The following is a 288,358-nucleotide window of genomic DNA, read 5'->3' as shown; positions in this document are numbered from 1 at the left end:
GTGGGGGGGGGAGCTATCTTAAAACTTCCACCGAAGTTACAAAATTTACTTTAATTTCAGTAGCGTATTAGTAAATATCAAGAGGAATTATACAGTATGTCTTAAAAACATTATTGGCTGGGCGTATCACATTGCATCATTCCTATCTGTTTCTTTGTTCCCAGGATATCTCGATAATTAACTATTCTGTAGACTTGACATTTTGCATGAAGCTTCAATTCTATATTAAGTAACGTGTCTGTTCCATGATGACGCATTTCACACCAAGGATTTGGCTGAACGTTAGCAAACATATTTACATCGGTCTTATGAGTAACTATGTTGGCAACGAGCAAATAAGAGAATAAATAAATTTGTTAACAAACCGAACAAGATCATACGACATTTTAACATGTGTCATAGTAAGTATCATAATCCTAATATTACAAATGCGAAATGCATTTATTTGTTAGTTTTGCTTTCACGCGAATGCTATTCAACTGATCATACAGAAATTTTGCATGGACATTCTTACGGTCCCTTAGATGAATAAAAGCCTATTCTTATTTTGAAAATCCCTCCGGGCTACGCCCCACTGGTCTTTCAAATAGCGTTTCCAAATTGGTCTCCAAAGTTGTGAAATATTAATTAAAAGAGCATTTGTAGTGTAATAAACTGGTCTGTGTGAACATTGTTTATTATTTTCAATTTGTTTACATTTATCGAGAGTACATTCACTAAAGAATAACACATATTGCGCGCATACAAACGGGTAACTGCTGACAGAGCAGAAATAAGAGTTAACAGAACGTTAAAAAACTTTTACTTTACATAAAAAAATTTAGGTTGCAAAACAAGTTTTAATTCTCACTGATGTTTTAATAATATATTGCTATATTAGTGATAATACTTTGATTATTATCACGATAAATTGTTATATAAATTGATAAATGGCTTAGTAATTAATATAAAACAACCAACCATATTATTATATTTAACCCTTTTAGCGCCAGAGATAAAATCAAAACCATGTTGAAATGTCCCGAGTTACTTTTTGTGTGTCTGTGTGAAAAATGCCAGGAGGTTTTGGACGAAAACGCAAGGTTTAAAAAAATAATTTACATAACATTTATTTTTGATCATAAAAAGCTTATTTTTAATTTTTTTAAAGTTAAACTAATTACGTATCAGAAACTATATTCAACATTTAAATTTTTATATAATTTTTTTAATAAAAAAATCACTTTAAACAGCAACATTTCCATGGGAACAAAATAAAAATCAAGTTTGAGGTAAAATAACTATTATACAAAATTTGTATTTTGAAATGTCAATACTTTCATGATAAAGATAATTTTTTTTAACCCAAAACCATGTGTAATAACCTAATATTGTAACATAAATAAAATTTTTATAAAAAGTTAATTGCTACAGATTATTTTTACTAAAACGCAAGGTTTCAGAAAAAAATTTACTTAAAATTTGTTTTTGCTTAGCTGAGCTCCTTTTTAATTAGTTTGAAAGGTAAATGAATTGTTCATAAGAAAATATACATCAATAAGATGTTTACATAATTTAAAACAATTAAAAATCACTTTAGACAGTGACTTTTCTAAGAAAAAAAATAAAAATCCAGTTTAGGGTAAAATAACTAATATAAGAAAAAAATATTTTGTATATATTAATTTTAATACTTTTATGATGAAGAGCATTAAAAAAATTTAAAATAACCTAATATTGTATAATAAACACAATAATTATAAAAATTATTCTAGCGCTAGATGTTTGTTTTGCTAAAAAGCACAGGATTATGGAAAATGTTCATTTAAAGTTTATTTTTCACCATAAAAAGTTTTTTTATTCTTTTTGAAACTTCAATACTTTAATTATAAAAGCCATCAAAAAAATGCAAAATCATATGTAATATAACAATAAGCACTAAAACTAACTAAAAAAATAAATATAACCTAATTTTGGCAATGTTCAAAGAAACTCAACAACGCTGTCTTCATAGACACTCGGAAGTGGGTGTAATCACTTTTTTATTAATTTTAATATCTTATATAACTTAGAAACATTTTAAATTAGTAAAAACACACGATTATATATCCTAAAAACGATCAGCTACTCGTCAAGACACCGCGATCGCGATCGCGATCCATCTAAGAAAGTGTTGTATTTTAGTTAGTTGTTTACGCCACCTAACAGCATTAAAAAGTAGAAATAATAGTTGAAAAGTTTAGTTTAGTTAATGTATTGGCCTTTGGTATGATAACATCCAGTATGGGATAAGTTATAGAGATTACTACAAATGAAATAGAAATCGTCTCGTTCCGAAACTCCGGCACTCTTCGCGTAGGAACGTCTCGTCTCGGAGCGAGACTCTCGGCACTCAAACGTGTTTTTACATCGTCTCGTAGCGAGATCCTTGGCACTCAAAGGGTTAAAATTGAAAGTTTGCACGTGTTTGCCTTACAAATAAAGATAACTTTTACAAATGAAACCGCTAATGTAGGAAGATTTTATTCGATATGAAAAATAGGTTTTCTTCGAATGAGAGACTACCTTTTTACTTCAATAGAAGAGCGAATTACACTATAAAACTAGGTAAATTTGATTAAACGTTCATAAAATTAATAAAATATGTGTGAAAAAATAAGATCACTATTTCAATTAATTACAAACACTTCATTTGTTAAATATAAATTTGATGTAAAGTAATAATAAAGTTTTGACAATACAAAAATGTGATATTGGAACATGAAAATGCGGAAAATTTGAGAAAATGTCATTTTAGTTGTTTTGGATTATTTAAACCTTAATTAAACGTTTATACGTTGATGAACGTAATACAATGTGTAGTTTACATAACGAGTTGAAATTATGTTGTATATATTGCGATGCCATAAAATGTGTACGTTATCCCCCATCCACACCAAAAAAAGAAATGTCAGTCACTGGTGACATCATGATTTAGCTCATTCAATCTTGTGTTTATTTATGTTTGTTCTATATTTATATGATTGTAAACTAACCAAGAAAAAATTACCCCGATTAAAAAAATACAAGATTATACAAAAGTAATAAATTTATATCTTACAAACAAAAAAGCTGAACTTACTTAAAAATTTCTTTCAGTTCATATCCTGTTTTGTTATATTTTCCTCTAATTTCTATATGCTAATTCTAATTCTTCCTAAGAAAGTCAACACTATAGTAATTGTAGTTCAGTAGCTCAGAACAACGCCAGTAATCAACCTACGCTGCACTCCGTTAATGGTAAATCAATCAAAATAATATTTTGTAAACTGACATAAGAGATTTTTAGCATATGCTATATAGTTGTTAAAATTTATAAATCTGTTTGTATTGTTACTTCATATATTTCTATCATACCTCTTGTGTATATCTAAAAGAATTACACATTTCTATAATACTCACTTTTCTGACGTTTTACAGAACGTTATATGGTATAATCAGATGGCAAGAACGTAGCCAGCGAGGGAGTCCAATGGGTCCGGACACCTCCAAATTTTCAATGTTTTTAATTCCTTTTTTTAGCAAACGGTTATGATTATTTAAATAATTCAGTATTACTGACATGTATTGCTGAAAGATCGTACTCAACATAGAAATGAGTCAAGAACATTTTAAGGAACAAAATGGGGAATGGGCGGTTCACTGCACTTGCCTTACTTTCTGTCCACTAAGGAGAAAAATATCAGTCATCTTGACCCCCCTCCCCCCCAAATGTTTTCCTGACTACGTTCTTGTCGCATGGTTACATTAAATTTATTGTACTCTTCAATCACTAATTTTTGCTATTTTTTATATTTTCCATCTAAATACGGTTTAAAGCAGTTTAGGTTTTATTTACTATAGACGATAAAGTATTGCTATTGTTTTTTTTTATTTGACCGAGTAGACAAACGTCAGAGTCATAACTAAAAGTAAATTTAAGAAAATTTTGCTAAGCAAACCGAGTTATGTCTCTTGCATGAGAAGGGGACAACCGCTGCAAATTATGTCTTTATCGACAAGCACCGAAGATATTTTAACGAACGTCCTCGCATTCTTCACTGTATTGTCAAGACAATCCGAAATATTAGTCGAATCATGTTTTATTGACCCACTGTTATCTTTTCGGGGGGGACGTGTTAGTTTTTTGTGGTGTCGGGTCCATGTTAATTGGGAACACAAATCGAAGTGAGTTTTATAAATCACTGAACCGGCTTCTTGGGCATCCTGCCTGGACTCGAGCTTTGCTTTTTGCGACTCTACATTAAATAATTTCCTACATTACTTTCTCACGAGACCAATGCCTGCTAATTAATGCCTCGACATTCCGATAGGTAACAGTGCAGAATAACTCTCGACTCACGGCATTGTACTTGCATCCTACCAGAATTGTATTTAAAGTGCTCTAATTAGTCAATGAAGTGATTTTGTTAATTAATCTCTTACTGACTTAGTAAAATTATCCTTTAGTTGGTCTTTCAAGAAACTAAACCTGAACACTTCTTATTAACAAAATTGCAGCCCTACAACATAGACTACAAGTTAAGTAAAAGAAGCAGTTTCTCCTTCTCATTACCCTAGTTCAACTAGATTATAATATAACTATTGCGTTTTGTATATGGATATACATTACGCACCTCTGTTTGGATCATAGTCGGTAATTGTCCCAAACAAATTCAGCCATGGGGTACTTTGGTACTATGCGGATACCACTACTTTTTAACAGTTTTTCTCATCCAGAACCTAAAAAACTACATTACTATAAAGAATAATGACATATAATTTTCACAGAAAGTCAAATAAAGTCTGCTCTTTCTTATAATGTGGTTTTTTATGTCCTGGATAAGAAAAACTGTTCAAAAAATAGTGGCATCCGGATAGTACCAAAGTATCCAATCTTAGTATTTCTCACCAGCCTGATTGATTTGTTCTTATTCTTTTTAAGAATAATCCACGCAATACAGATCCAATTTAATTCAATCAACTTTCTCACAGTTATACAGATTACAGGACTTTTGCCACTCCCAAAACTCTATTGTTTATATAGGTATACATTACGCACCTCTGTCTGGACCATAGCCGGTAATTGTCCCAAACAAATTCAGCCTTAGGGTACTTTGGTATTATGCTCCACCTTATAAAACTCACATAAGACTGCAAGACTTACAGAAGTCTAGTTGTAATTTCCATAAAGAACAAAGATGTAGGGCTCAAACTCAGTAAATATCTGCAATCTCTTAAAGTGATCTTGCACGAAGAGAAACATTTTCTACTTGCACATTATGTGATTATGTGATATTTAGTCATTGTCCAGTGGTGTAATACTTGACTGCGGCAGATACCGCAGTGTGTGCTATTTTGTTACGACTAGTCAAGATCACTCAATATAACAGCATTGAATGTTATAATTAACAGCTACACTGTATTCAGTGAGTTGTTAGCTCTATTCTTGACCTTTTACACGGCATTCAAACCACGCCAGATAGTAATTCCACTTACTAAGTGTCAATATTACAAAATCATCACCTCTTCTGTAGATTATATCAGGTGTTCGACTTCCTTTATCAGCGTCGAACAACGTCTCTTGGCTTGAAAACTAGATATATGACATGAATATAATAATATATTCTCCAGTGCCTTACAAAAATAATTTTAAATCTTTGTTACAAGGACTGGTGATGCAATGCTTTTGCTGAACACAAACAAAAATTAACACAAATAAAAATGCTGCAATTTTGTAATGTTTGCTGTAAAATATAGTTAATGGTTTTTTGCAGATGTGTGTTTTGATTTTCCTTCTTTTTTTAATGAGGCAGTGCTTGTAAAAGTATGTTATTTGGGCCTTGATTCAAAAAACAACTTGTTACGAATAAATTTTGAGACATACAGTATGTGTTTGAAATAAATTTATTTTTAAAACATTTTGTTATAAATGTTACAAATATTACAATAAAAAAGTGTTGTTTGTATAAATACCATAATTTATCCAAAATTTCCGATTGTAACTCGGTTCATTCGGATAATTAGTATGCAGGCGTGTGAGACAGACATCAATCACATTTTACAAACAATCTAATGGATGTATTTAGTTTTGAACAAAAATATATCAAGTTGTATCTATCTACTCGTTAGGTAAACTGTATATTAATGTAAGGTTATTTTGTTCAACCAGTTCAATAAACAAAGTCAATAAACCCAAACAAAAAGTATAAAAATCACATTAAATTAAAATATAATTGGCGTTATTATTATTTATCGATTAACCACAGTTATAGCAAGTATAAAATCAATAAAATGGCACCTTAATCGTTTCATCGAGAACTTCGCACATTATATCTCCATAGTGCGTATATTAAATACTCACATTTCCATATTTATAACCAAAGAAAGTAAGAAAAATAACAGAAAGAGCTTGGCTCTAGAGGGAGAATACAGGTGGTGCTGATTAAATAATATAGTTGTTTACAACTCATTTGACTCCTATAACATTTTATAAGCTACCTAAACCGAAATTCCCGTTTATTATGGTGCCATATAATTGTATGAGCATTTGCCAAAATGCAAAATCTAAACACATTTATGAATATACGCAACTAAACAATCGAATAATTTAATGCGACGAGAACAAAATATAAATAAAAAAAATTGTATTTAGTGATAGAAACACTCTGCAAAGAGTGTAACAAAATTCTCTACACAAACTTTAGGATATCATTCCATGGACGAAGAGGAACTAAAAACTAAATGCAACCAATAATCTAAAGTTTGCAACCATATCTGTTCGTTCTACCAGCTCTCTGTCTATATGTGTACTATAGTTTTATTTTTTATTTCAGAAACCAGTATGGATATACAATTCAAATTTGATTCAATTATTATTCTTGTAGTTTAAAATCAAGATAAAAATTAATATTATATTATCATATAATGTTTCAAGATGATTGACGGTTTTTAGAAGTTTTTAAAACTTAATACCGCAAAAAATAATAACACTATGAATATTTTTTTAAGAATATCAATAGATAATATTTTTATCTAAAACATAAAAATCAGCCAAAAACAATGAAGATGTAAGCTTTTTTAACTGTGTAGTGCAAAAGGTATTCGCCATTCGCCATCTTAAAACCTGGTATATTATACTAATTTTTACCTTGTCATTAGACTACAAAAAAATTAATAGTGCCAAATTTTAGTTTTATATCTTTACTGGATTCTGAAATATCAGAGATAGTTTAACAGCCTGATGGTAAACTAAAAGAGATAGACTATTGATTGGTTGCATTTATAGTTTGTGAGCTATCTCAAGAGCCCCTGAGGATTACAAGACAACCCTTGAACGCACACACACCGTAACATGCGCAGCCCGCCCTACCTCCCGTCCCTGTGCCGATGACTCACGTATGTCCTGCAAAACTACTATTTTTTTTAATCATTTTTATGTTTGGTTAATAATTTTTGTAATTTTTTAAATCTGCATTTTATTTTATGAAAATAGAGTCCCAACAGGAAATAACTACGACATTCCTGACGTATCGTAACAAAGGGGCCAATGACCAACTCAACTTGGTAGTATCCGTTACTCATAATTTATTTTAATAAGCACTTGTTAATAAAGAACATAAATAGTATATATTACAAAATCACAAAACGATAACGAGATTAGCGTACAGTTAATCTAAAAACGAGAATTATTAATCTATATGTTTAATATTTAACATAATTCCTACAATTAAAATGATATTATGATTTTTATTTATCATTTAAAATATTCTAGCATCGTTATCATGTTGTATTTTTGTAATATAATATTATTTATTTGATTTATTAACATGTGTTTATTGAAATGTCTAAGTAACTGATATTAAATAGTTGAGTTGATCACTGACCCCATTATTTCTAAGGTACGTCAAGAATGTCGTAGGCACTTCTTGATTGGATTCTATTTTCATAAAATAAAATATTACAAAAATATAAACCTAACATAAACATGTAAAAATTAGCAGTTGAAACCTAGTATATGCGTCATTGATACAAAAGTGACGGCAGGTAGGCCAGGCTGTGGCTGTGACGATGTGTGCACGTTGGGACGCGAGGGTCGCCAAATCCTTAGGCTAAAACCCCCTTTTTCCATTGAACGATACTAAAGCTTGTGTAGAGATTTTGATGCATCCTGTATAATTCTAGATTACAGTAAACCACATCTTGTACAAATAATACAGAAATTATTGCTTCCTTCGATTATCAATATCAAATACATCATCTCTTTCGATCATTAGTACCGTAAAATGGGGTGAATAGGAACACTTTTTTAGTATTTATGGTACATTATCTACATAATTTTGTAAAATAAAGAGTTGGAAAATGTATCAGATGACAGATCTTGAACACCTCTATAATATATGCACTAGTTGTTTTGTTTTAGACTCTATAACTATAGTAAAAACATGAAATTATTTCCGTTACTGCAGGGTGAATAAGAACATATATATTAAAACTATTTTGTTTCGATTCACACTATTGTGTGATGAATAAAATCGCTCAATAATGAACAAATGATTTATTAATTACTTATCATACATAAAAACAACATTTGAAAAAGAAAATAAGTGTTTTAAAACAATCTTAATAGTTCAATAAAGTGTTCGTAGTCAAATCGTTGTTAAATGTAATGGAAACTTCGAACTTTGAAAAAGTGGAGTCTTCAGCACGTTTTTCTAATTTCAAAAAATATCCTCAGGGCTAAAAAATCCTCTTTATCTGTACGAACAAAATCTGACGGTTTGTTTTATTTGTATATCCATTCAATTATCATTATTCAATGCATCCATCGTTATTATCAGGTTCTATTGTCCTGCAAACATACAGGCTGAAATTGTTAGTTTTCTTCCCAAACAATTAAATGATTAAAAATGTCACTAATTCAAATAGTGCCTTTTTATTTTAGAAACAGTGATGGAGATTTTAAGTATGGTTCATCTTCTGGTGTTGTGGACAGTATTAGTTCAAAATTGCTGTCTTCTAGAGAATATTTGTCCGAATCTTCATAATGTAAAATATTTGCTGGTCGCTTTATTTTCTTAGTTTTCATTGTTGTTTTGGGTACCTTGATGCTAGTAGAAGGTTCATTTACGTCCTCAGGTTCAGGTCCTTGAACGTCTAAAACACCAATACTTTTGCCAGATGTAACAGACACTTTTCTCTTCTCTGTTTAATATTTGGTACAGTGGCAGAGTGTCTTGAGTAGATCTTTAAAGCCATCATCAATAGCTTGAACGTGATCACTTTTTTCTTTTTCATCTGTATCGATACGATCAGTAGAAGGTAGCATATCAAGAAATCTTATGCGTTTTAGTGGCACAATACTACAATTATTATCAAATCCTGCAATCACATTTCCTTTTTTTCAACCCTATTCGGTGGGGCCTCAGTCTTTCTTCTTTGCGGGGAAAGTGGTCTTATTTATGATTTTATAATATATCGATCAAAGACCACAGAAGTGAATGCTTCACATCTATTGGATTATGGACTGGGACCATCAGTTGTTCTTCATCTTGCTGGAAATGTAAGTCCTAGGTCAGAGTTGTATATAGATAACTGGTTTGTTACTTATCATTTTATGCAAGCATTGAAATTGAGGAATATTCTTGCGGCAGGGACAGCACAAGTGCATAGATTTTCTAGACCCCCCTTCATGTCTTTGACAGATATGCAAGCTAGAGGTCGAGGTACAATGCAGGAAATAGTCAGTGAAGACAAGGATGTCGTTATGACGCGATGGTTTGACAACAAGCCAGTGAACATGGTTTCTAACTTTATTGGAGTAGGAACTCCAGATCTTGCTACTCGATGGGGTAAAGATCAAAAGAAGTTTGTTGATATAGAGATGCCAGTGGTAATTCGATTGTACAATTGCTCAATGGGAGGAGTAGACAAAACTGATTTTTTGGTTGCTCTGTATAAAACATTCATCAGGTCCCGCAAGTGGGCACTTAGGGTTATATTCCATTTCATTAATTTGAGTGTCACTAACAACTGGCTGGAATACAAACGTGACTGTGATCTTTGCAACATAAGTAAGAAGAAAGTTATGGATCTCATGGAGTTTCACATGTCAGTCGTTACAAACCTAGTAGAAGTAGGGAGAACCCTACAAAGTCCTGGCCGGAAAAGAGGGAGGCATAGCTCTGCAGACATAGAGGCACAGTAACCACACAAGGCTCCAAAAAATTATGAATCAAGACCATCTAAGGCTGTGCAGTTCGACACAGTTGACCACCTACCCGTGCATTCAGGAAAGAAAGAAGCTGACAGATGCAAGTCAAAAGGATGTAAGGGAAAATCACACTTCAGATGCCAGAAATGTGACATATACTTATGTCTGTAAAAGGACAGAAATTGCTGCTTCGATTTTCATGTAAAATGATAAAACCAACCATTTACTTTGTAACATATTTAGGTTTTGTGTATTTCCTTGAGAAATAAAGACATTTTCAGCACGATTATTGCTTTATTTCTAAATATAACACCATGCCCTTTTAGTCACATTGTCCATAATCATTGACATCTTATATTTAGTAAATATAATAACAACAAAATTTAAAAAAATGTTTTTTGTATATTTTGACTTAGAACAACTTAGTTTTAAGAGTTTGATTTTTCCCCTCTAAAATCACAATGTCTGGGACTGAAAGGGTTAAAGAGTCGTAAAAGCGTTTCAGAAGGGAAATGAATCGGTCTTTCGGGACGGATAACTCTCCTTTACCATTCCTTTTATTTTCCATTCTTCTACAATATTTCGCCACATCATCTTCATTTGCCTAATAAAGACAACGTCAAATGGCTGTGTTAGATGAGTTGAGTTCCCCGGAAAGAACACGAAAATTAATTTTATTTTCCTTGCACCGTTTGATAAGTAACATTGGTACAAGTAACATTATAATTGTACTACAATATTACTACACAATAATATGACATTTTAGTGGACTATTGTAGTGGGTGAATGGGGACGGAAATGCGGTGTTCCTATTTATCCTGAATTCTACAAAACCATTACATCATAACCTAAAAATTATGTTGCTAACCCTATGCACTCGAAGGAAGTATTTATAATTTGTCCTTGGAGCTCATATGGCCAGCTCTACTGGTCGCCGCCATGCCATTTTGTCGGAAACGGATTAATCTTTGCCGTAATGTTGTCTTAGCTCGTATGCCTAGCTGTATTGACCAAGATATAATACGCCTATAGCTCGTAAGGCCAGCACCACTGTCCACTTAACATAACAGTTACTTTCTAATAGTCTCTTTGTTTATAATGAATGGTGAGTACGGAAACCTATCGAGCAACTTTTGTAAAGTAATTTCTAGGCAAAGCAGTAAATTTTAAATTAGCCAATAATTCTTTTCTAAACATAGACTGTGCAAATAAGAATAACGATACGTCTATGCACTAAAGTGATAGAAGATATAGAAACCTAGAAGATTTTACAAGAAGACGTGTGCTAACTATTCTTGACTACACACAGGTGTATATTTAAAGTTTTATTTCGTAAAAAAATTAGAGACTGAGAATAATGTGATAAAAGTTCATACCTAACATATAATAACTTTAAATGCCTGCTATATAATATTAAATTTCATTTACATATCTTTGTTAACAATATATGTTAAGTTAAATATATGTTATAGGAGTTAAATTTCCCAAATGTATGTTTATCTTTGTATTAGGAAGTTTCATTAACATAAATTTTAAATTAGTTTTCATTTCTTCTTTAAATATTTTAAATTACTATGCAAATAACGCAGAGGACATTAGACAGAAAGTAAACAACAGACATGGCCGCCGAGCTGTCAATGAAAGTAGCGCGGCCGTCTGTACTGGCCATACGAGTTGCGAGGACAAACTTTGGCATAACTTAACGCGAGCTGTCTGCAACCTAGGTGTGGCCAGTGCTGCTGGCCTTTCGAGAGCAAAGGACTAAGAAACAACAGTAAATAATTTAAAAAAACATTATATTGTTTGAAGAAGGAAAAATTAAAGAACACAAAACAATCGTTATTTAACTTATACAAATAATAGTATCATACTTACAGATGAAGTTTATGACGGGACAAAAAGCCGTGAAATTTCGAAATAATTTAAATCAACCAGTATGGAGTACACAAGCAAGTGCTTCGAACCTATGAAAATTGATTTTTGTATCATTAATAATGTGACCAACCAGCAGAAAGTACCCATTCACCACAGTTCCTATTCACCCCATTTTACGGTATATTGAGTCGTAGTCGAATCTTAGATAAAACCGCATCTAATGTGTCAAAACTACTTCATAACGGTCGATGCGGCAACTGTGATTCTTAATAATATGGTTTGGAAGTATGGTATGCTACAAAATCGCATGTATTACAATTTAATCGTAGTTTGAGAATTACTATTCAAATACATCCCTTAAACTCATCTAAGATAAAATTGTTCAATTTTTTGTGGAAATTGGAGGATTAAGTCAAAAGTATGGTTAAAATTCTTATTAATTTCGGTTTTATTTTAAAAATACGTGTTTCTGTGTAACTTGTATTTTACTGGAGCCTAAATATGGGAACAATCGTTCTCAATAACGGGGAAAAGATCATCTGAATATGAGAACATGTATTTTTCAAATTATAATATATAACCCTGTGTCTTAGATTGTGTAGCTTTGCCAAATCTGCCACGTACTGCTACCACCACACCATGAACGACTAGAAAACCTTATATATTCTTAACATTTCAAATACGACATTAAAATTCGAGATGTTCTGATCACGAATGTTTAAGATATTTTTAATTTAAAGGAAAGCTTTGAAAAGACATTTAAAACAGTACAAATATGTTTCATGAAATCATAAAACATATACATCTTAAATTTGGATAATTATGAGCTAATACTGAATCAAATTAAATTCGACTTGTATTCTTACAACAGCTTTATAATACATCAATGTAAGGAAATTCACACGCTGCACTTTCAATTGTTGTGGCTGCGTAATCATGTTTACAGGCAATCATTTACCCATATGGTGTAAATTTATTAAACATCAGGATTATTACTGTTAAACAGAGTGGCGCATATGTCAGTTTTCCATAAATTGGGATATTTTTTCTATAGGTTGGTAACAAAGTTAAGTTGGCAGCAACACGGAATAAGTTTATTGTTGTCTATTCCAGTGCTAGTGTAAAGTGACGCTATTTGCGTCTGTTATTTGTTTGTGTGTATTTTAAAAATGTTTACAACCCAACAACAAGTTTACATCCTTCAGTCGTGGTGGAAGCGTAATACAAATACTGCTATAATAATTGAAGAATTTAGTGATAAATATCCAGGTGTCGCGATACCCACTCGACAGTAAATGCGGAAGTTAAATAAGACATTTGAAAACACAGGAAGCGTTTTAAATGCACAAAGTGTGATCGTCCAAAAACAATTTATAACGAAGAAAACCTGCAAAAAGTTGCTCAAGCTTTTGTAGCCAGTCCTGGTAAATCGACTCGTAAGGCATCTACTGAACTAGAAATATCAAGAAGAAGCGTGCAAAGAATGATAAAGCAATTAAAATTTAATCCATACCGACCACCTTTACTCCGAGTGCTTCACCAAGATGATTCCGTTAGGCGATTGGAATTCTATGAGACAATAATTATCCACACAGAGGCTGATCCAGATTTCTTGCGATCAATTTTGTGCTGTGATGAGAGGCATGTTTGAAACTTGGACACGTTAATCGGCATATACTGGTCGGATGTAGATCCTCATAACGTAATCCAAGCAGAACTCAATGTGCCTGGTGTTATTGTATGGAGAGGTATTTCGAGTACTGCACTGATTGGTCCTTATTTACTTCAAGTAAATGTTAACTCAGAAAGTTACTTACGATGCTGCAAGAAGTAGTAGTTTCCGAGCTCAGAAACAATCCTGTTTTCAATATTCATTCGCTCATCTGGCAACAAAATGATGCCGCAGCACATTTCGATATCCAACTTCCAGATTTTTTATAACACATTTGATGAGTGGATTGGTCGGGGTGTTACAATCGATTGGCCTGGGCGCTCGCTAGACCTGACTCCATGTGATTTTTCACTGTGAGGTATTATAAAGGAGACTGCGTATGTTTTAAAACAGCAAAAACATGTCGAACTCAAAAACCGAATTAGAAATGCATTTGAACTTGTTAACAACAATAAACCTTTATTGCTAAATCTGTGATTCTGTTCTCAGTCGTTGAACGAAGTGTATACAAAATGAAGGTGGATATATCGAACAACTGTTATAACATTGTATAGCAATTTGTAAGTAATTTCATATAATGAATTTGTTTTCTTGCCTATAAGTGTTTTATTCAATTAACCTATAACGCCTTTGAATTTTTCTTCTGATGAAACTGACATATATTATATAGTACTTTAGTTTTCATGGTAACTTAAAGTAGAAGTTGCTAGAGTAATATAGCTTTGAGTTGGTGGCAACAGTGTCTGACAGAGTCTGCATAGTGTTTATGTCTATACTCCATTATCATTCATATCATTATCAATTGGAAACTAACCCTCTGGTCATAGACTGTGTATACAGCAATTCTTATATTATTCTCATTAAATTAAAATTGTTGTTACAAGTGAATCATCTTTAAATAATTGAGTTTTAACTATGTTTAATGTATCAAATGTATCTATCTCAAAAACAGCCAATTCAAAATATGTAAAGCCGTTTTCTATCAATTACACATTGGTAAGTAAACGTTTTTTATATTCTACACTCAGTCTATTAGAATTTGAATCGAAACAAAAGAAAAGTATAATCGGTATCAATTTACAATAACGTGACCATGGAAAGGTATGTTCATTTTTTTTCCCCCTGAAAACTACAATTTTTCCTGAAAACAATAGTGAAGAAAAAATTCGTCGGCAACGAAAATCAAAGGAGTTACGATTTTTTGAAAACTCTGTTTTTGACAGTATCTCTGGCAATTTTACTGAAATGATGCTGACAAGTACGTTAATTCTGTCAACGATGCCTGCCCGCTGCGCACTGCTTGCTCTTTTAGAAAAAAAAATTAACTCGAGCTTGCAAAAGTCGAATCCCAGATCACGTGATGCCCCTGATCCTTAACCCTCCAAGTGTTGTTCGACAAAATTTTGTCGGTTATTTTCCATTTTTAACGCAATAATGCCCGAAAGGCATCAATATAATACAATAATATACTTTCCCCCCCAGTTTATATGCACCTGTGATAATAATACTTGGCTATAAATGCCCAACCCATGAAAAAAAGTCCGTTTTTCATGGTCACGGTATTGTAAATAAATACCGTATAATCTATTAAAACGTAATTAAGCAGTAATGATTAACACATTGAACCCTAAGCCTATAAACAATGAATTTACTCAGTATACTGGCCGTTTTTTATGATTTTAAAACATGTTTTAAATTATGAAGACATTGTTGTAACCTAACACATTATGTATCAAATTAATGAGAAGAACACGCAGTTTTAGATAATGTGACCTTTTTATGATAAAATAATAATTTGAACAAAATTTTAAATTAAACAAAATTATGGAAAAAAATAAAATTTGAAAAATTGTATCTTTGTATAAACGTTTTATTTTTAACCACCTAACTTAATGTTGTATAAACGTTTTTTTTTAAACCACCCAATGTTCTATAAATGTGTTTTTGATATTAAATATAGGCCTATCATAATCGTACCAGCATCATTCACGTCTTGATCATTAGGCCTAACCTCAAAATCTGGATCAGGATCATTGTCATTGAGAAAATCACCCTACGATCCAGAATCATAAATTTGACCCAAGATTCTTTCAAACTGAATCGCAGATGATCTTTAATTTTCATTAAAATACGATAATCCTCCTCCAAATCATGCTCAGAATCTGACATCATATCACGTATCATGCGCGCCATTATTTTGTCTAAATGATTACTCATTTTACACAATGATCAAGAAAAACGGTAATTCTAAGCAATATATGGGTCAACCTCGATTTTTCTCATATTACAATATAATGTTCCAATAGTCAATTAGAAAAGGAAATGACTAGAATTTCTTGCCGGAAAGCAGTTATAGGGAGCAGGCAACCGCCAGACGGTCATATATTGCTTAGAGTTACCTATTAGTGATCAGGGGCACTGACGTGATCTGGGCTTCAAATTTGGAACTACTCAAGTTAATTTTTTTTCTAAAAGAGCAAGCAGCGCGAAGCGCTGCGCAGCGGGCAGGCATCGTGCGTGATCCTCTTTTTTATAAAAAATTTCTGATAAATTGTTATTACATATTACAATATAATGTAGGTAATGTATGTAAAACAATTTTGAACACATAATTACATGCTGGAAAGCAAAGTAAACCAATATAATCCGCCCAATACAAAATCTCCGTAAAAATCTGGTAAAGGAATCTGTGTCATTCCTTTGGCCTGAATCAATTCAGTATAGACGAAGATCACGCACGATGCTTGCCCGCTGCGCAGCGCTTCGCGCTGCTTGCTCTTTTAGAAAAAAAATTAACTCGAGTAGTTCCAAATTTGAAGCCCAGATCACGTCAGTGCCCCTGATCACTAATAGGTAATTCTCGCGGTTGCCTGCTCCCTATAACTGCTTTCCAGCAAGAAATTCTAGTCATTTCCTTTTCTAATTGACTATTGGAACATTATATTGTAATATGAGTTGCCTGCTCCCTATAACTGCTTTCCGGCAAGAAATTCTAGTCATTTCCTTTTCTAATTGACTATTGGAACATTATATTGTAATATGAGAAAAATCGAGGTTGACCCATATATTTCTTAGAATTACCAGAAAAACAAAGCTTTTTATCACTAAGAAACCAATCAAAATAAACTAAACCAACATATATCACTTTATTCAGTAACAGTGGAACTTTGTTTATAAATAACAATGGTCGCATCACTGCGTCGTCAATCGGTTACGTAACTAAGCAGTTGTGCAATAGTTGAAAATACTATTGTATACTACTATACAACTGTTACTTGTCATAAAAAAGACGTATAGATATAAACAATATAACATAGGAAATAGTCTGAAACAACTAAACCCGATTTTTTACCGAAAACCTAAACGTATTGAATTAAGTACCAGAGCCCAAGTATAGGTCAGGCTCCGTACACAACGGCGTGCGTGCTAGCCTGACCTATACTCGGGGTCCGTATTCAATGTGTTAAGAAGGATTTTCATAATCATTGCTAGCCTAGCCCTGATTTTGCCATGTTCTATTAAGTTAGGTTCAAATGTCAAGGTCAATGATAAACATTCAACATTTTTAAAGTTATACAACAGTAATGTAAATGGTTGTTATGAAATAGTTTGTTGTGGTGAGGTCTTTTGAAACTTTTATCCATTATATTCTAGGCTAAATAATTATTTATTTGTTCATACTCAATTTAATTTTGTTATCAATGACAGTAACTAAATCTAAGTTATTTTATGGTACTGTTCTCGGGTAGGGTACGTTAAGCGGACCCAGTTTTTTTTTATCGAAATTGGCAAACAATATTACTTAATCATAACCATCGATATAACCAATCGATACTAATTAATTATTTTGAACAATTAACTTAAATAATCTATATGAACAACTGTAAACACTTTCAAATAATACAAGTAAGGTAATATTTCAAATTTTACATAAGTAACATTGTTTATTAAAAATGGCAGTCAATCTTAGAAAGCTACACGACATTGCTTTAAAAGATGATGACATGTTTCTGTGGCTTCAACATGTTGAACCTAAGAATCCATTTGTGAAATTTGTGGGAAAAAAACTAAGGTAACTGTGTGAGGAGCAAACATGGTCGTCTTCAGGTGCAAAAAAGAAGGTAATGGTGGACACAATTTTAGTAAAAACGCACTGAAGAATAGATTTTTTGAAGGGTTAAAGTTTGGACTGCACAATATTGTAACTTTAATGTACTTATTTTCCAGAAATCATACAAATTAAGATTTTTTAATTCTTGAGTGTAGTTCAGATTTACACAATCCATCAAGAAGTACGATATCTGACTGGCTGTCGTTTTGCAGGGAAGTGTGTTTTGTGTGGATTGATGATTAGTTTAATAGGGATGAAAAGCTTGGAGGTCCTGGAGTGGTGGTAGAAATTGATGAGTGCAAAATTGGAAAACGTCATAATAACAAAGGGAGGTTGGTAGAAGGAACCTGGATTCTAGGATTAGAAACTATAACGGAAGGACAAAAACGTGGGGGTAGGTATAGAATAGAGATTTGCCCTGAAAACAAACAAGATGCTAAAACCCTCATTCCTCTCATATTAAAACATGTACAGCCTGGAACAACCATAGTCACAGATATGTGGAAAGCTTATTTTGGATTAAGTGATTGTGGTTTTGTCTATTTTACTGCCAACCATAGTGAAAACTTTTTAAAACCAGCAACTGGTGCCAACACTCAGACAGTTGAAAGTTCGTGGAGAGCCGTTTAAAACACAGTCTAAGAAGTGGTATCCCAGCTGACCTTCTTGCAGATCACCTCTGTGAATATTTATATAGAAGGGAGGTACGATTTTCTGAAGAGGACGCGTTGAACCATTTCTTAAAAGCAGTAAAATATTGCTACCCAGGCGAAAACATGTAGATAGTTCGACAAGTTTCCATTTTTTATTCTAATTATTGTCATGTTAAAATTTATTTTTCTATTCCCAATTTTTGTTACCATTTCTTAATTATTTATGAGTTTCCCTAATTTGGTTATGTTCATTTATTGTTTGAGACATCATTAAATTCATATTTTAATTTTTTGATGTTATTGGGGACTATAGATACTTTTATATTGATTGGTAGTCTAGGATTTGAGATGCGAATATTAGGTATCGATGATTATATTCTTTGGTATAAAAAACCAGGTCCGCTTATCGTACCCTACCCCTGTTCTCACCTTTTGTGATGACAAAACAGTAATTTCTCGAGAGATAGTACCTATCAGGTAATGGATAAAAATTCCAAAGGGTATGATCATGCATGATTCAAGTCACTATTCATATTTGTAGCAGGGAAATATAAGCAGAAATTGTAACTGACATTTCTGAAATTGATGACAGTAGCATTCTATGTGAAAATGTCTTTTTAGATCAAATATTCAACAATTCTTTTCTTTCCAGGAATAAAAATATACTTTTCTATAATTTAATATGGAGCCAGTACCTTAAACAGCATCTATAGTCAATATAAAATTTCTTTAATTCTCTACGTTTATTATATCAACTTAAATTTTTTTGTGGTACAGTATTAAAAAGAACAGACTGTATTTAACCTATTTTGAAATTTTCAAATCATTACTGTACGACGATCAGTTATCGTCTCTAAAGGAAGCGATGTCGACAAGAATTGAGTTGAATGCTTCACCACCAGTTGCCACTACACATTCATCCAGTTCGAGGTAAATCCCAGAGGCGAAGATGATTATTCATGATAAAATTGTAAATTAATCGCACGATTATAATAAATAAATAAAGCGCACAACAAATTAATCAATGTAAATAACTAACTAAAAGAAGAACAACTAATTATTCAATAGTGACGTGCGATCGGCATCTAATCCTACTTGAAGGGTTACTCTTCTAGGCTTATTTGGAGGCGATTTGGCGACAGGAAGTATGAGTCATCAGGTATTTTTAGATTCATTATGAAGTAAGGAAAGTACTAGTAATATATGATGAAGTTTATTTTGGTCCCCAATAAGGAAAACACATTTAAAAATAGTGGCCTCCGGATAATACCAAAGTACCATTTTTGCTATTAAAATTATATTACAAAGTGAATGTTTTCTCGCAGAAAAATAACTGGGTAAGGTACGATAAGCGGACCCGGTTTTTTATATTTAAATTGTCAAACAATATTACTTAATCATAACCATCTTTCAAATAATACACGTAAGGTAATATTTCAATTTTACATAAGTAAGATTGAATTATACTGGGTGGCGTGCGGGTCTCGCAGAAAAATAACTGGGTAGGGTACGATAAGCGGACCCGGTTTTTTATATTTAAATTGTCAAACAATATTACTTAATCATAACCATCTTTTAAATAATACACGTAAGGTAATATTTCAATTTTACATAAGTAAGATTGAATTATACTGGGTGGCGTGCGGGTCCCTGTCATCGAGAGACTATGGACCTGATGAACACATACTACGTGGCGAATCCATTGTACAGGCGTTAGCCTCCAGTGATAAGGGACCTGTCTGGCTGTGGATGGTAGGCTCTGATAATGCTGAGTCTCCTCTTTCCCATTTACCATTATTAACTACATTTTACTAATACTACTTTCAGTTACTTTGCCGTTGTGTCAGCATATATATAAAACATATTCAATCGCTTCTTTATATATTGATTTTTTTGTTGTAACTACTATTTTGTTTTTCATTTTGTAAGACTTGATGTGTGAGTTGAATTGTGCTTACTGTATGGATATATTTTAAAATGTCTGTTCTATTAACATTATTTTAAATACGAGCTCGCCATCATACACAAGCCACGGCCCATGTGGCGGTATTTTCAGTATAGTATGCTCGGAATTGTAATTATTGTATATGAAAATAAAGAGTAATTTGATTTGGACAAAAATTCTGAACTCTAATTTGCAAAATTTGTGAAGTACTGCAAGGAATGGCAAATATAATTTTTTACTTACATATTAAAGGCAGCAAACCATCTTCTCTTCCTTCCAGATTTGTTTTCACAATTTATTTTTGTGCACTGGCTGTATCAAATAGTTACAGTAGCAAACATGTTATTCTTGCTTAGCTGAGAGAGGCTCCATGCAAAATTGTCTGACCATCACAATCCCAAAATAGGCTACTGTCCTCACGTAATATGAGATATGGATATCAGAAGTTCTGTCTTAACATACCTTAGTCACTTAAATAAATACTAAATGGACTATTTGAAATTATAATGGAACTGCCACAAGACTGACTGAGTCTGAGTTAGGAATAAGTTTCTTCAACTCTTGCCTGAAACAGAGTGCATGTTATCAATACTATACACTTAATTCAGTACTGTACCAACTCTCTACCTCAAATCTGATTGTTAAGTTTCCCTCACAGATCTGTATTCTGTGAAGAGTGGGAAGAAATAAAGCTAAAAATGGAAACAGCATTTCTTAAAACATAGTTTAGAGTTATAACATAGTCTACATATATAAAACCATAAAATGCTATAGCACTTTTCATACATATTCTCAAACATTCTTGAGATCCCATAGGAAGAAAATAATACCATTACCTAATAATTAATGTCATACTACAGTGGTGGCAATATCCCAAGTTCTTAGAATATCAGGGCAGACTTTGTCTGTGCTTCTTCCCTCACCACAATACCCCTTATCACAATGTCTACTGAAATAATAATCTGTATTATTTCAGTAGACAACATGGATATTCACAATTTCTCAACCATGTATTCTGAAGTAATGTGTACCTGATATGTATATGTTTTAAAAAAATTGTAGGGCTCTATAATATTACATCATAAAATGCTTTTCACTACTTACTTACTTTTGTACTTGATGTCATGTCCAGTTGGCCTGGTTGGCCGGCGTTGGACGAGTCATTAGTGCCCTAGGAAAGGGTCACGGGGGGGGGGGGGGGGGGGGGGGTGTGTTTAACTTTCTGTTAAAAACTCTCACAATGAGTAATAACTTTTTTTTAATAAAAAATTTTTGAGTTCACTCTTGAATTTGTTTACAGGAATTATGTTTCTAATGGAAAGTGGTAGTTTTTTGATAAATTTTAAGACCTGAGTAGAGAGTGGTTTTGTTTCAAACATTTTTAGGTTATGCTGCCTCAGAATACAAATGTTTCTTTCTAGTATTGTACCTATGGGTGTTATTAACAAATTCAAGATGGTTGAACTTAATGTAGTTTGCCATTTCATAAATGTAAAGACTAGGTATAGTACAAATTTCCAGCCTTTGAAAGTGTTGCTTGCAATGGGCTTGAGGGGGCAGTCTCAGCATTGCTCTGATTGCCTTTTTTTTGAATAATGAAAATTTTGCTCAAGGCTGACTCCTTTGCTCCCCACAGGGCGATTGAGTAGGAGATGTGCGATTCGACCAAGCAGTGGTAGACATTTTTCAGGAGTTTCAGATTTTTGAAAGCACTGAGGCTTCGAATGACAAAGATTCCTTTTGAGAGCTTGCTTTCTAATGCCACCAACTGCTCAGTCCAACACAAACCCTCGTCCAACATCACCCCCAACAGTTTTGCTGTTGAGGTCGTTTCCAACTCAACATCACCAATGCAAATGACAGGGGCTCCTGAAAGCTCAGTTTTGGATTTTCTTTGCTGGGTCTGAATGACCATGCATTTTGTTTTTTCTGGGTTGAGTTTGGAGAAAATTTTGTGAAAAAGAATTGGGCAAGATTGTTGATTTTGGTGAAAGAGTCAATTTCGAGAGCCTCCCTACTTTTTTGTTTGGTGATAAGAGTGGTATCGTCTGCAAAAATGAAAAGATTTTTTTCGGGAACGACATCTGCGATGTCGTTTATATAAATCAAAAAAAGCAATGGTCCTAGAATTGATCCCTGAGGTACCCCCACACTGGATCAGTTCAGGGTTTGAGCGATAATTTTGAATTTTGTTGAACTTTGACTCGTGTTGGATCTCTACCACCTGGAATTGGTTTCTCAGGTATGAGGAGAACCAACCCAACTCTGGATTTTTGGATGCCCAAGGAATTCAATTTTTGGATGAGTGTGTCTGCATCGACACAGTCGAAAGCCTTCGAGAGATCGGCATAGCAACCATGAACGATCTCCCCCGCATCAACTGCATCGATACATTCGTTTTATGAAATCAATGAGTGCCAATTTTTGTCGATTTGTTTTTTTTAAAACCATACTGCCCTGCCAACCAAGAGATTATTATCTTCTAGGTAGGCAGTCAGTTGGTCACAAACTGCTCTTTCGATAAATTTTGGAAAAAATTGGTAGGAGGGATATCGGACGATAGTTGCACACCTCCAACCCATCCCCACCCTTAAAAAGTGGTCTGACCTTGGCCACCTTGCAACCGTCCGGAAAAAACGCCCCCCGAGAGTGAGGCCATTTATCAGGCCGACGAGAGGTACCTTTAAACTCGTCTTTGCAGAATTTTACTGCTTTCATACACATACCATCAAGTCCTGTTGATGTTTTAGGAGAAAAAGTTTTAAAAAATTTTTCATTTTTTCTTCATTTACCAATTCAAATCTATTAAAAAATCTTTGTCGGTTTTTATGTTTGGATTTTTATGTTGTTTTTGTTGCAGTCAAGTTCCTGCCTGATGGTACTGGCAACATTTACAAAATAACTGCTATTATATCACAGTTGTCTTTAGGATTTTTTAATAGATTATTCCCTTGACGTAAAATTAAATTTTTAGCATGAGTGGATGTAGAGGCTCTGTGGCTGGTTTACAATTTTCCAAGATTCTTTTGGTTTGTTTGAAGCATTTTCAATTCTCTGGTTAAACCAGGCTGCTTTGATATCAATATACATTGTCTATATTTATTCAGTGAGGCCTTTGTATATTTCTTTATTTTCAGTATTTCTAAATTGTAACCAGTGATTGTAATGTTCGACCATTTCAGCTTTAAGTGTCATCACCTCATCGTTTTTCCACTTTAATTTTAATATTTTTCTTTTAAAATAGTTTCTTTTTCCGGACATGAGATGTTAAAGTAATATAAAAAAGTGTCAACAAATTTTTGATATTTTTTTGTGTGGGTCTTTTTCATTTAATACATCCATCCAGTTTTTCAGTTTTTAGTCTAAGTTTCAGTTCCTGCAAATTTTCATGTTTGAGGGATCTAATCTTTGATTTTTTATTTTTCAGTTTGTCTTTATGGTTTATGTTTACCGTAATTTCTATTGCTTGGTGGTCAGATATTAGTGGTTCAATAATATTGCTGGTAGTGTGAACTAAATTAGTGAAAAAGTTATCTATACAAGTCGCAGTATTTTCAGTGATCCTTGTAGCTGAGTTTATTTTGGTTTTAATCCATAACTTTTAAAAGCATTTTTTAAAAGTGCGGCATTGTTGTCATTTTGAAGAATATTTATATTATAGTCTCCTCCAATTACTATTTTGTTTAAAGTCTTTGTCGATTTAATTTTTGAGAGGTACAGTTTTCCAATAAAAGTATTTATGCAACTGTCTGGACTTCTGTAGATACCAGCTATCAGGAATTTTTCTATTCCGGAGTCAATTTTTATTTCACAACATTCAAACACTTTATTTTCCGATATATTCTTTCCTATGTTCGAACGGATTGTTTTTTAGAATTGTTTGTTTATTTCTGTAAATAGCTACTCCACCCATTTTCATGTTATTTCTCTCATAGCTACTTTCCAAAACAAAATTTTGAAAATTTACCATACTAAGAAAGCTATGGCCTTTGATTTTGAAAATTGTGTGTGAGGCCTTACTGCTAGTGTGCTATAAAAGTTCATCACTTCAGGTTGTTTAAGATCTGGAATGGTAACAAAATAATTTAAAATACAAATAATCAATAATATTACGTATTATAATACAGCCAATGAGAATGTCATTATTTTACAACCTTCAAGATTCACTTATGGTGTAGAACAATCGTTGGAGCAACCAGACTTGAAATTTTTTTTAAGATGACTGGGTCAGCTTTCTTGATCATATCAGGAAGGACATTACAAAATTTGGCTCCAGCGTATGAAGGCTTTGATTGGAAGCAACAACTGTGGTAAATCAGCAGAGCAAAATCACTGGCATTTCTGGTCTGGTAGATGTGAGTGTCTGTGCAGTGCTGCAGTTATTTTGAGTATATATTTTATTATGACGTACTATGCACTGGCCACTATGTATAATTAATTATTCAGCTTTATGACTCACATTTGTGTTATTGTTAATACGTAGTAGATTTTCATAAAATAGTCAAGGCAGTATCCAGAGTTTTCAGATCCCTTGTGTACCTATACAAATGTTTCACAATAATCAAATAATGCGTAAGAGATATGGAAATCATGCATCTTTACTCGTAAATTTTCAGTAATATATTACTTCACAATGTAAAACGTTCTTAATACTTTGTGAAACGTACTTATATCTTATCCTGTTCACAAGTGCACCAAATGAGAGCATTTATCTTAAAGCCAAAAAGAGGGAGCACAAGACATTTGTCTTGTAATGTGGTGTCATGTTTTTACTGTCATGACATACTATTTAAGTTTATTTTTCTGTTGTCCGGATAGTTTTATTGAATAAATCTTGGTTCTATATTGTGGTGATATTTATCAGCAATATGTACATCATCTGTATTTTGCATGTAAGAGTTTGACACGATTTTACATTCCAATGGTGTTTTACCTGAAAAATACTCCCTTTGCACGTATCTGTCAAAATACATTGCATGTGCCATACACACTTGTCACCATGAAGAATGTTTAAAAAACAAACAATTAAAAAGAATAATTTTTATACTTTTTCAAATTTAGTCAGAAACATTGTCTATGAAAAATGCTTGAAATGTACATGCCTGTAATGTTATCATGCAAAACAATTTAAGAGATTGTGTGTGTAGTTAATATAGCTTTTTTCATTAAAAGTTGACTTTGTTTTTACTTGTTTCAGAATGGTTTTAAGAAGACTTGGGATTTAATAGAAACTCATAATAGGTAAGATGAGAAACTATACAATTTAATTATTCTTTATCATAATATCATCTACAGTAAAAAAATATACATCTCATTATTTAAAGCATGCTAGTCTTTTCATTCCAAATTCTCAGTGTAATTAATCTAGTCTTCTGTTCTTTTTAGTTTTATAACAATATTTTACTGAAGAGGAAAACAAGAATAGAAAAACAAAAATAGAATTTTAGTGCAAAACAAGTTCATTAGTTGATTATTACAAAGCTTGTATATTATGATTTCTGGCCTCTACACCAGTTTTCCATTCCACATAGGCTGAGAAGCTTTTTTTTCCTTCTGAGGGAAAGAGACGACTGTCCCCACACTTGATCCTAAAAGGACCTTTGCGCCTCCCTTACTTATATTTATGTCTTCAAAATATGAGACATTTACAATTAAGCCAATTGGATTTGAGAGCTCCTGTTCTCTGATGCCCTTAATGCTGAGGTGATATACCCCTATGAATTATTTCCTAATTGTAGTTATAGCCAGACAACTTAGCCATATGTGTTCCACTGATTCTTCTGCTTCTCTGCAGAGTGACCATTCATCAGTCTGGCTGAGACTTCATAAGGTGTTTTCTAAGAGTGCCAAGTCCTGTCAGCATCCCTACATTCTTTCTTATATCCTCCTTATTATGATGCCTCCTAAAGGGATGCCAACCTTTTAGCAAAAGGAGAGACAAACATTTTTGATTGTCTTAATCGTGAGGCCCTACTCCAGTTAATGGATCTAATCCTCTTTCACCAATCTTTAACGGAGAAAGCTACTCCGCAGCTCGGCTTTGACCCTACCATTAGGGACTCTGTTGTAAATATTTCATTAAGAATGTCATGATTAATTCAATGTTTTAAGTAGGAGGTTAAATTTTTAAAATTAAATTCTTAATGTAGTACTGTTAAAAAAATTATTCAACTAAAATATTGTGAAAATATGTGTAATAAAAAAAGTGTTAAGTATAAAATGTGTTTTGTTATTGACTCTCTGAAGAACATGTTTAGAAAACAACGTTATGCACATTCCAACTCCAGAATTGGCAATTGACTTTATAATGTTGATCTGAATCGATTTAGGAGTGGCAATCGATAATATAACATAGATCTGACATGCACCCGCTTTGACAGTTTATATAGTACATAAATCAACACTATCACCACTATTTATATATCATTTCAAACAAAAAGAATTACTGATTTCAATGGTGAAATGTTTTGTTGTTTTGGCAACAGCGATGTCACGGTGACGTATTAAACTTGCCAGAGTGATCGTTTTCATCTAGACATTTTCAAGTAGGTTTGTGTCTGATTTGGTCTTTAGACTTAGTCACAAAAGGTATTTAGTATTTATTTCATGACATAGTGTTAATTACTTACAAACGAGTTTATCATGGATATTTTAAAATCGATATGTAGTGTTTTTGTTAGTAAGTACATAGTTTTATATGTGATATATTGTGATTAAAGCTAGGTCAATCTAAGCTATTGTACAGTATAGTGAAAGTGTTTTATTATATATGTTATTTTATTCACAAGCTTTGTTTTAGGCTCTTATATCAATAATGTCCCAAACTTTTGCTGATTTTTGACATTAGAGAACTTATTGATCTATCAGACTCAGACAATCTAGGCCTTGATTGTGAGTGACGCCTAGGTTTTTCTTTATGCTTTCTGGAATCCCAAACTAAGCCAATTTTTCAGCAAAAGCTAAATCAATAAAATATTTCTATATCAAAATTTACTTTTTTAATTGTAATTTTTGACAATTATCGTACCCACAGTAACAAATTTAGAATTTCATGAACTATTTGTGGTTTTTACAATATATTTAATCTTTTCAAGAGAACCTGGATACCATTATATATTTTCTGAAACTAAATAAAATGAATAATAAATTGACTACCTCATATTCTAATATTTATTATATTATCACACTTATATTATCACACTACCAGGTGCAGTCCCATCACTTTAAAAAGTTTAGTGTTGTAATTTATTTTAATGGTTTATACATAATATTCTATACCATAACTATCTCTACGTTTTCCCGAAAAAATAATGTATAACACATTAGGTTTATAGTAAAAATGTATTTTTACAAAATTGTTAAAGTACGAATACAAAATGCCCAAAAATGGTCTGTCATATAAGGAAAAAGTGACTGCCAGTTCCGGGATTACGTTAAATTTGGTTTTACAGTAAATATACTTGTTATTGTTATCAAAACAATTCTGTATTATTTATAATGATTTGTGGCTTTAAATAGATAGTATTTTTTACGAAGTCAGCAATCCACAATATTTGGTATTTAGACAATAAGTATTTTTCACAATGAATTATTGTCACTATATGGAAAACATTTTTGACAGGTTTGTGAGCGTAACACAATGTATTTGTTTTTCATCTTTACGCTAGTGACCAACTTGAAAAAAGTAACAAACATCATTTTAGTAACTTTTAAGAAGGCAAAACCTTTAATTTAAATGTATCTATTGCTTTGTAGTGAAGAAATATATAAGTTTTTCTCAACAAACAAATGGTTTTGTAAAGTTACTATACAGATTTATTATAAATGTTACAAGGAGAATCAGTAAATCCTCACAAAACATGATGGATGCTTGGAGGGTTAAACCTAAATGTTTGAACCTTTAACCCTGGAACGGTAAGCTTCTCTGAAGTAGCATTGTCGGTAAGCATTCGTAAATTTTACGATATAATATATATATATTTTTTTTTCTTGTAAAGGCCTTGTAAAAAAACAACAAAATCAAGTAATCATATATTTTATTATTTGATGATCACAATAAAACTACAAATTATTACTTTGTTTACGTTTTTGGGTGTTTAATTAATGAAACCCTGAAACTGTAAAATTTATGACACTAAAAACCAAAAATATATTTTTTTAAGTCCACTACAGTTTTTTATAGTTGATAGCTCCTTAAACTTAATGCTTGAACTACACAATGCTTACAAAAACATATAAACAAACTATTATCAATTTAGTTGCAAAGTTCACATCCTCACAACTTCAGTCTTGTTCACAGCATTTGCTGCAAATTCCACCTCTGTGCTCGTTACAGTACGCCTGACCACATCGAAGACAATGGTTCGTTGTCATCCTTCGCTTCTTAGAAGGACAAATTTTACAAGTTGTCCTTGCGTTATTGAGAGGAGGGTGTTCTGGAACAGGTCTTTCCATTGGGCCGTGTAGCACTTCAGAGATAGTACATTTTAGGTATTTCTGAATTGTAGGCAGCTGGAGTCTTCTTTCTAACAAAGGAGTTACAAAGTCTTTGTAAACCGCACTTAAAAACTCTTTTCTAGAGATTTGCTTCAAGTTTTTACCTCTAAGATACAAGTTGTGAGTAATCCAAGAATTTATGCCGGCCATGTTGAGCATTCCAAAAAATATACACATTGGCCATCACTTGGTTTTCCTAGAGCAGCTGACAACACTGCACATCTGATCAAAGGCATCAACTCCCCCTTTTGTCTGATTATAATGTTCTACAATAATCGGTTTTCCAGATGCTGAGGTTATACCTGTGTCGTGCATACTTGAAATAAGACAAACCGTTTTATTTGTCTTTTTACTTTTTGCGATACTAGAGTAATAGTGCCATCATAAAGATACCGTACATCTCCAATCTCCCTGTTTTTAGTAATGATCATACAGTTAGGTAATTCTCATTTATTTTTTCTGATAGTACCAATGACCGTAAGATTTATTGGGTTCCTACTTAGTTCATTAGTCAGGGGAATGCTTGAAAACCAGTTATCCATAGTCAAGTTAAGATTAGTGCCATGGAACGGTGCTGAGAGTCTCTTCACATGATAATGACTAACAGGCTGATCTCTTGGGGTGGTACCTTTACCTAAATATGGTTCAGCATTCAACATATACTTAGATCCGACATCACAGATCATAACAATTTTGATGCCGTACTTGCTTGGTTTATTCGGCATGTACATTTTAAACGGGCAATTACCCCGAAAAGCTAATAGCTGCTCATCTATAGTAAGATAAGGCCCGGGCTCGTAATTTTCGATGCATTTTTTTATAAATGTATCTCAAAACACTCTGATTGGAGCAAACTTGTCAGTTGCTTTTCTTTCATCTCGAGTTTGTTTGTCGTCAAATCTTAAACAGTCAAGAAGAAAACCAAAACGTTTTTCGCTAAAAGCAGCTTTGTATATACTTCCGCTAGTAACTTTATCAAACATAATTTCAGTACTCAGATGGTTATCTTTATGTACAGCTGAAAACAACAGTATTCCTATAATTGCCTTAATCTCAAGGGAATCTGTAACCTGCAAGGTGGCTGTTATTTCATTATAGTTAGTTTGCTTGAGACGAATTTCATCGTTTGTAAACCTTACTATATTTTCAATATCTTCATCAGTAATAAAAGAAAGAAAATGTTGTGATGGTTTAGTTGCATTTTTTGCTATTCCTTTTACCTTTGGTGCAACATAAACAATGTTCATAGCTCTGGTCCTTGATGAAGCTGTTCTGGGTTCTTTGGTCCAACAATAACCATTTTTTCCTCTAATAACTCTAATGGTTCTAGCACAAGAAGTCTGTTCATCAGTACCTGTATCCTGTTGTGAATTTCCAAGGTCCCGTTGAGTAGTAGAAGGGTTCTGCGGATTCTGCTGCGATGTACCAGGGTTCTGCTGTGATGTATCAGGGTTCTGCTGTGATGTACCAGTGTTCGGCTGTGACGAACCGCTATTTTGCTGTGATGTACTTAGGAAGTTGATTAGGAGTATCAAGAGAAGAACTTGGACGGTCCATTGACTGTAATAACTCTACAATACTGGCCTTGTGTCCCACTGTGGTGATTTTCCTAAGTTTGGGCTCATTTTTGTCGTAGTCGTCTTCTACGGATTCCTCATCAGAAGATGGTTCGTAGCTGTCTGTCCCAGAATATGACAAAATGTTATTATCTTCCTCACTACCAATCAATCCAGGGTCTTGGGAACTATCACTGTCATCTGGGACATCAAATAGCCTGTCAATTTCTGATAACCTAAGAGCCATTGCCAAAAAACACACAATATGTCAATTAAATTTATTTCAAAATGGAAGTAAATCCATATTTACACTTATAAATCCACTGCACCATTCATACGATGCCTAAAAAATTTATAACTACTTTACAACAGCAAAAAAACTGTAACAACACCTAAGCGGTACAGTTGAAAAAGAATAACGGTATTAGTAAGCACTCGTAAATAGTGATGGGATAACCGAATGGAATTTTATAACCGAACTAAACCAGTCAGTTATTTTTCTCGGTAGTCGGTTATTTTAGTCGAATGAATAACCGATTACCTTTTTATTCAATCCACATTTTTAGTACACAATTTCAGAGTGTATTTTACAGATAACAGTTACACCTAAACAATTAGCCTAATGCTCTGCTTAACTTAACTCTCAATATAACGCATTTCATTTTTGTATTTAAACAAAACACTATTATTCACGAAACAGCTTCATAACACTCACATATTATTTTATTTATATCTTAGAAAAAAAGTCATACATTTGATGTTTGGTATAAAAGAAGATATTCTATTGGAGATAAGTAGGTAATGTTTGCAATATAGCATAAATAAATAAAAATTAAAACTTGTCTTCAATTATTGTTTTTTTAGATTTATTTCCTGACATTTTAAACTTTTGCAAATCAATTTACAGCTAAGAGTACATTACAAGAAAACTAAATTGGTAAGTTATAAAGACATTCTTAATATCATATACAACAAGTTAATGTAATAAAAAAGTTATATAATATAAATAAAATAAGTAAGTTATGAGTCTCATTATTTATGTTAAAACATAATAAAAGAGATTAATGTATCATTATTATTGAAATAATCCTGAAATATAGCAAAACACAGTGCGTTTATGATTTACATCTTATAATATTTTATATAGAACCATACACAAAACGAAACGCTTAATGAAAAAAAAACATTTGGTATTTATATCAAGAGTAACAATGACTAATTAAAACATATAAAATACACACACAAATTATATTACACTGTTATGAAAAACATGGTTACAAACTATTTAAAATTAATGTGACTGGCTCCGGTAGAAATTGTACGAAAACTCGGTCTTAGTTCGGACCTGACTTAATATACCGTCAAAACTTTCCAACCAAACCCGAACGGCTGAACCGTATTTGAAAATGAAATTCTGTAATTGTATTATTATTTCTTTCTGTGCATACATTTTTAGTCATAACATTTTAAAATGTTATATTATCATATAAACACTACAAGATGATTACCGATGAAATTGCAAAATTATAATTGATTTTAATTACGAATCAAAAAAGTTAACTGAAAAGGTAATCGCTAAAGTACTATATTTGAGTAATAAAAAATAACTTATAATAAATGAGCAATTCAAGTATAGACTGTCTGCACAATCCGTTAACTTATAGAAATAAGTAGATAGAAAAATTTATCTAAAGACTAATTTAAAATAACCGATCAGAATCAACGACTAATTCACGTATAGACTAAGTCTGCACAAGCAGTTAACTTATAGAAAAATTAGTCGGTTAGAAAAACTAATCTAAAGACTAATTTAAAATAACCGATCAGAATCAACGACTAATTCACGTATAGACTAAGTCTGCACAAGCAGTTAACTTATAGAAAAAATTAGTCGGTAGAAAAACTAATCTAAAAGACTAATTTAAAATATAACCCGATCAGAATCAACGACTAATTTAAATATAGACTAAGTTCTGCACAAGCAGTTAACTTATAGAAAAAAAATTAGTCTGTAGAAAAACTAATCTAAAGGACTAATTTAAAATAACCGATCAGAATCACCGACTAATCCACGTTATAGACTAAGTCTGCACAAGCAGTTAACTTATAGAAAAATTAGTCGGTAGAAAAAAACTAATCTAAAGACTAATTTAAAATAACCGATCAGAATCACCGACTAATTTCACGTATAGACTAAGTCTGCACAAGCAGTTAACTTATAGAAAAAATTAGTCGGTAGAAAAAATAATCTAAAGACTAATTTAAAATAACCGATCAGAATCACCGACTAATTCACGTATAGACTAAGTCTGCACAAGCAGTTAACTTATAGAAAAATTAGTCGGTAGAAAAAACTAATCTAAAGACTAATTTAAAATAACCGATCAGAATCACGACTAATTTCACGTATAGACTAAGTCTGCACAAGCAGTTAACTTATAGAAAAAATTAGTCGGTAGAAAAAAACTAATCTAAAGACTAATTTAAAATAAACCGATCAGAATCACCGACTAATTTCACGTAGAGACTAAGTCTGCACAAGCAGTTAACTTATAGAAAAAATTAGTCGGTAGAAAAATTAGTCTTAAGACTAATTTAACTGGATGCAGCAAAAAATAACCGACTAATCAGTTAAATTAAAATAAACCGAAACTAACCAGTTATTTTTCATTCAGTTATTCCCACCACTACTCGTAAATATTACGACTGGGTAGTAATATCCAGTGAAGGGAGCATAGTTCACGGCGGCGGCGGGGTGACACTGACCTTGGCCATAGTGGACGGAAGATTAGCGGGCAGGACAGGTCTGCCAACATCTATTTGGGAAAATGTAGCGAAATAACTGGGGCGCTTCGTAAATTTACGAATGCTTACCGTTCCAGGGTTAATTGAAACTTATTTATTTACATTATTATACTCTAGTGTTATACAATCATTTTCTGTTCTAATTAGTGATATAATGTACAAGTAGCCTTGAATATTATTGAGATTCAAAACTGAAGAAACTTGAATCAGTATCATAGAGGATATAAACATTTGACTAAATTCATATGGTAAGATCGATTACTAACCCTTCCTATAAATCTTCTCACAACTATAATGTTATCTTTACTGCAAGTTTATAGCATAACTATTTTTTTCAGTGTTTCCATTGTCATATACAACCACACCAGAAATGTTTTAGTATTTGTAAAGCAGTTCAGGCCAGGTAAGATATTATTTTTTAATGTAAATACCACATCATTTCCATAGTTTTTAATTTCATATTATTGTTTAGTATTATAAATAAGTAAGACTAATTTTGTGTAAACTATTTTGTGTACCCATCATCTCAGGTACTCTTTCAAACTTGCCCAACTGCCAGGTAAAAAACGCTGGCCAATCTTTCTGCATTTACCCTGCACGGCAATTATTTTTATTTCATTGATTCACGCTCATATCATTTCTGTTCTGAATGGCTTGAACTGTATCTGATATCGATCATTGTTTTATATGTTTAAATTATTGCTCTTATTATGGTTGATATTAAATATTTACATAATCATTGTAATAAGTACAAAATATTGTCTTTAAATAGATTTTTCCGTTGCAAGAAAATTACCATCACATTTAATTGTATACGATGACAAACAGATTAAAAAGATCAAAATAAAGTTTTAGTAAAATTAAATATAATTTAATAATGAGGATTACAAGTAAAATTTAAAATTTTAACTTTAAAGTAGTACAAACCGCTATGCAGCACACATACATACTTTCATGTTACAGTACTTAACTTTTGTCCGGTTATAGCAAAATTCATGTAGTTACAATTAGGTATAAGTTTTTAAGGTAAAAACTTATAATTATACTAATACTTAGGATATGTTAGATTTTATTGAATTTTAAAATTATGTGGTTCTTATGTCAGCAGGCATCTGCAACACCTGTCATTGTATTTATTGCACAGTATTTCTTTTCTTGTTCTATTGTAGGTGATTATTTAGAAACCGATATCACTGACTTATTACTCAAATAATACTGTATTAAACTCATTTACATTATGAGGCATGTTTTTTTAAGTAAGTACCGTTTCGGTGTATAGAAAAATTAAGTAATCTTTTTGTGACCATTTATTTTTATATGAAAACCTGCTCTTTTATGGGGGCAAGAATATTATGGGACTTGTCATATCTAAAAACAACCTTTTTTTATATTTTGTCATAGAAGATTGCCATCTGATTTAACAATGACTGCAACACGATCATTTTCACCCTATTGTCATTGTTGCGGTGCTGATCTTCAAGAAGCTTCTTCTGAATAAAAAACAAACGATAGTCACTGGGCACTAAATTGGAATTGTTTGGGGGACTATCAAATTGTTCCTAGGAAAATGCTGTGATGAGATCTTGAGTTCGTTTTCCCACAAGTGGACAAACATTGTCTGTCCTACAGCACAACATGTTTCTCAATAAAATGTCAGAGAACTCTTCTTGACACTTGAGGAAACTCTTTTGATAACAAAGAAATTATTAAATGTCTGTTCATTTTCACTTTATTAAGGTCTATTCACACACATCAGTTCCGGCGCGTCACAGGTCAGTCACATCAGTCACGTCACAGTCAAAAAATGTATTCTATAATGGATTTCCTGTTGCGCTATCTACACTCATCCGGCTCAGTTCCGGCGCAGGTCCGTCAGTCGCTCTGCCGGCGTCCGTCAGTCATTTTCAGATTTCTTCCCACCGATATTTTTTGATTGTTCGGACGCCTGACGGTCGCATGACGGATGTGTTTGCTATTAGGATTGCGTTTTTATATAAAAGTTGTATTTCTGTGTTGAGTTTATATTTTAAAGACTGTTTGTTACGATCATAACAATCATCAAATGGTCATCCTAAAATAAAGAACTTAGTTTCATCGTCCATTAGTCCCTTAAATAACGTGATGAACTATCCCTGACTTTCCCTCTTCTTCCATAAATCATGAACCCATATCCTTCGCTTTTTTCTCTTATTTTCAATCTCTTCGTCATCTAAGGCTGTCGCTATTGCAGCTAACTCTACTATAGTAAAATCAGCCATTGAGGTAATTATATATTATCCAATTTAATTCACTCATGATAAAATAAGCTTGACTATAAGATCACTGTATAAAGTAACTGACGACTGACTGAAGCCAATTGACGGACAGTTGACTGACGAATTCCGGACGGAACTGTGACTGAACTGAGACTGAACTGTGACGGAACTGTGACTCAACTGATGTGTGTGAATAGACCTTTATTCTCTGTCTGCTTGAAATTGTTGATGGTTGTTAAGAGTTCTCCACTCTGTTTCTCATCATGAACATTATTTTGTCCATCTTTTAAAGTTTTTACCCATTTCAGTCCTAGTACATTACTAATAATTTTTTTTCTATACACTTCACAATTCTAATGGTGAATTTTAACTGCTTTCATGCATTTAACACAAAGAAAAAAAATAACAGCATGTACTTCAGTGGGCTGGATTTTCAATTGATTGGGGCATTTGAAATATGATTTAACTGATATATGAACGATAGATTTTTCCTGCAATTACATCTGTGGGTTCCTACATGAACGTAGACTGTGTAAAAACGCAGAATACTAACCGCAGTGCTACAGTGATAGAATTTCAAAACAATATTTACTTAAAAAACACGCCTTCTACATAAATTATACAATGAACTTGAACACTAAAACGTAAACACAGAATATTTGCAATCAATCATGAATAAGTAACTTTACATAATATTTTTTATTCAGTTAATTTGTAAGTTGTAAAAGAAACCTATACTTCTTGAAGTCAGAAAACGGTTAGGATAAATTGTACTTAATTTATTTCTTTATACATGTGCTTATAAAAAGTTAAGTTTGTATTTTATGTAAAATCTCTCTTTTTTCAGAATCATGAATTCTGCTATTGGAATAAATTCAATTTTTAACTGACACCATAAAAGTAGGGATTCATTACCAATTATGAAATTTTGGAAATGTACATTAATAATTAATATAATTGAACAATCTGACTTTTGGTGTGGTTTGCTTTGGAATTTGGTTTAAGGGAAGTTTTTAGAACAGCAATCTTTTTATTTGAAGCTTCTGTAATCTCTATCTCTAGATGGTCTGCATAGCCATCCTTTTGTAGTATTAAGGATGATATTTGCTTATGTATCCTTCAGGTTTAATTAGGGTTCTACCTCCATCTCATATTGTCAAACTAGATTCATAAAATGAGTAGAGTATATTTGAACTTAATGATTTTTGTAATTGAATTTGTGATTTGATAGTTATAAAAACCCTAAGCTTCAAAGTGTGTCAGGGGAATAATAAAATTAATTTTAATCATTTCTTTCATTGTTATAGATCTTTATATTTTTATTTGAACTTGAAAGAGAGTATGGAATATATATTTTTGGGAACGAGGGAGATTGTTCTTCAGAAAGATATATAATAAATTTAATGTTGACGTATGTACGTTATTATTAGGATAACATCCCAAGCTTAGTATTTTAATGTGTAATCAGTAACCCATGTTCTAGAACAAATCAAGATAGGTATATAAACAGCTGATCATTGTTGAACAGCGGAGCATATGTTGGCAGTTCTTACTATTGCAATCTTTTGGAATGTTGTGTTGTGTTTTGAATTTGTATTGAATAATTGTTGTTACCAATTGATATTCTGGTTTACAGATTTGTGAAGTCTGTATTGAAGTCTTTGGTTTAGAATTGACGTTAATATTTATAGAAATATGTTTTTTTTTAACTTAATGGTGATTCCTTGATACAACTTTTACAGTCTAATATTTTAAATTATGTAATATACTATCTAGTAATATTAAGTAACAATTTGAATTATAATTTGAAACTGATATATTAAATTGTGGGTGTGTATTATCTTTAAAGTTTTATAAATCAAGTTTTTATGTTTGAATGTCTAATGTTTGAATTTGTAAAGGTCAAATGTATATTTACATTTACTATATATAAACCAATAAGTAGTTGAGTAAGGAAATTGTATTAATATTCATTAACACAATTATTATTATGTATTAATATTTATTTGATAACTTTAAATTATATCAAAATCAATGAATAACTAATTAAATATTCTTTTGTAACACGTTGACTAAAAATAAACATTAAAATAAAATTGGAAGTTTAATCAAATTGTAACAGATATTATATATCTTTTTTAAGTATATAGTGTAAAATAGCTCTAATATATAAATGATTAGCAGCAACCCACCGCTTTTCACACAATTTCATATTGAATAATAGGTAGTCATACAACACTCCTGAAAATAAGTGAAGGTCACTGAAGATATTCAGATCTCCTGTTCAATTTTAGTGTAGTTAGACTGTTTAGGATAGTTGGATTTCTCTGCAATATTCAATAATACCTGAATGAATATTTTCAACAATTTCAGTAACACTTGAAATATTTTATTCCAGAGTGGAGGATTACTAAGTCTTTAGTAATGTTTGTGAATTCACTTATGATAATTGAGCCCTATGATAATTTTGAATCAGAAGTAGACATGTTTGAGGTATATATTATTTGAGTATCCATTGTTAAAAGGTTTAACAGTTAAATAAATCTGCCACAGGCTCTTTTACCAGGTTTAGCATGTGAAGAAGCATTCCCAGTTCCAATCAGTTATATTTCCCATGCTATAGTAGAGTTTACCTTGTGGCCACAAACAATAAATATATACTCACTGTGAGAAGCCTACCTTAGTAAAAAGATGTTTAACTTTGGCCCTTGTCTTCATCAAGTGTAAGTTATTCCTGGTGTGCATAGACCACATTTCTTGGATAATTTGTTCAGGAATATTCAACAATAAATTTGGCAATTAATTAATTGCTGATGAAGTTGTACATATTTCCGTCTAAGTGTTATTAAAAAAAGGAACGGGTGAACAATTTGACTACGGCTTGACCTACCTTTACATTTGAAAAGCTTTAAAAAATGAAATGTTACAAATTATTTTCCTGAATTGTCGTTAAGAAAAAGGTAAGTTTCTCTATTCGGCCACCACACATCACGGACAATTGGTCTACCTCACATTATATAGAATTTAAAGAGAAGAATAAAAAATGGGTCAGTGTATTCTTCCAGTAAAGCAACAAATTAGGAAATTCTATGTACCTAATGAATTTAGGAGAAGCAGAAGTAGTTTTTGTAAAATTATTTTTTGAATGAATAAGGTATACTGAATGAGTAACTGGAATCATGCCAGTTGCCAGGTAAATATGAAAGTTTTCAATGCCTTACATAATTACTAACTTGCCTGGTTCCTGAAAATGGCACTGGCATTGAGTTTTCACAATAAGGGTTGCGAACTGCATATAGGCACTGCTTTTAACATGGGGCAAAAGTTATAAATATGAACTTTTGTGCCATAAATGTTTCACTTCCAAAACAGATTTTAGTGTCAATGCAATGCTAATGAATTTAAAAAATACAATTATATGTTAATATTAATTGTTTATTATTTATAGGCTATTCAGTATAGATTTTTCTATAAGAAATTCTGTGTTGATTATAAATTACAAACCAATAATATTAATGGTTAATTGGGATTGTAGTTTGCTTCAGAATGATGAACATTTAGATAGACTGCATTTCACTGTTACTCAGAAAAGAATGGATAGTGTCATGTTATGATTGAAGAGGACAGAAACAAAAATACTAACAAATAAGTTTAATAAAAAAATGTTAATTAAGTATATTTTCTAGTTTCTGTTAATGCACCAATCATAGGATTAAGTTCTGGAATTAAATTTGTTTTGATTTTAAAACTTATAACGTTTAGATGAATCTGTTTGAACTTAGTTTTGTCTATACCATAAATGTTCTGTAGGTGTTTATATCAACTCAATACCAGAAGAGGATAGGGTGAGTCCAATTGATACTAACAAGTATCCCTCAAGCCTGGGTGTGACTTTAGAGCTGTGTGCTGGAATCATCGACAAAGACAAACCTCTCGAGCAAATCGCTCGAGAAGAAATTTTAGAAGAATGTGGCTATGATGTTCCTCTTGACAAAATTAAGAAAATTAAAAATTACAGGTAAGAGTAAAAATGTACAATTGACTTATCTTTTAATTCAAATGAGGATTAATACTTTAATTCACTGAATCAAAAATATTTTTATTTATTTGTTTTAACTCTAGATTAATAATGATATTGTCATGTATGCACTACTCACAACCGTTTGTATGTGGTACTTGCTTCCATTAGAAACATTTGTGTAAAAGATATGTTTGCATACAAATTTTATAACGCAAATTTACATGTTGTAAATTTTTTTATGATGTTAAACAAAAGCCTATTTTTGAAATCAGCTTGTATTAATTGAAAAAATATTTTATTTATGGAGTTTGGATATTAATTTTTATTGATATTTTTCAGCCCTTGGTTGGCTGTTATGGATGTAGAAGATCAAATATTATTAGTTTGCCGGAATCTTTTTATTCTTAATTTTATTATTATTTTTTTTTTTTTCACTTGTTGACGGTTTTGTTTAATTTTTAATGTTCTAGAGTTCTTATATAGCCAATCAATAAGTTAATTATTAATAAGTATTTAATAATAAGTTTAATTTTATTTTGTAAAACTAAAATTTTTTACAAGTTGGATTCTGATAATCGTATTTCTGATTACTGTGCTGTTCAACAATCAATTGAAGTCAATAGTATATCACATGTATACAAGCTAGAAGTACTGCATACCACATGTCATAACAAACATCACTGAGGTTACATGCACAATTTTAAATCTATAGCTCATTTCATTATTAAGACGTCCTGTGGACAGATAGATGTACTGACACAAAAAAAGAAATTAACACAAAATTTACACATCATATAAACCATTCTTGTAGAAATGAAGTTTCATGCAAAATATTAAGTCTACATATGAAATATTTCTCTACATATCTTGCCACATGATACATTCAGAGTTTTGTGTTAAACTGGGTTTTATATTAGTGTTCAAATAATAAAATTCTACACACCAAGTCTCTATAAAATTATGTATGTGTTGGGATAGTTAGCCTACATGTTGGAATCTCTTATGGATGTATTGAGTTTGTTTGCAAATTTATTTACACTGCTATAAACAAATCTTAACTTTTACATGTATGGTAATTCTAATTCATCCTCTCAGAATGAATAAAATCACGTTTTTCAAAATTTTCTGCGGGAGTATCCTGGACTCGTGTTTTGTCTTTTGATTCCATGACTCACTCCCACTCATCACGTTCTGTATTGTAAAGTTTAAGAGTACATCCATGGGTCATATCAGTATATTAAAAATTAAAAAAAAGTGCTTTCATATCAAATATAATTACAGAACATTTTTGTACAACAATGGATTAAGAAAATGTTTATTGCTTTCTGTTTGATTATAATTTGAAATACTTCCAGTTTCAACATCTTAAAAATACTAACATTATTTTGTCGTTTGTTATAAGAAAAATCCTATTTTATATTTCAAACAAATGATTGAAAACAAAGTATTATCAAGCAGTTTTTGTTTAATATCCTAAAGCATGGAAGAGAGGAAACAATTTAACAAACAGAAGGGTGATATAGACCTAAGAAAGCAGCTCTAGATATTGGGAGTGTAGCACCCAGGCTGGGATTTAAGTATGGAGGTTACTGGAGCATTAGCAATGTTATAACTTACTATTATGAACTTTCAATTGGTTTACATTAATAATCATTTATTTGAAGCACCCCAATAGATCCTTCTTTTCATAGATGGGGTATTTTTAAAACAATTTGGACATTTACCAATTAATTGGTTATAATTGTTTTATTTGGAGGTTTTTAAAATTTGTATTCGCAGTAAAACTATTAATTATAATTCTAACAGGGGAGCTGTAGGATTTGCTGGAGAACACCAGACACTTTTCTATGCTGAAGTCACCGATAATATGAAAGTAAGCCAAGGTGAGTTTTGTAAATTAAATTAATTGCTAGTATTCACACACACACACATGTATATATATAATTTTTTCAATAAACATTGAATCACAAAAAGTACTTGTTCCGCCGGGACATGAACCCGGGTCTCTCACTTGCCGTGTGAATGTGCTACCATTACACCACAGAGCCCTTACTTTTTACGATTCAATTATACAGGGTGTATCAAAAAGAATCATCCGATTTGGCATGTCTATATTTCAAACAGTATTAAACATATACAATTACTAATTTTTTTGGCTGAAAGGGAAACTCAAAAAGTTTTTTTTCATACCTTTTCAAAGGTGTTCAATATGTCCACCTTTAGATACATGGCATATGTCTATGCGGTATTCAAATTCTTCCCACACTGTAGCGAGCATGTCCTGAGTTACTGATTCCACTGCTGTTGTAATGCGATTCCTCAACTCATCCATTGTTGTTGGCAGCGGAGGCACATTACAGAGTCTTTGATGAAACCCCACAATACAAAATCACATACAGTAAGGTCTGGTGACCTTTGGAGGGCAGAAATGTAAGGATGCGTCATTTTGTCCAGTGCGGCCGATCCACCGGTCACGAATTCATTGATTTAAAAATTGCCGGACTGCCAGATGCCAATGTGGCAGTGCCCTGTCCTGTTGGTAAATGAAGTCGTTCGAATCAGTCTCCAATTGGGGGAAAAGATTATTCTCAAGCATATCGAGATATGTTATTCCTGTAACAGTGTTCTCAGCAAAGAAAAATGGACCGTACACCTTTTACTGTGAAACCGCACAAAACACATTAAATTTTGGAGAGTATCTCTCATGTTGCACAATTTCAAGTGGTTTTTCTGTGCCCCATATTCTAACGTTATGGCGGTTTACCTTTCAATTTAAATGAAATGTTGCCTTGTCGCTAAACACTATGCACGATACAAAATGTTCATCTTATCAAGAAAAGCTCCACGCATCGTTCTTTATCACCCTCACGAAGAGCTTGCAGTATCTGAAGTCTGTATTCTTTCATGCGTAATCGTCGACGCAACACATGCCAGATGGACATAGGAGGCATGTTGAGCTGTCGAGCAGCGCGGCGAACAGATTTCTGAGGGCTGCATGTGAAACAATGGTGGACGCGCTCCACGTCTTCATCGGACACTCTGAGACTTCCCTTTACACAGACAACCTGTTTCTTGAAATTGTGCATACCATCATCTGTGATGTAGGAGGATCAACACCATACTTAAGAAAGTCGAGCTGAACAGTTAATACATACTCACACTGCGAAAAATGTAGAACACAAACCGCTTTTTGTGGTGCAGACGCCATTTTCACTAGAAATGAAGTAGGCGTTCACTCAAGCGCGCTGTTGCAACTTAGCGGGAACCATGTAAAACTTTAAAAGATACTCTTTTCAACAGTACGTTGTTGGCACATTTAGCTCAACACACAGAATAGTTATGATTTTATTAAATCGGATGGTTCTTTAGATACACCCTGTAATGTATTTGGCCATATCTGTCACATATGCGTTTAAATAACCAAACCAATAATGGTAGCACATTCACCCGGCAAGTGACAGATCCGGGTTCGAGTCCAGGCGGAGCAAGTACTTTTTGTGATTCAATGTTTATTGAAATTAAATTAGGCTATTGCCACTTATACAGATTTAATGAATGTAAACAAAAGTCATTTGACAGATATTGGGTCTTCCGATCATATGTTAGTTTGGTTATTTAAACGCATATGTGACAGATACGGCCAAATACAATATAATTGAAACATAAAAAGTAAAAGTTCTGTGTTGTTATGGTAGCACATTCACCCGGCAAGTGAGAGATCCAGGTTCGAGTCTGGGCGGAGCAAGTACTTTTTGTGATTCAATATTTATTAAAATTAAATTAGGCTATTGTCACTTATACAAATTTAATAAATGTATATATATATATATATATTATATATATATATATATATATATATATATATATATATATATATATATGAGAGTGAATCTACTTGCTATAAATTAAAATTGCTTCATTAAAACTGGATAGATTCAAGATCTTTATTGGTCTTTAAACACATTCAATAGTGCAATAGACTTCGTCAAGTTACTAAAATATTCTAAACTAAAACTAAAACAAACTACTCAGATTCTACCTACTCAATCCAGCCTACCAGCAAATATATAGATCTATGTAATTAATAACAACAATAACCAAACAACCAACAGATCTATATAAATTAACAATATTAAATAACTATTAACACATTTAACATGGATAAAATTTTAAAACTCAACAATATTAAAACAAAATAAAATAACTGAATAAATAAATACATTGAGAGACAAAATTTAAAAAATTATTGTTGTGGTATCACAATTTAAGAATTCATCAACACAATAAAATATATTAAATTTTAACCAGCACTTCAAAACTGTTTTAAATTTGACTAAAGATATAGATCTAGCATCTAATGGTAACTTATTGAACAATTTAATTTTCATAAAAAGGTGACTGCATTTTGTTTTGGTTAATTTAACTGGTAAGAGTTGTAACAAATGTTTTGTTCTAGTAGGATAATCATGAATATCCTGCCTAGTTGTAAATGTTTCAAGTTGTTCCTTTACACTTATAAGGCAGTAGAATATATACATATTAGGAATAGTCATTACTTTTAATTCCTTAAAAATTGGAACACAAGTCTCTCTGTGTTATAGTGTGGATAGTAACAATAGTGTTTTCTAAATGTCTAGTTTGGTTTTTGTAACTTATTTTGTCATTGATGAATTAATTACATATGTTGATCTCCTTGTTTACTGTATTAACATGTATTATAGTTATACAGAGTAATACATTTTATCAATCCACAACAAATTTTCTATTCCAGTTCCACTCTTACTTTATATTCCCTCAAGTTCTTGTCACCTTCCTTATATATTATTTCCATCTCTCCATTTTAATCCATAATTCTTTCTGCTTTAGCCACATTGATCTTTCTATCCCTTCTATATGTACTATTCTACTATCTTTCTTTGTAAATTTCACTATCTTTATACACTTCTTGACTGTAACACTTCCAGTTTTCTTCATCTTTTTCCCATTTCTTTAGGTTTTTGAGTTTTCTCCATATCTAGGAACGCCAGTAGAATGGTTTTTCCTTCATAACAGTGCTTTGAAAATACCTAGACCTAAGTCCTAGAAAAACAGCTGGAAATGATTCTGAATAGTGTGTAGTGATGCATTTGGCTGCCAGTTGAGCTGGCAGTCTAACGTATATATTAAATAGGTATTTGAAATCAACTGCTCTTATTAATTTAGTTAGCAGTGTAAATTAAACATAGTGTTAACCCAACTATTATCATTATTTGAAGAAAAGTATTATCTGATTAAATGTCTGATGAAAATTTAAATTAAGTTATAAAATAGTTTTTAAACAAACTAACATATGGTTTCATAACCTTCCTAAAGTGTTTTTCAGTCCTTGATTGAACTTAAAGTGACTGCAAGATGACAACCTGATGAAGCACATTGTATGGACGTCAAACTACAAAATGTGGTTGTAAGACAGTGGTTCATATAACCTCAAACAAAGTTGAAAGATTGAAAAGTCTATTAAATAGTTATGTAAGTCAATAATTTTTGTAGACCAAGAGATCCCTAACATTCAGTAAAACAGCTCTCACCCTCTTCAAAATCTTTATTAGTAAGTTTAATTAATTTCAGCAATGTAATGTAAATTTGAAATTTAACACAAGTTCCCTCCTCAGCAGATTAGTTATTTATTGCACAACTGTTTGATCATATATTTTATGAAAGAATTTATGCCGTAGTCTCAGATATAATTGGTGTCCACAGGAGGAGGAGTAGCTGAGGAAGGTGAATTTGTAGAAGTTGTAGAAAAGACTTTGCCAGAAGCCAAGCAAATGCTCGAAGAAGAAACCTTTAATTCTCCACCTGAATTTTTGTATGGTCTGCTGTGGATTTTCCATTATATATTTCCAAACGTATAGGCCATTATTTCTTAAAGTTTCTCATTCCACACACCATATGTATTATTAGATAGAATAATTTTATCAGTTACCATTTTAAACTATCTAAATTCAATCATTTTGCATAGCTTAACAAGTTTACTATGTAATATGATTCAACAGTGATTCATAGTTCACTTTAAGTTTTAGAACCCTATCACATTTCACAAAGCTGACTGTTATATTTTTTGGACCATTTGTATCCCTTGTTCCTGCCAGTTTCAGCTGTTGTAAAAAAGCTGTTGTCTGTTGTGTTATTGCATCAGCCAACAGCTTAGACGCTACAGATTAGATCTTTAATATGTTTCTCAAGTTCTGGAGCTTTATTCAATAATTCAGTATTGGCCTAATTGAATAGAAATAGTGTGGGACATGAGTTATGGGTGGTTCACCAAAACACCATACACTCCATAACAAAACACAACCTTGTAGCTCTGCCAATTTCACCAAGAACACTGTAGCGCTTACTTACACTAAACTATCAGAAATCAAGGTCCATCCAGTGACTTACTTCCCAATATGAGATTGATTACCAAATTTAACAATGCAACAACAAACATTTTAAATCTATCTCAAGGCCAGGATGACTATGTATAGCTTTTGAACAAATCTTATAGCATTATGCATACAAGACAATAAAACCTATAGCTTTGTGCATACAAGACAACAAACCCTATAGCATTGTACATACAACATAACAAAATCTATAGAATTCTGCATACAAGATAACAAACCCTATAGTATTGTATATACAACATAACAAAATCTATAGAATTGTGTATACAAGACTACAAACCTTATAGCATTATACATACAAACAATAAACATGTCCAAACTTTAACTGCAATTATTTTTAGTTGAGAATGAGAGTGTGAAGCAGGCAAATCAAGAGGTGATGTGTTTCATACATGAAAATTTTTTACCAAGCATTGGGAAATGTGTAAAATAAGAAGCTTATTGAAATTATAATCTAAGGTGCCAAGAAATTTTTGTGACAGTACAGTTAGAGAGAGAGAGATTTAGAAAAATTCTAAAATTTTTATAATTTAGAGTTTTTCATTTTAAAATAATGGTTAAATTTTTGAAAAATAATATATTTTTTTTTATTATTTCACACATATTAGGTACAATAGCATCATACTATTCTTATTGTTTACTATGGATAAGATTTAAAAACTGCATATTAGATTTACAAACGTTTAAATAATGAAAACAGATTTATAAATTTGTAAAGAAATGTAATGATTAAAAACAAAGAAATAAAGATATTTTAATGTTTGAAATCTGATTTAAGTTTAATTTATGTTACACTATCCTCTACTTACTATATAATGACATATTATTAATAAATTTACTATAAAAAAGAATTGTGTTTGTTATGATTGTTAAAAATATATCAACACTAAGTCTACAGTATCACAGATTAATAGTTCTTCAGTTCAGTTGTCTGAAAATGACTCAAGTAAAGTTAATATATATTGTTTCATGGCTAGACTTACTTTATATTCACAGTCGATTACAGATTTGTTCTAAAGTTTGGTAAAATGCCCCAACATTCACTGAAGTTTACTATCTTTCTATATAACATACTAAGAGCTAACACAGCTCATTAGAGTACATTAATTTGCACTCTCCTTTTGTAGTTATAGCTAACAGAATTCCTGTCAGGAGAAATTACTGTTTGTAAATAACTTTTCGATCAAAACAATTGGAATATCATTGTATAATTTGTGTCAGCAAACTTGTTGATATTAACCACAGAGAAGAAGAAATTACTATAAATTAAAAACTTAACGAAGTAAATTTGCATTGATTTATTTCGTATGAATTGTTTGTTGTGGTGTATCGTAATCTTGATAAGCCACATTTAGTTGTTGCTTTCACCTATTTTCTTTTTACAATGATGCTCTAGTCTATAGGGTTCATAACAGAGCTGTAGACTTGGCACTTAACATTCCTTAGAAGTACAAGTTTTTACCTCATGGAAATCTACATATTCCAAACACTCACCCTCATGATGGAGTTTTAATCCAAATTATATACAGGGTGATTCATGAAGATATGCAAAAATTGTGGGAGCTCATTCTACACGTAAAAATAATGAAAAAGTTTATACATGGGTCTGGAAATACTTTGTTAACGAGTTATGGCTAGCGAAAGATTTCGCCCAGATTTCAGCTCAAACAAGGTCTTACTGAAATTCTAAAGGAAGATTAAGGGACAAATTCAATAACCAATTCTACAACCAAGGGACCAGTTCTTATGGTTTTTGACCTGATAAATTGAATAAACCTAGAACTGTAAGTTAAATAGTGAAAACCAGTATTAAGTGTAAAAATGGAATCAAAAACACATTATCCATCTTTAGCCAACAATAACTTTGTTACAAGGTCTGTCCAAAAAGTATCCGACCGCTGACCAGTAGGCGGCCGTGGCGTAATTGCATGAGGGTTCACTTCTGCTCATGAATGTGGGTTTCGTAAATTGTTGGTACCATCACGAAAGAACTGTGACTCGTCAGTAAATAAAATATATTTAAAGAGTCGAAGTTAAGTTTTTAACCAACTGCAGTACTCCAAGTGATGGGCATTGTCTCCTGGATGTAAATGCTGTATTTTTTATTGTAAGGATAGAGATTGTTATTATTGAGTGTTCTCCATACTTTACTTGCGTTACCCTAAACTGTTTAGAAGTACATCTTGTATTATTACCTGGATTATGTTCAACAGCAGCAACAACGTTTTCCTCTACATTAACATCATGTTGGCAGAGTGGTCATACTGGAACTTTGCCCAAGGAAGTGATCTGTTTCCCATAACGTTAGAAATGTAGCACTAATTGTTCTAACATTTGGAAATCTGTGGTAAGGGTAATGTTGTATGTATGCACTGCTAAAATCAATCTACTCTAGAAAATAATTTTTCATTTAAGAATTGGAATTTACAATTTCTTAGTAGAAATTTAATTTGTTCAATGGGTAATTAACAAAGTTATTGTCAGTTAAAATTGAAAATTGAGTTGTACTATTATGAATAAAAATTCATTTAATCAAACATCTATTCGCTTTATGTGTACTTTATATACACAGTTTAGTTCAAACAATATTTTAAAAAGATTTATTGAAAATTTTGGTTTGTTTCTTGGTGAAAGATGAAAAATGTGTTTTTTACTCTTATTTTTTGCACTTGAAACTGGTTTTTTTTTCAAAAACTATTAAATTTACAGTTCTGGAACCTGTTTTAATTCATTTATCAGGTAAAAACCATAAGAAAGAATTTGCCTTCTTAATCTACCCTATCAGAATTTTAGGAAGATCTCGTTTTACATGGTGAACTGAAATCTGGGCGAAATCATTTGCTAGCCCTAACTCGTTAACAAAGCATTTTCAGATTCATGTTTAACCGTTTGACAAGTAATCCCGCAACGAATTCAGGAGTGCCCTACGTGCCGCCCGCAGTAATTCCGATAGCCGTGCAGGAAGCGCTTTGGTGCAAAATAGTTTTCACAATAATATTTTGTCATGAATAATCCTCGCTTGAATACGAATGTGATCTGGTAGAATAAATAAGAAAGAGTTTCAAATAGTTTTCGTTGTTCCCACTAGATCACAGTTGTACTTTTATTTAATTCTTTCAGTTCCAATTGACGGTATTCAATCAGTTTTTCCAAGTAGTCTATTTGCTGGTTCTATTTCTGTTTGTGTAGTGAATACAGGTTGTAACCTCACTTTTGCTTTACCGGTTGCCCTGATTGTAAACGTTTTGTTGTGTTAGTGAGTAAATAAACATGGCTGTTTGTGTAATTACTGATTATGGAAAATGGCGCACAAAAGACTTACAGATGAATTTTCGGCTAAGACTTACTGCTCAGCATTTTCCGCCACCATTCCTACTACAGATAAGAATGATAAGCCGAAGAGAGCATGCCATGTGTACAGATAAACCAGTGTCAGTGAGCAGGAGCGCCGGGACACGATGTGCCGTGATTGCGACGTTCTGCTTTGTGTGTCCGACTGTTTTCGCACCTTTCACACTATCAAAGATTTCTGAGGAGACTTGTGTACTGTTGCTAATTTGTACCTAACCTGTGCCTTAGTATGTTTATGAGAAAATGCTGAATGTTTTATCTTATTTTCATATTTTGTGAATATAATAACTTTTGTGCATAATAAAATTAATTTCTGTATAAATACAAAAAAAAAACACTTTAATACAGTGTTTTTCATCACACATGTACTATAGTAAACCCAAATCACCTAAACAAAATTGAAAATAAAAAAAAACACTTTTAAGGGTATTCATATTGAAAAAATCCCACCAATCAAAGGGTTAAATAAAACTTCATTCATTATTTTTACATGTAGAATGAGCTCCCACAGTTTCTGTATACCTTTATGAATCATCCTGTATATATATAAAGATGCAATTTAATACAGGCTTGTGACCATGAAAAATACCATAAATTATAATTTACCCAAACTAAAATTGGTGAGAAGATAGAACTTATATACAGGGTGATTCAAAACTAAACGGCAATCTCTCGAGAGCTTATTCTATAGCTAAAAAACAAGTAAAAAAGTTCAAATAACCATATGCCCGGAAACGCTTCGTTAGCGAGGTACGCCTAGCGAAAGATTTCGCCCGGATTTCAGAACCACTTGGTGAAGTCAGGCCGTATAAAAATGGTAAAGGTAGTTACAAAGATACAAATACGATTGTTTTTTTATGATTTTATATCTGACAAATTTATTAAAATTCGTCCCAGAGCTGTAAATGCAATACTTAAAATTTCAGAGATATCTTACGTAAAAACACAAGAATTGGTGCAAAGAAATAAACACATTTTTGTGTTTAACGTAAGATTACTTCCATAAATGTTAAATAAAGGTCATTTTTTTTCTTAAACAGATTTGTAGAACATTTAATTCTGAAAAGATTCATGTGAATTACTTAGGAAAAAAAATTAATAATAGGTATTGAAATTTAGCTTTATTTAAAAAATAAAACAGACGCACAAAAATGCATATTCTTATCTGCATAAAATATTAACTAATGTTTAGGGTTGTGAGTAACAGCTGATCATTTATTCTAGAATGAACATTAACATAAAAATGTATTTTCCTTTATAAAAACTGTAATAATCACCTATAATAGTTGCTCAAAGTGTCCTCCGTTGTTAGCAATGCACGTTTTTCGCACGACGAATCCACTCTTTTCTAGCGCGTTTCATAACGTTTGGAGCATTCTTGATAGTTTCTGCCGCCTCTGTAATGCGATTACGTAAACTCCTCTATGGTGTTTTAATCCGTTTTGAATAAACAATTGACTTCATCCAACCCCATAAGAAAAAGTCTGCTGGCGTGAGGTCAGGAGAACGCGGTGGCCATTTTACTGGTCCATTTCGACCAATCCATTGTCTACCGTATGTATCATTTAAATAGTTTTTCACATCATTAGAAAAATGTGGAGGTGCTCCGTCGTGCATAAAACCATGCATTTATTCTGTTTTGAACAGGAATATCTTCCAAGAGGGTAGGCAGGTTTGTTCTTAAAAAATTTAAGTACGCTACTCCATTAAGTCGATTAGGGAGGAAAAATGGACCAATCAAATTATCACCCAGAACACCAAGCCATACATTGACTGAAAATGTATGTTGAAAATGCCTCGTCGCAGTTTCATGTGGGTTGTCGTACGCCCAAGTATGGGTATTACGAAAAATGTACAATTCCATTTCTAGTAAAACAGGATTCATCAGTAACGAGAATACGCCGAAGAAAATACTGATGTCGTAAACAATTTCTTCTTAACCAGCGGCAGAACATCTTCCGTTTATTAAGATCTTGCGGTAATAAGTCTTGAACACGTGTTATATGGAATGGGTACAACTGTGCTTCATGAAGTGTCCGCCATACGCTTGACTGGCATATATTTAACTGACGTGATAATCGTCTGGTGCTTGTGGTTGGTGATAATTCTACAGCATTTATTATTGCTTGTTCATTATTATAGTTCCTTGCGCTACGTTGACGACCAGTATCTATTCGCTTCGGTTTAAAGCTACCAGTTTCTCTAAGTCGTCTCTCCACAGCTTCAAAATGTTTTGCGATCAGGTGTTCTTCGATGTGGAAAAGTATCACGATATTCCTGAACTGCAGCTAAACCATTCTTGTTAACTTTGCCGTAAATCAGTATCATGTCCGTATACTCTTCAAACGAATACATACCATTTACATTATCTGCCCATTATTTACTAAGATAATTACATACACTTTTATAAAAATATTTAATAAAATATTTTAAAAATAAATATTTAATAAAATATTTTATACACTTGTATAAAAATATTTCCAAATAATCACAGGATCTCACAAAAATACAATCTTCACACGCCACAATACAAAAAACCTCCATAAAGGTTATTCAAATATTACTTCATGAACTTAATTGTTGATCAGCTGATATTGCCAACCTTTGCAAAGAAAATATGACGATAAAAAAGTGTTGAATAAATGATCAGTTGTTACTCACAACCTAAACATTAGTTAATATTTTATGCAGATAAAAATATGCATTTTTGTGCGTCTGTTTTATTTTTAAATAAAGCTAAATTTCAATACCTATTATTAATTTTTTTCCTAAGTAATTCACATGAATCTTTTCAGAATTAAATGTTCTACAAATCTGTTTAAGAAAAAAAATGACCTTTATTTAACATTTATGGAAGTTTAATCTTACGTTAAACACAAAAATGTGTTATTTCTTTGCACCAATTCTTGTGTTTTACGTAAGATATCTCTGAAAGTATTGCATTTACAGCTCTGGGACGAATTTTAATAAATTTGTCAGATATTAAAATCATAAAAAACAATCGTATTTGTATCTTTGTAACTACCTTTACCATTTTTATACGGCCCTGACTTCACCAAGGGTTCTGAAATCCGGACGAAATCTTTTCGCTAGGCGTAACTCGCTAACGAAGCGTTTCCGGGCATATGGTTATTTGAACTTTTTTTACTTGTTTTTAGCTATAGAATAAGCTCTCGAGAGATTGCCGTTTAGTTTTGAATCACCCTGTATATGCTTTAAATTCACATAAGATTCATTAGACATTCTCAATCAATAAAATATTGATGAAGATAGTGGTTTTGTACAAGTTAGCAGAAATGTACATATTTTCTTACCATCCACATCCTGTCCTAAGCAGAAATGTTATTTTGGATACTGTTTTATATAAATCAAGCTGACACCTTTAAAAAAACTAACAATTTTAAAGAACTTTTATACTTACACATTATTTAGATCTCTTAAAGTTTCAAGGTGACAGGCATTTTTAATTTCAAAAGGAATGGGTATATCTCAGTTTTTAGACATTGCAGAGTCTGAGGGCAAAGGCTATAGAATCTTTGTCATTTACAACAACTGTTGTTCTTAAAATTTGTTGTGATAGCTTTTGAAGTTTCCAGATAGTTGGTGTATAGAATTTTTGATATGTATACAATAACTTTAAATCAATACAAGAATATGTTTAAAAACATGTAATTCTGGTTCTTGCAGTTGCAACTAGATATTCCATTACTGCTATCTTGACAATGTATCCACTTTCTAATCCTCCTTGACCTTAACTAAGGACCCTGTATTAACTGTTTTGTAAGAGTATTAAAAAAATTACAAAAAATATAAACTTATATTAATGCACTTCATGTTGTATCATTTCAAGTATGGTTTCAGCATAAAATGGAGAATTTTCGTATGTTAAAACAAATTTATATGAAAAATACCAAAAAGAGGGAGGGGACTAGGCTTTGAAATTGTACTAATTTTGAAAAAATTAAAAATCTAAGTTAGCTTTTAAATTTATCTATGTTCTAAAATATACTAGATTTATAGCTTTACAGACAATAATAAAAATATTACTAGTAAAAATGTAATAAAGTGAATAAAATTGGAAAAAATAATATTTTAGCATGTTTCATATAATTTTAATTGTAAAAATATAAATACAAGTAAAACACATTATGTTCTATGTAAATTTGTTCTCAATGAATTACCAAACTTACTAACATATGATATTTCGTCAAACATGTATGCTAATAAATTCTTAGTCAATAGGCTAGTCTTAAATATAACTGAAATTTTATTTAAAAGATTTTTTTATCTGCTAAGATTTACTTACAGTCACTATAGTATTAGTCTTAAGTAAAACCACAAAATTAAATTACAGAATAAACATAATGCAATTTATGTTTACTAGCCAAGTAAATAATCTGCCAAATGACTGACTTGCACAACAGAATCATACAGAATCTCGTATTTATCAATAGATAATGGTGTTGTATCAATGATGAAGAAAAAGATATCTAACATTAGGGTATATCCTAACATTTCAAGTAGTGTTTTAATCATGTCAATACATTCATACTTCTCACTATAAGAAATGAATGAGTCAGCACTTGTTCACTAGGCAGATAACTGTCGAGGCTAAGAGAGCTAAGAGCAAAACAAAATATATTTACCAAAACTATTGATATTAAAAAAGTCCAGTATGTAAACCTGATAACTTCTACAACTTTCATAAAGCAAGAAGTTTCTCACCTAGTGCTTACTGGTCTATAATTGTATACAGCACAATCTTGTGTTGACTTTTTCACATTCCGTAATAAAATGAGTGTAGATAGTACCAAATTTGCTGTCATAAACAGACTTCTCCAGCCAATAACAATATATTGAATTAGAAATAAAACACAAAAAGCTGATGTGACTTGTAATTATACAAACTCAAGTAAAGTGAATTAGGAAATTCTTTAACTACTAAGTCATTACCTAATAAGTACAAACTGTGGAATAGTTACATCAGAAACTCTGACAAAAGGTAGTAGCGAGAATCTCATAATGTATTAGGTCTTCTTGACATATAATAGGAAATGATTATGGGGCATTTTTAAGTGAGGAAACAACACAAGAAATTACTTGGTGCTATATTAGAAAAGTGGGGAAGCCTGACACTGCATGTGAAGCTGTGTTTTGCCAAGAAGTTGTGTACAAGGTAAGAAGAACATGTTGCAGCATTGACCTGATGAAGCTACCACCATTTTGTGGTCCATAACCCAGAAATTTTACACTGCATCGCGTAAGCAATGTAGAACTTATAAGTACTACTTCTTTAGTGATGTCAGATCATCAGCTGTGTACTACTCCATTGCTGTCAAAAATAATCAAAATATTTGCAAATTTTCACAGGACTGCTCTTTGGTTAATACCCATACATCCACGATTCATCACCTGAGAAAATTAGAGTAATTCTGTGTGCGTCCTAATTTCTTGTGAACAATTTCAAGTTGCAATTGCTTTTATGCCGATGACAAGTTCTTTGGGATAAATTTTGCAATGACACTATACGTGGCCAACTCTTCTGTTAAAATGAAATAAACTCAACAATTATTCATGCTTACCTCTGTAGCTAGTTCACGGGCACAGAAATCTTCCATCACTAAAACTTAACTAGATTGGTACTTAACTTCATCATTTGTACTTGTTGCTGGTCTTCCAGAATTACGGCCGTTTTTAAACCTGTTGTATCACTCTTTTACCTCTTTTTCACAACTTAGGAATAACCAAATCTTTTAAGCTTTGGTGAGCCACTAACATCTATGAACGTCATGGCTGAATATGTTATAAGAGCCACAGACGTCAATGGACGCAAATGTACATTAATTGTTTAATTTTATTTAAATGGAGTTAAAATTTGTAAACGCGAATGTGACAATACAAGTTGATGTCAAAATAAGGCTTGCTGGGATACTGGTGCCGTATCGAGGTCAAAGGAACTAAAGCGTAGAAAAAATGGCGCGCGGTCTATTGTTTGTGTGTCACTGTCAGAGCCGCAGACCCTCACGCACACTCACTGCTTAGTCTCAGTCGGTCGGTCGGCGCCGCGCCATCCCTTGTGCTGCCTGCTGTGCTACGACGTAGTCCACACAGGGCTAGGGTTGTTTTAGGTTATATTGTAGTGTAAAACACAATTCGAAGCCACTAACTCACAGACTTTTCAGGAAAAGCTTAGTACGTGATTTAGTTTAGTCAGCGGCAAAGTGGCAGAAAATGTAGCTAGAAGAAATAGATTACAGCGGACTACAGGACCAATCGAGGAAAGATTGCATGGACGACACTTCATCGCGAAAAAAACCAAAATATTTCCGATGCATTGTGTGTTCTAAGAAAGGACTGCAACGTGAGACCAACTTCGCCTGCAAAACTTGTGCGGGAAATCCCTCTCTACACCCGGACACGTGCTTCGAAGAGTACCATACTAAAGTTGTTTATGGTTAAAGACAAAACTTGTAATTTAATTTATATATATATAAAACTGTGAGGGAAAACACTGCAGTTTATACAAACTTTTCATAAAAAAAAACAAAAAGTTTCAATTTAGGCAAATTTTGTTTCAATTTTTAAATTTTGTATTTAAGTTAAATAAGTATTAAATAATTATATAAATACTTTGTTTTTTGTCTTTTTGAATCCTTATTCAATGACAAACTTAAAATACATATTAGCTTTAGAGATATCAATACTTTTTATTTTTAAACTTGGTGTGGCTTTTTAGGAATATTGGGCAAATAATTTTTGGCCTGCAAAGGGTTAAACACTCTACTCCAATATCGATGTTTTACACATTCCATTTTACTGCAAACCACAAAAGTGATAAACATTCAGTACGGGGTTTGATGTTTACCTACTTGCAACCCAATTGATACAATGTCAAGGTTGTATGACGGACATGTGTATGCATACTATATTAACTGCTAATTTGTCAGTGTGTACCTCATTCCATCATCTTCTTCTTTAACCCCTTACGGCGTATATGAATTTCCGAAAAAAACCGAGAAAGTCCGAAAAAAACTACACGACTGTCCTACAAAAAGTCCTTTTCCATCATGACAATGCACCAGTTCATGCCTCAGCAGTTGCGGCCGCAAAATTATTGGAATTGAGTTTCCAATCATCTCACATCCCCCTATTCTCCAGACTTGGCTCTATCGGACTATTATTTGTTTCATAATATAAAGAAATAACTTGCAGGAAGATTTCATTGAAATAAGAAGGTGATAGCAGAAACAAATGGCTATTTTTCAGACTTGGGCAAATCCTATTATTTAGAAGGGTTCAACAAGCTTGAACAGTGTTGGACGTAGTGTATAAGTTTACAAGGAGACTACATTTGAAAAATTTAAGAAAGATTATTAAAAAAAAGTAATTTTTATTTTTGCATGGACTTGTCAAACATTATACACTTATTAAACCAACACCTATACTCATCTTTTTCCGAAAAACCCTGCAAATATAGAATTTTATAACTTAATGACAGTTGATAATTTGTTTAACTTATGATGAAGGCAAGTCTTATAATATCGAGGCATAATATAAAATGCTAGATTGACAAGACGTTTTGTACAAAACTTTATTTCTACAAAGGCAACATGTAAAGCTGATTATAGAGCATTGTATTTTCAGCAAAGCTTAAACGATCTGGTGTACATCTACCTTGTGCTCGTAGTGTTCAAATTTACTACTAACCTAATGACATGTGTACAAAATTTGAATGTTCTATTTCATACTTTTGACTATTTTGTTGTCCATTATAAAACAGCCTGTACACATATTTGTTTTATACATTTCATTTTTCAACAAAAGACAGTGTTTGTATTATCTGATCTTTATATAGAGATTGTAGAACTCTCAACACAACCTATACGAGAGAATGAATTTTGAATAAGCAGTAGTTATTATATTATTGTAAGTTTTCAGATGTACTCCAGGTTAAGTTGATTCTAAGTTAAAGTATATCCCTGTAACAGGAGGAGGACTGGCTGAGTCTGGAGAGTTTATTGAAGTGGTGGAGATGACGTTGCCCCAGGCCAAGCAGGTGTTCTGTGATGGAGACTGCAGTGGGTTGAATGTACCTCCAGGCTGTTTACTTGGTATCTTGTGGTTCTTCTACTTTACCTCAACACAATTGAAAGAGTTGTAAAATAAATATCAAGTTAATCCAAGTTTATGACATTCCTCTTTTAATCTCTTTTTTCATTACTGAAAGCTAATTTTATAAGCTTTTATAATCTGAAATAGACAATTCAGTTTTAAATTTTTGTTGTGTATATGTAAAATCTGTTATGTTAATGTAAAATTAAATTGTTTTAATATTTATTTAAAAATCTTTGTTATTTTACTCATTGTTATTTATAGATTTCTGAAAGAAATAACCACTACTAAATCACAGATTCAAACTCAGCCAGATAAATTGAAAATAGTATAACAATTTTAAACTAACTTGGCACTGGATACTTAAGTATTATGTGAAGACCTAACTGTTTGAAGAGGGTTCGAATATATGTATTTCAACTAATCCCTGACACAATGTTGGCCAATTTATAATTTATCTTTATTCAAACAAGGAACAATGGACCTAATCCCTCCCTAACCTGTTATTGAACCATTAGTATAAAGTCATAAATAGGGGTGTGCTATAAACATCTATACAAGATATAATAGAGTTAACTCTTCTACTAATAATGAGAAACTTACAGAACGATATACTGGTTTTTGTCTTTGCACAGCATATTTTTAAGATATAGAAAAACATATGCTAAATGACAAGTAATAGGTGTTATATATATTCTTTGATGTTAGAAACCATCAAAAATTTTAAATAATAAAAATATACACCTACCAGAGCATTGTTTTTTAATTGTACATACATTTAAGAATGTTTATTTTTAATTTTTTGTTTTCTAAGTTTCATTTCATACAGCTTTCACATATCTAGAGATAGTAAGATTCTGTAAATGTACAAAATACACACAGTTTTGTAGTGAACAAAAAGATTTATAACATAGATAAACATATTTTCAAATAAAGAAATGTTTTTATACTACTACTTCTTTTTTTTACTCATCACCACTGGAGTTAGTTCTCTTCCTCTTCCATGAATGTGTAGGCCTAGGGTAGTGCTCTAACTTATGGTAACATGTAGGATGGATCCCACAGGAACAACTGGGACACCAGAAAACACTTTACATTCTTTTTACACAGCGTTATCAGCTCAAAAAACAAATTCTTTCATTTTTTCCAGATAAATGTGCAAGTAAATTACCACTATTACCATTTGGGTTGTGAGTTGCATCTTCCTGGCTGACCAAAATGTATATTACATTGCCTACAGTCTTCTCTAGACATAGAAGAATCAGTATTTCTATAGTATATCAAGGAGATTTAAAAAAATCTTTTTCCAAGATTTCTTAGTAGTTCAAGAATAAGAATAAGAATAAGAATTCGTTTATTGTCATAGAGCTTACACGAGCATCGACACAAGTCATGTATAAAATATAAAAATTAGCATAAGTCCAGACAAGGAAAATTCAGTACCCAAAATATGAAGTTGCCAAAACAGTCACGCCACAATTTAAATTATTTTAAAATATAAATAAATAAATAACAAATTAAAAACAGGTATGTAACAAATAAACAAACAACAAATAACAACAACAAGTAAAACACAACCTCAGAAATTACAACAACAGAATTATATAACATTGATAAATTTTTTAATATAGTTTGTATAAATAAAAAACCATGACATTAACATTTAAAATCTAATCATTAAAACAAGCACAAGAGAGGTGGTAGATGCTTTTCTCCGTACCATGTACTCCAATTTTTACTGAACATTATTCCTTCCTACTCCTTACATTGATGTCCTCAGCATGTTAAGCTGTTGTAAGTAGGTAAACAGGTTTTCTGTGGGGATTTTTGTTTATACCCAACCAGTAATTTTTCCTGTACATTGAGTTTTGCCTGAATAACCTTTTTCGATTAAATCTGGGTGTTCTTATTCACTGTTTCTGTAAGAAATGTTTTCATACTGTAGATTTTATCAGAGAAGCAACTTTGTATAAAACTATATGTGAAAATATGGTATCCTTTATTGAGAAGACAATCGATCAAGTACCACCTTATCAGTTAAGGAATCATTATCTCCAGCTAGAAATCCTTCCATTATATAAAGCAAAATTCAGAACAAAGTTAGTTTCACTATCACATAGTTCTAATCTTTTTATCCCAAATCTAGCATGTTTCTTTTTAGGCATGTAGTTTATAAACACACAATCTATTTTTCATTCTGATAAGGTATTCATCTTTTGATACATTGTGGTAGAGTACAACAAATTCTTTGAGTTTATTATTTAGATGATCATAAAATGCTCTACTTTCATACCATGGATCATAATTTGGAACAATGTGCTTGTTTAGAACTTGTGTGAAATATCCAGACTAACCAACAAAAAATCTAATAACGAAATATTATCTTGCACTTCATTTGCCGATATTTACTTTCATCATCAGAACTAATATTTTCATCATCCAATAGTTCACGTATATCACTTGAACAAGGATCACCCATTTTACAATATAGCAATCAATCAAAAACAACTAGCCTACATAATAACGTAGCAACAAAGAACATCAAGGCCGAACATGGCGCCAACCATGCAGCCATTACTAGCTGTGTGGTTCGTCAGCTGTATGCCGTGTTGCTTTTGGATCGATATCAGCTGACTAGTAATATTACAAATTTAAACTATAAAGAATGAATTGGTATTTATGAGTAGAGGATTCTATTGTTGCAAGTTGTCTTTAAACGGTTTTCACGAAATAATAGCGGAAAGTGGACAGACAGCTGTACCGTCTTTATCAGTTCACAAGTGGTATTAATGAATGGAGAGTTAAGGACATTTTTGTTATCTTAAATAATACTTGCAAAATGTAACATAGTTGTAAATAAGTTTAAATTTTTTCAAAAATGATTTTTTTATTTTCATTTTATCAATGATTTACAACAGATATTTGTAAATTTCCTAGGCAACATTTGTATCTAACTACAAGATTTTGTTTAGTGTATCTATTATCCAAGAATGTAATATGTTCAATTAATGCCCAGGTAATTAAATATCCAAACAAATCTAAATCATAGTATTTACATTTGTAGTAGAGCACTCAACAAATGGTATTTAAGACTGACTAATAATACTTACTTACTTACTTTTTAGATCCTTGCACAGGCCAGTGGTATATGAAGACGAGTAATATGGCTAAAAAAGGGATGAGCCATTTTTTAAAAGAAAGGGACATGGAGAGTTGTTTTGTAAACCTTTATTAATGCTTATGATAAGAGCCAGCTCTGAAAAATGTATTTATAATTCTTGTTAACATATTAAAATCCTTATTTTTAGATTTTTATGACAAGTTAATGGTAAAATTTGAATTTCTTTGTGGATTATAAAACATGCTTGTTATCCCATTACTGTATGAAGAATTTTTGTTTTTCTTAGAACTTTAAGGAAGGACACAAATAACCGTATAATAGCTTAAGTAGCTATTGCATTAAAAATTCCATATAGACAATTGTATCTAGTCAAAAATTCCCAAAAATCATGTTCCAGATATTTTTATAACCCTTCAATAAATATTCTGTTTGTGGCGAACTCTTCAAATTTTGAAGGTTGGGATTCTGACTTGCTTTTTACACTAACTGTGGTTGACTCCGGAGTTAGATGGTTGTTTTAATCATACTCTTACTTACTTACTCCCAGGGCCATTTATATCGGAGGTGATATTTAGCCGCACCAACAAAGCTCCTCCATCTTGAACGGTCCTCTGCATCTTCCTCTGAAGCGCCCATCTTCTCCATATCAGCCTTCACCTGGTTCCACCATCTTACTTTTGGTCTCCCCCGGGGCCGTCTTCCTTCTGGGTTACCGTACATTACCCTCTTCAGTTTGCATTCCTCTTCTCTTCTCAAAACATGGCCTGCCCAACGGAGTCTTCTGCACTTTATTTCTCCTATTACATCTGTACTATTGTAGAGCTCCCTGATTTCTCTATTATGTTTTCTTCTCCATACCCCTTGTTCATATGATGGCCCATAAATTTTACATAGAATTCTATTCTCGAAAACTAGAAGCTTTTTCTCATCCCTCTTATTTAGCCTCCACGTTTCGGATCCGTACAAAAGCACTGGACATATAATTGTTTTGTATATTCTAGTTTTAGTTTTGTGAGAGAGAGATTTGGTTGAAAGTATCCTATTGCATGCATATACACATCTATTTGCTGAGTTGATCCTATTTTGTATCTCTGGTTCATCTGTGTTTTTATTTGATATTGTGACCCCAAGGTACTTAAAATTCTCCACTTGTTCGAAAACATGCCCATCAATTTGTAGGGGTCCTCCTCTTTGATTTTGATTCCTTCTAAAGTGCATATATTTAGTTTTTGCATCATTCGTCTTCAACCCCACTTTCTCTGCCTCACTCATAAATAGTCTAGTTAGTGACCTCAAATCATCTACATTTTCTGCAAATATGACAACATCATCTGCAAAAGCTAGGATGTTTAGTTTACCTCCAACTTCCACCCCTAAATCCCTCTCTGCTACACTCTGAAGTGCTTCTTCTATGGCAATATTAAATAAGATTGGAGAAAGACCATCTCCTTGCCTGACTCCTGAGTTTATCCCAAAAGGTACACAGTCCCGACCATTAATTCTTACTGAGCCTCTTGACTCTGTGACACTCATCTTAACTAAGTTTATTAATTTTCTCGGGATGCCAAATTGTCTTAATCATAGATGCTCAAAATTTAAAAATGTTGTTGGTATGTGTCTGGTAATGCAAGTGTAGTGTGGGTTCCCACAACAATTTAGGCCGTGAAGGGTAGGGTACGGTAAGCGGACCCGGTTTTTTATATCGAAATTGGCAAACGATATTACTTAGTCATAACCATCGATATAATCAATCGATACTAATTAATTATTTTGAACAATTGACTTAAATAATCTACGATTATATCAACAGCTGTAAACACTTTCAAATAATATACGCAGGCTAATATTTCAATTTTAAATAAGTAACATTTGATTATTAAAAATGGCAGTCAATTAAAACAAACTACACGACATTGCTTTGAAAGAGGATAAGAAATGTTTTTCATGGCTTCAACATGTTGACTTTTACCGAAAAAACCATTATGTGAAATTTGTGGGAAAGAAACAACTGTAACTGTGAGAGCAGCAAATATGGTCGACTTCAGTTTTCTTAAAATAGGTTATAATAATATGTTTGATCACTGTAAATATTAAATTTATATTTTAATTTAAAACATATGATTGTTATTGAAGACTATAGATACTTTTATATCGATTGATAGTCCAGGATTTGTGATGCGAATATTAGGCATCGATGATTACATTCTTCGATATAAAAAACCGGGTCCGCTTATCGTACCCTACCCGCCGTGAATAATTTATTTGGCAAGAATGTAATTTTAAATTTCAAATAAGAATTTTTCTGTTTTGTAAGCAAATCCCTAACCAACTAATACATCTGGTTTTGATTCTTTACATAACAGCGGTTTGTGAACATATTAATTTTGATTGTTTTAAAGAGGAAATGAACATTTTTACTTATAACTACATTATGATGGCATTGTAATTTTTTCTCTGTAACAAACGATAGGGATTCATTAAAGCACAATTTTTTGTTTTTTTAACACACTATATTATTACAATATGTATTTCATAACAAAATTATCTAAAATAAATATAAGCTTCTTTGATTTACTTAAGACAACAAATGAACACTTATTAACATGATTAAAAAAATAATATTTTTACTGTCTCATTATTTGTCAAGGTGTTTCTGAACATAAAATTTTCTCTAGAGCATATTCTACTTATAAGGCATGGCTCCAAAATTAGCAATAACAAATTTTTATATCATATTTGTAATAAATAAGAATAAAAACAAATATAATAGCTTTTTAATTTTGTTGGTATGACAGATCATTTATGAAAATTTTTATGTGTTGATATTATTCTAGTAAAAACGTTTAATTAATTAATTTATAACACCATTATGCTAAGCCAAAAAAATGTTTGACAGTATAAACTAAATTGTGTTATAAAATAAAATAAATAAACAAATTACTTTACAAAATAGTTTTTAATTTTAATTAAAAGAAAAAAAACAGTATGGCTTTAAATGTTTTTGCTATTGAAAAAAAATCAATTTGTGGAATGCGTTCACCCATTTTAATTACTTTGTCTCCAAAGTTTGAAATTTCTTTAGATTCCATAAGAGTTTTTTTTTACCACTTTCAACAAGTTGTCCTTATACAAACAAACCCCAAAAATTTGTGATATTATAAACTACTCCTATACAACTAATCACTTGCATTCCAAAAGTGTCATTAATTTTGCTTCTGACTATTACAATTTATAAGGGACATTTTAACGGCTTATAACATATTTAGGTTTAGCTCAATTGAAATTGACATATACAAAAGGTATCTAATATCTATATCTGGTTATCCTACAGTCAATCAATTCATTTCATTAAATTAGAATTTTATCCTCCTTCTGTCTGTTTACTACTTTGCCAAGGGAGGACTTTAATAGTCGATTTCTTAAAATACAATTTATTGTAGAAAAATGCTACACTAAACTAGTTCCAAAATTGTATAATTATTACAAATACTACAATAAAAATCATACATCTTTATAAATATTATCTTGAGTACAGAATTGGTGTCAGAGAAAGTTATCCATGGAGGGTAACATTAATATAACACAATTGAATTTGATCATATTCCATTTTTAGTACATTTCTCATTTAAAAATAACAAGTTCTTTTAAATGATTCCAAAATGGACTGGCATTTGTAGGTCCATTCACTGGAAGGAAGTCTTGTTTAATTACTCATGGGAGATTTTAAAATGGTTTAGAATCATGCTTTACAGTACCTTAATCCTCTCCTGTATAAATGTTGGTAAGCAGTTTCACTTCAGACAGACCATATTTCTTATTTATAGTTAATGTAAATATTATTACGACTCCATGACTTGATTTTTTCTTTAAACATGTAATTGTTAAAAAATAGTCTATTTCTTTGCTCTGTTTTAAAGTTCATAAAACGTACTTGTAAATGATTTACTTTTATATAACAATGTACATAATTTTGACAAAGTCTGAACATTACATGTACAATCATACACAAATTACAACTAAATAATGCTAAATCTAATTAAACGTTCAAATAATTACAAGGAATCCACTTGATGGCAGTACAATCTAGGGAAATAATAACAAAAAGACATAAATCAATTTTGGCTGCTCAGATGGACTGGGAGAGTTGAGCACAGGCAGCTTTTGACCGTTAACATTGTAGAGGCTTACCTAATTTTAGAAGACAAATAATGTGACAGCATTCGAGTACTACAAAATTATTAATAATTTGTATTTACAGTAATGTAATCGTACACAACAAATATATTTCATCCACACCAAAAATATTGTCAGGCAATAACATACCATAATTACACTACTGTCTTGTCCTGCCACGTTAGTGTAGAGATATGATTAATATGCTCTATGATTACTAACCTACAAGATGTACATGACTCTTTTTACGCTCAGAAAATAATTTAATTGAAAGAAAGCCAGCAATACTGATGATGGTTAATACACTTATTAAACAATCAACATTTACAATACAAGTGGCATTCAGAGAAATGAGTTCAAAACACAATTTAGGTTATGCAATGTTGCACATCCATACACACTGAAGCATTAGCATTGTATACTACATCCAAACACTGAAATGTTCAGTATGTCAGCTTGCTGAACAATACAGGGATAGATTTTGTCAGGCTAATACTTGTCACATGATTTTGTGACAGCTGGTCCAAGCTCCTTCTATACCAGGTATATAGGAATTGAAATTAAGAAATAGTGAAAGCTCACTACTTCTTCACAGTGTCACAATCTGACGGCAAGCAGAAGTGATTAATGGTGGCCAGAGGTTTTGCTGCTTCTCACAGACTCAATATGTAAATTTAATATTTCGATAGAAAAGCGCATTTACTGTACATTGAGATACAGATAGTTTACTTTTTGCCATTGCCAATTAAATGCTTGATTTCCTAAAAATATAGTTCTTAACTTACATTTTTTATGAGATGTAAAAAATAGCCATAACATGAAATAGCATTTTTGTAAATTTATAAAAAGTTAACGAAGAATAAGATTCATATTTATATTGTGTATCCTCCTACTTTTAATACCCATTTTGGGATAAAGAATTTCTTTCAATGTTTATGCAAATTACTGTTCTACCCATTTCACTTGGGTGGGCACATCGTGTAACTTTCGGTTGTGAAGCAATGAAATTATGTGGAATTTTTATTTAAAATGTTGCCCGTGAAGGAAGCAATCTTTAAAAACATGTTAAAATAAAAATAAAAATTTAGGACATTCATTTTTTTAGAAGTAAGTAACATTTTAGTTATATTTTTACAACAACTTTCAAGTCATACTCCACAGACAATTTCATACAAAGAGTGACTGCTGATCATTAAATGTTTTGCCCTAGGATTGAATGTCTTAATTTCACTTTTAATTTACCCTGTTCTGTGTTGTGTTGATGAGAAAATAATTCTGTTATTTCAGTATACTATTTGGGAGCTAGGAATGGAAGGAAACAGATTATTTAGTGACAGCTGTCAAGAAACTAGAAAGCATGTTTTATATAGAAATCAACATTCAGTTGCAGGGTTATTATAAAGTCTTCTCTCATACTAATTTTTAAAAGGCTGCAAAAAAAAATAAACCCAGGGACAATCTCTAGGTCTATAGTGTCTACTTTTTGACATATTATAATCGTTGCCCTCCCGAAGGGGCTTTCAAGAATGTAACTCCAATTTTTAAATACATTTTTAGATACTACATAGAATACTATTTTTAGTATTTTGTGCAAGCCGTATGCATATGTTTTTTTAGGTATTTTAGATCAAAATTAAAACAGAATCAATTTACTCAAATTCATAAAACCAATTTAAACACTTCAAAAATATAAAATATTGCTAAATGTATCTTAGTAATAATACCCCTAAAAGGGAGTTTTTCTACAAAAAACATAAAAATATAAACCCAATGAATCTTCTTACAATGAGTTGGATTCTCACAGGGGAAATACAATAAATCACATCTACTTACTAATGACAACAGTTTCAGTATAAGAACAACTTATCTATTAACTGTGTGATGGAACTACTTACTGTATGTGTTAGCCACAATTACTACCAGACACAAGACAGATTTTACAATCTAGTATCTGGTTTACCTATGATTGGTGTTCTCAGCCCAATAATTGGTAACATATTTACAGACCAATTTGAAAACCTTGCCTTTAAAAATTGGGAGTATTAAACCTAAAACTTGGTTCAGTTATGTCACTGATGTCTTATGTGTATGTGAAAATAAAATTAACATTCAAAATTAATTTTTAAAACACATAAATACAATCAATAAAATTTGCTGTCAAAAATAAGGTGTAAGATGAAAATCACTTTTTTGGTACTTTAATAACAAAAGAAAAAAAGAAATCATTTTTCAAAAGTCATTGCATTACAAGAATAATTTTAGTGGACAGTAGCTAATTATAATTCAAATCATCCTAAACATGTTATAATTGGATTAGTACAGTTTGTTCAAGAGGATTGGTAGATTAGTGACTGATGACGAAGAAAAAGATGCTACTGAAATTTTAATATGAATAAATTATCCTAGATAAATTATTTAGCAACCTGAAACTAAAAATAATAGTTATAAGTAAATGAACAAAAGAGACAATCCTAATTATTTCACTACAGTTACTATTTGTAACATAAATTCTAAATTTAACACCCGTACTGTTATTAACTCATCTAACAATATAAGAAGTTACTTAACCTAATTAAAACAAAAGAAAGGGACAAGAAGCCAAAAATGTATTTTATTAAATTGCTGTGGATGCAAACAAAAACTTTTATTGGACAAACCAATATGACAGACCTGTAGGAACGAGAATGAAAGACACATTTATAATTATAAAAAAATAAAACATTAAAAAGTCTAAATTAGTAGAACATTCAATAAAAGAAAATCGTCATATAAATTTTGAATCTTCATAGACCAAGAAAAACAAAATTGAAAGTGCATAGAAAACGGTTCAAAAAATGAATGTTTTCTGAACTTTCTGTAAATTCAGTTACATATTCCTACCTTTAGTAAAAGAAGAAATTCATTCAAAAATTATTAATTGTAAACCATATTTTCCCACATAATACTTTTATAATTTATTACTTTATGATCTTAAGTATTAGTTTACAATTTTAATTTAACTGGTTTTCTGTTTATATCATAAACTAATGATGCCTTAACCGGCGAAAGTACTTTTAAATAATGAAGTATTAAAAATGTATTTACTATTGAAATCACAATCCTGTGATTCTCCTAACTACAAAACAAAATCAATAATAATATATTATATACATTACAGTGTTCCTCTTTAGTAATCAATAGTTGGCATCAGTGTTAAATCTTATTTGTATGACTGCGTAGCAATGCATAACTAACTCATTACATTGTGAACTCCCTTCTGAAAAATACACTTGTAATAATTAAATATATTTTTAATATATGTGTTTTAATGCACTTCGCTACGATCCATTTAGTTTTGCTATTTTCTTTATTATTTGTAACTTTGCTGGCTTAGTGACCTTTCTTCAGTCTTAGACATTAAATAATAAGCTAACCTTAATTATTCTATGTGGTCAGTTTTCTATAAACTGGTAGAAAAAATATACTCATATAAACTTTAGTGATAAAGGATTTTTCTCATGCTCGTTACATTCAACTAAACATTTGATTAAATTTTTCTGGCCCTGTGGGTTATTTTTTTTAGCAATTCTACATTATGACTTTTAGTCAATACAATAAGAATGTAACAATGGACAAGACATTGACTTATCAAGGCTTATTTTGACAATAATATATGTTTGTACAACTTCTTTATACATCTATGGGTTGATCAATTCGTAGTTCATTCTTGAGAAATCTGCAAACAAACAAAAATTGTTAGAGCCTTCTAGCAATTTTGTTGCAATATTATTATTGCGTGCACTATATACTGATGTGAACAAACGGTGCTGATGGCCGTAAATGGTAAAGCAAATACAAATTCACATTATTACCAGGCAAACAATTCAAGGCAAAACAAAAAAATATTCATTAAAGCATAAATGTGAATCAAATACAACATATACTCAAGATGAGCATGAAGATTGTTACTTTCCATTATGATATGAAGTACTGCTTAAACTAGTAAAATACGATTTCATAAAACCACTTTCGTGAAATACTCATTTTGTATTTTAAAAGTCTGCACAAAGAACTAAGGTTACCACTGAATTGTTAAAGGCAATTTATTTACTAGTACAATGCAGACCAAACTTTTGTACTTTGAATTACACTTAAAACTATGCCATTCTCAATTGACAATAATAAACTATTATTAAAATGGTACTGGTAACTAATATCCTTCTTTATCTTGTGTTTGATTTTTTATACATTGAAATATTAGAAGAATTTTTAATAATAAAATGAATCAAATTAAAATGCCTATATTTTCAAGAATTTCTCGACATATCAGTTTTTCAGAACAACTATTGTCATAAATTCTTAACACTAAATTATTTTAACATAATTGGAAACTTAATGCATTCACATTTATTTAACCTCAACTGTAAAGGTACTGTATGACAATGTTTTGAAGTCATTGGGGAGCTCATTGTAAAGTTTGGGGTCGAAATATGAAAAACTCCTCCCTCCCAAATCTAAGCTTACCTTAGGAAAGTGAAGCCTCCCACCATGGCGAGACCTGTGCTGAGACACCTCGTAATAGGAAGAGAGTTTCTCGTAAAGGTAGTCGGGCTCGCGGCTTGTCAAAACACTATGTGTCATGCATCAAGTTAACATCCTGCATACAGCATCTACGAGCAGCATATTAACTGTTTCCTGGTACGGAGATAAATGGTTGAACCTTCTCAAGCAAAAAATAAAGCGAGTGGCTGAGTTTTGAAGCCTCTGTATACAATCCATGTACACCCTAGAAATACTATTGCTATATATAGGGAAGCAGTAATAAAATACTGAAAATATCAGTGACTGCATTAAATGAAGTTTAGCTGTCTCTCTAGGCAAAATTCTAAACCTATACAGACCTCTCAGTCTTCCCAAAGCATGCTGGGAGGCATGTGTGACATGTTCAGTAAAGGTGAGCCCACGGTCGATCACGACACTGAAAGTCAATCTTGTCACAGACTCCTGTCTTCAAGTGAGACACTCACCTCACTCTTTTTAACGGTCTGCACTAGGTCAAATGGCGCAGTGAGCAAAACTGAGCACTTGTCTGAGTTAAGCTTTAGACTATTAATTTCTGACCGCTTTACTATGTTTTTCAGGTCATCATTAATCTGTCCAAAAGCTTCTGTCATGTGGCTTGACTCATATGACAAGTGCAACTGTGAATCATCTGTATACAAAATATGAGGTGTACAGTTTTACACAGAGCTAGCAAAGTTGGCTTTGTACAGCGTATACAGGACCAGCCCCAGACAACTGCCATGAGGATTGCCACACAGTTTTGCAGGAGGTGTGGATGTCTCACTTCCAAGTGTGGTAATCTACAACCATGTAATCTCCAAGGTATAAATGAAGTAACATAACCAAATCCATAATAATGCATCTTTGCAATAAGCATACTGTGATCCATAGAATCAAAAGCTTTAGAGTAGTCGAGCATTATAAGAGAGCTATATTAGTTAGCTAGTTGGGTTAGTTACTTTCGGTATTGGACGAACAATACTTTTCTTCCAAGCTTGTAGAAATACCCCTTTAGTCAGTGATTCATTCACCAGATAAGTTATGGCTCTAATGGCAAATAGACACACAGTGTTAATCATTTCTATTGACATTTAATCAGTTCTTACTGATTTTGATTTAATCGTATTCATTATTTGTTTTACTGTTTCTTCAGAAACAGCATTGAACTTGAAATCAATTTCTTCAATTTCATTTATATCTTTAATTTGAGTAATACTTTTCCAATCCATGTTGGATAGTTCTTTTGATCTATGTTGAATCTGAAAAAATCTCTAACAGATCATCTTTGGTTCCAGCTTGTTCATCTTGAGAATCAAATCACAATAAATTAACTTGTGATCCGTAATTACCTTTTGTCTGTGATCTGTTATTCTGAATGCATCAACAATATTCCTCTTGGCCTCAGCCGACTTGCCCACAATAATGTGGTCTATCAAAGTGGCCAAAGTTGCAATCATTCTTATTACTTCTTCAATCAATTGGATAGTATTAGTTTCCAGCAAGAGTTAACGTAGGTAGTTCGACTTACTACATGTTTTGTATTAGTTTCCAGCAAGAGTTAACGTAGGTAGTTCGACTGACTACATGTTTTTGACGTAAAATCGATATTTGTGTCACCTAACAGATCCCAGAATCGACTTCGACCATCAGATCAACTAACAATGAGTGAAACAAAGTAGCAATGCAGGTGTACCTGACATTGGGCAGCATGTAAGCCACACACAAGACAGTCTCGGCCTCTTCACCCTCAGTAAAACACAAAGTGCTTCGACACCAGTTGCCAGTTCTTCAGATACGGTGTGTTGCTGGCACATTATCTCTAGCTCTAGGTACAGTACAACACTTCCACCTGTTCCTACATAATCTTTAGTCAAAATAGAACTGGTAAGGCTATCACAGCAAAAAATTCTATAACCTGGTATGCTGTAGTTCGAGGGGGTGCCAGGTTGAAGCCATGTCTTAGTCACTCTAAAGACATCAAAATCATGCACCAGAGCTCAATTTCTCTGAACCCAGTGTTAAGCAAACGTGTTTAGGTGACCGACCCTGAGATTGCACCCATCCCCCCTCATCACCCCACGACTAGTTTCCTGACACCAGAGCCGCCTTCACAACAACCAGAGCCAAGGCCAGCAACGACCCCCGTGCCGAGACCCAAGCCAGAAGTGGGAGAAAGTGCAGAGTGAGAGACCTCATTCCGGTCAGGAGAGAGATGCTTTCAATGCTTCCTGAGACCCCAACATAGTAGAAATGACATCCACAAATAATCGCCCGAGACGAGAGACACCTCACCAATTAAAATGAACCCCATCCTGAACGAGGTCTCCCATACCAACACAACAGTTAGCTTCCACGAACGCAACACCAAAATTATTACACATTACATCTAGCTGCGAGTTAAAATCATAGAGTCCAATAGCCAATGTCTTGCCTAATTAATATACTTTGAGAATTACTTTTGAATTTGGGACCCGTGTCCTGGCTGTAAAAAGGAGGTCCGCCATGCTGTGGAGGCCCGCACACTTTCCATGCCCACCATTGAATCATTCAATAAATAAACATAATAATAATTATAATAAATAAATGAACAAAATAATTTTTCATAATTTTTAACTGATAAGCCTATTTTCTGAACTCTCATTACTCACGCTTAGAGCAAAAAGTAAGGCTATGGCTGTTTACTTGATAGGTCATGGGTAGTTTTACTCTCATAGAAATCAAAGGTCTTGTCAATGCATTTTAACTGCCTTTTAGTAACAGTGTTCAATTGATGATGAATGTAAGAAACATTAAACAAAACTCTACTAATAACTTTTTTATAAACGGGTTGGTGGATAATTTTGCGAAAGATAGATCAATGTTCCGTTAGATTATTGAGGGACTATAAAAACTAAATTTGGACTTCACAAAAGTCTGCTTTACATGTTTTTAACAAACATCAATGATTTGCAAGTTCATTTACTTCTCTCCAAACACTGTTGTTATATCATCCTGTAATCCTTATAGAAAATAAACAGTTCTCAATACTACTTAGTTTGTTATTCAACTGAGTGAAACTGAATCCCACCATTAGACAGTTACTTGATTTGATCCTTGGCGAACTGGGACGAGACCCATGCGAGGCCCCACTTGAGATTTGTCAACAAGAACTTGAGAGCTTTGGTCCACTGTTCTTCAGAATTGAACTGGATTCTAAACATTTACACAGATCTCAGGTATATACCACAATAATGATCTAATACATCTGTTACACAATAATTAGTTAAATCAATTGCTGAGGTAGTGACATTTATATACATATTTTGATTTACTCCAGTTTAAAGGGTAAGATTGATTTAAGATCTGCATGATTTTGTACACATTGGTAGTACAGTAGAATCCCATATTCAAGGCATATGGAAGTAAGAGCACCTTAGACACAATAAAAGTTTGGTAAAAGTAGAAAAAGTTAATGTTTTTAATTTAGTGTAATTCACCAACAAAACCAATAATTTATTAAGAATTTGAAATCTGTATGGTCGGGAGACATGGGAAGTGATTTTGAAAACATCAATACCTACTAAATCAGTACTGAAAATGAGTATAACCTCATATGTACAGGAAATGATCAATCAATTAGCGACTTGTCACTGGGATAGCTCATTAAGAGTGAATCAGTTTAGTCAATAGTCAAACCAATTTATTCCATAATATGTACAAGGTACAATATTAGCATCATTGCAAAGCCAGTAACATTGAATTTGACCTTGAGAATTACAGCATGTGTGATTACAACCCCTCTTGGTTTCACAAGGCTCTGTATAATAAAATTACATTATTTGAGTAAAATCAAACATCAATGGCTAATCCAGGTGAGAAAATATTGATTTATACAAATAAGACAGTCTATATTTGTTAATACCTTATACAGGGAACAACAGCATAATCTAGATTCTTGACATCACCTTTGTAGTTAGAGAACCTATTTTTACATTAAAATACTTCAATTATAATTAAGTAAAGGAACCGTATATTCTTTTAGCTTTATCAAAAGATGTGCAATATTTTATTAGCATCAATCAATCAATCCCTTTACTTACTCCATCTAAATTTATAGTAAAACATGTCAAATGATTTTTTTTAACAAACTAAATTAATTAAGCAACCTGATAATCTCAAGTTGGAATTTTCAGAGTAAAAATCAATGTATAATTTAAAATCTATAAAGGAATACGTTCAAAATTTCAAATTGTAGAATCATTTACATGCAAAAAATAGATCAGCGATAAACCATCACACCAGTCATCGTTATTAACTAATCTGAAAAAAAATGTTGACAGCCCCATTATAATGTACAGAACACAATACTCAACTGGATTTGCTGGAGATCGATAATAATTGTGACTGTTTTATTCGACACTGATAAGTAATTAAAATTGAGTATACCAACTGCAATAGAATCATTGAAGTAATCATATGACGGTTTTGAACATTTTTATATAAAAAAACTAAGACAATAAATTAAATTATTTTTTTAAACCTGGATGCTTTGCCCCTTTATTGAAAATCCTACGCCATTATATACAATACCTGTCAAAAATACTATCCAAAAATAGCCAAATTCACAGACAACTTGTAATAGTGTTTATTGTTAAGATAGTCTACCATAGTAATAAAATCTCTTTTATTCAGTTTATTATGACAGATACTTTGTTCGCAGTATAAATATAATTATTAGTGAAAAAAACACTTCAGTTACTTACAACAAAATTTGAATTACTCGCATAAAATTATCTTAATTGAGGTAATTCTCACTAAATCACTAATCACAAATGTAGAGATTCTGGAGTGCAAGTGTAGTTTAATAGGTCTAGTCTACTGTGGGAGATGACTGTTTGGGTTAGTAGGGTTCCCTAAGAGTCAAAGGTTCTTGCTAGTTTAGACATAAGGGCACGCCACCCCGCCTGCTTTGACAGAGAGGCTGTTCAGAGCTGGCTTCCCCTTCTTCCAAGGGAACATGACTTGAGATAAATGTTCTACATTCTTCCTTGTAGATCTCGACAGGAGGTGACTTCTACCCCTAAACCTTACCCAACCAGAAACCTTGTCACTCCGGAAGCAGTGCAATCTTTTATAGGACTAGGTGCAATTTCTAAGCTTCTTGTCCTAAGAGAAAAAAGTGAATAATTTGTAGACTAATTTGTTTGAGTTTTTTATTACTATTATTGAGTAATACTTTGTGTCAAGTCGTAAGCAAGGAAATTGTTGTTTTTGGATGTTACGTTTGTTTGCTAAGCTAGTTGCTTGGAACTTCTTCAAGATATACTTTCTATCAAAATAACTTTCAGAAGTTATAATCCTGAATATTAATTTTTGGAACTATTATTAGTATGAAAATGTATATATTACACAGATATACTCTTGTGTGTTTTTTACGCTCTCAACAATTACCGGATAGGTTAAATATTTTGAAAATATCATACCCATAAAACATTTATTTTTATTATATTTATGCTACATTATGTTTTCATAAACAAGATAAAATTACCAACAATTAGGCTTTATTTTTTAACTGAACAACTACAATGTTGTTTCCAAGGGTGGTCTCACCCTTTTTAAATTGTTATTTTCTTGCACATATTCCATGTATAATATGTTAATGTTCAGTTAGTTATTATAATTTTTAAAACTTATTTGAAAATTGTCTGTAATAGGCGTTGATGTGGGCAGCCAACACTGGATAAATTAATTTCTAGTTCTAGGCATAAGTTTTAATTTAATTTTTTGCTTATAACATGTAAAAGGGAAATAACACATTTTGTACAGAACAGAGACTTTGCCTGTTAAAACAGTCTATGGAGAGCCATGGATAGAGAGTTATACGTTATAAATTATTTAGAAAACTTACTTGACCGAAAAAGAGTTTCCAGTCGAAGCATCTTCAATTCTTCCTCTATCCATTTTATAGGGCAAACAGAATCCTGAGTCTCCTTTCTCTACTTCTTCTTTAAATTGCTGCAGGCAGTCAAGAAACGCCACCATTGCTGCGTCAAACTTGGTGTCCCACAGGAACCGAAATCCTCCGGAGCCGTACAGAGGCAGTTCTTTGTGCTCTGATAAAACCTACAAAACAGCACGACTTACTACCAAATACTATGTCAACATGTAAATAACACTCATACTCATTTCTATTCAACACAAATATTAAATCTAAAAAGTAATTTTACACACTGTTAACTATTAGAGCTATCTGGCTGTTATTCATACGTCTTATTAATTCCCCTCTCCTCCTAAATGAAATGGTGAGAGTCTTTTGGAGTATTGTCCCTATAATGACAGCATCATTTATTATAATTAACACCTTTATAATTATCAAAATTACATTGTACATTATGAACACAGGACCATTAAAATAACAACCAATTTTTTGTTTTATCTTCTAAATTCTCTCTTTTGGTTTCACTCACTTCTTTGATTTACTTTAGGCATTTGTCCATTGCTATACTTTTTTTTTGATGATGCATATCCTCTCTTCATCTCCACACTTTCTCTAGAATTACATTTGGCATTTAAAATAGATTACTCTTTAAATACTGGTATGTTTGGTATATAATGAACTGAGAGTACTTAACTTGTCTATAAAGATCTTTTGAAAAAGTTTTTTTAATGGACAAATTAGTGAGTAATTTGTATGATCTCTGATCAAGAATACATAATAGATCTGTTGAGTTCATCTTAACTTTTTTTTTTCAAAAATATCTTAAATTTCCTATGATACAAATTCCAATAACAACTTTCAAATTTGGAGTAAGGTAAAATTTCCTACATTATTTCAAATAACAAAGTAGCTAAACTTGACAAGATATGTGTACGCCAGACTACAAGTTGCATAATACCTTTGCTAGGGAATGAGAGACAACCACTGTAAAGACACACATCATAATCAAACTCTTATCTTGCCTACTGCATACAAAAAAATGAAGTTTCATACAATAGTTTAATTTGTTCATGGAATATCTTGTGACCAGATAGACAAACAAAAGAGAAATTTTACTAACCTCCCTAAAGGTTTTGCTGACTCTTAGCAAATAAATCTAAAATTTCCTCAGCACAAATAGATATTATTTTATTTAATAAATAACTGGATAGATTCAATACCACAACTGACATAAAACAGGTGTTTCATCTTGCAAACTACAAGACACTGGATTATTTACAATATCTGAATCTTAACCCTTCAACGCGTTTTGCCGTACTAGGTACGTCATGACACTTTCACTTGAGATCGCGTTTTGCCGTACTGAGTACGTCATGGAGTAGTCGGTTATTTTTGTAGCTGTAACAGACAACTATCGAATGTTTTCAATGAAAAATGTATACCAATCGAAAGTAGAAGATTCAAACTTTCGATTAATTGAGTCGATATCTCGAAAAAATCGATCTTTAGAAAAAATATCTGAGAAATCAGCTGCATTCAAGACGACGTCATTGCCGTGCACCCGATCGTTTGTCGGCTTACGTTTGTTGTTGTTTACAGTCATTGTTAGTGTGATGGTTATGTTCTACTGACATATTTTTGTGTGTTTTATGTTCCTTTGTTTAGTTATTATTATTAGTTATGCTTAGTATTAGTTTTACAAGCTAACTATATGGTTTTGAAGAAGGAAATCCCGTTTTGACAGGAACAATTTGTTGTGTTTTACAAACATGAGTCGGGAATGTTTTGTAGGTTAGCTAGCTTTTAGGGAAATATTTTTGCATATTTTAGGGAATTTATTTTAAAACTGTTATCGGTTTTGTAAAATATTTTAAAATTAATCGAAAATGAGTAATCTTGAAGGACACCTAGTGGAAAGAGACAGTAAAATTGACAGACTTTTGAACCTTGAATCAGATGAAGATTTCGACGATGGATATGACAATGACTTTGCTCAAGCTGAGTTTGAAGTATTAGACTTAGGACAAAATAGTGATGATGATATTGAAAATAGGCTAGGTGAAAACATTGTAGTACAAAATGAGTTCAATGTTGTTGAAAGAGGAGGAGGTGATGCATACCTAAATGTAGGCCTAGGCTTACTTGGTTTTTGAATCATTGTAAAGTTAATAAACTAACCTAAAGTAGGTTAATTTTGTTTAATTTGGCTAATTCTAAACACTAACAACATAATAACAACAAAATAATTATAAACTTGGGTAATTTGCTTATATTATTTATAAAACACAAAATCTCTAAAAAACCGCCAGAAAAATCAACGCAGGAGGGGGTATGACCATGAAAAAAAAAATAACGCGTTGAAGGGTTAACAACTATATACTAATGTTAAATGTTTATGTATTTTGCATGAGAGGGAGAAATACCACCCTCAGTACCACCGCCTTTTCCGCAGCATCTCAATCTCTTGACAAACTTAGGCTCATGTCATTGGTCATGGAGCAAGTAATAATTTTCTAATTTTTCTGATGTTTCATATCATAACGGATATAAGAAGACAAATACAAACAAATAAACAGTATTTCAACCCTATATAAGAAATAATAATCACCTCGATATAAGAATGATTCCCATACGGAACGATTCTGAATTTATCAAAAGTTAAGTTCATCTTGCGTGCTAGTGCTGTGAGGAGCAGTGCAGTCTGTCCCCATGCTGCGTTGATCTCACTCCAGTCTACTGGGGCACTTGGCAACCGACCCAACCGGAAGTTGTTGATTGTACCAAAGTGTCCGTGGCCACTGTGCCAGATGTGAAACGTTGCATTGAACACATTAGTTTTCTTCAGTTTGTCTAGTTGGTTCTGAGCATACACCAGCTGGCAATCAATGCTGCAAATAGAGAAACTTGTTTATTAACCCTTTGAGAACCAGTGGACGATCAATTGCCTGCACACTACTATATGAGAAAGACCAACCAAGCAATCTATTCCCCACTTTTAAAGTATTTTGTATTTTCCCGTAATTTGAACAATATACATTTTGTACTTAATATCTGTAGAATATATGTAATGTCCAATATCATTTTTTGCCGTAATTTCTCATACAATATAACTTGTGTTGACTCCATGCCAAGATATTGGAAAATCTATTTGTCTTCCCTAAAAGGACACTGGATCTTTTGCCATTTGATTTCGTTCAGGGATGCAAGAAACATTTCGAGATCTGTAATCTGATCTCTTTCTCAGGTGGATAACTAAACCAACACATACCTACTACATCATACCAGAGTATTGTTACATGTATAAGTCAGAAATCTCAACCAATATGTTCTGTTTCAACTCCATGCACATTAGCTCTAAAACATACTTGATAAAAACAAAATACTAATTATTGAAACACTAAAGAATATAGGTCATAACAAGTCTGCACTGAACGACCACCCACAGAAAAGCGGCAAGAGGCCAACAGTTAATGGTGATCATCACACCAAAAACAAAATGAAATCGGGAAACAGAGGTGACTTTTTATTATTGGTTCATTCTAGATGAACAATTCTTAAAACCATCGGTTTACTACAAATCTCTAATCTGTTTCATACTTAAGGTTTATGTTATGTTTAGGTACCATGTTAGTTTCATTTTTCAGGATTGGTGGTTGACTGATCAGTTTGTCCACTAATTTAATGTATGAAACCTCGATTAATATCCTTTTAAAGAAATGAGTATTATGTCTTTTTTCCCAATGTATTGTGTAGCTTGATGATGGATTTAGCCCTTGATAACGAGCCAGAACCATAACCCGAAGCAGTGTACTAACACTTTTAACGAAGAATTAAGGTGGAAGAGACCAGAGAATCTTACACCCAACCATGTGTTGCTGTTTACAATCATTAACCCTCTCTACCCTAAGTGTATATGTTCCACACAATCTGCTTGTCCATCGTCAAGTCAACAGGATCGACCAACAGACCTGCTTCTCCTTGCAGATGGACATCAACCTTACCACAGTGGCCATCCAAAAAGTCTTCATCCCAATTGATGATCTTTGGACCAACAATAATGTTAAATATTTTACAACAGTTATGTACAATTTTTACTTATCTGTTAGGCCCTTTCTCATGTTTTCTTTGGGTTCTTTTATCCTAATGTTTAATGGTCTTTTTATCTTGCCTATGTATTCCATGTTACATCTACATTTTATAATGTAAACACAGGTTTTTGTGTGCCATTCTTTGCTTTAGTTCTTACGAGACTCAGGAATTATACTTTTGTTTCACCTGCGTTTTTTTGTACTATCTGAGAATATACATTATGTTTAATTTCACTTTCTTAAATTCCTCTTTTAATCCATCTTTATCTGAGCATAAGCTCTTTTATTCCATCAAACGAGTAAGCCACTCCTTCTTTGACATATTTTTGATGGTTTCATTGATAGTTCAAATATTTTCCTTACCAATCTCCCACTCAGCTCAAATCACAACTCAGTTTTCCTCTCGATTTCCCTGGGCAAACTGGGTACACAGTCTACACTCGGCAATTGTGTAATCCAGTATATAACTTTACATTGTATTTAAAAAATAGTATTTGAACTTTGGCCCTTTAAATGACTGGGATTAAATATAATTCTCAAACACTTATAATGTTTACCAGCTTTTAAGTTGAACATATTTTTATTGGTTATTTATTCTTTTCTTGTAAACATACTAAGTAGTATGTAATTTAAGCTATGGTTTTACTTAACTTAAAATGACCTAATTCTATTTTCAAAATAAAACATAAAGTAGAGTCCTAATATTAAAAAAATATAAACTCATCTCAATACTTTGATGTTTGACTCCACTAAATGCACTAATATTTCAATAAACTAATAGGATACACTATAGCAGCTACAGTGAAACAGACATTCAGATAAAAAACATCTCTTAACAGTGTTTTCTCTGGTATGTGCTGCAAATAATGAAATATTAATTTAATTCCTTATTTGGTTGTGAGATTACAGCCACGCCGGATGTAGTCATTCAATCTCTGCCCTAACACAGAGAACGGTCATGGCCACATCGATGGCCTGCAAGCTGAGGCAATCACATAAGTGACAAACTAGCGCAAAGAGTTAATATATGGATAGAGATGAAAAATATACTCAATGTATTAGTGAGTTACTCAATAATTTGTTCACAAATGCAGTTGATAATATAATCTGCACATGAAAAATCATTTTCCTTGACATATAGCTTAAATTTGTACTGTGTATGATAACTGAAAAAGTGGTGACAGAAAAGTTTCTTATTTTCAGATAAATAGGATAATATGAGATACACCAGGCAAAAGCTTTCACAAAAAGACTTACTTTTGTTAATTAAGTAAGTGTAATTAACAATATACATAAGCTAATTTCTAAATACCTACCTTTGCAGCTCATCTTCATTAATCATATGATCACGTCTATGCCTGCTGTACTCTCGCCAGTATCTGTCCTCTTCTCGTTCTAACCTTTCTCTCTCTAACTCCCGCTCTTTCAAATCTCTCTCCACAGCTTGGTGTTCTTCTTGAAGTGCCAACAAGTCAGCCTTCAGCCGCTCTTCCTCTTCTTTTAACTAAAATTAAATTTATATCAGTTTCATATATATATATATATATAATTAATAACATTAATTGTATATTTCCTAAATTTTAATTGATTTATTGTCCACTAAAGGAGACATCTGAGCAAGATAATCCCTTTCACACATGATGAATCCTATCTACTTTTAATACAAAATTATCCTAATCAATCTTAGTCACTGAAGTTACTAATTTTAATACCAATTTAAAATTTCAACACAATTAAAATCCACACAAACTTAAAACTGGTACAGAAAATTTATAATAGTACATTACTAACATGGTAATTTTAAATCTTATATTGTGTATCTCATTATAACACTAACAGTGTTGTTTAGATTACATTAACAAAGAAAGTGTGCAATTCTGAAATACATGGAACACGCTTTTCAATGTGAATTTAAATTGCATGTAAATTTAGAAAAGGCATTAATAAACTTCAAATTCTAACTATCTGTTTTAATTTATTTTTATACATTGGTGCTGTTTATACCAATGATTTGACATTATAGGTCAATCAAAAGTAAAATTATTGGTTTACATATTTAATCAAAATAAGTATTTTTAATGAATTTAAATAAAGGATATTTTTAAAAATGGGTTTTGGTTCTATAAGTTTTACAAATTACATTATTAATAGTATAATAGTGTGCCTAGAGACCGAAAGTCCTTTTAAATATTGAACATGGATGTAATAAAATTAATATATCTATTCAGTAAGTGATAGCTTCAGTCATGCATGAAAACACACAGAAGTATGAGCTTCTGAAAGACTAGAACAAGCTGAACTAATAGTAGAGCTTAGGCCATTACATTATAAGCTTACACTAGCCAATGGAAATCATAGGACCATGTCTGCACTAATATACTAACCATTACTTTATAACTGTGATAGCATCACTTACACTAGACAATTCTTGCATCAAAGTCTCATGTCCATCACTTGTTTCTTCTTTTTCTAACCTGTAAAAAGGAATTTTAAACTAAATAATTTGTTTATAGCTCCATATACACAATGGCCTGCCTATTTTCTGGCATTATGGATTTGATTAAACACTTAATTGGCTCTATTTACATCCATACCAATAAGTGTAGATGGACCTCTAAACTGTCTATTAACACTTGGAGCTCAACATACCAACATATCTGAACTTTCTTATTGGATATGATTATTGGTCCCATTACAATTTACAAAAGTGCCATGAATGTTCAGCAATGATATTGTGTTATAACCATGAAAAGTCAGTGTTATTATTTGTGCATCGTTTGTCTGGTGATAAGTACCAATGTGGGCCAGGTAAATATTAATTGGATGGTCACTTATATACCAAAAATGAGAGTATTTTTTTAGTTTATGAGCTTAATACAAAACTTCTATTCTTGTTGCTTTGATGAAGATTTGAAGTAAACAAGGATTAAAACTTGATTACTTAAATTGAAATTACCAATAATATTATCCTTCAAAAATTAAAAATTACATCTCAGTATTTTTGTGTATTTTCACATTTTTCATTGCTACTGTCTTTCTTAGTTTTTTTAATGCTTTTTAATGTTTTTTTTTTTTTTTCAAACTACAATAAAAAGTTAGACAAAGCCATTTTACTTTTATTTATTATATGCTAAACTATTGTTTTATGGTTGGTAACATTCATTGCAGTGATATTGTACCTGTACATATCAAAATACTAAAAAGATGAAACTAGAACTTAATTTAAGGTTGTAAGGTAAGAGTACACCAGTCCATAGCTCAATTTGTTCTTCAGATATTAAGTGGAAAACAGACAGATAAACAAGCAGAGAGAAGAAGAATTTTACCAGGATTGTTTGTGGAGAATATGCTAACGCTTGAAAACAAATCCCACGGAGTGACATAAACAAACATCAAACTTAAGATGGCATACAGAGAAAAGAAGCTTTATACAAAATTTCAAGACTATACGTGAATTTGTTATCAAGATATCATGTTGACAGAAGGATATATAGACAGAAATGAATTTTTTCCAGCACCATGAGTTGTAGGCAAAGCCTACAACCCAATCAACTAGTTACTACTGATCACGAGAGAAAAGAAGAGACCTGGATTCTGGCCTATCTGAAATTTGCAGGCGCTACTACTAGTATGTTGCCGCGCCTTGTTTCGTAATTCCACTATTGTTTCACTGTTCCATTGCTATGATAATCAATTCGCAGGGTTGGCTGTGGGGCGAAGCGCCTGAAATTACCGCGCGGCAACACACTAGTACACAGCTGTGTGCCGGCACGGGCCAGGTCTCTTCTTTTCTCTCGCCATCAGTATAGTTGACTTTTATTTATAATACTACAGATGTCACACACTGCAGTTATAAGCATATGGCACACCTACTGTCAGCTGACAGCCACCTCTCACAGCTGAGTTTTCAAAAATACCATACTCGATATACCTACTCAATGTGACATGACCATGTTATTATTTAGTACTAGAGCACATATTTATTTACCAAGCCTCATATAAACAAAGAGACTCATTTTATTTTGTAAAACTACATTCCATAGATGGCATTTCAGCTGTATAAGAGCCTTTTATCGCTGCGTTTATCACATAGGAATATTTCTTTCAGTTGTGATGGAGAATATGACTATTAGACTCAATCTTATAATCACATACCTTTTAAGGAACTGGCTGTAGTCATTCCACTCATCCTCGGTGAGACGCAATTGTTGATCCATAAGATCTAAGAGAGTGTCTGTGCACTCCTCACACAATGGATGATCCACCTCTGAGTTGGCTGACACAATGTCAAACAGACTGGCCGTCTTCTTCCCATCAGAAACATAACTCATGTTATTTCAATTCCATATTTACCACTTTCAATGTTACAATTCAGTATGATGGAAATTAAACTCATCCGTTCATAATTAATTATCAAGTGTTTTTTATCAGTATTAATTTTGTATGTAGTTTTATAATCTGACACGTCTTTGTTCAAAGACTTAGCTGTGCACAATAGAAAATGTTTTGTTTTGTACATAGTGAAAACATTTACTGCTATTTAGCCTATTTAAAATGTTATATTTAATGAATAGTAACAATTTATGAAAGTGTTATATTTTTAAAAACCCTGATTTCTATATCCCAAATTTAATTAAAGTTTAGAAAATCAGGATCTCATTCACATTTAACACATGTTGATCTTCAATATTAGATTTATATTTACTTTTTTAGACTAAGAATAATAAAAACAACAAGCATTCTCTTACTTTCATAATATGACTTAAGCCTGCAGTTGGTGTTTCATTGCCAACCAGCATGAACCCGTTGCTTCCATTGGCTGAATCGATCAGTCGGAATGCAGGCACCATATGATCTAGGCTTGCTGTCTGTGACTCCAGATCAACCTCAGGGCTCGTAAGTATTGGCACTGTAACATTAACACATTTATTTAATTATTTAAATTGACGGATGGGAGATTACTAACTTTGGCTGAGGCATTGAACATATTCAGCTCCATTAAAAAAATAATTTAGGGCCTATTTAAGTATTGTAGATCATATGAAAGATTACAAGATTGTGTTTAACTGCTCAATCAAGAATTTGTAACACTACTAGTATAGGATATTCTAATACTAGTAAACAATGGAAATACATTTCATAAATATATATGTGACAGTTCTTTGGGTTAGAAATAGGCACAATTGCCCTGCGCGGTAATTCCATGTCAGTTCAACCAGGCCATCACACCCACCATCTCAGATTTTGATGAAACTTGGCTTGTTTGTTCTACCCATGAAGATAAGTCACCATGCCAAATTTTAACACTCTACCTCTTACCGTTTCCTTTTTATAGCCTTTCAAAGTTTTGCATTTCCGCAAATTCTAACCTATGGATATCGCAAAATGAAGGACGCTTACGTTTCGAAAATAATTTGTAACTTTTTTATTTACCATTAAATCTCCATGAAAATTTATAGGCTTATTCTTAAAACAATGAAGATTCTAGAAAAAAATACCTTAAACCTCTAAGTTAACCTACTAGGGCTGAAAAAAATATTTTGTTTGCATCTTTGTATTTTTTTTAAACGAAGACATAGTTTAGCGTTACATTAAATATTGTCGAAAGGGTATGTGATAATCACAAACACTTTTTTTTCTAAATAATCCTTACTAAATGGGCTATCAAATGATGAAAAAATATTAATGGGGTTTTGACACCTTTGTTGTGTTTCATTACATTAAATAATAGGTTTCCAATTTATTTTTTCCGTCCAATTATACTGAGCAATAAGGATTTCCAGGGATTATAATGATCTCTAGGCTTGCACTATTATTCAGGATATCTGAAGGTATATTTTATTATTCAATTCATAACATCATATTTTAACCTGAATCATCTTGTTCAAAGAACTTAATTTCAAACAAACTCAAAAATTAAAAATAAACAATAGGTGTTAACTTACCTATATAAACTATTTAATATTTCCAACATCTTACATTCCAAATTTTACAGGAAAACATTTAATGGAGTTTTGAAAATTTCTCATCAATTGAGCTGACACATTTTTCTGGAAACCTATAGGTTCTTCCGGTCGAAATATAAGGAGGATCAACAATTGCAAGTACATGAGGTATCGGCACGGGGCAAATGTCTTCTAGCTTTGGCCAATGAAATGATGGTGATGGCCCTGCAGGATGCATAAATTTAACAGTCACATCACCTTCTTCTTTATTCACTTCAGTTATGTGATTCTAAAGTACTATAGATCATATTTACAAGCCACGTAGCATGATGGATTCAAATTTTCTTCTGTCACAAATGATGTTGATTTATTCCTCAAGTTAAACGTCAGGGCAGGTTTCTCATCGGAACTGATCCTCCTTGCTTCCAAGTTCCCTGAACTGTCTATCGGATTAAAGTTATGGAAGCTTCTAGTTCCATGGACTGTTTGTACATCCTCAAAGCGTTCTAAGTCAGAACGTGTTTTAAGCATATCATCTATTGAAACAAAACAAAAATTAACTTTTGTAATGTTTGATTTACAAACTCATACAAATGTGATGGAGACAGAATCTAATTACCAAGAGGTCTCTGAAGACTTTCCTTTCTTGCCAACCTTTTCACGGTGCCTCCAATTCCATCGCATTCTGTCTTCCCATGGCTAGTTGCAAAAAACGACCACTGTGCCTTGATCTTAAAATCTTGTTCATGCAAGCAGAAGTTGATAAAATTAAATTTATTTTTATATTGGTCTGCACAGCCATCACTGAAGTAGTGAATCTCTGTTACATGTGAATAATTTTCTTTAATGTACTCTGACACAATTTCTTGAATTTTGTAGACCATAGAAACATCATGTTTCATGTCATCGGATATTATACAGAGACAACACTAATCTTTCATTTTCAACACTGCTTAGGTTAACTATAATAGGGTGTACAGTGCAGGAATCAGATGTCCAGTGGTATCCCTGGGCTTCATCCTGGATCATGAACGAGTAATTTTCACTGAAGTCCAATGACACTACAGGTTTTGAAAAACTTTGATTGCGACTTAGCAATGAAGGAGTGGGGAACAAGTTTTTCCAATTTAGATGTTAGGTTTTAAATATAGCCTTCAATGTTTGCTGTTTGAGTAATCACTTGAGATCTGTCGGTTGAAACCCACTGATTAAATTCAATTGAGTCGTCTTCGTCATAATCTTCAAATTTTGTAAGTAAAAAACTTGTTAGATTTTCCTTTGGTGAGCATAGGCTACAGTGCCTTAACATACATTCTCTACTTTGGTTTTCACATACACCAACATTTTTGTCAGGTCTTTGTAGTTTTCTTCAAAGTGTGCTGCATGAATTAGTGCTGTGTTTCTGATGAATAGTGCGAATAGATATTACGGTTTTTTAAAACAATAAAAAACCCAATTAAATGTGTTATTATCAAATTTTGTACTGTTTTAAAGTTAAACTTTGGTTTAATAGAATGTCTGCTATTTATCAAATTCCAGTAAAAAAAAAATTACTTCTAGGACATGGTAAAATCTGTAAAACCGAAATGTTACAACTTATATTTAACATAACATAAAACACAACAAAGGTGTCAAAACCCCATTAATATTTTTTCATCATTTGATAGCCCATTTAGTAAGGATTATTTAGAAAAAAAAGTTTTTGTGATTATCACATACCCTTTCGACGATATTTAATGTAACGCTAAACTATGTCTTCGTTTAAAAAAAATACAAAGATGCAAACAAAATATTTTTTCATCCCTAGTAGGTTAACTTAGAGGTTTAAGGTATTTTTTCTAGAATCTTCATTGTTTTAAGAATAAGCCTATAAATTTTCATGGAGATTTAATGGTAAATAAAAAAGTTACAAATTATTTTCGAAACGTAAGCGTCCTTCATTTTGCGATATCCATAGGTTAGAATTTGCGGAAATGCAAAACTTTGAAAGGCTATAAAAAGGAAACGGTAAGAGGTAGTGTTAAAATTTGGCATGGTGACTTATCTTCATGGGTAGAACAAACAAGCCAAGTTTCATCAAAATCTGAGATGGTGGGTGAGAAAGTGATTTTTCTTTGGTTGAATTGATGTGGAATGACCAAACAACTCAGTTTCGTTTTTAACACATAATTTGATGTCAGATGCAGACAAAACCTTCAACCATATATTTTATTGATTCTTCATTCAAGTAAATGAGCTACCAGTTCAAACTGTGACCTTTGGAGATATTTTAAAACTTCTCCAATTATTTCTTAATAAACTGAAGCCTTTTGATGTCAGAGACTTTCTTCAGAAGTGTATGTTCTTTTCTTTCTGGTCATGTCTAGTTTGTTAAAATCACATATCCATCTGGAACAGTCCTCTTATCAGTTTTCGCCAGTCACCCAAGGTGTTCCTTAACACTCAATAATAGTCCCAATTATTTTAATTTCCACATATTATGAACTTTATCATCTATCGACTTTCATAATCTTCCATATCAAATAAACATTTGGTTAAAACTCAATCCTCAAAGATTCATATTAGGCTAAATTTAGTATAATGGTATAGTCATACCTACTAAACAACTAACCAGAATATTAAAAATATTGTATGTCAAGTGGATGTTAAGAATTTTTAGTAAACTTTGTACTGAAAAAACACATTGATTTCTTGATAAGCCAAGTTTGAAGAATCAAACCGACATCTTCAGCTCATTTATTGTACACACTTTCTTTTTATTTTTAACACAAAATAAAAACATTATAAATGAATTTAAGAAATATATTGTGTTTACAATTCTGAAAAAAATGTGTGTTAACAAGGTACCTCCTTGTCTGCTGGTGTATACTTAGTGTGAGAGTAGTGTTACTAATCCTGATGCAGTAACACATATGACACAGTAACCCACATGTTAAACATCACAATACACATTCAATGTCTAAAATATATTCATTTTTATTTAAAAGAAGTCACTTTTGGAACAAATTGTATTTAGAATCTAAAAATGTGTTTACAGTTGGTGCAGATTATTTAGTTATTGTTCAAATTAATTAGTATTGGTTGATTATATTAATGGTTATAATTATTCAATATATAGTATGATAATTTTTATAAAAAACATGCTTATCGTACTTTACCTACGTACAATAAGTGGACCCAGTTTTTATATAATTAAATTATTATCATTGATACACTACATATCTCCAATAATATAATTATCAATCAATATCAATTTATCTAAAATACCAAATAAAAGTTATAGGTTTGAAATTAAAAGAATTAATTTAATATACAATGACACATCATTATGAATGAATGAGTTAACCAAAACCAACAATTAAGATACAGTAGGTAATAGGAATAATCACATTTAACCCACGGACTGGCAACTAAATTACCTCCATTGGCAGGCCACTTTAGCAACCGATACCGACTGTCAAACAAAAACTAACTTGTATAAACTTTTTATTTATTTATTTATTTATTATTATTTCAACGGCATCCGCCAATATACAATAATTTCACAACATTTTCATGCAATAAACGTATTGTCTTTTATAGACAATAATAGACAGTTGAAAACTTGTGCAGAGCCGTAAAACAAACTTTAAAAAGTGGGATATATGCCGACCTGCTTGCAGACATTGTGAGTATTTGTACGGTTTTTGAGAGATGATGCTTTCAACAACGTCTTGAAACCAGCATTAAGTTTACTACGGTACATATGAGAAAACATATATGTTACACATATTTCGTGTTTTCTATACATGTTTGTTATGTTATCATTTCTTCATTATTTAAGTTTTTCCTATTTCCAGTTCTAATTGTTTGTTTGATTGTTTTACCATCTTTACTATTTATGAGACTGCCACATGTATTATATTAATTATTTAATTTCAAACATGATTGTTATTATGACTATAGACAAGTTCACATGACTGATAGACTCGTATGCAATGTACAAATATTAAGTATCGATGATTATAGTAATCAATATAAAAACCAGGTCCGCTTATTGTACTCTACCCATCGTTACCAGTACCTCGGTTAAATACTAAAGAAATCATAACTATATATTGAAACCAATTAAAACAAAAGTTATTGTCTTTCATTGCTGTTTCGGTTAGTTTTCTAAAGTTAACTAATATTTTTACTTAAATGAAGTCACTTATCAAATATCATGTTCACAATCTTAAAATGTGTTTACGTTTGCACATATGATGTAATTTAACTGATAAAATAATTAATCAGTAGTACCAGTTGATCATATCGATGGGTTTAATTATGAAATATATTTAATATCAATATAAATAAACGGATCCCCTAATACTGTAACTAAACTAACTGTGATTAGGTCTACTCATCCTTATGCTCAATTAAAAAATACTACAATTTCCACATAAAGGCATAAGTTAGTGTGGTAAACTATTCATTGCTAGATAACTTAAACTAAGCCAAAACTATTAAAACATAGGCTAAGTGTATTAAATTACTTACATGATAATTCTGCAATGGTGTGCTCATTTATATTTCCAAAAGAAGGATCTATTTTCAAAGGTTGTAAGCATCTTTGGCAAACAAAATTCACATTAACCTTACTATCTACCATTTTAACAAAGAAAAGTGTTGTATTAAAATTAATGTTTTTAGTACAATCCTTAGGTCCACTAAATATCTACTAAAAACATTTAACCCATGAACGGAATAGTATTACTTGGTCCTACTCCTCAGACAAGCACTTTCTAACTATAAACACTTCTTAAGACTTTACTATTTTCAACTCCGTTTCTTATTTTATCGTCTTCTATTCTTTTCTACCAATATTTAATTTCTACTTCAACTTCACCAGCAAACAAAACTGTTTTCTTCAGCTTCCACTGATTGGTTACTTCTGTAGTTCTTCTGTTGCCTATCAGATTCTAGAAACCATTCTCTCCCTTCCCCATCTCTAATCTCTACTCTCTCTGTTGTGTAGTTGTAAACAGCTGGATGGACCATAGTCAACGACCAGCTGGCAATGACATTAGACTTATTGTCAGTATGACACATTAGACTTATTGTCAGTTATTGATCTTTCCCGATTTAACATCTCATGGAAGTACATCTTACGTCACATGCCTTATTGGAGTAACTCTTCCCTCAACTTCCAATACAAGCTCAGAGAATACTTTCGAATACCGTTTTTCTAAAAAGTAAGTTAAGTCCTCTGAGAGACGTTAATTTCAAAACTTGTATACATTAATCTCCATACAAGTTCGTATACATTTAAGTATTTATATCATTCTGGAGAAAAGGTGTAAAGTAGACGTTTGTTATAATAATGCAATTTGAATATTAGTCTTGCTTGTAAGTTATTAAACATCTCAAAACAAACCATACAAAATTAATACACTTGAACAATACAGAATAATGAAATAAATTTTGACAAAACACAAGTAATGAAAACATTTATTATTTATTATTAATTAATTATTCACCACTTATTGATAGGGAATATTCTTCTAGGTATTTTGGAAGATATCTATTGCTTGTAGTTCGTCTTAAAGGCGGTAGTCAAAATTATGAATTTGTTAAGTTGGTTGAGGGGAATCAATGTTTTGTGACGGAGCGTATTAATTACTTGGTTTAGATGAATGAGTATGTGGTGCTAGATGATCATGATCCAGCGAAGAGCTACTTATTGCATCCATCATAGATATACCCTAATTTGATATTTGTGATTCTTCAAAGATATTAGGGTCCGGTTGATCCACTACCAAAAAAGATTGATCTGTGTTATCTTTTGATAGTACAGCGACATTGTCTCCTTTTGGAACTAGCTGTTTCAGTGAAATTGTCTTCTCATCTATGTTATTGAGACGTATAGTTACATAATTGGTATTTACATATTTCGACCTTGTCTACTAGCGGATCTTACTTGCTCTGTCTAACATTTCTCTTCAAGAACACTCTTTTCATATTCAAGTAGCCAGGTTGGTAAAGATTGGCCTTTTGAAGGTTTTCTGGAATGAATAAACATTTAGTCACGCGGTGTCGCATCTGTGGCAGTGCATATGAAAGACCTAATAGAATGTTAAGGAATCATTAAGACATGCTCACGTTCATTTATTGTTAAATTGCGACTTTTTAGCAACAGTACAATAGCCTTCCAGATTATGCCGTTGTAACGTTCGATCTGGACATTTCCTTCAGGATTATATGGAGTTCTACTTGGCGCTATGCCTTTGGAGTTAAGAAAGTCTAAGTTCTTTTGACATGAAAGAAGAGCTCCTCTCAGTATTAATATAAGAGGGTAATTCAAATTAAAAAAAAAAAAACAGGACACTTACATTTTCCAATAATGTGCTCGACGTTATGTCAGGACATGGATAAGCAAAAGGAAAAGAGAATTCATCAACAATCGTCATTAAATATTTATTTTTAGAGTTTGTTGGCAATGTGCCCTTAAAATCCATGTTCAACCTTTCAAATGGAGTAGTTGATTATATTAACTGTTTTTTGGAATTTATAAAATCGAGACTTTATTTCTGCGCAGATGGGACATGTAGTCATCTTCTTTATTTCCTCCAAAGAATAAGACAGATTCCGACCCAGTGGGCCATCCTAGTAATCCCAGGATGACAAAGTTGAGCATGGAGTTGATACAGTTTGTTTTTGCTTGTTGATCCCCAAAATCTGGACAGTTTCAGCTATCTCATTTCGTTTACCAGGTCTATAAACAATGTCGTATTTACAACATGCAAGATCTAAGCACCATCTAAGTACCTTCTTGTTTTAAATTTTACTACAGTGACTATGGTGAAACATGAATGAGACAGATTTGTGGTCAGTGAGAGTCAGAATGACGACCAATCAGAAAGTGTCGCCACTTTATCAAACCTTCAACGATAGCTTAAGCTTCTTTTTCTGCTGCAGAGTGTCATTGTTCACTTGACGTTAAAGTTCTTGGGAAAAATGCTACTGAGGTATCCGTTTCAACTTCAAACAAAATACTTTCATCTGTAGCAGAAATGGCTGATTTTATTATTTATTATTTCAAGTTTTTGAAGTCTGCCTCGTTTTCATTTGTATTAAATTTCAAACTTTGTCTGAATAGTGTGATATCCACTTACAATAATGTTATAGCATACCGGTACCAATAGTTCTTAACGAAGATGTCTCTGTAGACAATGGTAGAGTTTCTAGTGGTTTGAATCTGTCTTGATCAGGTATAATAGTTATGTTATTTATCTCATAGTCTAATAGTTTTATTGACTTGAGAGAATAGCTGCTTTTCTTATCATTTATGGTAAGTCCAAATTTCTTGACAGCAGCAAGGAACTTATTTAAGTTAATATCAGGTTCATGTTGATCCTTGGCACACACTGTAATGTCATCCAAACATGGAAAGGGTTCATCTACATTTTCAGATTGTATAATGCCATCGATCACCCTCGGAAACAAGCTACACCATTCTTTACCCCAAATGGAAGTCTGATAAATTGATAAAGCCTACCGCCAGCTTCAAAAGCAGTGTATTTCTTTTCATCATATCGTATGGGAATTTGATAATAAACACTAGAAGAATCGCTGGTGCTAAAAACAGAATATTTCGACACTTGAAAGACAACATGCTCTATGCTAGGTAGAGGAGAAGCATCTAAGAGAGTAAAACGGTTGATAGTTTGAGAATAGTCTATCATCATTCGCCTTTTATTATTTTCATTAGTAGTAACACGAGTTTTAGCTCGCCATGGTGATTGACTTTCTTCTATTACTACTAATAATTTTTCAACTTCATTCCGAATGAATATGTTATCATTTACTGCATGTTTTCGAGACTTAGTAGCAATCAGTCGTACATTCTCAATCAGGTTACTGAATAAAGGAGGAGGTTCAACTCGAACATGAGGTAGAGAACAAACAATAAGTGGAGATTTCATTCCACCAAAATTCAGTTAAATTTGAGAATGATGCTTCAGTAAACCATGACCCACTATGACATCAGCACAAAGATTTTTATACTTCAATTTTTGCTCTTGTGTATGAATGCTCAAGGAGTTTTACATTTACAATACAGTAGCCCACAATTTGAGAACTAAGTGAAGGTCATTGAAACTTTACCAGATGCAGGGAAAGTCTGATATTACTCCGAGAAACAAACGAATCACTTAAAACCTCCAAGCTCCCAGTATCTATTAATGCTTTCGATCCGTATTTGTCAATGGTTACTTTAACAGGAGCATGTTCTATGCATGAAAGAGAAGCTGCTGTAATAAAGGGTGATTTTTTTATTGGTGTGATTTTTAAGTTGGCACCACTATTAAACACAACAATTAAATTTGAATAAAACAGCTGATCTTTGTTTATTATCTTATGTCATTTCGATATTTGTATTGTCTAGTGCGTATTATTGTATAGTAACCATGAACAGACTAAAAGGCCGTTTCACACCGCGGTCACACTATGTCACGTTACGTAACGTGACAGATTTTTCAAAAGATCTGTTTCCATAGTTTTAAATGGTGTAATTCACACCGACCTCGCAGAACCTCACAGACACCACAGACGTCGACAGACGAATCTGCGGAATCGCTCCGAGAGCGATCTTTTTCAAAACATCTGTCGACGTCTGTGGCCTCGCGCATGCGCAGACCTGTCGCGCAGTTCGTGCTGTAACTCTTTACAAGAAGCTGGATTGCTATTTTTTTTATTTATTATGGAACAGTTAAATTGAAGCCGTCAGAACGCGTCCACTGCTGTGGAATACAGATTTGGAGGAGTATAGAGATAGCAATTTAAAGGACACAGCATGGGGTGAAATAGCAGAGCAACTGGAACAAAATAGTAAGTAGTTCTTAATTGCACTTTTTTCAAGCTTAAAAACTTTCAAAATAACCCTTCATAATTGAGTATAGTTTAACAATATTGGCAACATAAATGTGTGGTGTCAATATCTATTTCACTGGCTTTAAATTTGTATAATATTTTATACTCTTTAATGAACAGCCCAAATTAAATGTAGTACAAAATCTCGCAAGGGTAAAAAAACACGACTTAAAAAATGAAAAACACATGCATGTTAAATACAAATTGGCATTATGTTTATACGAAAGTGGTTCAACCGAAAATTACATATTAAATAATGTTCACATACAGACAGAATAATAATCTTTCTTACTACATGACACAAACTGTTAGAAACATATTTTTTTAAATATTAATCATACACAAGAGCAGAATACATACAAATTGTTAGAACAATTAAGTGTTGTTTTGGTTATCATTAAATGTGGTTCCACTGCCATGGCACACTTCCTTCTTCGGACATGAAGTATTTAACAAAGTGATTTCTTATCTCGGTAGCTTCTTTAGATGCCTGAGCACCATAACGAGGAATAGGTTTCCATGCTTTGTCATAAGCTTCTAAAATTTCCTCAGGCGTCAGTACTGGAAAAATGATCCCTTTGAGCAAAGATAATTGTGGAGGACGGCTGTTGCTTTGACTATCTTGTTTACTAAGTGCAGCTTACAGTTTAAGGGTCTGAAGTAGATACACCATCTTTTTGCAAGAATGCCAAAAGCATTTTAAACTACTCTTCTACATCTACAAAGTCTATAGTTGAAAATTCTTCTTTCGTCGTTAAGATTAGTATACTTACCATCTTAACGCATGGTAAGATTGGCGCATAGCGTCAATATTTCTCTGCTGGAAATACATCTCCTGTAGTTGGTATCTTTTTTACTAATATCGTTACATATCAATGTTAAGATCTCTTAAATAATCAGGTTTAGATAGCCGAAAGTATGTTGTGAATCTGTCATCAGCTCCAAATCCTTTATCATATGATGATACTCGCCGCACTGTCTTTGGTTGATAGGGTGCACCCAGTGCGTTCGGTTTGTAACCGAATACAACAGCATGAGTTCCTCTTCACTACTCGAACTACTATCGCCGTCATCCAACCAAGGCACACTTTTAGTAAACGCGCTATCTCTCTACGAACCACTTGCCATCTTACCTGCTTCAATTAAACTGACAGAGCAAAAACACTGTCCCAGTATCTGACAGACGTCGGTGGCGGTGTGAACTGTACGTCTGTCACGTAACATCTGTCACTTTAAGTAACGTGACATAGTGTGACCGCGGTGTGAAACGGCCTTTACAAAAGAAGAGCGTTTGCGAATAGTGCAAATTTATTTTGAAAACCGCAGTTCAGTTCGGGCAACTTACCGAGCTCTTCGTCCGATTTACGGACCTCATAATCGTCCATCAGAGTCAGGTATTCGAGCTTTGGTTAATCGTTTTCATAATACCCACACTCTTGTTGACAAGCATCGGCAGAGACGCCGCACAGTAAGGACTGAAGAGGCTGTTGATGCTGTTGCTCATAGTGTTGAAGAGGATCCAAGTGTGTCGATTCGTCATCGTGCGCAGCAATTAGCGATCTGCTACTCAACTCTATGGAATATTTTACGGAAGGATCTACGCCTATATCCATACAAGATTCAGTTGGTGCAAGAACTGAAACGATTAGACTATCGCAAGCGTCTTGATTTCGTTGAATGGGCTCAACATAAGATAACACGTGACCCAGCTTTCGCAGGCAAGATTTTTTTCAGTGATGAGGCTCATTTCTGGTTATGCGGCTTTGTCAACAAACAGAATTGTCGGATTTGGAGTGATGAAAACCCAAAAGAATTTGTTGGTATGCCCCTTCATCCACAAAAACTTACCGTTTGGTGCGCCATTTGGCCAGGTGGTGTTATTGGCCCTTATTTTTTTAAAGACAATGCTGGCCAGACTGTTACGGTAAATGGTCAACGCTATCGGGCAATGTTACGGGACTTTTTCTTTCCTCAGCTAAACGAACTTGAAGTGGATTTAGAAAATGTCTGGTTCCAACAAGACGGCGCGACGTGCCACACGGCAAACGACACAATTGGCCTCTTGGCAGAAACATTTAGTGAACGTATCATCTCATTTAGAGGTAGTGTCAACTGGCCCCCACGGACGTGTGATATCACGCCAACAGACTACTTTCTGTGGGGATATGTTAAGTCTCAAGTATACGCTGACAAGCCACAAACTTTAAATGACTTGGAAGCTAACATTCGTCGAGTTATTGGCGGAATTCAACCACAGCTGCTGGAAAGAGTATTCGAAAATTGGACTTCTCGATTGGGCTTTCTACGCGAACGAAATGGAGCCCATATGCCAGAAATCATTTTTAAACGTTAATGTCATGACACTGTAGTTCAAATAAATGCATTTTTATGTCAATACAAGTTGTTTTTCATTTTTTATTTAGTTTTAAAAACCGCACCAATAAAAAAATCAGCTTTTAGTATCAACAACATTTGAATTAGTTGTAACAGCATAACAACTTTTAATGTTGCTTTTCTTCAGTCTTGACCTACAGACCTTAGAGTAATGGCCCGATTTAGAACAGCGTCTAGAATATAGCGTCTTTCGTCAGAAGGTGTGTGTGTGTGTGTGTGTGTGTGTGTGTGTGTGTGTGTGTGTGTGTGTGTGTGTGTGTGTGTGTGTGTGTGTGTGTGTGTGTGTGTGTGTGTGTGTGTGTGTGTGTGTGTGTGTGTGTGTGTGTAGCATTTATAACATCAACATTAGAAAAACATGTTGATTTATTATGAGCTGCTTCTAATACAAAAGCCTGATTGGAAGCTTCTTACAGAGATTCTAAGAGCCGTTCTCGAGTTGTTAAAGACAAAAGTCTACTTAGAAAACCATCTCGAATAAAGTTATTTTTGTAATCTTCAGCAGTAGTCGAAAATTTGCAGCTTTGTTCAGTACTTTTAAAGTCAACAAGTATTCTCTGATGGACTCACCCAATTTTTGCTTACGTGAAGCTAGCTGATACCTTGTTAACATTTCACTTGTAGGTTTGATGAATATACTATTCAGAATGTCAACTGCTTCCTCGTATGTTGTGGACTCAGATATGAATTCAAAGTTTGGTTGCGAAACGTGATTGATGAGGAGATTCAATATATCCTCGGATGTAACGCTTCTTCCTTTGATGAGATTCTATTCACAAATGTCTCAAATGCTCTTAATCAGTATTTCCAAAGTTTAGAGCAAGAGGGCAAACTTGGGTCAGTATCAAACTTGTCAGGTCTTAAAACCTATCCATGTCAATTAGAATATTATAATAAAACAGGAAACTTGCTGTTTAACATTTAAATAATATGAGATGATTAAATTGTAATAGAGAACAAAACCCAGTTAATAAAGTAACAAAATAAAGGGTATTAATAATATCAAACAAACCATAGAAAATTAATAAAGTTGAACAATACATAATAATCAAATAATTTTTTTACAAAACACATTTGATGTAAACATATGATAATTTATATTAACTATTCACCACAAAAGTATTACTATTTTCGCAGACTTCTGCGGTATGCTGTGAAATTTTCAAAATCTTAATGAATGCTAAGAGCTAAAAACAAGCGTGTAAGTTAAAACTGATTTCTAAATTTGCGAGATGTTTCAAATAGTTTATAGTGAGAAAGTATGACCTACAGGTGAACTACTCTCCAAGGATTTGCATACCCTTTGTTAGACAAACAAAGAGCATGTGCTCATACAAAGCTGGTTTAAAAGAAGCATTCAAAACGTTGAAACGGATTTTACAAAAAATGGATATATTCATTCAAACAAACATCGACCAATTACGTTCGTACACTCTTATCAACAACAAAAACACAAGGCTGGAGGTGGTTGTCATTTACCCCTTCCGGTACCAACCATACACTTCCTGTTCCATTTGCTTCAGATGATGCGCCGCGATACCACAGGAAATACTGAAATTGATGTACTAGTCAATTCTCACCTTAGTTAGTTAAGGTGTGACGTGTTTGTGCTCTTGGCTCCTGTGCAGTGATATCGCTTGGGTCAATTCTCTCAAGTCTGGACTTCATGTCGTTCGGCAGTTACTACTTAATAATTAGATTGACTTTGAGTGTTTAAACTTTGTTGTAACATATAACGATGGCAAATGTTGAAAATCCTATTATCCTTTTAAATCATCCATCGCCGATAAGAAATTGTATTATAAAGAATTACTCTACATGTTTCAAGCCTCAGAACCAAATATTTACTAAGATTTCGTGATGAGTTAATAAGCAAAACTTTTAAGTTTTCCACATGTTCTCGCAATAATTGTTAAAAAAAATACAAAAATGTAGACTTGGATTGATCTACAGGACTCAAGTGAAACTCTAATGGTACTTTTAATGTCTCAACAGTTCTAAATGTGAACAAATTGTCATATAGTGCAGTGGAGTTTTACAAATTTCTTTAGTTAGGCTACAAAATGTTCAAAACAGTTTCTTAATGAGTACGGCGAGTAAATGGTAAGACGGACATGTGTACAAAGTTCCATGTACATACTTCTTGTTGTTGGAAAATTCGTGACGAGATAATGTGTATAGAAAGATAAACAATACAGTCTCCAAAATAAATCCTTTCGGCAGACCCATTTTACCAAAAATACATTGGGAATAGAAATTAGTGTAATACACTCCTTGGTAATTTTGAGAGAGAGATTCAATTATTCTTACAGCATTGCTACTGAAATCATAAAATCTTAATTCATACATGAAAACGAAGTGCGGGATGTTGTTAAATGCTGTTGATATATCATAAATTCTTCCTAATACCTGTTTTACATATGCCCTAGAAATATAATTGTTCATCAACACTGTATACGCTTTACAAGCTCCATTTGTTGAACTTAAACCATACTAAAGATCAGTAAATAACAAATTGTCTTAATTTCTTAAAACAATTTTACAGTCTACGAGTACTTCAAGTGCCTTGGTTGTTTTAGTCTAACCAGTGCCACTTTTATACAGCGGTACAATCTGAATTAATTTTATAAATTGAGGGAACACAGAATTCTCTAAATAAAAGTTTAACGAGTAACACAAGAGGAGCGGCAAGTTTGAGAACAAAGGAATTGACAATAAACATCTATTAAAAAGTTTGAACATTACGCAATATACTGTATGTATGTCATTACAAACTTCTTCCTCATAAACACTAATAAAACAAGAATTTTTTGCACTGAATACATGCTGGACTTGACCTTTGTTTAGATAATATGGCAAAGATAAATTGAAATAGGAATACTATTATTATAAAGCCACATGAGTAACAATGTTTTTATCTCAAATGGTTACTTAATTATACCCGACGAAGTATACAATCGTATTCCCTCAGAAGCTATCACCAACCCATGGTAAAGGTGGCGACTTGGTGTTTAATGATCATCAGAGTGTACCCAATAACAATAGAGAATAAAACTGCGGCAACTATCATGCTTTCAGTGCATGCTAAACCACTAGTTGCTCTATTATATATATCATCAACCATTCAACCTTCAAAACCATTGGCTGACTGCCGCCGCGCCACAAAGCTTGCCACTGTCACTATTGTCAGTGAGCTGGATCTGCGTGCTGCGTACGATTATTTAAACACATGTTAGACAAATTTAACATTGGCAAGTAGTTAACATACTTCCAATAGTAACAATTAAAATATTTCTATCTGATTTAAACGTTAATGTATACAATTGAAACTTAGGATTTAAGAACAATAATTTTGTTTACTTACTGAATGCTGTAAACTGGTTACTTTCGATCCCACTTAGATTAAAGTCACCGTTATCATCATCACTGCCACTCTCACTCATGCTGCTGTCACCATCTTGCAAATTAATGACGATATGTTCTGTCATTTCGTCAATTTGACGCTCTAACCTAATGTAGTCTTCCTCTACTTTTTTGACATGGTTTACACGAGATAACCATTCTTCAGTAGTTATTTCCTCAAATGTCGTTTCCACAAGCTGCTTTATTATTTCCATTGAAAAAGACACATTACGTTTAGCCAACCTCTGTTTCATGACACTCCATATCATTTCTACAGGATTAAGTTCGGGATGGTAGGGAGGTAAACGCAGAGTTGAATGACCGTGTTCAGCCAAAATTGCATCAATTTGAACATTTTAAATTTAGGTTTGTGTAAATTAATCAAACAGTACAGCTCCGGTTTTAGGCTACTTGTTTGGAAATTTATATTTCTGTCTGATAGCCATTTAATCATGTCACCTTTTCTGGAATTAGATGTTGGCGCTCGGTTAATTTCGACATTGTGGTGTGGGGCATTGTCAATCACAATAATAGAATGTTCAGGGAGATTGGGAATTAATTTACTTTTCAACCATTTCTCGTAATTTGCAAAGTTCATATCGTTATGGTAATCGCCGGTTTTTTTTGCCTGATTCAAAAGTTAGCAACACGTTTTTTTATAAACCCTTTCTCGTTTCCAGCGTGTACTATAATTATTCTTTTTCCTTTGCTAACTGGTACTTTACATCCCTCATTGCTGTCGTCAGTCCAGGCTTTAGGGATTGCAAGAGTCGTATGGATATAAGTTTCATCCGTATAAATAATGGGTCTGTTCTCAGATCTGTACTGAGTAATTTTGTTCAAAAAAAATACTCTTTTCTCTCGGATGTAAATTTTTCCTACCAATACTTTTCTGTCATTAGTAGTCTTCTTCCATCTAAAATTCATTTTCTTTAAAATGCATTGAAGAGAGAAAAAACTACCTTTAAAATTAATTGAACTCTTCAGAACAGATAGCAGAGATTTTATTGTTGGTCTTTCGCCATGAATTCGGTGAAATTCATTTATAGTCCTCCTAATAACACCTATATCGAAATTGTCTAGATCGGTTTTAGGTTTTGTACGATTTCAATTCTTTTTCGGAGTGCTTAATTCTGCATTGTCTTGAATTACTTTTTCCTCTCAGAAACTATTTTTTTTTATAGTTGTCAATGGCACGCCAGTTGCAGCTTTTACACGGACGAGAACATTGTTCATGTTTATTGCGGCGCCACTTTCTTTCTCATTTTTCATGTATTCATAAACGTTTGTTACGATTTCTCGAGCTTGGCTATGATATACTTTACCACTTCCAACTCTTTTCATGAAGTTTACACCCGCCATTTCAAAAATCCTATAAGCAGTAACGGCGGCAAAACAGTGCAAGTATCACAGAGGCAAGAAGAGTGTTGAACAACAAGCGCGAGGTCCGCACTACACAGCTCCGCGATACAGACTGAGGAGTGAGGAAGCGTTACCCCCACTCCTCCAAATGACAAGTAGACCACTGCGCATCGCCAGGCCAGGGCCCGTATGGAATCTCTCCATCAGTACACTATAGTATTTCAAGATACAATTTCTAATACCTGTGGAAAAGACCATTATTCCTTTAGCATACTAAACGTATGAATCAATTTTTATTTTATCAATCTTCATTACTTTACATAATCAATTAATAGCATTTTTATACCGACAAAGACTTATTTTAACAAATGAAAATTTTTCAAAGTTTCAATGTTGGATTAATTTAAAATAAGAAATCTCTCAATTTTTTTTCTTTGCATCCTGTGGCAGAAACTTATTAGAAACTACACATCATCCTCCTCCGTCGCGTAGACTAATAGTGTCTGCTCTCTATAACTGAGGGATCAAGAGTTGATATCCCGAGGAAGTCCAACCAAGCATAGACACGATTCATAGTATACTTTGCGAATAAAGACCAGTGTAATAAAATAAATATCATTGTACATCGAAGCCAGCATAGCTTAAAGCTGAGGTTAAAGAGAGATAAAAAAATTTCACATTACGTCAAGTGGGAAGATTATCCACCGTGAAATTAGCGTCAATTTGTCGTCCAGACCGTGAAGTTATCGTCACTTTGTATTCAATGAGTAAAATTAATTAAAATGTAGCTTCCACTGTTTAAAATTATCCATGAGACAAATCCAAACAATGCATGCAATGAAAATTTGCAAGCAAACGCCTTGAAAGCTATATTTTAATATACAAACGCCAAACAGGTGGTGTCGACCGTCAGAAGATTTATCGTATAAACTAAATGCACGTTAGACATGGCATTTCATTGCGGGCATTTGTTTGGATTTGTCTCAGGATGGATATTTTTAACCGTGAACTCACGTCTAATGTGCATTTAAGTTTAGACGATAGACCCTCTACGGTCTAGTTGTTATATTTTGGATTTTGTTTTATTATAACTAACAGACACCTTCATGAGAATGTTTAATAGAAAAACGGTGTAGGTTTGGAGAACGAGCGCTTTTTAATAATTAGTTTTATACATTTTAGCCTAGTATTTGATTTATTGAAAGCGCCTTCAATGTAAGAACTGCAACTTTTACGCACGGATTACAAAGGGCGATAACTTTACGGTCTGAACGACAAAGTGACGGTATTATACACGGTGGTGAAGGTTATATATAGAAGAATTACGTTACTAAACAACAACATAACCTTTAATCAACTGAATTGGTACTGATAGGGAAATCGTCTACCAAAAACATTTTATTCGTTATTATTGTGATATATATTATTTGTATTCTATTTAGTTGGCCTATTTCATAGTAAATTCAACAGTATTATCATGGTAAAAATCGCAAAACCTATAGTTATTGGTAGTGTTATAGGTACTGGATTTGCAGGTGCCCTAATGATAAAGTAAGTTCATATAATTTAAATGTGCACTAGACCTATCTCTCTGATAACTAGATAGTGTTAGGTTAAGCAACTAGTTGACTGTTTATTCTACTAATGCCTAAGTAGCCGACTAGTCAGTTGATTTGACTGGTCGGAGTTGAACCACTAGTTTTAGTAATATGAGTTACATTGCGTTTTACTTAGAGCTTATACTTGAAACATTGACGACTAGTAAATTTAGTCGACTAATGACTAGTATTTTATATAGTAAAGGTTTAAACTTGTTCACTTGTTAGTAATGAAAAGCTTCAGATATCACAACAGTAGACTGTACAATAATCAACTAGTTTAAGTTCAGTATACATTTTTTGTTAGTTTTTCTACCTACCAAAGTTTATATCCCTTGTACTTAAAAGTAAAAATTAAGTATTGTAAAGAAAATGCTCAAGTTTTGTAACACGGTCCTATGATTTGTCAATATTAAATTACAAAATTTGTACTCACTCTACAGTAAGCTACATCATTGGTTTGAATTGTATTATTTTTGTTTTGTATTTTAAAGTGAAAACAATATTTTATTAACATTTTGTGGACAAGTCTACTCCTTCTATAATTTTCTACTTGGTCGGCAATTGAAAAGTCATTTAGAAGGAACTGGCGATGTTAGCAAATATATGTACTTTTGGTACTTTGGGATTATACCAACCACACCCAGACATGAATCGTTATTTGACATTTTGCTTCTACTGATTACTAGATTAGCGTAGAACAATATTTCGTCAATATAAAACAGGAATTGTCTTATCGCAAACCCCTCCCCATCCTCAGACAGAGGTCAAAGTCGAGCGGTCTAGTAGATAACGTGATTGCAGAGTCTCGCCGCCCGTTCAGCTGGTGCGTCGCTTTGTTGTACTTCCGTGTTTTACCCCTACATTTCTCCAAACACAAAAATTCAACAAAAACAAACATTACCAAACAAAAACTAAACTCATTATTGAAAAATAAAAACACTCAAAACTTGTTTTTATTCTTGATCACACTCTGCCACCCAAAATGCGAGTGCCTCCGGCGCTGATGTCAACGAAAGAAAAACATCCCTCGAGATAGTACCTATCAGTAAAATATCAAATTCTAGAGGGGCTGATCAGAAATATAAATTGAATTGTAATGGAAAGGCAATTATGTACCGTGCAAAAAACTTAAATAATCATGTGATGCCGCGCGGCCTGCCGTAATCGGGATTCTCAAGAAAGATAAGATAACAGCCACAACAATACCGATCACAATACCTGGAAATGCTTGTAAGTTTGTAATTTTGTAATTAAAGAGTTGTTTTTTCGTTCTATCATGTTTGTTTCTATAAATTTATATTTTTGTGTTCTTCATACTGGTGTGGTCGGTATAATCCCAAAGTACCGTACTTTTTGCAAATAATAAATATCTGAAATTATATTTTTTAAATTTCTCACAGTAAGGGAGACAGTTTTTTAATCCATCAGCCAAAGGTAGTTCCAAATAGTGTTGTACTATAAGAGCAATCACAGCTGACAACTAGAATTATCATTAGCAACACAGTAGACTTCTTTTCATGTCAAGACAAGAAAAACTAGTTGACAAGTTTTCAAGACTAGTCTAGGCAGTGTTAGTCGAATAGTCACTAGTCGGTTGTAAAAAGTAGTCAATAGTCCCATAACTATAGCTAGAGGGTATATTTTAAGGAGGTCATATGCTAATAATGACTTATGCTTGTAAATGTATAGTTAGTCTATTCAGAATTTATAATAAGATTAAATTTAATTTTTTTCTTAAAATTCATGTGGTGGTTAACTGAAGACACCCAATTAATTTTATTACATTTCCAGCATTAATATGGTGTTAGTTTTATATACAATATTTGAATTTGTTTTTCTTTTATTTTTATTTAAATAATTGTTACATATTTTGAACTAGACGCCTAAATCTACTAGGGAGTATGTATGTACAAATGCTAAATACACAGTGTATTGTATGTAAAAATGTGCATTGACCAATGGCTCATACTAGACTAGAGGCAGTGAGAACTACCGGACTATGAGACATAGGACGGCAATTTACCTCACATGACAGAGTTCATTTGATTATCAGACTATCAATTGATATTATACATGTTCCAAAGCTCAAGGCGTTTAAAACGCTGTTTAGCGTCATACACATTTTATAATGTTAACAAGTTTTTGTCAGTAAACTGAGAGACTATATAATCATCATTAGAATGATTCTAGATTGAACTGAGAATAATAAATGAAAAAGAGCAAAATGTGTGTCTGTGTTAAAGAATTGTGGTACCTAAGTCCAAATGTTAATATAACTCCTCAGTATGACATTTGCTCTACTCTTGTATTGTCACTGCAATAAAGATTTGACTATTGATTATATGATTTCATAATCCAGTCTTGGTTTATTTCACTAAAAAAGTTTGCACAATTTCTTCCAAATTTGACCCCAAGAACTTCCCTTGGTTGCCTTCGAAATTAAATGTAATTATGGCATGAAATGTTCTAAACAGTTGAATTTGTACTGCTACAAAAATATTTTTTTTGTATTCTGGATCACAAAAGAAGCTTCTGTTGATGTGTTGAGTATGATTTACTTCTCCAACAACTCAGGTTTTGCACATAGTGTTCAAATTAAACATTATTTTTCAAATCATGAATCTGAACCTTCAAATCTACCTGGGTGCTTGGAAAAATTTAAAGAACAAAGCGACTAGAAGCCTCCACCATTATCCCCTGATCATCCCGTTGAGTAATTTATCAATGTTATCCTCTCAAATTTGTCAAGTACATCTATCCAAAATTCGTTAAAAAATAAGAATAATTTAACAAAAATTTAAATGAAAGCTATTAAATTGCTCAAAAACAATAACAATATTATTATATTACCGGCAGATTAGGGCAACAAAATTGTAATTCAAAAAATTCATGATTATTGTAATGAAGTACAGAGACCACTGGCTGATGATGAAACTTACCAACTACTGCAGACTGATCCATAAACAAAAGAATCTAACGAAACCATAAAAACGTTTTTAGAACAACGAGGAGAAGACGAAGATTTATCATAGAGAACTATACTAACACCAAAATTCCCCAGAACTCCAACATTTTATACACTTCCGAAAATTCATAAGAATGTCAGACCACCACCAGAACGTCCAATTGTTGCTAGTTATGGGAGCCCAACTGAAAGAAAATCAGGTTACATTGATAACCAACTGCAGCCTTTTGTGAAACTACTTCCATCTTATATTAAAAAATACTAATGATTTTATTGTTAAACTCTTTGATAAACTATTGATGTCACATCACTGTATACCAACATCCCACATGATAAAGGTATAAACGCAACTAAACATTTCCTTGATACTAGATCTGCACGTTCAAAGCTCTCTACTCCTTTCCTTTTAACACTAATAGAGTTTATCCTAACAATGAACTGTTTTAAATTCAAAAATAATTTCTATTATTATTAAAAAAAAGAAAAAAAAAAGAAATGAGGGAACACGGATGGCACCCTCTTATGCAATCTTTTTATGGGCTTATTTGAACAAAATTTCTTAAATTCCCAAAATAAACTTCCTCTGATCTGGTATTGTTACATTGATGATATTTTCTTCATATGGCACCATGGTGAAAATCTCCTTAAAGATTTTCTATATTCCCTGAACATTAAATTTCACTTGGAAGTATTCCCACACAATGTACCTTCCTAGATGTTGATGTGTTTTTAGAAGAAGGCTTTCTTAAAACAAAAATTCACGTTAAAGATACCAACACTATGAAATACTTAAATTATACTAGCTGCCATCCTACACATGTAAAAAAAAGTATTCCAAAAAGTTTAGCCATTCGAGCAAAGAATTTATATAGCAAAGAGTATGATTTCACAAATTATATTAGCAAATAAACCAACACATTCAAAAATTTAAATTATCCTGACAAACTTGTAAAAAATCAAATTAATAGGACAAGAAATTTTAATGACAACAAATCTTTTCCTTTAGATGAACCTAAATTTACTACCAAATTCTACCCCGGACTAAACAAAATAAACCCTATAATTAAAACTACTTTTTATATTCTACAATTATCATCGGAAACTAAATATATATTTTCAAAACCACCTAGGGACATCTTTAGAAGACCGTCAAATCTTAAAAATATGTTAGTCCAAACCAATCTTAAAAACAAAAACTGGGGAAAAAATTTAACGGTTATAAACCCTGTCAAAAACAATGTAGTATATGCAAAATTATGTTGTCTAGTCAAAATTTTAGCAGTAACATAAACAGTAAAATGTATCCAATTAAAGGAACTATTGACTGTAATTCAAGCAGTGTAATATATCTACTAAATTGTAATTTTTGTAATAAACAATATATTGGTCAAACCTCTAACCCTCTTCGTATCAGAATAACAGGTCACCGTTATAGTATTGTTCATGGAGATGACAAGCCCCTCACTGTACATTCCAGGGAACATAATCAGGACAAAATTGAAAACTGTTATAAACTAAAAGGCATCAATAATGTTGCATTGCATACCAATGAAAATATAAATAGATTTAATTTGAGAAGGAGTGGAACTGCTCATCAACTTGTTTTAAAATCAAAATTTCCTTTAGGTTTGAACATTCGTTCATTTCTAAATGTAGTTATTTTTACTCTTTGGTATTCCTGATGAAACATCAGCTGTGATGTATTTTCCATTATTTATTATTCTATTTCAGTTCTTTTTTCTGATTTATATTTCTAGTTAGTTTAATAATTTAATTTTGTAAATATTTATACAATATTCAATGTTACGCCTGAAGAAGTACACTGAGACATACAAAATTTATAAAGAGTTTACTAATATTTGGTTTTTTATTTTTTGTTGTTTATTTTTGTATGAAGAGAATTCATATTGATATTCACTCATTTTCTAAAGTAGATTTCTGTGGATGAGTCTATATCCACATAATTAATATCATGCATGTTTTTCACTACATTAATACCCAGTTGATTACTATCAAATATAAAGACTTATGTAACAATTTACATAAACAAACAATAACTATCTATGTAGGTTAACTATTAGAATAACCTTAATTTGAAGGTACCATAAAGTACAATTTTATTACCAATTGAAAGGGTTTTTAACAAATTGGAATGTGTTCTTCCAGTAAAATTATTAAAGGTAATGTTGAATTACCATATTAGTGAATGGTGAGTAAAAAACACATAGTTCTTGAAAATATCTTAATTTGTGAATAAGATATTGAATTTTAAACTTAATTATCCTAATTTAAACACTTTTTACCAGCATACACCAAATAATCATTGGTAAAAAAGATGTAGTAAACTACATGATATAGTCTAAATATTTAGTCCCCCAAATCAAGGTCTGTTTAGAATTTTGTGATTATAGTTTTTATACTCATAAAATAATATTTATTTGTAATTTTTGTATTTACATGTAAGTAGTATATTTCTTCCTATTCAAATGGTTTTATAAATGGAGTAAAAATATTCAATCCTTTAAGTAGTTAGTGTATCAGAGTTGTGGAACAAGTGACAGGCTTATACTACATCTGCCAATATGAAGAGTAATTCGTCTCTTCGTATTGAGAAAAAATTATTGCATAAACAGTAATATAAAATATTAGCAATTTATTGAAAAATATGTGATTATAGTTTTGATAAGCTACTCAGTTTTGCAAGAGATAATTTGTATTAGTTATTGAAATGTTAGAACCTAATTGTTTCTCCTATTTGTGTTTCAGGGATCATTTTGGTGGAAAGAAATATGAGGAAAGTACTAATGCAGATGGCAAAGTCATAGTTATCACAGGTGCAAACACAGGCATTGGTAGAGAGACAGCCCTGGAACTTGCAAAGAGGAAAGCTAAGGTTGTGATGGCTTGTCGTGATATTAAAAAATGTGAGAAGGTAAAATATTTCTCTTACAAAATATACAGTAAATATTATTTAAAGTAAAAAATCAAAGTCAAATATACTTTATTTGAAAATAAAATCTTACAAATGTTACAGATAGTATCCAAGCACATAAAAAGGCGTTCATGTTTGTAACATTATAGGCTACACTAAAATTCATTTTACTTTTGTGGCAGTCCAAGTGTTCTTCCCAGTGATTTCGTGAATCCTGTTAACCTTTTTACCGTCACTGCCGTATTTATTTGGCCATTAGATTAGACTCGAAGTCCGCTATGTGTCTGTGTGCTCTGTACTCAAGAGTGACATAAGAACAAAAATATCAAGTATGCTTTGCCGCACCAGCTGCATGTGTAAGTCAGCTGATTGATAGTATTTGTAAATATTTTGTAACCAAATTCAAAAGCTTTTTACATTTGGTTAGTGCTTTGACTGTGTAAACTGCACTAAGTTTGTTTTCAATCAATACTAATATTTCACAGTATTTATTTTCAGAATTAAATCCATTCTCTTGACTTTCCATACAGTTGTACACAGGCTCACATTCATGCACATACTAAATTCTTGGGAGCAACCCTCAGGATTGCAACACAACACTGTGAATATCATTCCTTTTATGAACTCACCAACTGAGTAAAATGCATAAGACATCAGGTAGTGTTTTAATTGGTTTTTAATTTTTTTTGGTTTCTAAATTTAGTGTTTCAGCGAGATTGTTAATGAGTTTGATCCCAGCTTGTGAAGGGAGGTGTTCAAATGCCGCTGTTCTATGTTGTCAGGCTCAAAAGCGCTCCCGAGCTCTTGTTTCTTATCTGTGTATATCACACCTCTGTGTCAATATACACTTTAATTGACAGTAAAATGAAGTCTTTATAATTTACATGCTGGTTAGAGTTAGCAAGTTGAGCTCCCTGAAGGTACAACTCTGTTGTTCAATTTTTCGATGATTAGAACAGCCTTTTTTGCAGTTGGAATACTCTTTCCAAGTTTGATATGGCACAACTGCTCCACAGAGAAATTTCATAGGACAGGTATAGAAATATTAATCCGTTGTAAGTCATCATTAAAAAATCAGACATATAAAGCTTTAATAAATTTCGAAGAACAAAAATTCCAGATGCTTATTTAGCACATTCCCTTTACATTTTTACGTATCCAGGTTAATCCTCTATCTAACTGTATTCAAAGAAATTTAACAAATAATTTTCCAGAACAATATTATCCATCGTTACTGTTGAGGTTTCATACATATTCAACCCCGATGTATAGAAGTTGATGTAATTTGTCTTTTTATAATTAGTTTTGAGATTATATACCACGAAATTTGAAACAATTTTCCCATATGAGGTTGATGCATGGGTGTTATTTACATAAATACTACTTGATACTGAATTCTGGACCTGAACACATTGTTTTCTGCTACTCAAGTATGTGTGGAGCCACAGGTGTAGAATGCCACATACACCACAGCCTTACAGCTTGTGTAGTAGTATACCATAATTAACAGTATCAAATGTTTTTGAGAGATCAAGAAAGATATTGAGTGTCCTTTGATGAGTTGCAAAGCCTTCTACAATAAAATCAACAAGTTGTATTATTGCTCCAACAGTAGAATTTCCTGGTCTGAAACCAAACTGTTGATCTTTGTGTTTTTCGAGAAAATTAAGAAGTCAGTCCAGAAACAGTTTTTCAAAAATTGTGCTAATACAGGTAAAATTGAGAATGATTGATAGTTACCCGCTATTTTTGGATCACCTCTTTTGAAAATGTGCATGACTTTTGCAAATTAGAGTGTGGATGGAGGATGTCAGTTTTGAAAGAAACATTTATTATTTTTATCAGTGGACTTAAAATATGATGATAACATTGTTTTATAAGCAACATTGATATGCTATTTACTGTATGTCATTGGAACTTTTAGCCGAAAAAATTTGTACAATACATCCCTCCTTGTCCTCACACAGACAAGAGCCAGAACCATAGATGAAGCAGGGGTGTGTAGGGATTGTATCTAGTTGCAATTTTTAGTCAGCATTAAGATAGCTTTCTAATGAGGAGACAAATTTATTAAATTGCAAGCCTATTGAATTTGGATCAGTTAATTTTACCCCATCAGCAGTAAGCTCAATGGTTTTTGAAAATTATTTATTTGTTGACTTTTTTATAATGTTCAGGATGTTATATAAAAGTTTTATGACTGTTTTAGTTTATTCGTATGATTTTGCAGCAGTTATAATTGTTTTAAATAAATTCTTTCGTAATTTCTTTAGAAAGCCTTGAATTTATAATCATTAGTTTCAGGATATTTCATTACAGAATTTTAGTTTATTTCTAGAAATTAGAATTCCAGATCTTATTCAGTAATTCTTCTGAACTTTACCTTTTGGTCTTATTTTCTTGAGGGGATAACAAACATTTAAAGTTGAACATAAAATAACTGTAAAAGGAGTCAAATATTGTGTCCACAGAAGTAAGAGTCTAAAAATTGGAGCCAGTCATCGGGTCAGCAACATTCAAACAGTCAGCTAACTTAGCTCTTGTGTGTTCACTGTTTTTTTATGTTGCCAGTCCATTGGATTGATCACTCTGGAATTGAAGACTAAGCGCTGTTGTGCTGGACTCTACAATCCTTAAATTCTTCCAATTCGTCAAAGAAAAAGTTTAAGTTTCTATTGTTTTATGCCTAAAAACTTAACAAGGCATTTCAGATTTAGTATTAAGGACTCTCAATGATGATTTAATGAGTCTTTATAAAAATAATATTGAATTATAGATAATTGTATTCTTTTTCAAATTCTTTGTTCATCTTGCATAGTAAGTTCAAGATGAGGTTATTGAAACAGTTCAAATAAAATAAAAATTATACCTAAGTTGATTTTAGATTATAATTACTTCAAATTAAATTTCAATTTCTGATTTCAAAAATTATCTGATTATATGATTCACACATTAAAGTTGTATTACTTTCGCTAAAGTTTAAACAGGTTGTATAAAAACAGTTCATTTAAATTTGTTTAAAAATAATTTTATTTATTGTTATATTTGATAAGTCATGAAAAGACTTGAATCTTGTAGAAAATAAAAATGTTACTTATCATTGCTGTTGTAGGAATAAATCATGACTCACCAAATGTGTATCATTTCTTCACTGTATAAATTACTTCACGTATTCATGTATGTAGTTTACCAAGAATCAAAAGTTTGACTAACCATAATAAAATACTCTTGAAATTAATTAATCTCTAATTTTCTTAGCAATACTCTTACTAATTAGATGTATCTTTTTCAGGCTCGAGAAGATATAGTTTTACAAAGTAAAAACAAATATGTGTATTGCAGAACATGTGACTTAGCCTCTCAATCGTCTATTAGGAAGTTTGCTGAAAGATTCAAAACAGGTTAGTAATTCTGATGAGTGGAGTTATTATTGATGATTGGAAAGGCTAATAGTTGTCTTATATTTGCCATAGTTGTGTATTACCAGTATGGTTTGGTGATACTGTTGCCCTTGACAAGAAGAATTGATGCCAATATTCCACATGCTACGATTTCTCTATCTGTTTCTTATACAGTTTTAGAATGATACAATGGAATATTTGTACGGAGAGATTAATATTGTATTAAATATGTAATATTTTTCCTGTTTGTTTCACACAAAAATCAAATGTAGGTGTTACCATAATCCAGTTGTGCACAACTAAATCTTTTGGAAGACTCAAAACTGACCTGGAGGCAATTTATGACCCTTTTAATAACAATGTAGGTTTAGAAAATAAAATAATGTAGGAAATTTCATTTTTAAGATTTACTTTATATTACTATACTTGTTATACTTACCTTTATACTTATAGAAATTGTATTTTGAGTATCATGTTTTTCACTAATGTTTTTAAATTAATTTTTTATATGATTGTTATATTGTATATTGTCAGTAATCTATATTTTAAAAGAATTTATGAAAATCTAATGGCAGTCAGCACAGCAATTCTAATGACATTTATTTGGTCCTTTGACTACAAGAAACAGACAAGTCCCTAATGATGTTGGTTTGATGTCATCTGATCCTTCTTCCTCTAAAAGAAGACGACTGGTACCTCCACCAGCTAATCCTAATTTAATGATGTATGGTTCTTTAACCACCAACAATTTTAGAGTGAGTGGGCTATTTCCAAATTGTTTGTTTAGATTTTATCAGGGAAATGGTGACATAATTGCTAATTATGGTTCTGGACGGACTATTCATGACTTGCTATTCTCTGGAAACTGAGATTATGGACATTATAGTGTCCTGAAGGCTAATTGTATAACACCTATGAGGGAAACAGTTGATATAAGTTCTGTAGTCGTTGATCCTGACATTAACACGATTAAAGGCAATGCCACTCTTGAATGGCCGCTATGAGGCAAAGGCCAGAGCCCAAAAAGAGTGAGAAAGTTTAAATTTACTATGCGAGAATATGTTTTATATAGAATTGCAGTCTGAGAAAATGGTCCTGCAGGTGACTTCAATCCAGTAATAAATACTGGAAAACTTACTCAGCAACTTTTTTTGGACTTATTACTGCTGTATTGAAGGAGATAGACTGAAGTTTGTATGAAGGGAACAAACTAAATTGCGCGTTGAAATATACATAGGCTTAACAGATACTTTACATGTGATGGCTGAGCATGAAAAGTTGAGAGTAGTTCAGATTGTAGTTTTGCCTTCATCTTTTTTTGGGAGTCTAAGAAATATGATGCAGAATTACCAATATGCTATGGCATTAGTGAAAAAGTTTGGCAAGCCATACATCTTCATAACATTTACTTGCAGTCATGCATGGTCTTAAATAACTGACAGTTTTCTTCTTGCGAGACATCAAATAATAGGCCAGTTATCGTGGTACAAGTTTTTCATGTTAAAATGGAAAAATTGATAAGACTAATTTGTAAAGTGGAGAAATTAAAAGAGTTTTTGTACACTGTGGGATTCCATAAACGTGGACTGCCCCACATTCCCCTGCTTTTAATGAGATAATTCACCCCACATTGCCAGATAATTTTAAGTTTAGGAACCCAGAGGTCATTAACAAAGTTGTATCTACTCAAATTCCCAACCCTTCAAATAAAGAATTCTATGAATTAGTAAAAACTCTATGGTACATGGACCCTGTAGTCAACTCAATCCTCCTTTTGCATGCAAGAAGGAAAATGTAAGAAAGATTTCCCAAAATCTTTCATTGAGGAAACAAAAAACATGTAAATGGCTATTCACTTTATAGGCTTGTTGTGTGACTTACCCAGGGTGTGTACTATATATTTGTGAGAAATTCAAACTCTCCCAGACCACGTAAAATTACAGTTTGTTATTTACAGAACACAAGGAATTGGACGTTTTGATAAACAACGCTGGGGTAATGAGATGTCCACTTTCAAAAACAGAAGAAGGAATCGAAATGCAGCTAGGAGTCAATCATATGGGTCATTTTCTACTCACTAACCTTCTTTTGGATAGGTTAAAGGTACATTTCCAAAACCTCACTATTGTTACTATTTTTCTTGTAGTGTGTTGTTACAATTGCGATATTTTAAGAAAAGACAGTGATTATTCAATGCTCAGCATTATGTCTAATACACTTTTAATAATCAGAGAGTTTTGTTTGAGCTTTAACCCATTGAGGAAGCAATTAACCTAGCCTTTCTGGAACTGAATGTTTGAATTTATTTTGGGAAAAATGCATGCATGTACTAAAATATTAATAGAATGAGTTTGGTTACAGATAAATTAGTCAATTTTCAGGACATTTTAGACTATTTGCTCTTGTAATGACTCATTTCATACGCCCATCTCACATTCATTTCAATACTTAGGCCTAATTTAATTTAGAAATTTGTTAGTAATAATAATTAAGGAATAATTATTTATAAATTGTCTCAAATTTTAATACAAACAATAATAAATACAAAATTAAATATATCAAAATTAATCAAAATTCACCTTATTACATATAAAATTCAAAAGTTATAAAGTAAACTAAAGTCAGTGATACAGTGTGCAGGGATGATTGTTGAAGAGTGAAGAGAGCAGATATTTGAAAGGTGGAGAGGAGAGAGGGATCTGGAAGAAGTGAAGCAAGATTATTATTATAAAGAAACTGGTTACATTTATTCAGCAGTATTTGAAAGGTTACTTTATTAAATTCTTATTATCACTGAAGTACAAAGAAGCAGAAGACAGACATTGGGTGGGAAAATTCCTTTTAAGTTTAATAGTGATTCATTGGAAGAACATAAAACCCAGGAACATTCGATTTGGCTAATAATTCAAAATTAATATAATTAAAATTTAACAACAATTATTTTTCAAAATTACAATATCTTATTTAAAAAAAACCCAATATTTCTATTTCATTAAGCCAGCACGACCACCCTGCCCTAAAAATTAAGAATTGTATTTAAAAATTTACCATTATTGTATCCTCCATCTTGTTTCAAAATTCAAACTTGTATGTCAATTAATTTATCATCATTAAAGTTCACATTTATATCATACTGAGTTATTTGTTATTTCTAACTATAATCAGAATACAAATTAAGTTTAACCATTTATTTAAAGTAATAATAGTAGTAGGATATTACAAAATTCTACAATAGTGTTTGTTGCTTTCTCCAAATAATGTTTTATTAAATTTATTTAGTATGGAAATCAAAAGCAACTGTCCTGTCTATATTCTATTACGTTTTTTTTATCTGTTTCAATAAATTGTTTTATTCAAGACAGCACAATGTTTTTTTACATGGAAAACCAGTTTTTGTTTGATTACTTAATTATAAAGCATAATAACAACAACATCAAAATCCACTTATTTGTTCACTTTTTGATGATTTTATGACAAACTCCTGAGTTAGTTGTCTGAGAGAAGGGGTAAAACTGTTTGTTATATTCAATTGTTATTATTAAAATTATAATTAAAATAAACTATTTGTATTACATACAATGACCATTCATGTAATTTTTATAATTCACTTCTGTTTCAGTCTTTGAGTATCTGTGTTATCTCAGTATCACTGTCTAAGTATCTGTCTACTTCTGAAGTACACAAATTGTCTTGTTCCATGAGGTAGCAGAAGAACTAAAAACTCATTCAATAACTATAAATAGTTAAACACTAAACATTGAGAACAGAAGCATGAGGGCACTAAACTATGATCTAGCGGAAAAACAAACAAATACGTGATCGTTAGTGTCTAGAAAGAGCACGAGTGCTGCTTGGGCAAGATTATTCAGTCCTGCTCGGAGTGGGGCTCAGGCAAGTTCCCCCAATGGGTTAAAAAGATATAACTTTTTATATCTTTTACTTTTTACTTGATTAAATTATAGGATAAATGTTTTAGTCTACTAATTCAGTTTTTTCAATGTGATTACTGTATGTATTTTCCAGCAAAGTGCACCTAGTCGGATAGTGAATGTATCTAGTACAGCACACAAACGAGGGAAAATTAACAAAGAAGATTTAAACAGTGAAAAGAAGTATGACGGAGGAGAAGCCTATAACCAGAGTAAACTTGCTAATTTGTTGTTCACAAGAGAGCTTTCCAAGAAATTAGAAGGTGAGTGAAACCCCTTCACTACCATCATATTATAGAAAGTGTAATAGAAGAATTGTTCAAAAAAAATTAATTTTCATTCCTGTTGTTCTACTACTCATCATTTTCAATACTATAAAAACTAAGCCTCATAGTAGCACTTTTCCTGATATTTATACATAATTTTTAAATTTCTGATTTCCACATTGATGGGGCCTGAGCCAGGTTGTGGGATCGCCTTCTCCAACATTAAAGCTCAGGTCAAGGAGGAAGCACCTTATGAAGGTAGGCCTTAGTCAGAGTAACGAATGTAGACTCTGTGGAGAGGAGGAGGAGTCAGCGGAGCACATTTGGTTAGATTGTCCTGCCATCGTAGAGACTCGGAAAAGATACCTAGGAGCATATCTCCTCAGCCCCAAGGACATTAGAGAACAGGAGCCCTTAAATCTGATTGGTTTTTGCAAAAGCCTCGGTCTTTGAGGGCACAAAATTAAAGTAAGGGAGGCGCAAAGGTCCTTATAGGACTAAGCGCGGGGACAAACTGTCCTTTTCCCTTAGGAAGGAAAAAAAATTTCTCATTGTTTTCTTAGATCTTATCACTGCTTAGTAAAACCATTGCTAATAAAAGATAGCCAACCATTCATTCTGTATTGCATAGATTATAGATTGGTTTCTTTATCTCAGAACAGATGGCATTGTTACTGTTCACAATATTATTGTAAAGTGTAGTTTGCACACATTTAAAAACGGTTTTTACATTCCTTAAATTCCAGTGTGAGATGCTCCCATCTCTGTAACTCGTAAAATAGTACTCATTTTTCTCTGCAAAATAATTGTTCACAAAGGTGATTGCCTCTGATTGACAAAAACCATTGTCCTCAGAGCGCAATTTTAAGATGAGGAGGGAAAAAGAATTCGCTTGGGGCTAGATCTGCTGAGCAAGGCGGATGGTCAAGCAGTTGAAACCTTAATTTGTGGATTTTGGTTGTGGCAACCGCTGAGGTGTGAGACGTGTGTTGTTGGTGAAACAGGATTTTATTCTACAAATGTGGCTGTTTTTCTGCAACTTGTCAAGTAATCATGTATAGTATGCTCTTGTAACGGTGTTTACTTTTTGAATTTTAACTACCATTTAAACACATAACTGAAAAATATTATTTTCAGTTTTTGTCAAATGTTTACTGGATTTGTAGAATCTAACACATATAAAAACTACTTTCTTATTTTGCTTTTAATTGTTTACACAAAAATGGTTTTTATTGTATTTTAAGCAATTTATTTTACATTTATATAAGATATTGTAAACCGTATCATTTTGGAGACAATTCAAATCAAGAAATCAAGAAATCTTTATTGTCTTTAAGCATTTGACAATGCAATGGACAACATCACTTTTTCTTATATATAAAAGGCCTACTCCTATCACACCTTTAAAATCCCATAATACAAGTGTAATGATTAGACAGTAAGTCAAAGTAAATTTTATATGTACATGGTAGATGTGAATAACGCCACAATTTGGTCATTAAAAAGAAAATAAAAGTAAAAATGGTTTTAGCAGCATCTCGTTAAATATAAAACATATCTAAAACATTATATATACAATAATATTAAGTAGTAAATAAAAACAATAAATATATAACAATAAAACAAATAAAAAGTAACAATAAATAGATAACAATGCAACAAATAGAAATTTACAATAAAATAGGTTTAACAACAATAAATAAATAACAATAGATATAACTATTAACAAAAACATAACTATTAAAAAATTAAAGTACTAATATCACAGGTTAAGTAGTCATTTAAAGAATAAAATGTATTATCAACAAGCCAATTAATCACAACACTTTTAAATCTACTAATGGACACATTCCATGCTTTTTCAGGAAGTTTATTAAAAAGTTTAATCTTCATATAGATAACAGTGCCTTTGGTTTTCTCCAATCGAACATTCATCTGTTCAAGCATATATTTTTTTCTTGTACAGTAGGAGTGTATTTCTTTTCTACTAATAAAACTGTCTAATTGTTCTTTAATACTAAGTAAAGTACAATAAATATATACTTATGGAAGGGTCATAATTCTAAATTTTTTCAAAGTGTGCAAAATATACAAAGCATTTCAAATATCAAAGTATTTTTTAAGATTAAAAAATGTAACATCTTTTGTTTACCTTGAATCTTAAAATAATTACTTTCTTTTACAGGCATCCACTTTTGAATATTATGAACTTAAAAACAACAAAAAAGTAACCATCACAACTTTTTTATTTATTAATGCAAATAATTTATTTTATTTCAATCGTGTACTACAACTAATCCTGATAACAACTATACAAACCCTGGGGTTTGGGCTTGAACTGTGTGTTCTATAAAGAAATTGGTGAACCGCAGCAAAATACAATCAGCCTGCAGTTTGGTAAGTTTTTCACTGTCGCTTGTAGAGTTATAAGTGAAAAATTGTTCAAACTATAATAAAATAGTTTAATTTTCACAAATTATGGAACAAGTGTATATAATACACTGACAATTGCTGAACAGTCTGGCATTGTTAACTCTGAGATCCAGACATATGAGTTTCTTTAACATTTACCTTGCTGCTGTGATCATCAAACCGTTTGTGTGGATTTGCAGGGACTGGTGTGACAGTGAATGCTTTACATCCTGGCATTGTTGACACTGAGATCACCAGACTGAGTTTCTGTAACAGTTACCTTGCTGCTGTGATCATCAAACCGTTTGTGTGGATTTGCAGGGACTGGTGTGACAGTGAATGCTGTACATCCTGGCATTGTTGACACTGAGATCACCAGACATATGAGCTTCTTTAACAGTTACCTTGCTGCGGTGATCATTAAACCATTTGTGTGGATGTTCATCAAGACACCAAGGCAAGGTGCTCAAACTGTCCTGTACGCCAGTCTCAGCCCAGATCTTGAAAAGGTGTCTGGTAAATATTTCAGGTAACAAACATTAGTGATGTGTTTAGTGTTTATGGCGTTGTACAATTACAGATGGGTATTATTGTGCTATAGTTTGTATAACTACTTGAGAAATTTAATAGGAAACCTGTTAGTTTTCATTGCAGTGAGTGTAATCTGTGTATTACTGTATACATTATCAAAGTGTAACATCGATGTGTAATCATTTATTTTCTGACATCACATTCCACTTTGCAATAAAAATAAGAAACATGGTTTTATTACAGTAAAAAGTAGTTTATCACAGTATGAAAGTATTTAAACAGGCAAATTGCATTAAAAAAGGTATGTACTTAAATTGAGTAACCAAATCATTTCTAGAGTAAATCAGGACACGTCCAATTCTTTAACCCCCCCTTCTTACTGATCAACTGACCAAATAGTTCCTTAGATGAAAAACATTTTTCTGATTTATTTATCCAGATCTGTTTTATGTATTATACTGTATAAATTTAAACACAAGCACAGTTTGTATGAGTTTTCTAAATAGACTAACTCAAAATGCCTATCATTAAATAATATTCTTGTATTATAAAAAAGTCTATATTTTTTTCCAAAATATACTATACAAATTATTAATATAAATACTATTTCATATTTATTATGAAGTAACCTTACCTAAGTAGTTTCAGTATTTGCAGCTCTATACAACACCACTAATTAATATGTAATACTCTTAATACATTATACCGGGTGTCTTAAAAGTCCCCCCCCTCCCTTTTAACTCTCGTATGAATAGAGATGGAGTGCTTTATTTTGGGAGATATTTATATGATCATATGAGGAGTTTTTTGTATATGGAAATATTTTATTTCCAACCCCCCACAAATCAGGTATTTTGGGGGTAAGTAAAAATGTCTAAATAAGAACTCCTAGAAGTGACACCTCATTTTAAAGGTGTTATAAAAAGAAGAAGGATTTTGCAAATTAAACTGAAGGTCTCTAATGTTATTCTATCAAATTTTGTGGCCAGTTAAAGTTTGAATTTATTATAAAACCCTCGCAATTTAAGTTACATTTACAGTTATTGTAAGTCAGATCAAACATTAACTCACTAGTTATTTTGAGAACTTATGACACAATATCATGAAAGAAGTCATTACAAGAATCAACAACCATGATTAAAACAGCTTTTATTAGGTTTTCTTTCGTTTGACAGAAGCCCATTAGGAAGTCCTGGGAATACCAATAGCTGGTTTTGCCATGTCATCTCTTATTGGTTAACAGTTCGTTTGTGGAACATATTCAGTACACTTTTATACAGTAATATCAAACCCAATTTTGTTAGTAGTTTCAAATAATTTAATCTTAAGCCTAATTTTAACTCCCCAACTCGCATTACACCTTCTGCTGAAAGCTTTCTTAATAACATTTTTACCAATTTTTAGCCAACTTCTTGTGACTTGTTTGAAACTGGTATTTCTGACCATTTGGCTAATGTTTTATATTTTAAATCAGAAATTATGATGAACAAAAAAATCATTTCTGGCCCTAGGCGTAGCTTTCAGTAAACAGTGTTTTCAATTTTCTTGAGATATTACAACATTTATCCTGGGATTCGGTGATCTGTAATAACTTTGACGTTAATGCAAAATACAAAATATTTATAGGCATCATTAGAAACACTGTTCACAGCTTCCCAATCAAAACTGTATAAATCTTATCTATAGAACAAGACAAACAAAATTGGATAACCAATGGCCAAATTATTAGTAATAAATGACATGGCATCCATTTTAAATTCTTACTTTGGTAATATTAGTGATAGGTTAAATTAGTTTCATATGTTGTTAATGCTGTAAGTTTTATGTCACATGCAAACAAAAACAAGGACAGATTGTTTTCATTTCACAACTGAAAGAGAGGTAGTTGATATTAGATCCTTACTACAACAGAAAAAGCAGCTGGCTGGGATAAGATGTCTCCTTTTCTTTTAAATAAATGCTCTCATTTAATTACCAAACCTCTAATACATCTGATAACTACATCGTTTCAAAGTGGCATTTTCCCATATCTTTTGAAATTTTCAGTCGTAAAAGCAGTGCCAAAACAGAAACACTTACATACTGTTGATAATTTGAGACCAATGTCCATACTATCTACCTTTTCAAAGGTATTCGAGAAGATCACCCTCAAGATACTGTGATTATCTTGAAAGCAACAACATCTTATCCCCTATTCAATTTGGCTTTTGACATGGGTGAAGTGCAGTTGATGACATTTTTGAGTTTGTAGACAAGGTTTATAGAGCCATGGATGGGTCACACTTTGCTTGGGGCTTCCTGTGACCTATCCAAGGCCTTTAAATGTGTTGATTTTGAAGTGATACTGGGAAACTTAAATTCTATGGCATCAGTGGAACTGCCCTGAACTGGCTACAATCATTTTTGATGAACGTCAACAAATGGTAACTATGGATGATAATGCTCAAAACAGCTACGAAAAAGTCATCTCGGGTGTCCCTCAAGGGCCAATTCTTGGTCCATTCCCCTTCCTTATCTATTCAATGATCTCCCAGAACTCATGTCTAAAGTGCCAATTCTAATGTAAGCTGATAACACTTCCATAGTTACCTGGCAAGTGACAAAGATGTCCTTCATCAATCCTTAATTCAAAGTATCCAACAACTCAATTTCTGGTTCGATGCAAACAGCCTAAAACTAAATCCTAATAAAACACAGTTTGTAAATTTTCATTTAGATCATTACAAAACTCCTCAGGCAGACTTTTCATTTCCCCAGTCTGACTTCAATACTATTATTTGTACTAAATTTCTTGGCTTGTTAATCAATAACTCCTCACTTGACACCAGTATATTGGTTCCTTACTTCCTAAACTCAGCAAAGCTTTCTATTCAATTCTAACTCTTTCTCAAGTTGTTGATATTTAACTCTCCGCCAAGTGTATTTTGGTTATTTTAATTCCTTAATGTCACTTCCTAAAATTTTCATATTATACCTGCATCTGTTATAATCATTTCTCAGATTACATAAAAAAGGAGAATATTTTATAAAATTCAAGAGAGAGATTTGGCTTTTCTATCCAGCCATTGCTTTTTAGTGTTCAAGAAAATTCTTTGCTTTTACTTCAAGCGCATGTATAATCTGTCCTTTACTAAGCGTTGGAATTTTTTACATTATAAACTAGTTTATAACCATGGTATTTATTTAATATATAATTTATTCATTGTGTTCTGAGACAATTGTTCTGGATACACAATGTCATGGTGAAAAAGCTGGGTCCTACTTACCCTTTTTTTGATGAGTCAGCATTGCATACTTAGAATAATGTTTTGCCAGATTTCTGCTTTGGGAAGCTTATTTGTAGACTCAGCCACCCAACATGGAACAAGAACTGCCTACTTTACCCTTGCCACTCTGGAATCTCATGTAAGATATGGAATTGTATCTTAGAAAAGAACTAATTGTTGGGATTTAAAAAGAATCCTTATTTAACAAAAAGAAAAAACAATTAACTGGTTCCAGTAACTTATGCAGGGAATTTATTGGAATAGTGCTTTACATCTTTTAAACAAATGATTTCACAATATCTGGAGTAATACTCCAAAGTTGTAATATGTGCTGAAGACACTGCACTTATTTTTACTGATAAAGGCATATAACAACTTGACATCAATTTAAATAAAGCTTTTTGCAAAGCAAAACAAGCAAAATACTGCTACATAAATGTCCTGGCAATAAATTAAAACAAGACACAGTTGCTATTTTCAACAAAACTGACATGGTGGTATTCCAGAGAAAGATGTGACAAATTCAACAAATTACTTAGGCTGATTCTAGACAACAAACTATCTTAGAAGGCTCTTATGAATAAACTTAACCAACAACTTAGCACTTCTTTTTATGTTCTATATCAAATTTTGTTTATAATAATAATAACAGATATGGCTAAATGACCGTTCATTTCTATTCTTTGTATCATCTTGGATGCAAAATAGAACCATGAGAGCACTAGAATAAGCCCATGAAAAGGCTATAGGGAAGCCTTTAGTAAACAATCTTAAAAGTAGTAGCTACTTATCTTTTTTAAACAACCGTACATTCTGTAATAACTGGTTAGATAGTCAGAAACTATAAAATCTACAACCCAAGAAATAAATAAATCTTTGTTCTTGAAACATACCATTTCAGCTTATGAAAGTATTACATGAGTGTATAGACAATATACTTCAGTGCAGTTTCAGACTTTCTGAGAAGAACACCTATAAAATGCTTGAAGACTTATCACAAAAACTTGCTTCTCCCTCTGGAGAAGAAGCAAGCCTGCTTATTTACACAATTCAAGAGTTTATGAACGGATTTACTCATGCGTTAGAGATTGATGACAACTTTGTATATTTTACATTCACTATTGTTATGACAGATTTTTTCTGGATTTATATAAATAAATAATACCTAGTGTTCTGCTGGACAGCATTTGCTCACTATTAAACTTGTAGGATTGTAATTTTCAAGCTATTTGGCTATGTTAAGGGACTATGTATAGAGAATCTATAGAATTTTATGATAAGAATGAGTTTATAAGTGTTTATTACAACCCACACATCCAATTGTTAATGACAATAGCTCTATAATAACTTAATTTTTCCAGTGACTGCAGAGAGGCAGAAGTGTCTACAGAAGCCCAAGACGACACCACAGCTCGGTGGCTATGGCTGGTCAGCGAAAAGTGGACAAAACTTGCTGGATAATTTCATTGATATAGTATTTTTTGTAAATAGTAGTATACTACATTTATCATATAAATAATATTATTCATGTTATATTGTTTTTTAATAGTTTAATCTCTTTTGTACCTATTTTCTTCCTTCACCTTAGTTGAATTTAAATAGACCTTGAAGTAATTATTTAAGTAATGTACAGAATACTACATAAATCAAGAGATAGAAATGAATTAGTCACTGTCACTCAAATACAGGATTCTTGGAAAATTAAGGTTTTGTTTTTTATAATGTAGACTGCTATTGTGTTAGGTAAAATAAATAATAAGTAGGACACCTAAAAAATTCTGGACACAAGATAAATAATATTTGTTTTTATTTTCCATAAACATTCTGCTTTTAAACATTACTTTCTTATAATTATAAATGTTATGTAGGAAATATGAATACATAATAATTACCCAATTTATTGAGTGCTATAGATTTATAAATATCTGTCTGAAACAAGTGAAATGAATTTTCTTTATGGATAATTTTATGTAGACCTGTTCAAACACAAAGAAATGCATGGTTGACTAGTATGAATAGTATTTTTTGAGCCAATATATTTATCCTAATATTGTAAAAAATAAGTATAAAAAATAAATGTTTATTTGAAATTTTATTTTGGCACAAAATATCAGTAGTACACTTTATTAAAGAAAATTGATTATATAATTTGTTATTTATGCCTCAATGAACAATTAAAAAAATAAAAAGTACTATGTTGCATTTTTTTAGTATATAACATAACTTTTTATTATATATTAAAAAATAATACAACTGAATATAATACTGCTATGCAAAACTTCACTACTATAAATCAGATGCAATAGCAAATGGCAGTAATTGCAAGGTCTGTAGTAACGAGAACAGCTTCTCCATTCAACTTCAATAGTTGGCAGTGTTTCAATCCATAATGTAAAGTATTGTTGTATACATCAGGAAACCTTTTAGCAATTCAGAGCATAAACATGTGATTGCATCATAAATAACATAGTAAAATTAAAATATCTCATCAGACTTGTCATGTGTTGATGGATGTTATATCTTGTAATGGTTTCCAAGATAATTTTCATAAAATTTCTGGTTTAGTTTATCTCTGGTTATAACTATATATATGCATGAAGAAAAAAGAATTTTACTTTTCAATAGTGGTATTGGTCTGTTATTGAAACTTAACAGCTCGACACAACAACCAATCAAAATGTTGAAAACTGTTTACTGTGCAGAACCTTTGTTTCATTAACTACAAACATATATTATATTACATCCAAGGAGATAAAATCTCGTCTCAATGCGACAGAACTAGATTAAACAATATCTTTATGCAACTGGCCCTTGAATTCTATCTCTTTTAGTATTTTTCTAATATCATAAAATTTAGCTCATGTGTGGAAGGTGAGGGGTCTGATTCCACTGATGTAGCTAAATTGTATCGTTGAAATACATTACAGTTTTGAATGATTTATATTTTAGAAATCTCCAGACTAGTATCGTTTAAGTGACTGGTAAACGAAAAGTAATAATGCAATGTGACTGTAAATTGGTATAGATTCTTGTAAGAGATGTAGCATTTGTGAACTATATCTCACTGAAAATAACCTCGGTACACACCTGTGCACTCTTTGCAAGCTTGCACAAATTTTTAAACCGCAGTCTGGATATTAATGCGGTAATTAGTCTACCTTATATTTCACCAGTGACTACATCCCCCATGAAGAGCCAGTAGAAAATCTTAAATGTGCTATGATCAAGTTGCATGTACTGGTCTTATAAATAAGAATTAAATTAGTCACCATTATTTTGTATTGTAAGATCCAAAACTAATGCTAAAATATAAAAAATAATTTTAAGAAACAACTTTAAACATCTGTGATGAGATGGATGTGTCAAGAGGAGTTCCACAAAGATTTAGCATATAACCTATGCCATTCAATATGTACCATGTGAGTGGTTTGCCAAGGTATATCTGTGGATACTAACAATTACTTACATATACACAATGCTCCTAAATATGAAAAGTTAAATGATAGTTTTATGGATAAAAAATCAAGTACATAATCAATCCACACATTGTCCATGCAATACAGAAATATTGATGACTTCCATTTTAAGCTAGAACCACTTAATATCAAGAAAAAGCATTACACCATTCTGCCAATAAATGACTGTTGTTCTAACATAATCTGGAAGTTGCTCACACTGGAGTAAAATGGTGTATATTGGGTCTAAATACAATTTTTACTTTTCTAGTACATACAACCAAAGTTCTGCTCTCACAGTTGCAAACAAGGTAAACACTTACATAAACAAGACAATACCAAAAAATGTCTTAGAACTTGGTGGGCTACAATAGTCAAACAGTTGTGATTGTGGAGTATTTATGTGATGGACAGTGGAGTCCATTGTTCACAATATAATGTCTTCAGACACAATTAATCCAGAGTTTATACAAAAAACTATTTTAACCTAGTCTGACATCATAAGAAAATGATCTCTTCTTTCCTATGTGATTTAAAACTTGTGTAAAATCATTGTTGTCTTATGAATGATGGTAAAGCATGGAAAGTTTAAAGAACAAACAAATTTTAATCTGGAAGTGCAACTCAAAAATCAAGAGTTGTGAACAATAATGAACCTAAACTCAAACTAAATGTCTCAGAGCGGACAAACTAAGACAATACAAACTTGATCTTGGTCAGATCAAAATCAAACACCAAACATAAAATCTTTTCACATACAAGCTCCTCGACTGTTAAATCTACCATCACATTAAATAATAGACTTAGAAATAATAGGACGTCAGTGACAATCACTCTTTCAATAGTCAAGGTGTTATTGATAACAGTAAAAAAAAAAACAACTCTAAAACAACAAAACATTTCAAAAACCCAGTAAAATAGAAATTTAAAAAACCAACATTACAGTTTGCTCTGACAGCCAAGGTAAAAAATCTTACTCCAAAAATTACAGAATAAGTAAAGGAAGAGTAAATGATTTTTGCTGTCAGACCAAACATAATTGTTCTGCAAATCATCCAATTAGCTAAAATTGATGAAGAAAATAGCCCTTTAGTAGTTCTTGGCAGAATAAACTACAGTTTTAAAGTAAATTTCAAAGAAATCTATGAGAGTTTAGAAAGAGCAACAATCTGAGTACAGCAATTAGAAGAACTAAGGCTATAAGCTCATCTGGTACTGTCAAGATTGCCTATCAGGCTCTTTTTGAAAGCTATCTTAGATACAGAATTCTTGTTTGGGGTGCTAAACTCTGTATTTTCAAACAAATACAAAAGATTGATTTTGCAAAAGAAAACGGTTGCATTAAGTGTACTAGTTAACTGATTTGTCTAAATCCTTTTTTACGATAAAGAAACTCTCTGAATTAGTGGACGTACTCAAAACTCAAATCAATCTTACACATGGTGCACCAAATCATTTTAACCACAAAGCACCAATGTTTACACTCTGTTATTAAACACTACTACTTATTTTGATGCTAGTATACCATTAATAATGAATATATTAACAAAAAATTATTGGTTGATTGGCAATGTACAAGACGTGATTCGTGATATAGACATGGCGCTACCTTGGTTTGACAAGGTTCTATCTGGTCCAACCAAAATTTTAGAGGAAACGAGTTTGAAAATTCAAAATGCTAGAATTTTGTTCATTATGAATATAATTTAACAAAATTTTACTCAGTGTCTAATATAGTTATAGTGCAACATTTCATTTTGTTTTTATGAAAAAAGTTTTTACTGTTGATTTTATATAAAATATGCCTAAATGCAGTTAAAACCTTGTCATAGACGAAATGAGCAAAAATTAAAGTGACAAGGGTGTAAGTGCAGATACAACTTTTTCAAACTAACATGTTCATTTTTCTAAAATTACAAACATCAAACAAGGCTAACTTAACTATGAGATATTTACAAAACAATAAACAGTATTATTTTTAAAGTGTTGAGGTATCACAACTTAAATGTTTTGGTTCATGATTGTGTATAAAACAAGTTAAATTAGAAAAATTGTAAATAATTAGGCATACTTAGCCATATTATTGTTCTACACAAAATGTTCTTCTCTTAATAATACTAATTTTAGAGATCAAGTTTAGTATCACTTAGATACTCCTTATTAAAAACATCTTTTTGCATTCTACAACAATGCACGTTTAACTAGATTTTTAAAACGGCAGTGTAGTACTCACGGTCTTGCAATGGCATAAACTGAAAAGCAGCCTTTATGTCTTTTTTCTTTGCTTCTGAAATATCTATACACTGTTTTTGGATTTTCGGTTTTACTGCGAGAACATTAACTTCACTAGAAGAGCTTGAGGGTTGCTTGCTGGCTGATAAAGTCTGTTTCTTACACTTTCTCTGGGGTGGTTCGCTAAACTTGATGTATTTGCAGTTTTCAGGCTTAAGTGGATCATGTGATGACTTTATGAAAATAGTATAGAGAGTTCTTGTAAACCTCAATCTTGAAACACTTGCAAACGGAACTTCTTTGTAATTCAGAAGCTTCGAAATTTCTGTAAAATTCTTGAAGTCAGCAGGCTGCACTTTAATAATTCGGTACGGTTGGTGGCGACTTACTTGTTTTAATATTCTGACAAGTCCAATGGGAGAATAAGATTCGTGTTTTATCATCTCTCTCTCTCTCTATGCAGCTGTGTGAACTGTCGACTTCCTGTACACAATATGAATGGCCAGGCAATGAATACTGTATTGTAACTGAGCTAACACTCAGGTTATCCCTTAAAAAGTCCAACACTGCATTTGACATAATGCTATTTCTATTTTAGGGCACACAAGAGTCAGACCAAGTTGTTAAATCACTGATATCATTTTTGTCCACCACTACATCGAGGATTCTTTTAACGGCAGAAGCAATGTCATTTCCTGCACTATCTGACATAGTTTCAGGCCAAATGGCGCAGTACACTTGCTTCGTAACGGTATAGTGGGCTGTCAAGTTGTAGATGTTATGCTTTCTTAAGTAAAATAACGAACTTATATCAGCGTGGGGGACTGTAATGACGTTCTCAAGATCAAACAATAAAACTGGTGTGTCATTATCCTTTTCTTTCTTCCTCACATCACGCATTGAATTTTTGCAAACTATATGCCAGTCATATTCTTTCTGCAACGTTTCAGTAAGAGTTTCAGTTTTTCTTGCCACAATAAACTTTTCGCATGTATCGCACCTGTCACTCTTTGGACAGTGAAATCCCAGATTGAACTCTGTGGTAAAGATTTTGTAATATAACGATTTTCTGACTGGAGTAATATTTTATGATGCTCATTTTTGTATATAAAGATCGTACATTTTTGCAATCGAGAGATGAGCTCCTAAGTATTTCCTGTTTGTCTTAGCCCTGCAGTAGTGGGACTCAACTGTGTGGAAAGATTTAATATGATCCCTTACTAAAGAAGGATCGCCTATAGGTAGCCTACGGCTGTTTTCTGACCTTCCTCTTTTGTCCAAAGTCGGTGTATTTGTAACGACATTTTTGGTTTTGTGAGCGGTATAGATAGGTTTCTGGGAGATTGCTAGAGTTCCGAGGAAAAACAATTTACACACCTGAAATTTTTCCCCATTCAGAGCACAAAACAACATTTTGTAACAGAGAACAAAATTCTAGCATTTTGAATTTTCAAACTCGTTTCCTCTAAAATTTTGGTTGGACCAGATAGAACCTTGTCAAACCAAGGAAGCGAATTGTCTTCCATCATTTCCATGATTATTTCAAAAGTACTACCATAAATAGGTTAATATAACAAAACACTAACACAACAAAGTAGTAACAACAACAACATGTGGTCAGGAACAACATAACCTCTCATAGCAGCCTAGCAGTCATGTGGTAGTTAGCAGCTCAGCTGATTGCCACAGAGTATCAGTGCGAGATTCAACCTTGTCAAACTGCACTGAGGAAACCAAATTCCTTCAGTTAGAACCTTGTCAAATTATCAGTCTGGTTATTTATTAACATATAAGAGTAAGAGTCAGTTCTTCATGTACATAAGAAAGAGGGGAATCAAAAGCAACAATAACCCCATTTTCGCAAAAAATGTCAGTTACAACCTTGTCAAACCAAGGTAGCGATGGGACTGAAAATGTTGCTTTACCAACACTATTGATCACCTTCTTATGGGTAATTCCCTGAACCAAGAGTATCTTTCACAAGATGTTTTTATTGCACACGCTGTGATTACACACAGCCTTTCTTAACAATACAGGTTAGTACAAGAAGTTATAACAACAGAAAAAGTCATTTGGTTATTTTATTTGTATGGGAGTTAAAGAACATTATCTAAAACTTGTTTCAGACTTAACTACTGATGTCTTCTTAGCAACTTTCAATTGTTATACCAGTAGAAGAGGTACTCTATTACATATTTATTTTGACAATGGAACTAATTTTGTTGGAGCAGACAACAATTTTAAAGGGCATTTCGAGGAAAATGGAAACAAAATCATACGGTTTGCACTAAGTAAAACAGTTAATTGACATTTCATCCCTCCTCACTCACCTAGTACAGGAAGACTAAGAATCAGCTTTGAAGTCTGCAAAATCCTTAAAAAACATGATCTAGGAAATCACATATTGACATTTGAAGAACTCTGCACACTTGTAATACTTAAGTAGGCCATCTTTAATTCTTGGCCACTGTGCAGTTACAAATGACTAATCAGAAGTAAATATGGTTGGTTACTCCTGCTTACTTCCTTATCAAGTCACAGTTCAGTTTACACTCCAGAAAAAGCTTAATACTAGATACTCGTTTATTGACACAGTTGAACTTTACAGTTTTTTTTAGTGCAATTCAGAACATACAAGTTGTATTAGATAAATAAAAAACACTTAAGAATGGAGGAATGCTAAAAATAATTTTTACATGCATATTTACAGATATTGACCTGCTGACTTCATATAGGCTCATCAAGGACTATCATATAGGATTATCGACCATTGAATTTATAATAAGAGTTGGCAACTTATACAAAAGTTTGAGAAGAGCATTCTGGAAAAGATGACAAAAGAAACATTTACACACCCTACAATAACACAAGTTGAAATTTCAAGCTAATAAGGTTGGTGATGTCATTTTGATCAAACAGATTTTGATTCAGTAATGTCAATTGCAGTTTTATATTCTTTTGAATATTATTGCATTGCACATTGGTTTAACAATGGACAGATTTAACCTTTCACACACCACTAACAAATCAATTAACTTTCCTATAATGTCAAGACAAGTAACAAATTTTGTTTCTTTAAGTTCAAAGCTAATTTTTATTATAACTAAATTATAAAAGGTAAAAGTAAAACAGGACATTTTACTTAAAATTAGTGTATTTACTTATAAATAAAACTATTTACCAAACTGATTATTTTAAATAAATTTTAATTTTACTATAACACACAATTATTTCATAATTATCATAACACTACCATATAATGAAGAATAATAATGAGATATGTGACAATCAAGAAAGCAGTAATACACGCCACGGATATTTTTGGTTATGGCTTTGTAGGATATGCAGAACTGAGACAAGCACGTTGTCGGAACTAGAACACGAGTGAAAGTTGTTTATAAATACTTCCTTGGCAACTACGAAAAGCGCGGAGCGTGCACTGCGAATTTCGAAGACTTTTTGTGAACTAAATTACTCTCCAAGAGACATAATCTATAATATCGGATATAACTGTATTTGGCGTTTTGGTCAAAATCTACCATTCTAATACATCTGTCTACTGCATGGAAAAGGTTAATTTAATAACAAATAAAAAAAATGTAACACAGATTTACACAAAACAGCATTTTATTATGAATATTTTGGTACTGTATACATTCTAAAATTACCCATCCAATTATAATTATTGTAATCCTTAAAAAAAAACACATGCTTCACAAATGCTGTACAGTTTTTCTAATAAACGCAGAGAATTTTATGGCCTGTAATTTTTCTTTATAAAATAATTATATCTTGTTTACTACTTGATGACACTACAATACAAAATTTCATTACTTTGAAAGCTAAAGTTATTAGGTAAAAGTTCACTTATACTTATTATTTTACAGGGTGAAGAAAGAACAAACACACTAAGCTATGTAATGAGTTTAATTATAACAAAAAAACATTGTTTTATAGACGTACTAATTTTGGAGTGTAAGTTAGTGTTCATGGTGTCCTGAGAAGTTGTCATGTCGGATTTTTTCCCACTTGGCAACGTTGTCTGGAGAATAAGCTGAAACAATAAAAATTCTCATTAGAGAAAGAGCTACTTATTTCCATACACAAGTTTTATAAAATAATATGCTTATGAAAAGTAATAATCTTTCAACATGCTGTTCTGTATTTATTATAATATAAATGTTGATATAACCAATACAATTCATATACAACTGGTTTTTCGGGGTGTGTCAGCACCATTAAAAAAGGAGTTTTTTAAAGTTACATAAAATTAAGCGTTAAGAGTAGACTATTATTGTCTATCGTGAAACCGTAAAACAGGAATATTAATAGTATTACTATAGCAATTTAAAATTGCTTTCCAGATTACTATGTTCTTATGTCACATATTTTGTTGAATAACTTCTTTTTCTTCCACAGAGCAGCCTACTGTCAAGCACTAAAACCTTAAGAGATCTTTTGTGTATCTAGGAAGTGTACAATAAAGCCTAACAGCTATCAATTTCAGTAGTCTTACAAAACACCAAAAATAATTGATTAGGTTTTCCTGGGAAAATTTACTACATTGTCCAAAATGTAAAAGATAACACAATGTCCCTTATTCTCAGAGATCGGCTAAAAAGCGGATGTTCAACCGTTTCCTTCACCTCATTAAATAATAGACAAACAGATCATCCCTACAAATATCAATTCTAAGAAGGCATTTCTTCAGAAGTCAATGCTTCGTAATCAGGTTGTTAACTGAGAAGATAGCAATCTACTTAAGGAGAGAAGATTAAATGCTACCCTGTGGAAAGGTAAGTACAGAACCAACCTGACTGCATCCTCACCTTCCTACTTTTCAACATGCACCTACTTTAACAGCACTAGAAGAATTACACCTAGATATTTCATAGAACAATTGAGGTCGTCATGTTTTATACTAAGTCTAAGTCTGCCCAAATATAAGCTCTTAGTTGTCAATTACCATGAACCGATGACATGATTCTGTCAAGGGAAGAAACAACCTGATAACAGCCCCTGACAAGATGGAAATTAATCCTTTAAAACTAAAAAGGCATTAGCCACTAGACATTGAATAAGACTTAAAATATGCTCTAATGCTCCTCATTGTACTATTGGTTGTGTCTTATGTTTTCTCAAGCAACAGGTGTGTACAGGCCCTTTACAGTACTGTACAGGGCAATTATATTTACAATAATTTATTCTTAGTATTGCAATTTATTTGATATCATTGGGGCCGGAATAACCATTCAAAATTTCAATGTTATTAATGTATTTTGCTCATCCTCCTGTACAAAAATATATACAATATTAGGGGTTGGAAATTACAAATAACTTTGATTTTTAATAACTGAAATGTAAATGTACATTTGTGTACTGTGCTTCTTGTTATCAATGATTTTCAGCGTTATCTGAGCGATTTTCAGCAGTATCTGAGCGATTTTCAGCATTATCTGAGCTTATCAGTGGTCAGAACAGGTTAGTTAAGTAATATCAATTGTCTCGTGCAGTACTCTTCAAGGCCTTTTCAATAGCGTCTATTACACAATCGCGTGCATTAACTCTAATACAGTTAATTGGTTTTGAAAGTTGTTTACGTGTTTGATTGCGGATTACGTGAGCTGTGAAATAGAAGGAAATTATTTTATTCCTTTTCAATTGGTCCTCTTGTTTTTTCAAAGTGAGAGTATAAGTTCCTAGTGTAATGATGTGTTATTTTTAAATGACCGGAGGCACTTGTGTTATGAAGTCTTATTCTTAAAAGATCTAAATTAACAAAAACGTCTTTTATTTGGGTCAAAGTCACCTGACTTCAGCATTGTTTTTTAAAGTATCCAAAGATGGCGTAACGGCTGACGTCAGCAGCAACCAATAGGAGGCTGACTTACGATCATAACAAAACCATGTTATGCCCGTAGAACAATAAAAATGTAATGCGAAATTCGAATTTTGCTGTTCCGGCTGTTAACTTATTACCATTTATTCTTCTATTATACGATAAAACATAAAGAGCTACAATATTTAGAAAATGTATTATATCGCTTTAATATTTTGGAGATTATTAAATATTAGTGAATTTTTTAATGTAAAGCTGTTTCCTGCATATGCAATTGATAATTAAAAAGTGATAAACAGCCTGTGGATAATATTGAATTTAGTGTATTATTATGTGCTAGCATCCTCTTCCTGTTGAAAGTAGAAGTTTCTGTTGAACTTGTCTATGATAAGTGTTTTGTATATAAGTGTTAAAAAGGTAAATATATATATATATATATATATATATATTTACCTTTTTAACATTTATTTCTTATATTCACATTTATTTTCAATTGTAAATGCAAGATAATTTAAGTCATAAATTAATTCTAGAAACTACATATGTTATGAATTGTTTTATTAATAAATGTGTTTGTTTGCAGACTTTGATCAATTTTTTAAATTTTATTTTAAATGAACAATTTTACAGGAGGTATATAGAGCAAAATTGATTTCAATATCAAATATACCCTTTTCCTTTTCAGCTTTCATTGTTATTGATTAGCACAACCTTTGAGTAAGATTATATCATACTAATATCAGGCCATTCAATGGATATTGATGATCCTATAAAAATCATCCTACTATAGTAACAAATAATTTTAAACGGACTTCACATTCACTGTATTACAATTCTACACAAAATAGATCAAGTGTGTTAATTCTCAATATGATTATTCTACACAAACTTGTGGTATTAGTCTCACTTACAAAGTTTTCCAATTTTGTAGAAAAGTGGGGCAGATGCCAAGATACCAAAAAACCAGTACTTGAAGATCCAGTGGTTGTTATAGTAAAACTTGAATGGAAACTGGGCAACTTTAGCAGAGATAGTGTATGGATACTTCATAGGTCTTCCTGGTGTTTCCGACATCTGCAACACATTTTAATAAATATAAAGGTTGATTTTGTTTTTAACATTTTAATTCCAGTCGTAGATTGTTGCATAGCTCATATATATATTCAGTAGCGTTAAATATTATTTCCATATTTTGCTATTTATCTAAGCTACACTTAAATCCTATTTGAACTGCTATAAGGTGATTAATGTTTATACAGTGATTTCCATCAAGTTCATAATTCTACTTTATATTTAATCTATTTTATTTTGTTATACTAATTATAAAATAAAAACTATATAATTTTTGTTATTAATGCTTTGCGAATATATACATCCACACTGACACCCAGAATGCCGCCTTATGCACTAAACGATTCCATTTGCACTGTTATTGTAGCGGTCTACTGTACACAGTGTCAGTTAAAAATATTTAAAACAATTTATCATCCCATCAATTGTGAAATACAATATTTGACTAAGGAATGTTTCAACAGCAGAAATTCATCAACGTATAAGTGAAGTGTACAGTTCCAATACAATGTCACAAGTAAGTACAAATGGATAAGAGCTATCAGAGATGGATATGTAAATATCCATCATGAACTCCAATCAGGCCATCCACCAGTGATTACAGAAGATTTGGTAAATTCTATGAATGAAAAGATTCATAAATGTTCTTTTCAAATGTGATGATATTAGAACCACTCTGTGCAAGATTGTTCAAAATATTGCCATGATTTCACAAATTACGCTAACTTTGGGATTAAACGGCTTGTTCTTTTAAACTTTATAGCAATGTTTTAAGAAATATTATAAATTTTAAAAACAAAAGTATAAGGTCAAATAATGTTTGCAACATCTCCATGTGTTCATAAGTTTATACATGTCTAGTTTCTCATATTCTCTTAAATTCAGTTATGAATACCAATTTTATATTTTAATTTGGTTTAAGAAACTGGTACAGTGTATCAAATTTCTTTTTGAAACAATCATTGCTAAACATCAGTTGGATTGTATCAACAGAAGAAGTTAACAATTACAATATAAATTTCGGTACTTTGGGATTATACCGACCACACCAGTATGAAGAACACAAAAACATAAATTTATTGAAACAAACATGATAGAACGAAAAAACAACTCTTTAATTACAAAACTTACAACGATTATCAATTGTTAATGGGGTCAGATTTCGTTATATGCCCCCAACGCTTAACTTTTTTCAATGAACTTAGAACGTTATAAAACGATGTAGTTGAGTAACAGAACTAACATTCCATCAATCAACAAGCATTTCCAGGTATTGTGATCGGTATTGTTGTCGCTGTTATCTTTCTCGAGAATCCCGATTACGGCAGGACGCGCGGCATCACATGACTATTTAAGTTTTTTGCACGGTACATAATTGCCTTTCCATTACAATTCAATTTATATTTCTGATCAGCCCCTCTATAATTTGATATTTTACTGTGAAGGACAAATGGAATTCAGTGTACACGTGGCTGTACTTTATTGGTAGTCTAGGCAGTCTAAACAAGAATTTGGTATTATTTCTCGGAGAGATGAATTTCTTTGAGCAATAAAATTAAAGAAAAACGTATGTGTTGAAAGGAATTCAGATTTTTATCTTGGAAAGGAGCGTAGCTAAACCAATTAAAATCACAAAGACAATTGAACAAGGCGTCATTAGTCACTTTTAGTATCAGTAATAAAACATACTGTAATCTGCAGTCCTAAAAGGCACATTCACTAATCCCATTAATTGTGAAACATGTTAAACTTGGAAAAACAATCGTTACTGACTTATGGAAAGCTTATTTTGGACAAAAACACAAGGTTATGACCATTTTACTGTTAACCACAGTACGAAATTCATATATCCGTTAACTTCTGCAAACACGCAAACAATAGAATCAAGTTGGAAAACCAATAAAAAAATCTTTAAAAACTTGTCTCAGAAGTGAATGCATTGCTGATCATCTTGCAGAATTTATGTTTATTTATTTATTTCTTCCAACGGTACATAACCATTTAGCCTATGACTAAAAAAATGACTTATTTATCTAGGTATTAAAACAACTTAAAACTATGTTTACATACAACATGCAATCAAAACTTCCAGTTTACCAAGACAATCTTAACAAGACTACATTGCAATTGTAACAATGAAAATGGTATTAACAGAACAATCGAATATCAACATGCATAATATCAACAAAACAATAAGATAACAATACAGTAACAGACATAGCAAAGACTAGTAACAAAATAAATAATTTTAACAAGACAAGAGAATAACAATAACAAGTTACATCACAACAAAGTTACTGAGTATTAGGACCTATAATTAGTTAACAATTTGCTTTATTTTTTTTTTTAAAGGCGAAAGAGACCCCAGGAAGAAATCAACCTGCCCGGACCACACACCACCATGCCTCAGAATTCTTGCAATGCCACTGTTGCCTGCGTAGTTCGTGGGCAGGAATTTGCGGCAGAAAAAAGTCCGTGATCTCGTTCCCCTAGGGATGCTCAAATCAACCATTTCCAGGAGAGCAGGGCAGTCACCAGTTGATCAGCTTGAACAGGAAGAGAAGATCGAAGATGATGCGCCGATGGTACAGTGACTGCAGATTAAAACGCTGTTCCAGTTGGAGAATAGCCGTTTCCATATAGGCGTAGCCCAGACGAGCTCCCAGCATCTTCAAAAAACGTGACTGTGCCCTCTTCAAGTTTTCTACGTGGCCCAGTTGGTAAGGGGACCAGATCACAGTTCCATATTCAAGCACTGGTCAAAATAACTCCAAGGTCCCTCAGACGATCAACTCTGTTAAGGGGCACACCACCTATATGGTAGTTAAAGTTGAAAGTTAACGTAGCGCGAGTGTGAACGAGATAACTTGGGACTTGGAGATATAATGGTCCATAGAATTTGCCACGGTACTTTGGGATTATACCGACCACACCCAGACATGAATCGTTATTTCACATTTCGTTTCTACTGATTACTAGATTAGCGTAGAACAATATTTCGTCAATATAAAACAGGAATTGTCTTATCGCAAACCCCTCCCCATCCTCAGACAGAGGTCAAAGTCGAGCGTCTAGTAGATAACGTGATTGCAGAGTCTCGCCGCCCGTTCAGCTGGTGCATCGCTTTGTTGTACTTCCGTGTTTTACCTCTACATTTCTCCAAACACAAAAATTCAACAAAAACAAACATTTACCAAACTAAACTCTTTATTTAAAAAACACTCAAAACTTGTTTTTATTCTTGATCACATTCCGCCACCCAAAATGCGAGTGCCTCCGGCCATCAGCGCGGGCTTCGGCAGCACCTTCGGTGCTGCCCCGCGCTGATGTCGACGAAAGAAAAACATCCCTCGAGATAGTACCTATCAGTAAAATATCAAATTCTAGAGGGGCTAATCAGAAATATAAATTGAATTGTAATGGAAAGGTAATTATGTACCGTGCAAATCACGTGATGCCGCGCGGCCTGCCGTAATCAGGATTCTCGAGAAAGATAAGATAACAGCGACAACAATACCGATCACAATACCTGGAAATGCTTGTAAGTTTGTAATTTTGTAATTGAAGAGTTGTTTTTTCGTTCTATCATGTTTGTTTCTATAAATTTCTATTTTTGTGTTCTTCATACTGGTGTGGTCGGTATAATCCCAAAGTACCTTTGCCACACACCACTCAACAATGCTGGAAAGGGATTTCTGTATAGACGGGAAATTAATATCACTAGAGAAGATCCATTCAATCATTTTTTAAATGCTATAAAACATGTGTATCCTGTTAAGTAATAGTATTAGCCTACGTGGAACATATGAGTAATTTTAATACAGTTCAGTATTTCATACAATTTTAAAACCAAACTATCAGTGTCAGTACTATCAGTGTATAGTCAGCTGACATGAATTGCAATTTTTTAATAACGGACTGTTAAAATACAAAGTCAAATTTTTACTAATTAATTATTTCAATACAATACAAGTCTGTGGAATTTTAAAGCATTTGGTAAAATAGGTATGGATGTCGTGAGTTGACGGTATTTGTATGACATCTGTATAATACGGACGTCAGGGTTAAAATTACCTAATCCATTTAAATCATATTTTAATAAAAATTCTGGAAATGTCCTAAAAAACAACATTGGAAATGAGGTAAAAAAACAATTTTACTGATACATATTGGAGTAGGCAATTGACAAATTGATCTTAATTTTGCAAAAAATTATCAAAACTAAAAACAAAATTAGGTTATTGTCAATAAAGAGGACAAAAAGCCAGGTTTTAATATTGATTTATTCTAGCCTATGAGAAGAATGAGTTGACTTTGGTTACCAGTCGAAGGTTGTTCCTGTTCTTCTAACACAGACATTAAAATAAACACAAATAAAAGAGATATTCTGTGTCTACTGGGCTCTTTGTAAAAAACAGAGAGATTCCATTTATCTGTAACTCTCTTATCCAAGTCTACGCAGTCATAGCTCAGAACCATAGGCCTATGTAGGTTTAAAAATAAAACTAGGAACTTGGTATAATCACTTTAACAGAGTGTTCATAGTAAGACCTTCTGGGAAGTCTAGAATAAGAAAATATACCTTGCCTATAATTTATTTCAGCTTTATCAGTTAGTAAATGAATTTAGGAACTCATGAACTAATTTAGTAGAATCTTACTTTCGTGCCTTGATACTGGGTGACAAATCGTATTTAACCTGTAGCAAATAATAAAAGACAGTATAAGTGTTTCACCACTGCAATTATTAATTATACATAAAATTATACTACATATTAATGTACTATTATCATTTTATAGTAATTACTTTTAATAAATCTTGTAATTGCTTACCTTGCAATATACGACCTGTCTTTAACCTTCACAGACTCTCAGCAGTCAGCACTTAGCACCCTTTTCAGTTTGCAGAGGACTTGATTGGTTAAAGACAATCGATCACCAAAGAGAAAGAAGTTTAATTCTAAATATACAAATTTACATTTAGCTATCGATAGGCTTGAGATTCTTTGTATTCAAAGTTCATAAAAACATAAAATCTAACAACGAACTAAGTCCGTCATTCTTGAGAAAGGTCCAAAAACCATTATCACCACAGTATTTTATGAGACAATGGTCGCATGTATTACTTTTTCAGACTTCAGCATTCAATCTTGATTCATTAATAGGATTGATAAGTTCATTTTAGAATTTGTGTAGTAAATATCTTAATTTCGGTATACACAATTTCCTCCAACCGATAATGTTTGTACAGATTTTGACGCTTAAAGTACACTTAGTCGACAAACCGGCAGATTACGGCAATATAAATATCTTTAATGAGCTGCTGTACAAGTCCACTTAGTCATCGGTACATGAAGTCCAGAATCATCTTAATTCTTTAACTTATTTACATTCAAACACATAAACCAATATTTAAAACTTTTATTTTTGTGAGGCCTTTCGATAGCAAGGCTATCTTCGTCAGACACATGACAAAAGTAAACACAAAAAGTAAATTGTATTTTTAATAATAGTTAAACATATGTGATTTTAATATTAATTAATCATACTTTTTGTTTCAATTTGTGAGTGTCTTCTGATTGTGCGGTCTCCCAGTTATACGCCATAAACTAGTTCACGCTATAAAACGCGTTCGACACTAAACAGCGTTTCTAATGAGTTTTAAATGCTTTAAGCGTAGGCGCATTTCTAATTTCATTTGGCAAGCTGTTGATGAGATGAACTCCTGCCTGTGGGGGCAAAAGTTTATGAACTACCGTCCTGTGTCTCCTGGTTAGACAGTTTTCTCAGCCTCTTGTCTTGTACGAGTGAACATCCCGTCCGTTGGTCAAGGTGCATTTAAGCATACAATATGACGATGTTTCCTAAAATATAGAGAGTTGGCAGAGTCAACAGTTGCAATCTTTTGAAAACTGGCCTCTCTTAATTTTAATTTTTTAATGATGCGTATCGCTCGTTTTTTTAAGCTTGTACGCTTATAAAAATTGGTTACGTGCACATGACCCCACAGCACTAGTCTAAGTGAGATGTGGATAGATCAAGCCATAATAAGCCGTCGTCATAACCTAAATAAGGCAATATTTAGCTAGAGACCTCAACACATAAATGCCTAACGCTAATTTGGAGCAAACGTAATCGATATGAACATTCCATGCCAAACCTTGATCAATGTAAATTCCGTGGAATTTCACATCTTATATTTTAATTTGAAATGCAATTATGTTAATGCTCTTTATTAATATTTAAATATACGTTTTAAAAATTATTAATCCAATACATTAAACCCCTTTATTCTGTTACTATACTAACTGGATTTTACTCTTCATTACAACTTTTTATCGCAATAAAATTACATGAGGGTCTCAAATCAGTCCTCAAAATATACACAATATGGGTATTTAGCATGGAAATTACTAAATCTGTAACTTGACTCAACACTCTTTGTAGATATTGAATATCCAGGTTTGAAATAAGGATTGAAAACACTACAATGATGAAATGTAGTGTTGTTTAATAATAACAAGATACGGGTGTGATGCAATGGGGAGAGTTAAATGGCGAAAACGGCGAGTTATTGTAACGATTATCACATACTGTAGTGATGTTTAGGAACAAGTCAACGCCAATGTAAAAATTCCTGCCATCCCTACGTTTGGAACAACAACTAGCGAAGCAACACAGGGTGTCTAGTGATGCATATTAATAACTTGATAGCATCCAATGAATATGTGAAGCCATTTATCAGATGATTAATACTAGCTAGCAGAGCTAGGATATGTTCATGTCTAACCATGTGTTTGTGAGATAAGTCGTCGCTGGATACGCCGCGGGCCAGTCGCATTGCCGGTAAAATATTTTCACTTAGCTAGGACAAGGCTTTAGGCTCTCACCAATACATCAGTTGTCATGCCACGAGCCTAATTACAATATTCTTCTCAGAGGCTTACCAAATATTTTTGAGACTTCAAAGTTAAGGAACTAAGCAGACAACTGATGTTGTGAATTTTACATGTTACATATTAGACATTACCAGATTGAATGATCCCGATCACTCTTAGAGTGTGAAATAGAAACGTAGCAGTCGATTTAAGTCGTAGTTGGTGGGATTGCGCCTTGCCAGGACCTAATGAAAGCCGGGCCCCATTAACAATATCCGAGAAACTGGGCTCACTATTTCCGATGGTACAAGATGAGGTTACAAATTCGCAATTTTATCTTAGGTCTTACCGAAAGCACTGTCTCCAGTAGTAGCAGCAGCGAAGAAAGGATCGAGAAAGTCAGTCAATAACCACAAATTAGAGCGGCATTGAATGGAAAATATAGATAGGATGCTACTGCTACACTATGTAGTTGGTCGGATCGGCATTACACGGGTCTAGGACACTTCCCCAAATACTTCTGGCCTTTTTTTACTTCAACGCTAGTACTGAAACCAAATAATTTTGTGAAAACTCAAGTGTAAACTTGTTTGATAAATGTATAATTTTATTACTATTTTGTACTAATTACTTTATAACATAGAGAAAGAAATATTTTTCTTTCTACAATAATAGTATGTTAACACTTAAACAACACAATTAATATTAACACGCTAATGAAACACCTTGTCTAATAATAAAAGAAACAATATAAACATTAAAATTAAAATAAACCGACTACAAAAACCTGTAAAATGTTAACAACAGAAGAAACTAAAATCATTTTAGATATAATATTTTTTATATTGACGGTTTTCGAGTTGTAGCTGGCATAGCAGATGCGTCCTCGCCTAGTTTCCATTTCCTTCCAAAACTGTCGATTATGGAAGACGATGACATAGTTTTTTTATGATTAGTATAGCGTAACCCACAATAATAAAATACTATTCCGGGAGGGCTTTAGTGCTCTATTTCTTCCTAAGCTAGCTACTTGAAAAGGTAGGATAGGATAGGATAGGATTCTTCAGCATGACTGATACTTGCTCATTGACCTTTAGGTTGCATTGCAGTTCCACTAGCTGGTTTTCCATTCCTGACTCATTTACCTCGTATCTCGTTTTCTCCAAAGTTTTTGAAGTGAAAACTTCTTTAGGCGCGTTGAGCGTTTTGGTAGAGGGTAAAATTCTCGGTTCGCGTCACCGACATGCTAATGATACTAACCTGCATGAAAAAGTCAGTCTCGCTGTGTTTTTTAACCGTAGACTTGGCCGCGGACTACTAACCTGCATGAAAAAGTCAGTCTCGCTGTGTTAAAACTGTCCCGGCGGAGTATGAAAACAGACTGCGAAAATCAGTGACCTTTACGGCTTCCTCTCGCGATTTAAAAGTGAAGCCAATGTCGTACAATTCTGTAAGATGCGTCAAATTAAAGCTCTTAATATTGGCAATCTATTGGTTACATTTTTAAATATTAAAAAAATTTCGAAATAATTTTGATTATTGTTTACATTTTACATAGCGTTTACAATGACAAGAAAAAAGTAGTAAGCGAGGATTTTTTTTATTTTTTGGTCAGACAAAATTTGTCAGCGAGTAAGTTGTGTGAAAATAGATGAATATTTTTTTTGTAATTTATCATTTTTTTATTGGAAGTTTAGTTTAGCCTGTAGTAGCGTATGAAGTGATGAGTGAACGTTTCTGCCGGAACTGTAGTTGGCGCATTGGCTCACTGATACCGTATTAACTCAATAAATTAGTTTATTGTGCAATAAAATTACCTTTACGAAAGAACCAAGTTAATTTAACTAATTTATTAGTTTTAAAAATATTGTGGGTTTAATTGTTATTGCAATTATATACTTTATCCGTAGCAATAACTGTATTATTTACAACGGTGTTCAACTCACTGTTGTTCACTCGGTGTTTACTCACTTATAAATGAATAATGAAAACAACATTTTTAATATTTGTACGAATATTTGTATTTAAAATTTAGCATTATTCATTTTAATTATGTTTTTAATATTTAACCTCTTCATCATGAAATGAGTATTATTACGGTACAAGATTTATCTTACTAGCGTGGTAAAATAGATTTCTAGTTATTTGATAATATTTTTTCGTGGATTTTAAAATTGGAAAATTAAAAACGCGTCACATTTACAATTACAGATGTACTGCTACTATAACGTATTGTTAATTACTCTCAACTTAATAGTTCCGTTTTCACTTCTATCGGCAGTCCCACGACTGCTACTGTTTTTTTTTAGCACTATAGTGTGTTCAAGGCAATCGAATGCCTTGCTATAATTGAAGAAAAACTGGTGGCTGTTGTTCCACTAGACATGGTTAGTTGGAGGGTGCTGTTATGTAAATCTTTTTTTTTTCAAAATCCATACTGGTTGTCTGTCAAGAATATGTTGAGATTAAGAAATCTCTGCAGTATAATCTTTTCGAATATTTTTGAAAAGGTTGAAATATTTAAAAGTTTGTTAATTATATGGAACTATAATTACTTGTTTCTGTGGTTGAACCATTTTGTACTTTGCATTTTTTTTTTTTTTTTTTAAGTTTTCTAGGAAATTTCCTTTATGTATTGAACAATTTATAATATGTTTTAAGGAAATAGAAATGTGTTCTTGCGCAATTTATAAGTTTTGAGGTAATTTTATCTATGCCACATGAAGTTTTGATTTCATATTTTCAATTATTGTTTGGACTTATACGTAAAATATGATGAATATCTGATGTTCTATTCCATAGAATGGTCCTCAAAGGTGGCGTCAACAGCAATGATCTGCTAACCACGATGGACCTATGGCACTTCCATTTGTTCCCATGATCACTTCTTCAGGCACAACACTGTTAGTGTCACGAAGTACGACTAACAAAATGCACTGCCTCGTCATCCCTTCTCTACTAAATATGTATAGTGACGCCAAATTCGTGTGTTGAATAAGGCATTTTGATCTCTGATCATAGAGGGAAAACTTGATCCTCCGGTGAATATAATTTTTCACTGGTACAGCATTGCCTTTAAAATCAGATATTTGTATAGTAATTGGAGTGTAGTAATATTGCTAATTCTCTTACTCATGAAGTATTTATTAATTTGTTACATACAAATCATTGCCATTTTGATTCATATGTATATTGAACGTGTTTTTTTTGCTGATTTTGTTAAAATTATTGTAAATGTTTAACAATATTTTCTTAATTGCATTTGGTAAACACGGGGACTTTACAAGACTACTAATCCGAATTGAACATTTGTGATATTCTGTGACAGTTTTAAAAAGCACGCAATTTGACTGGTTTCACCGTCTAAATATTGGGAAGAAATGAGGGCAATATACGGGAAGAATAGTTAAAAAAAAATTTATTCTTTTTTAATCACTCTTATTGCATAAATTATTCAGTTATGTCAGGTTTTACCAAATCTGTCCGCATTGCCGATATCAAACAAAAACTTGGGTAAATATGTGCTTATTAGATAACAGAACAGTGACCACTTTTGATGTTGCCGTATCCTTAATTGATAATTATATTTTTTAAATAACAACTAAACTACAGATATTGTGGTTCAAAACTAAATTTTAATGTTATAATTTGAAACATGGAATGAATTATCACTCACAGCTGGGAAGAACCACTCAAGTTGTAAAAATAGCTAGCGGTTGATTCTTTGAAAATAATTGTAATTTAAAATGTATACACATTATAAGAACCTTTCTTCCCGTACTGGGATGATAATTATTTTCATATATAGACTACTACACATTTTACAAAGTAGTGAAAAATACCTTTACTCTGAAAATTAAAACGTGTACCTTAAAAGTGTTATACAATGAATAAAAAATGAATGTCTGGAGTCTGAGTAGTAATATTGATAAATTGAATATCTACTTTACTTTGTATTTTTACTGCAATCTTAGACGGGTTTTTTTAATTATGTAAAAATGTGTTACATGAATAAAATTGAATTAAGCTAAGACCATCCTGGGCAAAATGTTTCTAATGTCCTATTTCTAGACCAACGGTATAAAACAAATTATAACAGAGCAGCAGCAGACGATTTACAGATGATTTTTGACTTGGTTTGGCTAATGGTTGGTCAGTACTTTTATTGTCTTGAACGTGTAAACATCGTTTTGAGGTTGCCTTGTATTCTAGGTGAGTTTATTTAAATCATAATTACTTAGAACATAATATTTGTATTAAAAATAATAATTAGAACATTAAAAAAACTTGTTACTAGTTTTTCTGAACCTTGTTGTTATGTATTTATTGATACACATGTTTGATACATTTATATCTAGAAACATGAGATAGGCCTAGGTCTAACAGTAAAATAATTTTAAAGTAACTCTGTCCCTTTATAATTAATTCATACACTTTTTTCGGTATTATTCATTATTTGTATAGAATAGTTTACCCAGATATGATGTCTTGCATTTAAATAATTTGCTATAAAACATGTTTTGACATACCCACCTGTTTGTTTTCATGTATTATATTTAGGTTACTGTAATCTTTATTATGTTTTTATTGTTATATTTGAATTAGTGGATAAAATTCAATAAGAGAACTGGAAATTGTATATTGATTACTTATTATTATTCAAGGGGCGCTATCAAAATAGTTGCCACTTTGTCTTCAATTTTCCTAACATAATTTTAGGTATTTGATTGTATGTGTATGTTAAGTTTTCAACCAGCAAGTAATTAAGATAAAATTCCATAAAATTATTTAATTTTCTTTCAGATTAACTGAAATTTGTGTTAGGTAATGATTTTTATTTTTAAATTGTTGGAAATTTTAGTGTCCAGGACCTTGAATTGAATTTTTGTCCAATAAATACTCACTAATGTATAGGGTTTTATTTTATTATTTACATTGTTTACAAGCAATATATTATATCATTAATATTTTTTTGTAATATTATAAGATATTATTTTATCTTAAAAGAATTAATTTGTCTGCTCACAACATCTCTCAGAAATGTTACCTCAGGAATGTTACCAGCATAATGTAGTGTTCGGTTAAACTACTAGTCGACTACGTATTTATTCAACTAGTGCCCAAAGTAGTTGAATAGTCGGTTGATTTGACTAGTCGTAGTTAAACCACTAGTTGTTAGTAATATGAGTTACATTGCGTTTTGCTAGAGCTTATACTTGAAACATTGACAACTAGTACACTTAGTCGACTGACGATTAGTTATTTATACATTAATGTAAAGGTGTAAACTTTTTCATTTGTTAGTAATTAAAAACTTCAGATATCACAACAGTAGACCGTACATTAATCCACTAGTTTCATTCAGTATAAAATTTAGTTGTTAGTTTTTCTACCTACAAAAGTTTATAATCCTCATATATAAAAGTATAAATTAGGCATTTTAAAGAGAATGCTCAAGTTTTGTAACATATTACTTGTATTTGTGAATATTAAATTGCAAAATTCGTTTGTATCCACTTTGCAGTAGACTACATTATTGGTTTGAATTGTATTATTTTTACTTCTTATTAGAATGTAAAAAATTTATCAACATTTTTTGAAGCAAGTCTACTCCTTCTATCATTTGTTACTTTTTCTGCAATTGAAAAAGTCGTTTAGGAGGGGTGGCATTGCTAGCAAATATATGTACTTTTTGCTAGTAATAATAAACTGAAATTACATTTTTTAATTTTCTCACAGTAAGGGAGAGGGGTTTTTAATCTCTCAGCTAAAGGTAGTTCCAAATAGTGCTGAACTATAAGAGCAATCACGGCTGACAACTAGAATTATCATAGGCATCAGTAGACTTTTTTCATGTCAAGACAAGAAAAACTAGTAGACTAGTTTTCACAACTAGTCTAGTCGGTTATAAAAAGTAGTCAATAATCTCATCACTAGCATAATGTCCATTTAATTACATTACATGTGAAACAGGTGGGAAGACAATACAGGTATCTTGGTTTTAGTTGAATTGTGAAAAGTTGTTTGCTGTTACCAATATGTTATAAGAAATATTGAAGAAACACACTGTTAGTATTATACTAAGTACATTAATTATTTCTCATGAATATTACCTCTATTTTAATGTTTTGTTAATAAACAATAGAAGAATATGAACAGACTGTTGTTCTATTAAGTCTCAACCCTAACCTCACTTTGCAGTAGAATCAACAAGTGATCAGTTTGATTTTTTTTCAATGAATTTCAGGAATGTTATGGCTCACAACTGTTAATGGATAAAATTAACATTCATGAGTGATTCCTGAGAGTTAGTTATTATAATGTTTTATTATAAAAAAGGGATCACAATTTAGTTTTACACTAATGTTGTCTATTATTTGAAAATTTTGTGGGACCTAGCTGATAGTTTTAGAAATTATAGGCCTATTAATTATTTAACAATTTAAGCTAGTCTACATAGGCTACTGAATTAAATAATTTGTTCGAACTATTTCAACCTTGCTGAAAGTAAGTTATTGCATTGTATGTTTTGTAGTGGTAGCCTAATAGCATAGTCATAGACCTGAATTTCATTAGTTTATAATTAATTAGACCATAAATCAAATTAACTTATGATAAAGTTTTTTCATTGATGCATGCAGTATATTCTTCCACAGGGTAAGCTAACAACAGGTGAAAAACAGCAGTGATATAGAGAGAGAAAAGCGAAGGAATCAGATAGAATCCAGGATAAAATAGTGAATTATGTGGAGTTAATCAAGAAAGTGACAATTTTAAACAAAATAAAAGTATCTGCTACTGCTAAAGATGCTGCATTCCAGAAAGGTATAAAAGACTTTTAAGTACATATATTCCAAATAAAACAACAAAATGTAGCCCACAAGTCATTAAGAGAGAGTCGTTCAGAAGGTGAAGCATTGATCCATATAGATTCTTCTGAAAATTTGGCATGCAAACTGCCAGAGGAAATTCAGTCATTCCATTTTTGTGTATTCAGACGGCAAGCAACTATATATACAGCTTTAATTTATGTACCGAAAAAGTCAAAACCATTTTCAGATCAGCCATCTACTTAGTACCAACAGAAATATAACTTTTTACTATTTTGTAATCAGGTGTTTGATTATGGATTTTACAGTGCAATATGGACATATTTTGAAGCAGTCTCATGGGAAAGGAGCTCCAGATGGAGTTGGAGGAGCAATGAAAAAGATTTGCAAACAACTTTGTGGCTTATGGTAATGATATTCCAAATACTGAAACACTGTTGATGTACTGTATAAAACGGCACTGTAACAATGTTCTTTGCAAACAAAGAGGAGTTTGTTAAAATAATCAGAGTTTTACCTACAAAAATCAAAATCTTAAAAGGAACAAGCTGCACCATGTTTATCTTCACTGAATCTGCACACACAAAAGAGGGGAAATTCTATTCAGAGAAATTTCATGTTATTTGCAAGAAAAACCTCTGGAAAAAAGGACAAATTTATATCCGTTTTCCCACATTTCCAGCAAAAAAAACTCTCTTTCGATGATGAAAACCTAACCTCTAAAGATAAGGAGCCTAATACATCTGCAAAGAGGAAAAAGAGCTGGTAGATCAAGTGAAGTTGACGATGATAACTTTTCTTTACAAGATTCAACTAATAACAAAAACATTAATTTTCATAATCTGCTGGTTGATGATGGTGTGATTGACATGGTTAAACGTGAATCTCTAAAATATCCTAGGGGAACCATTTTTGTTCAGATTTTAGATGGTCAAAGGAAATAAACCAAGTTTTACTATGTTGGTGATTGTCAGTGGAAGATGATGGAGAAGTGAAAGTGACTTTTTTCATAGTTATTTCTGGGGACTATGAAAAAACGTTTTAGAGTTTATGAAACAGACACTAGTTATGTTCTTTTTAACCAAATTGTAGGCATACTACCAAACCCTCAAATTATTCTGAAAGGTAATAGAATCTTTTATGAATTTCCAAAAGCAGTCAATGTATTTGAAAAAAGTTAAAAGCCTATATGATCTTTATTCCATTCAGTGTCAAATCAACAGCCTTTTTTCATTTGTAACCTGGAGTTGTACTTAGTTTACTTTTAAAATCATAAAAACTACTCATGACTGTTGTTACCCAATTTCATGCATGTTACCCACACATAAATTAAATTTATACTTGGTAAAATTTAAAATATCATACTTATAGGATCATATGGGTTGTAGGAATATACAACACGTTAAAGCAATCAAAATATTAGGAGAATTCCTCTCTTATTTTATAACCGTAAAAATAATATGAAATTGGTTCTTGAAGTATCATTCATTATTTTAAATGTAATAAAAACCTATAAAGTGTACACAATTTGTTCGATAATGTGTTCTACATTAAGTGTTTATAACAGTTGCGTAAGTATTTGTTAAAATATTTTCAAGCAAACTATTTTATATGAATAACACAAAATGGTAACATTCATGAGAAGACATCTGATACTTATGTAAAAATAGGTAAATAAGAACTAAACGAAAACTTTGATTTGTGAAACCAACATATTTTTTAATTGTGGGTTCTAGGTTATATTACTTTACTTATTATATAAAAATACAACAAACATATTTTTTTGTAAATGCTAGTTGAATGATTTGATTGAATAGCTCTCACGATTTCTATAACACTTGAACTATTTTAGACCAAACTGGAGGAACTCCAAAGTTGAAGTTCATAGCTTTCTTTAGTGAAAGCACTTGTGATGTAATACAATAGGGTCCTATGATACCAGAGGTTAAGCAAAATTGTGAGTGATTCTTATTTCAGGTTTTGCACTTCTAAGTTGTAATTCATATTAAATCTATTTTCAATGCAAACTTGGAGGTTACAATTTTGCCCTGAGAACAATATATATATATATATATATATATATATATATATATTGGAGGATATATATAGGAAATATTGTACTATTTCCTCTGCCCAGTATAGGAATTATATCAGTATTTATGTACCTAATCAGTATCGTATACCTCATCAGTTGATTCTTGCTTCTTGATTCCTTGAGAAATGGATGCGATGTCACCTTGACAATTTTTCTGTCATAAAAATTGCATTTACTGTCTCATGTACTGCTTTTTGATTCCATTTGCTACAATCATGGAGTCACTGCGCTCGCTTATTTCCTAAAATTGTAGCAAATGGTTTGTTGAATCAATTTAATGCCCAGTCCCTCCGTCTTTGTTCCTTCAGCTACTGTAAATATGCTGTTATGCAATGTTTAAGAAAACTAAAGTGAATACCTTATATGTACACATTTCCAATTTAGTTTATTAAGTAAAATTAAGAATATATTAGTTGGTTTGAGTTGTTGCCACGGTGTTGAAATAAGAAGCATTGTTACTTTGGTATACTTTCATTATATAAAAATGAAACAAATTAAAAATAGTGGTTGAATTAATTAAACATATGGTCATGCTTTCATAATCAATGTTTACATAGAATTATTATAGCAAAACAAACGAACAAAGGCACATTTACATTTATAATATTAATAGCATATTATACTGGTATTTATTTAATTTAGATTCAACAAAACATTCTATTTATAAATTTTGCGGTTGACGATGTAAGGTTTCAAAGGTTAAATAGGATATCAGACAATTGCCATCACTGTATTTTACAAAATGTATAAAATTGTTTTGAGGATTGAAATGCATTGTCTCCAATTTGTACGTTTTGTACATTGTAGTATTTTGATGGCAATACATTTCCCTATGAAATTGTAAATAAAGAGATTTTGCCTTAACTTAATAAAAATTACTATCTATAAACAAATGGACCTATACAAGTAGTGTAGGCTTTAAGTGATCATTAGATAATATGATACAATTGGAGTGAGATGTGCCCATAATTCTGATGTTGGGCCAGCAGGGAATTCCAGAAAGTAGTCGGTGGCTTGTAAATTCCTCTAGTTTTTTGGTTCATATTGGTTAAAGTTTACATGATTTACGTATTTAAATAAAATGTTGTGCTTTTACTCTCATGGTGCAATTGATTTGATTTCCATACATATGTCCTACATTAGCAAAACTGTGTTTCATATCAGACTAAGAACAAAACCATAAATGTTTTCAGTAGTTGGTGTGAGGATGACAGGCAACAAATGCAAGAACTGTGGTTCAGCGGAGCTGGAGGTGGATCCAGCCCGTGGGGACACCATATGCACCAACTGTGGGACAGTGCTGGAGGACAGTGTCATCGTTTCGGAAATGCAGTTTGAGGAGAATGCTCATGGTGGAACTTCTGCCCTGGGACAGTTTGTAGCATCGGACTCTAAAGGAGGTTGCCGAGGCTTCGGAAATAGTAAGTAAAAAGTTAAAATTTGGAATATGATTAGATCTTGGTGTGAAATCTCGTGATAAATCATTAATTTATTTTGAAGTTTTAGTAATGTACAACTCATAAATTTTGCAATTGCTGTGTGGTTTCCTACAGTACATTTTTTACAAAATAATAGAGTTATTTATTCTAGAGAAATTCAAATATATATCTATTTGCTTTTCAAACTTAAATTCCTATCTTCTATATTTCAAGACTACTAAATCATATAGGAAATATTTTAGCGATTTTAATCACAGTAATGCCTGAAATTTTACAAAATGTGAGCATCTGAAATGTTTTACAAGATTTTTTGATGAATGGAGATATGCATATTTGTTGATTATTATGATTTGTTGGAATACAAACTTTGAAGTAACAAACAAAATCAATAGTTTAAACTTGCATTGAAATTACAAAAAGTTATATCCTACTGTTGTATTTTTATAATTGACTTAAAACAAAATTTCTTTATGTTTTAGATTTTCATTCACCATTAAACAGGGAGTCAAGAGAAATCACACTACTAAATGCGAAACGTGGAATATCAAATTTATGTCAACAATTAAGGTAAGTGTGATTAGATGGGCAAGAATATTTTTATTATAACAAAAGGATCTGTAAATCTTTAGTTTAAATTTTCTGAAATTTTATAGAAATAAAAATGTTTAATCATATCTGTTATGTTATTAATTCCAAATTACAGTGTTATCTTTATATTAGTATCAAAAATAGCAACTAAAATACTTTTTAAAACATTTATTTTTCATACACGTGTTTCAGCATTCAGCCATTTTCAGTGTACATTAACCTCTGAAGTGAATAATAAAAAATTAAATATACACATGTGGACCATTTAAAATATAGATGTTAAATTTATAAGTTTACAGTTGTAATTTTGATTGATATTTTGTACTTAATATTGCAATTTTTTCAAAAATTGGAATTGTCTTATTTTTAATATTTTAAATAGCAATATGACATAGTTCCCCACAAGACCTATGTTTAGCCTCATGCAGTTCACACCCTTATTTTTGAATGTAGCGTTACAAGAGATGGTATGATTTTTAAGATATAATTGAAGGGCTCAGGGAAAGATAGTGCCAACCATAATTTTTTAAGTATTGAGATAATCAATATTTAAAGTTTGACAACATCCATAAACCTTATATTTCAAATAATTACCAATTTTAGTCTATAAATGTATAGGATATGGATTTTGTTGTAATACTCTATGAAAAATAAATTAAAATGGAAAAATATAAATTTATAATACACTTGTATATGTCTCTAAACTCAAAATTAATGGTTGGCACTTTATTTCTCCAAAGAAAAATAGTTTTAAACTTTAAAATACTTGTATTTTAAAAACAAGATAAGAGTGAAAATGCAAGTAATAACTCCTCATTATAGGTTTTAAACAGCAAACATAATGGTTCAAAAATTTTGATAAAAATCTTGACTTAAAGCTTCATTTACAATACAATACAAACACAGAAGCAATATTTCACACATTGTCAATGTTTTCTTGTTCCTCACAATCATTGCCTGGAATGAGACCATTCATTTTAGTTTTTACATTTTAGCTTTTTGTTTGTTGATTTCGTTTGACTCCTTGCATTTTAGGTGAGTGATGGAAATATAGGGCCTCCCTTGCTTCTGCAGATGAAAAGTTAGAAATTCTCAATTCATGTTATTTTATTCAGTTAAATTGCATAAGGTGCCTTAGTTTTAAGTGTTTAAAACAAAGAGCTTTTGAAAACGATGGAGGAGTTTCATTGTCTTTACTAAACTTACTTTTGTTACTAAGTTTTCTGATAATTTTGTTAAATTTACGATGTGTTGATTTATCATCATAGTTACAATGAACATCTCTTTTCCACACCTAACGACTATCTCCCTCCAATGCTTTGGAGAATACACATTATGACAATGGTTTGTGTGATATTTTTACTGACTGAAATCACAATCTGATGGCAGGTAATTGAGGTCAGTCACCAGGAAGTAATGTTCAATTTTTTCAAAACATTTTGTGTTTGCAAGGTGTGGCCACGTTGACATTACATTCCAGTTCAGTTCTTATTGTAGCTGCTGCAGTTATCACTGAACACTGCAGTACTAGTTTCTTTGCTTGAACATTGGCTACCTACAAGTATTTTAAAATAAAACTTCTGATTTCATCACTGTTCCTTTTAGCCATTTAGCTAGACCTATCTCACATGGACACGTATCCTTCCTCCGTACCACAGTTGAATACCTATGTTATAGATCCAGTTTCCTACAGTAGAATGCTAGTCCACATGATAAATAGAGTGTTAACATAAACCATCAAAGAGAAATAAAAAAACAAATTAATATGCGCCAAAATAATAGAACAAGCATGTTGGGGAAAATAATTTGCCAACCATGAACACAAGTTTGTCCGAGGAAGATAGTGCCAAGCATCAAAATAATTTTTGGTGCTTTTTCATGTAGAGGATAATGGAGATCAGTCTAAGTGGTTTGAGTTTCAAGTAGTAATATTATACATTTTATCACATACAATGTCATGTTAACTTCATTTAGACATCATGCAGAAGATATAATGCTAACCTCAAATCCATTACCTCTTAGGCTAGCGCTAATATAATGCCAAGCAACACTTTTCCCAAACTGTGGAAAATGTTTTCTTTCTCCAGTAGAAATTCTGTGTCATCCATTTGTATAGATGAATTATCATAATCATATAAATCAAGAGAGAATTCAAGTTTTTTTACACATCACCATATGATGAAAACAGCTGAGGAAAGACAGTACAACAGATATAGCGCACATTCTATTGGAACTCACTGAAAACTAATCAGTGCTGTTTGTAGTTCATAAGATAATCTCAGAGATGGCGTTGGCAGTCCAGTTTGGGCAAAAATGATGGTTGGCACTATTTTTCTCCGAGCCCTTCAATTAATACGCATCCAAAAGTTCTTTACGTTTTGTTGTAAAGTGTATATTTTTGGAATATTTAAACAGTAAAGTACAACAAATTTTGAGATTTCTCTCTGAATAACCCATAAAAATATAGGTAAAATCTATAAAACTTTGGATAAGTATTAATTGTGTCCTTAAAATTAGTCATCTCCCATAATTCCTCAACTATAAACAAGGGTATAAAACTACATTGTTCTTATGAGGGAAATCTAAGGCGATTTTACTACAGCCAGCTCTTAAAGTGTTGCAGGGGATGTGCTAAGAATGATGAAACATGTCAACGGTTAATATAAGAAGTTTAGTTGTGAGAAACATAAGTCAAAAAGAAAAGAATTGATGTGTGATGGTTTTAAGTTTAGTGCGTGGTTTTTGAATAAGTGTATATTAATTATTCTGAATTCATCAAATTAACACTGTAAATAAACCACTTATCCAGGAGGCATGGAATAGTTTATTTGTAATATTAGCTCTAAAATGAATTATCAATCGCTCCCATCCACAGTTATTTCCTCCTCTCTCTCAGTCTCCCTATTCAAGGGAGCATTGAGATAAAGTATGATGACATGTACCAGTCACCTTGATTTTGGACCATGCACATTCCTTTCAAATCTGATTAATCTATTATCAAGTTTTCATACATAGCCTAGTGAGGATAAATAACTTCAAGTCTTATTTGAGACTTACTCAGAAATCAGAAATTTATTGTCACGTAACGTTACATAATTGTAGTAGATAAGATCTACAATGAACAGGTGACTCATCAATATAGTTTAAAATATACTAATCCTAATTTAAAAAAAGTTATAAACATAATTATTAATTTATTGATAAATACTTACTTCTACCTGGTTTATGTTATTCTGGAACATTACTCACATTTTAGCTCTCAAGTTTTATTTATCGGTTTGTAATTTTTTTATTATTTCTATTAACAGAATACCTATTTCAATTTTTGGGACCATCTCGCCAATTTCTCTTATACTCTGTATGGAGAGAAAATGTGTGTAAAGATATTCAAAATCATTACTTCCTATGAAACTAAATACTTTAAACCCTACTTTGATTTTCCAGTCACACGTACTATTCCATATTAATGTTTAATAATTGAGAAAAAATTATACTAAGTACTGCAAAATATATTATCAATTTACAATTCATTTTATTACAGCTCACTACCGTACATCTTTAGTAACTTAAAAATAAGTCAAATACACTATGATATTAAAAACACAAAGAAATAAGTAGCAATAAAACTTGTTTCTTAGTTTAAAGTTTGTTATTGACAATGGATGATTTGAAAGCATAACTGGATTTCGGACACTATTATTAATTGTTACAAATGAATAATGAGGATTGACATCTTATAAGTATTCCAGCATTAGCTTAACACCATAAATTTAATTTAATGTGCCAAGTTTAAAATGATGAATGCAATTTATATATGCTTTATTTACTGCAACCACTGGCTTGTTAGCTAAAATGGGACTCTCCATTTTAAAGATATTCCAAAATCCGTCAATTCACATTTTTCACACATTTTGTATTGAGATAAAAGGTTTGGCAATGGCAGTGCTTAGGCCCCTGCAATAACAACCCTTTTAGTATTAAAACTGTCATTAGAAACAATATTGATCAGTGAATTGGTCTCATCACAGATTATCTAAAATTATATTTTCTGATTGAAAACATTTCATAACTAAAGTTCAAACTAGTAAGACAAAGTTGGATGTGATTGCTAAAAATAACTGAGACACCCTTCTATGAAATTATTGATTTTAAAATATCACTTTAGACATTGGATTCTCCCACTTTAATATCCTCCTCAGTTCTACCTCTCTTTATCTTATTTACATATTCATCCTGGCCCATTTTAGCTTATTTTAAAATTATACTTCATTCAGTTTGGCTATTTTTCTGTTTTTTCCTATTCTATCACAACTATCAAAGTCTAATTTTCCTCCTTTTTGCTTTCACAGTCCCTGCTTTTAAGTCCACTGTATTATTTTTATTATAACTGTAGGATGCAATTCTGGTGGGAAGCTTTTTAATGAGATTGGTAATAAAATTATTACATTGATTATTTGATTGTTTGCAGATTAAACCAACATTGTTTGGACACTGCATTCAATTTCTACAAGATGGCTCTGACGAGGCAGATGACAAGAGGGAGAAAGAACACCCACGTATTAGCTGCCTGTGTTTATATTACCTGTAGGATAGAAGGCACACCTCGTATCCTTTACTTTCACTCATTTATATATGTGAGCTTGCAAGTCATGTTGTGTGCATAATTATACTCTTGTACAAATTCACACAGTTATTGTTAACCTTTCAAATGTTCTTTCTTTAGGACAATAACTCGAGGTTTAAAAATATAGAATACAATATTGAAGACTCTTGGAGAAGTAGGACAAATTTTAAACTATTAGTTAGTAAAGTAAAACAACACTTTACCAATATTATTTTATATGTTAGATGAGGCCTTTCAAAACTAAAGGTTTCACTATCAAGGTGATGCCTTTGGAAAGGTTTCCTTGTCCAAGAAATAAAATAATATTGGAAAGGTGTTGTTTTACTAATAGTTAGAATACTATTATTTTAATCTTTTTTTAACTGCTATTTTTGTCTAGTTAAACATTTTCCTGTTTAAAAATTGATATTTCTTGTCTTAGTTTGGGGCTAATGACAGTAATAACAGTAAAAGTTCTATAATTGGTACAAATATTACCATAAGAAGTTTATGAGAATATTAAATTTGTACAGGTGATGGACTAAAACAACAATCTTAAAGAGGAATAGATTAAGTATTTACCGTACATATAAACACTGATTACAACTACTGTGTATACTTGTTTTACTTTGTTACTTATAGAAAATTTTAGTTATTCTCACAAGTAATAGTCCAGACAAGTTAAATCAAGTGATCCTGATGAGAAAGGCACTGGTCCTCCTCTACCAATTCACTTGGCAGGATATTGTTAGTCAAAAGTTTGATGGACATTGATCGCCTAGTGAGGTGGAGCCCCGTTCTGAAGAATCTCATATTTTGACAAATGTGCCCAGGGACTACTATTACCAATCCTAGAAGAATATTTTGCACAAAGTGATTGTACATTTCACCATTAAAATTACCTTCGAAAAAAATGTGGACCAATAATCATGGCATTAATTATATCACAACATGTGTTTAAACACCAATACCTCTGGTTATCAACTTCCCTCATCCAGAAGAGATTTTATGGGAAGCAATACCTCATGTTATGCTGGTTTACTTCTTCGTTGCTATGAAAAATTGCCTCATCACCACCATATTACTACTCTAAAAATTAACAGATTTTGCTGGAGTTGTTTTCTTGCCCAAATTCTGAAGGTAAATCATCTTCTTGGAGCTCCTGGTGTAAAGAAATTCAATAAGATTTGAATTTGTTGTCTTTTAGAATTCTCTAAACTGTGAGCTGGACACTGGTGAATCAGAAGCTAACTATATGATTGAATTGTAAGGGTTCATCATAACACCTGTCAAAACGTCAGGTCATTCCTAACAGGTCTTACATTCTGTTCATCTTTTTTCTGTTCTAGTTGAACATGACCAGTTAAATGAACATGATTGACTACTCACTAGGAACACCAAGAATGTTCCTTTCGATCTGGGTAATGTGCAAAGGTTTCTGCAGCAGCTACAAGGGCCATTTTTGCAACCTCTGATGGGCCGTAAATTAAAGACAAGTGAATGGAAAAAAAAATATAGTACCAAAATGTATGTACACTTATGTTTACTTCTCAACATAATCACCATGAAGAAAGAGGTATTTGTCATGTCTGTGGACAGCTTGCCAGTACCCTCTTCACAAAATGTTGCTGTCAGTGAATTTAAATAATCTTATCTAGACGAACATTTTTGGTTAGTTCGGCAAATGTGTGTGCATCCACTGTTGAGATTGCTGTTTTGTTTCGGGTGTGCCATGAAAAATCCATGTCTCATCTCTGGTTACAATTGATTAAAAAAATCTTTTCCTTCAGCGTAATCATGTTCAAGGAATGTCAAAGCTGAAGCCATTTGACAAGTTTTGTAGGTGTCAGTCAACATTTTTTGAACCCAGCGAGCACAAATCTTTTTGTCTACGGTTTTCTCCAACTACTTTGTCTACTCGTTCAACATGGCCCCCTGTAGCAACAGACTTATGTCCTTTACCTCCTTCATCATGCATGTCAGTTCGGCCATCTGTAAACTTTTGACACCATTCACGCACAATACCATCACTCGTTGGGTTTTCTTTATAAACATGGCTCAATCTCCTATGGATTTCTGCTGCACTACCCCCTTCTGCTTGCAGAACCAACTCCATGTTTCTCCATGGATGACTGAAGCTCAGTCTAAAATGGCTACTTGAACTCGGCAGTGACAAATGTTGTAGTGGGGAAAGATGTGCAATCGACTATTTCGCACACCGTTGACCTCTCACTTGTCTGGCCATCATGGCGTGAGATCAGAGGTTGAAAAAAGAAAGGCCCTCGTACATAGTTTTGAAAATACTCATACAACACCAAAAGCATATCAAAACCCTCTTTCTTAGAATAAGGCATTTTAGGAATAGTTAAATGCAACACTTGAAACAAACACTTTTCATCACTAGTCAATACAAGGAAAATTAAACAACAACCAATATCCAGAACAATTATAACTAGGCTTGTTTAGTTCTGTTATCTGCCCACTGTGTTAAAGACATACTTTGTATTGCAAGAGTTGATTACCTGTAAGATTTACCCTGATTCCAATTAGCTTTAGATCAGTAGAGATTATGATAAAAGGTTTTCCCTGTGTCTTAAAAACAGTAATGAGTGTTTTCAATTCATCAAAAACATAACAAAATAAGTTTTTTAAGCAGTATTATTAAACGGCACAAGATATAAGAAAAAACTTCAGATACAAAATATATATTTGTCTTTAATATGATTTAAACATTGTATACTAAGAAACATATAACATTTTTGAGTTTTTGCATTTTTTAATTTATTAATGTTTCAAGTTTCTTTAATTAGAAAATTAAGTACAAAGTTACACCACTCCATAGTTCCTGATAGTGTATGTAATAAACAACATACAAAAGAAATGTTATACCTAGGCCTTAAGGGAGCCTAGGCTTTAATTAAAACTTAAATCAAAGACATTTTGTCACCTGTACATATTATAAAAAAGTAATATTGAGTTTTTTGTGCCAAAATGCTTAGAGTACATAGATCTTTAAAATGAGGTATCACGTGACCTATGTTCCCATTTGAAAATTTTTCAATAACAACCTTTACCCCCAAAAAGTGCCATTTTTAATAATTTTCTGGGTTAAAAATAATTTTACTGAATTCTTTGGGTAAAAAATGGGAATATCTGTTGAAACGAATTATGCAACTTGGTTTGTTTAACTGCTATAGATGATGCACAGATGATCTGAAACAACCAGTATTAGTAGTGTTTATTTAGAGATACAGACAATCATACAGAAAAGAAATTAGCACAAACATTACACGCAGACAAATTACGTGGTTGGACATGCGCCATTATAAAACACATTCTAGTTTATTTCAAAATGGAGTTTCATGCAAAATTTGAAGTCTACGGATGAAATCTTTCTCAAGATATTGTGCCACATGATTCATTAACATTTTTGTTCATTAAGTTAGGTTTCATAACAGGTTCACAATTATAAAGGTTTTGGTGAGCAAGGAAGAGTACTATAACACAAGATTGTGCTGAAATCAAATTTTGTCACAGACTTTGAACATTGACTTTCTACTCTATTTTTGTCATTTTACTCTATAAATACAAATGGTACATGTTAAAATCTCATATGATTGTTCTCAGTTTGTTTACATATTTATTTATTCTGCTATTGTTTAGTTGCTGTCAGGGTTATCCATAAGAAGAATGTAATAATATACGGTAATGCTCATCCAAATCCCATAGCTGTATTATAATCGAATTCAGTGTTTCTCATACAGAAATGAAACACAATTTAAGTAAATAAGTCGGTTCGTCTCCGAGATATCGTGTAAACAGACATGCAAAATTTCAAGTCAATAGATAATTTTATTTTTGAAATACGGTGCAGACAGACAGAAATGAATTTTTCCAGCCTCTCAAATAATAGGCTTCGTTAAAGGTCAGCCAATAATTTTCATAACCAATCTTGTACTCTGTGTATTAGCAAAACAGTCCAACTCTTTATTCGTTTAAAGTTCATCATGCAAATTTACCATTGTTTGCATGTGTAAACACATGTCAAAAAATTCTTTATCTGCAGAAACTCAAAGAGTTGTAATGGTTTTAAAACATTTAAAAAAAAGGAAAAAAAAAACTATTAGAAATTTGTACTGTAGGTTCAGTCTCCAAGCTGAAGTCCCCTACATGGGTAGAATTTGTCCACTAAGTAGAATGGATGGTTTATAAGCTTTTCACGTAAGGCAACCTTCAGACTTCATTTTTTATCTGGATCCTCTCTGGAAGTAAGATGGGTCAAGGATTCCTTCTCATACAATGAGCTATGGTGAAGGTGTGCTTGGTGTATACTGTTTCTGTTGTAACTCATAGTGAAGGCAAATTTGAATCCCTTTCATGTGTTTTAGAGTAAGATTAATTGCCTACTCACACCAAAAAAACTAAAAATATATCCCAAACAACTATTGTTTATCATATGGTTAATTTCTCTTATAAATAATTTTTACATCACCTTTTTTTATTGACATGGGCATGTTACTTTGTTTTGCAAAAAAAGCATTTTCATAGTCTACAATCTGTCACGTTATCATTAATATCATCAGTAGACATATCATAGGTGTGTAGTTGATCAGTTCTTCCTTGACTCACAATAGATCTGCTGATTGACTTCAGCGATGTTCTACAGATTGATGCGTTCGAGCTAGGCCGTTGTTACCTGAAACTTTCACAAGCACTGTGTATCAATATTCCTGCATTAGGTGAGTACTACATGCATTTACTTGTTAGTTCATTTCAAGATATGATTTCTGTCAGTATTTCTTACTATGATGTAATTGATTTGCTTCAAAAATGTGTAAATTATATATATTAGTCTAATGTTTAAGTATGTAACTGAGAAAGAATTTTTAAGACACGACATTGCTGTTCGAGGATGATGCTGAGGTGAAACACTGAAATTTACCAACCTGTTCCACTTTACTTATTGCCGTGAATAATTTGGTGCAGTGTAAATGTTCCAAAGACTGGTGTGTCAAGCCATTCCCAGTCGTGGAACCGCTACAAACGGAACATCTCCGTAGCAATGAAACGTAATATTCATTTCTTTATTTCTCATCACATTTGTTTCATTGCAAAGTGACTAAGTTGAAGGACATACCAGTAAGTGGTTGAAATTCTAATAATTTTTACAAACAGAAAAAAGTAAATATTTAAATTACATAATTATTTATTTAGTTTAGTTTTAGCTCAATATTACAAATTACATAAAATATTGTACACTAAAAATATTAATGCATAATTTAATTAAGATAAAAATTAAATGTTAACTGTCTTGTTAACTATGAAAAGATGATAAATATTAAAACATTTTAAGCACTAGTGATTAAAGTTACAGTTGAATAAAAACATTTTCGCAGATTAAAAAAGTACTGAATAGAAATAAAAATCTCCAGCGCTGATGGAATTAGTGGAGGTGAAGAAGGGGAAATAACAAATATTACCTCTCTGGACTCGTTGTAACGTTATGTTTTTGTCTCATCGTTCCAGTATCAGAACCAACCAGTCCAGAATCTGATGTAATATCAGGCATCCATTGTAATGGTTGCGTTGTCACGACAATTCCAGGAGAACCTTTTACTCTTTTGCTGTTGTGATGATGGAATTTCACATGCAATGACCCACCATTAAAACTGAAGTCGCAGAATACTTTGGGGCAGTTAATTTAATACTATGCAGTTTAGTTATTAGCATATTTAGTAACTATCTTTTCTGTATTCATAAGATTTAGGGTTAACCTATTGAGGAGTAACTGAAATTGGTTCCTAAAGAGTACTCTTGTGAGTACCTATTGAGGAAAGTACTGAAATTGGTTTTAACAGTCTCATCATAGGCTTTTTCAAATAATGTGCTATGGCTGTTTACATTGTGTAGTGGCGTTCTTCAGTACTATTTCGACTGTGAATGTTAAGAGTAATGCTTGCTATAAGGTGCTGGATCCTAGTTCGACAGAACATATAATCACAGCTTTGCTGCTAATGTCCTGTAATTTTCCGCGCCAAGTCCATTTATACGCTATTCTCGGTTCTTGCAGTTCATTGATCATTGATGTGCGATGCTGACTCCTAGTGACAGAATGATTATAACAAACATTAATCAAAACACTCCTTTTTATGCTCTAATACAGCATGGAGTGAGAGGAAAAGAAAGTAAACTGCTAGTAATTCATGAAATGTGAAGTAGCACTTCGCAAGTACCTGTGTTTAAAAAATTATCATACTTTTAATTACCAAAATTCTAAATAAAATGGAATGTACAGTTTTAAACCCAAAAAATATTATAAGGCAATAGGAATAATAAGGTAATAAATATTGATCTTTCATAACGTTTAATTACGTGTTGAATAAATATAGAACTAAAAAGTGTTCTTTAGTCCCTCAAGTCCATTAATAATACTTTTGCTTACTCTAGTAGACCCTAGGCAGGTTGACGGTTATAGCCGTCAGTACTTCTCAACAGGTTAAACACTATTATGTGCCAAAAGTTTGATTATTTATTAGGCTCAGGAACAATTACTTGTACACTTCTTTCGGTATGGGTGAGTGGTAACAAAAACTTGCACAAAGAAAGATAAAATAATTACCTGTAAATAATTTTGAGGATTTTTGCCTGAAAGACCAAATATATAGTAACAAATGTCTAATGACGATTATCATAGTTAAGACTAACAAAATATGAATTACAAATCAAGCCAACATACTACTACAGACTTGGATGGACGTATTATTTAGATGAGTTATAAGAGCTGTCAGTAGTAAACTTCTTCCCTGTTTGAAGAATTTTCTCTATGTTAGTCTCTAATAAAAACCTGTTTTAAATAGGAAATCTATTGACAAAATATATTACCTTAAATTACTTAAATTTTATACATTCTTTTCATCTATAGACTACTTTATTAATATCCTGCATTAAGATGTGGTTAGGGACTGTTTTTCTATATTGCTCTAACTTCCATATAAGTAAAGTGACATTTGGTGTACCTCTTGATATACTTGGAGGGTCCTGTATATATTCCAAGCTATGCTTAAATCACTTGATTCCTGTTTGTCTCTAGTGTTTTTCAACCAAAGGTAAAAGTTACAGCAGATGGAAGGGCCTGTAGTATTTGGGAACTGTTAGTCAGAAGAAAATACTGTTGTCCACATTTATCAAGGGTTATTGGTGAGCTGTTTAATAAAGGTGAATAGTACATGTGCACCACTTTTATTCATCTCCCATCATTCTGTTTGACTTGTTAAGGGATAGGAAGCTAAAGCATTCGGTACTTGTATAGGCAATACAATTAATTACAATAAATTATTGTGTAAAAACAAAAAGTGGCTTAAACAGCCATTATGAGGTTGAAACTATACCTATGTATAAAGTGAAGGGACATCAAAGACGTCTTTACCCTTTCCTTTTTTACAAAATGACATCACAGAAGTAACAGTGCAGAGAAAGAGATATGGCACCAGATTAAAAGTCCATCTAAGATTACTGTAAAAATAAACCTGTAATTGGCAGAATATTTGATGTTTCCAATGGAGGATGGTCTACAAATTTAAAATGATCTACATCTTGGGCTATACTTAAGTTAAAATATTTTGCAGAATTCCTTGTAGACCATCCTCCATTGTATGTGAAGAGTCTGTAACTACCTCAAAAACTATTTTTTAGTTCCAGTATTCATTTACTAAGTTTAACTTACACAGATTGAGCCAAGAAAAATATATTAAACCACCTAGAACAGGACCTACATTGCAAATGTTTCAAACTTTAAACCAACATAATTTTTTAAAGAGTGAACCTTTTCAGGTCAGATTTGCGGCATTGTACTCTACTAATAGAGATCTTTAATTTGATGTAATACCTGACTTATGCTCTAATTTAAGATTTCCTTCTGACTCCTTGTGGGCCACCCCCGACATGACAAAAAATGGTAGTTACTTCAAAAAGTAAATTTATAGATGCAGTAATTATGTACCAATGTTTATTGCTTTACCTGTAATCGTTCAGAAATGATCAAACCAGTTTTTTACACTTTGTATACATATACAATGTGAGTTAATAGTATGGATACTCTGTGTAGTTTTTGATGGATAAAGATGGAGGGATGGAACTCGGGACACCTAGGAAATAGAAGTGTACTTCTTAGTCACTGTTACAACTTTGCCCATTTCCCCAAAATGGGATTTTGTGAGGGCGGCTCAAAATTTTTAAATGTAAAAACCCATTGAGTGACACCTCATTCGAAAGGTTGTGTTCAAAGAAGGACAGTGGAAACTAGAGCTTTCTATTTCAACCCAGTACAAAATGGCAGCTCATTAAAATTAATTAAAAATTAGTTGAGGCAAAACATGAACTTCCATATTCAGAATATAAATACGAGGTCCAATCAAAAAGTATCCGACCTCGTCGTGTATCGCGGCTTCTGCTGCCAATAATGAGATAAGATTTGTTGCGACAATAGTTCCTACTATGATAAGGAAAGGTACAAAGTCTTATCTTGATCCCCCGACTGGTTCGCCGGAGACGGGTCAGTATGTACTGATAAGTCAAGTGCGCGTATCGATTTTCTCTAACTGTGAAGATGACGGAAAAAGAAGAACAACGTTATTGCATTAAATTTTGCGTGAAACTCGGAGAAAAACAAAGTGAGACCATTCGGAAAATTCAGCTAGCATTCGAAAATGAGGCAATGAATGTTACGCAGATTAAAGAGTGGTATAACCGTTTCAAAAGTGGTCGAACCTCGGCAGAAAGTGACGCGCGTTCGGGCCGACCAAAAACAAGTCGAACTCCGGAGATCATCGAGAAAGCAAAAGTTTTGATCTGTGAAAATCGTCGAATGACTGTGGAGGAAGTAAGTACTGAGTTAGATGTCAGTTTCGGATCAGCTGAAGCAATTTTAACGGATGACTTGGGATTGCGCCCGGTAGCCGCAAAATTTGTGCCAAAATTGCTGACAGACGAGCAGACGCAACGGATGTTGCCGAGGACATGCTGCAATGTTGTGAGGATGATGCGGACTTTTTGACATCGATAATAACTGGAGACGAAAGTTGGGTCTATGGATATGACCCTGAGACCAAATTTCAGTCATCACAATGGCAGTCTCCCCAGGATCCTCGGCCAAAAAAAAGCAAGGCAAGTTCGAAGCAATGTCAAAGTGATGCTTACTGTTTTTTTTCGACCACCGTGGAGTTGTGCACCATGAATATGCCCCTGAGGGTCAAACTGTGAATGCACAGTACTATTTAAGTGTCCAACGTCGTCTCCGAGATGCGATTCGCCGCAAAAGACCTGACTTGTGGGCGTCTCAAAATTGGCGGCTACACCACGACAATGCGCCAGCTCATTCTTCCCAGCTCATTCAAACTTTTTTTGGCGAAACACGGCACTCCGCAAGTTCCTCAGCCTCCGTACTCTCCAGATATGGCTCCATGCGATTTTTGGCTCTTCCCCCACCTCAAAAAACCATTGAAAGGCACCAGATTTGAAAGTCGAGAAGCAATATGAAAAAAACGACGGCTGATCTCATGGCGATGCCTAAAAGTGATTTTCAAGACTACTTCCAGAAGTGGAAACGTCGCTGGAATCGTTGTGTTGCTTCTCAGGGTGCTTATTTTGAAGAAAATTAACGCCAGTTTTTTTCAGGTAACTTCAGTTTTACGTTGCACCAAAAGATAGGATACTTTTTGATTGGACCTCGTAACTTCAATAGACAACCACTTTCCTTACAAACTCAAACCTGTTGTACAGTTATTACCTGCTGCAGGCAGGCCTCCCTTATCTTATCAGTTTTGAGGAAGTCCAATATCATGTTCAGTTTCTGGTTGGAATTCACATAGTTAAGACATGTTTTGTGATACTTTACCTTTCTTTGAAATGCAGTGTTTAAGTGAACGTATATTTTTTGTGAAGTGAACTCATATTTTTATGATGCCCATCACAAATGAATTAAACCAGGAAAAATTAGTGGTGTAGTCAATATTACATTTGTCTGTTTGTGTTAAAATCTTAATGCAACTGTGATGTTATTGTCTTACCCAAGACTGATTATTTAAATCCTATTTCTACCACAGTGAACTTGGACTTATAAACTAATATGTCTTAGGAGAGATTGAGATAGCTGCACTAGCGGCCATGTTAGTAGAGTGCAGTGTTTTATTTCTTCCAATTAAACCCTCTATAGAAATTTGAAAGTATATTTTATATGAGAATTTGGAGGATGGTAGTGCTAATTGTTGGTACTTATTATATCTCCAACTAATCAGCTGAAGCTTATTCACTATTGATGTGGTGTCTTGAAGACCTCTTATCATCTGAAATGTTTTACCAAATTTTGTTGTTGGTGATTTCATCCTGCTTTAGATCGATTGTAATTATTATCCATCACATGATAGATGCTCAAATCAGGGTTTATAATTATATCTGAGATGATTAATTTTAAAAAGCTTAATTGTACCTCAAACAAACTTTGAGTAATATTGGACTAGATCTTTGAATCCACATTATAGTCATCAAGTTTTGATTTAATGCTTCCCAAAGATGTTTATCACCCATCTCTTACTTTCAAAAATATAGTTAAATTATACCTGAGATTATGGTCTAAATGTTCTTTAGTGTAACTTGTAAACATGAGTTGTCAAGAATTCACTTTGAGAGTGTAATTTCTTGTAATGACGTTAATATCTCTTTTAACTTAATGGTAGAAACTTTGAGTTGATGAAGTGTTGTGAAGAACTCACCCATCAAGAGGTAAAATTCTACCAGATTACCTATCTTGTTTTATAGTTGTCTTAAAGTGATTATCATAAAAAAGAGAGTATTACATCATCAGTTTAAGCCAACTTTTACTATTTTATTATATTTCAAAATTTATTCATGAATACTAGGAGTTTTCTAAATCATGTTTCAAGTATTATGTAAAATTCCAACCAATCCAGCATTTTACAAGATTATAAAATATGATACTATTTGAAACTATCTTGTTATTGTACTGATCAGTCACAAAAATATCAATAATAGAATTTTTAGACTCTCCTGTCAGATTTCCTACACGAGGGAGATTAAAAAGGTTTTGCAACTAAGCTATAAAGAAAGGTGTTAATAATATGAAACTTATTTACTTTTCTACATAATCACTCCTTAATTGAATACACTTAGTCAACATGTTCGGAAGAATGCTTATGCTTTCGTAAAAATATGTTTCCTCCTGGTCGTAACCCATTGTTCTTTAGCAGCGTTTACGTAATCCAAGTCTTTAAAATCTGTTTCCTTTACAGTGTTTTATCAAGTTAGGAAACAGGAAAAGATCTCTAGGTGCCAGATCTAGACTATAGGGTGGGTGATTGAGCTGCTCAAAACCACATTCCCGCAGGGCAGTCTGTGCAACACGTGACTGATGAACTGAAGTGTTGTATAGCAGGAGAACATCCCTCGTTTCTATTCCAATATGGCTTGTCATAAATTCTGGAGTAGTTAAACATAATATTCCCCTGTTAATGTTCTTCTGTTTTCAAGGTAATCAATCATCAGTATATCCTTGGAATCCCAGAAAACTGGCCATCACTTTTCGACTGATTTCTGAACTTCTTCGGTGGTAGAGATCCCTTACGCCACCACTGCAAGGACTGCAGCTTGGTTTCAGGGTCCCATTGGTAAAGCCATGTTTTGTCTCCAGTCACTTGTTAGGCCATCAAGTCTTCTGGGCCATTGTTATAGAGTTACAAAAGCTCTCTAAAGAGAGTCACAAGAAAAAGAATGGAGAGGTTTCGAGACAGCCAGGTACTCTTATTCACCAGGATCATAATAAGCTCTTGTTCACTTAAACACTCCATTTCAATGTAAAGTATCACAAAAACACGTCTTGACTTTGTTAATTCCAACCAGAAACTGAACATGATACTGGACTCAAAACTGTCAAAATCTATTCAATGACACTTATCCCAATTGAAACCCTGTATCAAAATCAGGAGTTCAAAAAACAATCCAACGTTTCCAGGAAAAAAGCAACGATAAAGACCACCCCCAAAAAATGGATGGACAAAATCGGCTACAAATGAAGGCCGGTATATCCATACTTATACCTCACACTGTATATATCACCAATGTTTACTCTATACACTGAAATTTATGTCTCTTTGCAGTTTGACATGTATTTTCTTTGCTAAGAGGCAATTCTCTGTAAAATAAAAATTGTTCAGGAATCTTGCTCTTTTTATTTAGTGTTTGAATCTCTGAACTAGTGTCTTCAAGTTTTATTTTACCCATAAAGTTTTTTATGTAGATTTTGTATTCAAAATCAGCCTATTGCAATTATCCTTATGGTAGCATTTACCGAAAGTTTCTGTATAACTTCACCAAACATGAGCTCCAAATGTTTGGTGCATTGGTCACTTTTATTTTGTTGGCCATTGATCCGGCCGGTAGCTGTACAGCTGGTCATGTCGTCTGCCAATTCTAGATGTCTACTCTCGTTTCTGGTTGCTTCTTTGGTTTCTACCTATTTTTACTCGTTCCGTATTCTAGAGTAAGCAGAATGAGATCTACTCGCTGTCTTTACTTCGGGCTTCCATAGGGTGAACAGGTGCTGAATAATATAGTGGGAACACGTACCTCTTAATGTATTGTATACACGTACCCAGTATATTCCAAATACAGTGAAACCTTAATTTAAAGTGTCACAAGATTATTATATATATATATATATATATATATATATATATATATATATATATATATATATATATCCATGCCATATAGCATGGCTTGTGGAAACGATAACTGTCCCAAAAACCCAAAACATGTCGAAACTTGGTAGAAAAATGTATATAAATATATCAACTAAGTTCCTTGACCATCGTGGTATGCTGTTTAGTTTTATTATGGTGGCCATTTAAAGTAATTCACAATAAACAAGTATATTATTTACAAGCCTAGAGAAAAAAATAGTGTTCTGAAATGCTTATTACACATTTCCTAAACATTTAAACAAAAATAATTTTATTGTAGTATCACTAGATAAAGGAATACGACATTTTCCAATATATAATTTTTTTATTTTGTGCAAGTGCCTGATGATGGAATCTTTGATTCAGAAAGGCCTTGCACAAAAAAAAAAAAAAAAAATTATATATTGGAAAATGTCGTATTCCTTTATCTAGTGATACTACAATAACTAGTTTTTCCAATGCTCCAAGATTCTACAAAAATAATTTTGTTGTGTACCAAACAGTTCTCGAGATATTGAGTAAATGTAAATTGGATTAGAATAAATTAATAATACAGGTATTTTAGTTGTCACAAAATGTACCTACATCTTCCGATTGAGCAGGAAGAACTATATTATTAGCAACAATTTGAAAGACCTAAAATGTATGTTTTCTACATACAGTCTTTATTTTCATGAAGCTTATGTTCCATGAAATTAATAATTAATTAATACTATATGAAATTAATAGTAATTTATTTTATATAAAATAATTTATCGTTATATAATTTTTTATAAAAATTCCAACTCCAATCTTAAAGCTAAAATATTTTGAAATAAATAGTTTTCCCAATTTTATGATGACTGTATAAAACAGAAAATGGCATCCTCTTTCTGAAATTTCTACTAGGATTTTTGGATGTGCAAATAAATTGTAAGAGCAAAGAAAATAATTTTATAAATTGACCTATGAGCTGTAATATACAGAACTCTTTTAAAAATAAAGTTTATGTAACTAGCTAAATTTGATATTGAAAAGTAAGTTGATTATTAGCATTAATAAATAATTTATTATGAAAAGCTATACAAATTAGATTGTTTTCTGAAACCAAAATCTTTTCAGTAAAACACTAAAAATAATATCAAACAAAAGAGTTTACTTTAAATTGTATCAATTTTTATGATTATATTTCATTCTTGTATTAGCTGACAGACTACATCAAATTTATTGAACAATAAAAGAAATAGATAAATTAAAATATAATAAGAAATACATTGATTCTTAATATTCTTAATATGTTTCATCCTCTAGGACATTTTTGAGATGAGATGGTACAGTTTATTAAAAAAATACAAACATGTGTTATTGTTATTTCTTTTGTAAGCAATACCAAGCAAAATGTAAAACATTTGTAAGTAATAGGTACTGTGACTTGTAAGCATAAATTAAATGCTCCATAAATTAATGCGCCATCCTATAGTATAAAAGCCAATGGTTATAATTCTGTGTTTCAGATTAAAAATATTTTATTTATAACGTATGTAGGGTTTGTCTGTTGGTAAACCATAAAAATCGACACACAATGAATAAAAATATTCTAAGCTTTGGTGATAAAATTTGAATGCCAAAAAAGCCTTTCTTTGTTTTACTTAATAATGACGATTGATCTAATGCATCCAGACTGGTGATATTTCATTACATTTTGATAATAGCATCTTATCTGTTGATTGATTTAGATGTATAAATACTCTCCACTGAATGAAATTATGTTAATACAAAAGTAATTAGGACATTTAACTCAGGTACTGGTGACGATCGCTGCAGCGACGGTCTATCACTCTCAACAACTGGTGAATGTCGCTGCAGTGACGGTTAAACATTGCCACGAAAAAGCCACTGTATAAAGTAACTATAATTATTTTTGACAAAAGTAACGGTAGCATTCGATAGTGGATAAATAAATGTATCGATCAGTATGAAAGTTAATACTTTTCGATCTTTGATACAAGTCAGAGGAAAGAAGAATATTGTATTTAATTTTCATAAAGTTTTATTTATTTTATATGTTGAATTTTACCAACATTATAAGCATGTGAAATGGATGGGAACTATTTTGATCAATTCAGTGATATAAGAGAGTTATTAAAAAGTGAACGAGTAGACCATGACGGTGGTGAATTTGATTAGGCCTAGTGAAGGTAGTGAAGGTCTTAGTGCCCCAACCGAAACTTGGTTTATAATTGTAAATTTTTTAATTAAATTTTTATAACTATTAGGGATGTGTGGTCACAATGCAGAATGTTTTTAGTGGATAAATAAAATTTAATTTTTTCAAACAAGAAGAAAATTTGAATATTGCTTTTAACTTTGAAGTTTGACATGTAAGAAAATTTATGCTTTCTGGATTCATAAATATGATGAATTATGCTACATAATTTTGTACTTGTACTTGTTATTGATAAATTATATGTTATTGCTAACTCTTGATGTGATATCAAGAGTTAAGGAATAATTGTTATTGTTGTAATATAGTATGTTACTAGTATGGTAATGTCAATTTTCATAAAGAATGCTCTATTGCAAGTTTTATCATTAAAAAAAATAAAAGTTTATTAAATAAGTATATTAAACTATATATATTTTAAAACCAGAAAAATGTATAAATAATTTTTATTTTTAAAATTTTGATTTAGTACAAAATATACCACTTCTGTAAGTATGGTCCCGCCCCTTAAAACAAAAATTAAAGTTTCAAACAAAAAAACACCAAAAAGAAAAAGAAGTTTACTTATAAAAGTATGCATAGTAAAAAATACAGATTTTAATGAAAAAAAAAAAAATATATATATATATGACAATATATAATCAAATGACTTTTAGCATTTCTTATAAAATACCCTTGCAAAACCTGGAAAAGTGGTCTTCCAATAGACGTAATTTAGTTGCCAGTTTGTGGGTTCGCGTGTGTGATACGTTTCCATCAACATGTGATTCTCAGGAACATGGATCTCAGACTAGATAATGATTTTGAATTCTCAATTTCATATATAACAATAATAACATCATAACATTACTACAGAACATGACCATGTAAGTTAGGTGGTTTCATTGTTGCATGTTGGACTTTATTCCTCATTCTATAATGGATGGCATTATGTAAGTGTAATTTCATGATTACTAATCTTATATGCATCAATTAATATGAAAAGTATGATATATTGATTTAAATCTTTTCTAATACATAACTCCATTAAATTTTACAAATTAAAGTTCTTGCATTCGAGTAAGGTATTTAAGAATTTCAAAACATTTTCATCAAACTCTACCGTAATTGTTACCAGTAGAAAATAAAATAATGACCTTGTAAAGAATATTAAGGCTGCATCTTGAATGTTCATCTCTGAATAAAATCTTATCAAGGATCCGATCTAATAGCATTACTTTATTCGGTTGGTTTTTTAAAGTATATTAGGAATGGCCAAACAAAAAACAAAAGATTGATTAACACCTACACTACTGCTCTATCCTGAGTGAGTCGGGCAACTAACCCTACTATTCTGTGCAGTAAGTCTTCTGTCACAGTCAACGTGTTAAACTACTGTACAATAACTGTCTAACTATAATACATGTAGTTAACACCTTCACTGCTGCTCTATCCTGAGTGAGTCGGGCTACTAACCCTACTATTCTGTGCAGTAAGTCTTCTGCCACAGTCAACGTGTTAAACTACTGTACAATAACTGTCTAACTATAATACATGTAGTTAACACCTACACTACTGCTCTATCCTGAGTGAGTCGGGCTACTAACCCTACTATTCTGTGCAGTAAGTCTTCTGCCACAGTCAACGTGTTAAACTACTGTACAATAACTGTCTAACTATAATACATGTAGTTAACACCTACACTACTGCTCTATCCTGAGTGAGTCGGGCTACTAACCCTACTATTCTGTGCAGTAAGTCTTCTGCCACAGTCAACGTGTTAAACTACTGTACAATAACTGTCTAACTATAATACATGTAGTTAACACCTACACTGCTGCTCTATCCTGAGTGAGTCGGGCTACTAACCCTACTATTCTGTGCAGTAAGTCTTCTGCCACAGTCAACGTGTTAAACTACTGTACAATAACTGTCTAACTATAATACATGTAGTTAACACCTACACTATTGCTCTATACTGAGTGAGTCGGGCTACTAACCCTACTATTCTGTGCAGTAAGTCTTCTGCCACAGTCAACGTGTTAAACTACTGTACAATAACTGTCTAACTATAATACATGTAGTTAACACCTACACTACTGCTCTATCCTGAGTGAGTCGGGCTACTAACCCTACTATTCTGTGCAGTAAGTCTTCTGCCACAGTCAACGTGTTAAACTACTGTACAATAACTGTCTAACTATAATACATGTAGTTAACACCTACACTACTGCTCTATCCTGAGTGAGTCGGGCTACTAACCCTACTATTCTGTGCAGTAAGTCTTCTGCCACAGTCAACGTGTTAAACTACTGTACAATAACTGTCTAACTATAATACATGTAGTTAACACCTTCACTACTGCTCTATCCTGAGTGAGTCGGGCTACTAACCCTACTATTCTGTGCAGTAAGTCTTCTGCCACAGTCAACGTGTTAAACTACTGTACAATAACTGTCTAACTATAATACATGTAGTTAACACCTACACTACTGCTCTATCCTGAGTGAGTCGGGCTACTAACCCTACTATTCTGTGCAGTAAGTCTTCTGCCACAGTCAACGTGTTAAACTACTGTACAATAACTGTCTAACTATAATACATGTAGTTAACACATTCACTGCTGCTCTATCCTGAGTGAGTCGGGCTACTAACCCTACTATTCTGTGCAGTAAGTCTTCTGCCACAGTCAACATGTTAAACTACTGTACAATAACTGTCTAACTATAATACATGTAGTTAACACCTACACTACTGCTCTATCCTGAGTGAGTCGGGCTACTAACCCTACTATTCTGTGCAGTAAGTCTTCTGCCACAGTCAACGTGTTAAACTACTGTACAATAACTGTCTAACTATAATACATGTAGTTAACACCTTCACTGCTGCTCTATCCTGAGTGAGTCGGGCTACTAACCCTACTATTCTGTGCAGTAAGTCTTCTGCCACAGTCAACGTGTTAAACTACTGTACAATAACTGTCTAACTATAATACATGTAGTTAACACCTACACTACTGCTCTATCCTGAGTGAGTCGGGCTACTAACCCTACTATTCTGTGCAGTAAGTCTTCTGCCACAGTCAACGTGTTAAACTACTGTACAATAACTGTCTAACTATAATACATGTAGTTAACACCTACACTACTGCTCTATCCTGAGTGAGTCGGGCTACTAACCCTACTATTCTGTGCAGTAAGTCTTCTGCCACAGTCAACATGTTAAACTACTGTACAATAACTGTCTAACTATAATACATGTAGTTAACACCTACACTACTGCTCTATCCTGAGTGAGTCGGGCTACTAACCCTACTATTCTGTGCAGTAAGTCTTCTGCCACAGTCAACATGTTAAACTACTGTACAATAACTGTCTAACTATAATACATGTAGTTAACACCTTCACTGCTGCTCTATCCTGAGTGAGTCGGGCTACTAACCCTACTATTCTGTGCAGTAAGTCTTCTGCCACAGTCAACGTGTTAAACTACTGTACAATAACTGTCTAACTATAATACATGTAGTTAACACCTTCACTGCTGCTCTATCCTGAGTGAGTCGGGCTACTAACCCTACTATTCTGTGCAGTAAGTCTTCTGCCACAGTCAACGTGTTAAACTACTGTACAATAACTGTCTAACTATAATACATGTAGTTAACACCTACACTACTGCTCTATCCTGAGTGAGTCGGGCTACTAACCCTACTATTCTGTGCAGTAAGTCTTCTGCCACAGTCAACGTGTTAAACTACTGTACAATAACTGTCTAACTATAATACATGTAGTTAACACCTTCACTACTGCTCTATCCTGAGTGAGTCGGGCTACTAACCCTACTATTCTGTGCAGTAAGTCTTCTGCCACAGTCAACGTGTTAAACTACTGTACAATAACTGTCTAACTATAATACATGTAGTTAACACCTACACTACTGCTCTATACTGCATTAGTCCAACTATTTTTTACTGTTATGTGAAGTAAGGCGTCGACCGCAGTCAATGTATCAAACCCACTTTTTAAATAGAAGAGAGTATCTAACATTCACATACTGTAAAATGTTAAAGATCTGGTTGGATATAATGGGTTGCAAATTTGTCTGTTGATACTGGAGAATGTTTTATGAAGACCCATATACTCCTCTTTCTAACATCATTTGTGTGTGCTCATATTCTGATTCGCTAAGGTAAATTCACACTGACTTAAATAATGTGAAACAAAAGGTGAGCACCAGAAGTCACAGTTGTTTGTTAGGGAGTTAAAAACAGTACTTTCTTTAATATCTTTAGGAATATTTATTTGTAACCTTGTTGGAAGCTGCAAGTTTCTCATATCAACTATCATAAAACTTTAATAACAATTACTTTAGAAGAACACAGACCGCTAACAAATAAATTCAACTTATTTGAGTGTCTATAATAGATCACTCAACAATACATGTAAAAATAAATACTAATATGTATATGTAATAAAAAATTATACAGTAAACAAATATGATCTTCTCATTTTAGAAGTAATGAATTTGAGATGGGGCAGAAACGTACAATCAGTAAGATTAGTACAAGGCAATTGCAGAGTAATATATTGTGCCTAATTGACCATAATTCCTACTTACTTTCTATTTACTGTTAACATTTGAAAATACTTGTACATGAAAATACTTTAGCGTATATGAGGCCTAAGTCAATCTATGTGCATCTAGGACAACACGGGACAAAAACCTATAGCTTATCTACCAGTAATAAATAGGAGATCATAATTAAAGAATGAGTGTAAAAGGTCAAATTCATCATGTCTTTAAGTATGTATCGCACTAGGCACCACTCAGTGTTCGTCTGATGCAAATGTCGATGGTCCGTAGAATATCAGATCAGGTATCTGACCACCCTGCACCCCTGTGCCGTTGGTGCTCTCAGAGGAACACTGGAACTGAAAGGTTACACAGCCCACCGTGACCTCGCTCAAACCTTCTTGGCCAAAATAGCTCAGCTCCACTCCATCCAGAACTGCAGAAGCGGTGTAGAACGACTCTGGTTCTATCTGTATTGGATGCTCGAAGTAGACGTGGAATGTGTTGCTCGAACCGTCTGAGAAGAACTTTGTGTTGTTTTCGGCAAGAACTCGCCCGAGCCTTTTCAATTCAATCTTGACACTGTAATCTGCTGCACCATTGGAGGAACCGTAGAGTCCAAAGCCCACCATGAAAATACGCTTGTCAACGCTGAACTGGATACTATCACACCGGCCTCGATACCGCCACTGATTACTTCGGTAAGCACAAGATTGGAATCTGTGACACACCTGCAATAAAATATGATATTAAAGATTAAGTACACAAATTAATGAATCATTCATTCAATTAATAACTTTTATTTGTGCTGAATTCAAAATATTTCTGGATTCAGTGTAAAATGCATTATCATCACATTTAATAGTGCAGTTTGATGTATACAGTGAAGTGGAGGAACAAACTGAAAAGCTAATTATTTTTCAACTCACCTGCGGTTTCAGTCCTGTTCGAGCCTTGGTAGGGTAGTTGAGGTGGGGTTTGTTGTGTGCAGTGAAGTGGAGGAACATGTCAATGGTCTCTTGTTGTGTCAAGATGCCGAGTTGTGCCGCTCCATTTGCGAATTCGTCCAGACTCATGGTGGGTATCCGGACCAAGTAGAGTGCTGAGCCCAGTACTTGCCGCTTGTTCTGTGCTGTGGGTTCAAGTTCCCTGCGGCCACACTCGGCTGCTGCCCAGCTCAATGCTGCCTCAAACAGGTGCATCTCCTTGCAGTTGAGGGTTTCACGACCCAGCACACTCTCCAGTGTGTTGAGATCTATGTCCACAAATCCTTCAGAGTGCAAGGCCATTTCTGCCTGTAACAAAGATAAAGTGTATACAAGTCATGTCAAACTTCAGAAAACAGTTATTACTGTAAAAATTGTTAATAAAATATATTTTGGAACTCAAAAGTAATTTATATTGTAATTAATGTTTTACTATTAAAAAATGTATCTAATAAAAGTAAATTCCAAATTTATTATGTTCTGCTAACATATTACTTTGTTTATCAGGGTTTTCATGAAGTTTTAATAATAAAATCATTTGAGCTTTTAGCAATAGACCACTTTCCTCTCAATTTTAAATGATTTGATGACTTTTTTATTTATATGTTTTACTTATTAAGTAAAATTAGTAACTGACAATGCACCAATTTCTTATTACTTAACACTTTAATCCTATTATAACTTGATGTACAAAAAAATACTTGATGACTTTGGTACAATTTATAATTTAAATCTTATAACTAAAAAATAATGATCTATTACTCCTTAAGAATATATCCAACTATCCAAATCAACACAAGCCAATAAAGAAAAAAATCTTAAACTAACTTAAATTAAAACATATTTCTTTACAAACATATACATTTAATATTGTATAGGATATTAATTAACTACAGTATCAGAATCATGCAGTTTTTTTTATATTTGTTAAATTCAGTGTAATGCTGAGTAAAAGACTAGTATATTTTAAGTAAAAATGTATGGAATCAAATTTCAATTCATTGTTAATTAGTGATTAATCTGAACACCAATTTATAAAATTTAATTTGTTAACTACAATACACAATGTGTAAAATCATTGAAAATGTGTTCTGTAAAAGACAATTCTCATATTTGTGCAGAGACTAAAGTAATTGATAAAAAAAATATAAGATAAGAAGTACAGAATTTATATCCAATACAAAACATAGATGAACAATATTTTTATGAGTGATGTAACAAGGAAATTTCAGGAGATTAGATAGTAAAATAAAATTTACAAAATTAATACATCAACCTTTAACAGATCAGGTTATCACAATCATTCAGTCAATTTTCAGTTTAATTTAAGTAAGCTTTATTGAGTGTTTAGTTAAATACAAGCAATTGTGTTAACCCCCTGAATATAGGTTATTTTGAATCCAGTAAAAGCAGCAGTATTCTGCGTTATTGAACAGAAAAACACAATTATCAATGCTACAACAGAGATGGGTAGACATGCAAAGCGACATCAAGAGGGACAGTAAGTGAGAAGTAAGGGGTTAAACCCACCTGTGGCTGCCTGCAGCTCTCCATGGAACCCCTTACTTCTTTCTTACTTTCCCTCCTATAACTTAGAGCAAGAGTATAAAGTGACAAAACTACTTTAGCTAGTTGAATTTTTATTAAACATCACTACTTTACAAGTCATTTCCAGATTTCAATAATTCCATTGTATTCGTATTTCTATAAAAATATTTTTTATCTGGGCATTTACTCCTGTCAAGATTTGCCACTGATTTGAAATTCACACCTCACAATGTGCTATGATGTTTACAAGGAAATATAATTTCATTAATAAACTGAATAAATGTTTGACTGATATTCTGAATTAACAATGGTTAATTATGGGGGTTAATAATGGTTATTGTGGAATGTACATAATGAATTATGAAATTCAATAACATCGTGAAAAGAACAAAAAAATGATATCCTTATACCAAGTTTATATACATATATCTTTCACCAGTAAAAATAGTTCAGCTCATTAAAAATAAGGCATATGTTGTGCAGAATTATTTATTTATGCTAATTTATTCTAATTCTATTGAGAAATTAATAGTACTAACAAAATAAACAATGGTTAAAATTTTACTAGAGGGGATAATGGTGAATGAAAATCAAATCATCCTTTTCAATTTGTTGGCATAGTTTTTTAATTTGTAAATATATAAATTATAATATAGCTTATTAAATTATAGTCTACCAACAATTTAACTAAAAATGTTAGGCAATTCACAATATTTGTTTATTTTTAAAAGAAAAATGCTTAAAAAAATTACTCATATTGTGATAGCTTTTAATTTTGGACAATTCCAAATGTTGTCTAAAAATCTGTGTAGTCATTACTCTCATGAAATACTACATGCATTGCGTCCAAATTAAAAATTAAATTAATTACCTCCAAAAAATATACAAGGAGAAGGAGATGATATTAATTACATGACAGTGTTTGCCATATATCTGAATCCATTTGTTAAATATCTTCACAGACATTTTGGTGGTTGTTTTAAGTATCATGGCAGTGTAAATGCAATATGGTTTTGGTTGATCTGTGGCATGGAAATAGCTGTTGGTTAATGATGAGGAACACAAGACAATCAGGAAATAATACTGCGTATCAGTTGTACGAGTGTATATGTTGTAATAATCGGTCTGTGTTGAGCAGTTACTGTAATGCCATGACGATTCTGTCATTATCAACATCATGTTTCAAAAGTCAATCTTAAGTCTTATAACATTGGCTTCTTGTTGTACATGGCAACTCATTGTGTCACTGAATCATCAGAGCTTTGGCAAATCATGATCAGTGTATGATATTTAATAGGTTAAATATATAACAACTATAAGTGTTCTGCAGGTGCACAAGGTCAGGTGTCATTCCAAGTGTGTCAGCAGAGGTTTTTTTATATATATTCTTTCTATTGTTTCTCCCTGCTTTCCAATCTTTCCCAGCAATAAAATATTTGTTTATTATACTTCACAAGCGTGTTTATAATTTTTTTAAATTTAAAAGTTCAAATATCTCTAGTTAAATTGGGACTCTTACCATTCACTGATCTTATTACCCCTAATGTTGAACAAATTTAGACACGCTCAGGGTTCAAAAGAAGTACTATGTATATTAAGTAGTATGTATGTATGTTTTGTAGTGGTTAAAATGATCTATTATTATAAAATATATTTTTTTCAATTCAAATGATTATGAAATTTGATCAATAAAAATATTACTTTAAAAAATACAGTTTAGTTATGCACCTAACAAAAGCTTCAAAGAAAAAAAAACACAAAATATAATTACTTGAATTTAAAATAGTAATAATAATTCGCTTTTCTTTGTAATATAAGCACTTGCTCAAAACTTGTGCTAATTGTCAAAAATATGTATGATGTTCTTTGAAACAATCTGTGACGGTTTATTAAAATTTATCCCCATTACCAATCCCTTTTCCATAACGGTCTTAAATGGAAGATTATGAACTTTCAGAGTACTTTTAGGATTCAACTTTTTTGTGGAATTATAATTATAATATAGTAAAAATATTCAATTTGTTATAAATCTTGTACTTGAAAATGACTGAGGAATGTATATTTTATATCTTTGGTTTGTTTTCCTTTAGTTCAATGTATGCACCGTTCTTGCTGCAAGTGTGGCAGAACATAGATACTCTTGATAGCAAACATCTTTGTAAACTTAAGTTGTGAAACACTTTAATTTTTTAGTATTTCACAATACATTCCAATGTTGTACTTTAATTAGGGAAGAAGAAAACTCATGTTGATCCCTAAGTAATTTTAGCTATGGTCTTTTTAATTTTTTCCGCTTCAACCTTTCATGCTTTCATTCATGATTTTGAGCAATACCATTTCATTGTAATTGTTTATCTCAATATGTGAGGAATCCAAATTTTATCGCCAATCACAATAAGGTTTAAAAAAATTCTTACTCTAAAAATTGTCAAAATATTTTCTGTTTTGCTTCTTAATTCATTATCATAAAATTGTCCAGTGATCAAATTTGTCTGCATTTTTTCAGCAACAATGTCATAAACCAACATGGTCAGTTGAGACCATCTAGTTGGTTTTGCCCAGTGGTGACGATCAGTAATTTGAATAAATTATCTATGTAATCCCAAAATTATAATATTTTACTCGAACATCTGTACAACCTAATGATAAATTTCAGAGAAAAAATTTTTTGACTTAAGATCAAGTTTCAACACACTTTTCATTATCAGCAGAAATTTTCAGTCATTATGGTAATAAACAATGTGTCAAAAATACAAAACCTATCATGCACTTATAAATTGAATGTGCATGTAAAGTCATTTACAATTCATTTAGTAATTGTAAAAATTAATTTGTGGTTTTACAAACTATTGGTTTATTTATAAATGATTAAAGTATGTGAGATCTCATGCAAAAATAAAATATTTAAGACGCACATGAGCAGATCTTTATTTGTACTCCATCAGCTTGGCAAAGCTCAAGGTATTTGTTTAACTTGGAACTGGATGTGTTGTGGACACCTTGCACACAACTGTTACACAAATCTCATTACATGCTTGACTGTAATATTAATTCTATCGATGAGTTTCATTGTTAGAATCTTTGAAAATTGTTCAACCATAAATAGATAATATTTTCTGTCACCTGTTATCCTCAAATGTTCTAGAAGATCTGTTCATTCTGATCATATTGATGTTTGTCACATTTGTGCTAAATAAACAATTACCATTTGTGTTGTATTATATAGGACAATTATTACATGTTTCAAAATCAGATATAATAATGCCAACAAGAATTAAAAGGCTTAAGAGTTCTTGGTTATTTGAAATATAATTTGAGTTAATAATTCCAATCAATGACTTGATTTCCTTCATAGATATCTAAATTTTATACAATTTGGAGATATTCTCAATGACACAATTTGTAATCATATAATTAGTTTCTTTAAAAGCTGAATTAGTTATCTGATAATGAAGAGACTGCTAACTTGATTAGTACTGGGATTTTTTTTCGAGATAAATCTGAAAATGAGTTAACCTCTAGGTATTTGATTACTAAATTGAAGTTTCATATTTTTGTTAAATTCTCTTTATTTTGTCGTCTTAATACTAAAAACCACTTAAAAAATATTAAGATAAGATTTTTATGAATTGTAGAGATATCAAACGTTTAGAATATATATTTCATTCCTTTTGTTTGTTTCCTTCAAGTTCAATGTATGCACTGTTCTTGCTGGAACTGTGCCAGAACATAGACGTTTTGATAGCACACATTTTTGTAAACTTTAGATGTGGACTACCTAAATGCAGTAGACTTTGGTGGCAATTATTTTATGTAACGGTTTCAATAATTTTAAATAAACTTTCCAAGAAAACTTGAATATGCAGAATAGAGGGATACAGTTAAAGTTTCTATAGCTCTGAAAGCAAATTTTGCAAGTAATATTAAAAACTATGTCAGTTAAAATAATCACGTTATTAAAAAAATACATTAGTCGGTTTGCAATACCCTTAAGCCTAGGAAAAATTTATAAACTCAAGTATACTAACAGTTGTGAGATGTGAATTTGAAATCAGCAGCAAATCTTGACAGGAGATGCAAGTATGTGGAGTACCAAAATGCATGTTCACTGTACATGTGTACCATTGAGAGATGAGTCATACATGTGGGCATTCCACATAAGTATTAAGTGTGAGATGCTTGCAAAAATATCCTTGGATGCAAGTGTATCTCCTGTCAAGATTTGCCACTGATTTGAAATTCACACCTCACAACTGTTAGTATATTCGAGTTTATAAAGTTTTCCTAGGCTTAAGGGTATTGCAAACAAACTAATATATTTTTTAATACCGTGATTATTTTAACTGAGACAATTTTTAATATGATGTAGAATCATTTTTACAATAATTAAATTTTTAAAATACGCCTCTCCTCTGTGTGTCAACCTTTCCTAAAAATGTAATTAAAACCGTATTTGAGATGGCTACCTTAAATGTGCACAAAATTGTTTTTACTCATCTTGTTGAAGCCTCTTTTTATATATTATTGTAGTTTGCACCAAATATTATTGCTGATTTGAAAATAAAGCAGTTAAGGGCGACAATTAATATTCTTGTAGTTTTCTAACTCTTAATTGTTTTTAAAAATTAACAGAGATAGTGTTCCCAATAAATCCAAGCAATATTGCAATTGTCTTTATATTTGCAGTTGATACAAAATTTACAATGACAGATACACAAATTGTTCACTTAACAATATGGACCACATGAGACTGATTTACAACATTGAGAGAACTATTAACAACTAAATAAAACATAGTAAGCATAACTGGTGGAGTTAACATTATTTTCTGTAAGTAGGTTCATGTAGTCACTAGTTAAATTACAGTTTTGATTTAATTATCAGAGGTCATAATGTGAAATAATCACTATTGAAAATTGACTGATCTGGGGTAATTGGTCAACAAGTTTTTTGATTATTCCCAGACAATACAAGATATTTATTGTGTTAAGAAGTTGTTTTACAACTTTATGTCATGTTTTTAGTTCTCTCCTATTTGTGCACAGATCTTAAAAATATATGGATATTAGATTAAAATTATACACACTACACTAACAATTTTGTACATAAAACTAAAGTAGTAATCAAACTGTATAAGTAAATTCATACAAATTATATACATTCAGTCTTCATTAAAAAAGTCTTTTAAAATAGAGCTGATTTTGTGCAATAATATCTTTCTGTAATACATTAAAGTTATTAATAAAAATTAGGCTAACATGTAAATATAAGCGTAGGTCTAACTTCTAATCAATCGTCAACTGATAGAAGTTGTCATGGTAACTACAATGTTGTTTTGGAAATAAATTACTTCACAGTTCTAAACCAAATATTATGAATTAGAACTTGACATTCTAATGTTTCATATCTATGTTCTTAACTGTAGTAAATAAAGCAAAAACAGATTAAAACTTTGTGACGGATATACCTAGAACTATACAACCACAAGCAGAAAAAGAACTAACCCATTAGAAAAACAACTGTTTTTAATAACAAAATAGCTGATAAATTTATTGCAATACAAATATTACTGCAATTAGTATGAAAGACACAATACAAACAACACTACATGTAACAAGCCATAAATTTTGCTAGGCCCTTGAAAGCTATATCTACCATCATGATTGTGCTAGGATGATATGATGAAACGATTTAAACCTTCTCATAGCAAAAATCTTTCTTTAACACTTCTAGTTAAACACACATTTAATTGCTAGTGGTTAAATAAATTAAACATGCCAAAAAGGTGTATTTTGTTAATTTATTTTATATTTTTCACAAAAACTACATTTAATTCTGCAATGAATGTTTGAGGCAACAACAGTAATTAATTAATGAATCAAGATTAGCTTGGTTTAAATTCTCCCGATACAAGACATACAAAACTCAAACAGACCTTTGACCACTTTGATAGTTTCCTTTTATTTTTACAACTAAACAAATATTGAACGAGGGATTTTTTTCAAACTACTGCGCACACTGCGGACCTGCCACCTGTTTGGCCGTCATGGCATTTCATTAAATTTACAAATTTAAACATTACTATATTATGTTAGTTTGTATGCTAGACAACAATAGTAATTCACTCACTTTCACTGCATCTAGGGCAAGTTTTTAATTTTAAAATTGAAAAACTACTATTTCCATCCATATCCTCATTCTGCTTATGATGGAAGTTAGTTGGTAATGGCCCAATCAAGTTTCTCCCAAAAATACAAAATTATTAATCGTGTTGTACAAGTAAATCAATGGAAATAAAATTTCTTCACAATAAACTTTGAAAAAAACCTTAAGATAGTTTTAGTAGCCTACTCTCTATAACAAAATTTGAACAATTTTGGCAGAACTGGCAATTAAGAAAATGCACACTACAAATTTTTAATGACATAAAAAATGAGTTACAAATTCTATCCCATATGGGATAAAGGTTTCCATTTTGAGGTAAAATACTCTTTTTTAAATTTCATTAGGAAATCATTTTCTCTTGTACTATCAACTTTCAAAATGTTGATAAAAAATGAACAATATATACATATAGATATAAAATAATGTACTAGGAATCTAAGAAATGCCTAAAAACAGCTTTCTTAAAATGTTTCCAAAATCAATAGTTTTGATAACTTATTCTATTACCATGTTTAGGTATGTACGGCAAATAATATAAACTGTAGGTGAAGAAAAGGTTCTACAATCAAAACTGGCAGCTATTGTTAGCATTAGAGACCATAAGGATTTGACTCTAGTAGGTATGTTTAAAAATGAAGTGACAACAGTAAAATAGACATGGAAAGTGGCGAGTGGCATGAATTTTATAAGTACTACAAAGCATACACACATCATGGATAAAGTTGTTGCACGGAATGGTGTGTAATGGACTTTTTGAGCGGCGCCATGTCAGTGGTGGCAAGAGTGACTCTTCGCCTGAGTTGTGTCAGACGTACCTGAGCGTCGATGACTTCCCAGCAACGTTGCATCAGGTCTGGCTCCTCGAACAAGCGAGACTGGCTGAGCAGGAGGCAGGCATTCTTTGCTGTTAGGCTAGTCTCCAGGTAGTTGACACAGGCTCGTGCCAGGTGAGGAACTATGTACTTCTTGGCAACGTAAAGAGTGGCCAGCACTGTGTCTGCTTCCAGTTGTATCTCATCACAGTATAAATACCTGAATCCAACAAAAGCCATTAGAATTGGTAGATATGTACCACACAGCCTACATCTAGAGTACAAAAACATTTGTAGGCGTCTCATACCACTAAATACTTGTGCTTGAAAACACTATACAGGGTTTGTCCGGAAAGTAATAGGACTGATTTTCTTTCGCCGAGACTGTACTTCGGAGCGTGCGCGCAACGACTGGATTCGGTAGAGGGCGTTCCTAGCTAACGAACAAGCGGCTGGTCAGTTGTCTCCGAGCACCTGAAGAGTCAGAACAGGCATTTTCACGTGACGTGTTTCTGTGAGTGGTGCAAGCTGAAAATGCAGCGTTCGTTAAAGAAGAGGTACACGATTAGATTCAGTGTGAAACTCGGTAAATCTGCGACAGAGACATTTGATATAATAAAGCAGGCTTACCCAGATGTTGCTTTAGCAAGAAGTGGTGTGTTTCTGTGGCACCAGGCCTTTTGGAGGGCCGGGAAGAGGTCGCTGATGAAGACCGTGCTGGAAGACCTTCGACTTCGACAAACACTGACAATGTGACTCGTGTGCCCAAAGTTTTGAACTCAGACCGTCGACTAAGTATTTGTTTAATTGCCCAGATGTTACATTTACTGAAATCTGTCGTTCATGAAATCGTGACGGAGCATTTGAACATGCGCAAAGTGTGTGCGAAGATGGTCCTAAAAGTGCTCACTGGCGACCAGAAATTGCGGCTCACACCGCCTTTCTTGTGAACAGCTACCTGACCAAGGCCGACATCCCAACTCTTCCACAGCCGCCCTACAGCCCAGGTGTGGCCCCCCCCCAGACTTTTTTTGTTTTCTCGCATGAAAAGGCAACCATTTTGAGACGACAGAGGAGATCCAAGCAGCTTGTACCGCGGCTCTCAAGGCTATTCCGGAGAATGGCTTCTGTGACGCCTTCAATGCTTGGAAATCGCGCTGGCAGCGCTGCATCGACGCAGAAGGAGCCTATCTTGAAAGTTTTTAAAGAATTGTAACGATTTGCTCAATACATTTTTTTTAATTGACTCAGTCCTATTACTTTCCGGACAAACCCTGTAAACTGTTACAATTTTCGTGAGATAAATATAATTAAAATAAATTTAATAACAGGATCAGTTCTATAGGTTTGTTACTGGATTACAAAGCCAGCTTAGGTTTTCAAGAAGAAAGAAATAATTATTAATACAATTTTTTGAATTTAAATAGCTTTAGTGAAATAGTAGCTTCAATTAATCAGAACTTCAAAGATACTTTATTACTATTTATCATATCTGAATGACAAAGCAAACTATAAAATGCCATGCCCACCTATCTGACTCCTCCATAGTTGCCAAGTAGTTTGTCAACCAAATGTTTACTCTATATTGAATAGAAACTGTGTTTTTGATTGAACTGCAATGATTTTTTAAAATATAATGTAATTAGAGGTAAGATCTGACCAGTACAACTTTTCTCTTCCAAAGTTTGTATTGAACATTCTATGTTTATGCCAGTGTTAACAAGAGTTTCTGGCCAATAACAGGACAACAAGATCAATTTCCTAGTAGTATTCTTTTAGAATGCAAAAGTAAGTGGACAACAATGGGGGCAGTTCTGTATCACAAGAATCACAGATCACAGTATATTTCAGACTAATATGACCAAAAGTAACCATTGGAACATGTCCAATAAGATGCCCAAACAGAAGATGCATACTTGACCTGTATATCAGTTCTGTATCACAAGAATCACAGATCACAGTATATTTCAGACTAATATGACCAAAAGTAACCATTGGAACATGTCCAATAAGATGCCCAAACAGAAGATGCATACTTGACCTGTATATCAGTTCTGTATCACAAGAATCACAGATCACAGTATATTTCAGACTAATATGACCAAAAGTAACCATTGGAACATGTCCAATAAGATGCCCAAACAGAAGATGCATACTTGACCTGTATATCAGTTAAGAGAATAATAAAAACATCTTTTTGGCAGTTAATGTGCTACAAAGACAGAGTACGTAAATGTGCATTAAAATTTTATTATAATATTAATTTGTATAGAAATAATTAGGTGAACATTCGGAAATTGAGTTGTCGTTTTCAAAATAGGTCTAATTTTCAGGTCAGCATGATGCTATTATCACTATTACAATGTGCAAAAGAAGGAAATTTACAAAAAAAAATCTATTTAAAATATTAAATTATTCATTGGATTAGCTGACTGTATGTGTAAGAGTGACTAGTTCCGTCTTGCCACTGGACTAATGCTCAAATACTTGTCTTGCCTAACTAACCTGTAATTAGCCAATGCTTTTGGCAACAGATGAGGTCTCAATGAGAACATTAATGAACATAACAAATTTTTGTTTGAGAAAATACAATATAATACATAATTTCTTTAACTAGAATGAGTTGAATGATGCCAGCACACGGTATTGTCACAATGAAATACACTTGCTATGTGGTATATACTCACAAGTACTTGTGAATATGGATAATCCTCACGAGGTTATTGGTATAGATGAACTAAGGACATCATTTGACATCAGAAGAAATGCAAATTAAGGATTGCCTATGTCAATTAACCAATACAGTCCTACCAATCAATACCTAAGGGGTTAAAAGCCACATTAAAACTATAGATGTCTTAGTTTCCCTGCCCAAAACACTATTAATTACCTAATCTTTTATTGTGTAATCCAATTTGATAGGCTAGGGTTGGAACATCTCAAGTGATTATTTACTTACTTTAGAAGTGTTAAAAAGGCGGATGGTTCCACATCTGGCACTTCAACTTCCTCTTTGTTTTCTGCAAGGCCTCCGTAGAACATGGCATAGAACACTGAACTTCCTGTAGCTAGAACGTACTTATGTGCAGGTATTTTTTGGGTTTGGCCTATTGAAGGAAAAAACAATAAGTTTATAATTTACAATAGAACTTTATGTGATTAGAGATGAAGGGGGAAAACATTAAATTAAATTTTAGCGACTTTTTAACGATTACAAAGAGTGAAATAAATGTTATAAATATTATACTGAGACTACAAAAATGTTCAGCCTACTTTGTAGTTAGTGTAACTCAACATTGTATATAGTTTCTAGGTTTAAAATACGAGCACCTAGCATTATAACTGTCCTAAGTTATATCTATAATGATATAACAAAGTATAAAATTATTAGTCATGATAATACAAATATTAGACAGACCTGATTTACATAACAATTTGGAGATCAATAATTCTATTTCGTGACATATTAGTTACAAGCAGTTATCATGAAAATTCTCCTTACTGCGAACGAAAGACTTCATTACATTAACACTCCTCTTCTAAAAGAAGGGATATCTTTTATCATATTTTGTATAGATAGATAAGTTAAATGTTATATTCATTAATTTTGAAAAACAATTAACTATTGATGATCCGGATATTGGTCCTCAGAGAAATATCAAGGTCATACCTTATAATATGCCTAATATTGTATGAGTGTATTCAAGGTATTTAATCACCTGGACTTCCCACAATAAATCTGATGTCAGCCATCAGCTCATTGTTAAACATTGCTGCATTTCGTTCCCGCACAGTTGATTTTGTAGCTTGCCAATTTGAATCCAGTGTTGTGAGACTAGAGCAAGTGAGGTTGAAGTTGTTTGTCGTGATGAAGTTGGGTGACGCAAGGGGTGATGTGGGGGCGCTAGCAGGTTGGGTGATCTGCATGTTCTCGCGCTGGGAGATGTTGTTAGGGGGTGATATTGAAAGACCCCCATTGTTGAGCGTCTCAACTGAAACCATACAATAAAATTAATTCATATTTCAATTTACCGTTACAATTTTAAATTGTTGAACTAATATCATTCAACTGAAACTTGGATTGAGGGGAGGATTATAGTTCTGTCATAATTCTTTTGGCCAAGAACATTTTAGCCATTCAATTCCCACACTGTCCATAATGGATTCTTATGTAAAAGATAATATTTTAAGCAGTGTTATATTATAATTGCTCATTTAGAATCTATTTCCAGCTTCAATCAGATAAGTAAATTTTTTTCTATCTTGGCTTTCAGTCTGTAAAATTGGAATCGTGAACACTGTTACAGCTTGTCACCAAAGTTCAGACTCGTATTAGGAGCAATTAAACATGTTCAAGTTACTTTTATCTAGGTTCTTTTTTTGTACGTCTATACTTCCTTCTGCTAGTTTCGAATGCTAATCTTCGTGTAGAACAACACTGATGAACTTATAACTTGCATGATAACTATGCATTTTTCCAAGTTGCCAAATAATGTAGTTAATAAGTTGGTTGTATAGTTAACTTATTTGATGGACTGAAGGTGCAATTGTTGATGCTCTCTTTTAAAGAAGGTAGATGATTTAGAGTCACATGATGACCATATATAGCTCACTTGTTGATCGTATATTTAAGGCCAGATGATCTGCTCCCCACCCCATAATATTTCCTGTTTTGACTGTGGTTTTAACCTCAGAAAAAACAGTTTTTTTTCTAATTGGCATGGTATATTTGGGCGATTTACAAACTTTTTTATCAAATGTAAAAATGCTTTGTTTACTAAGCTTATATAATCTACATATATTTTTAATCATTTTGTTCTCAATGAACTAATAATACTATATATATATTAAATCCTTCCCCCTGTAATATTTAAAATTTTCCTTCTAAGTCAAGATTCTAAATTACCGGTTGTAAAAAAGTGTTGTTGGGGTATACCTAGGAAAGATAGTAAAATTTCAAAGACAGCCAAAAAGTTTAAAAATATTTTAGTTTTAGGAAATTATAATCAGTTTTATTTGGATTTTTTTAAATATTCATTATGGTGTAGTACATAAACTGGAAATATTAACCCTCAAACTGCTAGTCATGTTTCCTAAAACATTAGGCTGTTTCTATGGTTATAGCAAGCATATTGTGTGTTTAATATGTAAAAATATAAATTATAAGATAGCTTATTAAATTACAGCTTATCAATGATCATAACTAGTCATTTTTCATGAAATACTAGGCTGTTTCTATGGTTACAGCAGCAGATAGTTTTTAATTTGTAAATATATAAATAAGATAGCTTATTAAATTATAGCCTACCAACAATTTAACTAAAGATTTTAGGCAATTCACAATATTTGTTGATTTTTAAAGGAAAATGCTTAAAAAAAAAAAAATTAAGTTTTGGAAAGATTTTTAAAATCGTAAAAGGCACTAGTAGTTGAATGGGCCAACAGTAATGCCTCCGGTCCAGGTGCTGCTACGCACTGATGGCGACAAATAAAAACATCCCTCGAGATAGTACTGATCAGTAAAATATAAAATTCCATAAGACTGATCACTAACGTTCACTAAATATTACAAACTCACCTAACCATATTAAACCTGTGTAAACAACAAAACAACAATGTATCCTCAGCTAGAGGACAATGGCCACCAAATCTGTTGCACAACAGAAAGGAATGTAAAATTCCATGTTGAAATAAAAAACTACAATATAAAGAACATCATTCTAACACAATAAAATAACTTGATAAAGTATGCACTGGCTAATGGCGATGACAAAATACAGTACAATACAAAGAACAACATCTTTATTTTAAATGTACAGTACAGTAAATCTGATCAATCACAAAGCAGCAAATAATATAATATAATAACAAGAAGTGCAAATGCGATGCATGTTGGCAAACAAGAGCTAGAGCACAGAGGAAAATACGACAATCAAATTTTACAATAGAGATAGCAACTTTAAAAATGACGAAAAAGAACTGAAAAAACTTAAATTATCGTTATATATGCAATTGATAGCTCTACTCTGATCTCTAATTTCCTTGTACTTTTCTTGTGTGAATATTGGCATCTCGATCCCCTCCACCAATGCCTATCCCTTCATAGATTGTTATCTAAAGGCGCAGAAACTCTGATACCCATGGGTGTCCACTAGTCTTATGGACTGTTTGGGATATAATAAATTAAACATATCAGTTACTGTGCAATTATGGATCACAATCACATAAAATTTCTTCTGAAATGAAATGAAAACATATTAGTTTTATGAAATTGATAAGGGGTAAAGTAAATGTTATCCATATTTTTGTATCAAAACTTGTGAAATAGCCTACCCTTTCGAATGTTGTATAATAAGTGGCCACCACAACAATCGAATCAACTAACCAAATTATCAATTATAAATACCTAAACTATTGAGTGCAAAACCATTCTTATTATAGTTATTTAAAGCTAGCAGTTTTTAATGTATTATATCAATATTGGGTACTTTGGTTAGTACCAAAGTACCCAATATACTAATCACAATATATATATATACTTTCAATAGTTCGAAAGTCACTATTTTTAAAGATTCTTTTCTTACCAGGATCCTAATGAAACTACATTATTAGAAAGAACAGACTTTAGTTGACTTGCTATGAAAATTACATGTCATTATGATAACCGATTCTTGTTTTCTACCTTCAAAACAGAAAAGATGTTGGCGAGAAGGAGGCAATTCTGTCCCTATCTACTATCTGTTACAGACTTCTATTATTTTTATAATTAGGTAAATACTTATGAACATATTATAAATATGAAAAGTTAATAAGCGCTCACGTAAACTGAGCTTTGGGTACCATTTTGAGTGATTTTCTTTTTTTGCAAGAAGTGAGAGTTGGTGCCTTCAAGGTACCATCAAAGCTTGCACTGATGGCCAGGAGCATTTCCTATCAGTACTTTTCCGACCTCAGATCAATGCCAATTACAAATAGTAGACAAGGACAAAGATGCCTCCTTCTCACCGACATCTGCTTCCTTTTGGAACGCAAAAAAACATCTGCCGATCATCATCATATAGACATGTAATTTTCACAGTACGTTAAAAAAGTATCTTCTTTCTAATAATGTTCCTTTTTTAGGTCCCTGATAAGAAAATCTCTTCAAAAAATAATTGTCTCTGGATAATACCAAAGTACCCAATATTGTTCAAAATTAATTCAAACAATGTAAAATTATTTTCATGATATCTGAATAATGGCCAGAAACTATAGTAGTAATGGAATTACGTTATTTGTGTCACAATCTGTCAGACACGATTATCCTTAAAAATAGTAAGAAGCAAGTTTTACACTACTTTGTCACATTTCATAGTTTTAATTCATCATTAAATTATTACATATTAGATATAAAACATAGCTGAACTGTACTATAATATGATCTTTATATATATATATATATATATATATTTCTTGTGTTCATGTGTATATGACTGAACTCTTCCTAAACGACTGGACCGATTTTGATGAAATTTTGTGTGTGCGTTGAAGGGGATTCGAGAATGGTTTAGATTCATGATTTGGTCCGATTTAAATAGTTTATTTAATTAATTTTTTATTTATAAATTGTTGTTGATGTTAGAGTGTTTTATAGTGGATCCGGCAGATTGCGCTACGACACGTAATACAAAGTGAACTGATACTTTCAGCTGTTAACACTTTCAGCTGAAGTTCATCAAAGAGGCAGAAACATTTGTTTACATTGAAATTTTAGTAACTATTAAATTACTGTAAACTGCTTGATCAGTAGTGTAATGCAGATTGCAGAGCAAAAGTTATTATCTTTTAAATTTTGATTGGGCCAATGGTCAATAATCCATCTAATGCCATAGATTAGACCGGGTGTGAATTTAAACAACCAGAACAGACTCATATTGACCACAGCAACTTTTTAGTTGGACGATACACTTTCGTCATTGGGATAAAAAGGCTATCACTTATTGTTACTGAAATCGTTGGAGCACTTCAATAAATTATCATGGAATGTTGGAGGGAATACGAATCTTATAAAAACTATTTCACTTTACAACTTCAAGACCCCAAAACACTGTTCTTTAAACTTAAATCTAAAATGGATCAGGTTATTGGAATAGCTTTGAGTGACTATCGATTATCTCAGGGGTGTTTGTTATGTCATAGATAAATAATACATGAATAGCCTATATTGTCCAAGTTTTCAAAAGGAAAATGCGTGTGAAGCCACGGGTAACTGCTAGTATACCTATAATATTATTCAGTTAGTCATTTTAATTTGTTATTGTTTGGTAGCTACGCAAATCATAAATATCAAGTAATGATTGTATTATTTCTTCTCCAGTGTTTCGATTGTCATTGTTGGCAATTGTCATACTGTAGCCGAATTAACGATAAATTGGGAACCGAAGCCTAATCCTAACCTAGATATGGGGTAATCTTGGTAAATGGTAGCTTCAAAAGTAATCGGGTAATACCTTGCTAGTAAGTTTATAAGTTGCCAGTTTTCATGAGATGGTTTAATTTCATCACTTGAACAATTTCGTAATTACAATAGGTTAGATAAAATCAAGGTCAACATTATTTTGTTATGTTAGTCCTAGGCCTATAATGTTTTGAGATTAGCCTACTGGAAGATTTCAGTTCATTGGTATTATGGATCCTAACTATAGATATCTATTTAAAGTTTGAATAAACACAAAAATCTAAGGCTACTTACCATTAAAAAATTGGTTTGTTTGTGACACGTTTAAGTCTTGAATTCTTTTAAGAGGTTTGTGTGACATTTTAGAGTACAAATTCGACATAGCCATATTGCTCATGAATGCTGGATAATTTATATCAGTTTAAACACTAACACAAGTGATAAAACCACTCACTAAACAACCACTAACTACTCCGCCATTTGTTTTGATTTGTTATGATTACTCGTTACGTTATGTCCTGTGCCGCTGTGCCTTTACCTTTCACAGCAGACGGACAGTTTTAAATGCACAACTACCAACTTTAACAATAAAAAATAAGCAATATGGCACTTTAAATATATATATTCCTGTTTAACGCCCACGCTATCTATATAAATAATGTTTTTTTACATTTACAAAATTATTATCTCCCCTCAACAAATGACAAAAATACAGTATCGCTATTGATTGTGCGTCACTGCTTGCGCAGATGCTTTAGAGCTCAGACTCGGATCAATATTAATGTAAAGGACCTTTGACTTGCGTACAAGATGTATTCTTTCGTTGGATTTATAAATTTAATGTCTAAGTTTTAACTATTTCTACGATGAATAAAAAAAACTATCAATTATGTTAGTTGATACATTTATGTTTGTAAAATTGGGTTTCAGTTTTAATATTATCCTCCCATATTAAAAGCAGTAGTCTGTACCCTCATTAAAATGTAATAATCCTTGTTGAGTAATAATCATTAAAATGTAATATTGTAATGGGTATGGCCGTATTAGATAGTGTCGGGTATTTTCTTTATAGTATCACGTTGGTAATGTCGCTAGAAATTTGGTTTTGAAGTGTATAAGACCTTTTATTATAGTTTCGTGAACATCAGTTTTCGTCTAGTTCCAGCAGATTTGATATTTTAAAAGTATATCGTATTTAAGATAATCCTGTTGTGAAATAATTTCCATTATGGTGATCTTGATTGTAACGTATTCAATTATTCATATTAAAGAGTACTGTTGCAGGTGGAGAGTTAAATTATGCCCGATTACCGAAATTTGCCTCGTATAAAAGTCAATAACCATATAGAACGCAGTAACTACTCTAAAATAAAGCCAGATGTTGTTATCGGTTGTGTAATTCACAAATTTATGATAATAAAAAATACAATTATACTATGAACAAAAATAAAATTTCATGATTTTATTCACAGAAAAATGCCTTTGCAAGACTTCTTATATATACGAATTATAAGTATAATAGTTTTGTAAAGCAGAGTAAATACTTCTAGAATTATCAAAGCCCCAAATGAGAATAGCATACCAGAGTAGGATAAAAACATCCGTATTACAACGTAATAAAAACTAAAATGTTTGTAAAATAGCCCTACTAACATTCGGACTCGGTGTGTAAAAGTTGAGTTATTTAGACATTTATACTGTTTTAGACATTTTAAAATGTTTATTAAAAATCAAACATTAAAAACCAATTTATCATTTAAAACCTCCTGATGTAATGTTATAAGGTGTCTTTGTGTTTCAATTTTCCTATGTTGAGAAACTTCTTATCATATTGATAAATTATGATTATTATATTTTGACATGAATGATATATATATATAAGAGAGATGCATATGTTATAATGACATTAATTAGAAAAATATTGTTTTATATAGTCGATAACTATAAATTTGTTGCTCTCCCAGTGTGTCTTGGTAATTTGCCACTTTCATCAAATCCTTTTTATAGAATTTTAATAATAGATTATTGTATTCTAAACTTTTAATAACTACAAATTTAGATCTTAATTAAAATCGAGAGAGATGACCATGTTATGAAAATTCTACGTTTTTGTTATCGTTCACTTTGTATTTATGGTATTAATATTTTGCACATATTCTCGTCTTCGCCAAAGATAATATTGAAATGGAACAGGAGTAATGGAACTACTTTCAAAAAGTTTAATAAAACACAAAATGTCGCTTTGAAGAAAACAAATCAACTGATCATTTGGGAGGTGGAGAAGTAACAACTGTTTATATGCATAATATTTTTACTTCGATTATAATATTTCAGTGTCTATAAAGTAAAAATTATTTCGTAAAACCGCGTAAGAATAAGTTTTGGTACGGTAATAATAAAGGTATCAAAATTAATGCCAATGCATATTAACATCTTGGCTTTTGAGTACCTACATAATTGCTTATAAGAATTATAGACAACTTTTACGTGCACTTGCACAAAAATGTTTACAATGATTATAGAACAGTAGACTATAAATACATCATGATTTCTGATATATTTTATTATCAACTCATTTCAATAAAGTATGTTTTGCCGAATAGGTAATACTCATTCCAGGCTAATAAGAATGTTTCTATACCGTATTATTTATTGAAGTCTAAAGTATAGCAAAAAGTAAATATAGTCTACTGTGAAATACATGTCGAACTTGTTGGCATTGTTCACAATAAAATTGTGTTGTTCTCACCTTGATGATGGGTAATAATAGAGTAAGAGAAATGAGTTTTGGGATTGGGTAAGAGCTGTTTTGTTCTTAATTTTTATCAAGTCTGTTTACTTATCATCCTTCGTCATAATATTCCATGTAAAGTGGGCATTAGATAACAATTGCAATAGACTGATCACACTCGTACTATCAAGTCATTAATGGTCAACAGGAAATTACGTGCCGTTATATACCACCATGTTTCAGCTGTTCGTTACAACATAATTGTCACTTTGGTCTAGCAAGTGATACGCCCGACTAATGTACCAAGCAAGCTTGACAATACTGAAACATTGTCATTGAGTACCATCCTTCTCCACAAACGGAACACTACAATATTTTCCTTTGATTTGTGGAGCTTTTTCTCTTCTAGTTTGTTTATTTTTATCATTACTTAGAATCCCTTCTTCGTTAAGCCACTTTTGAGAAGAGTGTTAATTAAAAGAGGTTGGAGAGTTGTTATTGTAAGTCAGTACCAGTGAGTACTGATACCATAACATCACTACTTATACTACTACTTATATCATTATTCTCGTATCCTATTTCTGTGATTCATCTTCTCAGTTTATATCTTCAAGAATAAAAAATACAGTATATACGCTGAAAAATTCTATGCATATCCTTTTTAATCATTCTGTTTTACAGTGTTTAAACACAAACTAGTAGATTTATTAAGTAATATCTAAGCTTCTGACGATAGCAATATTATCGAGTTTTAAGCATAAACTGAATATAACAATACTTACTCTAAAATTAGCTTATAATTATTCAGTATAGTATTAGGACTAGTATTTTAAATTTTGATATACGGTATTACTAGCGTACTTATTTGTATTTGTAAGAGTAGTTTTAAGTAAAATAATACGGTACTACTATGGGACATTGCGACAAAAGCACCAAATAATTCCAAAATGAAATGGAATACGACCTTCACCTCAGAATATTTTATAACTTCAAGCTAGTCGTGTCTAATATAAGGGATTTAGTGTTAGTGGCATTTATAACAAAAGTTTATTGAACATACAGTCAAAGTAACTATTCATTCCAAGAAGCTAGATGTGTTTCATTATATGTATGAAAATGATTATTAATATAAATGTCACGGATGGGCTGCATGCACGATCTGTGAGCCTACCTGGCACTAAGAGGTTCCCCAGGAGCACACGAGGCATAGACACAAATTATACAACTGACCCAGAAATGCGGCTGCTCTGGTCACTCGGTTGACCCCCTGGCCTGTCTGTCAGTGCGTCACACACAATCTATCTTCCATTCATCAGCTGCTCAGATGACGTCATGCAACTCACTCAAGGTTATCGCGCCTTGTTAAATATACCCGCTACTGACAATGAACAGCAATATGAGATAAGAGGTCGTTAGGTTTTAGTCAAAACAAACGAACTGCTAATGTGCTCGTTACCTCGCAGATTTCGTCTGGACTTGCTACTCGCTACTTGTGGATTCCTCGTAGCAGACTTTTGTGTTTATCTTACGGCCTAGTACCGACTTAGAATAATCACAAATTAGAAATAATAATTTTAATCCATTACTCTCTACTTTTCCCTTGTGCACGGAGCTCAAAAAGAATTTAGAGAAACATGGTGGTGCAAGTCAAACCTGCGGGGCAATAAATAAACCTTCCCCACTTGAATACGAATTTTCCCTAGAATAGTATTTTTATCTTAACGAACATATCTGATTTCGTTGGATAGGTTAGATTTTTGTTTTTCTTGTGTAATCACTTACATTTGCCCTGAAATAATCATGTTAAAAGTAATTAACCTATTGCTTCGTTACTTTTGAACTTGTTGAATGAATTCAAGTAACTTAAAATGGTCTGTCAAAATAAATGCGTGTGTTCAATAATTACGATAAATTTTGTTTGTTTCTACTGTATTTCGCATATTGACGGTAGGCAGATGTTCGTTTTAGTCGAAATACACTTTAGGCCTGAAATAAAATGATTCATGTTTACCCACCACAAAGGAACTTTGTTGTAAGTTTATGTCAACATTAAATCATAACAAGTGTAATGGAAAAATTGTTAAATCTTCGAAAATTGTGTTTTCTATTTACTTTCACAACGTTTAGTGACGCGGCCCAACCCCGTAATTCCGCCCATGAAGCGGCTATTAAATCTATAAAATTATTCGCCTCCTTAGTAGTCTCTTAGTAGTAAGTTCAGTACAAGCTCTGAACTGTAATGTATTTCTCGCTGTGATTGTAGAGTCAGTCTGGTTGGGTCAACTGATATAAAGAACACATCCGCGGTGAGGCAATATCTGTGGTTCAGCAAACACTTTCTTGGAGAAGTGACGACGTGATGTGATAAGCTATCGCCATTGTTCCTCCATCTTTAGCGTGTTTGCAGACAAAGCACTTGATCACTTCCAGCTATTCTGTTTCTGGTTCTATTTAATTTTAATTACTACTGTTTGTCTTTTTGCAAAGTTGCGCTAAGTAGTGAAACCTTATTCAATGACAAATCTAGATAGTCATATTGGGGACCGACGTGAAACAAAAAAAAGGGTTTTCAGTATTTTACATGGAAAATCGATAAATCTCCGAAAATAAGCGCTGCCTAAGAATGAGGGTAGTAATATAATACAGTAGACCATGTATTGAAAGCGTTTAGAAAGTTTGATCGAAATCTGCACTTACGTTTTTGAGATACGGTCATTTAGGCTATAGATTTGTTTTCTTCTGCATTTGGCCTGTGGAATTAATTACACTTTGTTCATGAAAACAGGTATTTTTAGTTTTAGAATGCCAGTTAAGTAGATTATATAGATTTTTTTGTATTTGATCTTTTTGTTTTCAAATAATAAAATTAATTTGGTTTTGTTAATTGAACTGGTTCAGGAATTAGGTTAGTGGTAGTTCAGGAACTAGGTCAGGAGTAGTTCTTGAACCAGGTTAGAGTTAATAACTCATTTAATCAATAATGATGTTCTTTCAAAGAGATCTAGAAAAGAACTGTTACAATTTTGATTAGGTATGTACGTTTAAGGATTCGTATAAACCGAATCTTTGTAACAAATTACCATTAAAACACATTTAACCGTGAAGTTGGTGAATCTATTGGTCATTGAAATCTTGGGGCGTCAAGACAATAAAATATGTATATCTAATCTAAATGTATCTTTTGTAGATGGACAAGGAGAATACTATTTTAATGTAGTTATTATAGCTGCCATTGGGAGATCACAAGAGTGACGGTCCAGCTACCAAAAATTGCTGTTCGTTTAGCGTTACCCAAGGAGCACTATTTAATGTAGTTAAGCTACGGGTGTATCCGAAGCTCACTTTAAAATATGTATATCTAATCCTGGAATCATTTTGTAGATGGACAAGGAGAATACAAGTTTTGATATCCGATCCTACGATTAAGCATTGGGTGTTGGAAATTCCTCGAAAATATGGGTTTTATCTAATCGTTTTCGAACTGGGTTGTAGATGGAGAAGCAATCACTGGATTTTAAGTGGGGTATTACTTACGACCAGGACGTTTAGTATTGTGGCGCAAATCTCAGACAATTGAGCACATTGTAAACGACTGCCCTTTGCGATTGTTTTCTGGTGGTCTGGCTGGTCTGAGTGGTTTAGGAGGATGGGTCTCTAAACTGGCTCAGTAATTTGGATTTAGCTTTGGGTGACGGGAGATGTTAATATGTATTTTTAATTTATGACTCAAGAACTTTGTTCTTACGTACTTTTTAATAATTGTAATTTTTTAATTTATTTATTTATGGATAGCTGCCTTTGTCCCCCATACGATATATATATATATATATATATATATACTATTTTATATGTAGTTATTATTTAGTATTGGGTGTATCCAAGCTCACTTTAAAATAACAGAAAGAGGTTATAAAATGTGATCGAGTTATTAAAGCCATAATCTTCCGTCGGGTTGTGTTTAACCTACAACTAGGAAAGCGATAAACAAACAGGCAGCGGTCCCGAAATCTTGTCATGTTTGTAGATAATTGGATTGGGTTAACGTCAACAAGATAATGTGGCCAGCAGGTTGCAAGTACCGGTCTGCTTGACCTTCTGTAACGAGAAGGAAGCGTACAAGTCGCCTTCCGCGGCTGTGTACGAGTACGTGTATGGTCAACGGTTTCTGTAATCATAGCTTGTGTTCCTTGCTTAGTCGTCATCATTATACAGATAACAAACCAGCCTAATGACATGATATTGGTTCATGTGTAATGTAGCTGTAGCTACTTCTTATATGCATCCAATGAGTCTACATCTCAGCAGAGATTATCTCCACGAAGAGTAGTCAGTATGCATGTCAGTAAGTTTGTCAAGAGAACACAAGTGAGAAGAATACCATTGGGACGAAAAATTAAGGCGATTTCTATTATTTTACTATTGAATAACAAATCAGTTTCCGTTAACATAGTAAGTTAGTAGTCCCAGTGGGGCAATACGGATATTCCCACGAAGTACAAGACAACTTTGGGCAACAAACAAAATTGTGTCCTAACAGTAAATGGCTTTGAGTTGCTTTCTTCTTCGGTACTGTCAAGAGCTTATAGATTAATGTGACGCCAACTGTGGGATAAGTTATTCCAACTCCAGAGTTCTATGTTGATGTATTATCTGACTATAATACTACCATATCAACATACAGCTCTCTACAACGTGGATTTAAATTCAGGGCAGATTTTAAAATCGAGCTCCCTTAAATCCACACTGCACTCATGTATAAGTGTCAATATTTTGACATTATTCTTATGGAATTCTCTTGACTTACACATATGTCCCCATGACAATAAGCCATCTTTAAAACACCTGAAGAACAAATCTGCTAGGTTTCGTAATCCGCAAGTCTCTTTGGTAACTTTAAATCATATAAAGATGTTCGACACTATCAATTCTGCGTTTGTACTTATCAAAGTACATTACTAAAAAAACATATAAACTGAGTGGGTTGTTCATTTCTTAAAATTCGAATATTTTAAATACGGCTGCAGTTGTATTTAGTATTGTCCAAATTTAATATTGTATATCGTATTCTTATCAAGACATAATGACGTTTATAACGGTATACAACTTGACATATATTTTACATTTACAATTTAGTAAGATTTGAGACGAACTCCACATGATACGTCCACCAGGAAGTGGAGAACCCGTATTGGCTGTGATGGTAAGTGCTCAGGTTGCTAGTTATAAACTGAACTACTATAGTTATTAATCCGGATACATCATACATTTCGTAATAAAAACGCTATACATTGGTTTCGTTATCCAACACCGTTAACATCGGACGTGAATAAATTTCGACAGCCTTGCGCGAGTTCTCGGCTTTGTGTTTTTCTAATTGTTTCCTATCAGATCTCTGCTTTTGGCCTTGAATTTTTTGTATATTCACAGGTTTTCGTTTTCGATTCATTGTTTCCCGATACAAGACTCGTTGCAACTCGCCAGAGAGTGGAAGGTGTTCTTTTCCGCGTTGTTGAATAGATTTGATCTAAACCTGTGTGTAATGACTGTAACTAAGGATGTGCTAATCAACATGTTTTGTTTTCTATGTTAATGAAACATTTACTAATTTAAATGTTGTTATTTAAAGAATGGTCCCACACTGTCATGTGGTAAGTAATGTGTGGCATGATTGTGATCGTACTGAGCATATATTACTGTTTGACTAGCTTTAGAAAGAGCCATTCGTGTATATTCCAGAGGCTAGGGACTCAAAGGAATTTAAGTTGAATATGGGCTCAGGACCTCAAATGTCAAGCTTGCTAAGGGTTAAATGACATTCACGTTCTAATCAATTACTTTCCAGCATGGACACGCGTGATAAGTTGAGGATGATATTTAGACGTCGAGTGGCGGACGGTCTACTTTACCATGTCTAAGAAACTCCAGCTCACTTTTAAAGTTGTCACAGAAGTCTTGAAAATTGCATCAAGTTAAATCGATATATATATGGCAAAAGAGACTGTATCGTCATTAACACTGTCTGCAACGTATACTTAACCAGCAGCATCGTCTTTACATCGTGTACGATCTGATCACTTGATCTGAACATTTTAAATAATGCAGTTGTCAGTCTTTTGGTTTTACATATCGGATGCTTTAATGCATCATAATGAGTCCCTCGAGTCCATAAAAACTTCACTAGGTGAAACAAGATGACCGTCAGAGCTACGGAGGCTGTACGGGATCAAAGTGTTCTTCAAAATGCTTAAATCGAGAAGCTGATGTATTATTCTCACAGTTTGAAGTTCCCAGGGCTCATATAAATAATAATAAATAAGTCAGCTATTTCAGCCAGACATTCTCTTTATCCTTCCTTTGAAACTTAGAAAATAATATACCTATATTAGAGAAGATGAATAGTAAATAATACACCTATAGCAAGAAAGATGGATAAAAGACATAGCAATCCTTTTAATTAGCATAATATAAAAAATGCGTAAAAGGGTTACATAATTATTGAGGACGAAGGCGGTCCACAACAAATGAGGCCTGCGTCCAGGAAGATGTAGTTGGTTTCTGTGTAGAAAGGTGCAGATGTTGTTGCCTAACTAGGTCTGTATTGCCAGACTCTCGGTCACTGACCCGCATCTAGCGTGCTGTGTTGCCGCCGTCCGTCAGTTCCTATACTGCAGTGGTGGAGAACACGGTTGCATTTTATTTCGAAGTCGTTTATGATCCCACGTGGCGCCTTTGGTTATTTTTGAAATTATTGAGCAATTTATATGTCTACTGAATGCTATACATGTTTTGATGTGTATACATTAACAGAAAATATCAGAGTTTGTCTTTTGTTGAGATGGTATTGAATTGAGACTTCAAAAAAGGACTATCATCGAAATTGTTTTAGTTTAAGTATGTATTTTGCTCGATTTGTTTGAATTGTATCGAACGATATTATAAACGATTTTCTTATGTGATCTTTTAAAGTCAATTATAAAAGAAAGGACAATTCATTCTTTAGTACACGTATTTTATGTTTCGCTCCGGTGAAAAAATACCACAATGGAGCTGAAGGCTAGTAAACATCGATAGAGATTACTTCTCAGTATCTATCTGGTAGAGATACTATCAGTGATTCTTCTTTACTAGGGATTGCTGCCAAGGTATATAGAAGTGAGTAGAGAGTGGCAGTACTGTTTGCTGTAAAATTCTTCAATGAATCCGACAAGGAATAGTACTGTTTTTCCTCCCAATCGTCAGAGGACTACGATACAAAGATACAACTACGATGATTATGAATAAAACAACAAGATTAAGCATAAAAACTAATGTCAGGTTTTTTGAAATATGCTCCGCGAAATACAAATGGAAAGTATCATACGAAATTCAAATGGTAACCAATCTACTATTTGAATTGTTTAACCAATATTATTCTGAGTTAAAGGATTTTCTTGTAAAGTCAAATGTTATGGTTCTGATAACAGGATTTGATTTAGGCCCCAATTTAAAAGAAAACATTTGCACTAAATATACGTTTTAAATTATTGTAACAGTGGTTCTCAGACAACAATGTTAAATAAAAACATTCGATATTGGGAACTAAACTTGGTTATTTTGTTAAATATCTTTAAAGTCGACTGAACTGATTTTCGACATAATTTTTTTTCGGCTGGTTTATAATTGTAATTATATCAGTCACTCATTATGATATGGGATACTTAATAGGAATCTGAGTACAGGAATTGAGTTGCAGGCGAAGTTCAGGTCTGAATTTTAAGAAGTATGGGTAGTTTGCTAATTGCCTGCAAAAAGGTATTGTCCATTACCTGGATTTTTGGAGTTGGATGTGAAACATCAAATTACCTTTTAGTACTAAACATTGCGTAGCAATAGATACCCCTCCCCCAGCTCTACGATATTGGATTGATAAATCATTAAAATTCATCGACACAAAAGAGTGCACTTATGGTGTATCTGATATAATACATCAATTTATATTTCGTTTAAATTACAAACTTTGTAAACCGTTTTATGTGGTGCAATCAGTTTTAGGCTGAGTTACACATTTTAAATTATTTGCGTAATTTTTCGAATAGAATATTAACATAATCTTTTTATTAATCCACGATGATATTTTTTTATATAAATTATGGGTTTTGGCACTTTTGTAATCAAGGCCAAAGAAAAACACACGAAGATAAGAATGTAGTGTTTATAATACATGAGTTATGACATGTTCAGGTAAACTACACGGGTTTCATGATTTATGATTTACTGAAATTACACTTTTTAATTAAACGTAATTTAAGAATATGACGTGTTTTATAATGAAATGTTACTTAAGAAAATTAATTGCTTAACAAATACAAACATGCTACTACCCTCTCCCATCTTTTATACATATGGAAACTGTAAAAAGTTCATATGTTTGTCTTCAGCCGTTTTTCTGTCGACCTGATTACAAGATATTTTCAAATGTATACCTACAATTCCTCAAGAGATGATAGAATAAGTATTTTATATTTTCCTTGCACGTATTTTAAAGGAATGTCAATAAAGAACTGAAAAAGAAAGTACTTCTACCGAACACCGACGGCACGAATCATAGACTTACAATAATAACAATTTGTGTTGTCAGAGCTGTCATTGTGTAGTGACAAATTGACATAATACGGCTCAAGTAGGAATAAATAATTACCTGTAGACCCGGGAGCCAGAGTTGCACATCATTTCTCCAGCGGATCCGGTCCAGAACTATTTCTCAATTCACTTAAATTTAGCCAGACTGCGGGCACGTGCACACGCAGTCATGTGAGTCTACGTCACAGTCTCCTCGCGCCACGGCGGGCCACTTGATTGATACAATTTAGTTTATAAACGGTTTCGCATACGCGTGAAAGATCAGGCAAAAGGTTGAAACCGTGGTGGCCGATCATGTTTATGTATGACAGAGGCAATTTCCGCCACGCTGTGAGGTAAGATTTCGTTAACAGACATTTAAAACAGGTCGTTGAATGTCATTACTTTGGTTGGACTTCTCTGAACTAAACTCTTACAGTGCCAATTAATTGCTGTTGTGTATTGTACTGTACACTGCAGTTTCTGAACCAACACTACACTTTGTCTTCTTATTTCAAGACAGTACTATAGAATCGTATTTGTGTATTTATAGAATCGTTTTCATACTATGGTTGTGTTCTGTTATAATTTTCAACGGATTTGACTATTTTAAGTCGTATATGTTAGTGGGTGATACTGTAAGTCTTCCGCGTGACATTAGCAGACCGAGCGGGACGGGCCAGAACACGCCAGCCACTGTCAACTGCAGTAATGGAAATCAACTGGAGATTGACCTTCGCAATTAAATGGAGGATGGTCAACCAGTTCCAGTTCTTTGACGAAGAGATATCGTAGATTCTGTGCCGAACATGTGACATGTCTGAAATTTAGGATGAAAAAATGGACGTTCTTGAAAGGCTCGCGTGAAAAATTCCTCGACTGGTTTTAGTTTTTCAAGTTTTTCTTATGTAAATTTGTATAAAAGGTTGAGTTGCATAATTTCATAAATGTAAGATTGCACGAATAACGATGTCTATGTGACAAATGCTTTTTTAGAAAAGTTCGAGTTAGGCACAGTACTATTAATATTTGATAGTTAGTTTCAGTATCTAAGGGTTATAGTTTTCTTTTTCTTGTATTACAAGAAAATTCAATATATAAACATTCCGTTGATAAAGGATTTGAAAATCTTTTAAAGTACGTAGGGGTTTGATACAGTCTATTATTGTCTACTCCTAAAATGTTCTTATTAAGAGAGGTCTACTCACATAAGAAGTAAATTTTAAACATTGTTATTTAAATTGTCTAACATTTCACCTCGGATTTATCGATAATTTTTTTCTTTGTGACCTAAACGAAAAAACTAAAGTGGAAAAAAATTGTGGTTTTTTGTAAACAACCAATTAAAATATCGAAAAATCAAAAAGCGTTTGGATGCGTATAAACCATAGCTTTATAATGGTACGTTTCCCATATTTCTACATCTTAAACTAAGAGAGTGAGTGATTGTGAAGTTTAACATTGTTCTTACGGGGGTAAAATCAAGATTGCCTTCAGTTCAGCCTTACGTTCCATTCAGTGCATTTCATGACAAATGCTAAAAAACGGTCTTTCAGAGAAAATGAATGGTTCAAACACGAGTTAATTTCTTTGAGTGTGCTAAGTAAAAGCGTGTACACATTAAACTTTTGTCATGGGAGCTGCTATTGGTATTCGAACTTGGAATTCTTGGAGAACTTGGGCTTGTTGTTTCGATTGTTTAGTCAGGTCATAACTACAGTGTCTGAACAGCCGTGTTAACTTTAGTAAGGAGAATAAGACCCCAGAACAAGGGTTGCGCGAGGTTACATTCTGTCCATCTATCCCGTAGGAATCAGCACACTGCATGTATCATCAAGTCTTTTGATGTTTCCATCCTTTTCTTGTTTGTTTCCCTATGTGTTGCTAGAACTATAAACAATCTATACCCAATGTTAAAACGTGCAAGTATTGTTTGATTGTCTGGTTATAGTGGTGATAATGTCCCTACGAGTTAACGCTATCAAGATCACGCCTGTTTGTCCTGTGTCGATGGTGAGCCAGACGTTACTGGTCAGTGGTAGGTGAAGGAAGGAGGTCCACAGGCCGTTGACCGCGGCTCGACTTGTGACGCAACACTCGTTCAGACTCTACAATCAGCTGACTGTCCGGAGCTCAGTAGTTCTGGCTGTTGGAGTGTTCTTATCGCCTATTCAGATCTGTAAGCGGAGAGTAACAGTTCTTCAGTTGTTCCTTGGTCATTATCTCATTCTCGGAAATCTTGGATGATTGTTTCTGAGAAAGTAAAATTATGACAGAACACGATATCCATAAGAATATCTTGATCGGCTGTTATAAATTATATATTCAGTTGAGCTTATTCCTGGCCTAGCGCCTAGCATCTGGGAAAATTTTGTTTAGGTTACTCTTATCAGATTTTAGAGGTTTCATATGGAAAGTAGTCTCGGCTACTGATCTTTTTACAAGGACTGAAAGACTTTAATCACTACACAAATTTGCGCTATATTTATTCTACCATTAGTCTTATAAGTACAACAATATTACATTTGAAGTTTTATTCATAATAATGAACAAATTACAAAATGCGAATTCTTGTTTACGTCATTTAGTAAACAAATCAGACTTTCATAATCGTAGATTTAGATGAGGTTTAAACTGAAATGAGTGTGACATAGCACATTAGCTAATAGTTATACTGTATCAACAGGTATTTGCAAACAGGTACTATAATTTAAAATTATTAATCAAATCGTGAATAGCTTACAACTATAGTTTTTATAGTAAGATTTTATATGTGGGTCGTATAAAAAAATTAAAATGTTCAAAATTTACTCCGCGAATGGTGCATTCTATCTAATTAATTAGTCAGATTTACGTAAGGCCTACAATTTTTAAATTCGAATCATAAGAGCAAAATATATTCTACTACACCAATTCGAATACATAAAATCCATTTACAGATTGTACTAAAACTGTTTAATAATGAACTAATACATTTCAAAATATTTGTAAAATTAAAAATTAAAATCAACAGGCGCGTGGTCGATATATTATTTATGAATATTTTGAATATTATATTATTATGAATAATGTATATGAATACATTATCTTACCTTCCAAGTTTTATGTTTTGAATTGTTAACGTAATTTATGCTATTTTAAAAATCACTATTACAAATTTGTAGTACAATTTAAATGGTATTATAATTCTCTATAAATGTTACAGAAATTATTTAGCTAATTTTAGTCAGTTTCCCAAACCTTTTTTAAATTAATGTTTATTCATTAAATCATATAACTTTAAATCAACTGTTTCGTTACAAATTTCAATGCATTCTGCAGTCAGTATGTTGTTTCAAAACATATTTTCAAGGAAAACTCGATAACCTATTTCAGTTCCTTGAATATTTAATTGTGTAGCAAACTGAACACACATGTACACCAGGAATGGTATGTTGTTATTACAAGGCTTTATGAACTTACCGCTTTCCTCGTTCCTGAATACGAGCTCCCTGAATATTCTGATCTCATCTAAGAGCGCGTTAATCACTGCACTACCGTTTCGCGTGACATTGTAAACAGAATTAAACATTAAGGCTGGTTTTAGTAACATCAATCAGTGAGAAAAATACACTTAATATAATTATAATAAAACGTGAATGTTAAATTTGACCTCAAATCACAGGACATTCAATTAATAATAATTTCTTCTTCATAATTTATTTTTATAAAATATAATCATAAATAAAATATCTGCACAGGTCGTACATAATAAAACACTCAAGTTTCCTTTATATATATATATATATATATATATATATATATATATATATATATATATATATATATATATATATATATATATATATATATATATATATATATATATATATATAGGTATAAAAGAAAACAAAACATGTTTCTTCAACTTGAAAAGCTTAATATTTCGTTACTTTTCAGTAACATTATCAAAAGCATGTATACAATAAAATATAAACAAATATAAAAATGAAGGTTATAAAAACATTGGAAACAACAAAACAAAACATATGGTATCAAAGAAGAAAATTAAACATGTAACCTTTCCTAAACACAGAGATAGATAAAAAGTTTGAATAATAAATTTAAATTAGCTGTGTCTCAAATTTAATCCAACTGGTGATTTTGATTGAAGAGCCATTATATTTGCTTGTTCATATCTTCTTAGTAATAATTTTGTGTATTCTTTATTGTCATAATTTTGAAACTTCTTGATGCCAATTAGAGAGAAACAATTTTCAAAGGTTTTGTTGTGTTGGACAGCGTGTGCAGATACGGGTCTAAGTAAATTTTGATGTCGAACATCGGCACGATGATTGTTCATCCTCAGCCTAAGTGACGTAGATGTTTCTCCAATGTAGTCTTTAGGGCAATGTTGACAGGATAATTTGTAGACTACATTTTCACTGTTACATGTGATATCTTCTGCAATAGAATATTTTTTGTGCGTAACGCAACTTTTGTAACAGTTTGTAGATTGCATCATATTGCATATTCCACAGCGTGGTTTATTGCATGGATGGCATTTGTGTTTGAAATTTTGACTGTTGTCTTTATCTTTAATGTATTTTGGATGAACTAATAGATTTTTTCAGATTTGGTGGTCTTTTGAAAATAATTCTAGGAGGTCTATTAAAAAGATCCTTTGTTTCTGGAGATTGTTCCAATATTTTGTAGGCGGTCTTCATAATTCCATTTACTTTGTATAATCCAGGATGGTACTGAGTTACAAATTTGGCATCTTTTTCCACAACACTTAAAACATGGTTTGTGTTTTTAGGCTTAGCTATTTCACTGTTAATTAATTTTGCAGGGTATCCTCTATTGATTAATGAATTTGATGTTACATAATTTTGGAAGTCAGTGTCATCTGTACATAGATTCTTAGCTCTTAGAGCAAGACCCTTGGGTATAGATTTCTTTACATACTGTGGATGGCAGCTATCATAATGTAAATATTGCATACTATTTGTGTCCTTGACATGAATTTTAGTTTTAAAACGACCGCTGTTTAATAAAACGTCTACATCAAGGAAGGTCACAGAATTTGGCGATGTTTTCCAGGTGAAATTTAGTAATGAAAAATCGTTTAATTCTTCTAGGAATTGTTTCAAATGTTCCATTCCATTATTCCAAACAAGAAATATATCATCAATATAACGAAACCAAGCCAAGGGTTGAAATTTTTGGGTTGATAAAAAGTTTTTCTCGAGTAACCCCATAAAAAGATTGGCGTATGAAGGAGCCATTTTTGTCCCCATCGCTGTGCCCTTTATTTGAAGAAAGTTTTTGTCTAGAAACTTAAAATTGTTCATAGTCAAGATCATAGTAATTAAATGAGTGATAAAATTAGAAGTGGGTAAAGTGTTTTTCGGCCTTTCATCTAAAAATTTCCCAATTGCTTCGACGCCCTCATCATGTGGAATATTGGTGTAGAGTGATTCTACGTCAACTGTAGCTAATATTATTTCACCAGATAATGGTTGAGGAATTTCCGATAGTCTTTCTAAGAAATGATTGGTATTTTTGATATAGGAGGGCAATCATATATATATATATAAGTTGGAAATGAATGGGTCTTTTCTCAATATCTCGGGAAAGTGTAAAACATTTATAGACTTCCTTCCTTTAACACTTAAAACAACACTTTTACTATATATACTAGAAGTTGAGATTTATCTGCAAACTTAACACTCACACATTTAAAGATTAATATAATGAAATATTAACTGTTAAGTCGTTGTTATAAGTATGTTGTGTTTTACGCGAACTGTAATCAAATTGCAAAAACAAACTAATCAATAGAAATGTTCAGATACCTGAATATCACTTTTTCGCTCTTAAAGTTTACGAGTAAAGCTAACTTGATGTAGAAGTCGCAAGGTGAATGACTGAGCTATACAGTACTAGGTGGTGTCTGCCAGTACTGACAGTGTTTAGTTATCTAGGGAAAGCCACTCCAAGGTCAAATATTTTCGGTTATAGCCGACAGCGTATTCAGCAGTTTCTTATTTGTTAGGAATACAATATTAACTTTGCAGTACTGTCGGACTTTATCTTGTATATAATTCATTATCTAAAGAAATCTCTTTGTTAAATTTTGTATAAATGAATGATGTTGTAGAGTACAAGATAGGTTTGTATGTAATTCTACAATGTGCAAGTTGCTCTTGGTGATAAATACACATTGACACACGGCCATAAACTAATCAGCTGTGCGTGTGTGGGCTGTGGGAGTTCAGATACAATCACAATTCGAACACTTGAATCGGTAGGACAGTCGTACTACAGTTGTAGAGACAAACAAGGTGACTGATTGGTGATAACTAAACATTGACACACAGCCATAAACTAATCTGCTGTGCGTGTGTGGGCTGTGGGAGTTCAGATACAATCACAATTCGAACACTTGAATCGGTAGGACAGTCGTACTACAGTTGTAGAGACAAACAAGGTGACTGATTGGTGATAACTACACATTGACACACAGCCACAAACTAATCTGCTGTGCGTGTGTGGGCTGTGGGAGTTCAGATACAATCACAATTCGAACGCTTGAATCGGTAGGACAGTCGTACTACAGTTGTAGAGACAAACAAGGTGACTGATTGGTGATAACTACACATTGACACACAGCCACAAACTAATCTGCTGTGCGTGTGTGGGCTGTGGGAGTTCAGATACAATCACAATTCGAACGCTTGAATCGGTAGGACAGTCGTACTACAGTTGTAGAGACAAACAAGGTGACTGATTGGTGATAACTACACATTGACACACAGCCATAAACTAATCTGCTGTGCGTGTGTGGGCTGTGGGAGTTCAGATACAATCACAATTCGAACGCTTGAATCGGTAGGACAGTCGTACTACAGTTGTAGAGACAAACAAGGTGACTGATTGGTGATAACTAAACATTGACACACAGCCATAAACTAATCTGCTGTGCGTGTGTGGGCTGTGGGAGTTCAGATACATTCACTGCATACCAACATTGTGTTTCACACTTGTATTGCAAGAGCAAGTAAACTAGTATTGGAATAAACTCGTTTTATTCGAGTACTAATATGATTGTAGTAAGAGCATTCCTTATTACATGATTTTAGGGTCTTCCTGGCTAGACTATATGTGAGGAGTACCCTATTTGACGAATATTTTCGTCTGTTACAAGTCGTTTACCAAACAATTCGCTATATCTCGCTCCGAGCCTAGCCAATTAATTTTGTGATGCGACGCTAGCGGTGTCATAATTATGTCGTACGAGTGTCATAGTTATTGGATTATAGTATTATGCAGAGTTTATGTATGAACGTTGTAAGAATAAGTAAGTTTGAATCATTTGTTAACTCTGAAAAATATTATAATACGTTTTCTTCTGTAGAGGCATTCGTGTGATCCTCGTACGAGATAAGCAACACGGGAAACATTTTTTCGTTATACTGGCGGATGAACATGAAACAGCATTAATTACAACGCTTTATTACATTTCAATAGGAGGAAGCATACGGCAGGAATTGGCCGCCATTGTTAAATGCACGCTGGTACGTCCTTCGAGAATGAGTGTGGTGATGGTTACGTTCAATTAATCGTGCCTTCAGGCTTGTGAATGTAAAGTACATACAACAGTAAGGTTTAAGCATTTTACAAATGTTACTAGAAGAAATGCTTACCGCATTATCGTTACTTGTGAGATGAATGTGGCCAACATCTGAGTCGCGAACCGTGGAGCCTACATTTGATTCTCTCACAGACGGGCTCGTTAACGTCTGCAGCAGCGCTAGTGCGTCAGTTCATGAATGACGCAATTGTGAATTACAAGAAACTAGGCTAACTTAGTGTTACACTAGTATGATATACTTTGTCTTTTAAGGGCGGATTTGTGCATAAATCATTGTTAGTTTTGCGACAATAGAGTGTTATAATATTACCAGAGAGGGTATTATAAAATAACCACTCTAATGGTAATATTAATGATAACAATAGAAATGAATTTTTATTAAGCTATTATCAGTATCCAGTTATTGTAAGATAACCTAAAAGAAACATTATTAAAACCAATTTAAGTACAGCAGTTTGGTTGTTGTATTCAAATAATTTCAGTATCTTGACAAATAATTATTTGGTTACCTTGTAATACTATTAGAACAAAAATTGAAAATATACAAAGTTTCCGTCCTGTTTCTGACTGGATACTGGTTGGAGACCGATAGTTTACAAGCAGTTCACCACGTCATTAGACCACTGTGCTTTACTTATAGCCTTGCCGGTGCAATTTAACTGTTGGGTTATGACGGAGAAAGTAAACAACTCCCAGAGAAGACGTTATGTCAGAAATATCTCCTACTTTGAAATTTTACTGGTTGTTTTAAAACAGGGAAATTAAGCTCATTGTCTTTTGAAAACTGTCCATGTCACGTTTACTTGCCTTTTCCCTACATATATTAAGCCTAAAGGAACTATATGCTTCGTATATATATAGAAGACATGCAATGCTATCCGACTTGACAAAAGTGCAATACTGAACTCTAGCGGCATCAGTTCAAAGTATACTGTTACAAGTCCCTATCATAGTGCAGCGTAGCGAGTACTTTACAGCGGTGTTTACGAGATGAGTGAGCTGTCCTTGCAAGTATCCCGCCTGCCTAGTCATTGGTGGGTTCGTAAGCCTCCTTTAAACCGTTAGTCCCCAGGTTATTGTAGAGGGCTTCTTAGCCCTAACTTCGTCTGGTAAAATAAGATACCCCTTTACTTTATTTTAACCTAATGGGCGACACTAGCGCGATCGATCGAGCGAACCTCTCAACTGGAGTCACCTTCTGCCTTACGGTACGTTTTGTCTATCTAAGACGTAATGAGTATATTCTCTTTGATTAAAGCTTAAGCAAACCATAACTAACTATAATCTTCAAAATATAGGATAATTAAAAATTTTCGTTACCTAGCATTACAATATTTATATGTTAAATGGAGGATAAATAATTAATTGTATATTGTAATTTTTGTTTGTCGAGTAATCTCTTCTAAACAATGGTATCGTTGACGAAATCTAATGAAATAATGAATTAACAGGTTTGTAATTGTCCTCAATGTGCACCATTTGAAATGTATTTTAGCAATATTTCAACTGGAATGAAGACACTATACTCACGGTGAATAACTTCAACGGTTTTCCTAGAACAATGTTGGGAAAACGATATTGGAGTGATCTATTTCAGTGGATTTGTGTACATACCAAAATAAAGAATTTGGTTGCATTACAAACATTTTCCTGCTTCAATATTTTGCACTTCTAATTCAATGGGCCCTTTCAACTGTGTTTTGGAACATTTTTGGGAAACGAAATTCCTGTTTTTGCAACTCGGTGTTAACTTGTAAAGTAGTAGAACATTGTCCAACAATATGCAGTTTAACAGCCACTGATGACGGTTAGTATACGTCCGTTTACTGTCTGCTGTGTGAACTTGAACTTGGCAGTATAATCCAACAGTGACACAGATGTCGATGTCATGCACATGTGTTTAATATTAATGTGTACGCTCCCATGGAATGGTGCACTGTTTTAAGAGATAATCTAATTGCATATGACTTATGCACTTTCGTTAAAACAATCCCAGATATTTCGTAATTGTGGTATTAAGGTGATTGGCGACTTACCTCACCGCTCAAGTCGAAAACATACGTAAAGAAAATAAATGATCAAGTAAAATGTTAATAACAGGAAAACATAATTACAAATATACAGGAGAAAAAGAACCATACATTAAAAACTATTGTAGAATAATAAAAATAAATCATACATGAACTGATTACCAAGGAAAGTAGATATTCACGTTGTCACAAGGTTTACTTTAATATAATAAAACTAACTTATACCTACGACCGTTAAATAAACATTGCGAAAAATGTTTCATGTTAGTGGTTTTTATGTTCCCGACGCAGATCTTAAGTCCTTCGTAAATGAGCAGTATAAGGTTAAAGAAGGAAGAATGATCTCCTAATAGCATTTAGTTTTTGGACAAAACTTTCATAATGTTTGAAGATAATGTTCAGCAGAATACCACTTCGTAGCATGTTTATGAACTTGTTGACTCCATTACTGTGATGGTTTTCTATTCCAGTTTGAAGAAATTAAATAAATTTTTTTATTAGATAACTTAATCCATTTCGTTCACTGGTCATTATTTTATATTTTGCTATTCATTACAATGTAGACATTGCAAAATAAAAGCACGACTATATAGTTTTTTTCGTAGTTTTCTCAATTGTATGAAGATTTTTATTAAGTATTATTTATGTGTATTGCAAATTAAGTGTAATGTAGGTGTGAAAGTAATAATTAGTATTTTTTTTTCGGAAATAATCCAAATAATGATACTTAAGTTTGTTTATAATCAGGTGTAGATCCGTGATATAGCCCGGTTAAAGTGTGTTTTCGGTGAAAACCACTAAGATCGGCTGTACTTTTCTGAACGTGACTTGTTACAAGTGATAACCGTTATCACTATTGGTTGTGTGCAGGCAGTATATCACCTGCGACGCGACGAATGAACAGGCAGAACTTGAATTGTAAACACAATGGGGTCAGCTGTACCGAACCGTAACTGTATAGTAAATAGCGGAACTTGTTGACTGCCTAATTAACACTGTTAACTTTAACAAAGTGGATAGGCAGACAAATGAAGAATGCAATCTTCAGTGCTTCAAAAAAGTTCTAATTGTTGTATAAGTTCAAATGGGTTATAGAAATTACGTCCGAACTTTAGGTGTGACGGCAAGACCAGTTGATTGCAGTAGCCATGTCATGATAATTCGGTTGTGTGTATAACAATTGAACACATGTCTCTTGCCATCTAAACGATTACTATTGCGATTTAGGCATGACTAAGCGACTACCACAAACACATGTGCTGGTTTACAGTGGCGGAATAAGAGCTTTGGAAAGGGGGTGGGGTTTACCTTCAGATTGTAGATATGGACAATAAAACAATCCTAACAAATGAGTTACACATGTCTGGTTGTCAACATTGTTTAAGCGATATAACGGTGTTATTGTGTTTTTATAAATAAAACTAGCGGGCCCGGCGCGCTTTGCTGCGCATTTCAATAATTTTTTGCAAAAGTTGCCCGCGGCTTCGCACGCAATTTCCCGTTGAAAACAGTACACTATATTCACTTATTCTTTTTCTATCACATTCTAAACATTGCTGAGATAATTGATAGTCGTTCCATCGTGAGCCTCTTGGGCGTATTATGAAGGTATGTACCATATTCCTGCCTCTATCTAGCTGTTACCCACGGCTTCGCACGCAAATCTTAAGAACCGAAGTCCTTATATTACTTAGTAAATTTTTTTTTTACTATAATAAATTTGAGATTAAATTAGTTATATCTCCGATGCCACGATTGAGCTTGCTTTGTTGTCTCGATCGAGAGAATATGTACACACGGAGTTTTGAGAACCATACTTCTGTCAAAAAAAACAACTAAGGTTGATTTTATAACATTCTTTATATTTGTAGCCAACGTAAGATAGTAATTATGATATCTGCATTACTCTTCTGATCAAGCATGAGCATGGTTTATATTAAATAAATATTGCAGTTAAAGGTGAATTTTTACGTCAAATTTGAATTGTATTATCTGGATAGTAAAGTCTATGTTTAACAGTGATTGCAAAAACAGTTTAAACAAAATTTGTCGTTTCTCTTAAGCTTACTCTATGCTTTAAAACTATAAGTGTAATATATGTTTACAAAGAACAGCTGATTAAAAATTTGAAAAGACGTTAACATATGTTTGCTGCAATGCATTTCTTATGGGTATTTCTGTAACCAGTGGGGCGGAATCCTGAATCGGGAAAGGGATGGGCATAGCTTATAAACCTTCTCCGTGGAAAAATACATATACGTACAAATTTTCATCATGATCGGTCCAATAGTTCACGATTCCATAAAGGACAAACATACAAACATTCATTTTTATATATATAGATTTATTCGATTGTGTATTTGGAATCCGTTATAAATATTCGAAGCTTTAAAAAAAATTAATGTTCTTTGTTCTTTCAAACTGTTTTGCCTAACATGTACCTAAACTGTTTATTTTTATAATTCAAAAATTCCCCTTCCTTTACAAAGAACGGAAAAATTTCTTTCAGATTGGGTGAAAAAACAACCGAACTGCACTTTTACAGTTGGTATATACTGTAAGAACTCTCACGATTTTCCCCATTTGCCATCCGTTCCTAACCTATGAGTTGCCATCAATTGTTTGTAAACGTCGGAGATTTAAAATATTTATTTGCTATTTTAAAATCGATTAAGCAAATCTTAATTATTCAAGACTCGAATGTGACAGATAGTTGTGCATATCTATTGTGTATGATATACAGTCTTAGGGGCTACTCATATAGCTAGCGACTCATATAAACTTACTATTGGACCATTTCTAAAGATCTACACTGTATTTTAAAACATCGTGTTTACTGTAAGTTTATTTAAATATTTAAAAATATTGAATTCAAAGGTATTGTAGGTTTTGGTATACAATGAATATATAATTGCACGTATCTTCGCTGTTTGCATTGATGTCGGTTTATAATATGAAGTTTTATTATCTAAGTGTTCACACTTGTAGCACAGGTATTACAAATTTAGCGTATGAAGATATACAACTAGTGTCGTCAGTTCATTTGCACGTTTTAAATACATAAAGTAGTCTGTATATATCAAATAGAAAAAGTATAAAGTATTATAAAAGTATACTTTGCATATTAGTGAAATCTATGAGTCGTATTTTTACACAATTTTGATGTTTATCACACTGGATTCTGTAACTAAACACTGAAGTGTCTTTGAAAGAATGTATGACAACCAGTTGGTGGAAAGAGAATATAAGTGACCTTGTATGAGAACGCCAGCGGGGGCGGCCCGGTTGCGGGGGGCGGTGTCCGGGGGCGGCAGGGGAGGCAGCAGCTGGTCCAGGATGGCGACACTTCGAGCGACCGGGTCGTGGACTGCGCGCGCACACTTGGCCACCAGCTGCCAGACTACCGGCTCTCCGGTCTCAGCCATACTGCCGTGGTGACGCGGTACCGTCGTCGTGTCGCGGACTACACTTCAAGGCTACCTGCGGCCGCTCTACCTCCGCGGTGGGGTCACTACAACCTGATATACACACACAGTCTGCAACAGACAATTACACAGAATTTTACAAACGAAAATTTAAATCCTGGCATTCTCAAGCTATTCAGTTTCGTACTGGTCGAGCCGACAAAGTTTCTGCCACTGTCAAACTGTATTATTTCATGTCAGCGGAGAGCTGAAAACCTATTACTGTAGAATCCTGAACCCTGTTGTAACTATATCATTTCATTTTTGGCTGAAAAGTTACATTAAATTTATGAAAAACCGTATTATAGAAAAATCCTGTCATAGTAAAAAAAATGATATTTCACTTTAGCTGAGAGCTACAAAACACGTACAATTCTGCCACCGTTTGCCTCTTTGCTCTCAACCGACATTACCTTAGTATAATGGTGTCTTTTAGTCATAAATGCACCAATGCTATTTATGCACCAATGGGTCGAGTAAGAAATGAACTAACGAAATTTGCAGTTTATTCCTCGTTGCCATAGTCGATACATCGAGTGAGGCGCCACACCGTCTACCATACCGTGACGTGGTGACAGATCTGTCCACATGCAGTGTACTGCAGCTCCAACTCACTGGCTATGTGGGGATGTAACCGCCTATTTATCAAATAACCATGCAAAATGTGGAATCTTTTGTCCATCCTTTGTTTACTAGGCAAAGAAGACAGTTTAGTACTCTGGAATGAAGAATTAACTAAAACAACAATAGACACATTCATTATTGAAAAATGAATAAACCCTTTCATATACACTCTTTTTCATCATATAAGTCTACAAAAACACATCAATTGAATATTCAGTGCTCACACAAAAAATATTCATTCTTAAGAGCCGACTGTAGTAATGTGACGGTGGTTTTACATTCTAAAAATATAATTAATACTGATAAAAACGCTTTTTTCTGTAATCCCACTAAACAGCTAGACGAAATATCCAGGACTGAAACTGTTGAACTACAGTATATGAGTTCCATGTTACGTCCACCCCATTGTAATCTGTAATCCCGCTACACACAGCTAGATGAAATGTCCAGGACTGAAACTGTTGAACTACAGTATATGAGTTCCATGTTACGTCCACCCCATTGTAATCTGTAATCCCGCTACACACAGCTAGACGAAATGTCCAGGACTGAAACTGTTGAACTACAGTATATGAGTTCCATGTTACGTCCACCCCATTGTAATCTGTAATCCCGCTACACACAGCTAGACGAAATGTCCAGGACTGAAACTGTTGAACTACAGTATATGAGTTCCATGTTACGTCCACCCCATTGTAATCTGTAATCCCGCTACACACAGCTAGATGAAATGTCCAGGACTGAAACTGTTGAACTACAGTATATGAGTTCCATGTTACGTCCACCCCATTGTAATCTGTAATCCCGCTACACACAGCTAGATGAAATGTCCAGGACTGAAACTGTCGAACTACAGTATATGAGTTCCATGTTACGTCTACACCATTGTAATCTGTAATCCCGCTACACACAGCTAGACGAAATGTCCAGGACTGAAACTGTCGAACTACAGTATATGAGTTCCATGTTACGTCCACCCCATTGTAATCTGTAATCCCGCTACACACAGCTAGATGAAATGTCCAGGACTGAAACTGTCGAACTACAGTATATGAGTTCCATGTTACGTCTACCCCATTGTAATCTGTAATCCCGCTACACACAGCTAGACGAAATGTCCAGGACTGAAACTGTTGAACTACAGTATATGAGTTCCATGTTACGTCCACCCCATTGTAATCTGTAATCCCGCTACACACAGCTAGACGAAATGTCCAGGACTGAAACTGTTGAACTACAGTATATGAGTTCCATGTTACGTCTACCCCATTGTAATCTGTAATCCCGCTACACACAGCTAGACGAAATGTGCAGGACTGAAACTGTTGAACTACAGTATATGAGTTCCATGGTACGTCCACCCCATTGTAATCTGTAATCCCGCTACACACAGCTAGACGAAATGTCCAGGACTGAAACTGTTGAACTACAGTATATGAGTTCCATGTTACGTCCACCCCATTGTAATCTGTAATCCCGCTACACACAGCTAGACGAAATGTCCAGGACTGAAACTGTTGAACTACAGTATATGAGTTCCATGTTACGTCTACCCCATTGTAATCTGTAATCCCGCTACACACAGCTAGACGAAATGTCCAGGACTGAAACTGTCGAACTACAGTATATGAGTTCCATGTTACGTCCACCCCATTGTAATCTGTAATCCCGCTACACACAGCTAGACGAAATGTCCAGGACTGAAACTGTCGAACTACAGTATATGAGTTCCATGTTACGTCCACCCCATTGTAATCTGTAATCCCGCTACACACAGCTAGACGAAATGTCCAGGACTGAAACTGTGAACTACAGTACATGGGTTCCATGTTACGTCCACCCCATTGTAATCTGTAATCCCGCTACACACAGCTAGATGAAATGTCCAGGACTGAAACTGTTGAACTACAGTATATGAGTTCCATGTTACGTCCACCCCATAGTAATCTGTAATCCCGCTACACACAGCTAGACGAAATGTCCAGGACTGAAACTGTTGAACTGCAGTATATGAGTTCCATGTTACGTCCACCCCATTGTAATCTGTAATCCTGCTACACACAGCTAGACGAAATGTCCAGGACTGAAACTGTTGAACTACAGTACATGAGTTCCATGTTACGTCCACCCCATTGTAATCTGTAATCCCGCTACACACAGCTAGATGAAATGTGCAGGACTGAAACTGTTGAACTACAGTATATGAGTTCCACGGTACGTCCACCCCATTGTAATCTGTTATCCCGCTACACACAGCTAGACGAAATGTCCAGGACCGAAACTGTTGAACTACAGTATATGAGTTCCATGGTACGTCCACCCCATTGTAATCTGTAATCCCGCTACACACAGCTAGACGAAATGTCCAGGACTGAAACTGTTGAACTACAGTATATGAGTTCCATGTTATGTCCACCCCATTGTAATCTGTAATCCCGCTACACACAGCTAGATGAAATGTGCAGGACTGAAACTGTTGAACTACAGTATATGAGTTCCATGTTATGTCCACCCCATTGTAATCTGTAATCCCGCTACACACAGCTAGATGAAATGTGCAGGACTGAAACTGTTGAACTACAGTATATGAGTTCCATGTTACGTCCACCCCATTGTAATCTGTAATCCCGCTACACACAGCTAGACGAAATGTCCAGGACTGAAACTGTTGAACTACAGTATATGAGTTCCATGTTACGTCTACCCCATTGTAATCTGTAATCCCGCTACACACAGCTAGACGAAATGTCCAGGACTGAAACTGTCGAACTACAGTATATGGGTTCCATGTTACGTCCACCCCATTGTAATCTGTAATCCCGCTACACACAGCTAGATGAAATGCCCAGGACTGAAACTGTCGAACTACAGTATATGAGTTCCATGTTACGTCTACCCCATTGTAATCTGTAATCCCGCTACACACAGCTAGACGAAATGTCCAGGACTGAAACTGTTGAACTACAGTATATGAGTTCCATGTTACGTCTACCCCATTGTAATCTGTAATCCCGCTACACACAGCTAGACGAAATGTGCAGGACTGAAACTGTTGAACTACAGTATATGAGTTCCATGGTACGTCCACCCCATTGTAATCTGTAATCCCGCTACACACAGCTAGACGAAATGTCCAGGACTGAAACTGTTGAACTACAGTATATGAGTTCCATGTTACGTCTACCCCATTGTAATCTGTAATCCCGCTACACACAGCTAGACGAAATGTCCAGGACTGAAACTGTCGAACTACAGTATATGAGTTCCATGTTACGTCCACCCCATTGTAATCTGTAATCCCGCTACACACAGCTAGACGAAATGTCCAGGACTGAAACTGTCGAACTACAGTATATGAGTTCCATGTTACGTCCACCCCATTGTAATCTGTAATCCCGCTACACACAGCTAGACGAAATGTCCAGGACTGAAACTGTTGAACTACAGTACATGAGTTCCATGTTACGTCCACCCCATTGTAATCTGTAATCCCGCTACACACAGCTAGATGAAATGTCCAGGACTGAAACTGTTGAACTACAGTATATGAGTTCCATGTTACGTCCACCCCATAGTAATCTGTAATCCCGCTACACACAGCTAGACGAAATGTCCAGGACTGAAACTGTTGAACTACAGTATATGAGTTCCATGTTACGTCCACCCCATTGTAATCTGTAATCCTGCTACACACAGCTAGACGAAATGTCCAGGACTGAAACTGTTGAACTACAGTACATGAGTTCCATGTTACGTCCACCCCATTGTAATCTGTAATCCCGCTACACACAGCTAGATGAAATGTGCAGGACTGAAACTGTTGAACTACAGTATATGAGTTCCACGGTACGTCCACCCCATTGTAATCTGTTATCCCGCTACACACAGCTAGACGAAATGTCCAGGACCGAAACTGTTGAACTACAGTATATGAGTTCCATGGTACGTCCACCCCATTGTAATCTGTAATCCCGCTACACACAGCTAGACGAAATGTCCAGGACTGAAACTGTTGAACTACAGTATATGAGTTCCATGTTATGTCCACCCCATTGTAATCTGTAATCCCGCTACACACAGCTAGATGAAATGTGCAGGACTGAAACTGTTGAACTACAGTATATGTGTTCCATGTTATGTCCACCCCATTGTAATCTGTAATCCCGCTACACACAGCTAGATGAAATGTGCAGGACTGAAACTGTTGAACTACAGTATATGAGTTCCATGTTACGTCCACCCCATTGTAATCTGTAATCCCGCTACACACAGCTAGACGAAATGTCCAGGACTGAAACTGTTGAACTACAGTATATGAGTTCCATGTTACGTCCACCCCATTGTAATCTGTAATCCCGCTACACACAGCTAGACGAAATGTCCAGGACTGAAACTGTTGAACTACAGTATATGAGTTCCATGGTACGTCCACCCCATTGTAATCTGTAATCCCGCTACACACAGCTAGACGAAATGTCCAGGACTGAAACTGTTGAACTACAGTATATGAGTTCCATGTTACGTCTACCCCATTGTAATCTGTAATCCCGCTACACACAGCTAGACGAAATGTCCAGGACTGAAACTGTCGAACTACAGTATATGAGTTCCATGTTACGTCCACCCCATTGTAATCTGTAATCCCGCTACACACAGCTAGACGAAATGTCCAGGACTGAAACTGTCGAACTACAGTATATGAGTTCCATGTTACGTCTACCCCATTGTAATCTGTAATCCCGCTACACACAGCTAGACGAAATGTCCAGGATTGAAACTGTGAACTACAGTACATGGGTTCCATGTTACGTCCACCCCATTGTAATCTGTAATTCCGCTACACACAGCTAGATGAAATGTCCAGGACTGAAACTGTTGAACTACAGTATATGAGTTCCATGTTACGTCCACCCCATAGTAATCTGTAATCCCGCTACACACAGCTAGACGAAATGTCCAGGACTGAAACTGTTGAACTACAGTATATGAGTTCCATGTTACGTCCACCCCATTGTAATCTGTAATCCTGCTACACACAGCTAGACGAAATGTCCAGGACTGAAACTGTTGAACTACAGTACATGAGTTCCATGTTACGTCCACCCCATTGTAATCTGTAATCCCGCTACACACAGCTAGATGAAATGTGCAGGACTGAAACTGTTGAACTACAGTATATGAGTTCCACGGTACGTCCACCCCATTGTAATCTGTTATCCTGCTACACACAGCTAGACGAAATGTCCAGGACCGAAACTGTTGAACTACAGTATATGAGTTCCATGGTACGTCCACCCCATTGTAATCTGTAATCCCGCTACACACAGCTAGACGAAATGTCCAGGACTGAAACTGTTGAACTACAGTATATGAGTTCCATGTTATGTCCACCCCATTGTAATCTGTAATCCCGCTACACACAGCTAGATGAAATGTGCAGGACTGAAACTGTTGAACTACAGTATATGAGTTCCATGTTAAGTCCACCCCATTGTAATCTGTAATCCCGCTACACACAGCTAGATGAAATGTGCAGGACTGAAACTGTTGAACTACAGTATATGAGTTCCATGTTACGTCCACCCCATTGTAATCTGTAATCCCGCTACACACAGCTAGACGAAATGTCCAGGACTGAAACTGTTGAACTACAGTATATGAGTTCCATGTTACGTCTACCCCATTGTAATCTGTAATCCCGCTACACACAGCTAGACGAAATGTCCAGGACTGAAACTGTTGAACTACAGTATATGAGTTCCATGTTATGTCCACCCCATTGTAATCTGTAATCCCGCTACACACAGCTAGATGAAATGTGCAGGACTGAAACTGTTGAACTACAGTATATGAGTTCCATGTTACGTCCACCCCATTGTAATCTGTAATCCCGCTACACACAGCTAGACGAAATGTCTAGGAACTTAAAATCGGAGTCCAGTAACATTCTCAGTCTCTCAAAAATTCAACACTCCAACGTTTTTGGAGTTTTTAAAATGTCAAATTTTTCATTATGGCCGCATGCCTGTAGATCCAAAGAGACCTTGACTATAGGTCGGCGAAGGTCTGGGATGTGAGCGGTTACAATTATCAAGCTTGGTCGGCTGGTTATTAGCACAAGTTCACACTACATATACATATACTAAGTGTCAATCAGTCTCTTGAGATAGCGGAAGTTGTCTGTTAATACACTGGACTGGAAATTGTGGATGTAAAGCTTTTGGTTGACGTGTTGTTTAGTATATAATTGAAGGTTGGTAAGAGATTACCAAAGTTCGGTTCTGACAATGTTGTTACTGTAATTTATAATGTCACCCATTAACATGATTATGTAGGTTATGTAGGTTAATGGATCTCAATGAAACTGAATGTCAGGACAGTGTATAATACCTTTCGGATTTTTGTTTAATTCAAGTAAACATTTCTTAATTTGATCATGAAATTAAGTAGAAATAGTTTTGAACTGTAATTGAATTTAAATTCTGGTGTTCATGAAATATTTATAGTTTTCTGTAACTAAACATTTAAAAATACAACATACAAGATATCCATATTCTGTCAATGTCAATGATATATTGACTTTGTTATTCATCATATGTTTCATGTTTTGTTAGTTAAATAAAACTACACGGAACAGCTGAGTTTACAGTTATCTTAATTAGTTGCAGTTTATTACTCATGTTTTGCTATCGAATAATTGAAAAGTGTAAATAAATGGTATTGATTTGCATTGTGCAATATTTTTACTCGAACAAAACACAATAACAATGCAACGAGATATGTCTTATTTTATTACCTGTTTTTAATAATTTTTACTTATTGATTCACACAATGATAAACATTGATATAACTTTAAATATTTTAAGATAAAACCTTGATTTTTTTGTTTGATAAGGATTCAAATTGCAGAATAAAGGAAAAGAATGTAAACAGTATATCTAGATTTCAGGAATCGGTTAACTATCGGAGACCGATTTCAGTCCCATTTAAATAATTAATTATTCGTCCACAATAATAAAACAACACTACTCTTACTACATTAGAATTTAACGAAGACAGCTTAGTTAATATTCAATTCAAGATAGACATAAGATAGTTATGTGACATGAAAAAAGTAATAAAAATTTGTGATATCAAGTTTTTCAAATGTCCCTACACAATGAGGTGTTGAAAGTTTTGATTTTCAAGTTATATTTTGTACATAGACATGTTGTTGGTATCAGGTTAATTTTCATGAAATATTACACCATAGTAGATACTGCCGCCATCTTTACGGCAGTATCATAAACACTTTTTTTAATTTACGGTAAAAATTAAATCGTTGTGAGAAAAACGTTCGTATGAAAGTATCGAATGTTAATTATGATTTTTACATAGCCTTTCATTACAGACGGGCAGTCAGATAACAAAATTAAGTAGATTATCGACTATATTGCCTTCTTTCTTAGCAACGAAACAATGCCCGGAAGCTTTTAGTGAGTGTTGGAAACTCATGTGTGTGGTGTGTAGTGAAAGGATGAACGCCAGTTTCGTAAACGCGGACTATCCAGTCTAAAAGCTTTGACGCGATAATCGGCCTGGGAAAAGCAATAGACGACCCACATCGTCCACTGCCCCGGCCACATCGCCGAGCCCAGCCTTGGCCTGCTTCTGTTGTTACTTGTGGCGATAGGGGCGGAGAAAACAAATCCAAAAAAACTGCAGTGTTGTGTTTTTGTTTAGAGATCTTCTTGACCTGCGTTTCCGAGCACATTCAGAATCCTCCGTAACAATTTCAATCTATGTGAATATTCCATCAAATGGACTCCAGTAAGTCTAAATCTTAATTAATACAGATAATTAATGTCTAAATATAATATACGGTGTAAACATACAAAGGAGAACTTTGTCTATTGGTCATGCACATGCACCGACTGTTGAATGTTGTGAAGCTTAATTAATACAGATACTGTAATTAATGTCTAAATATAATATACGGTGTAAACATACAAAGGAGAACTTTGTCTATTGGTCATGCACATGCACCGACTGTTGAATGTTGTGAAGCTTAATTAATACAGATAATTAATGTCTAAATATAATATACGGTGTAAACATACAAAGGAGAACTTTGTCTATTGGTCATGCACATGCACCGACTGTTGAATGTTGTGAAGCTTAATTAATACAGATATAATTAATGTCTAAATATAATATACGGTGTAAACATACAAAGGAGAACTTTGTCTATTGGTCATGCACATGCACCGACTGTTGAATGTTGTGAAGCTGACATGACGTTGGATAACAAAAATTGTAAAAATAGACAATTCTTACAACGATAATAATGAATTTGAGAATTTGAAATTTTATACATGGACCCTACTTTCAGTACTGTTTGGGTAGGGCTAAACTTTACATATCTAACAAATAGAATATTAGTAGATATCATGATTTCATCAACAAGGATTTTCAAGGAATATTCCCTTCTTAAAGTATGGAATACTTTCATTATGAGGTGTCTTCAAAAAATACCGACGACATATACTGTATATCACGTTGAATGCGGCAGACGGCACAGAGGCGGTATTGAACTGTTTGATAACCCCTCAGTATAAAACAGCAGTGAAGTTGTTAAACACTAATCTTTTAGTAGTGAGCTCAATCTGCAGGAGATTCCAGAAAGAATTACTCAACAAGACCCTCAACTACATTGAGTGTACACAAGCCAATCTGTACACTGCTACCAAATATGTATAGATTTCTTGGTGTCCGACTGCATCTTTTCGACTTGCTACAAGTTACACCTCACGTAGTTGGCTGTTTTAAAAACTCGGTTTCAATCTGGTTACTTCGAATATTTTATATAAGGTTATGAAGTATTTTATACTTACTGGTTATTGCGGAAATAGTTATAACAATGGAAAAGGAATACAACGGGAAGCAATTACAGAACAATTAAGAAAATATACAAAATGGTATCTCTAATTCACCTAGCTGCCACACATTGTCGATTACGCTGCATCTGTTCCAGCTACTGCGTTTTGAACTGATGACTATCTTATTCCATTTAATGAAGTGCAAGAGCCATAGTTAAAATTCTCGAAAGGAACCAAGTTGTTAGGCAAACTAACCAAAACCCTGTTCATGACTTCCAGATATCGTGCCAACGAGCTATCAGACCCGCAATTACATTTTCAGTCCGTAGCTTCCACCAACCTGAGGTAGATTGGCACAGCTGTTGCCATCCGTCGCGTCGGCGCCACGTCTGTGTATCAGGAGACTACAAACAACAGACACAGCCAGCGTATTGTACAAATACATATCACGTGTTCTAACTCTTTGAGTGGCAGGCACTGCAATTTACAGCGCATGGCAATCGGAGTACATCTGATAAAGTCATCTCCTCGTAATTTCTACTTCCTCTTGTATGCATTCTTCTTGGGATAAAGTTTATTTGTTTACGAGTGAACTGGAAGTGATTACAACCCGGGTGTACAAGGAAAGCGAGTTCGTCTATGACATTGAGGGAGCACTAATTGTACTTTTCTTCAATTCCTGATCGAAACATTCTTGTAAACCTTTTGCCCGTGATTCTTCTTTGTTTTGCCCTGCCGCTGCCGCAGTGATTTTGAATTATTATTTAAGTTATTATTTTCACGGACAACTGAAATTCCTCGAGCGCTTTAGTTTACTTTAATCATTTGAAAATCACTAATAAAGAAAAGAAAAAGGAAGCAGATTACCGAGAATCGAGGTTGCCGGTAACAATCACGTGTAGACGACCAGAGCAGGCCTGCCGTGTTCGCGTCTGCTGGCTACCACACACACGTGAGCGGACACGAGAACTGCAATAGACCTGTGGCTTATGTAAGTTGCAGCGACCTACATCTACTCAGCGGTCGCACGGCAGAGGCAACTCTCCTCCCTTAACACCACAGTAGGCAGTCGTGTGTTTGAAACATACAGAATACAGGGTGTTTGAGACGCGGAGAAAAATTGGGCAATGATTCAATCGGTTAAAATTACCTAAACGTTTCTTCGGCCATATGCTTCGTTATGTAATGTGTTTTCCAGGAAAATCCACATTTCTAGACTCGTTTAGTGTTAACATTATTTCATGAAAATTTAACTCACTATAACCAAATTTATTGGTAAAATTAAAAGAACACGCATTACTTGTTTCCAAAATAATGGCGATGGCAGTTTTAAAAATCAACAGGCCGAATTTCACAAACGTGATATAATGACAAAAAATGTCAAGTGATATAAAATTAGTTTATGGTAAAACGTTTATCTCCTTTATTTTTATCGGGGAATAACTTTGGAAATACATTAACTGCAGCTTGCTTATTTGCGATCACATTTTGTTAAACAGTAAAAATTTTGTCAAATAATATTAAATGATAAAAAATTATTTAAACAAATGTATTATGAAAAATCAATACAAACAAATTCTCGATTATTTATAATAGAGTCATAACAAATGAAGAACCAAAGGTTTTATATTTTTATGAGCTAGTTTTTGTATCTCCTGCCACTTTTTGTTTGTACGTCGGTTGAAATGTAGCATGAATAACTGATGGCTTCTATTTGAAAACTCGTTAAGGCATTTTTGTTTAGAAGTAAAATAAATATACATTCTAAATGGCAACACTATAACAAGAACAGTGGTACAGTTTCGACGTTTTCGAAACACAAACAGGCAGGGAGACAACACGCTGAGCGGAACGAGACAGGACATGCATGTTCACAGAAGCTGTTTGTATATTTTATTTATTTATTTTATTTTATAGGATTTTCTTCACACATGTTAAAAACCTCTGTCCATGTTTGTGTTTTTAAATTTACAAACTACCTTCATAAGTCAGCTCGGTTTGAAGTGACGGTATAAAAACAATATATCAGTTAGTTAGTGATTCGTGAAATCCAAGTTAAAAATATTCACCTTCTGCAGAATTGGACAAAGGACTCCGGCTAAGTTCCTACATACCAAGGTCCGAGTCTTGAGTAATTGCCCAATGCCAACAACCGCACAACCGAGAGCTGGCAACAGAGTCGTTGTATTCCCAATGAACGAATTCGTAATGAGTTTTTAGTTGTAATGTTTAAAACACTCTACCTCGTTTTCAAACAAGAATTTTACTGAATGATTCAAAATTAACATTAGTTTTTATATATTCCTTCAGTAGGTTTGATTTCCAATTTTTCAAAACTGCCGATAAAGGTTAACCCGTAGGAAATAAAATAGGAAAAGAACTATTTGATAAGCCTGATAAAATTGTGAGAAACCGTACATTATAGCGTGTAGGTTATAGAATAGAAAATATTAAACACTTCGAATTGTTATATAGGGTGTGCAGAGTGCTACCAGTGTTGGCACCGGTTTGTTGCTCTTGAAATGTTCATCTCTCAAAGTTGCAGCATCCAGTATGAAACTAGTATAAAGAGCACCTTATTCTCAAGGAATGTTAATGTAGACCGGGAAAAAATTCAATGCTGTAAAATGTTCACAACATTTTAATTAAATTAAACCTCATAAGTAGACTATCTATTGTGTAGACATATTTTTGTCTGGTTTTCTTTAGTATATTATGTTTTTCCAATTGTGAAGCAAACTAAACGGAAGGAAGAAGAGTAAACTGCAACATTCAGTATACGACGAAAATAGTAGTTTGATGAGAGAAGGGTTGGCATAAAATTAACCACAGTCTAAGTCTAACTAATTGCGGGTAGATAATATTTTGTCATGTAATATCTGGAAATAAAATGAATAAAAAATAACGCTCAGTTTTGTATGACATTAAAATGATCATACGTTACTAATACAATTTAAAATTCCCTATACCAATGCAGTTAATTATGTAATATTTTCTTGTTGTCAAAGCTACTAACAGTGGAACTTACAGTCAAAGGTTACCCTTATCCCTTGGTAACTTCACACTTATAGTACCCTCAGGTCACCGACAGCTCAAGATACTGTACACTCGCCGCGAACAGAGATTGCTGTCAATAGAAGTGAAGATACTGGACATTCACTATCCGTTCTTCGGAAAGGTTTCTTCATCGCTATAGCATAGAGTGACGTGGTATACAGTGTGAGGCAAGTCTGGATATACCCTTATACAAGTCGAATGGTGCAAGGAATTATAATTGTGTTTGGAATAGGTATTAATACGTATGTATTTTCTAAAAGTCTAACCGGCAGTTACATGCCATAACTACTACACATTAAAAGATATCTTAAAACAAATTTCATATTTGTTGTCCTAAGAATGACGCAGTTCAATATAATGTGTCAAGTGACCCCCTTCCTATTTGAGAAGTTCTACCCAAATCCAAGATGGCAGATTTCAAAATAACAATGGTTGACACCTCAACTCCTAAAAGTTACACGCACACTTACAGATACCACATACCAGACGCCATTATTATTGCTCACACTGTTCAAAATTTACAGAGGTGTATCCCGACTTTTGTATTCCTGCGAATGACGCGGTTTAACATAATGTGTCAAGACACCCTCTTCCTATTTGAGAAGTTCTACCAAATTTCAAGATTGCGAATTTAAAGATGGTCGTTGATGTCGCCATAGCTCCAAAAAGTTATACTTCTACATACAGACATGTCATACCATACGCCATTATTATTCTTTGGACCAATCAACTTTTATAAAGGTGTATATAAAGGTATACATCACCCTGATAAAGGCTGCGTTGTCTCTTTCACTGCCATAAGATACAAAATAAGAAGTATAAAATCTATATGATTAGTATTTTGGAAGTCTACGTTGTAATATCAAATCAGTATAACCTCAGAAAATGTATGGATATTAGTTTTTTTACTTTCAAGGTGTTTATTGAAAGTCGTGATATGTTTACTTCCGTCTCAGATCGTTATATATCCTGTTAATGTTAGATTAGTTGGATCTTTTCGCCAAGAAAAAAAAACTATTTGCATGTAATAAATCATGCTATGCAAAAATATAATTAAATTGAAATAAATGCAAGTTGGTTAGTTTAGTCGTACTGTACGTTTTTAGGTGCAAACATTTTCATACTCTTTTTTACAAGTTGCTGTAACTTTGCTTGTTCAAGTTGAGTTTGTGTTCAAATTAAGATTTTAAAGTATAAAATAAACACTGAGATTGCTGCACGAAGTCACTGTGCTGTGTCCTGTGACGGCTGCGACACTGACCTTGGAATTGTTTGTGGTCGGCCAATCGCGACGTGGAAGTTGCCTGAGCTGAATAACAACAGCTTATCGCCAGCACGCGTCTGTCAGCGTGGCCTTTGTTTTATCTGAAGCTGTGACGTACACTGGTGGCAATGATCTATAAGGGCTAATCTACGGACGTGGCTCGAATGTTCAGCGATTTGTTTAAATATCAGATTTTATTTACAGATACTTATCTGCCTGTTGCAGACCCTTGTTTGTACGTGCTGCGTTACGCCAACAACCTGGAGTTCGGAGAGAAGACGCACGAGGTAGCCATGACCGCTCTCAGGCTGGTCCAGAGAATGAAGAAGGACAACATCCACTACGGACGCAGGCCCTCTGGTCTCTGTGGAGCAGGTCGGAGTCCCTTGTTTTCACACTCCCGATATTTCGTGGACGCCATATTTCACCGTTGAGGTCTTAATCAAGCACATGAAAATTATAGTGATCAGAACAAACTAATTCCGTTCCAAATATTGGCATATTCTTCACATTTTAATGCACTATTTTTGGCTTTTAGAGTTAAAATTTTTTAAACAAGTTGTCAAAATCTAAGGAATATAAGACAAAACAATCTGGGTCATTCATCTTAATTTTGATTTTGGTAATACGATTTCATTTTATAACATCGACTACCCAATAACATGTATAGTTTGACTGTTCCAATGTATCTTTAAAATATTAAACATAACTTTTACTAGAAGAGTTTTGTCACTAATATGAGAATGGTGCACAAGAGCAAACTTGTCATCGGCTTATATTTGTACTAATTACTAAAGGTTGGTTTGTGCTATGAGTACAACTCCCCATTAAGGGACCATTAACTGGCTGCAACTTAAGACATAGTGGTTAGTAATGCATTGAATGGTTCTAGATTAGAGCTTCTTAAGAACCACCACCACAAAAGAGAAAAAATTGGAAGGAGAAGATTTGACTGGTATTCTCATTTTGGTTAAACATCTATCTGCTAGCAAAGAAAATTCTATTATTAAGTTGTTAAGGAATATTTTTTTCGTCAATGATGTAAAAATGGTAAGACCACTACGTCCAGTGGTTGAAGCTTACATTATACCATGAGTCTGTTTGTTTTACAGATATATTAAAGGTATCCTTTCTTATCCTAGGAATATAAACAATACTAAACACATATACATTCACTGCGGCTCCATACTGAGTGAAGATAAGTATTCTAATAAGACATTAGCACCCTAGGGTATCTACTGCAGTTAATATGTTAATACAAAACATGGATAGGTCCAGAGTTCTTTGTAATTCTACAGGGAGAATAAAAAGTCAGGACCGGCCCAGCCCCCTCTAATTTGTTCTAAAGTTCTAAAGGAGATATCCTTTGGGTACTGGTGCAATGTGGAAAAAGTTTTTTTTTGTGATTTCTAATATTGTTTGTGTCTCAAAAATGTGGGATTTTGGGGGCAACTCAAAAATTCAAAATGTAAATCCCTCTTAAGTGTCCTCTCATTTTGAAGACCATACAAAACTTAAAGAATGAAAACCAGAGACCATTATCTCTTTTTCATACAAAATATAAAATAGGTCATCAAACTTTTACTGAAGTCTTTACAATTAGATATTTTTGTTGTAGAGTTACTGTATGCGTGAAAACCGGTTTATAAATAGTTCGTGTTCTGAATCAGTTAGGAATGCAATGGACAAACATGCATTGAAAATTATAAAGTACACTGATAAGAAGTTTATTTGCAAAAAGTGACCAGGATTTCCCGGTTCGAACTATGGTTTAGTACAAACAACTTCCTTCTTTGTTTCAATCTCATCAGAACAGGTCATATACTTTAGAGTGGTTATTATCCAGTGGATCATTATTATCCTGTTGTATCATTATTGTGTGGTTACTGTTTCCTGAAGTGTTTTGAGAAATTTATGTGTGTTGTAGTGTTATTACAGTTATTGATTTGAATCACGTTGCCATTCGTACTTTTAAATAGTATTCTAAAATTATTACTGCCTATGAGTAATAATGCCCCATGGTTATGATGACAATGTGTTTAATGTTGCACATCCTGATAGATCTGTTACAAGGAAATACTTAAGAACTTTAGTAAATAAGTTTTGAGTATCTGGATCCATTTCAGATGCTCCATGCTCGGGTCGGTCTCCTTTAGGCAAAAAGACAAACAGTTTGAAATTGTAGCACAATTTATTGAAAATCCACAGCAATCCACCAGATCAGTAGCAAATCTTTGTAACGTTTCCCAAGAGTTTGTGATACACTTACTGAAGAAAAATAAATTTTGCCCTTATAAAATTCAGCTTGTACATGAGTTAAATGAAGACTATCCAGACCGTCTGCAATATTGTGAGGAAATGGAAGCACTAATTTCTGCTCATCCATTGTTTGTTCGAAACATTGTGTTCAGTGATGAATGCGATTTTTTGTCAGTGGAGCTGTAAACAAGCACAACCGCAGGTACTGGGACATAGAAAATCTGTGTTTTCCATGAATTCTGCACCCAAATCCCAGAAAAAGTAAATGTGTTAGCCGGCATTTTTGGGAATCACAATTTTAGGACCATTTTTTTTATTAATGGGAATCTGAATGAGAATTGTTATTTGCACATGTTAAAAGAATCAATTTTCCCCACAATCACTACTGCTATTAGGGAAAATGAACATGGATTTGATAAAGACAAGCAGGATGGTGCCCCGTCACATTTTTACCATGCAGTACGACATTTCCTGGAACTCAACTACATGGTTAGTGGATTGGTAAGCGTAGTCTAATAGAATGGCCTGCACTGTCCCCAGACCTTACACCCATGGACTGTTTTCTATGGGGTCACATTAAATCCATAATTTACAAAACACCAATAGAAAACGTTAAAGATTTAAGAAACAGGATGTTGAGGCCTGCAACCAAATATCACTTCAAACTTATCAAAACATGAGAGAGGAGCTCGCCCTACTCTTTACTTAATGCCAAATAGTAGGTGGACTTCAGTTTGAACATTTGATTTGACTTGGCCATGTGGTGAGTTATTAAAAATATTGTCTGGTAACTCAGGCTAGTATTTTGGATGGGGAAGAAATAGCGAGATGCCTCCAAAATCCCATTATTTTGGGGAGCACTAAAAATGTTTAAAATAACCAAGTGAAACTTTCTTTCCACATTGCACCAATACCCAAAGGATATCTCCTTGTATAAACCTTAGAACAAAATAGAGGGAGAGGGGGCCCTGACTTTTTACTCACCCTGCAGAACAGTATTGTCTCTCATAAGATATATTTTACCTAGGTACATTTTATAAACGTATCAGTGTCAGCATAATGCAAACATGCTATCATAAATGCTTTTATAAAAACTTAAATGGAGGTTATTGCCTTTAAAATATAAAGGTAAAACTTGGTAGACATTAAACATTATCACTTTGTTTATTTCGCATTTTAAAATATTGTTAGAAGGTAAAGAAAATTTCAATTATATGGTCGGAGAGGATTTTGCAAAATAGTTAGGGTTAATTGTCCTCCTCTCACATCTCTGTTTCAATTCCCCTCCCCCCTATGCCCACTGGATAAGCTCATTAGAGCAACTGGAACAGTGGAAAAATTGTTATTATTTTGCTTATCATACTAACCTTTGATATTTTACCTAGCAAGCCACTAACAGTTCTTATTGGAAAGAGAATGTGTCTTGTGCATGCAATTACCAGATGTGAAACACAGTTCAAAGTCAAATTGTTTATTGTGAAAACATGCTTACATGTATAGCAAAAGTCTTTGAATTAAAATTGGAATAATTTTGCCATTTATACCACAATACACATTCAGACATTAAGTTTTTACATTTATTCAGTCCCATTCTTATCCAATTATACTAACTTCCAACGTTGGGTTCGGTCTTGTAAATGATCGCTCTCCCAGTTGTGTGCCATAAATTTAAACTCAATTTCCCGGATACTGATGTATGATTTTTTTGGGGAATATCTTCTGACATCTCAGGATGAGCAATTCAAAAGATTCACTTATCTATCTGTAAATAAACAAACCCACCATTTAAGGCTGTATGGAATTCCCATATCCAATGTGTGGAATAATTGTCTCTAGGTACAGTTATACAATTATTGTAAAGTTCCATGACTGGGATTTTCCTATCCAACTCTCATCTTAACCTAACATTATTGTTTATTCTGCATTTTCATGCTCAACTGGGTGAATTTAGTAAATAATATTCTTATGCACATATAAATTTCATTTTTGCTTTATACAAAAATATACATTGAATTCATGCAAAAGGTTTTGTTTAAAATTGTATGTAAGTCCACTAATACCAGAAGATTTTTTTATAAAAAGTGCCTCTAGGTACTCTAAGTGGAGCTACACTACAAGTATTGGGGCATATTTGAATTATATGAAGTCAATTACCCAAAATACCTTCATTTTTTTTAATCTTTGAAGTTTTTCTTCCCAAAAACTAACAACATTCTCAAAAATGGTTATAACGATTTTAATTTAAAATTTTACCTTTATTTGTCTATTACATTCTGAAGCAATAGAAGCAAACCACAACTCCATAAAAGTAAAATCTCAAGTTATGAGTTTAGATTTTATGTGTTATACATGTTCTTATGTAAACAATCTTTTGTAAAAAAAAAACAGAATATTGTACAAATGATCTTCTGCTATATTTTGTAAAGAGATTTCATTTCTGTATAAGAGTGCAGTTAGTTATTGATCAATCATGAGGACACAAAAGATTCTCCCAGCCAACTTTAATGTGTTCATAGTCCTTTGTACAGGGTTTGGTACTGATATATTGTTTGAATTTTGACATTATTTATTTATGATATTATGTTGATTTCAGCATTGCTGATGGCAGCTAGGTTACATGATTTTAGCCGCACAGTTGGAGATATAGTCAAGATTGTACACATCCATGAGAGCACACTAAGGAAACGGTATGTTTGACGTTAGATACACAAGTAGTATATGTGTGATACATATTTAGATACATATGTATGTATATGTGTAGTATTACATATATTATTGTCAATGAGATATTAATATATCAGACAATGTTTCTCAAGACTGACCTCAAGATGTTCAGATGCTGAAGATGCAGCAGACAGACATCTGGAAGGCCAATGTTTTGAACTAATAATGTTTAAATGTTTATTTACATCACTATAAAGATGATACCTAAGTATGACTAAATTAATGCTTGTTACTTTTAGCATTCTGATCATAGAAAGGCGACTACACAGAAAAAGTAAACTAACAAAAATAATCAATAATTCACTATCACACAAAAAATATATACTTTTGGTTTTGTGTATAAAATTTGTACCATATATTGCATGAAGAATTATTTTATATTTTCAGAAAAAAAATGGGATGTCTATATGATTAAATTATGAAGGTACGCAGGATATAAGTAACGTCATAGTCTTCCAGTTCACACCGCATTGAAACGTTTGCACAATAAAAATCTTGAAATATTTCAGCCTCACTGTGGGTTAAAAGAACAGAAAAAAGATGCTTTGAGAACTATGTTCTCTTCTTCTTTCAAATCTTAGAACATAAGGTTGCATGCAAAAAAGTAAACTAATCAAGACATGGTGATCATAATGGTATAACAATAACAATATAAAGTGGCATGAAGCCACTTTATATTGTTATTTTTAACTATCTATTCGTTATATATAGCTAAAAGAATATTTTCTTAGAGCAACTGCTTGTGGTGGTGAGGTTGGCTTTACAGCTGGATTGCACACTTAACAACACAGTGCTGTATCGTGTTCTCAGATGATGACTATGTTACTATGACATAGACTTTATGGATTATTTTATTAACGCATTATGTATTACTTTACAAGACTTTAAGGATTGAATAATCATGTGCCTAAGAAATATATTTTGTATTCCAAATTCAGTTTCAAGAAAATATTGAAATAGCATTATTTTGCTTGTTATATTTTATTTTAATTTGTCTTATCTGGGCACTTTCACATTATTCATCCCTGATGTCACTGACCTTGTATAAACATCTCTGATATGAATATTTTAGTGATAATAGATTTCTGTATTAATATTTTAGTAGCACAGTACATGTTTCCTATAGAATAATTAATCAATGATGAGTTTTTTGTTTTTAATAATGAAGTTAAAAAGTGCAAAATAGGCGATTACAAGCCCGGTATGCTTTAAGGATAACATCTCATTCAACCAACAACATCTATCATGGGCTGGTACACATGCCCATCTCAATTTCTTCACTTGCGGAAGATGGTATGACCAATGGAAAGATCTCTCTCAGGGAATAGAGAGTAAGTGATTTCTTGCCTGAGAACATAGTAGAAGCAATGCTCAAAGGATAATGTGCAGTGCTATGAGTGGGACATTACACTCAAGCAATGCTGATGACTAAAGGTTTTTGCTTTTGAAATAATGGTTTGAGCCAGCAGGTTTCATGATGAGTGAATATCTAATACCTAATAGTTTGCAGTCAGTCTAATGGTCTATTTCTAGCCTGATACAGTATGTCAAACAGTTCTAGTGGGTTGTCTGCTTAACAGGAGACTTACAGTACCGTACTTAAATGTGTATCAGTGCATATTTTACATCCTCCACCTGAAAAACTACCCTAACCAACCATCAACTATCCTAACTATCCAATTCATGGGTCCTTGCAATGGCTTTACAACAGATCTGTGATTCTTATCAAGTATATCAGACCTGCAAAACCCAAGTGGGAAATAAATGTAACAAGAGGAGATTGAACCAATCTCATGGCCACTTGGGCCCACCTGGGACATTAAGTATATTATTGTTTGGAAAGCTCACTGGAGTAATCAAATGCCTCACCATTCTCTGTTTGTTTATCAATAGATTCAGTGACTAAATGCAAGTTGAAATTTTGAATCATGGATTAATTTTAGGTTGGTTGAGTTTGGTGAAACACCTTCAAGTTCACTGACGTTAGACGAATTCATGAATGTTGACCTGGAAGAGGAGCAAGACCCGCCATCGTACAAGCAGGCTCGAGCAAAAGATAGAGAACGAGCTGAAAGGCTACAAAAGGTAACAGGAACAATAGTTTAGGAAGTATTTTTATTAGACTACCTTTGAATGAATGTCAATTTTACTTTGAATAAAGTAATTTTACTCCAGCTTCAATGTAATGTTGATGTTTTTACAAATGCAATCTTCTAACCACTAGTTCCTTGAACTAAGAATTCGAATTAATTGCTTTATAAATTACTGACTGTGATAAAAAGTGACATTTCTCCACATAGTCCAGTATTTTTAGAATTTAATGTTCCAAAACTTTATTTAGGTCTGAAATAATGCACAGGTTGTATATATCCTTTGAACATTACAATAAGAGTCAAAAGCGATTTAATATTCGCTTCATAGTCTTTTTTCCAAGTTGAATTCAATCTAATAAATTTCTGTCTTTCATTCTTTAATTTTACAGTGCTCAACACTGTCTTAATTAAGAGAGAGAGAGAGAGAGAGAGAGAGAGAGAGAGAGAGATCCGGAATGATTCATTCTGTGGCCAACAATTGCAGGTTTTAATGAAAACTAAAGTTAAGTTTCAAATATTAATATAAATATTTAACTTATTTTAGAATTCTCTTGTTAAAATCACACTAAACCTAAAATTTAATTTCTATTACTATTTTGATTTATTTATTCTAAATTTCTAATATTTGCTAGTTTCAGGTCAGTTCCCATGAAAACACAAATTAAGACTAAATACTCAATAACAGTATGTGGCAATATTTGTACTACTTAAAGTTTATTTAAAAAATATATTCATATTTCTGAAAAATTATATACGAAATATATAGATGTTTTAATTTATTATATAACTGTACATATGTCTGTAGTACAAGGTTTTCCAAATAGAATGCTGGGATTTTGAAAAAGCATTATTTCAAGCTAAATATTTAATGTAAATGTATGATTCACAATAAGCAAAATCTGAACATTACAGTGCTGCACTGGCGTATTGAGATTTGAAAATGTAGATGCCAGTACAATGTTAACAGTGATTACCTGTGACAAAATATTTTGTTTTTATCATCTTAGATTAAAATTAGTTATTATTATGTTTAAAAGTATTTCTTTCGTGCTTGTTTATTATCTCAGTATTTTTTTTTTAATATTCTGCATCAACTTAAGAATTCATGTGGAATACACTTTAATAATTATAACAGTTACACTCAAGAGCAGGGATGTTGAAACTTATTATCCCCGTCAAAGGCAGACTAAGGGAAGTAGTAGATTACCTACATACCTACTGTAATTTCATTTATTATTCCATTGAACTATAAAATGTTATGTATGCAATTATTAATGCACATTCTTAATAGAATTATATGTTTCTTATTCAAATAGTATTAAACTTTTGAAGTTTGCTTTGTTTTTGCAAGGTATCTTAACTCTTTTTTAATCAGTTTGCAATATAATGCCACTGCCTATTGTAGCCGAGAAACAGTGAGAGACAATTTACTATCACTGGTTAAATACAGTTGTTTGATTTTTGTTTCTATTTCATCCCAGTTTAACCTCTGATTATTTATCATTGTGTTGTGTTAGTAAGTTAGAGTAATTAATGATTTATATTTTTCACACATTTTGTTTGTCAACATTTTAATTTTTTGTTTGTCAACATTTTAATTTTTTGTTTGATTTTTTTACAGTAATTTTTTACCTCCTTCTGCTGTCAGTCAGCTGCTCAGAGTAGTGTGGCTTTGTGCATTTTTTTCTTCACCCTCTTTCATGGAAAAGATTATAAGACTTCAAGGAAATAACATTACGTACAAGATACAGTAACAGCTGCAGTAGAAGAACTGGTCAAGTTCATTTGAAAATAAAGTTTAGAAAACAGTTCAGAATGTTGTGTGATATATACTACATAGATGTGAACTAACAGTATTTAATTAATTTGTGGATAGTCTTGCATGGAAAAGCTTTTACCCTCAAAAAAATATTCATGTAAGTTACTGGTTTTCTTACTTATTTAGATATGGCTAACTTATGATAAACTTGTGTGAAACTCTACTGTTTTACATCCACCAAATTGTGTATAGATTTATAAAATAATAAAATATTTTGAGTTCCTAAACTAATTTATTGTAATCTGCAACAAGCTGTTAGAATTGATTTTGATTACAAGTTGTTTTTAATTGCTACAAATTCAATTGATTACATAATTACAAATGTTTGCCATCATTACGTGTTACAACAGCAGAAACACTAAGTACAGCAGTAATACTTTTTAATCTAATATTTGTTGCTATTTATATCTTGTTAATTTGTATTTGAATTAAATCATAATTGGCTACAGAATGAGATATTACTGATCTCTCTAGAATAAGCTGGTCCTGAGCTACTATGTTTTGCAAGGTCAGGTCTCAATATTGCCTAGAAAGTCTGGACTGTATGGTTCTACTGTCAATGGTAGCTGTATAGTTTATAGCACTTTTCTTACTCATCAAAGATCTGTATGTACTATGTTTTTGTGATTAATAACAGAGTGAAGGTTTTAAAAAATTGTCTTTTAGAGAATGATAATTTCTTCAAAATTTACTAACAAAAAGAGACCCACCAATTAATGCTGTAACACCAAGGGCAAGATGAAAATATTCTATGCATCTGTCATAAAATTAAAAATTTTTGAAATCATATAATATGAAAAGCCCGAAAAAGCTCTCGTAATAAATCCATAAACAGATGGTTGAACTTCTTGTATTGGCGGACCAATCACACTAAAAATCCATGGATGTATTAACAATCCATGTATTTATGTAGTAGGTATTCATGCTTGTTTGTTTGGTATTCATGTCTGCGTATTAGGTATTGATCTCTATGTACAAAATATTGATTGAATTAAGTTGGTCACACAAGTAATAATTTGTGCTGGATGCACTCTTTAAAATATTTTCCTTTAAATAGAGAACCTTTCCTTGTTTTTAGATACATTTAAAAACGTATATTCTAATATTTTACCGTATGACAGCCAACTTAATTTTTCGTATGGAGCACCCTATATTTTATTATTGTTATCATATAAAAACTAATTTTAAGACTTTTTTACTCTTGGCACTTTTTAGAAATTTCCTTTAACAACGAAGATATGAGAGATCCAAGTGTTAGGATTCCTTATAGAGGTTAATATTGAGAAAATACATTTTTAAACCGGTGTCCATCTGAATAATCTAAACTGTGAATTTTCCTTTGTTTTATGATATATTATAATTGAGTAAATGGGAAAGGAGATTTATTTGTGTTAAGAGCATTTATATTTGTTCTAAAGGTATGATTAAAATAACTTTTTATTTACTTTAAATATTTACAGCTAATCAATGATTGTGTTTGTAAAAGATAATCTATTTTTTAGTACACGTAAATATGGAACAAATGGAAAATTCCCAAATGTAGGATGCAGTTTATAATACTTTGACATAGAGAAAACACTTTTTAAAATAGGCATTTATTACAGTATTTTAAACTGCAAACCTAACACCTTTAAATTAGGAATATTCCAATTATTTTTTGGGTATTTACATTGTGCTTTCATAAATAATATGGTTTTTTACAAGCACAATAGTTGTGTAACTGTAATTAAAAGTCATTTGAGTATAGAATCATTTTCCTCTGAATCAGTGCAGCAGCACTACCCAGGTTGAGCAACCACTGACCCACCCTCCACTTATACTCAGCTACACTTCCACCCTCAGCCTCCAATAGATTTTTACAAAGCACATGAAATATGTAAAAATAGTTAAATTTTTGTATGGGACAATTTTGAACAACGATGCCCTAGGATACGTCTCTGAACCACTCTATAGCTCATATTTGTTTGGTTATTATTAATTCCATTAATTTAAACAAATTCGTGACATTTGGTGAAATAGCTAACAAACCGATTGAGTGCAATGTTTTACTCCAACATATTCTAATTTTGATAATACTATCCAAGAAGTCAAAAGCTTTGGCAAGATCATGAAAGGTGGCTAGGACTCAGTTTTCAGAACCAATTTCAGAGGATACGAATTTTGTCATGTTAAAAAGGGCGTCTGATGTACTTTTACTATTTCTGAAATCATACTGATTCCTTGAAAATAAATTTCAGTTCTCTAAATGATTCATCAATTGGACTCTTTTAGAAATTTTTCTAAAAGCTTCGATACAACAACAAGCAAACAGATTCGTTTGAAGTTATTCAATACTGATTTAACAACTGATTTATAAATGGAAATAGCCTTTCTGATAGTGCTTGAATTTAAGCTTTAATTAATTTTGTTGAAATGGTATCTCAACTTGGTGAAGAATTTCCTCTTAGACCAGCAACCATATTAAAAATAATGTTTATATTTTTTATGTTTATATATATATATATATATATATATATATATATATATATATAATTATATGTTGTAGGGCTTTGTTGCTAAACTGCAAACATAATAAAAGCAGTTTTCATCAAATAATTGTAAAGTTAAATTGTAATATAACCATCCCATATTAACATAAGAAGTACCAATTTTAGGTGAGCTATTTATGAAGATGTATGATTCTTTGTATCTAAAATACAAGTTCCCCTTTGCATAAAATAAATTTTTTAATTTATATTCGTCTAAATTTAGAACATTTTTTTCAGATAATGGAAGAAATGGAGACCAACAACACGTTACAGATTTCAGACCTACAAGTTGAAATTGAGAGACAGTTGGAAGAGAGGAGAGCTCTGAAAAGGCCGACAATGACAGAATCGTTCAAGATACTTTCTAATGTCAACAGTGAAAATGGTACATTGTACTGCAACATTTCATAAATTATTCCTTTAGTTTTAACAATGTTTAATTTATATAACAAGTATATCCACCATCATTAATGATTTTTTTAATATGTTTTTAGTTTGTCAGTAGTCGACAACAATTAATCAGTATTCAAATATATAATTTAAATATGTAAAATATTTAATTTAACATCCCTCAGAAAAAAACAACATGTTAATTTAATCTATTTCCATATAATCATAGTAAAATGTTGTAAATATTTTGATTTATTGTCACATTTAATACAGTGTTTTATGCAATAAAAATGTCAAAATCTAAAATTGATCTCACTCCCTTGTTATAGTTGTAAGTGAAGTGTTTTGTGATATATGGCTTTCAAATGACAATGGAAATGGGCTTTGTATTATTGTTTGAATATTGAGAATGAATTTCCTCCTTCATTCTTATTCTACAACTAATCTAATATATGTTAAAAGCTAAAGTTTTTGACATAGTTCCTTCTTTAATTTCCTCTTTTCATAGTATTTCAGCACCAATATATGAATGTTCTATCGGCACACGTTCAATTATAATTCCTTTTTAGCCAATTTAATAAGAATAATATTTGTGCTGAATAACTTTTCTTAAACAATCAATTTGAAATTCTCTAATTTTGGACTGAAACCTGAATCACATAAAATTATCACACTTAACTGCAGAATCATTTAAAGCACATTTTAACAGTAAGAAAAAATATTTAATACAGGAATTTTTAATTAATTATTTAATTATGGACTATAATTCTGCAGTAAATCTTCTTTTTAAACCAGCGACAATTTCCCCTTCCTATGTATAGATCACAGTTTATAATGTAAAAGTCAAAGTCAACATATCTTTATTACATCATCGTCAAGATGAGAATGGTGTCACAGAGAATTTACAATACAGGTCCAACCAGGTCAATACAATATGGGTTAATGATTGAAAAATTCATTTCAAGAGTAAAATGGGCGTTCTTGCAGCCACATCTTGAGATATTGGTCAAACAGCTGCTTATTTGATTTCTTCAGGTTTTCAGGCAGAGCATTCCACATCTTGGCCCCGATGTAGCTGGTCTTCTTCTCAGTTGAGCTGAGCCTGTGTATTGGTAGACAGTAGTTGGAGGCGTGCCTGGTGTTATATTGGTGTTGTTGTGTTTCCTTGTTTGCCAGGTCTGGCATCTTGATGTAAACATGAGTTGTTGCTTCTAAGATGTACAAGCCAATAACTGTGAGGACTTTGAGTTCTTGAAAGACTTCCCTGCAGGTGTCTCTCGATCGTAAGTCTTTTAGGATTTTAATAGCTCGCTTTTGGAGTACAAGGACACGTTGTAGGTTTCCTGCGGTAGTACCACCCCATACAGCAATTCCGTATCTAAGATGTGACTCAAAGAGGGCATGGTAGGCTGCTTTTGCTGTCGCCAAGTCACATGTGTTCTTAATTCGCCTTAAGACAAAAAGTCCTGTACTTAAATTACTGCAGAGGGAGTCTATATGTGCTGTCCATGAGGGTCTATCGTCCAGTGTGACACCCAGATATTTAGTGTTTGTGATTTCTTCTAGTCCGGGCAGCCATCCGGTATGTTCTCTTTGTCCTCCCAGTATTAGCTGTTTTGTTTTATTTTCGTTTTTACTAAAAAAAATTATCATGAAATTATCTTTAGTATTTTTAATATGGCGGCCATTAAAACTCTTAAACTTTGAATATCTTAAAAACAAATTTTTTTCTTACATGAATAAGAGTTTTTAGAGGATATTGTCACAAATCTAATGACATCAACATTATTTAAATTGAATAATAAATAATTGATATAGAGCAAATTTACTGTGACAATACATTGATGTTCTCAGTGAATAGCCAACATTATAAAAATTAAATAAACAGCAGCTCTTAATGATTTGAAATGTGGTGGACTGAATACGATGAAGTATCAACAGTTAGTTGGATGAAGTATGATTGGATTTAGAATGTATTTTATTATGTTACACTGTTTCGAGACATTTAAAATACAATGGTTTATTTTGATCAGTGGAGGAAGTGGATACAGACAAATTCGTGGCTCAATCTACACTTGGAGTAATACAAGACTGCTTGGACTCTGGTGGGAATGAAGCAGAGACAGCTCAGCCTGTGGGGCTAGGTAATGTGCCTAGTAGAGTTTAATAGTAGAAATACTACACTATATGATCAGAGTATTTCTTAACGAATTCTTTACTCAGAAAAACCCTCTAAATGCTTCAAAAAAAATTATGTCTCATTTTGTACAAAAATGTAAAACGAATATGGGATAACTAACTAACAAATTAACAATATGCAAGTACAAGAGATGGAGAAAGTAAGTTTTCTGGGGCTTATTATTGACATACAATAATGGGATGACCATATCATACACATAAAAAATCCTCTAAGCTAAATTCTTTATAATGTCTTTAATTTGTAATTTGAAGACATTAAAAACTATTTACTTTTCTCTAGTGCACTCCCATATTTCATATGGAATATCTATGTATGGGGCAACCATCAAGGAAAATGTGGTTATTGTTATAAAACTCCAAACATGGAGTATTAGACTAATGGAAAAATTGAAAATAAATAATAGTGTTACCTTTTTAAAGAGTTTTAAAATTTTGCATTGCATATATATAGATTTGTGTGTGTGTGAGACACACCTATCTATAGCAGCCAAACGAACCAAGCTGCATAATTCGTTTCAACAGGTATCTCCATTTTTATTGACCCCAAAGAATTCAGTAAAAATATTTTTAACTTGGAAAAAATACTAGTTATTTTGTAGTTTTTTTTATGAAAAACAGCTGATGTTTTACTGCCAAGCTTGATGCCATGAAGATTTAAAGAAATAATCTTCTAAGACAATGTAAGGTGTGTTTTTCAGTAACTACAATTTTGATGTATAAAAAATCAAGTAAATTTATTGTAACAGTTTTATTTTATATGAAAGCCCATACTTTTATCTACCTTTCTATATAATTACCATCATAATTAAGGCATTTATCATAGCTAAAAACAACCCTTTATATACTGGTGTCCTAGAAGATTGCCACCTGATTTAACAATGACTGCAATATGATCATTTTGACATTATTGTCGTTGTGGCTTTGACCTTCAAGATACTTCTTCTGATGAAGAAGTGAATGGTAATTACTGGGCACTAAATTGAGCCTATTTGGGGACTATCAAATTGTTTCTAACAAAATGCTGTAATGAGATCTTGAGCTTGTTTTGCACTTGTGGACAGACATTGTCATACAGTAAAACATGTTTCTTGATAGTTTAAACATAAAATAAAAATGCCATAGAGAACACTTCTTAAAACTTTAGGAATTTCCTTTGATAAAAAAACAAAAATGAAGAAATGTCTGTTCATTTTCACTTTGTCATTTACTTTCTGCACCAAAGTGTTATTAATATTTGAGGGTTGTCCACTCCATGTCTTATCAGAAACATTCTTTTGGTAATCTTTTTCAGCTTTTACCCATTTGAATGCCACTTCATCATTCGTAATATGTTGTGGATACCTCACAGTACTGACAGTGAATTTCAACTGCTTTCATGCCTTTATTGGCAAAAAACAAATAACAGCATGTATATAACAGTCAGCAGGGTTCTCAATTGATACATACATGTGAAATATACATTCAGAAATGTAAAAACAATAAATTTTTGCTGTAATTGCATCTGTAGCTTGCCAACAGTTATAGGTAGACAGTACAAACCATTGCAAGCAGCGCTGCAGCAGCTGGATTTCAAAACAGTACTTACTTATGAAACACACTTTGTAACAAAACAAGTGCCCATGAAACAAATATCACACTTTTATTTTTTATTATATGGTATACATTATGAATATGAAAAAGATATAACAGACAAACTACAAAAATACTAAATGGTGTGTGGCACTGCAAAAAACAAGTAAAGAACAAAAACGAAATTCTGTAAAATTATGGCAGCACTCATATGAACACATAAATGCAAAACTTTGCACTTTGAAAACAAGAAAAGAAATAAATATAGCTGCTAAAATGAAATTTTTAAGAAGAGTAGAGCACTGAGAGACAACATAGGAAACAAGGATATAAAGACCGATTTGAACATGTTCACAATGAATGACAGAATATATGAAAATTCATTAAAATGAAGACAACACATTGAAAGAATGAACAAAAACACACTGATCAAACAAGTAGTAAACTGAAGACCACATGGAAGAAGACGCATGGGTAGGTCCAGAAAAAGTTGAATGGAATGAAGATGAAACAGACTGCAAGCCTAATCCATAATGTGCAGAAGGAGAAGAAGAGTGTTCATGTCCATGATGATTTATTCATCATGTTAACTTGTGCAGTGTTCAAAAATATGTTATCTCCTGACAAAAAAGAAATGAGAGTAATCATGTACTGGAACATAATTGATATGGCTCATGGAGATAACAGTTGTTGAAGAAAATTAATTATGACATGTGAGATGAGACATGAACCTTTCTTAATGATCTTATTAGTGAGCCTCGGATTAAACATCAAACATGTATCTCAAGTAACGACATATCAAAATCCAGTGACTAAACATAGACCTATGCCAGAAACAACCTGCAGCTTTTAAATAGTCCTCAAACTTGTCATCCAACATAACATCGCTTTCCACCACTGCAAGAAGTTCTGCATATCAGCTTGAATGTATGTAAAAATTCCAGAAAAATATTGACTGTTTCTTATAATAAATATTCAACACCTCTTGTGTACTGTAACATCATATTACATAATACTTTATACAACAATGTAGAATTTTTATCTAACATTGAAGTTTTTATGGTTAACGTAAAGTAATTTAAATTTCCCATTGTGTTTAATTGTAGGCCCATCACATGCTCTGATGGGTTTGGAGAAGAAGAACGAGACAGTTCCAGTTGTAAATTGTCCCTTCCAGGACGGTACTGGAGAGCTGGACTTGGAGGGGATAGACGATAAGGATATTGACCAGTACATTATGTCAGAACACGATGCCAAAAACAAGGACAAGATTTGGATGGCTATGAATGCTACTTATCTGAAGGAACAGAAAGGTAATTTCTTATTTATGCATGATAATATTATCTTCTATGTGTTAAGTTGTAAACGCAGGTTAAGTTAACAGGCTCAGCATTGAAAAGTGTCACAGTCAGCACAGGAGTTAAATTGAATTATTTTTCTAACACATTATTAAGTTTCCATCGTGCTCAACTGCATGTAATACGACCATTAAAGTTTTATCCTCATAAAAACACAAAATAAATTCAAGACTGGCTTATCAGGAATGAAATTATTTCAGAAAAAGAAGAAAGATTAGCGAAAGAAAGGGAAGAAGGAAAACCAGAGAAAAAGAGAAGAAAGTGTGCTGGGAAGAAGAAAAATACCCCAGCAGCAAATACGGCTGGTAAGTAGTTATGTATTTAGTAACTGTGTTAACCTTCAGCAATGTGATGTTTCTACTCTGATGATTCTACATCTGACCCTCCATTATGTGACACCTTCAGTATCAATTTAGTGACAAATGATTTTGTAAGTGTAAGCTTAGTGAACAAAAACTATGCTGCATGGGGAAGCTGGGTCATTACCACATGTAATCCAAAAGGTCAGGAGTCAGAGAGGGATGGAGTCTTTGACTCCTTTTCCATCGACCTCACCCAAAGCTGGTTTTTAGAAAAGGTGACATTGGTGAAACCAGGATATTAGTGCTGTTATGTGTTGTATTTTTAATAATTCAAGATTGAATCTTGAATATTTTATATTACCAAATGTTTGATTTTTTTCTAAAGTTCAATTGAATTTATATCTATTTTAATCATTTTTTGTTGAACATACAAAATAACAAAAATAGCCATTATAGCAGTTTAATTTTAATGTTTCAAATAGGATAAACATTTTTGTATCAATGAAATTTTACAGAAGTGCAGACTCGTTTTAATGTACCTCGAAGCGCAGACGTAGTGTATTAAAATGTAAAGTGCACCATCTCAGTTTTATGCATTTGCTATAAACTGTAGTCCTCTACATGACAATTTCTCACCTGGCTTTAATATTATCTGGCCTAAACCATTGCCACATTAGGTCAGATATGACATGTTTTACTATATTTTAAAATACAATAATATTTGTAAGTAATATATATTTTTGAATGGTTGTGACACAATTTAAGTCTTTAATCTCAATTTGTTATATGACATCAGCAATTCTGTATTCTGGATATTTATATTTTACTATATATACTGGAGTTTACAAATTCAGGCTATAAGGATTTGTTAATGTTAAAACATTTCATCATGAGTTACAATTGATAACTATCAACCACATGTGACGCAAATTTTGGTCCAAGTACATAGGATATGAGGAATTTATTATGTATGTATAAGATTGCGTATATAGATACATTGTGAGTTTGAAAATGCTTAACAGCGACAAGGAAAAGTTTTGTACGTAACAATGTAGGTATCGACAGAAATGAACTTTTTCAGCTTTCTACAATAAAATCACATTTATATTAATAGCAATTAAACACTTTAAAATAAACATTTAGAAACTGATAGTTCGGTGGAGAGTTGGTATTTTTTCACTGATACACAAATGAGTTTATAGGGAAAAAGACTGGCAACATGTATGGACTTGCCAGCTAGAGTGACTGAAGGTAGCTGCTATATTTCACATGACTTACTGACCAGTAAATGATGGGCACAGAGGTCTCAATTGTCACCAACGTTTACTTACTGCTATGTACCAACTTAACTATACCATAGTGTACAGACAGACCAATCAAATTCACTCTCAAGAAATTATTTCATACAAAAATTTTCATAGGATTTTGCAACATACCAAAATTAGTTATCACAAATCTAAATTTAAAAAATAATTATTTTTTTACAAAATCAAAATAATTTTGATACTACCCTAGTAAAGAACATGTAGATAGTAGTTTCAACTTAAATTTATGATCAGAATATTGTAACACATTTTGTAATTATCTATTTGACAAAAATTTCTTTAGAGAGTGCCCTACCTACAGATATCAAGACACAAGAAAACTTACAGAACATCATGTATGTTCTTCAATATCCTTTCTACTCAATTGATGAACTTTTAAACTGGAAAGAAATGAAATGAAATGAAAAATGACTTTATTAGAGGCGAAGTTAGGACTATAAAGTCCTCTCTACCACTTAACCTCAGACATAGAATACCAACCAATGAATAAACTCTTCTCGACAAGGATTTGACTTGTAATAATGTTTTGTGACACTTTTGCTATCTTGATGAATTTGTAAAATAAAGAATATTGGATACTGATTAGTTACAGGTCTGGATAGAGTGCACTTATTGTATATTATGTTACCTTTCAAATATCAATTGAAATGTTCTTTGTTCCATTAACTAAATTATATAGGATTTTGTGTGCTTATATTGTGAGATTTTGGGGTTTCAGGTGAAGCTATAGAAAAAATGCTCCAAGAAAAGAAAATGTCCAGTAAAATAAACTATGATGTATTGAAAAGCTTAAATATTTCCTTCAAAGAAGATAGTAGTACAAATATAACACCACAAGAAACTCAGAAACAGACTGAACCAGAAATTATTCTTCCTCCACCAAAAAGGTAATTTTTGTTATTATCATTAAGACGTTGTCATTATTATCATTACATTGCAACATTATAATTATTATCATTGTAAGTTTTGGAAGAAGTTAGTTGTTTTGAAGACATATTGAATTAATAAGCTAATTTTATAGTTCTTACTAAATATTTACTTGGCAACAAGCTTGTAGCGCCACTTATGAGCAGTTAATCTTTTTTCTGCATTAGAAAAATTTTGAGCTTTGAGTTGGCAGGCATTTCGTAACTAGGCAATTATTAGAAATGTGTTGACATGGGAAGTACACATAAAAGCTGCCTCTATTGTGTTAGTACATATATAGCAGTTTGGGGGTTAAACTTTTCATAGTTTATTAAAATTAAATGGTAAAGCAATATAAACTTATGACATTGTATGCAGATGTATCATTGTTCCAGAATTTTTACACATTATTGATAACTAATCGATTTTAAAATGTTTTTTGCAGCGTTGCTCCCTCAAAGCGATCAAAGGCTACACCTCGCATACAGAAAATGAAGGTAGAACCAAAGACTGAACCTATAAAGATTAAAGAACAACTTAAAGAAGAAGTATTACCTGTTCTAAAAACAGACAGCTCTGTAGCAGGTATGTTTCAGATACATTTATATTTTTGTTCAACTTAGTACATCTCCACATGTTATTACTATCCTGTTACAATTAGGAATAGTATTATTTCACAATAATACAATTTGTGTGTGAAAAGTGATTGATAATCAATATGAACTCTTTTTATGTTGAAATAGTGTATCAGAACTAATTTAAAACTACTTTTCAACAATAATTATTGACTTTAATGTATTCTTCAATGTAATATCATCTAATATCAATGAATAATAAAGCAATTTAGTGGTAATACATGAGAACATATGAGCAACATGTTTGAAATTGTAAATGTCTGTGTCAATGTAAGCGTACTTCTTAAATTGGAAGTTCTAATGATCTTTAAACTGATGAACAACTGTTAAAATTCAACAACAATGTTTAAGTATAGGAAAATAATAGTATTTGCTATGGATAGAAATCAATCAATTCCAGAATGGAATGAACATAATGAGTCTAAGCCTGTCACATCTCCTACAGCATATATAGAGAGGCTAGTCAACCTTGGTAGATTTCTTCTTCTACTAAGGGCTGGCCTACTACCAACTGACAAAAAAGTCTTACAGTGTTTTTTGTGCACCTTGAAAACCATTGCTTGCAAATTTAACATCTTGAAATATTTCGGCCTCGATGTAGACAACTATCTTCAGCCAAAAGTGTTACATTGAAACTGCCAATATAAGTAGTCATCTGTATAGGCGAGTTGAAAGGGCTAAAGCTTAACAAACAACCAACCAGATTTGATCAGTATTGATTCTGTATCACATGTTGCTTGCTTTTAGATAATTTCACACCATACTTGTTTAAGTTATATTAATTAGCGATTATTTCTAATGTTTTTTTTTTGTATCCTTGGATAATAGTAGGTAATTATCACAAGTATTTTTGTTTTGTTGAATTTTATTGTACGTTTGGTCTGAAAACTGTGATCTGTTATGGCTAATTTTTCTGTACCTTGACACCTCATGTGCCTAATGTGTCCACTCACTCATGTGGATATTAAATGTTTTGTCTCCCCAATGTAAACTGAGCCACAGCAACATGGTATTTCATATTCTCCCAGCTTATGTAGTGGGATCTTGTCATTCACTGGACTAAAACAGTTCTTCAACTTTTGAGCAGGCTTCAATACAGTTTTGATACTGTGTGTCCTTAATATTTTCTCTATTTTTATTGACCTTTCCTTCAATGTAAGGAAGATCATTCATTCTGAATTCAGATTAATTTTGAATTCAATTTAAATATGGCACACCTCGATATTTAACTTTCTTAATTTTTGTTTTTTAAATCCCTTATTTGTCTGTGTAGTATTGTACAAGATTTTATTTTGTGTGATTTGGCTTATCATATTGCAATATCACATGGCAATATAGAAATATTACAAGGGCACAGATCATATGGATTCCTGTAACAGTGGTATTTGTGTGGGCTGTTACATTTAGTTTGTTACCAAATTAAGATTTAAAATGTATGTACAATAAACCAGAACTGTAAGAAAACGTACAGTCTAAATTAACTCTGTCACATTTATGTCACCACCTATATACAAGTTGATTATCTAGACTCCCTTATGCTAATTTTTCAACAGTTAAAGAATGAAACTTGTGGAATCTGTCTTGGTCAAAATGCTTACTTTTATAAATATTAAAAATTTGTTATACATGTGTTATTTGTGTCAAAAGCTTTCAGACACGTTTATCATTCAAAATAGAAAAAGTGACTAAATGTTGCAATGTTTTGTTTGTTATATGTTATAAATACAATAGTTTTTATTCATAATCAAATTATTACTTTTTAGAAATAAAAACAACTATGCTGTAATTTAAAATACCTGTAATGTAATTCAGTTCAATGTTTTGGTTTTGGTAATTAGATAATCATGGATATTGATGATTCAGTTGTGTTGGTGGCCGCTTATTATACTGCAGCCTTAGATTTTGGTTTAAAGTAGAAATTTAAGATATTAACAAGAATTCATACATTTAATTTTAACATAAAAGATAGAATTTCTGCTCAGCTTTGCAGTCACTTTTAGTGAAAAAATACCACAAAGAGGAGTTGTGCTTACGAATGTAAACAATTGAGTTCAGTGTAACTCTTCTTGTGCTTTATTTCAAATTTTCAAAAATACCAGAATAATATTCTTTTAAATCTTACAATTGCTCCTTCATATTCAAAAATTCAAATGTAATTTGTTTTGAAATAATGTTGAAAAATATCCTCAATTAATTTAAATACACATTAACACATTTTTTAAATTAGATTTGAATTTTCAGACATGGAGATGCGATTTTAAGATTAGATGAAGGGATCTTTCTTAATTCATTAGATATAAGCATTGTTTTGGGAGTAAAATCCTAAAATTTTATTTCTCGTTTTAGATTTTTAAAATTTTATTACTATGTTAAAGATTAAATTAAGCCAGTTCTTATTTAAATAGAAAACTAACTTTGTGCATTTCATTATTGCCACATTGATAATAATAATTATTAAAGCAACAAATTTATTCTCACCGTTAAGTGACCAAAATACACATTTCACTTTTAGTGGAAAAAATAAAATCAAAATGGTATTATCTATGGTCTTTCAAAGAATGAGAAATAGGGTAAATGAAGTTGTAAAGCTAATGGAGGCCATTGTTGTCGGGTAAGAGTGAAAGAATGAGGTAATACAGAAATAACTGCTAGACGCTGGCTGGTTGCCACCAGAGGAGTGAGATGGGAGACGGACAGTTGTGTGCCTCCTCTGATATGTTGAGACACCTTGTGATTGTTATGCTAGGCCTGCTGCTCACTTTGCCAGGTAGTTACTCCCACAACCAGATCTCTTTACTTACTATGTTGGCACCTCTTACAAGTTGTGACGATAACTATAGTTTGATTCGTAGTTTTGTAGAAAAGTCTCTAGAAGTAATTTATGTAAAACATTTCAAACTATATGGTATTTAAAATACAAATTGATAAAATAACGAAATATAATTGAAATTTGTATTTGGTGAAGAATGCTTTTCCTACTGTACTAAGAGTTTTGTGTTTGTAGTTGTAGATTGATTTTTAATCATTTAAGAGATTTTATACATTTTGACATAAACCTACTCCAGTTAAAGGCTTATTTCACTCTATCAAGCTTTTATACGGAATAAAATTTAGCGTTGTAAAAAGATCCTTCTTTCTTTACAACCTCTTTAAAACAAAAGTCTTGTGTTCTCCCTTAAATGCTGACACTGGAGTTTATGTTATTTCTTTGATTATTGAAAGAGACATTCTGCAAACATACGCACCTCAAGACATATAATAGATTCCATAACATATCAGCAATATCAAAGAACTTGTATCAGATTTTTTCTGCCTAAGACATATATGACTTTTTTCTTTAAATCTTCTTTATCATCAGTAACAATATACAGGAATGTCGGAATATTCACCAAATGCAGCACATGTTCTTCACCTTATAAGAAGTACATAGAAAGGTTTTTAAATTATCAAAATTTTCAGGTTTGTGCAACTACCAAAATTGCTAACACAATTGAATGATTTTTGTGTCACTTTTCCGGTCTATAAGGCTACAAATTGAGCACTTGTATGGCCGTGTTTGACATGCAATTTTGATTTATTAAGAATAGACTAGATTGGGGTTGACATGAAATTGATTTATTAAGAATAGACTAGATTGGGGTTGACATGAAATTGATTTATTAAGAATAGACTAGATTGGGGTTGACATGAAATTGATTTATTAAGAATAGACTAGATTAGGGATCTTTAGATGGTGGCAGAAAGACAGGGGTCTGTCAGTTATTTCCAGGTTACCTTTGCAGTAGTTTCAGGCGTTCTCCCACTAATGTTTTGTGAGATATGAGTTTTGCCAAATAATTGATAAATTATGACAATGTTACAGGCGAAAACTCAGAAACGGAAGCTGACATGGACATGGAGGAGTACGAGGAGGAAGAAGTAGAAGCTGCAGAACATACCATGTCCCTATCTCAGATGTTGAATCGACACAGAGCAGACGACAATTATTATGGCTATGATGACGATGACTACTGAACACATTCTGTACTGGTCACAATCCATGTACATTACAACATCACAATGATAAGATAATATCATCATCCAGTGATTATCAGTTTTAGAAAACAAAAGGTCTTTTTTTAGATATTACTCTTTATGTATTTTATTTCTATTTAATTTTATCCCTCTTGATCAGCCTTGATTAACTATTATTTCATAGTTTTATTTTCTTTATTATTGTATACATGATCATTTGTTGCTGATTACTTTCCAAGTTCACATTCTAAGTTACTACTCAAAGTTAAATGTTTCCATTATTTTTATATCACTTGCACAAAACATTGCTTATACTTTGTAAAAGAAATGCGTTATGTTCCTTTCCTTATGAAAAAAGTGACTGTAAATATTAAAGAAAGTTAAGAACAAAGGCATCATAATAACAAATGTCATAATAACATTTAGTAATTTTTAATGTTATTACCAACAAAACTTTGTATTATGTTTGTTTTAAGGTTTATTTATTCGTAAATCATTTACATTTTATAATAATTATTTAGGTTAATAATCTTTTTGTTGTTTAATCAAGTTAATTAATTTTGTTGTTTAATATTAATTTAAAGTTGTTGCATGATTAATGTTCTGTAATGGAAAGAGTTTTAGTTTTTAATTGAAGCCATTCATTCATACATTGAAAAATTGATTAAGGTGTTCTTAATTAATAATCATTAAAAATTAAGCCAATTCCTTTTAGTGTACATAAACAAAATCAATTCTGTTGTAAACACTTAAATTTTTCTCTGCCCGGGAGTTCTTTGCAAAATGTTTGTTTTTGTTTCATTACTCAATTTAAATGAACCAGTTATAGTGACGTATGACCGGAAAAATGTGATAAACATTTGAAATATTACAGTACTTTTACAATTAATCTTTCAGGGAGTAAAAATGTAGAGGTTAAAAATCTTTTGAGGGGTCATGGTTTTGAGACATTAGCTGAAGGAGTGCAAGTTATTAAATTGTTGTTTATATATTTTACTATCTCTTTATACCATCAAAACATCATTTAATATTAGTGTTTTGTGGAATTTGACATGTGATTTGTACGTTTAGTTATTTTACTAATTTGTATGTACACTAATTTGTATTGAATTTTACACTTTTTGAACAACACATGACTCAAAATGTTGATTCAGAACATTGGGCCTTTGAGACATCTTACCTTAAGTAAAAATACCAATTTACTTTGCAGGGGGAATTTGTTTCTCAACTCCTCTCTAATACTGTATGTTTATTCCAAATTTTGTCACTTTAATATTTGTTTCAATAGTAAGATTCATTTTCTACGTTCTTTTCAGATTATTTTATAGGCATTGAATATTTTGTTTAATTTTGGGAATTTTGGTATTTCTTGGAATTGTCTTATTGTCAGTTTACATGGGACTTAATAGCAAACTCTTAAAACGTCTTTATCAAACAAAAAATAGTTATTGATTGATTATTTTTTTCCTCTGTTAGTCCTAATGACCCATCTAAAGTTGCAATGGTATAACTTATGCCATTTAAAAAATTATGAGTTGTCAGGTAAAATTAAAATGTACCTAGATGTGCAATGTCCATATGACTATCATAAAACAAGATGGATTACTTACCAAATTAAGTTTTATTTTTGTTCTTTTCACTCAAGGAAAAATACGGTGGAGTTTTGTTAATTAAGGTTTGGAACACACCTTAATCATAAATAATTTATTAGAACTCTTATTTTTAATGTTATTATTATTATTCTATAAATTCATAATGAAATGAAGTTACTTGGTGCAAAACATTGGCATTCACTATTGAAGGTGGGTACTATTGTAGTGGTATACATTCTTTCTCTGTAACTTACCTTTATATCGTCAGAATCACTTTTTAAATTTGTTTTCTAAATTCTAAACAAATATATATGCTTCTTGCAACATACACAGAAAATAGTAAGGAAAATCAACACCAAATTAGTTTTAATGTTAGTGTTACAGTTGAGTATAGTAGTTAGGTAATAATTCTCATACTTTGCCACTTAACTGACTAATAACAAAGCTAATTAACTGTGTGTAACAAATGAGAACTAGACATTGTACACGAAACTCATGATCATTACAGAGTCACTGAGCATCACTTTTATAACATACAATTCAAAAATACATTCTATGTATGTGACCATGTGGTTACCATTACTGGTGAATAAATTCATTAATAAAGAAGGAGAGATTAAGTGCCAATAAAGAATACCCACCAGATGATAAATGGAAAATTTGAGATTTAGGTACCTAATCAGATGTCCTGAAGTTCTTTAGATTTAGTAAAGGATACTTGATCAATAATACCCTTGTGAAATATTTATGGCGTTGTCTAGACGTGAAGATTGTATCATATATATGTGGGATTATTCCATTCATCATTATATCGGCTTATGTAGTAATGAGGGCTATATTCATTGAAAGCTTCCAGAGGCCAGATAGCCCCAAAGGCTAGAGGCAAATACAGAGGCCTATTATAGGCTGGATATTTTCAGTGTGTGGGGTATTCCAGAATAATACAGAATAATGTGGCCAATAATACCAGAATAAGCTTGCTGGATCTGGAAGCTTGAGGTTCAGGGTTTAGTTGTCCCAGAGGAAATGGGGCTCTAAAATACGTCCAGAAGTTACACCATTTTAGAAGTTAATAGAGGTAAAATTAGTTTCAGTAATCAATCTACATAAGTTGTGTCAGAGGAAGTGACATTTAGAGATCAAAGAATATCAGTGGTTAGGTGGAATCAGTGATTGGAGATTTTAAAAAATCAGATGATCCCAGAGGCCAGTGCATTCTATAGAGATTAGTTGTTCTCATAATCCAAGAGCTACTAGAATAAAAAAGCTTACATGTATCATATTTTCCAAAAGGGTGGATGTTTCCAGGAGGTGAAATTACACAGGCCAGTTTGTTCCAGAACGTAGATTAATGTAGTGGAATTAGTGGCTGAAGGCTCTGGTGCTATAATAGGGTGAAGGTTTTCATAAACTACATGGTCCCAGAGCTTCTAGAGCCCAGGTGGACCCAGAAACCAGAAGTCACTTTAGTGATTTCAGAGTCTGGGGACTTCTAGGGTGAATTTCATAGTTTCTCTTGTGTGCAGAAATGGATTCTAAGAAACCATACTCTGCCACCAGATTGGGTGTAAGAAAGGCCAAGTGATAACAGAAACTACAGGCTTATAGCACCCGAATTCCTCCAGGGGATGGGGGTCTTTAGATGACATTACATTATGAATACGAGAGAAAACAACTCTGTTGCCCAGCAAAAAACAAAAGGTCTTATTTTGTAATTTGCTACATAATGCCATAACAAAGCTGGAATACATAACAGTAAATCTTCAATTCCATTTTAAATTAGAAATTAGAATAGGTAGGTGATTAATACACATCACATTTTGGTAGGTCCAAAGTTCAACATTTGAATAATGTGGTAGATTAAATCCAGACACTTACAGCCAAGGCTGTTGAATGAACTGTTTTATCATTTTGAACTAGAATTTTGAGATTCAATACTTGTTATTCTCTTCAAGTACTATATAAGTTTACAAAAATGTGCCATACTACACAGCACAAGCAGCAGCAGCATTTTTGAAGCTACTTTACTTTATTTTAAAATCAACATTTAAAATGTATGGGACTCCTTGCATAGAATAATAAATATATACAAAATTTTCTCTACAGACATTTTAAAACATATATTTTTTATTTACATGTAATGTGTAATGGTTGTACAAATATGGGTTATTAGTATAGTAAACAAAGGTATTGTCCCATAAACGAATAGATAATTTAATATATTAATTGTTATTTGATTGGTGTATAAGTATTAGTTTTAGTCTCATTAAAAGTGATTATATTACTGTTTAGTCTGTATTTATTTATGTACATCAATAAAACTTGATTGTAACTGTATCAGTTACATTTTTTCTTTTGGATCAAATATAGCATGTTATTAACATTTCCTAATTAATGTTTGAAATTATATCAAATTTGATTTTGATGGTCAGATTCTATATCTGTGATAATTCAACTGTATATCTGATCAAAAGTGTTGTCTTCGTCTTGTAGTATAATTTCCTATTTATATTTCTACATTAAGGTTCATACCCTATTGTTAGTTGTATTTTCTTGTAATAAAATCATTTGATAAATTGTAATAACAGTCTTATTATATATTCCTTCAAGCTAATATTTTGAATCTTGTCTCAGTTATCTATACTTTTAGATATAATTAAAAAGCTATACTCTTTTTCATTGTACAGGGTGTAAATTAAGTCCTGATACAGCTGGATGTATTCCAAACAGATTGAAATATCGATGTACAATCTTTACCATACTCATTAACATACTTTGAGATTTTTTTAGGATAGCAATTCTCCCCCCCCCCTTTTCAAATTTTTCTCTACAATGTTCCTAGTAAAAGTTATGGGTAAAGAACCCCTTATATCTCAGGGTGTAAATTGAGTCCTGATATGCCTGGATATATTCCAGACGGATTAAGATATCAATGTACTTGTATAACCTTCACCACACTTATTAAAATACTTTTGTGGATCCTTTGGAGAATAAACAATTTTACCTCCCTTTTCAAAGGGGGTTAGAAGGGGTTGAAACTTTAAAGTTTCCAATCGCAACTCCTGTTTTGTGACATGACCTTTTAAACATCAATTAAAAAGAAACACAAATAGGACTAAGAAAACCTCTCTATGACTTTTCTAGCAAAAGTTATGGGCAAATAACGCAAAATAAAATAATCTGTAGAGACAATGCCAATGTCTTGCACATAACAACACAATGCATCATGATATCTTTCACTAAGACTAAGGTGCACAGTTTATCCCTTTACGTAGTATCTAATTTTTGTGGCGTGCATAGTTTTGGTAAGAGGTGTCTTTTACTAGGTGGCATTATAATGTAAGGGGTTATTTGCTCATAACTTTTGCTAGGAATGTTGTAGAGAAGTTGTCTTTGTGTTATTGTATTTCCATTGAATAGACCTTTAAAATGATATGTCACAAGATATGGGTTGCAATTCAAAAATTTTAAGTTAACCCCTTCTACCCCCCTTTGAAAAAATCCTGAAAAGTATTCTAAAAAGTATGGTGAAGATTTTACATCAATATATCAATCCGTTTGGAATATATTTAAGCGGATTTGATTATATTGTAATCAAATTACAATATTTGTGTCCAGAAATTGTATAATGATATCAATTTTCATTATTCTTACACACATACATATTATTAACAGATAGAAGACGACAAAAATATGGTTCCAGTAAGATAATATTAACTATCAACTAACACAATAGACAAGGAAGTATGCTAGATCACATTAAAATAATTTATCAAATAATACTATAATAGAATTGTTCTTGTTTGGGCTGTTACAAAAAAAAAAAAAAAAAAAAAAAAAAAATGTGAAAACTTTAAAAATAATATTAGTACAGTTAAAATTTTAAAGCAAAAAGTTTCTGCCAGATGTTGTATTTGATCTGGGTACCCTTAGATTTTTATTGGAAGTCTCTATCTACTGAGTTATCTCAGATGGTTGATAGTAACAGGTTATCACTTATTGATAAGGTTATTTATTAATCTGACTATGTCAGTGCTCATATGTCAGGTCAAGACAGATCAAAATAGACCATTAGATTAATGTTTTTCACCATATAAAAGATACACTCATAAGTATTGAAATCTTAAAGCACTTTTCTTGTTGTTAGATTTAGAAATTATCACTGCTAATAATTGTTAAACGTGATTTCCATACATTAAAAATATTCATGCAATAAACTGTCTCTAGGCTATAATTTTCTTTAGCAAAACTAAATTAAATGGTTAGTAGTTATGAAATGATACCTATTATTTCAGATAAGTTTATTTCAGATTTATCAACACTCACTGATTTAACTTAAAATAAAAATGAGATATGGAATTCTTTGTCTGAAAAGCTGTGTTAACCTAACTACCATTAGAAAATACTAAAAGTTGCCTTATAAATATGCTAGGGTGATGGCTGCCCTTAGAACCCAGCCCTTGTGTATAGATATCGTGATGTATCCTTGACAGTATTTCTGGTCAGGTGAGGGACATTCCATGGAGGGACATGCATAACAAGAAACTTAAGGCCAGGTATCATTGTTTTCCTGAACACTTCACTTTATAAAGAAAAGTAGGAATTTTTATTTATCCTCACAATTTGCAAAACAGAGTTTTAAAACTTTCTCAGAATGTTTGAATCACGATCTTAGTATATACTGTACTATAAAGAATTTGAAGTTTACTTCAAAAAGGAAAACAATAGAAGGATTACAGAATACGTTTTGGTTTCAAGAGAAAACTTAAATATTTTTAGAAACCTAAAAAACAGCACAAAATGAAAAATTCAACATTTTTCTTAAATTACAAAAAACTTTAAAGAAAAATAATCCTATTAACGAAAGCACATATCTTCAAATCAATTATCTTTTCAAAGAATATTTCTAAAACTGTTTAGGGCGTCATAAACAAGAAAAATTTAGTACAGAACCCAATTAGTTTAATGGATTTTGGTGTATGTTGCTTGTAAATAAGGTCCTTGTCTGTCACCTCCACTAAAATACCTCATGCATGGACAGAGCCCAGTAACCTCATTGACACTCGCTTCTGTAGGTGAGGAAGAGCTCAAAACCATCCTGCAGCTCCTGGTTAAAAAATTAATCAATATTAGTTTAATGTCTCCTGTGGTTCTAAAAATTGGTTTCAACATATTGTGAGAGCGTTAACTCAGTTTGTTATAATTGTTAACAATCTTTAAGGAAGATGATTCTTACCCTAAAAATAATTATACACCTGTCTCAGTTTTGCGTCTGAGTGAAGTATTTGAAAAACTAAACTTAGAATGTTTCAATATTTAAACAAACAAAGCTTGCTTTCTAAGGATCAGTTTGGTTTCAGAAAGGTTCACTATAGTCACTGTTGTGATGCACATTGTAATCAGGAAATCCCAAGGTGGAGCAGTCACTTTATTGAATAATTCTCTGCTGGATGAAGTTGATTGTTCAAAGTTCCTTGGAATATGTCTGGATAAAGTATTGAATGCTCACTTAGTGCATGTTTGCTCTAAACCGTCCTTGGTCAGTTTTGTTTAGAGGTCCTTAGTCAAATTTTTTCAGATTTTAATGATAGTGTGATACACCTTGATCCACCCTATCTCACCTGTGGTTTGGTGTTGTCGGGAGCTGATGAGTTTATGGCATATGACTGGGTGACTGCACAATCAGAAGATTGACAACCACTAGAAGAGGAAAGATAGGCAAGAATGAATGTAGTACGAGTGAGAGTACTGTATATTTGATTAGGGTTTTGATGGTGTGGTGTTTAATATCTTAAATTGTATTTTGATGATTGGTATACATTTTGTGATGTTCTGACAATAGAATATTTAATTTAAACTCAATATTCATGTAAAATTTCAAAAACTATAGCTCAGTTTATTCTTGAGATATTCCCCAGAATGATAGACTGGAAATCCAAATCCCATGGATGGATGTAAATCATCATTGATTTAGATCTTGCCTATGTAGAAATAAAGTTTGATGTAAAATTTTAAATCTACTTCATAATTTGTTCTCAAGATATCCTATGTGTACAGACAGAAGAGAAAGTTGGCCAGCTCTCTGAATGGTAATCACTAATGTTCAACTGAATCACCAAACTTCTAATCTTTTCTACTCATACTACCTGTCCTTTGTATATTTCTTCTTAGTGATTAAATTATTCTTAATTTATCGTTTTTCACCCCAAGTTTAAGAGAAAGTAATATAATAATAAAACAATAATGTTTTCTGTATTAACCTAAAAGTTATTTTTAATAAATCGTCATATTGGTGTAGTAGAGTTTTTAAAGGTTCTAACAATTTTGTAACATTTTATGAATAAAAATGAATCCTTAAATGTGTTGCTAAGCACTAATATCAAGAACAGCTAAACCACTCTAGCTAATTTTTTTTTAACTTTCGTTAAAGTTCGAGGAAGGTTTTTATGAAGAGAAAAATAGGAATAGTTTCCTGGAATATTTTACAATTTGTGAAATTATCATATTACTTATAAAAAGTAATTTAAAGTCAACTGAAACTAAACAGCTGTTGACAATTTTAGCTGAAGTATACCAAAGAGGTAAAAACATTTGTTTGTATTGGAAATACTATTTAAATACTGTTATACAACCCATCTTTAATGAACAAAGCTGTAAGTGTTTAAGAGCATGTAAGGTACTCGAACTTCCATTACACTGTGCATGACAGTTTTACTGTAGCTTAAAGAAAAACAAAAGGATCGCACACTCTTTCCCTTATACCAGACGGAGAACACAAGTGACAGAAGTAGATATTTTTGACCGAAGTAATCTTTTTAAGCTTAAGTATGCATATATTTTCTTGACCGGGATAAAATACCTAAACCAATTAGACTAATAGAAATATCTTGGAATGAAAGTAGATACTTTAAGTCTATATTGGTTTAAAAAATCCAGATATGTATTTTTTTCTCAAACATGACAACATAAACTCAACTGTGGAACCATAAATTAGACTACAAGTGAATTTTATCGCCAGAACAATTTTTGAACACAGTAACTTTTTAATCATACGTAAATTCTTCAAAAAAAACAAACTGTAAGTACCTATAGTACTTGAAATATCTCAGGCAGGAAATAAATTAAAAGAAGCAAAAGTAAATGCTTTTTGATTGAAGTTGATTTTAATTGTATATATTTTCTTGATTAGGCCACTAGGTAGCTATGGCATTAGAAATACCTTAAACAGAAATTTAATTTAAACTGGAAGTGGACTCTTTTTGGCCAAATTAGGTTGTTGAGACCTATTAATTTGTATATATATATTTTTTATATTACAAAACAATATATATATATAACCAATCAAACATTTATTTAACTTTTGAATAGATACTGCAATAATATGTCTATTCCTGTTTGGTAAATATCGTAGGGCTCCAGAGTATTATAATATTATAAATACTTTCACTAAATAGGCTACACCCTTTATTTTAAGGATTGGGTGTTAGGCTGTTGGTAACTGCTAGCAAGCAATAAAAGTATCGAAAATAAAAAAAGTTTTGATATTTATTAATTATTTTTAAAATGAGACATCTTAGATAAGTCTAAAATGAAAAATAAAACATTTTTCAGACGTGTTTGAAGCTTAACACTTTGCTTGTGAAGCTAAAATCAAGATCACTGCTTGTACTGTGTCCTGTAGTAAGTAGTGTATACCTAGCAGTGGGATTTAAGGTGGACGAATTAAGGTAAGCAACGCACCAGCCAGCAGTTGCATCTGGGGAGAGAAAACATTGACAAAATCCCTTTTGAAATGTTTGTCTTTGTTAAATAGGCCTACAAAGGTGAGGTCCTGTCAATGATTTCCTGTGTTTATTGAGTGAGTCCAAGAATGGGTAGCAGACCTTTGAAAATTAATTTGTATGCTCTTGGATTTCAAGTCTATAGCTTAATCAATTTTCAAGATTTCTTGCAGACAATTAGGTTTTGCTAATGCTCAGCCAAATCACTAGGAGGGACATGCAACTCCATCAACTCATCTTGTCTAAATGATAATAAAGTTTCATGGAAAATTTCAAGTCTACAGTTTAATTTATTCTTGTGATATCCATTGGAGGATAGAGTGAAAGACATGCAAACAGACAGGAGAGAAGTTTTACCAGCCTTTTGAGTGATAGCATAATTTCAAGTTTATAGTTCAATCTGTCCTGGAGATACTCTGCAACAAGTTAGGCTGCTCTAACACTCAACCAAATCCCATGAAAAGACACACACAATCATTAAGTCAATATAGTTAAGTTTCATGCAAAAATTTGTAATCCACATTTTGAAATTTACAAAAGTGCCCAAAATTAAATCATAATATATTATTAAATGACAAAGATTTTTCTAACAAAAAATTTTATTATTCGATAGACTTTTAAACAATATACAATGAATGATCTCACATAAAATTAAATACAACAAATTTAGCCACCAAGGTAATAAAAAACACATGACAAATTGATTTTAATTATTTATTTTAACTTAACCTTATTTGTACCTGAAGATGGAAACAATGATTCCGAAATGTACATTGTAACGTAAAATAAAAGTATAAAAGTGATAAAAGTTTATTAATATTATGTTATTATTTTAAAACACTTTTAGAGGCTACATCTCTAACATGGATCAAGCACATCAAGCTAGACTAAGCCTACAAATACAAAGAGGTAAAGTTAAAAATACACAACATATCATTGGACATTCATTTCAACAAACAATGCTTAAAACACCATCTTATTCCAAAATTCGTAAATGTCAAATAAATTGTAAATCGAAAGCAGCTACCAAAGCCAAAATTACTGCTGAGAGATCATGGTTAAATACAGAAATAGATGAACTTTACAAGAAAAAACATACATTAAATAAGCTGCTATATGATACTCATCTCAATCTAGCAAATCTCTTATACCCTCAACAACTTTTTGAATTATTTGACAATATAGATCAAAGAATAGAAAATAAAAAAAATAATAAAGAAAGAAAGAATTGAGAAGAAACTCAATCAACTCAAATGTACTCAATATCCTACAGAACCAGTAATTGATTTACCCCTGATACAAAATTCCACCCACGTATTATTAACAAATCAAATACTACTACATTTACAAAAAATGAAACAGAACTTCTTAACAAAGGACTGAAATATAATTTACACCAAACAAATAATAAAGATTATATAAGGAAACTGATACTGAATAGTGACACAGTAATTACAAGTTTACCAGCAGACAAACAAAATCAATCAAGAGTGTTAGTCGATCAAACAATAAAAAAATTCAGAAAAGTCCTAAAACCTTAACATAGAGAACAAAATACAAAACAAAAATGATTGGCAAAGCATAAAATCAATAAACAACAAAATTGAAGATGATAATTTGATTATATGTAAAGCTGACAAAGGTAACTCAATTGTAATTTTTAAACAAAACTGATTATACAGATAAAATAGACAACTTTATTTCTAATAACAATATTACAAAACTAAATAATGATCCTACAGAATCCTTTCAAAAAGATATCAAGAAATGCATAAACAAAATTAATCATATTTTTCCGAATAACAAAAAACAGGAATTAAAAATGATGAAGCCTTCTGCACCAATCCTCAAAGGTTTGCCAAAAAATTCACAAAGAAAACTACCCAATAAGACCATTAGTAAATTTTCAAAATGCTCCTTCTTATAATTTAGCAAAATACCTTGGACAGCAAAATTAAAGAACATTACAAATTTTTAAAACTGACATAAGACTGAAAAACAGCATTGACCTAGTAAACAAAATTAATTATATAGATATACCAAACAATAGTAAGTTTGTATCCTTCGATATAACAAATTTATACACAAATGTTCCAATCCAAGAAACAATGCTTATAATTAAAAATAATTTAACAGAACAGAACATTCTAAATACACAAGAAATTGAAGAAATACTTGAACTCACAAAAAGTAACTCTAAGACAAAATTACTTTACATTTAACAACAATTACTACATACAACATGAAGAATTAACCAATGGGATCACCACTATCCGGATTATTGGCTGATATATTCCTTGACAACATAGAAGACAAATTCATACTAAGCGATAAAAACAAACATCTAACACAAATAATTTATTATTACAGATACGTTGATGATATAATATGTCTATTCAAAGGAAATGAAAGACAAATAGACATATTCAAAAACTACTTAAACCAAATCCATCATAATCTAAATTTTACCAGTGAAATTGAAGAAAATAATGCAATAAACTACCTTGATTTTAACTATAACCAAGATCAAACAAAAAACACAATTTCAAAATTTACAGAAAACCGACATACACAGATTTAGTTATTCCTTCCTCATCGAATCACCCATCACCAAAAAATGGCTGCATTCAAATCAATGATCGACAGATTACACAAAATTCCAATGACAAATGAAGATTTTTATAAAGAAATTAAACATTATTAAATACATAGCCCAAAATAAATGGATATAAACCAAGCAAGATTGATATATTATTGAAGAATTACAAAAAGAAAGAAAATAAGAAGAAAGAAGAAAGAAATATCAAATACATTCAATCAGACTACCTTGGTAAACATTGTCACAAAATTAACAAATCATTTTATAAACAAGGATATCAATTGCATTCAAAACATCGAACAACCTTGGACTTTTAATCAAAAACAAAAGCAAATTCAACAAACCAAAATCAAAATTCAACAATAGTGGAGTATACAAATTAAATTGCAACAATTGTCAATCCCACTATATTGGACAAACCGGCCGATCATTCAAAATTAGATTTTAATGAACACATAAAAGCATTGAAAACATCATCAAATTCAAAATATGCAGACCATTTAAACAACAACCGGCCATACATACACTAACATCGAAAACAATCTTGAAATTTTACACACAAGCAAAAAAAGTCGCATATTATCCACTTTAGAACATTTTGAAATTTACAAAAGTGCCAAAATTAATCATAATATATTATTAAATAACAAAGATTTTTCTAACAAAAAATTTATTATTCGATAGACTTTTAAACAATATACAATGAATGATCTCACATAAAATTAAATACAACAAATTTAGCCACCAAGGTAATAAAAAACACATGACAAATTGATTTTAATTATTTATTTTAACTTAACCTTATTTGTACCTGAAGATGGAAACAATGATTCCGAAATGTACATTGTACGTAAAATAAAAGTATAAAAGTGATAAAAGTTTATTAATATTATGTAATCCACAGTTCTATTTGTTCTCATGATGTCCTGTGAAAGACAGACTGAAATATATACAAACAGACCAAAAAGGAATTTAACCAGCCCATGAAATAATTAAAATTAACACATAATTTTGAACATGCTGATTCTAGAAGCAAATATTTTAGAGAACAAATTCATTAATCTTTTATTGCCCCTCTTTACTAAAACAACAAAGATTTGTTAAAATTTGTATAGCTTTGTAATATGAAATTAGGTTTTTTTTCATATTTATATTGTGTTAGTTCTATGAGTTTTTTTTAGTTTTTAACCAAAACCTGTGAAGGATCGCTTTAACCTACTATTGTTCCCTGCAATAAAACCAATATAAATTGGTTGTGTAGTTTTTGAAATAAGAATTTGTTAAGATTTATATACTTAGTATTTAGGTTAAATTACCAAGTGCTTAAAGGTATGACCTTTTCTGTCAATGTGCAAATAGTTCTGCCAATGTTATACATTTAAACTAATTAAGTATTAATGACCTAAATATTAACCTGGGCCATACCTAGTCCTACTGCTAGTTATCTGAATAATTCTTTCCTCTTTAATGTCAAGTATTAAAGTATTAACTGTAACAAGAATCGTTTTTACAAAACAAGTCACAGGAAATTCCATTATTACTCCATTCTGTGAAAAATAAAAAATCCAATGATGTAATATGGTTTCAAAGAAGATAAGACAGGGAAAATTATGAAGGTAAAACAGAAGCAAGATGGGAAGGCCATTGCCTGCTCTGAATGTATTCCTGGAAGTGGTTAAAATGTCCAAGTTGAAGTAGGATAAAACAGCTGATATAGAACTGGAAGCTTGAAGATCAGCTGGGCAGTAGTTATATCTTTTCAGACCTTGTACAGTTACACAGTGAGTGTCCTTGCAGACTTCAAGATGAATCTTGTGTTAGGTGAGAACAATAACCTGCCAGCATTATTATAAAGGATTTTATGTACTATTTTAGCTGTTTAAACCTGATGAATTGTTTTAATAGGAGTTTAAATTTTATCTTATAATAACTCATTATACATACAAAAATGTACTTTAATGTGTTTTTTTTTTTTAGTTAATAAAATAAGAAGTTGTACAAAGTTATATTAACATGATCGTCCTCAAACATTTGTCTTGCAATATACATAAATACCAAATAGAACATGAAGTATTTAATTATTCCACAAAGAAAGCAATAAAAGTTAATAACTAATACAAATTAATGTAGTTTATTTTTTATTTGTTTTGTTGTAATCTTATCAAGTTTTAATATTATTTCTTTGGCTAGAAGTGCTTTAAATTGGGATGATTAAAATTTGTTTTATTCTTTTCCATTAGAATGTTTAGGGGAAGTGAATCATAGCTCAAAATTCTGTGCAAGGTGTATTTTGTAACTTTATTATACAGGTAATAATTTTAAAAATTCACTGAATTTAAGTCAATAGATTTAATAATCCAATATAATTTAAATTTTTGAACCATTTTTTTATTTGAAAGGCAAGAACAAAAACAATATTATCTTGGTAAAGTTTCTGAACAATTTTGTTTTTAGTAAGTTTTTATTTGTGGTTATTGGTTACTCTTTTTAATTATTAATACACTCCATGCTAAAAAAGATGCAGTTTTTCGACAAACATGGCTCACCAGTTTTGACAGTTATGTTGTACTTCTGTTTAAAACTATTTAAATTTTTATATTTTGTATCTTTAATGACTATTTCAGAAATAAAATAATATTAATAAATAACGCCAATTGGCATCGGTAGCATCCCATATAACATATGCCGGTAACGTCAATTGGCGTTTTATGTGTACTTATTAGTAAAACCAAAGTAATAAATTGTAAATAACTGTTTATATAATACATTTTTGTTGGTTCAGCAACAAGTTAAAACAATGTCAAGTCATAAAAATACATACTGAATATACATTAATTCAAACAAACTCTCCAATAACATAAAGTTTTTTATTTTTGTGAGGCCTTTCGTACTCAATGAGTACATCTTCGGACTCACACAACTGAATGAAAGTAATAATAACAATAGTAACATAAACAATTTTGTACTAAATAAAAACATATGTCATTAAAAATACAAAGAGGTAATATTCTATGACAGCACAGTATGTTATATGTATATATAAAAATAAAGCTTATATTTAGTTAAATCAAATAAAGTAACGGTGAATTTTGAAAAGGTCCAGGATCGTTGTTTACCAGATTATTTTGGTTCTTTTTTATAAAAATTGTTTCATATGCATCAAGGAATTTTGTATTTTGTACTTCTTTTAATAATTTTTTGCATTTGAAAAAGAGTGTCCAGTTTGAAGTGCATGTTTTGCCATGGCTGATCTTTCTTCCTGTTGGTATTTTAAACATGCCCTATGTTCCTTAGCTCTCTGTTTTAACTTTCTTTTTGTTTGGCCAATGTATTTTAAATCGCAATTGTCACAATTAATTTGATAAATTCCAGATTTTACTTCTTCATTAATTTTATTCTTGGGATTTCCTAATATATTCTTTAATTTAATTTTGGAATTTGTAGATACATTAATATTGGCATATTTCTTAAAACTTTTAGTAATATCTGTAGATAGATTGTTGTAGGAAACAGATATCCATTTTTCAGGTTCTTTACTTTTGATTTGATATAAGGTTGTTCTAGAATTTCTTTCAATAATTGTGACAATTGCGATTTAAAATACATTGGCCAAACAAAAAGAAAGTTAAAACAGAGAGCTAAGGAACATAGGGCATGTTTAAAATACCAACAGGAAGAAAGATCAGCCATGGCAAAACATGCACTTCAAACTGGACACTCTTTTTCAAATGCAAAAAATTATTAAAAGAAGTACAAAATACAAAATTCCTTGATGCATATGAAACAATTTTTATAAAAAAGAACCAAAATAATCTGGTAAACAACGATCCTGGACCTTTTCAAAATTCACCGTTACTTTATTTGATTTAACTAAATATAAGCTTTATTTTTATATATACATATAACATACTGTGCTGTCATAGAATATTACCTCTTTGTATTTTTAATGACATATGTTTTTATTTAGTACAAAATTGTTTATGTTACTATTGTTATTATTACTTTCATTCAGTTGTGTGAGTCCGAAGATGTACTCATTGAGTACGAAAGGCCTCACAAAAATAAAAAACTTTATGTTATTGGAGAGTTTTGTTTGAATTAATATATCATTTCCAATAAGGCAAGAGCTTCAAGAATGTATACTGAATATAGTTTGTGTTATAGTAGTTCCTAAATCATTATATATACTACATACACCAAATTTTATGTAAATATAATTCTTATGGTAAGCTTTGAAACACTCTCCCTCATATAAAGCTGTTATCTTCACAACCCTGATTCTAAAGATTTCACTAATAATTGTTACAGTTTTTCAATTATACAGCTTGTGGTTATTTATTAATATTACTCATTTTGGAAAACTATGAAATGTTTGACATGGAAACTCACGCACTGGATAATGTTTCAAAGCTTACTAGGCTAGTTAAGATCAGTTGTCTACCCACACTAGGTGATAATGTTGGAACTCCGCCCAAAAAACTAAATGAAGAGTCTACCGCAATTGATGAAAAGTAAAAATTGAGACTTCCATTGGATCTCCATGGATTCAAATAAATACTTAAAAAAAAAAAAAAATTAAAATTAAGTATTTTTCTAGACAATATTTATCCTTGAGTATACAATTTTTATCAAACATTTAATGGGTTATAAAATTAGAAAGTCTAATCAAAAGACGATAAAACAAAATTGCTTTATAGACTAAAACTATTCTTGATTTATGAGAAAATATAAAAAATTTAAAAGTAGATAAAACTAAAATGTTGTCTGTAGATATTTATTGATTATATTTTCATGCCAAATTTCATCAGCTAGTCCACCCATAAGCTCTCATTATGTTATCAATTGCTTTGTAACAAACAATTAATCTTTTATGAATTTTGGACAGTTAATTTTAGTTATTTACAGGTTTAGTACCATTTTATTTAACATCTCGAGAGGAATTAGCCGAGTCAATGAATGATTTTAGAAGGAATGTCAAAACTGGAAAAACCAATTACGAGATTTTGTTTGAGTTAGGACCTATTTTGGATTTTCACCAATATCTCAGTAGGAGTTGATCCTTCAAAAAGTGCACAGATACAAAATGAAAGTCGATACAATTTTCTACATATTTTGTTATTATAGTTATTTTGCTGTCTGTTACCTTATATAAGCTATCGTAAATTGGTAATTTTCAAAAAAATCTCTTACATAAACATATTTTTCATCATATATCTGTCTCCAGTGCCTCAAGTCTTCATTCCACAGCCTTCATTTCTCCAAAGAGGAGTTAAATTTACTTCAACACGACTTTTTGTTTTATCATTTTATGTGAATGTAATAAAAACTTGGGAGTTTTCAGGATTTTTCTGAAAGGAGCAATTATTACAGGAATCAGCACTTGGTAAAAAATTATTTTCTGTACATATTCAACTCCTTGTACACTTCAGTACAGTAATGATCAAAAGAGGGTGGGGATGATTAGTATTGGTAGTAGGGGGAAGGGGAGGAGATAAAGAACTTAAAATAGAAATAAAGGGTAATTGTACATTTCAGATTTCTCATTCCAAACTGGTTTTTATAGTAAACCAATAGTGAACAATGAGTCACAAATGTGTGTGATTATAGAATCAAACTAAAAATACTTGATAACATTATTTGGAAGTACTCACATCCATAGTAATCACTGAGTTCGTTCATCGCCGTAGGCATTTTGCACAGGAAGTACCTGGTTCTGAATCTCTTGGGCATCTCACTAGTTAGGTGTTTCTTGGTCTATCTTCAGTGTTGAGGGAGGATGGTAATAGGGAAAGTTCTTCTTCCTCATTTACACTTTCATCCTCTACTTCAATAAGTCTGCTGTTGGTGCAGACAGAGAAAAGAAAACAATTCTGGCTACTGCAGCATGGACTGCTCCTTCTTTCTCCCCTCCTAATCCAATCAACCCCTTCCTCTTCTGATCATGGCTGAAGGTTAAGTTCTATAGTGTACAAGGGGTTGAAATGTACAGAAAATAATTTTGTACTAAATGCTGGATCCTACTGAAATCGCTCATTTCATTCAACATCTGTAACTACAATGCAATCTTGAGGAAATTTTGAGGAAATAGTATCTTAATTATGAGTTCTTCTTAAAAATGGGTGGCACATTTTGTTTTATGACAATCCATACTAATGTTACAAAAACTGCATAATAAGTAAGACGTATTATGTATCTAACAACAATGTTTTTGTTTCAGTATTTATTTTTGGTTTGACCAGTTGTTTTGCTCAAGACATCATGTTTCCAGAGGATAATAATGAAGGTTAGAACATGTATTCAGATTAATGGCTCTAAAATAGAACTGCAGCAGAGAGTTTAAATATAATGCACCGTATGTTTTATTCAGTTACTCTTAAACAAAAGGGGCCATAGTTTTAGGAAATTATCTCAAACTAACCAAAATGATAAAATATTTAACACTATATTGTTTAGCTAGAGTAGTACTTGTATATAACACATTCATTTCCAGTAGTTACAGTAATAGTTTTCATGATTGGTAACACCTCCAATATATGACTCTGAGCCGAATGGCAGGAAATATATCAATTCATATATCCTGTCAAGAAATTGTTCTCATCTTTCATTTAGTTTAGTTTAAATTATCTTATTCATTTTTTACTTATGTGCGACTTTTTTAATTGAAATTTTTTGTTGAGAAGTAGTTAAATGAATATGATTTTAAATATTTTCAATAAATTTTAAAATAATCATAGCTTTTAAAAAAAGTGTGAAGGGAAATCAATTATATATATTCTCCCATATAAGTTATAGGAGAACTGTACACTCACAGTCTACACAATATTGTAAGTCATTCAATTTTATTGTCAGTTTTGGATCCTCCACTGAGTTAGTTATGAGGGTTCATTGAAAATGTCATTCTTAAACATTTGTTTATGTCTTCAGAAGGACTTGGAAGTATCTCTACATTCAATATTCAATTTTGTTTAAACATTGTGTTTTGAACTATTTACTTTTTATGTTTTAATGATCACATTATCCAAACTAGTGATGTATTTAAGAAACCGTTTTACTGAAGTTGGTAATCAGGACCAGTCTTCAGTGTCACATCAATATTAGTAATAGGTCTGGTCATCGTGTTACACTGTGAACAGTGATGGTTCCACCGAGACTTCTTTATTTTATATGGTAATAATGCTTTGAATTCAGCAATAGTAATAGTTACCTGCAAAAAACTTGACTATTTGATGATGTATAATGTTCATGTATAATATGGAAAAAATTGTGATAGTCATGGATTATCGTCATTTATTGAGTCTGAGGTAGAGCCTCATATCTTCCTTTCATTACTTATTAATAATGTTAATGATCAGCTTATAGGACAAATTCTTTATTTTCATAAATACTTAGGTAATTATTATGTATTCTCACATTTATTTTGCATCCTTTCATATGACTATAAAACAATGTCAGTGAATATAAAATCTTATTATTATTGTAATTCATTAGGGGTTTAAGTGTAACATTGAAAAATAATCAATTTATTGTTAAAACATATTTTGACTTTGTCTATAAAATAAGTATTCTGTATTAAATTATAATTATGTCAAACAGATGCAGAAAGAAAACAGATAATTCCCTTAGAGTTACCAAATTACTTAATGGTTATGATAATGAAATTGTACTATATTAAACTTACTACAACTTATATTGAGTGAAGTTTTTTCCTTATCAGATTATCACATTTTATGTTAATTGCAGGAGAATTACCCATTGGTGAACGAATTGGTATGGATGTGCCTTCTTGGTGGAACAACTGGATGCCCAATTCGATTTATCCTACTCTGAGCCAGCTAGATCGTGCCCCTGACTCTGGGCCATCTCGCCCCTTGAGACCCCCGCCCAAGTCCAGCCAGGATATCATCACTGTGGTCCCCTGCCAGTGTCCCTTCACCCCCCAGTACAGCCCTGTCTGTGGATCCGACGGTCAGAGCTATGGCAACATGGCCATCCTGAACTGTTACCGCACATGTGGCTTTGGTGAGTTACTATAACTACAAAGTGTTAGTGGACCAGTTATCGTTAGAATACAGTTTGAAAAAAGATTGTTATTGTAGGCTAACTTATTTTCTCCATAATGTCAATAAATTCAACGATATTGTGTCTTGACAAATGCAAAAATATAAATCTGTTACTTTCACTCCTTTCTAAAAAATAGAAAAAAATAATAATTTGTTAGTTTATGGATATATTGTAATATTGTTTAAATTGCATTTTTTTCTTTTCCAGATGTAACATTCGTTCGTGCCTCAGCATGTGCACAAGTGGCAGGGATCCGAGAAAATCCACAGAGAAATTAAGAATATAATATAATCTAATGAATATGCAAGGTTTTGAGAACTTTTAATAAATTAACTTTAAATTACGTGTAAAGACTGACTGAAGTGCTCAAACTATTTATTTATTGTAATTTGATATACTAAATAAAACGTTTTACAGAATTTTGAATTGTAGTTTCTGGTATATGACCCATGTGTAATCCAAACAGTTATTACTGTTGTAAAATAATCTTTTTTAAATCAGCGGCAACAAGTTAAGTGAATAACAAAGAAATCTTTACAATGCTGGATGACAAAGCATGGTGTGAGTTCCTTGATGTGGAGTACCTATTTCAGAAATGGGACTATAAAGGAATTATTTTTACATCATTTTTTTGTCAGTGAATTTAATATTAAAATATACAATAAAATGGTTTTCCTAAACATCACTAGTTATCAACTTGACAAATCTAGTAACTACGTAGGTATTAGGAGGGGTATGAACGGGCGATGAGAGGTCGTTTCTATCTTTAGGTACTTTGCAAATACCTTTCAGTGAATAACATTGTTCAACATTTTGTTGATGGCCTAATGCGTGTTGGAAAACCAATTTTTCATCCTGTTTTTTGGAAGAACAACGATGGTTATTCATTATTATGTGGAATGGGTTTGTCGTAAAACCAACATAATCCATTGCACAATTTATACAAGTAAATTGATAAATTACATGTTTAGTTTTACAATTAATTTATCCTCTAATTGCATACGTTTTCATTATTTTACTGCTAGTAAAAAATTGGACTATTTTATAATTTTGTAAGTATTACAACGTTTGTCTTTAAAGGGTTGACACAGTTGGGAATTTTAATAGGTAGAAGTTTGGGCCGTACCAGAAGATCTTTTAGGTTAGTATTTCTACTTAACACTGGACTGGGTGGTTTTGAAAATAAGTTTTCTGTTATTGGTGAAGAATATTTGTTTTGTAAAGCCAGGAATATATTTTGTTATAAATTTTACGTAACCTTTTTTTAACATTAGAGTGTTTAAATTAGGCGCTTATAAATTTTCAAGGATATTTTATTTTGATAAAGGCGTTTCCCAGTTTTGCTCTACCAGTGCATAATGTTTTGGCCCTAACTGATAACCCCAATGTTACTAATTTTTTGACACATACATGATGGCCACTGTTACAATGTAAATAATCCATTGTGGTACTATGTTTAGTGTTAATTGTTGTTTTGACAAATCCAGACTTAATACTACTACAATTTCTTTCGACAATTCCCAGGAAAATTCGAAAATGAGAATTTATTTAAATTTTCCAAAAATAAATGTTTTGTAGCATTGAGAGTTCAAAACATCTTCTAATTTTTTCATAAGTAAATTAACATACACTCCTAATATATATGATAACGTAAAATTAATTTAAATCATGCTTTAGGTTTTTTTACACAGTACTTATTTCGATCTTTTATATGTGCATTAGAGATAGGAAAAGGTCATTAGGTAGAAACTACAAACATGTTAAACGGAAAAATTTTGATATATTTCATAAAAAGCCAATCATGTTGAGTTATAATAATCCGGGAGAGCCTAGCATCGTATCGTCCGTGTCCAGAGCGTGTCCGTGTACAGAAGCCGGGTCATGTCCGTGTTGTACTAGCCGTCCATCTGCTGAAACATCATTTTATATCGGTTTACTAACAATAAATATTAAGTTTATTTTATAAAACTAATAAGGAGTTGACAGGAAAATGTAAAAATTCATAAGCTTAATGTCAATAGTTCCATTTGATAACAATATGTGAACTTAACAGAAAACATTTTCAAGAATAAAAATAAAGTTTCATAAAATATTCCAAAAATGTTGTAGGAATGCATTCATGCAAGAAGAAGTAAATAAATAAATATCAGCGATATTAATAAAATATGAATGGCTAGGCCATTTCTAAATGCCCAGTCCAATGGGCCAACTCTGGATAATCAAGACTTATCAATAGTTTTAAAACTTGTCTGTATATTAACTAAACTAACAGTAACTGCTCATGAATATATGATTATTTTTTAAGCTGTGGCTGTTACAATTGTTAAAATAATGTGAAATTTGACAAAGTCAGTTGGTTAAGAGATAATTTTTAACTGAACAGGGGACAAGAGATGTTTCGAAAATTTTTGAAGCAATTTTGAAATGGACAAGATACGTTTCTTTTCAGTTTTTAAAACCTACAGGAGGCAGTACAATGCAGAATGTACTTTGTTTTAGTAAAACAACGATATAAACAGTGCATAGCGAAAAGTACAAATGAATACAGATGTGTTTACAAACTTTTGTTTTCATAACCATTATATGTTGAGTGTACTTTTTTCTGTGTGTTATTTAGGGTTGCTATTAAAGTTTCAGTCGCTAACTGAATAAATGTTTTATTAACTAAGAAATAACATGATATTAAATTTAAGCTATTTATAATATTGGACAAGAGGTTGTTTAGAATTGATAAGGCAGCAGCCAATCTTGATTACACTGGCAAGAAGATATTTGTTTTTGCAACTATTCGACGTTTCTCACCATATTAGTGGACAAGAGTCATTTTGTAACTGATACCTTATTTGAATTATTATGATAATTAATTAATGATAATTATTAAAGAATTGCTAAAGAAAATACAGTGCTTTGAAAAAAAAAATTGACTAATAGACCTTCTAGAACTGGTTCTTTTAATTGTTCTTGAAGTTAGACATATTTATAATATTAAACTCAGAATATATTGAAAATACATCGCGTTGTCCCTTGTGAAGAGCAATATTTTAGAAAATTTGTACTAAACAACATAGTTAATTTACGATTTAAATTTTTGTAACTCTAATTTAACTTAATGAAATAATAATACCTTTTGACTGAACTGAATAGTTACGTATATCATTCACCATTTTTAGTACTCTTTTTTATACGTAGAAATATTTTACATTTAATAAAATAAAATACCAACTACATAAATTTAAGAGAAAATTATAAAAACACTTCCATTTAATCATCTAAAGTTTAAAGACAATATTTTAAAATACCTGATAGAGGGTCTAGTAGTAGCCGACGACGGCCATGTTGACGCTGGTCCTTTCCTTGCCCATGTTAATAAGAGTCGGATGTTTCGCTGGGGAAATATCTGATACTGCAGCAGACAGAGCGGCGGTTTAAATAGTGTTGGCCAGTAGACCACGTGATCTTGTCAACCAATGGGAAACTTGAAATAGAATGTTATCTCACACTTGAACTCGATACTAGGTTATTTAAAACGTAATTACAAATTTCAGAGTGAAAACACTGAAAATATTGCAATATATAATAAATAATTGGAAATAAATAAAAACATAACAAAACACTGAACATACACTTTATTACTCAGAAGTAAGCCTAGTCTAAAACTGTCGCAAGAGTAGGTATAGGGTAATATTTTTTAAATTGGTGTACAAATTGGTAATCTTTATGGAATAACATACAATTTTGAACATATTAAGGTTTTTCGTTGTGTCTAATTGAATAAATTCTTGAAAAAACTCATGACTCATAAAAAGTTTGTTAAATTTTTATAATTTTGCTTATATATGTATATGTAGGTATATGTACTTATGCATATATACATATATTGCAGGGTAATTTGTACAAATAATTTTAACTTAGCAGGCGTTTCAAACCTTTTAGTAAAAAATAATTAGGGTTTTACTATTTAAATTAATGGTAAACTATCTATATAAATTCAGTAATATGATTACTAAACACGATCGCTGGAACATGTACAGCAGTTTCTCAAATGTTTTACAAGCGATGGCATTAAGCTAAGTATCAATGTTTTTACATACAATAATTATTGGTTGTGCAATTATTTTATATTATTTGCAGTTGTGCTAGTATTCATAGAAATTGATATCAATATTTAAAATACACCGACCACACTTTTTATGTTTAAAGACTTATACCCTAATAAGACAATTAACTATTAAAATACAATGCTGTAATTTACACGGTTTATGATCTTGACGTTATAAGTCACAGACAAACCAATGAACGCTAGACAAATTATATGATATTTTGATATTTTAAAAGATATTTTACACTTTTCTTAGCCTACTGTGATATACCTGAGTCTCTAACACTGTCAGTCGTTGTTGCCTACTGGTTGAGGGATGATGTTAATGTCTGGAAATATCTCCATAAAGCTTCATAACCCCCCACAGCGTGAATTCACCGATTAATGATTTTGTTCCTGAAATCGGCCACTAATTCGCACGTTAGGAGGAAAGTCCTTGACACCCTTTCTACGGTCCCAGCATGTCCCTGTATTCATGCCAGCCGGGATACAGATTCATCTTAGAAGGAGCATAAAGGGGCTTACCTGCTTGGCTTGAAAAGATATAAGATTTTTCTGCCCTTCTTGAATAATTTGGACAGGCTCACACATCTCCTTCTAACTATCGCCATAACTTGCATACTTAGAGGGTTAAGGAAGGCTTAAAATCCCTGATGGACAGGCCCGTAGCTAGGCTGGGGCAACCGGGGGCATTGCCCCGGGGCCCCCGGCCAGGGGGGGCCCCCAAATGAAGGTGGAAAAATTGAAAATGAAATTAAAGTTTATGTGAAATTTATTGATTACTGTAGGGTCGTAGGGATATTTCATCGAATCATCAAAATGTCTTTATAAAAAAATATTTAAATAGCTTTTCAATATAAAATAATGGACAGATATTGTTCTCACAGAGAGATTTCGTAACAAAAATAGACAGACTATCAATCAGCCTGTCAGTTGTTACGCAATTAAAGAAATTGCAGTTTGCACTTTTAGTTCACCTTACTCCCCCATCCCCAACAGTAATAAACTCGTCCTGACGTCGACGTGACGTAGACGGCTCCGTCTGCCGACTGCCTCTGCCACAGCTGACAGACGACAGTGAGAGTGACTACGACTAGTGAGCTAGTGACAGACAGCCCGGATAAGGTTATGTTATGTTGATGGTAAACTAACACCAAAAACTGACGTTTTGGCGTTCGTCCGTTACTCGTTTGTTACGGTGTTAAAGTGTTATACAATTTGTATTCTTATTCTTGTATTTGTTAAAATGAAAAGAAGCTATCAAAGTGGGGCAAAGAAAAGGCAAGACAGAAGAAAAGAGAAGAGGATGCTTCAAAGTGTTCTTCCACCCTATCTGCTTGGTTATGTCCTACTACTAGTACTACTACAACTAAAAGTACTAATGTCACATCTACATCTAGTACTGAAACTAGACCAATAATTGGTGAGTGGTTTGAATTTAGATACGGTATTTAGGCCTAATTAATTAGCTTGGCCAATAAACTATATAATTAATATTCTTAAAATTTAACTTTGTTAAAATTAACTGTGTTAAAATTTAACTAGAGTTTGGATGTTTGATTGAGTTTAGACCACTGTGTCTGACTCAGACTGCAATCTATTCTAATCTAATAAGCAATGTTTGTTTGTGAATTTATCACTAGTCATATATAGGCTACATATTACCTACTATTGTGTAGTGGTCATTTAATTTTTTATGTGATTTTTATGATTCCTTTGGTTTCTACCTCTTTCTGTGTAGGTATTTTATTTGTTTATACATGCACAGCAGCACAGCATGAATATCTATCATAGTAATTTTATATCTTTTTGTGATAATATGATGTAAAAAATGCACCACACTCGCTTGCACATTCATTATTTATGAGGCCATGTATCTACTCTTTTTATATTTTTTTTATATATTTTTTTATATATTTTTTATATATTTTATATATTTTATTATATCTTTACAATGTTATTAAAATTGGCTTTAAATTATATGTTATATGTAACTTAATGTTATTTTGACTTGCTATTTTTTATTGCAGCCTCAGTCCCAGGAAATGAGATTGAAGAGGAAGTTACAGCTCAAGATAACGCTGAAGAAAGTATTGATGAAGAAGTAACATGCCTAGGGCTAGGGCATCAACAAGAAAATTGTGCCAAACCTCCAACAAGTCCTACGTCAAGCAGTGAACTGATCGGCGTAAATGATCAAGTAAGTAGACATGCCAAGTACAGAATACTTATATTATATTTTTCAACATAACAACATATGCTGTTTTATCGCCCTAAACATGGAATCCCTACGATAAAATATTCCATGGTTACATGGAAGTAAACAGTATTACTTCCATGTAAACATGGAATTACAGTAAGTCCCTATTGTTATGATCATGTTTGTAAGAAAAAAATACTAATGCATTGCAATCTACTTACAGGTGGAATGTAGCCGGACGAATAAAATTAATGAAACTTGTTTAAACACCGGAGAACCCCATTTTCCAGACCAGATCATCGATCCAGAGGTGAAAAAACGAATTATTGAATTAGGACTAGGACCCTATCAACCAGTTGGCCCATTTCCATATGATGGAAAACAAGGTAGGTCCTTTTCAGACAATTATTTTACCCTGAAGTCAAAGTCTGGGCTCAACTGAAAAGAACTTGGTTGTGCTATTCGTCCAAATTGGATTGTGTTTATTGCCAACCTTGCTGGATGTTTCCCCAGAAAGGGACCTGTAGGAGGATGGGATTCAGGATTAAGGGACTGGAAACATTTGTCTGATCGCATAAAGACACATGAGAATTCACAGCACCATGCTGATTCCTGCTTGGTTTATGAGCAATGGCGACGTCATGGCTCAATAGACGATGCCACTAGAAAAAGGTTTGAAGGAGGAGCGGAATTTTTGGAGGAAAGTTTTGAAGAGGGTCTTAGATGTCTCCCTTATGTTGGCAACATGCAACCTTCCTTTTCGTGGAGACAGTTGGCATATCACTGATAGAAATAAAGGTAATTTTCTATCATTGATTGAATTGCTGTCAAAATATGACACTATCCTAGAAGATCTAATTACAAGGCCAAGTGGTACTGTTAATTATCTCAGTCCAACAATTCAGAATGAAATTATTTCTCTGATGGCTAGTGAAGTGCTTAGTGGAATTAAAAGAAGAGCTTTTGAGTGCGCCTTTTTTCTCCATAATTTACGACACAAACACAAGATGTAAGTAAAGTAGATCAGCTAAGCGAAGTTTTTCGCTATGTAAAGATTGACCATGACCAACTCGGAAAACCTTGTGAGTTGAGAATTTGTGAAACGTTTACATCTTTCACAGCAGTTACTGACCAAACCGCTTCGGGGCTAGAAGACGTCATCATAAAATCAATTTCAGAAAAAGGCCTTGACATAACAAAATGCAGAGGACAAGGATACGATGGTGCATCGGTCATGAGTGGTGTGTATAATGGAGTACAAAAGAGAATCCAAGAACTTGCACCCCATGCCTATTTCATTCACTGTGCCAGCCATAATTTGAATCTGGTTCTTAAAGATGCCGTTGAATGCAATCGAGAAATAGCACAAATTTTTTGAGACGGTGCAAAATATTTACAGTTTTTTTTGGCCACAGCATTGTTCGGTGGCAAGAACTAAAAGTCGTTTCTGGTTGTACAGAGAATCCGAAGGCTTCTGTTCCTAAAGACAAGGTAACATTAAAGACTTTAAACCCTACACGTTTGGGCAGAGAGATATGAAGCTGTATACGCTTTAAAGGAAAAGGTTCGGTGATGTAATGAAAGCCTTAAATAAAATAATTTTTGACAAGCAAAAAGCCAAAGGAAAGGAATGAAGCTGAGGGGCTCAAAAAAGGTTAGAATCTTTTAGTTTTGTTTTGCTCTTGACTGTCCAGTGCAAAATATTTAGGGGAAATAAACATTGCCTCAAAATCCTTTGCAAACGGAATCTATTGATTTAATGACAGCGTACGATCTCCTAGGCAATGCTTTATTGAAAATAACCGAACTTCGTTGGTCCTTTGAAGAAGTCTGTAGTGAAGCAGAAGAAGTATGTTCAAAATGGGGGATTACGATTACCCATGAATTTATTGGCCAACGTGCAAGAAAGGTAAAAAAGCACTTTGATGAACTTTGTGAAGACCAAAGACTGACAGATCCTAAAAGCAATTTCAGAGTGACAATATTCTTCCCAATGAGTTGATACTATAGTGTCACAAATTGACAACCGTTTTAAAGGCATGAAGCAAGTGATTGATGCCTATAAAATTGTTCACCCTTCTTTCCTGGCCTCATGTTCAGATGAAGAACTGCGTTGTGAAGCTGATAATTTTGTAAGCAGATTTTTCAGATGATGTAATGCCATTGTTCAAAGCTCAGATTTTATCAGTAAGGAATGCTTTTCAATCCAAATTAAAGGATTTCAAAGAAGTAAAAGAAGTTGCAAATCTCCTACTCATTGAAAACAGTTCCCTAGCATCAACCTACCCGGATGTACTAACAGCATGCTTTATGTACCTCACAGTCCCTGTGACAGTAGCCAAAGCAGAGAGATCATTCTCAAAATTAAAACTCATCAAAAACTACCTGCGAAGCTCCATGTCCCAACAACGTCTCACTGATTTGGCTCTTTTGTCTATTGAAAATGACAGAGCCCGAAAAATAGATTTTGACCGAATTATTGATGTTTTTGCTAGTGTCAAGTCAAGAAGAAAGTCTTTTTAGTAAGTTCAGTTGCATTCTCACTATCAAAACTAGTTGGGCAATTTTAAACTTGAGGAATGAGTGGGTATTACCACCATTGATCATATATAATTAATGGTATTACCAGTATTACCATAAACACCATAAATAAAATATACAATTTATTGTGTATTCAAAGGTATTACATAATTAATGATATTACTTGTATGTTTATCTACTAAACTACATTGCTTGGATGTACGCCTAAGAAGAGACTAAAAAGTTTTAAGACATTCAGCACTTATGTCTTTATTTATTTATTATCTATTGTGAATTAAAATTTGAAAAAAATAATTATGTTTTTCATTTTCATTTCAGCACTATAAATAGAATACCCAATCACAATGGTAAGCTGAAAAAATAATGGCTCTAAAAACCAAACTAATGGCACCAGGGCCAGGAGTCATACAAATTTGCATATAAAATCATTACCAGTTTATGACTTACCGTAGAAATTTGTGAACATAGTTTAAGCAAACAATTAAGTATTATAGATTTAATAAGAAAAAAAAGGTAATAATAATAATAATAGGATAATAATAAAAAATGCACATAAATTCTAAGCCTAAAAGATTCCAATTACTGTATGCTTATATCTATTAATTAAAAAAAGTGCGAAATATATAACAAAGGGGGGGCCCCGAATGGACTTTCTGCCCCGGGGCCTCCAAGGGCCTAGCTACGGGCCTGCTGATGGAGTCAGGAATTTGAGGAAATGTACAATAATTTTACTATCACTCCAACACGGTGATGTACCACTCAATAATTGCAGCGTTTCAACTCCGGCTGACATTCTACAACAAATAACATGTTCAGTAGGAAAAATTGGGAGGTAAGAGCCCAACGTAAGAATTATTAATATTGTTCACTCACAAGTCTTAGTCACAGGAAACAGGTACTTTTTTAACACAATTACCTGCACATCTTGACCCTTTTCACTTACCGAAAACCTCATAGAAATTACCACATTAGCAACCTCATGAGATGATATTCTCTAAGAGTTTGGCAACTGGGACATTAATTAAATTTGAATAAATGGAAATAGCCTAATTTAATTTCAATAAACATAGAATCACAAAAAGTACTTTTCTCCGTTGGGACTGGAATCCGGATTAGACGTTTATTTAATTATGTTTTGTTTCAAACACAAACGCCTATATTAAATTTTAACTTTTAAAACTATGGGGAAAGTTATATTTAAATATTCCACATGGTTTTGGAGTATAATATAGTAGAAAAAAGTTGATTTAAGAAAAACGGGAGAGTATAATTTTAAGACACAAACTTGTTCCCATCTTAAGTCAGTAGGCTCCTGCATTGTATGTAGAATTTTTTAAATTTACTAACAGCATTTTATCATTTTATAAATATTAACCCTTAAAGCGCCGTAAGCGCATATGCGCGCGAGGATCGACTTTGCTCTGAACGCCGTAAGCGCGTAGACGCGCAATATACTTGTTTTTACTATTTTGCACTGTTAGTTCAGAGTTTGTCCGCTAGACTGTGAGGGGTGTATGTTACAGTAGTGTAGCGGGGCTGTGCCACATCACGTGACAATCTTTGTGTTTAACGATCGATACTGAACCGGTTTTTGTTGAACAGCTGGCAGTTTGGTAGTATTGCTCAACGCCGCAAGCGCATTTATGCGTACGTCACTGCCTCGCAGCGCGCCGGGCAGCTTTTGTGTTCTTCTTCATATCCTGTTGAAGCAGTGCGAATAGTTGATCGGTAAACTACTGTGTAGTTTTATGTGTTATATGATCATCTTTTTATGAAAGTTATATATTTATAAACCTTTGAAATAAACAGTTTCTTGAATGGCGATAAAAGTCTTTTTTTCCTCGTTGAAATATTTTTACTCCTTATATTTATAATTATGTATTTTAGCTCTTGTTCCGAAATTCTACATTTATGTTTATTTTATTTATTTAGGCTTGTTTTTACTCCAACAAGTGTTACAATATTTTATTTACTTCTATAAACATCTGAAAACCATTTT

The 288,358-nt window shown here is 32.5% G+C and overlaps 7 protein-coding genes and 2 long non-coding RNA genes across 18 annotated transcripts; 5 read left to right on the top strand and 4 right to left on the bottom strand.

The window, feature by feature from the left end:
• Positions 1-14,520: 14,520 nt before the first annotated feature.
• On the top strand, positions 14,521-57,715 carry LOC124373192 (uridine diphosphate glucose pyrophosphatase NUDT14-like). 2 transcript variants are annotated; one of them, XM_046831595.1, is made up of 6 exons: positions 14,521-14,753; positions 25,664-25,707; positions 33,662-33,726; positions 39,389-39,596; positions 41,406-41,482; positions 57,367-57,715. In XM_046831595.1, exons 1-6 carry the CDS (start codon positions 14,673-14,675, stop codon positions 57,537-57,539), a joined length of 648 nt encoding a protein of 215 aa, XP_046687551.1. In that variant the 5' UTR covers positions 14,521-14,672; the 3' UTR covers positions 57,540-57,715. The 2 variants fall into 2 exon arrangements, with proteins under 2 accessions (XP_046687551.1, XP_046687558.1); XM_046831602.1 differs by lacking the exon at positions 57,367-57,715 and adding an exon at positions 45,339-46,799.
• A 5,924-nt stretch (positions 57,716-63,639) lies between these two features.
• LOC124373175 (beclin-1-like protein) lies at positions 63,640-90,306 on the bottom strand. Of its 3 annotated transcripts, none has more exons than XM_046831582.1 (9): positions 89,795-90,306; positions 84,080-84,240; positions 83,487-83,635; positions 81,748-81,805; positions 80,648-80,835; positions 77,852-78,131; positions 75,214-75,428; positions 72,408-72,518; positions 63,640-68,499 (listed from the first exon to the last, which is right to left on the bottom strand). In XM_046831582.1, exons 1-9 carry the CDS (start codon positions 89,904-89,906, stop codon positions 68,454-68,456), a joined length of 1,320 nt encoding a protein of 439 aa, XP_046687538.1. In that variant the 5' UTR covers positions 89,907-90,306; the 3' UTR covers positions 63,640-68,453. The 3 variants fall into 3 exon arrangements, with proteins under 3 accessions (XP_046687538.1, XP_046687534.1, XP_046687544.1); XM_046831578.1 differs by having other exon boundaries at positions 83,487-83,638; positions 89,795-90,269; XM_046831588.1 differs by having other exon boundaries at positions 72,394-72,518; positions 83,487-83,638; positions 89,795-90,268.
• Positions 90,307-102,624: 12,318 nt separating this feature from the next.
• Positions 102,625-124,156, top strand: LOC124373166 (retinol dehydrogenase 13-like). The gene is made up of 7 exons (XM_046831568.1): positions 102,625-102,871; positions 108,653-108,818; positions 112,111-112,219; positions 114,177-114,322; positions 116,243-116,411; positions 119,148-119,355; positions 123,985-124,156. The coding sequence occupies exons 1-7, from the start codon at positions 102,798-102,800 to the stop codon at positions 124,082-124,084; spliced, it is 972 nt and encodes a 323-aa protein (XP_046687524.1). The 5' UTR covers positions 102,625-102,797; the 3' UTR covers positions 124,085-124,156.
• Positions 124,157-132,219: 8,063 nt separating this feature from the next.
• LOC124373152 lies at positions 132,220-140,194 on the bottom strand. 2 transcript variants are annotated; one of them, XM_046831555.1, is made up of 3 exons: positions 140,053-140,194; positions 135,061-135,223; positions 132,220-132,364 (listed from the first exon to the last, which is right to left on the bottom strand). In XM_046831555.1, the coding sequence occupies exons 2-3, from the start codon at positions 135,221-135,223 to the stop codon at positions 132,291-132,293; spliced, it is 237 nt and encodes a 78-aa protein (XP_046687511.1). In that variant the 5' UTR covers positions 140,053-140,194; the 3' UTR covers positions 132,220-132,290. The 2 variants fall into 2 exon arrangements, with proteins under 2 accessions (XP_046687511.1, XP_046687515.1); XM_046831559.1 differs by lacking the exon at positions 140,053-140,194 and adding an exon at positions 139,881-139,905.
• A 5,980-nt stretch (positions 140,195-146,174) lies between these two features.
• On the top strand, positions 146,175-261,660 carry LOC124373114 (transcription factor IIIB 90 kDa subunit). Of its 2 annotated transcripts, none has more exons than XM_046831510.1 (15): positions 146,175-146,309; positions 152,216-152,443; positions 152,941-153,028; positions 157,518-157,654; positions 162,287-162,391; positions 233,591-233,740; positions 238,218-238,311; positions 240,292-240,433; positions 245,026-245,173; positions 247,212-247,322; positions 250,053-250,259; positions 250,505-250,609; positions 252,650-252,818; positions 253,283-253,422; positions 257,335-261,660. In XM_046831510.1, exons 1-15 carry the CDS (start codon positions 146,219-146,221, stop codon positions 257,484-257,486), a joined length of 2,067 nt encoding a protein of 688 aa, XP_046687466.1. In that variant the 5' UTR covers positions 146,175-146,218; the 3' UTR covers positions 257,487-261,660. The 2 variants fall into 2 exon arrangements, with proteins under 2 accessions (XP_046687466.1, XP_046687470.1); XM_046831514.1 differs by having other exon boundaries at positions 146,225-146,309; positions 152,219-152,443.
• On the bottom strand, positions 176,861-219,539 carry LOC124373129 (BTB/POZ domain-containing protein 6-B). 4 transcript variants are annotated; one of them, XM_046831524.1, is made up of 6 exons: positions 219,352-219,539; positions 190,386-190,658; positions 189,626-189,773; positions 186,670-186,886; positions 178,085-178,450; positions 176,861-177,886 (listed from the first exon to the last, which is right to left on the bottom strand). In XM_046831524.1, the coding sequence occupies exons 1-6, from the start codon at positions 219,521-219,523 to the stop codon at positions 177,410-177,412; spliced, it is 1,653 nt and encodes a 550-aa protein (XP_046687480.1). In that variant the 5' UTR covers positions 219,524-219,539; the 3' UTR covers positions 176,861-177,409. The 4 variants fall into 4 exon arrangements, with proteins under 4 accessions (XP_046687480.1, XP_046687503.1, XP_046687495.1 ...); XM_046831547.1 differs by lacking the exon at positions 219,352-219,539 and adding an exon at positions 214,121-214,211; XM_046831539.1 differs by lacking the exon at positions 219,352-219,539 and adding an exon at positions 199,006-199,156.
• Positions 261,661-271,136: 9,476 nt separating the features above from the next.
• Positions 271,137-277,945, top strand: LOC124373100. Of its 2 annotated transcripts, none has more exons than XM_046831495.1 (4): positions 271,137-271,279; positions 275,676-275,741; positions 277,199-277,477; positions 277,727-277,945. In XM_046831495.1, exons 1-4 carry the CDS (start codon positions 271,264-271,266, stop codon positions 277,795-277,797), a joined length of 432 nt encoding a protein of 143 aa, XP_046687451.1. In that variant the 5' UTR covers positions 271,137-271,263; the 3' UTR covers positions 277,798-277,945. The 2 variants fall into 2 exon arrangements, with proteins under 2 accessions (XP_046687451.1, XP_046687457.1); XM_046831501.1 differs by lacking the exon at positions 271,137-271,279 and adding an exon at positions 271,590-271,767.
• Positions 277,946-279,279: 1,334 nt separating this feature from the next.
• Positions 279,280-281,081, bottom strand: LOC124373047. Its single transcript, XR_006923396.1, has 2 exons — positions 280,819-281,081; positions 279,280-279,429 (listed from the first exon to the last, which is right to left on the bottom strand). It is a non-coding gene; the product is annotated as an uncharacterized LOC124373047 (long non-coding RNA).
• A 1,834-nt stretch (positions 281,082-282,915) lies between these two features.
• LOC124373094 lies at positions 282,916-284,248 on the top strand. The gene is made up of 3 exons (XR_006923405.1): positions 282,916-283,041; positions 283,649-283,818; positions 284,042-284,248. It is a non-coding gene; the product is annotated as an uncharacterized LOC124373094 (long non-coding RNA).
• The last annotated feature ends 4,110 nt before the right edge of the window (positions 284,249-288,358 follow it).

Source organism: Homalodisca vitripennis, chromosome 1, assembly GCF_021130785.1.
Source record: "Homalodisca vitripennis isolate AUS2020 chromosome 1, UT_GWSS_2.1, whole genome shotgun sequence".
In the NCBI taxonomy this organism is placed as follows: Eukaryota; Metazoa; Arthropoda; class Insecta; order Hemiptera; family Cicadellidae; genus Homalodisca; species Homalodisca vitripennis.
Note: the sequence above shows the minus strand (reverse complement) of the source record. Positions and strands in the feature narration are given on the sequence as shown.

What these genes read in the sequence shown, in the direction of transcription:
- LOC124373192 (XM_046831595.1), top strand. Translation starts at nt 14,673, where the DNA reads ATGTTTAATGTATCAAATGTATCTATCTCAAAAACAGCCAATTCAAAA. An exon ending in TGTAAAGCAGTTCAGGCCAG is followed by an intron (nt 33,727 to 39,388) that starts GTAAGATATTAT and finishes AATGTTCTGTAG; the next exon opens with GTGTTTATATCAACTCAATA. An exon ending in TAATATGAAAGTAAGCCAAG is followed by an intron (nt 41,483 to 57,366) that starts GTGAGTTTTGTA and finishes TCCCTGTAACAG; the next exon opens with GAGGAGGACTGGCTGAGTCT.
- LOC124373175 (XM_046831578.1), bottom strand. Translation starts at nt 89,906, where the DNA reads ATGGTAGATAGTAAGGTTAATGTGAATTTTGTTTGCCAAAGATGCTTA. An exon ending in TACAGCCAGTTCCTTAAAAG is followed by an intron (nt 81,806 to 83,486) that starts GTATGTGATTAT and finishes TCCTTTTTACAG; the next exon opens with GTTAGAAAAAGAAGAAACAA. An exon ending in TGATGCAAGAATTGTCTAGT is followed by an intron (nt 80,836 to 81,747) that starts GTAAGTGATGCT and finishes ATTTAATTTTAG; the next exon opens with TTAAAAGAAGAGGAAGAGCG.
- LOC124373166 (XM_046831568.1), top strand. Translation starts at nt 102,798, where the DNA reads ATGGTAAAAATCGCAAAACCTATAGTTATTGGTAGTGTTATAGGTACT. An exon ending in GCAGGTGCCCTAATGATAAA is followed by an intron (nt 102,872 to 108,652) that starts GTAAGTTCATAT and finishes TTTGTGTTTCAG; the next exon opens with GGATCATTTTGGTGGAAAGA. An exon ending in TTCTTTTGGATAGGTTAAAG is followed by an intron (nt 114,323 to 116,242) that starts GTACATTTCCAA and finishes TGTATTTTCCAG; the next exon opens with CAAAGTGCACCTAGTCGGAT.
- LOC124373152 (XM_046831555.1), bottom strand. Translation starts at nt 135,223, where the DNA reads ATGTCGGAAACACCAGGAAGACCTATGAAGTATCCATACACTATCTCT. An exon ending in CTACAAAATTGGAAAACTTT is followed by an intron (nt 132,365 to 135,060) that starts GTAAGTGAGACT and finishes TTATTGTTTCAG; the next exon opens with CTTATTCTCCAGACAACGTT.
- LOC124373114 (XM_046831510.1), top strand. Translation starts at nt 146,219, where the DNA reads ATGATTTTTGACTTGGTTTGGCTAATGGTTGGTCAGTACTTTTATTGT. An exon ending in TAATGTCAACAGTGAAAATG is followed by an intron (nt 245,174 to 247,211) that starts GTACATTGTACT and finishes TATTTTGATCAG; the next exon opens with TGGAGGAAGTGGATACAGAC. An exon ending in CCCAGCAGCAAATACGGCTG is followed by an intron (nt 250,610 to 252,649) that starts GTAAGTAGTTAT and finishes TTGGGGTTTCAG; the next exon opens with GTGAAGCTATAGAAAAAATG.
- LOC124373129 (XM_046831524.1), bottom strand. Translation starts at nt 219,523, where the DNA reads ATGGCTGAGACCGGAGAGCCGGTAGTCTGGCAGCTGGTGGCCAAGTGT. An exon ending in GGGAAGTCATCGACGCTCAG is followed by an intron (nt 178,451 to 186,669) that starts GTACGTCTGACA and finishes TCTTTGTTACAG; the next exon opens with GCAGAAATGGCCTTGCACTC. An exon ending in GAACAGGACTGAAACCGCAG is followed by an intron (nt 177,887 to 178,084) that starts GTGAGTTGAAAA and finishes ATTTTATTGCAG; the next exon opens with GTGTGTCACAGATTCCAATC.
- LOC124373100 (XM_046831495.1), top strand. An exon ending in TCCAGAGGATAATAATGAAG is followed by an intron (nt 275,742 to 277,198) that starts GTTAGAACATGT and finishes TGTTAATTGCAG; the next exon opens with GAGAATTACCCATTGGTGAA. An exon ending in TTACCGCACATGTGGCTTTG is followed by an intron (nt 277,478 to 277,726) that starts GTGAGTTACTAT and finishes TTTCTTTTCCAG; the next exon opens with ATGTAACATTCGTTCGTGCC.